This window comes from Schistocerca piceifrons, chromosome 1 (assembly GCF_021461385.2).
Source record: "Schistocerca piceifrons isolate TAMUIC-IGC-003096 chromosome 1, iqSchPice1.1, whole genome shotgun sequence".
NCBI lineage: Eukaryota > Metazoa > Arthropoda > Insecta > Orthoptera > Acrididae > Schistocerca > Schistocerca piceifrons.
In genome coordinates this window covers 898,253,511-898,541,868 of record NC_060138.1, presented here as the reverse complement: position 1 = coordinate 898,541,868, position 288,358 = coordinate 898,253,511, and the positions used below count along the sequence as shown (strand labels likewise).

Sequence of the window (288,358 nt, the reverse complement as noted above, 5' to 3'; positions counted from 1 at the left end):
AAACGTCGTTTTCCAAAGCTGTTTCACAGAGGAAGACTGCATTGTAGTTTCTTCTCTAGATTGTCATACAGATGACAGAATGGTAGATATGAAAATAGATGACAGAGGGATAAAAAAACAATTAAAATTGCTCAAAAGAGGAAAGGCCTCTGGACCTGATGGGATACCAGTTCGATTTCACACAGAGTACGCAAAGGAACTTGCCCCCCTTCTTGCAGCAGTGTACCATAGGTCTCTAGAAGAGCATAGGGTTCCAAAAGATTGGAAAAGGGCACAGGTCATCCCCTTTTTCAAGAAGGGACTTTGAACAGATGTGCAGAACTACAGACCAATATCTCTAATGTTGATCAGTTGTAGAATTTTGGAACATGTATTATGTTCATGTATAATGACTTTTCTGGAGGCTAGAAATCTATTCTGTAGGAATCAGCATGGGTTTCAAAAAATACGGTCATGTGAAACCCAGCTTGTGCTATTCGTACATGAGATTCAGAGGGCCATAGACACAGGTTCCAAGGTAGATGCGTGTTTCTTGACTTCCGCAAGGCATTTGATACAGTTCCACACAGTTGTTTAATGAACAAAATAAGAGCATATTGACTATCAGACCAATTGTGTGATTGGATTGAAGAGTTCCTATATAACAGAACGCAGCATGTCATTCTCAATGGAGAGAAGTCTTCCGAAGTAAGAGTGGTTTCAGGTGTGCCGCAGGGGAGTGTTTTAGGATCGTTGCTATTTACAATATATATAAATGACCTTGTGGATAACTTCAGAAGTTCACTGAGGCTTTTTGCAGATGATGCTGTTGTATATCGAGAGGTTGTAACAATGGAAAATTGTACTGAAATGCAGGAGGATCTGCAACGGATTGACACATGGTGCAGGGAATGGTAATTGAATCTCAATGTAGACAAGTGTAATGTGCTGCAAATACATAGAAAGAAAGATCCTTTATCATATAGCTGCAATATAGCAGGTCAGCAACTGGAAGCAGTTAATTCCATAAATTATCTGGGAGTAGGCATTAGGAGTGATTTAAAATGGAATGGCCATATAAAATTAATTGTCGGTAAAGCAGATGTCAGACTGAGATTCGTTGGAATAATCCTAAGGAAATGCAGTCTGAAAACAAAGGAAGTAGGTTACAGTACACTTGTTCACCCACTGCTTGAATATTGCTCACCGGTGTGGGATCCGTACCAATAGGGTTGATAGAAGAGATAGAGAAGATCTAACGGAGAGCAGCCCACTTCGTTACAGGATCATTTAGTAATCATGAAAGCATTATGGAGATGCTAGATGAACTCCAGTGGAAGACTCTGCAAGAGAGATGCTCAGTAGCTTGGGACGGGCTTTTGTTGAAGTTTTGAGAAAATACCTTCACCGAGGAGTCAAGCAGTATATTGCTCCCTCCTAAATATGTCTTGCGAAGAGACCATGAGGATAAAATCATAGAGATTAGAGCCCACACAGAGGCATACCGACAATCTATCTTTCCACGAACAATACGGAACTGGAATAGAAGGGAAAACTGATAGAGGTACTCAAGGTACCCTCCACCACACACTGTCAGTTGGCTTGTGGAGTATGGATGTAGATGTAGATGTAGGATGTTACATTTTTACAATTTATGATGTGCAGAATGTTACATTAGTGAACATTTAAAGCAAGTTGCCAATCTTCACATCACTTTTAAATCTGACTGGCTATTTGCCCAGTATTTTTTTAGGGTAGCACTTCATTATAGATTACTAAACAGTACACAAAAAAGTCTGGGGTTGCTGTTAATATTACTTGCTAGATCATTAAAATACAGCATGAAATGAAAGGTCGCTTCCCTGCAACATGCCTGAAGTTACTTGTGCATCTATTAGTGACTCTTCCAAGTTAACATGCTACATCATACCTTTGAAGAAGTCCTCAATCCAGTTACAAATTTTGTTTGAATCCCATATGTCCATACTTTCATTAATAAGTGGTGATGTGGTGTGGAGTCAAATGCTTTTCAACAATTCCCTGACTTAATGAAAGAAGCTGTTTTGCGTTCTCTCCTTGAACTTGGGAAGGACCACACACTAAAGTAGTTATCATTGTGTTGCCCTCACTAATTGTAGGGAAAAGACCTACAGCTTTGTCCAAATCACAGAATTATTCATCACTTTCAGTATGCTTTCAGGGCGTATCATTCCACTATTGACAAACTGATCCACCTTGAAGTGACTATATTCATCACTCCCAGTATAGTTTCAGGAGGTATCAGTTCACTATTGATAAGATGAGTCAGCTTGTGGTGACTGTATGTAGGACTGTACTACACAGGTGACATATATAAGAGACTTTATTTGACATTGTGAGGATGTACAATACTTCATCTCCTAATATCCTCAAACAACACCATACATGGGTTTCCAGAGATATCTGCCTTTTGTCTTTCTCCGCTCATTTTTTCTTTTTTTCTGTTCTTCCTGTCACCACATTATTTTTCACATAGTGTCAATGATCTCTTGTCAGAGCATTTTATTCAAGAGAAAGGCACATGTCAAGCTAGTCTTCAGGTGTGACCCTATTTTTAATGGCTGTTAATGATATTACATCTGTGCCTACACCTACACCTGCACCTACATCTACATACATACTCCACAAACTACCATACAGTGCATGGTGGGGGTACACTGTTCCATTTGCAGATATAGAATGCACCCTAATTTCTTGTATCTTATTTTCATGATCCTTACATGAAATGTATGTTGGTGGCTGTAGGATTGTTCTACAGACAACTTAAAATGCCAATTCTTTAAAGTTTCTTAATAGTGTTCCTCAAAAAGAACATCAGAAAGGTATATCAGTCTCTATCCAGGGATTCCCATTTGAGCTCCCAAAGCATCTTCATAACATTTGTGTGTTATCAAACCTGCCAGTAACAAATCTAGCAACCTGCATCTGAACAGCTTCAGTGTTTCCCTCTAATCAAAGCTGTTGCAGATACCAAACACTCTAGCAGTACTCAAGAATAGATCACACTAGCATCCTATATGTGGTATCCTTTCCTAAAATCATCCTAATAAAACAAACTCAACCATTCACCTTCCCTACCACAATCCTCACATGCTTCATTCCATTTCATGTCACTTTGCAACTTTATGCCAAGATATTTAAACAATGTGACTGCGTTATGTAGAGCATTACTAATACTCTATCCAAACATTATGAGTTTGTTTTTCCCTCTCATCTGCATCAACTTACATTTTCCTATATTTAGAGCCAGCTGCCAGTCCTCATACCAATTAGAAATTTTGCCAAAGTCATCTCATATCATCCTACAGTCACTCATATTCACCACCTTCTCATACACCACAGCTTCTCTGGAAAATAACTGCAAATTGTTGCCCATCTTGTCTACCAGATAATTTATGTACACAGAAAATAATAGGGGTCCTATAACACTTCTCTCTGGCACTTCTGATGATATCCTTATCTCTAATGAACACTAACCGTTGAGGACAACATACTGGATTCTATTACTTACGAAGCCTTACAATCACTCAAATATCTGGGAACCTATTCTGTATGCTTGTTCCTTTGTTAACAGCATGTGCTGGGGTACAATGTCAATTGCTTTTTGGATGTCTAGAAATATGGAATTTGCCCATTGTCCTTTACACATAGTTCAGAGAAAAAATGGCAAGCTTAGTTTCACATGAGTGACACTTTCTGAAACCATGCTGATTCATGGAATAAGCTTTTTGATCTCTAGGAAATTTACTATATTCCAACTCAGAATATGTTCTAGAACTCTGCAGCAAACTGATCTTAAGGTTACTGGTCTGTAATATGGGTCTGTTCTTTTACCCTTCTCATATGCAGGAGTCACCTGTGCTTTTATCGTCACTTGGTGCTTTGCCCTGGGTGTGGGATTTGTGATAAATGCAAGCTACGTAAAGGGCCAGTGCCATAGAGCAATCTTTGTAAAACCAGATTGGGATTCCATCTGGCCCTGGTAAGCTATTTGGTTTCAACTCTTTCAGTTGTTTCTCTATACCAGGGACGCTTATTGCTATGTTCTCCGAGCAGGACACAGTGTGATGGCCAAACGACAGTATATTTGTAAGATTCTCATGTGTGAACCATTTCTTAATGTGGAATTTTAAACTGTGACTTTCAGTTTGCTCTTTTCAGACTGGTCAAACAGTGCTTGGACAGAATTCTTAGACTCTCTGAGCGATTTTACATAGGACCAGAATTTTCTTGGGTTCTTGGCCAAATCTATTGTTAAGGTATAAAGGGGTAATTTTTGTATGCTTCATGCATACATCTCTTTACAGAGGCTTGAATCTCTACTAACTTCTGCCTGTCATCATTTCTGCATTCGCTTTTGAACTAAGAGTGCAACAGTCTTTGCTTCCTCAGCATTTTCTAAATTTCATTGCTAAAGTGTGGTAGGTATTTTCCATCCTTCATCTGCTTACTAGAGACATATTTGTCCAGAGTGTAATCTGTTTAAACTGTGCCCATAATTCCTCTATGTCCATTAAACTGGAATTAAATGATTCCAGTTTATTGTCTAAGTGAGATGCTAACAAATGCTTATCTGCTCCTTCTAGCAGAAACAGTCTCCTAGCTATCTTGACTGATTTATTAACTTTAGTAACCACAGTTGCTGTAAAGATATTATGATCACTAATCCCCATCTCTATACTGACATCATCAATAAGGTCTGGCCTATTTGTAGCTAGAAAGTCTAAGATATTTCCACTACATGTGATCTGCCAAACTAGCTGTTCAAGACAGTTTTCAGAAATCGTGCTCAAAAGTACTTTGCAACACCGTTTGTGTGCATCTCCTCCAATGGATCCATATGTCCCAATCTATACTTGGTAGGTTAAAGTCACATCCAACAAGTATCGCATGATGTGGGTATTTATGTAGTACTGGCAGCAGACTTTCTTCCAATGAATCTAGAACTGGAGTTGGGTGGCCAGTAAAATCATCCAGCAGTTAACTCATTTCACCTAGAATTGTTATAAATGACCAGGTAACTTCACTGTCACTCAATTTCAACTTCAATAGAGACAATATTTTTGTCAATAGGAATGAACACTCCCCTTCCTACAGCACCTAATCTGTCCTATTAAATGTCACATAACTCACTAAATATCTAAGAGCTTTATGCTTAGGGTTATAGCCAGCTCATGGTCCCAAGATTAAATTGAGCATGAAAACTGACCTACCAAGAGGTGAGTCTTACAATTCCCCACCTGATAATGTAGATCTAGAAATCTGCAGTCAAGACCATCATACAGTTGATGAAGCCTTTAGTGGAGTCCCTCCACTCAGCTCCATATCTCAGTTGAGGCCTCTGGCAGACATACCGAGTACGCGCTGACTTTCTATCCAGTCCTGAATGTTGTCTTCCTAGGGGGCTACTGAAATGTAGCAAGCCCCTCTCACTGCGTGCCCCCTCAGACCCTGGTGAAGGACCAGTCACTTGTTCACTCATAGGGCAAATAGGTGAGGCCAGATGCCCAGCCTCCACAACGCTCCTCTGCCTCGAGCAATGCAAAGACATTAAATCCCACCACTGATCTTGCTATGGGGATGGATCCATTGTGTTGGGTACATGAGGAGGTGCCTCAGTGGCAGAGCCAGCAGGCGAAATAAGTGACACCTGAGGTGTCCAATGTGATGTGCCTGACTCTCTGCTACTGCTACACTGCAGGGCATCAATCTGAAGATGGATGACCATACCCAAAACCACATTCAACCGTTCATGAACTGCTACCAGCTCCTCCTGCATCTGTACTCAGCACACACACACACACATTACATGTATCCTAGTAAGACCTAACCGAAGAAATAAACTATAAAAGCAGACAGATACCTAGATGTGCATCTTGTTAGCCTCCTGTGTCACCAATGGATGCTGATACCTTAATGAACCATGTGCTGACTGTTCAGAAGAAATGACAAGTGAGCTACAGAAGAAATGACAACTGAGCTACAAATTCCATGAATTTACACTTACAAAATGTGAAATCAAACCTCTTAAATACAAAAACATGCATGAAATTTAAGCAATATATACTACTACAAAAATGCAGGAAAACCTAAATACAGAACTTTCTGCCCCAGATATGTGTCACAGGTGACAGCTGGAGCTGGACTGAGCAGCTAATTATGGTGAACCGAACAGTCGCTTGCCTTAAAAACAAACAAATGAGCAACTACTGGGCTACTGACTGCCTGAATACACATATACAAAATGCTAGATTTAACTTCTTAAATACTAAAACACACACAAAATTTAAAACACAGCAAACACAGTAAAAGCTAAATATGTAATTTGGTGCACTGGGGATGTGTCACAGGTGACAACTGGAGCCAGACTGCTCCAGAGTAATCTTTATTCTCCGATCATTAAATTTTCAAATTTTTTGTGTATGTATGTATGTAGTTCAGAACACCAGATTTCAGTGGAATGGCTTTCACATTCCAAGCACATGGCAGAAGAGAGTTAACTTGGGGCCTGGTCTCCATTTTAGGTAACAGTGAGTATGACAGAAATTTCAAAGTTTGGTGTATGGTTCAGTGGTCTAGCCTGCAATCTAGACAATTGGGCTGGAAGTTTCAGTATATTGTAGAGTGGCTAGCTCTATAATTATTAATTAATGAGCAGCCAGTCACAAGAATTTGCTGTAATATTTCAGTACTTTTACTTTCATACTTTTCTTATTCACTCAGGAAGCAGCAACTTTCTTTTTATTTACTTGGATCAAATGATAACGTCAGGGTATGGGTTCCATGTTATACCCTGTGGGATTGGCTCTCTGCCTGGACTTAGCCACCCTATCACTCTGGTTTACAGGAGTGAACATACCAGTTAGGAATCTCTCAAATGAACAAATAAAAAGTATGACCCTGTCTTTCTTGATGTGGGTTAATGGTTGTGTATAACACAACTGAAGGTAATAGGGAACAAAATAAAAGACACAGACTGAAATTGCGTCTTCTTGAAAACTAGTTCCACTTGCTAGAAGAATTTCTGTATATGTACTAACTGTGTGTGTGTGTGTGTGTGTGTGTGTGTGTGGGTGTGTGTGTGAGGGGGATGGGGGGGGGGGGGGGGAGAGAGAGAGAGAGAGAGTGAACATAACTGAATATAAATCACTGTAGGGGGGAAAAAAAAAAAAAAAAAAAAAAAAAAAAAAAAAAAAAAAAAAAAAAAAAAAAAAAACTTAAGGCAGTCATTTGTGTGGTCAGCACGTTGCCATATTTGTTGCTGTGGAAATGTACCTTATTGTAAAACTGACTCGTTTCACATCACAGAAAGAGGTCATGAGTGTGTTCCATGGAACATGCAAATATCTAAACTTATTCATTCATTATGTTCCCTAGATCCCATAGATAAGAAGAACCTCCAGTAACATGGAATCAGTCTACATCTACATCTACATCTACATTGATACCCCGCAAACCACCCAACGGTGTGTGGCGGAGGGCACTTTACGTGCCACTGTCATTACCTCCCTTTCCTGTTCCAGTCGCGTATGGTTCGCGGGAAGAACGACTGTCTGAAAGCCTCCGTGCGCGCTCTAATAAGTAGGGGGAAGCAATATATTCGATACCTCATCCAGAAACGCACCCTCTCGAAACCTGGCGAGCAAGCTACACCGTGATACAGAGCGCCTCTCTTGCAGAGTCTGCCACTTGAGTTTATTAAACATCTCCGTAACGCTATCACGGTTACCAAATAACCCTGTGACGAAACGCGCCGCTCTTCTTTGGATCTTCTCTATCTCCTCCGTCAGACCGATCTGGTACGGATCCCACACTGATGAGCAATACTCAAGTATAGGTCGAACGAGTGTTTTGTAAGCCACCTCCTTTGTTGATGGACTACATTTTCTAAGCACTCTCCCAATGAATCTCAACCTGGTACCTGCCTTACCAACAATTAATTTTATATGATCATTCCACTTCAAATCGTTCCGCACGCATACTCCCAGATATTTTACAGAAGTAACTGCTACCAGTGTTTGTTCCGCTATCATATAATCATACAATAAAGGATCCTTCTTTCTATGTATTCGCAATACATTACATTTGTCTATGTTAAGGGTCAGTTGCCACTCCCTGCACCAAGTGCCTATCCACTGCAGATCTTCCTGCATTTCGCTACAATTTTCTAATGCTGCAACTTCTCTGTATACTACAGCATCATCCGCGAAAAGCCGCATGGAACTTCCGACACTATCTACTAAGTCATTTATATATATTGTGAAAAGCAATGGTCCCATAACACTCCCCTGTGGCACGCCAGAGGTTACTTTAATGTCTGTAGACGTCTCTCCATTGATAACAACATGCTGTGTTCTGTTTGCTAAAAACTCTTCAATCCAGCCACACAGCTGGTCTGATATTCCGTAGGCTCTTACTTTGTTTATCAGGCGACAGTGCGGAACTGTATCGAACGCCTTCTGGAAGTCAAGAAAAATAGCATCTACCTGGGAGCCTGTATCTAATATTTTCTGGGTCTCATGAACAAATAAGGCGAGTTGGGTCTCACACGATCGCTGTTTCCGGAATCCATGTTGATTCCTACATAGTAGATTCTGGGCTTCCAGAAATGTCATGATACGCGAGCAAAAAACATGTTCTAAAATTCTACAAGAGATCGACGTAAGAGATATAGGTCTATAGTTTTGCGCATCTGCTCGACGACCCTTCTTGAAGACTGGGACTATCTGTGCTCTTTTCCAATCATTTGGAACTCTCCGTTCCTCTAGAGACTTGCGGTACACAGCTGTTAGAAGGGGGGCAAGTTCTTTCGCGTACTCTGTGTAGAATCGAATTGGTATCCCGTCAGGTCCAGTGGACTTTGCTCTATTGAGTGATTCCAGCTGCTTTTCTATTCCTTGGACACTTATTCCGATGTCAAGGTATACATTAACAAAACATCAGCAAATCATAAAAAGGGCTACACAGATTAACTTTTTATGATTTGCTGATGTTTTGTTCAAGTATATCTTGATTCATTCCATATTCCTGAAGGTTCTTCTTCTCTGTAGTATCTAGGGAACATGATGAATGAATGAATAAGTTTAGATATTTGCATGTTCCATGGCACATACCTGTGACTTCTTTCTATGGCGTGAAATGAGTCCATTTTACAATAGGGTACATTTCCACAGCAACAAATATGGCAACATGCTGACCACACAAATGATTGCCTTAAGTTTATTCTTTTTTGCCTACAGTGATTTATATTTAGCTATGTTCACTCTGTCTGCCTCACACACACGCACGCACACACACACACACACACACACACACACACACACACACACACACATATATGTTAGTACACATACAGAAATTCTTCTATGAAGTGGAAGTAGTTTTCAAGAAGACACAATTTCAGTTGTGTCTTTTATTTTATTACCTATTACCTTCAATTATGTTATACATGACCATTAACCTACATCAAGAAAGACAGGGTCATACTCCTTACTCCCTTTGAGAAATTCCTACCTGGTATGTTCACTCCCATGAGCCAGAGTGATAGGGTGGCTAAGTCCAGACAGGGAGCCAATCTCACAGGGTATAAAAGGAACTTGTACCCCAAAGTTGTGGATGAAGGCCTCATTGAAATCTGTAGCAAAGAAGGTGGACTGTACTATGCAGGATATGACAGAAGAAGGAGTCCTATATTTGGAGATTAATCTGATTCCTGGGGTTCCCCTGTAAAGTGTCAACAGCAACCTTAGACAGCAGATGAGCAGGCAGAGATTTGCAGCATTTGACCCACAATAAATGCTTGAAACTGGCTAAGCACCCTTTCTGCCGGTATGGAAAGGAGTGAGAAGCTACTGCATTACTGCCTCCTCAAAGGTGCATAGTATCAAAGATTCCAGGCTTAAAATTTCCCCTTACTGAGATGTTCAGGATGGGAATACATCGCTTCATTTATTATCATCCTTTTCATCATTTACATGATATAGGAATTGTCATAATACTGTCCAGAATATGCACAGCAGAATATTACAAATTTCTATCAAACACACAAAAATTAACATTGTGTTGAAAATTAAAACATTGAATTAAAACACATAAAATTAACATTATATAATATGTTGAAAAATAAAACATTGAATTGATGTGTTGTTCTTTTACATGCTCCTTTAACGTGTACCGTATGTGATGGATTTATATATATTTAATACATTTTGGAAAACACATATTACACAAAATTTCAGAGTTAAAAAGAGTATAAATGAGACATAGAACTGACAATGAGAACATGATATTAACAATACAACTATCAGTTAGTGATTTAAGGATTCAAATTATTCCTCTGTGCTATAAAAACATTTATTTATCATAAACTTTTTAAATTCTGACTTAAATTTTCCTTTGTCTTCTGTTCCCCTGATGCAGAGTGGCAGAGCATTATAAAGCTTTATTCCATAGTGGCTCACATGTTTTTGAGTTTTTGTTTTTCTTGTTCTTTCTACATGCAGATTCTTACAGATACGTGTATTGTAGTTGTAGTAACACTGTTCACGTTTACGTCGCACTTTACTTAGCGTAGACCGGGACTGTGTCCTAGGCATGCCCGATGTTAACTGACTGGGCATGGCCCGTGCTGCCGGAGTTCTTGTTGTTGTTGTTGTTGTTGTCATGCCGGCAGAGGTCGCGTCCGAATTCTCGCGTGCCCTCTGGTGGATGGGACTCTACTTGCGGCAACTACCGTCCGTGACGTGCCGTGCCAATGTGCGCCTCCCACGATCTTTCTGGTGGCTACTACACTCCTCCTCCTTCGGGGGGTGAAGCCACTGTGATCCACTGCGTCGGAAGGTGGAGCGTCGGGCAGGAGCGATGACCTCCACATCCATTGGATGGCCGGAGTCGAGGGGATCTACCAACCCTCGAGCCAGAACCTTCGAATACGGCTGGAAGTGACCCACACGAAGAGGTCCCCGTCGTCCCACAACCAGAGCCTGGGACAGAACGGGCGACAAGCTGTCGAACTCCGGATCCTGTTCCACCCCGGGAGGGGCAAGACCCAGTGGCGGGGACGAAGGGGAAGGGGCCTGCTAGGGGGGCCGGCTCTCGCAGGGGCATCTCGAACGATGGCGATGCCGGTGCTGGAGCTACTGGAGGCTGCCAAGGCTGAGAACCATCACAGTGCGGCAGAGGCACAGCGGGGAGAGGAGGCAACGTCCCCTGTGAAGCCAACACAGGTGCCGGCAATGGGGAAGCCGGTGTCCTAGAGGGTGGAGGGTGGGTGCCCGAACGTGGATGTAGCTGATTTTAGTGACGACGTACCACCCGGTCCCCCACCTGCAAGGTGTAGAGCCGGCGGCCATTTTGGCGCAGGACCACCGCTGGTATCCAATGTGGATTGCGACCAAACCCACGGGCCCAGACCGACATACCCAGTGGAAAGCCAGGTACTCCGTTTGGTGAAGACTGGCAAGGACCAGGCCGGAGGAGGTGCAGCAGAGTCCTAGGTTGACGCCCATGGAGGAGCTCTGCGGGACTGCGTTCTCCCATTGGTGTGGTCCGGTATGCCGTCAAGAAAAACGTCAATGCTTCCTCCGCAGGAAATTCGTGCACATACTTTTTCATCTGCATCTTAAATGTGCGCACCATGCGCTCGGCTTCCCCATTCGATTGTGGATGGAAGGGGGGAGAGCAAACGTGCCAAATACTGAAGCGCCTACAAAAATCCTGGAAGGTCTGCGAAATAAACTGCGGTCCATTGTCCGAGACCAGGGTGATTGGCAGACCTTCCACAGAAAAGATTTTTGCTAGTGCCTGGATTGCAACTTCTGAAGTGGTTGAGGAGCAGTGAACCACATATGGGAATCGGGAATAAGCATCAATGACAATGAGCCAAAAACCGTTGAGAAACGGGCCCGCAAAATCGATGTGAACACGTTCCCATGCTTGGGTTGCCGGCGGCCAAGAAGAGAACACTGCCCTGGGAGATGCTTGTTGGCTCGCACACTGGGAACAGGCGGCCACCAAGTGCTCAATTTCTCTGTCAATACCGGGCCAGTACACATGTCTGCGAGCCAAGGTTTTAGTACGGGAAACACTCCAATGCCCCGCATGTAATAACGTGAGGACCTCCTGTCGTAAACTTGCAGGAACAACCACGCGAGGAGCTGTATCATCGGTAGCCAGAAGGAGAACGCCTTCCAAGACCGAGAGGCGGTCCCGTAGAAGAAAATAATTACAAAGAGGGTCCGAGGCCCGGCCCGGAGGGCGGGATGACCACCCCTGCTGAATGAGGCGAACTACTTGCCGGAGAACCGGGTCAGCTGCCGTTTCCCTGGCGACTCGAGAACTAGTGATCGGGAACCCATCAACCGCTTGGCGGGACGCCTCATCCAAATGAAAACACATAATCTCCTCTCGATCGAACGTAGGATCCGGGCCCACCAGAAGACGGGAAAGAGTGTTGGCGTTGGCATGCTGTCTGGTAGGGTGAAAATGAATGTCATAATGGTACTTAGAGAGGAACATGGCCCAGCGCTGTAGTCTGTGGGCCGCCCTATCCGGAATCTGAGAGGCGGGGCCAAATAACAATATTAACGGCTTATGGTCAGTGATTACCTGAAACTTCGTGCCATACAAGAAAGGGTGAAACTTGGTAACAGCGTAGACAATGGCTAAAGCCTCTTTTTCCACCTGGGAGTAATGGGCCTGCGCGGGACTAAGCGTTTTAGACGCAAACGCCAGTGGTTGCTTGGAACCATCTGCGTTGCGATGGGCCAGGACCGCCCCCACCCCATACTGCGAAGCATCCGTAGCCAAGACCAACGGCTTATGGGGATCAAAAGTAGCCAAACAAGGGGCTGACGTGAGGAGGCCCTTCACTAAGGTGAACGCTCGCTCGCATGCAGGCGACCAATCAAAACGAACACCCTTGTGCAGAAGGCAGTACAGGGGGTGGGCTATAGTGGAAGCCCTGGGAATGAACCGGTGGTAATAGGCTATCTTGCCTAAAAAAGCTTGTAACTCTTTCAGCGAAGCGGGCCGAGGAACGTTGACGATACCTTGGACCAAACTGCCTAGTGGCTGGATACCGTGCCGAGAGATGGTGTAGCCCACATACTCAATGGATGGTTGAAAGAAGGTTGACTTATGCAGGTTGCAACGCAAGCCCACAGACCTGAATTTGAGAAAAAGGGTGCGAAGGTTGTGCAATGATGTCATCCAGGTAATTAATACAATGAGGAATTGTCGACGTGACATGCTCAAGATAACGCTGGAATATCGCCGGGGCACTGGATATTCCAAAGGCCAACCGCTGGTATTGGTAAAGGCCAAATGGGGTGTTGACGACCGCCAACCGTTTGGAGTCCTCATCAAGTGGTATCTGATGATAAGCCTCCGACAGATCGATTTTCGAAAAATATTGGCCTCCCGCCACGGAGGAGAACAATTCATCAGCACGAGGCAAAGGATAGGTGTCCACCACCAATTGGGAATTAATGGTGGCCTTGAAATCGCCACAAAGACGTAATTTTCCCGAGGGCTTCCTTACAATAACGAGGGGCGAAGCCCACTCACTGGAAGAAATGGGAAGAATGACCCCTAGGGCTGTCAGCCGGTCTAGCTCTTCCTTTACCTGAGGGCGGAGAGCCAAGGGGATCTGACTCGCGCGTAGAAAACGCGGGCGAGCCGACGCCTTCAACGTTAAGTGAGCTTCAAAATCTGAAACATGCCCCAGGCCCTCCTCAAAAATATCTGGAAAGTCGGAGATCAAAGATTCCAATGATTGATAGGGAACGTCTTCGGAGACCAACTGTATGGTGTCAGCGATAGAAAAACCGAAAGCATGAAAGGCATCCAGGCCAAAAAGGTTAACTGAGCTCGCATCACTGACAACAATAAAAGTAATAGGCCGAGTGACTGACTTGTAAGTCACGTCGGTAGTGAATTGACCCAGTAGGGGAATGAACTGTTTACCATAACCGCGTGGACGCCGGTAAACTGGGGCCAATGGGGGCGATCCAAGGTCGGAATAAGTTTGTGCATTCAACAACGAAACTGCCGCGCCCGTATCGACTTGCAGTTGTAACCGGCGCGACCAAACGACACCTCGATAAAGAATTTGCGTGCCGATGCGTCAGGAGCCTGGCCCGATGAAACTTCCTGAATGACAACGTCCATGTCTGCTGTACCTGCTTCCTTCGATTCTTTTGAGGCTGAGCGGCAAACTTTAGCAATGTGACCTTTTCTATTACATTTGCAACAAACGGGCCAACGCTGGGGGCACTCTGACCGGTCATGATGTATATAGCACGACGCACAGGACGGCAACAGGGGCCGGCGGCCGGAATTCTGTTTACGCGCCGTGCGGGAGCGGCCGTAACGGCCGGATTGTACCGCTCGCACGTCGTCCACCCCTGACACAGTGGACGCGGCCGCGCCGCCCTGAACCTCCGCGACGTCGCACCACGCTTCCAGCTGTTGACCTGCTGCGTGAGAGACTTCATACGATTGAGCAATGGACAGGACGTCCTCGAGGGAAGGGTTTTCTAACTGCAGGGCCCATTGCTGGACCTCCCTATCAGGGGCCGAACGAACAATGACGTCGCGTACCATAACGTGGGCGTACGACTCTCGCGACTGCTCCGTGACAAAATGACACTTGCGACTAAGACCGTGCAGGGTAGCGGCCCACGCCTGGTAAGACTGATGGGGCTGTTTCTTGCATTGATAGAACTGGACCGTAGCCGCCACAACATGTGTGCGGCGGCGATAATATGAAGACAGCAATGAACACAATGCGTCAAAAGACAAGGACGAGGGTTCCTGCAACGGCGCTAGCTGCCGCAAAACTTGATACAGCGAGGGAGATATCCAAGACAAGAAGAGAGCACGACATACCTCCGCATCGGCAACATGAAACGCCTGGAAATGCTGCCGAAGGGGATGTTCATATGCGTCCCAATCCTCCGCCGTCTCGTCATATGGGGGAAAGGGAGGAGGGAACGGCGCCGGAGCAGATGGCGTGGAGAGCAACGCCGGAAGCACTTGTTTCATGGTGGCCATGAGTTCCGTCTGCTGCGCAATCAAAACTCGCACCAAATCCTCCATGCCGTGGAGAAGCTGCGAAACAGGAACAACGACGCAACACGCGAAAGAACGATCCGATCCTCGTCGCCAATTGTGTAGTAACACTGTTCACGTTTACGCCGCACTTAGCGTAGACCGGGACTGTGTCCTAGGCATGCCCGATGTTAACTGACTGGGCACGGCCCGTGCTGCCAGAGTTGTTGTTGTCATGCCGGCAGAGGTCGCGTCCGAATTCTCATGTGCCCTCTGGTGGACGGGACTCTACTTGCGGCAACTACCGTCCGTGACGCGCCGTGCCAATGTGCGCCTCCTGCGATCTTTCTGGTGGCTACTACAGTAGTCATGAACATCTGAATTTACATGTAAACTACTCAAGTGTGTTCTTGTATGCGGTATGCTTTTTAATATGCACAAAGATGGTACCGTAATTATGTTTAGCTGCATGAACAAGGGCTTGCAGTGTGTTTGTGGGGAGCTGTGTGTAATAATTCTAATGGCCCTTTTCTGTAATTTAAAAACCTCTCTCAAGCAACATTTAGTTGCACCCCAGAATGTTATTCAATAGGATATAATAGAATCGAAATAAGCCATATACACTAATCTTGTACATTCTGCTCTGCAAACTCTAGAAATTATTTTCAGTGTAAAACATGCTGAATTGGGTTTTTTGGATATGTATGTGACATGGTCTTTCCAGCTCAAGTTTGATCAATGTACATTCCCAAAAATTTTGTAGACCAGACTTTCTCTATTTCATGGGCACTCAATGATAAATGGTGATCATCCTTCTCATTTACTTTACCATACTATATGTAATTTGTTTTATTTAAATTGAGTGTTAACTTATTAGCATAAAACCACTGTTGCACACTCTTCAGAACCTTTTCAGCTGTCATGAATAAGGATTTGCTGTCATTGCTTATAATTATGCTTGTATCATCTGCAAATAACATAATTTTTGATGATCTGTTGGGCCTTTCAATGTCATTTATACAGATTAGGAATAATAGGGGGGCCAAGAACACTACCCTGAGGGACACCTATTTCCACTTTCTTAGCATCAGAAACCCACTTTATTTTTTGCTTATTCTGAGATGAGGTGAGTTCCACAACCTGAGTTCTATCTTGGAGGTAGGATTCAGACCACTTCTTCCCAATTCCTCTGGTGCCTATTGCCTCCAGTTTGTCAAGGAGAATTTGATGATCTACTGTATTGAAGGCCTTGGAAAGATTTAGGTTGATCCCTTCCACACATTTGTTTTTGTCTAAATTTCTAATAATTTCTTCCGTATAGGCCTGTATAGCTGTTTCTGTGCTGTAACCTGTACGAAAACCATGTTGATTAGAATTTAGAAGATTGAAGGTGTCAAGGTAGCTTATGAGTCTAATTTTCATCAGTTTTTCAAAACTTTTTGATAAAGATGGAAGGAGGGATATAGGTCTATAGTTTTCTACTTTATGTATATCCCCATTTTTGAATAATGGTTTAACCTTAGAAATTTTCAGCCTCTGAATGATAAATTGCCAATATGTACCAGTGGTTCCAAGATTTGTGTGGTGATTTTTTATATTATTGTCACTGGCTCTTCGTCCACCTACTGCAAATGAACAGAGTGACCAGAAGAAGAAAGGGGAAAGCATAGGGTTTGGAATGTAAAATGTTTTGTCACTTCCACAGCAAAGCAGATTACAAACTTCAGCACCTGAGATGGACAAAAAGATACTAGATCTATTTGATATTGGTGGAGGAAGGTGGAGAGGGAGCAGAGAGGTAGGAGACTTTAGATTTGACTGCTCAGGTCATGAGAAAGCTGATAGTTATGGAATTAAAATACTCATTAGGTAACAGATTGAAAGGAAAAGTTATAAAAGTAAGATACGTAAATTAAACACTGGTAATGATAAGAGTCAAAGGAACAAAAAGAGGCTTGGTACTCATCCAAGTATACCTACCGACTAGGCAACATCCCAACAAAAAAGCAGAGGACTGTTTCCAGGAGATAGAAAAAAAGTGGGAGAGAAAATAAGAGGTGCATGTACAATAGTTAAGGGAGGTGCAAGTACAGTGATGGGCAAATCTTTTGGAAGTTATGGTCTTAGAAGAAGGAACAAGAGAGGACAGATGTTAGCAAAATTCTGTAAAATGAACAATATTCTGGTATCCTGGCCCAGTGAGTTTGAAGGCCCACCCAGTGGTTTGGAAGTCAATAATGGCTGTTAGGCAGTATGACTGCACCTTCAGGCACTGCTGTTGCTGCCATGACATGCCCACTGTGCTGGCCGATCAGTGCTTCCTTTTAAAGCTAGTACTGCAGTGGCTTCACAATCAGTTGTGATTTCTCTGCACTACAGTTTTGAACTCACTACACCTTATTTTCTTGGTTCTGAATTCACTACATCTTAGTTTTCAATCTTGGTTTGCTCGTTGGATTTTTTATTCTGTCATACCGTCTTCTGTTGTCCATCTTTCACTTGTGTTGTCCACCTGTTAGTGTCTGGAGGCTCACTGTTGATCTTGGGCCAGTCTTCACTGGTTCTTGGGTCATAATTGGTTTTGCCTGATTCTGGTGACTATAACTGGTAATCAGATAAAAAGGTTAGTGGCATTCCTTGGACGCCAGGCTCATACTACTTGTGGAACAGCAACTGTTTCTCCATCAGCAGAAATTGCTAGAGCAGCTCCAACAGCAAAGTCAGCAGCAGCGACAGCAGTTCCAACAACATTTTCAACTTTTATCAGATTACTAACAGGTTAAGGGTCCCCACCCATCCAGGCTGTGGTCACTTCCAAGGCAGAGTGCTGTCCACTCTCATTCCCACCATTTAATACTGCAAAAGTGGACTGGGACACATTTTTGCAGTGGCTGAAGCAGCATTTCACCACCTGTCAGGTTGTGGGTAATGATCTCTGGTGGTTGCTCTTCCTTATTTGGGCTTCCTCAGAGACGTTTTTTTTTGTGCTAAACAAGTTGGCTCCACTCTTAAATCCAGTTGCACAAACATTCAAGGAGATGTGTTCATTATTGTCCAATTATTATACACAAAGATTCCATGTGGTTGCATTGTGCCTCAAATGCCATCAGCACCACAAGCAACCTGGTCAGTTGTATTACTTATGGGTAACAGATTTGCAAGGGTGGGTTTGATGTTGCTATTTAAATTTGTATGAACCTGTCTTGCAAAACTTCAGGTGTAGATTATTTGATTTGGACGATCACACTACAGCTCTCAAACTGGACCACCCTTCCTTAGATTATATTTTGAAAATTATGGACTCTTTTGAGATTGCACAGGCAGCAAACAAACACCTCGTGGCTAAGCCCCAGGTAGCAGAGATCTAGCTATTGCCGCGAGGGCAAAATTCTCATAAGTCTTTTTCCTGCATTTGGCATCATGGTTCATCAGTTTTGGATATCTCCATGGCTTCTGAACAACCTGCCATGCCCCATCGATTTAACCATCAGGATCTCCTGTCATGTCCTAATTGCTTCACAGTGGACCTGCATGTGGACAGTCTGGATAGCTAGAAGGACAGTGCTCATTTATGTTTTATATTGTGATTGTGCAAATTACAGTCAAGCTGCAACTTATTTTTATTACTGGCTACAAAAACCATTAATGGATACATATACTGTAAAGTGAGTGTAAGAATTCCAAAATCTTTCAAGGGATTTCTGCAGGATCTGTTTTACACAATATTATCATTGCTCACTTCTGCTGGATAAGTACTTTATTTACTCTTAGTTTATTGCCACAGAAGGTAATTGCATAAGAGTGTACAAAAGTATTGTAAATATGCTAATTAGGTCAACACACTTTTTTTTAGTACAGCAAAATGAGAAATGCTTCTATTAGCAAAACATGGTGCACTGTCTTTCTTGATTAGTTTATCTATGTGTGGACAAATGGAGCACAGTGAGATGGGATTGTGGAACTTAATCAGTCCAAGCAGACACCTATTGCTGCAATTTTTTTTTTTCTTTCCGTATCTGAACTTGACTTGTGACTGAGAACAGGCCATGTTGGATATATAAGACAAGAGGTATTAATATCACCAGTTGCAATGAGAATTGTGGTCAAAAGTTTCAGAAGATGTAGGTAAGGAGGATAAATGAAGATGCTAATGCATTTATATGCTAATGCATTTATGTCAGCGAAAAAATAATATTATGTGATGATATTTACTAAACATCTGACACATTTCTGACTGAGACTAGTGCAAGTAAATGTGACAGAAAGTGTATGATTATGACTATCAGATATTTTATAGTTACTATATTTAATTACAAAACTGGAGACAATGCTGTCAATTTTATTAATTGGAAAGTGGATACAGCTACTGCCTATACCCTCCTTTTCAACTGTGATGTGTAACAAGCATTTACCTTTGTGTATTCTGTCAACACTATTAGACTTTTTGTTATCAATCATTCTTTGCAGCAGTCTCCATTTCCACACATTCTAATGGCCATCAGGCTGTAGAAAGATACTGACTGAAAGCATACTGCTTTGAAAAACATCTGGGGAAGGATCATTGAAAAACTGGAGGAAAGATGAAGTATGATGAATGTAGCCCAGCAGAGTGGCATAGCTCACATCATTGTTTCATATTCTGGAGAGCATTTCAAACCACAGGCACTATTGTCCAAAGGAGGGGAGCTGGTTGACTATGGTGAAGTTCAGCAACAACTGACTGCTACATCACACAACAGAAAAGAAGGGACCTCACATCAAACACCAGGTGCAACTGCAACCACATTTAACAGGACTGAAGGCACACAATCTCATGCTCCACAGAGGCATGGTGACTGTGTGGGGGTTGTCTCTTTATGTGATGACCAGTATGTTGTGTTCTGTTGAAACTTGCACAACAGCAGCACTATTTGTGAGGGCACCAAGAGCGTTGGGACTGGACCAATGGGAGTGGGGTCACATGCTCTTTTTGAATAAGAGTAGATTCATTATTAGTAGTGATTCTGGATGTACCTTCACAAAGTAGGATGTGGGAGCATGTAATGCACCCAGGGACATTCTCAAACATGATCGGTTTAGTGATCCAAGTGATATAGTGTGGGGAGGCATAATGTTGCATGGGCATACCAACCTCCAAATCTTTTAACACAGTACGTGCACCAGTCAGCATTTTTGTAACACTGCACTCTTTACCTGTTTGTGTCTTTTAAGGGGTTCATTTGACCCTGACTTCATTTTTATGCATGACAAAGCATGACCAAATCAAACAGTGCAGTCGGAGGAGCTCTAGGAATGAGAAAATGTTTGGCAAATGGACTACCCTGCTCATTCCCCTGACTTATATCCATCGAACATGTGTGGGGTAGATTGGGGAGACAGTTTGAATATATCTCTGCACACTGCAATTTTGCTAATCTTGTTTTTGTGGTCGCTATGGGAGTGATATGTTTCAGATAGATTATATAATGTTAAGACAGAGATTTAGGGACCAGGTTTTAAATTGCAAGACATTTCCACAGGCAGATGTGGACTCTGACCACAATCTATTGGTTATGAACTGTAGATTAAAACTGAAGAAACTGCAAAGATGTGGAAATTTAATGAGATGGGACCTGGATAAACTGACTAATCCAGAGGTTATACAGAGTTTCAGGGAGAGCATAATGGAACAATTGACAGGAATGGGGGAAAGAAATACAGTAGAAGAAGAATGGGTAGCTCTGAGGGATGAAGTAGTGAAGGCAGCAGAGGATCAAGTAGGTAAAAAGACAAGGGCTAGTAGAACTCCTTGGGTAACAGAAGAAATATTGAATTTAATTAATGAAAGAAGAAAATATAAAAATGCAGTAAATGAAGCAGGCAAAAAGGAATACAAACGTCTCAAAAATGAGATTGACAGAAAGTGCAAAATGGCTAAGCAGGGATGGCTAAAGGACAAATGTAAGGATGTAGAGGCTTATCTCACTAGAGGTTAGATAGATACTGCCTACAGGAAAAGTAAAGAGACCTTTGGAGAAAAGAGAACAACTTGTATGAATATCAAGAGCTCAGATGGAAACCCAGTTCTAAGCAAAGAAAGGAAAGCAGAAAGGTGGAAGGAGTATATAGAGGGTCTATACAAGGGTGATGTACTTGAGGACAATATTATGGAAATGGAAGAGGATGTAGATGAAGATGAAATGGAAGATATAATACTGCGTGAAGAGTTTGACAGAGCACTAAAAGACCTGAGGCGAAATAAGGCCCTGGGACTAGACAACATTCCATTAGAACTACTGATGGCCTTGGGAGAGCCAGTCCTGACGAAACTCTACCACCTGGTGAGCAAGATGTATGAGACATGCGAAATACCCTCAGGCTCCAAGAAGAATATAATAATTCCAATCCCAAAGAAAGCAGGTGTTAACAGATGTGAAAATTACCGAACAATCATTTTAATAAGCCACAGCTGCAAAATACTAACACGAATTCTTTACAGACGAATGGAAAAACTAGTAGAAGCCGACCACAGGGAAGATCAGTTTGGATTTCGTAGAAATATTGGAACATGTGAGGCAATATTGACCTAACACTTATCTTGGAAGATAGATTAAGGAAAGACAAACCAACGTGTCTATCATTTGTAGACTTAGAGAAAGCTTTTGACAATGTTGACTGGAATACTCTCTTCCAAGTTATAAAGGTGGCAGGGGTAAAATACTGGGAGTGAAAGGCTATTTACAATTTGTACAGAAACCAAATGGCAGTTACAAGAGTCGAGGGGTATGAAAGGGAAGCAGTGGTTGGGAAGGGAGTCAGACAGGGTTGTAGCCTGTCCCTGATGTTATTCAATCTGTACATTGAGAAAGCAGTAAAGGAAACAAAAGAAAAATATGGAGTAGGAATTAAAATCCATGAAGAAGTAATAAAAACTTTGAGGTTCACTGATGACATTGTAATTCTATCAGAGAGAGCAAAGGACTTGGAACAGCAGTTGAACGGAATGGATAGTGTTTTGAAAGGAGGATATAAGATGAACATCAACAAAAGCAAAACAAGGATAATGGAATGTAGTCGAATTAAGTTGGGTGATGCTGAGGGAATTAGATTAGGAAATGAGACACTTAAAGTAGTAAAGGAGTTTCGCTATTTGGGGAGCAAAATAACTGATGATGGTCGAAGTAGAGAGGATATAAAATGTAGACTGGCAATGGCAAGGAAAGTGTTTCTGAAGAAGAGAAATTTGTTAACATCGAATATAGATTTAAGTGTCAGGAAGTCATTTCTGAAAGTATTTGTATGGAGTGTGAAACATGGACGATAAATAGTTTGGACAAGAAGAGAATAGAAGCTTTTGAAATGTGGTGCTACAGAAGAATGTTGAAGATTAGATGGGTAGATCACATAAATAATGAGGAGGTATTGAATGGGATTGGGGAGAAGAGAAGTTTGTGGCACAAGACTAGAAGAAGGGATCAGTTGGTAGGACATGTTCTGGGGCATCAAGGGATCACCAATTTAGTATTGGAGGGCAGTGTGGAAGGTAAAAATTGTAGAGGGAGACCAAGAGATGAATACACTAAACAGATTCAGAAGGATGTAGGTTGCAGTAGGTACTGGGAGATGAAGAAGCTTGCACAGGATAGAGTAGCTTGGAGAGCTGCATCAAACCAGTCTCAGGACTGAAGACCACAACAACAACATGGGAGTGATATGTTGGGGTCTGTAGTATACTCTTGGAGCCTCACTTAATGCTAATTCTTGACATGCTGGAAGTGGAATTTCATGGGATGTTTGGCATCACTCTTCAAGCATCTACCTCTTCAGGTCTTTCAGCGTTTTTGTAATGCTCATGGGACTAAAAAGAGATATTTGATGTATAGAAAGAAGGGCAGCACGAATGGTCACAAGCTTGTTGACCCACAGGAGGGAATAATAGAGATGCTGAAAGAACTGAACTGGCAAATGCCTGAAGAGAAACACCAACTGTCCCATGAAAGCCTATTTAGTAAGTCTCAAGAGGCAACTTTAAGTGACAAATCTAGGAATATACTACAATCTCCTACATAATGCTCTCTTAGGGATATCATGGACAAGATTACACCATTTACAGCATGTGCAGAGGCATTTAAATGATCATTCTTCCCATGCTCTGTGCATGAATGGATAAAAATCCCAATAACTGATACAGTGGAAAGTACCTTCTCCAATGGATTTCATAGTGATTTATAGAGTACAGATTTAGATGTAGGTGTAGATGCTCTCCCAACCCAATATGCTTCCCTTCTTTCCTACATGCCTGATTTTCTAAGATAGGTCATACAAGTGTGTTTCATATGCAATCTCTCTTGTAGACTGTTTGCATTTTCTCAGTGCTCTACCTCTAAGCCAAAGTCAGCCACATGCTTTACCCAAAACTGAATTTATGTGATCAAGTAGTTTCATATCCCCACAATTTTTTACACCCAAATATTTGAATGAGTTGACTGAGTCCAGTTGTGGTTCGTTGTTATTATAGTCAGAGAACTGCTCTCATTAATACACGGCCACAATGCCCACATAGTACTAGGGATAGAAAGTTGGCTGAAACCAGATGTAAACAGTAATGAAATTCTAAACTCAGATTGGACTGTATACCGCAGAGAAAGACTGGACAGTGAAAGGGCAGGCGTGTTTATAGCGATAAAAAGTGCAATAGTATCGATGGAAATTGACGGAGATCCGAAAGGTGAAATAATTTGGGTGAAAGTCACAGTTAAAGCAGGCTCAAATTTCTTTAAGTGTGTTATCTGAAAACTACCTTGAGCAGTTAAACAGAGAACTGATTTGTGGCAATAACATATTAGGCCTTCTGGTGACAAACACACCCACTCTACTTGAAACAGTTGACACAGAACAGGGAATCAGTGATCATAAAGCGGTTACAGCATCGGTGATTTCAGCCATAAATAGAAATATTAAAAAAAGTAGGAAGATTTTTCTGTTTAGCAAAAGTGACAAAAATCAGATTTCAGAATACTTGACGGCTCAACACAAAAGTTTTATCTCAAGTACAGATAGTGTCGAGAATCAGTGGACAAAGTTCAGAACCATCATACAATATGCATTAGATGAGTACGTGCCAAGCAAGATCATAAGAGATGGAAAAGAGCCACCGTGGTACAACAACCAAGTTAGAAAATTGCTACGGAAGCAAAAGGAACTTCACAGCAAACATAAACAGAGCCAAAGCCCTGCAGACAAACAAAAATTAGACAAAGCAAAAAGTAGTGTGAGGAGGGCTATGCGAGAGGCCTTCAATGAATTCGAAAGTAAAGTTCTATGTACTAACTTGGCAGAAAATCTTAACAAATTTTGGTATTATGTCAAAGTGGTAGGTAGATCAAAACAAAATGTCCAGACACTCTGTGACCAAAATGGTACTGAAACAGAGGATAACATGTAACAACAACAACTGTACATACAATAATTTTTCTTCTGATTTTCGATAAATTAGGGTAAGCAATATTTTGATTTCATTTTCTTTTCTTTTCATGTCATTATGTTAAAGAAACTGTAAGCAACTTTAGATGTGAATATTAATATTTATGTCAAATTTTAAGAAATGCTATAACAGAATTGAAGTGTAACACATGTTGAATCTATTGTAACATGTTTAAAATTGTAATTGTGCGCCTGGTCCATACGTAGGCAATATATTAGGATATGTGGAATGTAAAAACTTTGGTGAATACCCTACCTGTAGGGGAGAGGTAAAAGGTGGATGGCAGGCGAGCGCGGGTAAATGCACACGGGCGCGGCACGGCATAATGGGCTCAGCAATACAGTCGGAGTTGGGCATCGGTCTGAGGAACACGTTCCGGATCGAGGAGGCTATCCTGGAAAAAGTGGTTTCATTGAGCCTCGGATGTGCCGTTTCCGACGACAATACAGCATGGCTATATTTTATAGGCACTGAATTGAAAAGGATTGCGACGCTAAGAAGAAGCAAAGTGCCGATACAGCAAGAGCCATAGCTGTGATTGTATGTGTGCTGTGCGCCTCGCCATCTCGCCGCCCGCCAACCGCCGCATCGACACGAACAGGTTGAATCTCTAGAATTGTATTCATGTGGACCAGTGTTAATTTTGTTCCTGACTGTTCAATAACAACTTAACTTTTACCAGAATTGTCCTATCAATTAATTATCCTTATCATTAACCTAGACAGGGTCCTTTCCACATGTTGTGCAATCCGAGTGCCCCGAAATGAAGATTTAAAGTTTATGTTAATAAGAATTTCCTGCAGACCTTTTTATGCTAGAATGAATTTTAAGGAGCTTTATTGTTAATGAAAATATAAACAAAGAACAAAGGTCTGACAAAGTTGGAAGTTAATTTTGGAACTGGTTTAGTAATGAAGCTTAATTAATTTGAGACAAAAATAATGGTAGTTAAATGAGGAAGTAATAAGACAAAAAGAGTAGTAACTCATATTTTGTAAATCTTGAGTGATTAATGTTTCCAATAGTTAACAGTTTCAACATAGTGATCATAACAGTTTCAGGGTCCCCCCCCCCCCCCCCCCCCTTCCACTCTTTTCTTTTCTATTCATTTAAATTCTGGAGTGTACTGAACTGATTTGTCCTGCAAAGTTAAAGTCAATATAAAACCTAAATTTATCAGTGTTTTACCCTTATTAAAATTGACATTGTATGTGTGTTTCAAAAGTACTATTTCTAGGGTAACCTATGACCGATTTCAGTCAGATCAATAGACAAAACGCAGTCTGTAGTAATCATTATAGTGTAATGTTGTGTATTTATAGCTTGTCCAAATTAGTACAGAAAGGGAAAGTATTAGTTCAGTAGAATTTTCTGGTTCTAAAATTTACCAAATAATGCAGTATTACTACGTGTTGTTATGCTTGTACGTACACCCACTTGTACAAGGAAAAAACTCACTTAATGCCTAATTAGGCTGGCGACCATATTATTAACAATTGGTAGCATCTGCTGTGTATGTTTCTTGCCCGTCCTAACGTGTAGTTGCACTTTATACTTGCTTGACGTATCATTGTTGTTACTGAGTGGGTGTAAGTCTGATTTTGCCTCCATTCAGGTACACGCGGTCAACTTATGTACTAAAATCCTTTCTTATAAGGTGAAGCCCATCAACTTATCATAGTACAGGCTTTAAAGGGTTAACATACGCCAGAGTGAGGACGTTACAAACAGACTAAAGGCCAAAATACTAAATGTCGTTTTCCAAAGCTGTTTCACAGAGGAAGACTGCATTGTAGTTTCTTCTCTAGATTGTCATACAGATGACAAAATGGTAGATATGAAAATAGATGACAGAGGGATAAAAAAACAATTAAAATTGCTCAAAAGAGGAAAGGCCTCTGGACCTGATGGGATACCAGTTCGATTTTACACAGAGTACGCAAAGGAACTTGCCCCCCTTCTTGCAGCAGTGTACCATAGGTCTCTAGAAGAGCATAGGGTTCCAAAAGATTGGAAAAGGGCACAGGTCATCCCCTTTTTCAAGAAGGGACTTTGAACAGATGTGCAGAACTACAGACCAATATCTCTAATGTTGATCAGTTGTAGAATTTTGGAACATGTATTATGTTCATGTATAATGACTTTTCTGGAGGCTAGAAATCTATTCTGTAGGAATCAGCATGGGTTTCAAAAAATACGGTCATGTGAAACCCAGCTTGTGCTATTCGTACATGAGATTCAGAGGGCCATAGACACAGGTTCCAAGGTAGATGCGTGTTTCTTGACTTCCGCAAGGCATTTGATACAGTTCCACACAGTTGTTTAATGAACAAAATAAGAGCATATTGACTATCAGACCAATTGTGTGATTGGATTGAAGAGTTCCTATATAACAGAACGCAGCATGTCATTCTCAATGGAGAGAAGTCTTCCGAAGTAAGAGTGGTTTCAGGTGTGCCGCAGGGGAGTGTTTTAGGATCGTTGCTATTTACAATATATATAAATGACCTTGTGGATAACTTCAGAAGTTCACTGAGGCTTTTTGCAGATGATGCTGTTGTATATCGAGAGGTTGTAACAATGGAAAATTGTACTGAAATGCAGGAGGATCTGCAACGGATTGACACATGGTGCAGGGAATGGTAATTGAATCTCAATGTAGACAAGTGTAATGTGCTGCAAATACATAGAAAGAAAGATCCTTTATCATATAGCTGCAATATAGCAGGTCAGCAACTGGAAGCAGTTAATTCCATAAATTATCTGGGAGTAGGCATTAGGAGTGATTTAAAATGGAATGGCCATATAAAATTAATTGTCGGTAAAGCAGATGTCAGACTGAGATTCGTTGGAATAATCCTAAGGAAATGCAGTCTGAAAACAAAGGAAGTAGGTTACAGTACACTTGTTCACCCACTGCTTGAATATTGCTCACCGGTGTGGGATCCGTACCAATAGGGTTGATAGAAGAGATAGAGAAGATCTAACGGAGAGCAGCCCACTTCGTTACAGGATCATTTAGTAATCATGAAAGCATTATGGAGATGCTAGATGAACTCCAGTGGAAGACTCTGCAAGAGAGATGCTCAGTAGCTTGGGACGGGCTTTTGTTGAAGTTTTGAGAAAATACCTTCACCGAGGAGTCAAGCAGTATATTGCTCCCTCCTAAATATGTCTTGCGAAGAGACCATGAGGATAAAATCATAGAGATTAGAGCCCACACAGAGGCATACCGACAATCTATCTTTCCACGAACAATACGGAACTGGAATAGAAGGGAAAACTGATAGAGGTACTCAAGGTACCCTCCACCACACACTGTCAGTTGGCTTGTGGAGTATGGATGTAGATGTAGATGTAGGATGTTACATTTTTACAATTTATGATGTGCAGAATGTTACATTAGTGAACATTTAAAGCAAGTTGCCAATCTTCACATCACTTTTAAATCTGACTGGCTATTTGCCCAGTATTTTTTTAGGGTAGCACTTCATTATAGATTACTAAACAGTACACAAAAAAGTCTGGGGTTGCTGTTAATATTACTTGCTAGATCATTAAAATACAGCATGAAATGAAAGGTCGCTTCCCTGCAACATGCCTGAAGTTACTTGTGCATCTATTAGTGACTCTTCCAAGTTAACATGCTACATCATACCTTTGAAGAAGTCCTCAATCCAGTTACAAATTTTGTTTGATATCCCATATGTCCATACTTTCATTAATAAGTGGTGACGTGGTGTGGAGTCAAATGCTTTTCAACAATTCCCTGACCTAATGAAAGAAGCTGTTTTGCGTTCTCTCCTTGAACTTGGGAAGGACCACACACTAAAGTAGTTATCATTGTGTTGCCCTCACTAATTGTAGGGAAAAGACCTACAGCTTTGTCCAAATCACAGAATTATTCATCACTTTCAGTATGCTTTCAGGGCGTATCATTCCACTATTGACAAACTGATCCACCTTGAAGTGACTATATTCATCACTCCCAGTATAGTTTCAGGAGGTATCAGTTCACTATTGATAAGATGAGTCAGCTTGTGGTGACTGTATGTAGGACTGTACTACACAGGTGACATATATAAGAGACTTTATTTGACATTGTGAGGATGTACAATACTTCATCTCCTAATATCCTCAAACAACACCATACATGGGTTTCCAGAGATATCTGCCTTTTGTCTTTCTCCGCTCATTTTTTCTTTTTTTCTGTCCTTCCTGTCACCACATTATTTTTCACATAGTGTCAATGATGTCTTGTCAGAGCATTTTATTCAAGAGAAAGGCACATGTCAAGCTAGTCTTCAGGTGTGACCCTATTTTTAATGGCTGTTAATGATATTACATCTGTACCTACACCTACACCTGCACCTACATCTACATACATACTCCACAAACTACCATACAGTGCGTGGTGGGGGTACACTGTTCCATTTGCAGATGTAGAATGCACCCTAATTTCTTGTATCTTATTTTCATGATCCTTATGTGAAATGTATGTTGGTGGCTGTAGGATTGTTCTACAGACAACTTAAAATGCCAATTCTTTAAAGTTTCTTAATAGTGTTCCTCAAAAAGAACATCAGAAAGGTATATCAGTCTCTATCCAGGGATTCCCATTTGAGCTCCCAAAGCATCTTCATAACACTTGTGTGTTATTCAAACCTGCCAGTAACAAATCTAGCAACCTGCATCTGAACAGCTTCAGTGTTTTCCTCTAATCAAAGCTGTTGCAGATACCAAACACTCTAGCAGCACTCAAGAATAGATCACACTAGCATCCTATATGTGTTATCCTTTCCTAAAATCATCCTAATAAACCAAACTCAACCATTCACCTTCCCTACCACAATCCTCACATGCTTCATTCCATTTCATGTCACTTTGCAACTTTATGCCAAGATATTTAAACAATGTGACTGCGTTATGTAGAGCATTACTAATACTCTATCCAAACATTATGAGTTTGTTTTTCCCTCTCATCTGCATCAACTTACATTTTCCTATATTTAGAGCCAGCTGCCATTCCTCATACCAATTAGAAATTTTGCCAAAGTCATCTCATATCATCCTACAGTCACTCATATTCACCACCTTCTCATACACAACAGCTTCTCTGGAAAATAACTGCAAATTGTTGCCCATCTTGTCTACCAGATAATTTATGTACATAGAAAATAATAGGGGTCCTATAACACTTCTCTCTGGCACTTCTGATGATATCCTTATCTCTAATGAACACTAACCGTTGAGGACAACATACTGGGTTCTATTACTTACGAAGCCTTACAATCACTCAAATATCTGGGAACCTATTCTGTATGCTTGTTCCTTTGTTAACAGCATGTGCTGGGGTACAATGTCAATTGCTTTTTGGATGTCTAGAAATATGGAATTTGCCCATTGTCCTTTACACATAGTTCACAGAGAAAATGGCAAGCTTAGTTTCACATGAGTGACACTTTCTGAAACCATGCTGATTCATGGGATAAGCTTTTTGATCTCTAGGAAATTTACTATATTCCAACTCAGAATATGTTCTAGAACTCTGCAGCAAACCGATCTTAAGGTTACTGGTCTGTAATATGGGTCTGTTCTTTTACCCTTCTCGTATGCAGGAGTCACCTGTGCTTTTATCGTCACTTGGTGCTTTGCCCTGGGTGTGGGATTTGTGATAAATGCAAGCTACGTAAAGGGCCAGTGCCATAGAGCAATCTTTGTAAAACCAGATTGGGATTCCATCTGGCCCTGGTAAGCTATTTGGTTTCAACTCTTTCAGTTGTTTCTCTATACCAGGGACGCTTATTGCTATGTTCTCCGAGCAGGACACAGTGTGATGGCCAAACGACAGTATATTTGTAAGATTCTCATGTGTGAACCATTTCTTAATGTGGAATTTTAAACTGTGACTTTCAGTTTGCTCTTTTCAGACTGGTCAAACAGTGCTTGGACAGAATTCTTAGACTCTCTGAGCGATTTTACATAGGACCAGAATTTTCTTGGGTTCTTGGCCAAATCTATTGTTAAGGTATAAAGGGGTAATTTTTGTATGCTTCATGCATACATCTCTTTACAGAGGCTTGAATCTCTACTAACTTCTGCCTGTCATCATTTCTGCATTCGCTTTTGAACTAAGAGTGCAACAGTCTTTGCTTCCTCAGCATTTTCTAAATTTCATTGCTAAAGTGTGGTAGGTATTTTCCATCCTTCATCTGCTTACTAGAGACATATTTGTCCAGAGTGTAATCTGTTTAAACTGTGCCCATAATTCCTCTATGTCCATTAAACTGGAATTAAATGATTCCAGTTTATTGTCTAAGTGAGATGCTAACAAATGCTTATCTGCTCCTTCTAGCAGAAACAGTCTCCTAGCTATCTTGACTGATTTATTAACTTTAGTAACCACAGTTGCTGTAAAGATATTATGATCACTAATCCCCATCTCTATACTGACATCATCAATAAGGTCTGGCCTATTTGTAGCTAGAAAGTCTAAGATATTTCCACTACATGTGATCTGCCAAACTAGCTGTTCAAGACAGTTTTCAGAAATCGTGCTCAAAAGTACTTTGCAACACCGTTTGTGTGCATCTCCTCCAATGGATCCATATGTCCCAATCTATACTTGGTAGGTTAAAGTCACATCCAACAAGTATTGCATGATGTGGGTATTTATGTAGTACTGGCAGCAGACTTTCTTCCAATGAATCTAGAACTGTCACAGTGGAGTTGGGTGGCCAGTAAAATCATCCAGCAGTTAACTCATTTCACCTAGAATTGTTATAAATGACCAGGTAACTTCACTGTCACTCAATTTCAACTTCAATAGAGACAATATTTTTGTCAATGGGAATGAACACTCCCCTTCCTACAGCACCTAATCTGTCCTATTAAATGTCACATAACTCACTAAATATCTAAGAGCTTTATGCTTAGGGTTATAGCCAGCTCATGGTCCCAAGATTAAATTGAGCATGAAAACTGACCTACCAAGAGGTGAGTCTTACAATTCCCCACCTGATAATGTAGATCTAGAAATCTGCAGTCAAGACCATCATACAGTTGATGAAGCCTTTAGTGGAGTCCCTCCACTCAGCTCCATATCTCAGTTGAGGCCTCTGGCAGACATACCGAGTACACGCTGACTTTCTATCCAGTCCTGAATGTTGTCTTCCTAGGGGGCTACTGAAATGTAGCAAGCCCCTCTCACTGCGTGCCCCCTCAGACCCTGGTGAAGGACCAGTCACTTGTTCACTCATAGGGCAAATAGGTGAGGCCAGATGCCCAGCCTCCACAACGCTCCTCTGCCTCGAGCAATGCAAAGACATTAAATCCCACCACTGATCTTGCTATGGGGATGGATCCATTGTGTTGGGTACATGAGGAGGTGCCTCAGTGGCAGAGCCAGCAGGCGAAATAAGTGACACCTGAGGTGTCCAATGTGATGTGCCTGACTCTCTGCTACTGCTACACTGCAGGGCATCAATCTGAAGATGGATGACCATACCCAAAACCACATTCAACTGTTCATGAACTGCTACCAGCTCCTCCTGCATCTGTACTCAGCACACATGCACACACATTACACGTATCCTAGCAAGACCTACCTGAAGAAATAAACTATAAAAGCAGACAGATACCAAGATGTGCATCTTGTTAGCCTCCTGTGTCACCAATGGATGCTGATACCTTAATGAACCATGTGCTGACTGTTCAGAAGAAATGACAAGTGAGCTACAGAAGAAATGACAACTGAGCTACAAATTCCATGAATTTACACTTACAAAATGTGAAATCAAACCTCTTAAATACAAAAACATGCATGAAATTTAAGCAATATATACTACTACAAAAATGCAGGAAAACCTAAATACAGAACTTTCTGCCCCAGATATGTGTCACAGGTGACAGCTGGAGCTGGACTGAGCAGCTAATTATGGTGAACCGAACAGTCACTTGCCTTAAAAACAAACAAATGAGCAACTACTGGGCTACTGACTGCCTGAATACACATTTATAAAATGCTAGATTTAACATCTACATCTACGTCTACATCTACATCTACGTCCATACTCCGCAAGCCACCTGACGGTGTGTGGCGGAGGGTACCTTCAGTACCTCTATCGGTTCTCCCTTCTATTCCAGTCTCGTATTGTTCGTGGAAAGAAGGACTGTCGGTATGCCTCTGTGTGGGCTCTAATCTCTCTGGTTTTATCCTCATGGTCTCTTCGCGAGATATACGTAGGAGGGAGCAATATACTGCTTGACTCTTCGGTGAAGATATGTTCTCGAAACTTCAATAAAAGCCCGTACCGAGCTACTGAGCGTCTCTCCTGCAGAGTCTTCCACTGGAGTTTATCTATCATCTCCGTAACGCTTTCGCGATTACTAAATGATCCTGTAACGAAGCGCGCTGCTCTCCGTTGGATCTTCTCTATCTCTTCTATCAACCCTATCTGGTACGGATCCCACACTGCTGAGCAGTATTCAAGCAGTGGGCGAACAAGCGTACTGTAACCTACTTCCTTTGTTTTCGGATTGCATTTCCTTAGGATTCTTCCAATGAATCTCAGTCTGGCATCTGCTTTACCGACGATCAACATTATATGATCATTCCATTTTAAATCACTCCTAATGCGTACTCCCAGATAATTTATGGTATTAACTGCTTCCAGTTGCTGACCTGCTATTTTGTAGCTAAATGATAAAGGATCTATCTTTCTGTATATTCGCAGCACATTACACTTGTCTACATTGAGATTCAATTGCCATTCCCTGCACCATGCGTCAATTCGCTGCAGATCCTCCTGCATTTCAATACAATTTTCCATTGTTACAACCTCTCGGTACACCACAGCATCATCTGCAAAAAGCCTCAGTGAACTTCCGATGTCATCCACCAGGTCATTTATGTATATTGTGAATAGCAACGGTCCTATGACACTCCCCTGCGGCACACCTGAAATCACTCTTACTTCGGAAGACTTCTCTCCATTGAGAATAACATGCTGCGTCCTGTTATCTAGGAACTCCTCAATCCAATCACACAATTGGTCTGATAGTCCATATGCTCTTACTTTGTTCATTAAACGACTGTGGGGAACTGTATCGAACGCCTTGCGGAAGTCAAGAAACACGGCATCTACCTGTGAACCCGTGTCTATGGCCCTCTGAGTCTCGTGGACGAATAGCGTGAGCTGGGTTTCACATGACCGTCTTTTTCGAAACCCATGCTGATTCCTACAGAGTAGATTTCTAGTCTCCAGAAAAGTCATTATACTCGAAGACAATACGTGTTCCAAAATTCTGCAACTGATCGACGTTAGAGATATAGGTCTATAGTTCTGCACATCTGTTCGACGTCCCTTCTTGAAAACGGGGATGACCTGTGCCCTTTTCCAATCCTTTGGAACGCTACGCTCTTCTAGAGACCTACGGTACACCGCTGCAAGAAGGGGGGCAAGTTCCTTCGCGTACTCTGTGTAAAATTGAACTGATATCCCATCAGGTCCAGAGGCCTTTCCTCTTTTGAGCGATTTTAATTGTTTCTCTATCCCTCTGTCGTCTATTTCGATATCTACCATTTTGTCATCTGTGCGACAATCTAGAGAAGGAACTACAGTGCAATCTTCCTCTGTGAAACAACTTTGGAAAAAGACATTTAGTATTTCGGCCTTTAGTCTGTCATCCTCTGTTTCAGTACCATTTTGGTCACAGAGTGTCTGGACATTTTGTTTTGATCCACCTACCGCTTTGACATAAGACCAAAATTTCTTAGGATTTTCTGCCAAGTCAGTACATAGAACTTTACTTTCGAATTCATTGAACGCCTCTCGCATAGCCCTCCTCACACTACATTTCGCCTCGTGTAATTTTTGTTTGTCTGCAAGGCTTTGGCTATGTTTATGTTTGCTGTGAAGTTCCCTTTGCTTCCGCAGCAGTTTTCTAACTCGGTTGTTGTACCACGGTGGCTCTTTCCCATCTCTTACGATCTTGCTTGGCACATACTCATCTAACGCATAATGTACGACGGTTTTGAACTTCGTCCACTGATCCTCAACACTATCTGTACTTGAGACAAAACTTTTGTGTTGAGCCAACAGGTACTCTGAAATCTGCTTTTTGTCACTTTTTCTAAACAGAAAAATCTTCCTACCCTTTTTAATATTCCTATTTACGGCTGAAATCATCGATGCCGTAACCGCTTTATGATCGCTGATTCCCTGTTCTGCGTTAACTTTTTCAAATAGTTCGGGTCTGTTTGTCACCAGAAGGTCTAATATGTTATCCCCACGAGTCGGTTCTCTGTTTAACTGCTCAAGGTAGTTTTCAGATAAAGCACTTAAAAAAATTTCACAGGATTCTTTGTCCCTGCCACCCGTTATGAACGTTTGAGTCTCCCAGTCTATATCTGGCAAATTAAAATCTCCACCCAGAACTATAACATGGTGGGGAAATCTACTCGAAATATTTTCCAAATTATCCTTCAGGTGCTCAGCCACAACAGCTGTTGAGCCAGGGGGCCTATAGAGACATCCAATTACCATGTCTGAGCCTTCTTTAACCGTGACCTTCACCCAAATCATTTCACATTTCGGATCTCCGTCAATTTCCTTCGATACTATTGCACTTCTTATCGCTATAAACACGCCTCCCCCTTCACTGTTCAGCCTGTCTCTACGGTATACATTCCAATCTGAGTTTAGGATTTCATTACTGTTTACGTCTGGTTTCAGCCAACTTTCTGTCCCTAGTACTATATGGGCATTGTGACCGTTTATTAATGAGAGCAGTTCTGGGACCTTTCTATAGACGCTCCTGCAGTTTACTATTAGCACATTAATATTGTTATTCCCTGTTGCATTTTGCCTACTCCTACCTTGCCGCGTCTCAGGAGGCGTCTTGTCGGGCCTAGGGAGGGGATTCTCTAACCTAAAAAACCCTCATGTGCACTCCACACGTACTCCGCTACCCTTGTAGCCGCTTCCGGCGTGTAGTGCACGCCTGACCTATTCAGGGGGACGCTACATTTCTCCACCCGATAGCGGAGGTCGAGAAATTTGCACCCCAGATCTCCGCAGAATCGTCTGAGTCTCTGGTTTAAGCCTTCCACTCAGCTCCAAACCAGAGGACCGCGATCGGTTCTGGGAACGATACTACAAATTGTTAGCTCTGATTCCACCCCGCGAGCGAGGCTTTCCGAATTCACCAATTCCGCCAACCGCCTGTACGAACTGAGGATGACCTCTGAACCCAGACGGCAGGAGTCATTGGTGCCGACATGAGCAACAATTTGCAGTCGGGTGCACCCAGTGCTCTCTATCGCCGCCGGTAGGGCCTCCTCCACATCTCGGATGAGCCCCCCCGGCAAGCAGACAGAGTGAACACTGGCCTTCTTCCCCGACCCTCCCGCTATTTCCCTAAGGGGCTCCATCACCCGCCTAATGTTGGAGCTCCCAATAACTAATAAACCCCTCCCCCCCTGTGCTTGCTCGGACCTTGCTGAAGGAGCAGCCACAAGTCCACTCACAGGCAGAGCGGGCGATGCCACACGGCCAGCCTCCACATTGACCCTCCGCCTCGTGCGCCGCGAACGCCGCTGAACCCGCCACTCCCCTTGGGGAGAGGGTGGCCCAACCGCGCCCGGTACCGGCGAAGATGTCTCGACAGCAGGGACAGTGTGTGAAGCATGTAACACCTGGGGTGTACCCTGCGACGCACCAGACTCCCCACTGCCGCTACACTCCGAGGCAGCAGCCTGAAGACGGCTGACCGCGGCCATCAACACGCTCAGCTGTTCGTGAACAGTGGCCAGCTCCTCCTGCGTCCGTACACAGCAGTCACACATCCTATCCATCCTAAGAATCAATTTACTGAAGAGAGTTGTTCAACCTTTAACTAGACTGCTAATTCACTAAAGGCGGCTGTTTATTCACTAAACTGGGGTTGCTAGCCACTTCTGGCACTATGGTTGACTAGAGGGACTCTCTCTGACTGTATTCAAAACAAACACTTCTTAAATACTAAAACACACACAAAATTTAAAACACAGCAAACACAGTAAAAGCTAAATATGTAATTTGGTGCACTGGGGATGTGTCACAGGTGACAACTGGAGCCAGACTGCTCCAGAGTAATCTTTATTCTCCGATCATTAAATTTTCAAATTTTTTGTGTATGTATGTATGTAGTTCAGAACACCAGATTTCAGTGGAATGGCTTTCATATTCCAAGCACATGGCAGAAGAGAGTTAACTTGGGGCCTGGTCTCCATTTTAGGTAACAGTGAGTATGACAGAAATTTCAAAGTTTGGTGTATGGTTCAGTGGTCTAGCCTGCAATCTAGACAATTGGGCTGGAAGTTTCAGTATATTGTAGAGTGGCTAGCTCAATAATTATTAATTAATGAGCAGCCAGTCACAAGAATTTGCTGTAATATTTCAGTACTTTTACTTTCATACTTTTCTTATTCACTGAGGAAGCAGCAACTTTCTTTTTATTTACTTGGATCAAATGATAACGTCAGGGTATGGGTTTCATGTTATACCCTGTGGGATTGGCTCTCTGCCTGGACATAGCCACCCTATCACTCTGGTTTACAGGAGTGAACATACCAGTTAGGAATCTCTCAAATGAACAAATAAAAAGTATGACCCTGTCTTTCTTGATGTGGGTTAATGGTTGTGTATAACACAACTGAAGGTAATAGGGAACAAAATAAAAGACACAGACTGAAATTGCGTCTTCTTGAAAACTAGTTCCACTTGGTAGAAGAATTTCTGTATATGTACTAACTGTGTGTGTGTGTGTGTGTGTGTGTGTGTGTGTGTGTGTGTGTGTAAGGGGGAGGGGGGGGGGGGGAGAGAGAGAGAGAGAGAGAGAGAGAGAGAGAGAGAGAGAGAGAGAGAGAGAGAGTGAACATAACTGAATATAAATCACTGTAGGGGAAAAAAAAAAAAAAAAAAAAACATAAGGCAGTCATTTGTGTGGTCAGCACGTTGCCATATTTGTTGCTGTGGAAATGTACCTTATTGTAAAACTGACTCGTTTCACATCACAGAAAGAGGTCATGAGTGTGTTCCATGGAACATGCAAATATCTAAACTTATTCATTCATTGTGTTCCCTAGATCCCATAGATAAGAAGAACCTCCAGTAACATGGAATCAGTCTACATCTACATCTACATCTACATTGATACCCCGCAAGCCACCCAACGGTGTGTGGCGGAGGGCACTTTACGTGCCACTGTCATTACCTCCCTTTCCAGTTCCAGTCGCGTATGGTTCGCGGGAAGAACGACTGTCTGAAAGCCTCCGTGCGCGCTCTAATCTCTCTAATTTTACATTCGTGATCTCCTCGGGAGGTATAAGTAGGGGGAAGCAATATATTCGATACCTCATCCAGAAACGCACCCTCTCGAAACCTGGCGAGCAAGCTACACCGCGATGCAGAGCGCCTCTCTTGCAGAGTCTGCCACTTGAGTTTATTAAACATCTCCATAACGCTATCACGGTTACCAAATAACCCTGTGACGAAACGCGCCGCTCTTCTTTGGATCTTCTCTATCTCCTCCGTCAGACCGATCTGGTATGGATCCCACACTGATGAGCAATACTCAAGTATAGGTCGAACGAGTGTTTTGTAAGCCACCTCCTTTGTTGATGGACTACATTTTCTAAGCACTCTCCCAATGAATCTCAACCTGGTACCCGCCTTACCAACAATTAATTTTATATGATCATTCCACTTCAAATCGTTCCGCACACATACTCCCAGATATTTTACAGAAGTAACTGCTACCAGTGTTTGTTCCGCTATCATATAATCATACAATAAAGGATCCTTCTTTCTATGTATTCGCAATACATTACATTTGTCTATGTTAAGGGTCAGTTGCCACTCCCTGCACCAAGTGCCTATCCACTGCAGATCTTCCTGCATTTCGCTACAATTTTCTAATGCTGCAACTTCTCTGTATACTACAGCATCATCCGCGAAAAGCCGCATGGAACTTCCGACACTATCTACTAAGTCATTTATATATATTGTGAAAAGCAATGGTCCCATAACACTCCCCTGTGGCACGCCAGAGGTTACTTTAACGTCTGTAGACGTCTCTCCATTGATAACAACATGCTGTGTTCTGTTTGCTAAAAACTCTTCAATCCAGCCACACAGCTGGTCTGATATTCCGTAGGCTCTTACTTTGTTTATCAGGCGACAGTGCGGAACTGTATCGAACGCCTTCCGGAAGTCAAGAAAAATAGCATCTACCTGGGAGCCTGTATCTAATATTTTCTGGGTCTCACACGATCGCTGTTTCCGGAATCCATGTTGATTCCTACATAGTAGATTCTGGGTTTCCAGAAATGACATGATACGCGAGCAAAAAACATGTTCTAAAATTCTACAAGAGATCGACGTAAGAGATATAGGTCTATAGTTTTGCGCATCTGCTCGACGACCCTTCTTGAAGACTGGGACTATCTGTGCTCTTTTCCAATCATTTGGAACTCTCCGTTCCTCTAGAGACTTGCGGTACATGGCTGTTAGAAGGGGGGCAAGTTCTTTCGCGTACTCTGTGTAGAATCGAATTGGTATCCCGTCAGGTCCAGTGGACTTTGCTCTATTGAGTGATTCCAGCTGCTTTTCTATTCCTTGGACACTTATTTCGATGTCAAGGTATACATTAACAAAACATCAGCAAATCATAAAAAGGGCTACACAGATTAACTTTTTATGATTTGCTGATGTTTTGTTCAAGTATATCTTGATTCATTCCATATTCCTGAAGGTTCTTCTTCTCTGTGGTATCTAGGGAACATGATGAATGAATGAATAAGTTTAGATATTTGCATGTTCCATGGCACATACCTGTGACTTCTTTCTATGGCGTGAAATGAGTCCATTTTACAATAGGGTACATTTCCACAGCAACAAATATGGCAACATGCTGACCATACAAATGATTGCCTTAAGTTTATTCTTTTTTGCCTACAGTGATTTATATTTAGTTATGTTCACTCTGTCTGCCTCACACACACGCATGCACACACACACACACACACACACACACACACACACACACACACACACACACACACATATATGTTAGTACACATACAGAAATTCTTCTATGAAGTGGAAGTAGTTTTCAAGAAGACACAATTTCAGTTGTGTCTTTTATTTTATTACCTATTACCTTCAATTATGTTATACATGACCATTAACCTACATCAAGAAAGACAGGGTCATACTCCTTACTCCCTTTGAGAAATTCCTACCTGGTATGTTCACTCCCATGAGCCAGAGTGATAGGGTGGCTAAGTCCAGACAGGGAGCCAATCTCACAGGGTATAAAAGGAACTTGTACCCCAAAGTTGTGGATGAAGGCCTCATTGAAATCTGTAGCAAAGAAGGTGGACTGTACTATGCAGGATATGACAGAAGAAGGAGTCCTATATTTGGAGATTAATCTGATTCCTGGGGTTCCCCTGTAAAGTGTCAACAGCAACCTTAGACAGCAGATGAGCAGGCAGAGATTTGCAGCATTTGACCCACAATAAATGCTTGAAACTGGCTAGGCACCCTTTCTGCCGGTATGGAAAGGAGTGAGAAGCTACTGCATTACTGCCTCCTCAAAGGTGCATGGTATCAAAGATTCCAGGCTTAAAATTTCCCCTTACTGAGATGTTCAGGATGGGAATACATCGCTTCATTTATTATCATCCTTTTCATCATTTACATGATATAGGAATTGTCATAATACTGTCCAGAATATGCACAGCAGAACATTACAAATTTCTATCAAACACACAAAAATTAACATTATGTTGAAAATTAAAACATTGAATTAAAACACATAAAATTAACATTATATAATATGTTGAAAAATAAAACATTGAATTGATGTGTTGTTCTTTTACATGCTCCTTTAACATGTACCGTATGTGATGGATTTATATATATTTAATACATTTTGGAAAACACATATTACACAAAATTTCAGAGTTAAAAAGAGTATAAATGAGACAGAGAACTGACAGTGAGAACATGATATCAACAATACAACTATCAGTTAGTGATTTACGGATTCAAATTATTCCTCTGTGCTATAAAAACATTTATTTATCATAAACCTTTTAAATTCTGACTTAAATTTTCCTTTGTCTTCTGCTCCCCTGATGCAGAGTGGCAGAGCATTATAAAGCTTTATTCCATAGTGGCTCACATGTTTTTGAGTTTTTGTTTTTCTTGTTCTTTCTACAAGCAGATTCTTACAGATACGTGTATTGTAGTTGTAGTAACACTGTTTATGTTTACGTCGCACTTCACTTAGCGTAGACCGGGACTGTGTCCTAGGCATGCCCGATGTTAACTGACTGGGCATGGCCCGTGCTGCCGGAGTTCTTGTTGTTGTTGTTCTTGTTGTCATGCCGGCAGAGGTCGCGTCCGAATTCTCGCGTGCCCTCTGGTGGATGGGACTCTACTTGCGGCAACTACCGTCCGTGACGTGCCGTGCCAATGTGCGCCTCCCGCGATCTTTCTGGTGGCTACTACACTCCTCCTCCTTCGGGGGGTGAAGCTACTGTGATCCACTGCGTCGGAAGGTGGAGCGTCGGGCAGGAGCGATGACCTCCACATCCATTGGATGGCCGGAGTCGAGGGGATCTGCCAACCCTCGAGCCGGAACCTTCGAATACGGCTGGAAGTGACCCACACGAAGAGGTCCCCGTCGTTCCACAACCGGAGCCTGGGACAGAACGGACGACAAGCTGTCGAACTCCGGATCCTGTTCCACCCCGGGAGGGGCAAGACCCAGTGGCGGGGACAAAGGGGAAGGGGCCTGCTAGGGGGGCCGGCTCTCGCAGGGGCATCTCGAACGATGGCGATGCCGGTGCTGGAGCTACTGGAGGCTGCCAAGGCTGAGAACCATCACAGTGCGGCAGAGGCACAGCGGGGAGAGGAGGCAACGTCCCCTGTGAAGCCAACACAGGTGCCGGCAATGGGGAAGCCGGTGTCCTAGAGGGCGGAGGGTGGGTGCCCGAACGTGGGTGTAGCTGATTTTGGTGACGACGTACCACCCGGTCCCCCGCCTGCAAGGTGTAGAGCCGGCGGCCATTTTGGCGCAGGACCACCGCTGATATCCAACGTGGATTGCGACCAAACCCACGGGCCCAGACCGACATACCCAGTGGAAAGCCAGGTACTCCGTTTGGTGAAGACTGGTGAGGACCAGGCCGGAGGAGGTGCAGCAGAGTCCTAGGTTGACGCCCATGGAGGAGCTCTGCGGGACTGCGTTCTCCCATTGGTGTGGTCCGGTATGCCGTCAAGAAAAACGTCAATGCTTCCTCCGCAGGAAATTCGTGCACATACTTTTTCATCTGCATCTTAAATGTGCGCACCATGCGCTCGGCTTCCCCATTCGATTGTGGATGGAAGGGGGGAGAGCAAACGTGCCAAATACCGAAGCGCCTACAAAAATCCTGGAAGGTCTGCGAAATAAACTGCGGTCCATTGTCCGAGACCAGCGTGATTGGCAGACCTTCCACAGAAAAGATTTTTGCTAGTGCCTGGATTGCAACTTCTGAAGTGGTTGAGGAGCAGCGAACCACATATGGGAATCGGGAATAAGCATCAATGACAATGAGCCAAAAACCGTTGAGAAACGGGCCCGCAAAATCGATGTGAACACGTTCCCATGCTTGGGTTGCCGGCGGCCAAGAAGAGAACACTGCCCTGGGAGATGCTTGTTGGCTCGCACACTGGGAACAGGCGGCCACCAAGTGCTCAATTTCTCTGTCAATACCGGGCCAGTACACATGTCTGCGAGCCAAGGTTTTAGTACGGGAAACACTCCAATGCCCCGCATGTAATAACGTGAGGACCTCCTGTCGTAAACTTGCAGGAACAACCACGCGAGGAGCTGTATCATCGGTAGCCAGAAGGAGAACGCCTTCCAAGACCGAGAGGCGGTCCCGTAGAAGAAAATAATTACAAAGAGGGTCCGAGGCCCGGCCAGGAGGGCGGGATGACCACCCCTGCTGAATGAGGCGAACTACTTGCCGGAGAACTGGGTCAGCTGCCGTTTCCCTGGCGACTTGAGAACTAGTGATCGGGAACCCATCAACCGCTTGGCGGGACGCCTCATCCAAATGAAAACACATAATCTCCTCTCGATCGAACGTAGGATCCGGGCCCACCAGAAGACGGGAAAGAGCGTTGGCATTGGCATGCTGTCTGGTAGGGTGAAAATGAATGTCATAATGGTACTTAGAGAGGAACATGGCCCAGCGCTGTAGTCTGTGGGCCGCCCTATCCGGAATCTGAGAGGCGGGGCCAAATGACAATATTAACGGCTTATGGTCAGTGATTACCTGAAACTTTGTGCCATACAAGAAAGGGTGAAACTTGGTAACAGCGTAGACAATGGCCAAAGCCTCTTTTTCCACCTGGGAGTAATGGGCCTGCGCGGGACTAAGCGTTTTAGACGCAAACGCCAGTGGTTGCTCGGAACCATCTGCGTTGCGATGGGCCAGGACCACCCCCGCCCCATACTGCGAAGCATCCGTAGCCAGGACCAACGGCTTATGGGGATCAAAAGTAGCCAAACAAGGGGCTGACGTGAGGAGGCCCTTCAACAAGGTGAACGCTCACTCGCATGCAGGCGACCAATCAAAAGGAACACCCTTGTGCAGAAGGCAGTACAGGGGGTGGGCTATAGTGGAAGCCCTGGGAATGAACCGGTGGTAATAGGCTATCTTGCCTAAAAAAGCTTGTAACTCTTTCAGCGAAGCGGGCCGAGGAACGTTGATGATACCTTGGACCAAACTGCCTAGTGGCTGGATACCGTGCCGAGAGATGTTGTAGCCCACATACTCAATGGATGGTTGAAAGAAGGTTGACTTATGCAGGTTGCAACGCAAGCCCACAGACCTGAATTTGAGAAAAAGGGTGCGAAGGTTGTGCAATGATGTCATCCAGGTAATTAATACAATGAGGAATTGTCGACGTGACATGCTCAAGATAACGCTGGAATATCGCCGGGGCACTGGATATTCCAAAGGCCAACTGCTGGTATTGGTAAAGGCCAAACGGGGTGTTGACGACCGCCAACCGTTTGGAGTCCTCATCAAGTGGTATCTGATGATAAGCCTCCGACAGATCGATTTTCGAAAAATATTGGCCTCCCGCCACGGAGGAGAACAATTCATCAGCACGAGGCAAAGGATAGGTGTCCACCACCAATTGGGAATTAATGGTGGCCTTGAAATCGCCACAAAGACGTAATTTTCCCGAGGGCTTCCTTACAATAACGAGGGGCGAAGCCCACTCACTGGAAGAAATGGGAAGAACGACCCCTAGGGCTGTCAGCCGGTCTAGCTCTTCCTTTACCTGAGGGCGGAGAGCCAAGGGGATCTGCCTCGCGCGTAGAAAACGCGGGCGAGCCGACGCCTTCAACGTTAAGTGAGCTTCAAAATCTGAAACATGCCCCAGGCCCTCCTCAAAAATATCTGGAAAGTCGGAAATCAAAAATTCCAATGATTGATAGGGAACGTCTTCGGAGACCAACTGTATGGTGTCAGCGATAGAAAAACCGAAAGCTTGAAAGGCATCCAGGCCAAAAAGGTTAACTGAGCTCGCATCATCACTGACAACAATAAAAGTAATAGGCCGAGTGACTGATTTGTAAGTCACGTCGGTAGTGAATTGACCCAGTAGGGGAATGAACTGTTTACCATAACCGCGTAGACGCCAGTAAACTGGGGCCAATGGGGGCGATCCAAGGTCGGAATAAGTTTGTGCATTCAACAACGAAACTGCCGCGCCCGTATCGACTTGCAGTTGTAACCGGCGCGACCAAACGACACCTCGATAAAGAATTTGCGTGCCGATGCGTCGGGAGCCTGGCCCGATGAAACTTCCTGAATGACAACATCCATGTCCGCTGTACCTGCTTCCTTCGATTCTTTTGAGGCTGAGCGGCAAACTTTAGCAATGTGACCTTTTCTATTACATTTGCGACAAACGGGCCAACGCTGGGGGCACTCTGACCGGTCATGATGTATATACACTCCTGGAAATTGAAATAAGAACACCGTGAATTCATTGTCCCAGGAAGGGGAAACTTTATTGACACATTCCTGGGGTCAGATACATCACATGATCACACTGACAGAACCACAGGCACATAGACACAGGCAACAGAGCATGCACAATGTCGGCCCTAGTACAGTGTATATCCACCTTTCGCAGCAATGCAGGCTGCTATTCTCCCATGGAGACGATCGTAGAGATGCTGGATGTAGTCCTGTGGAACGGCTTGCCATGCCATTTCCACCTGGCGCCTCAGTTGGACCAGCGTTCGTGCTGGACGTGCAGACCACGTGAGACGACGCTTCATCCAGTCCCAAACATGCTCAATGGGGGACAGATCCGGAGATCTTGCTGGCCAGGGTAGTTGACTTACACCTTCTAGAGCACGTTGGGTGGCACGGGATACATGCGGACGTGCATTGTCCTGTTGGAACAGCAAGTTCCCTTGCCGGTCTAGGAATGGTAGAACGATGGGTTCGATGACGGTTTGGATGTACCGTGCACTATTCAGTGTCCCCTCGACGATCACCAGTGGTGTACGGCCAGTGTAGGAGATCGCTCCCCACACCATGATGCCGGGTGTTGGCCCTGTGTGCCTCAGTCGTATGCAGTCCTGACTGTGGCGCTCACCTGCACGGCGCCAAACACGCATACGACCATCATTGGCACCAAGGCAGAAGCGACTCTCATCGCTGAAGACGACACGTCTCCATTCGTCCCTCCATTCACGCCTGTCGCTACACCACTGGAGGTGGGCTGCACGATGTTGGGGCGTGAGCGGAAGACGGCCTAACGGTGTGCGGGACCGTAGCCCAGCTTCATGGAGACGGTTGCGAATGGTCCTCGCCGATACCCCAGGAGCAACAGTGTCCCTAATTTGCTGGGAAGTGGCGGTGCGGTCCCCTACGGCACTGCGTAGGATCCTATGGTCTTGGCATGCATCCGTGCGTCGCTGCGGTCCGGTCCCAGGTCAACGGGCACGTGCACCTTCCGCCGACCACTGGCGACAACATCGATGTACTGTGGAGACCTCACGCCCCACGTGTTGAGCAATTCGGCGGTACGTCCACCCGGCCTCCCGCATGCCCACTATACGCCCTCGCTCAAAGTCCGTCAACTGCACATACGGTTCACGTCCACGCTGTCGCGGCATGCTACCAGTGTTAAAGACTGCGATGGAGCTCCGTATGCCACGGCAAACTGGCTGACACTGACGGCGGCGGTGCACAAATGCTGCGCAGCTAGCGCCATTCGACAGCCAACACCGCGGTTCCTGGTGTGTCCGCTGTGCCGTGCGTGTGATCATTGCTTGTACAGCCCTCTCGCAGTGTCCGGAGCAAGTATGGTGGGTCTGACACACCGGTGTCAATGTGTTCTTTTTTCCATTTCCAGGAGTGTAGCACGACGCACAGGACGGCAACAGGGGCCGGCGGCCGGAATTCTGTTTACGTGCCATGCGGGAGCGGCCGTAACGGCCGGATTGTACCGCTCGCACGTCGTCCACCCCTGACACAGTGGACGCGGCCGCGCCGCCCTGAACCTCCGCGACGTCGCACCACGCTTCCAGCTGATGACCTGCTGCGTGAGAGACTTCATACGATTGAGCAATGGACAGGACGTCCTTGAGGGAAGGGTTTTCTAACTGCAGGGCCCGTTGCCGGACCTCCCTATCAGGGGCCGAACGAACAATGACGTCGCGTACCATAACGTGGGCGTACGACTCTCGCGACTGCTCCGTGACAAAATGACACTTGCGACTAAGACCGTGCAGGGTAGCGGCCCACGCCTGGTAAGACTGATGGGGCTGTTTCTTGCATTGATAGAACTGGACAGTAGCCGCCACAACATGTGTGCGGCGGCGATAATATGAAGACAGCAATGAACACAATGCGTCGAAAGACAAGGACGAAGGTTCCTGCAACGGCGCTAGCTGCCGCAAAACTTGATACAGCGAGGGAGATATCCAAGACAAGAAGAGAGCACGACATACCTCCGCATCGGCAACATGAAACGCCTGGAAATGCTGCCGAAGGGGATGTTCATATGCGTCCCAATCCTCCGCCGTCTCGTCATACGGGGGAAAGGGAGGAGGGAACGGCGCCGGAGCAGATGGCGTGGAGAGCAACGCCGGAAGCACTTGTTTCATGGTGGCCATGAGTTCCGTCTGCTGCGCAATCAAAACTCGCACCAAATCCTCCATGCCGTGGAGAAGCTGCGAAACCGGAACAACGATGCAACACGCGAAAGAACGATCCGATCCTCGTCGCCAATTGTGTAGTAACACTGTTCACGTTTACGCCGCACTTAGCGTAGACCGGGACTGTGTCCTAGGCATGCCCGATGTTAACTGATTGGGCACGGCCCGTGCTGCCGGAGTTGTTGTTGTTGTTGTTGACATGCAGGCAGAGGTCGCGTCCGAATTCTCGTGTGCCCTCTGGTGGACGGGACTCTACTTGCGGCAACTACCGTCCGTGACGCGCCGTGCCAATGTGCGCCTCCCGCGATCTTTCTGGTGGCTACTACAGTAGTCATGAACATCTGAATTTACACGTAAACTACTCAAGTGTGTTCTTGTATGCGGTATGCTTTTTAATATGCACAAAGATGGTACCATAATTATTTTTAGCTGCATGAACAAGGGCTTGCAGTGTGTTTGTGGGGAGCTGTGTGTAATAATTCTAATGGCCCTTTTCTGTAATTTAAAAACCTCTCTCAAGCAACATTTAGTTGCACCCCAGAATGTTATTCAATAGGATATAATAGAATCGAAATAAGCCATATACACTAATCTTGTACATTCTGCTCTGCAAACTCTAGAAATTATTTTCAGTGTAAAACATGCTGAATTGGGTTTTTTGGATATGTATGTGACATGGTCTTTCCAGCTCAAGTTTGATCAATGTACATTCCCAAAAATTTTGTAGACCAGACTTTCTCTATTTCATGGGCACTCAATGATAAATGGTGATCATCCTTCTCATTTACTTTACCATACTATATGTAATTTGTTTTATTTAAATTGAGTGTTAACTTATTAGCATAAAACCACTGTTGCACACTCTTCAGAACCTTTTCAGCTGTCATGAATAAGGATTTGCTGTCATCGCTTATAATTATGCTTGTATCATCTGCAAATAACATAATTTTTGATGATCTGTTGGGCCTTTCAATGTCATTTATACAGATTAGGAATAATAGGGGGGCCAAGAACACTACCTTGAGGGACACCTATTTCCACTTTCTTAGCATCAGAAACCCACTTTATTTTTTGCTTATTCTGAGATGAGTTGAGTTCCACAACCTGAGTTCTATCTTGGAGGTAGGATTCAGACCACTTCTTCCCAATTCCTCTGGTGCCTATTGCCTCCAGTTTGTCAAGGAGAATTTGATGATCTACTGTATTGAAGGCCTTGGAAAGATCTAGGTTGATCCCTACCACACATTTGTTTTTGTCTAAATTTCTAATAATTTCTTCCGTATAGGCCTGTATAGCTGTTTCTGTGCTGTAACCTGTACGAAAACCATGTTGATTAGAATTTAGAAGATTGAAGGTGTCAAGGTAGCTTATGAGTCTAATTTTCATCAGTTTTTCAAAACTTTTTGATAAAGATGGAAGGAGGGATATAGGTCTATAGTTTTCTACCTTATGTATATCCCCATTTTTGAATAATGGTTTAACCTTAGAAATTTTCAGCCTCTGAATGATAAATTGCCAATATGTACCAGTGGTTCCAAGATTTGTGTGGTGATTTTTTATATTATTGTCACTGGCTCTTCGTCCACCTACTGCAAATGAACAGAGTGACCAGAAGAAGAAAGGGGAAAGCATAGGGTTTGGAATGTAAAATGTTTTGTCACTTCTACAGCAAAGCAGATTACAAACTTCAGCACCTGAGATGGACAAAAAGATACTGGATGTATTTGATATGGGTGGAGGAAGGTGGAGAGGGAGCAGAGAGGTAGGAGACTTTAGATTTGACTGCTCAGGTCATGAGAAAGCTGATAGTTATGGAATTAAAATACTCATTAGGTAACAGATTGAAAGGAAAAGTTATAAAAGTAAGATACGTAAATTAAACACTGGTAATGATAAGAGTCAAAGGAACAAAAAGAGGCTTGGTACTCATCCAAGTATACCTACCGACTAGGCAACATCCCAACAAAAAAGCAGAGGACTGTTTCCAGGAGATAGAAAAAAAGTGGGAGAGAAAATAAGAGGTGCATGTACAATAGTTAAGGGAGGTGCAAGTACAGTGATGGGCAAATCTTTTGGAAGTTATGGTCTTAGAAGAAGGAACAAGAGAGGACAGATGTTAGCAAAATTCTGTAAAATGAACAATATTCTGGTATCCTGGCCCAGTGAGTTTGAAGGCCCACCCAGTGGTTTGGAAGTCAATAATGGCTGTTAGGCAGTATGACTGCACCTTCAGGCACTGCTGTTGCTGCCATGACATGCCCACTGTGCTGGCCGATCAGTGCTTCCTTTTAAAGCTAGTACTGCAGTGGCTTCACAATCAGTTGTGATTTCTCTGCACTACAGTTTTGAACTCACTACACCTTATTTTCTTGGTTCTGAATTCACTACATCTTAGTTTTCGATCTTAGTTTGCTCGTTGGATTTTTTATTCTGTCATACCGTCTTCTGTTGTCCATCTTTCACTTGTGTTGTCCACCTGTTAGTGTCTGGAGGCTCACTGTTGATCTTGGGCCAGTCTTCACTGGTTCTTGGGTCATAATTGGTTTTGCCTGATTCTGGTGACTATAACTGGTAATCAGATAAAAAGGTTAGTGGCATTCCTTGGACGCCAGGCTCATACTACTTGTGGAACAGCAACTGTTTCTCCATCAGCAGAAATTGCTAGAGCAGCTCCAACAGCAAAGTCAGCAGCAGCGACAGCAGTTCCAACAACATTTTCAACTTTTATCAGATTACTAACAGGTTAAGGGTCCCCACCCATCCAGGCTGTGGTCACTTCCAAGGCAGAGTGCTGTCCACTCTCATTCCCACCATTTAATACTGCAAAAGTGGACTGGGACACATTTTTGCAGTGGCTGAAGCAGCATTTCACCACCTGTCAGGTTGTGGGTAATGATCTCTGGTGGTTGCTCTTCCTTATTTGGGCTTCCTCAGAGACGTTTTTTTTTGTGCTAAACAAGTTGGCTCCACTCTTAAATCCAGTTGCACAAACATTCAAGGAGATGTGTTCATTATTGTCCAATTATTATACACAAAGATTCCATGTGGTTGCATTGTGCCTCAAATGCCATCAGCACCACAAGCAACCTGGTCAGTTGTATTACTTATGGGTAACAGATTTGCAAGGGTGGGTTTGATGTTGCTATTTAAATTTGTATGAACCTGTCTTGCAAAACTTCAGGTGTAGATTATTTGATTTGGACGATCACACTACAGCTCTCAAACTGGACCACCCTTCCTTAGATTATATTTTGAAAATTATGGACTCTTTTGAGATTGCACAGGCAGCAAACAAACACCTCGTGGCTAAGCCCCACTCCACTGTATGTTGGTTGCTATGGTGACAATTCATGGTCAACTTCACAAATAAACAGGTCATGCAGCTGGTAACTCTGTTTGTTATTGAAAGTCACTCAACAGGCAACGTTTTTGGTCTCAACATCTTCTCGCTGTTTGGATTCTCCATCACTGATAAGGTTCAGGCTACCTCAGACAGTGTTCTGTTCTAGAAGCTTGATGATCTCTGTACCATCTCATGCCTCTATTTGAACCTGGCATGGGGTGCACCATGGAATTCCAGACCCATATCTCCTTATGTTCAGATGGTGTGCCATATTTCTGCTGACTGCAGCCCTGTCTCTTTATGAGTAGCCAGTACACAAGAACTTGATTGCCTCCATGAAGCTGTAGTGACTAAATCTGTCAAAACCATTGCATGGGCCACACCACTGGTAGTGGCTACAGTTCATAGTAATTGACAGAAAGTCATCGAGTAAAATAGAAGTGATTTCTGGCGTTCCCCAAGGTAGTGTTATAGGCCCTTTGCTGTTCCTTATGTATATAAATGATTTGGGAGACAATCTGAACAGCCGTCTTCGGTGTTTGCAGATGTTGCTGTCATTTATCGACTAATAAAGTCATCAGAAGATCAAAACAAATTGCAAAATGATTTAGAAACGATATCTGAATGTTGCGAAAATTGGCAGTTGACCCTAAATAATGAAAAGTGTGAGGTCATCCACAGGAGTGCTAAATGGAATCCATTAAACTTTGGTTACACGATAAATCAGTAGAATATAAAGGAATTACAATTATGAACAACTTAAATTGGAAAGAACACATAGAAAATGTTGTGGGGAAGGCTAATCACAGACTGCATTTTATTGCCAGGACACTTAAAAAATGTAACAGATCTACTAAGGAGACTGCCTACACTACGCTTGTCCATCCTCTTTTAGAATACTGCTGTGTGGTGTGGGATCCTTACCAGATAGAGCTGACGAAGTACATCAAGAAAGTTCAAAGAAGGGCAGCACATTTTGTATTATCGCGAAATATGGGAGAGAGTGTCACTGAAATGATACAGGATTTGGGATGGAAATTGTTAAAAGAAAGGCATTTTTCGTTGCAACAGAATATTCTCATGAAACTCCAATCACCAACTTTCTCCTCCAAATGTGAAAATATTTTGTTGACACTGACCTACATGATCACCATGATAAAATAAGGGAAATCAGAGCTCGTGCTGCCACTGGGTGGGTTAAAATATATGTTTCGAACATTTGTCGTACTGTTCACATTAAATGTCCTCCTACCTCAGTATCGCTTCTGCTTGACATCGCTTCACTTTGCAATCTTAGGTACTTACTAGACGGCAAAGAAGCAGTGTTGAAGAAAATGTCACCTAATACCTACCTAGCAGAGTCCGCGTTAACTCTAGTGGTTGAAACAGTTCCTGAGAGTTCCTATTTGTCAAGATTTCGGGTGGAAATTTGGTGTATTTTTACTCAAATAAGCGTCCTAAAATTTCAAGACCAGCAATGTTTATTGCTTAATAACACACATTTATGGCTATCAAGTCCACATTTAGTGAGGTACTGTTCTATCATTCTCAGTTCCCAGTCAAACAACAAATTTCACACACAAAGCAGCCAGAAATCTGCATAAGTCTGGCTCATTCACGTTTACGATCTCACAGTCTCTGATTCACCACTATTTGTGAGTTCTACATTCGGTCTCATTCAATGGTCTTACATAAACAACGTGCTCACCAAACTCTCCATAAATGAATACAGAAAATGCCACAAGGAATTTTCAATAAGCCCGAAAGTTCACACGCTAGTAACTTTCCAACAAAACAATCCAGAAACTTCAAACTTTCATCAAAATGTTCGTAACTGTGACAGCTTTAGTCACAACTTGTACTAAATATGACAACTGAATATTTCTTCATTTTACACATAATGAGCACCGTGTCATTTACCATAACCTGTCACATCCGACAGCTGGCGATCGACTCTGTCGATGCTACCCCACTCTCTGCATATCTAAGTTTCTGTGCATGGGAACAGCTTAATCCTGATTGGCTGATCAATCTGACTGACCAATCAGAATGAGTCTTTGATATCATTCTCGTGCTAAAACTTGCCTAAGCCAATCACTCTTCAGAAAGTAATTGGTGTCATTCTAAAATGCAAATATTAATATAATGTTTAATAAAAAGACTGAAAAGAAAAATAATCTTGAAATTAATTAGAAACTGATTACGCTTCAAACTGATATTCTGGCTGCCTTCTTACAAAAGCAACCACACCTCGACATCCATCATCAGCAGTATGGGTACAATACAGATTTCCCACGATCCGATTGCGTAATGTTTTACAGAAAGTAAAATCAGATTTTTATATATGTCCCACATACACAATCTCAATCATTCCCATTTATTCCCACAACAACATAATAAACAAATATTAATTTTTCATGAATTTCATGCTACGAAATGAGAAATAATTAAAGTTTTTGAAAACAAAAATCCGAATTAAATGATTCTACATACTTAGAACTTTGGATATGATCTCAATTGATAACAAAAGACAAACAGTTATTGTTTCTAGCTCAATTTTACACCCTAAGTGTCAGTTTTATGGTTTTTAGGTAATTTTCTCAATCTCTGAAACTACAATAGTTAGAAAGCTGTAGTTTTTATGAGATCTTCTACTGAATAACAAAAAGTATAAACAATTGGTTAATATTTACTATGATTTACTTAGATTTGTAGGGGGTATGAATATATGGTTACATTAGGTGACATAGTAGCCTGTTCGCACAGCCACATAGCGTCAGCTGCGCGGTGATTCATAGCTGAGGCATCTTCCTGCAGCTTCCTCACAGTCACCAGCTCCACATCTACACATCTTACTGCTATAAATGTTATCCCGTAATAACTTGTGACGTCACAGTATGGAAAGATATAGGTGTTCATTCTTTCCGCGCACTATACGAAATTGGAATAATAGAGAATTGTGAAGGTGGTTCGATGAACCCTCTGCCAAGCATTTAAATGTGATTTACAGAGTATCCACGTAGATGTAGATGTAGTTGTCTAGAAACACAATAACTCTCTCCAGCTATGTGGCCATTTTAAATTGATAATCAGTGCCTAGGCACAAGTGGTAAACTACCCCATCCTGTGTCTGGAGAACCTCCTCACAAAGATTGTTGGCTGTAAATATTTTTCTAACAAAGACCTTGCTGACGCATATTTGCAGATCTCCATGAATGAGGAATAGCAATGCATTAAGGTCATCAAGACCTCTTTTGCAGGTGCTTGCTCTTTGGGAGCTTTTCCATCTGGGCAGTTTCCCAGAGGTACCTCTGCTTGTACTAACTATCTTATTGACTTAATTGTCACAAGCACTATGTTTCAGGATCACTTGCCCAACTTTTGTACCCTCTTTACAGTGTTGCATTGTGAGGGACTCAAGTGCTGCTTACACAAACTTCAGTTTTTTCAGGATCAAGTGGAATATCTTGCCTACTTGCTTAACAAAGATTGGATCAACATCATCACTGACTGCCATGTTTCTGCCATTGACTCTTCCCCTGCCCCCAGCACTTACTGGTGCCACAGGCTTTTTGGGAAAGTTGAATTATTATTCTAAGTTTCTTCCACAAGCGGCCTACATTAAGCATCCACTCAACCAGTTGTGAAAGAAGGGTGTTCACTACAGGTGGACAGCTGCCTTTGAGAATGCTTTCACAGAGCTGAAGCATCTTTTATGCTTGTTTCCTTTGCTGCATCACATCCACTTTTTTTGGCTGCTGATGTTTCTCCCTATGCCACTGGCACAATACTAGTGCATAGCAATGATGATGGTACTTCCCAATCAATTGCCTGTACATCAAAGATGCTGTCATCTACTCGAAAAACTATTTGCAGAGTGAAAAAAAATTGGCAGTCATCTTTGCCATTAATGAGGTCCATGTTTATCTATTTGGGAGGAAGTTTACTCTCATTATGGACAACAAGCCACTAGTAACTCTCTTTGGGCCCTGCTCTCAGCTTTCAGGCATTGTGTTAGGCCCTTTCCCTCAGCTCATACATTTAGACATTAAATAGAAGCCCATAGCACAATAAGCAAATGCGGTTGCCCTTTCTCATCTGCCCTCAGCCACATTTGATCAATAGAAAATATCCCGTGTCCATGATGGCACACTTTGGACAATCATCCCAGTACAGCTGCTCACATAGCTGCAGGCATACACCATGATCCCATTGTAATGGTACTTTGACTACCGCACCTCCACCAATACAAAGATATGATTTATGATCGCGCATGCAGATTGACGATGTTTATAAATAATTTTGATCTTTTTTTTTTACTTTTGCATAGGTGTTTGTTTTTAACAACTAATTGATTACTCTCTTGCCTTCATACGAAAGACGTGTACTTTTCAACGCTGTGTTAACTATGCTTTTAAGTGAAAAATTAAAACTATATTATGAAACGGAGTTATTTCCGTAGTGATTCAAAATGGTTATCGCCAAATTTATAAATTAATCCTGACAGTGACAACTTAAAGAAATTTTCATCAGACGGAGAACAAGAGGACCAGCAAACAATGAGAAAAAAGGACATCCTACAAGAAAATTAAGAAGTATTCCAGATGCAGCCACGAAGACTATATTATAATTAATACTACGTTTCTAACAGAATTATAAGGCAAATTTTCTTTACAGTTGCTTTTCGTAGTGTTGCCGACCCGGTCTGCCATCCACGGTCAAATTACAGCACTATCTCAATCAGTAATACGAAGTCCGCCTTATCCGTAACTTATTCCATCAAAATTCAAAACCCAATCAGATTTTCTATTTTGTATTTTCACAGCACAACCCCGAGGAAAGGAAACACTACACCATCTTCTGGCATGCCAAGCACTATGTGCTCCCTGGGTGGCCCACTTCTTTTTCCAAAGTCTGCTGATCAAGAGGATCAAGAGCTCTTGGCGTGGGCTTGTCTCTCCTACTGTTTGTCTCCAATGTTCTCCTGCTTGATACAGATGTGGACATTCATCATTTCATCACCTACCTAACTTGCACCACCATGTTCCGCAGCTACTCCATTGTGGGCATTGAGATATGTAATAGATGAAAGCACTTGCAAGATGACATGCCTACTGGTTAGCACTGAACAAAGACAAGGCCATGGTGCACAGCTGTTCATGCTTGTACTCTGCATTTGGCTGCTCTGCCCCAGTCTTTCTTCCCTGCCCCCGTCACCCCTGGAACCACTTTCATGTTGGACATTGCTGGCCACTTCCTGGAATCTGTATGACTCATTGTCATGGAAACTTATTCCAACTACCCATATGTGATGAGCATGGGATCTAACTCCACAGACCCCGCTCTCACTGCTCTCATCCAGATACGAGCCATCGTAGGGCTTCCCTCCACCATCAGGTTGGACATTGGACCCTAATTCATGGTGGCAGTTTTTGAACAGATCTGTACCTCCGATGGTATCAAGTACCTGTTTAGTCCATTGTTTCACCCCTCCTTCACTAGTGAAGCAGAGCATATAGCATGTATGTTTAAGCAACAAATATTTAAAATGATGCGTACTTCCACTACCATGACTGTGCTCATGCTGTTTCTGAGCGCCCACAAGACCACCCCTGTCAATGATAGTAGCCCAGCAGATATCCTCCATGGGTGGCAGCCATGTACTCTCCTTCACCTCCTGGCCTCATAGCCCACATAGCCCTGCACCCTGTACGCTAGGTGCTTTCTTCCGGGCTCAGAGGTGTGAGCATGCGCGTATGGGTAGAATCCTTGTGGATACAGGCCGTGGTGGTTGCCGCCCATGGGTGGTGCATTATAATGGTGGTCACACCAAGGGATTTGGAGTGGCAGTGTACTGCCCCTGTTGCCTCAATCGGTCCTGGAACACCCACCTTTGCCACTCTATCTCCCGCACAGGTACAACTTATGCTCTTGAGCCCCAACAGTGATATCATAGGGCAAGGATACAGAATTGGAGGTCTCAGTGCAACCCCACCTTCTTGGCCATCATAACCATGCCATCACTGCCCAGGCTACCATGCCCTAGCATGTTTCCAGGCACCCCTGGTTTTTCCTCCCTGCCAATGGGCTTCTATGCAAGGCCTCAGCCTGTGTCACCTTCTTGCCTTACCCACCATCACCTGGGGTGCTTGCAGCTCTACACATCCTTTTTGGAGGGGAGGGATCTGGTAACCCAGCCCTGCGAGTTTGAATGCCTGTTGAACAATATGAAAATCAATGATGGCTGCTTGGCAGCATGGCTGCATCTGCAGCAGCTTCTGTCATTGTCACAAGTACTGCTGCAAACACAAGCTCACTGTGTCACCCTATCAGCACTCATGGCTTCCCTTTAAAACTGGCAGCACAGTAGCTCCACAGTCAGTTGTGATTTCCCTGCGTTACAGTATTGGTCTCACTACACAGCTCACTGTGTCACCCTATCAGCACTCATGGCTTCCCTTTAAAACTGGCAGCACAGTAGCTCCACAGTCAGTTGTGATTTCCCTGCGTTACAGTATTGGTCTCACTACACATCCTTGTCTTGGTTCCAAATTCGCTACACCTTAGTTTTCAATCTTGGTTTCTGCTGGTCTTGTTATTCTGTTGTGTCGCCTCCATTGTCTGTCTTCTTCTCATGTTGTCCACCTGTCACTCTCTGGCTTCTCACTGTCGATGCTCTTGACTAGTCGACCAGTCTCCACTGGTTTCTGTGTCGTTCTCACTTTTGTCTGCTTCCACCATAAGTATCATGGTAGGAAATATATTTGAGCACCATACGAGAAAGAAGTACACCTAGAAATAAAACTGAATGATAAATGCTGCGAAATTATTTATTAAACCAGCACAGATATAAAAACAACTTGAGGAATGCAGAAAGTTGCCCAGGGGCAGATACCTGCTTAAATCACAATCTTAAGCTGTCTGTTAGTCTAAGGGAGGTTTGTGAAGTTACAAAGAGAGAAAAGCAATTTAGTAACATTGAAAAAGATGGAAATCTAAAGAAGCAAAAGACTATTTTGTATGAAAACTAAGGGACAGTGGGCCAGGTAAAAATCAATGAAAGATGCATACTCTCTCCACCTGTAAATAAATAAAATTAAATTTAAAAAAGTGAAGCAGCCAGAACGTCAATGTAACTTTATACAGGTACATCCCAATGGTAGATATGTAAATGATTAGTATTGCAAGTCTCTGTGCAGGTAAAATGACAACGATAATAAGTCAGTGTTGTTTGCATTTAATGTTGCTACTGGGTCTGGTAGGATATATAAGGAGTGTGAATGCTATCAGAAGCTGAGTGATCACTGTGAAGAATAGAGAGATCAGCAGATTCATGTGAGACGGCCTTATCAGCACCTGACAGAGTTTTAAAGGGGCCTCATAGTATGTCCCTACTTGGCCAGCTGGTCAGAGCATGCAATATCAAGATTTGTGAGGCATTCGAGTGTTAGGGTGTTCAACATATTAGAGAGAAACTGGGAAGTATTTTCAGACAAATCTGGGAGCCAGAAATAGATAAAATGGTTGAATGGAGTGTAATTGAAAGAGATAACAGTGAATATGATAGTCTTCTCATTATTTTAAATAAGAAAGATGGAGGTGTGCAAGTGGTGATAGATGCACAAACTTTAAACAAGATTGTCAAATGGAAGTAGACTGACCTGAAAATTTAGATGAGATTTTGCAAAAATTTCCTAATATGCAGTACTTGACCAGCCTTGAATTGGTGGTTTATATCTGTGTGCGTGCTGTGCATGCACACACATAGTCATTTACTCAGACAAGGATAAAATTTTATGTTTTACCATTTTGATCACAATTGTCTTTCACTATTTATTATAGCTGCTAAAGATATAAATACTGAGTGTCCAAAACTATTGCCTTCATCTTCATTGCAAGGAAGTATATCATATTCCCGTATAGGGAACTCAGACATATAGTCACAGTTCGTTTCCAGATCACATCAAAATGAATCAAACAATAACCCAGAAACATATCAAAATAATACTGAAAAGAATCTGCATCTGTTAAATTTTTTATTCTACTCTTAATATTTAGGTTACTTTTTGAGACTGTCTCTTCTGCATTTAAAAACTTCAGTACAAGTTGCTATGAAGAATGGAATACCCCTGAGAAACCTCCAAGAAAGATATATAAAGTAGCCACTTACAAGCTATCCCTGTGTCATACAACATTACGAAATAAAAAGTATCACATTTCTATCAAAAAGTCTCAGTTATGAATTGTGGGTCTGAAGAAAAGAAGGAAAAGAACAATTTCATAATTCGCGAAAATATTCATTTACGGCTGGTATCGTTTGAATTTGGAACTGTATATTCAACACAGATAATACTGAACATAAAAAGATGAAAACCAAAGGATTCAGTGGGAGTAAACATGTGCAAATTATTGACGTTTCAACGATTATTGTGATAAATGTATTATGTCAGTGATATGAAACGTATACAACACATTTGACTTCCTCATTTGCGATCTTGAATCTACCGCCCACAAAAGGCCGTCACGTGACCTGATTAAACCACCAACAAGCAGGTCAGAGTTGTCAGAAATAAACGAAAGTGAAATCGTGTTGTTATATGTCAGGTGAATCTTGTCATTATCATCTATTGACGTATCCGCAGTGAATGCGCGCTGTTATATTGACCGTTTTCAACGTAATTATTTACCACGAGTTTGGACTTTAATTAATATTTCTGTTCTTACAGGTGGTATGGAAGTGTCGACTGATCGCTAAATACCAATATTTACAAGTTCAGAGGTGCATAGTATGCGTTCATTTTGGGTACAGTTTATAGTTCTTGGTGTTTATTTACTTTTGGTTTTCATTATATCTCGCTTAATTGATTTTGCATCATGGTTTCAACATGGAATTTCGTCGACACAAGTTGTTGATCCACTGTTGTTGAGCGTCAGACAGCTGAAACAGTTATTAGACAACAGAGGCGTTAGTTACACAGGGTATGTGGAGAAAAAGGAGTTGGTGGAGCTGGTAGATGCTTCAGGTAAGTATTATGACTTTTTCTGATTGCCCCACTCATATTACATCCATCAATATTTAGGAGCTTCTTGTACTGTCTTTACACGAACATATAGTGAAATATTATTGTACCGAAGAATGTGGGCGTTGTACATCGTTTCTGGGTAAGAAAAAGTAAAAGTGATTCTCATTGATAATCAGCCTTTTTACTTTATGTTTATTGTATACTGAAATCTTCCTGGTGACAAGTCACGAACTGCATCGTAATTACACGAGGGACTATGAATTTGTTGCTTTATTCTTGGATTTATTCCTATTGCAGAAGAGAAACCGAATAACTACATTAATATATACAATATTCAATATCTTACACGACGCACAGTTTAACAAAGACCAAGTAATGAAAATAGAAAGTAGCCTAGTGTTTTTTTATAGTGAAAGTATAGCTTGTTAGTTGGGCGTTATTTTGAAGTGGCACGTATCAGGATGTTGGGAAAAAAATGGTAAGGGAGAGGAGGAAGTAAAAGGAAAATCTTGAAAATGTGCAAGTGACCCGAGAGGATGATGAGGAGAGTGTAGAAAATGTGAAGAGGATGTTTTGATAAAGATGGAAACGATTTTACTGGGAGAAGACTGTTTACTGTTGTTTAAATAACGAGTAAATACGGATCCCAGTTCTAAATGCCCTAGGCAGAGAGCAGTTTGCTATGTGCATCTTGTATCAATCTTGCAGTTTTAAAATTTTGACACTTGATTCAAGACTCCCCAAGGATAACTTCCAATGGTAAGATTTTCATATACCAGTAGGGGACTTCCTACCACTGTAAGACAATTCTACCCCTTTTCCTGATGCGTAACTGAAAATAGTTACACAATGGTTGGCTCACCAGTTCTGTATTTTGGAGCTGTGCAATTAAAAGAAATATTTCTCCATTCTATTTTTGTTTTCCTGTGGGATGTCCAAGTAATATTTGGATAATGATGGGTCAGTGTCTGTGCTATACTCTTGCAGTCACTTCCTTCCACCATTGTCATGAGTAAATTCTCGATTTTTTTAATGTTCTCATTTCCAAGGGGAAGCTACAAATTTCTTGATCGGTTCTTTGATAGGGATCATTATATTTAACACTTACTCAGTTACCTTTTAATCATTGAATTGTCATTTTCTGTAAATCCTGTAATTATGCGTAATTGTCAGGCGTGTGGATAAAATCAGCTTATGTATTTACAACGACAGACAGGTCCTAAAACTAATTGTGGTGTACTATTAGTGATTACACAGGCTAAAATTAAGATAGTAACATCATTTAGAAAAGCACTAGTTTGGGAGAGGGAGTAGCAATTACTGCTTCCTGTTATACTAAATGATTGTTGCTTATCTACTACTCATTGCTTAATATTTACGTGACTTAACTGATACTCATGTATAATGAGATCAGATTAAATAAGATTCAGTTTTTTTCCATAGACCAAAGAATGAGATGATTCTTGTGGGTGTGGAACAAGTTAGAAAGTATAAAATAAGCATACAACATTTGAATATAATCCGTACTGCACTGATCATTAGTCTGGAGATTGTCACAATATGTCAATATATAACAGTAAACTGAAGCTGCTAATATTTACAGAGTTAATACACTGTCAAAATGAAATATAGTTATGCACTTCTAATAAGTTTGTCATACAAAACATACTTAATGTTGACTGTTGTGACCAAGTGCTGTCAAAACTGAAATTTGACACTTTAACTTAAACTGGTCTAGCAGTCCCTGTTAAGATATTCATCTGTAGAGTGGAAGGAGTTGCCTACCAAAAAGTCTTTTAAACTCTGTTTAAACTGTGCTTTATCTGAAACCAAGTTTTTAATGGTTGCTGGCAATTTATTGAAAATGTCCGTTCCTGAATATTGGACCCGTTTTTGGACCAAGATATGTGATTTTAGGTCTTCATGTAGATTGTTCTTATTCATTAAGGAATAAATATTCTGAGAAGCAGTGGTTAGGATATCAAGTTCCCTGAACAGGTTTCTATGTAATGTTCTTGAATTAACACAACAAATGAGTGTTATTATACACTTTTGCACGCTTAAAACTTTTGCTCGGTTTGACGGTCTACCCCGGAATATTATTCCATGTGACATAATAGAATGAAAGTAAGCAACATATGCAAGTTTTTTTATACTTGTTTTGCAAATCAAACTGCCTTTTCCTGCTGCTAGCAAAACAAGTATTTATATGCTTGCTGCGGAGGATGGCCACACAAACAGACTTGTTAAGATTTTTTATATTTGTATTGCCTACTTCTGACATCACTCTCACTGCAAATACAGACTTGATGGTTATTTACGTGTTGTAGATCTCTCTCTGCCATTCACTTCACTGTGGTTTCCAGAATGTGGGCATAATGTAGATGTAGGTAGTAAGAATAAAGATCTATGTAGTATGAGGAGCAGTAGCACAGCCATAGACAATATTTTTATTCATTCTTCATTACTAGATGAGCATTCTGTTAATAAAAGGGTGGATGGCCTTTCAGACCTTGATGCACAAATTTTAACAGTTACAGACTTTTGTACTCTAACAAATGCAACATACAATTGCAAACTATGTAGGAAACTTAATCCAACAGCAATAGAGAGTTTTTTGAACCTTGTCAAGGAACAAGAGTGGCAGGATGTTTATATTGCCGATAACATAGATCATAAATATAGGCCTAATGCTTTGCTTAACACATTTCTCATGTTCTTTGAGAGTTGCTTTCCATTACAGCATTCTAGATGGGGTACTAACAGTAATAGGCAGCCCGGGTGGCTGACTTGTGAGTTAAGGATATCATGTAGAACAATGTGGGAATTATATCAAAATGTTGGAAGTAGTTACAATCAAGCTACAGTGACCCATTACAAACAGTACTGTAAGATGCTTAAAAACACTAATGGAATAGCTAATTCACAGGATAAAATTGAAACCATATGGTCAATTGTGAAGGAAGTTTCTGGTCAGCAGCACAAGGTCAGTGATATAAAGTCAGTTTGTAGTAAAAATATTTCTGTTACCGATAAGTCAGATATATGCACTGTATTTAACAATCATTTTTTGAGCATTGCTGGCGAATTAAATAAAAAATTAGTTTGTACAGGTGATCATATAACTTTCTTGGTAATTGTCTTTGCAAGATTAATGTCTGAAGTACTCCTCTGTGACACAGACAGGAGGGGGTGGGGGGGGGGGGAGCTTTGACTCTTTCTACCTCCCAGACACTCCTCTCCAAGGGATTCATGGAAAACGATAAATAATGTAAACCACTGAATACTAAGGACTCTCGTGGATATGATGGAGTGCTTAGCAGAATATTAAAGTACTGTGCTGCACATCTTAGCCCTGTATTTATCCATACTTGTATTTTTTTTTCTGTAGGGATGGCCAGTTTCCTGAATGACTAAAGTACTAAGTAGTACAGCCGCTTTATAAAAAGGAAGAAAGGGATAATGTAGATAATTTTAAACTTATTTCTATGCCATCATAGTTTGCTAAAGTTATTGAAAAGACTGTATATGTAAGGATAATTGATGATTTTATACCACACGATTTGCTGTCTTATGTACAGTTCGGCTTTAGAAGTCATTCAACAACTGAAAATGCTATATTCTCTTTTCTGTTTGAGGTACTGGGATGGGTTAAACAAACGTTTTTGAATGCTGGGCATATTTTTTGATTTGTGTTGATCACAAAATATTGCTCCAGAAGTTGGTCCATTATGTAATACGGGGAGTAGCTCACACAGTTGGTTCACCTCTTACTTTAGCAACAGGCAGCAAAAGGTCATTATTCACAATTTGATAACAGTTGTGATGTGGGGTCTGAGTGGGGTCCTGTAGAGTGAGAGGGAGGGGGGGGGGGGGGGTTGCCCCAGGGATCAGTGTTGGGGCCACTCCTGTTCCTCATTTGTATAAATGATATGTCCTCTAGTATTATGGGTAACTCTAAAATATTCCTGTTTGCTGATGACACTAGCTTGGTTCTAAAGGATGTTGTGTTTAACATTGGCTCGGTTTCAAATAGTGCGGTTCATGGCTTGTAGAAAATAAACTAATGCTAAATCATAGTAAGACTCAGTTTTTACAGTTTCTAACACACAATTCAACAAAACCTGACGTTTTAATTCAGTAGAATGTGCATATGATTAGTGAAACTGAACAGTTCAAATTTCTAGGTGTTCAGATAGATAGTAAACTGTTGAGGAAAGCCCACACTCAGGATCTTGTTAAAGACTTAATGCTCCCATTTATACTACTCCAATGGTATCTGAAGTGACTGATTGATTGACACGAAAATCAGTGTACTTTGCTTATTTTCTTTCATTTATGTCATATGTTGTTATATTTTGGGGCAACTCTTCCCATTATAAAAGGATATTTTTGGCTCAGAAACAGGTGGTTCGGGCAATAAGTGGTGCAAGTTCACGAGCCCCTTGTCGACCCCTGTTCATGAGTCTGGGTATTTTGACATTGGTCTCTCAATATATATATTACTGACTGTCATTTCGTAGTAACATTATTAGCTTATTCCCAAGAATAAGCAGCTTTCACTCAGTTAATACTCGGCAGAAATCAAAACCTGCATTTGGATCGGACTTACTTAACTCTTGTGCAGAAAGGTGTGCAGTATACTGCTACATCCATTTTCAATAAGCTGCCATTCGAATTAAAAAGTCTTAGCAGTAATCCACGCACTTTCAAATTGAAACTGAGGAGTTTCCTCATGGGTCACTCCTTCTATTCTGTGGAGGAGTTCCTTGAAAAATTAAGCTGATTCTTTTTGTATTGTTGATTGCGTTTACTTAAACTTATGGTTTGACTTTTTTCGGGTTCATAAACATAGCTTTTATTACTTTTATGTTGTAATTTCATGTACTGACACGTTCCATGACCTTAGAGATTTGCTCCTCAGTTTGGTCGTATGGAACTTTACTTGTAAATAAATAAAAATAATGAGAATAAAGATCTATTTGCATAGAAATTTGTCATTATAATTGGGCAATTATGGAGGCAATGGGAATGAAAATTAACAACAAATAAATAAATAAAATATTCTTTTGTATGTACAAAGTTTTCCAGTTTACTAAATAGGCTTTCATGGGACAGTTGGTGTTTCTCTTCAGGCATTTGCCAGTTCAGTTCTTTCAGCATCTCTATTATTCCCTCCTGTGGGTCAACAAGCTTGTGACCATTCGTGCTGCCCTTCTTTCTATACATCAAATATCTCTTTTTAGTCCCATGAGCATTACAAAAACGCTGAAAGACCTGAAGAGGTAGATGCTTGAAGAGTGATGCCAAACATCCCATGAAATTCCACTTCCAGCATGTCAAGAATTAGCATTAAGTGAGGCTCCAAGAGTATACTACAGACCCCAACATATCACTCCCATGTTGTTGTTGTGGTCTTCAGTCCTGAGACTGGTTTGATGCAGCTCTCCAAGCTACTCTATCCTGTGCAAGCTTCTTCATCTCCCAGTACCTACTGCAACCTACATCCTTCTGAATCTGTTTAGTGTATTCATCTCTTGGTCTCCCTCTACAATTTTTACCTTCCACACTGCCCTCCAATACTAAATTGGTGATCCCTTGATGCCTCAGAACATGTCCTACCAACCGATCCCTTCTTCTAGTCAAGTTGTGCCACAAACTTCTCTTCTCCCCAATCCTATGCAACACCTCCTCATTAGTTATGTGATCTACCCATCTAATCTTCAACATTCTTCTGTAGCACCACATTTCGAAAGCTTCTACTCTCTTCTTGTCCAAACTATTTATCGTCCGTGTTTCACTTCCATACATGGTTACGCTCCATACAAATACTTTCAGAAACGACTTCCTGACGCTTAAATCTATACTCGATGTTAACAAATGTCTCTTCTTCAGAAACACTTTCCTTGCCATTGCCAGTCTACATTTTATATCCTCTCTACTTTGACCATCATCAGTTATTTTGCTCCCCAAATAGCGAAACTCCTTTACTTCTTTAAGTGTCTCATTTCCTAATCTAATTCCCTCAGCATCAAATGACTTATTTCGACTACATTCCATTATCCTCGTTTTGCTTTTGTTGATGTTCATCTTATATCCTCCTTTCAAGACACTGTCCATTCCGTTCAGCTGCTCTTCCAAGTCCTTTGCTGTCTCTGACAGAATTACAATGTCATCGGTGAACCTCAAAGTTTTTATTTCTTCTCCGTGGATTTTAATTCCTACTCCGAACTTTTCTTTTGTTTCCCTTACTGCTTGCTCAATATACAGATTGAATAACATTGGGGACAGGCTATAACCCTGTCTGACTCCCTTCCCAACCACTGCTTCCCTTTCATACCCCTCGACTCTTGTAACTGCCATTTGGTTTTCTGTACAAATTGTAAATAGCCTTTCACTCCCTGTATTTTACCCCTGCTATCTTTAGAATTTGGAAGAGAGTATTCCAGTCAACATTGTCAAAAGCTTTCTCTAAGTTTACAAATGCTAGACACGTTGGTTTGTCTTTCCTTAATCTATCTTCTAAGATAAGTGTTAGGTCAATATTGCCTCACATGTTCCAATATTTCTACGAAATCCAAACTGATCTTCCCTGTGGTCGGCTTCTACCGGTTTTTCCATTTGTCTGTAAAGAATTCGCGTTAGTATTTTGCAGCCGTGGCTTATTAACCTGGTAGTTCGGTAATTTTCACATCTGTCAGCACCTGCTTTCTTTAAGATTTGAATTATTATATTCTTCTTGAAGTCTGAGGGTATTTTGCTTGTCTTATATATCTTGCTCACCAGATGGTATAGTATTGTCAGGGTGGCTCTCCCAAGGCTATCAGTAGTTCTAATGGAATGTTGTCTACTCCCGGGGCCTTGTTTCAGCTACAGTCTTTCAGTGCTGTGTCAAACTCTTCACGCAGTATCAAATCTCCCACTTTATTTTCATCTACATCCTCTTCCATTTCCATAATATTGTCCTCAAGTACATCACCCTTGTAGAGACCCTCTATATACTCCTTCCACCTTTCTGCTTTCCCTTCTTTGCTTAGAGCTGGGTTTCCATCTGAGCTCTTGATATTCATACAAGTCGTTCTCTTTTCTCCAAAGGTCTCTTTAATTTTCCTGTAGGCAGTATCTATCTTACCCCCTAGTGATATGCGCTTCTACATCCCTAAATTTTTCCTCTAGCCATCCCTGCTTAGCCATTTTGCACTTCCTGTTGATCTCATTTTTGAGACTTTTGTATTCCTTTTTGCCTACTTCATGTACTGCATTTTTATATTTCCTCCTTTCTTCAATTAAATTCAACATACCTTTTGTTACCTAATGGTTTCTATTAGCCCTTGTCTTTTTACCTTCTTGATCCTCTGCTGCCTTCACTATTTCATCCCTCAAATCTACCCATTCTTCTTCTACTGTGTTTCTTCCCCCCATTCCTCTCAATTGTTCCCTAATGCTCTCCCTGAAACACTCTACATCCTCTGGTTCTGTCAGTTTATCCAGATTCCATCTCCTTAAATTCCCACCTTTTTGCAGTTTCTTCAGTTTTAATCTACAGTTCATAACCAGTAGATTGTGCTCAGTCTACATCTGCCCCTGGAAATGTCTTACAATTTAAAACCTGGTTCCTAAATATCTGTCTTGCCATTATATAATCTATCTGATATCTTCTAGTATCTCCAGGGTTCTTCCATGTATACAACCTTCTTTCATGATTCTTGAACCAAGTGTTAGGTATGATTAAGTTATGCTCTGTGCAAAATTCTAGCAGATGGCTTCCTCTTTCATTTCTTACCCCCATTCCATATTCACCTACTACGTTTCCTTCTCTTCCTTTTCCTACTGCCGAATTCCAGTCATCCGTGACTATTAAATGTTCATCTCCCTTCACTATCTGAATAATTTCTTTTATCTCGTCATACATTTCATCAATCTCTTCGTCATCTGTGGAGCTAGTTGGCATATAAACTTGTACTACTGTGGTAGGCGTGGGCCTCGTGTCTATCTTGACCACAATAATGCGTTCACTATGCTGTTTGTAGTAGCTTACCAGCACTCCTATTTTTCTATTCATTATTATACCTACTCCTGCATTACCCCTATTTGATTTTGTATTTATAACCCTGTATTCACCTGGTCAGAAGTCCTGTTTCTCCTACCACCGAACTTCACTAATTCCCACTTTATCTAACTTTAATCTATCCATTTCCCTTTTTAAATTTTCTAACCTACCTGCTCGATTAAGGGATCTGACATTCCACGTTCCGATCGGTAGAACGCCAGTTTTCTTTTTCCTGATAACGATGTCCTGAGTAGTCTCCGCTCGGAGATCCGAATGGGGGACTATTTTACTTGCGGAATATTTTACCCAAGAGGATGCCATCATCATTTAACTGTACAGAAAAAGGTGCATGCCTTTGGGAAAGATTATGTCTATAGTTTCCCCTTGCTTTCAGCCGTTCGTAGTACCAGCACAGCAAGGCTGTTTTGGTTAATGTTACAAGGCCAGATCAGTCAATCATTCAGACTGTTGCCCCTGCAACTACTAAAAAGGCTGCTGCCCCTCTTCAGGAACCACATGTTTGTCTGGCCTCCCAACAGATACCCCTCCATTGTGGTTGCATGTACGGTACGGCATTAATTACAAGGCATACAACTTCACTTCTGCCATTTGGCAATAGGTGGCGACAATGGTAAATAGCGGTTGAAAGAAACATATCGCAAACATCAGGCAGTTAGCTTGGACCTCGGTCAACATAACCTCATTCAAACATTAGTCGATTTGTGTCTGCACCATAAACTTGTTCTAGATTGAAAATCTCAGTTTACGAGCATAATTCTCGTCATTTGCGGGAGGTGTTACTGTTTTGTTTCAATATGAAGAAAACAGCGGCTGAGTCTCATCAAATGCTCTCAAGTACGTATGGTAAGGATACTATTAGTGAAAGAACGTGTTGTGAGTGGTTTCTGTGCTTTGAGAATTGTGATTTTAGTGTTGTAGACTGGCATAGTGGTGGAAGAGAGAATGTTTTCGAAGATGCAGAATTGGGGGCAAAAAATGGGTTCGTTACGATAACCCTAAATGCAAAAAATCATGAGGATATCCCAGCCATGCTTCCACGTCGATGGCCAAACCGAATATTCACGGCTCCAAGATCATGCTCTGCATTTGGTGGGACCAGCTCAGCGTCGTATACTATGAGGTGTTAATACCAAGCGAAACATTCACACGTGCTCGTTATCGAACACAATTAATGTATTTGAGCAGAGCATTAAAAGGCAAATGGCCACAATACAGCAAGATGTATGATAAAGTGATTTTGCAGCACAACAATGTTTGATCCCATGTTGCAAAAGAGGTCAAAACGTACTTGGAAAAGTTAAAATGGGAAGTCATACCTGACCTGCCATATTCTCCAGACATTGCTCCCTCTGACTATCACCTGTTTATATCAATGGCACTTGGCCTAGCTGACCAACACTTCCAATCTCATGAAGAAGTCACAAATTGGATCGATTCGTGGATCGCTTCAAAAGATGAACAATTTTTTTGTCGCGGGATTCGTACACTGCCCGAAAGATGGGAGAAAGTAGTGGCCAGTGATGGGAACTACTTTGAATGATCATGTGTAACCAATTTGTTTCATTGAAGCCTGAAATGTTGGGGGGGGGGGGGGGGGGGGGGAAGAGAGAAAAATGGCAGAAGTAAAGTTGTACACCTTGTAATATGGGGTGTGTCTACCCTTCACCCTTGTGCTGGCTTGAACTCTGCTGGGGCACTTTCAGTTAGGCATCTAGGGAGGAATGGCAGCCCATTCTTTCTTAAGAGCTGAAACCAAAGAAGATAGTGACTTTGTAACACTGGGGTCTGGAGTGACATTCTAACGTATCCCAAAGGTGTTCTACGAAATTAAGGGTGGGACTCTGGACTGGCCAGTACATTTGTATTGTCCACAAACCATTTCCTCAGAGATGCTTCTTTGTGACAGTGCGCAGTGTCATGTTGATACAGTCAGTCATTGCCTCATAACTGTTCCTCTACTGTACTCAGTATGCAATGCTGTAAAATATGTTCATATCCTCCTGCATTTAGCATTTTCTTAAGTGCAAATGGGGACCACACTCTAACCATGAAAAACACCCCAATACTCTAACACCTCATCCGTACTTCACATTTGGCAGTACCACATAACAGCCGGTAACATTCTCGGGGCATTTGCCAACTCCAGACCCTTCCATTAAAATTTTTGCGTGTGTGAATGTGTGTGTGATGTGACTGACAGAGCACTTGCAAAAGACAAGAGTGAGTCAATCACCTTGTTAAGAGGCTAAGAGCATTGCCCTAAAATTCATCACGCCAAATCACATGTTTCCAGTCATCCACTGGCCAGTGGCATCACTCTTTACACGACTTCATGTTAACACACAGTCATTGTACTAACTGGATTGCTGGTTGCATTTTGGAACTTACGAATGATTCCTTCTGCTGATTTCATGTGGTTTTGTCCTCCGCAATACTCAGTAGTCCGTGTCCATCAGTACATGAGGTCTAACTGGTCTTGGTTTAGTTGTGGATGTTTCTTCATGTTTGTACTTCAGTCACATCACCTACAGTTGATATAACCAGCTTTAGGACAGTTTGAAATACTCCTGATGGGCTTGTTACTCAGGAGAAATCCAGTGACTACTCCAGGTTCAACGTCACTGAGCTCCCCTGACCAACCCTTTCTTCTGTTAATGTGTTTCAATTGACAGCACAATACTATCTGCCTCCTTTTATAATCGTGGGTCTGCCTCTTGCAATATCTAGTGGTCAGATCTGCATTGCTTATATTTGTTTGGATTGTTTTGATCTGATAGTGTATGTTTAAATTGCTTTCTTAAGTTGATATATTTTAGTAATCTTTTTTCATCTCCTTGGACAATTTGAGGCCTATGCAGTTTTAATACTTGACTGAAAATACCGTTACATGTTTCTTTGCTCATTTTTCACTGGTAAATGTACCAATTAATTTAACAAAATCAATCTAACAAAATTTAATGGAGCCAAACTGGCTCTTGCTCCATGATTACATACAGAATTATTGGTGGACACTTACTGAGGTTTTCCTGATACATTAGTTTGGTAGATGAACTCTTGAGATATAATAACGATATACAGTTTTTATATAAATATAGTTAAGAAAGTTCTAACAGAATGTAAAATAAAATAAGGAAAAGTAAATTATAGATAAAGGAGATTACTTATGAGACAGCGGAACTGTTGAATCGTCTAAAAGAACAAACAAATGCTTAGCTTTTGGAATAAATCCTTTGTCAAGCTAAAGTATAACAAGAGTGTGCCCGTGCACACACACACACACACACACACACACACACACACAGCTGTTTCTGTATGTTATGCTGGCAGGACATTCTTCTTTGAAGTATATATATGTCCTTTGTGCTTTTGATCCCCATAAAAGAACTTAAAAAAGAACTCAATAGCTAAGAACTGATTGTACGTAGGAATAATATGTCACCAGAAGACATAGGCTTCCACACATTGAAGATGTAAACAGTTAACCTGGTTTCTGGTACCCAGTCCCACTTGCAAGTTTTCTGTTTAACAGCTTCCAGAGGTAACAAAAATTTGATTTTCAACGTGTCTTATAATTATTGACTGAATTTAAATTTTTTAAAATGATGTATCAATCTACTCACCAAGAGGTACAATCTTATGGTCAAGGTTTAACACAAAGACAACTACTACAGTTAGAAACAGTGTGTAAGTCTTGAGGCAGTTTAACTCACTGCACACAAATATACAGACTACTTTAATTCAGTGATTGAGAATGAGAGTGTTTAGTGACCTACAACAAAAACATTTACACATAATTTCAAACATTTATGACACTTTTTCTCCCAAACACCTCCCACAGCAAGGGAAAACCTCCATGGATGCAGTAAACAGTTTCATTAAGAAATAAGTACAACAAGGTGGGAGCAGCAAAGTGGTAGGAGTTCCCTGTGACCTCATACTGCTCACATTTCTTATTTACAAACATGAAAACCATGGCATTGGGGGCTGTTTACACCCTACTCACCAAATGGAAAGCAAAGAGTTAGCATCTCTTTAAATGGGGAAAATTATTTTTATGACAGGAAAACAAAAATTCTCAGGATGTTCCACACGGCTTCATATTAGTCCCAGACCTTTCTCTTCTATGTTAATGACTTACTATTAAATATTAGCTCTCTGTCATTTCTGTTTGCAGGTAATACTTCTGTCTTAATTGAAAATCAGGATTCGGAAAGAGTTTCCAAATCTGATTGGTACCATCAGTACCTTAGAAATGTGGTTTCAGCTAAGTGGGTTGAATATAAACATACTAAGACTTGCATGATGCAATTCGAAATAAATATAAAAGAAGTTGATTCTGTCAAATTCTTAGGATTAAATCTGGATAAAAATTTGAGCTGGCAGACGCACATTGAGTACCTAGCAAACAAATTGAGCAGTTTTGTGTTTGGAATGCAAATAATACCAACTGCAACTGACATGGAGAGATGAAAGTAGCATGTAGTGTTGTTATTTATTTTAGTGTTATTGTTTATCAGTGTAAAAATCATTATAATTTTATTATAAATTTATGGCATGTTGCCTGTAAGCAAACCAAATGGGCTGCAAATGTACATCATGAGATGAATAAACCACAATTTCACAAAATGATGGAAGGAAAAACACCCCACTTACTACACTTTCACTATTCATGTAATAAAATTGCCGCAACAGTCAAGATGTTTTAGTTTATCTCTTCTTTACTGCTAACTCTGTTGTAACATATTTGGCAGTCAGTACTCACATATAACACATAATGTTCCTGCAAAACTGAATAATTGTGTGACATGTAGTTCAGGAGATACAATGTATTAAACATTGAGATTTGTGGAAAACTCACTTTCGTTTAAAATGGATTACCAACAACCCAGATGCACTCATCCTGAGTGGTTAATGAGAGCACTTTGCAACTTCCAACAAACTTGAAATATAATTCCATAGCTTTTCTAAATTGTTTCTTACTTACATGATTAATGTCATATATTTAACACATTAATTCAGTTGCAAATCATTCAGGTGTTTGAAGATGTTTTATATATGGGTGTTTGATTCTTTGAAAGAATTTGGGTTTACTGGCAGAACCCAAAGATGATGACATGTGGTTGACATTCTTTTTGCCAGTACCTTTGCATGTTCCTCTCATGTTGATGATAATCAATATTCATCCCCAAAAGATTTGTGTTTGGTACACATATTTATGGCTATCAGTAATGGAAATTCCTGAATGGAAAATACGTACAATGAGGGAAAGGCAACCACTCACCTGTAGCTGACTAATGCATGGCACACACCGAGCGAGGTGGCACAGTGGCTAGCACACTGGACTCGCAATCGGGAGGACGACGGTTCAATCCTGTGTCTGGCAGTCCTGATTTAGGTTTTCCCCGATTTCCCTAAAACACTTCAGGCAAATGCCAGGATGGTTCCTTCGAAAGGGCATAGCCAACTTCCTTCTTTGTCCTTTCCTAATCCAATGAGACCAATGACTTGCTGTCTGGTCTCCTCCTCCAAAACAACCCAACCCATGGCACACAGAAACACCTGTGCTTAATGGGATAGTTGTTTTACCTCTTTGTGCTGAAATGTACAGTGTTTGTTTTCTTTATATTCTATTTTAATTCATATTTGTTGCCCAGATGTACACATCCTTGAATGTTTCATTTTCCTTCTATGTGAGGAGTTGTTTTGTTTTGTCAGTGGCCACGGTGTTGCTGACATCAGCAAAGAGAACTTTTTCTCTGTGTGTTATACTGCTAGGAAAGTCATGGATATATGTTAAGAACAGAATTTGACCTAATATTGTACCCCGAGGAACATCAGTGTTCATATGTTTCTTGTTGAACACTTGTTTTATTGTTAGTTTATCATCAGCAGAAGGGTGGACTATCTCCATCTTTTGCACCCTGTTTTCCAGATAAAACTGAGACCTCTAGTTTTGTAATCCTCTTACTATCTTATTTATTTAGTGGTATTTTATCATAAACAATGTAAAAAGTGTTGGACAATTCCATGTATATTCCTGTAACCAGTCATACTTGCGAAGAGCTTAAAGTACCACTTTTGTGAGCTCTATATTTGCTGATATTGTACTTTCACTACAGTGCTGCACTTTGTTTGGGTTTTATTTATTTAAGGGGTAGTTGATTAGTTTTATCTTTCACGATTGATTCAATAGTTTTTGAGATCTCAAACAGTAGACAAACTGCCCTGTAGTTTTTTATGTGTTGTATCTACATACACACAGTGCCACCATACGGTGCATGGCAGGGGGTACATTGTACCACTTCTGGTGGTCATTTATTTTCCTGTTCCAGTCACTAACAGAGCAACGGAAAGTTTGTGGTACTGACATGCAATGCATTTTGAGGGCAGTAGGCCCATTGTGCAGTCAGCTTCAAATGCTAGTTCTCTAAAATTTCTACCCCTATATCTACATCTCAACAGCATTTGTCAAAAAAGAATGTCGCCTTCCCTCTAGAGATTCCCATTTGTGTTCTCAAAACATCTGCGTAGCACTTGCTTGTTGATCAAACCTACCGGTAACAAATCTAGCAGCCTGCTGCTAAATTGCTTTGATGTCTTCTTTTAACGAACCCGAGTGGGGATCCCAAAGACTCAAGTAGTATTCAAGACCGGATTACACTGCTGCTCTAAATGCAGTCTCCTGTACAAATGAACCACATTTTTCTAAAATTCTCGAAATAAACCAGAGTTAACTATCTGCTACTGCCCCCCCTCCCCCCTCCTCCCACTCCCTGCACTACAATCCTGACATATTTGTTCCATTTCACATCACTTTGTAACATTACATTAAATACGAAGGCAGTTCAATAAGTAATGCAACACATTTTTTTCTGAAACAGGGGTTGTTTTATTCAGCATTGAAATACACCAGGTTATTCCCCAATCTTTTAGCTACACAACACTATTTTTCAACGTAATCTCCATTCAATGCTACGGCCTTACGCGACCTTGAAATGAGGGCCTGTATGCCTGCACGGTACCATTCCACTGGTCGATGTTGGAGCCAACGTCGTACTGCATCAATAACTTCATCATCATCCGCGTAGTGCCTCCCACGGATTGCGTCCTTCATTGGGCCAAACATATGGAAATCCGACGGTGCGAGATCGGGGCTGTAGGGTGCATGAGGAAGAACAGTCCACTGAAGTTTTGTGAGCTCCTCTCGGGTGCGAAGACTTGTGTGAGGTCTTGCGTTGTCATGAAGAAGGAGAAGTTCGTTCAGATTTTTGTGCCTACGAACACGCTGAAGTCGTTTCTTCAATTTCTGAAGAGTAGCACAATACACTTCAGAGTTGATCGTTTGACCATGGGGAAGGACATCGAACAGAATAACCCCTTCAGCGTCCCAGAAGACTGTAACCATGACTTTACCGGCTGAGGGTATGGCTTTAAACTTTTTCTTGGTAGGGGAGTGGGTGTGGCGCCACTCCCTTGATTGCCGTTTTGTTTCAGGTTCCAAGTGATGAACCCATGTTTCATCGCCTGTAACAATCTTTGACAAGAAATTGTCACCCTCAGCCACATGACGAGCAAGCAATTCCGCACAGATGGTTCTCCTTTGCTCTTTATGGTGTTCGGTTAGACAACGAGGGACCCAGCGGGAACAAACCTTTGAATATCCCAACTGGTGAACAATTGTGACAGCACTACCAACAGAGATGTCAAGTTGAGCACTGAGTTGTTTGATGGTGATCCGTCGATCATCTCGAACGAGTGTGTTCGCACGCTCCGCCATTGCAGGAGTCACAGCTGTGCACGGCCGGCCCGCACGCGGGAGATCAGTCAGTCTTGCTTGACCTTGCGGCGATGACGACACACGCTTTGCCCAACGACTCACCGTGCTTTTGTCCACTGCCAGATCACCGTAGACATTCTGCAAGCGCCTATGAATATCTGAGATGCCCTGGTTTTCCGCCAAAAGAAACTCGATCACTGCCCGTTGTTTGCAACGCTCATCCGTTACAGACGCCATTTTAACAGCTCCATACAGCGCTGCCACTTGTCGGAAGTCAATGAAACTATACGAGACGAAGCGGGAATGTTTGAAAATATTCCACAAGAAATTTCCGGTTTTTTCAACCAAAATTGGCCGAGAAAAAAAATGTGTTGCATTACTTATTGAACTGCCCTAGTATTTAATAGACCTGACTGTGCCAAGTGGCACGCTATTAGTGCTGTATTCGAACAGTAAGGGATTGTTCTCCCTACTCATCTGGAATATGATGCTGTGCAAGGAGCTGACAAAGCACTGAAAGACCTGCCAAAACAAGACCCGGCAGTAAAAGAAATTCTGTCAGAACTACTGAAAGCCTTGGGAGAGAGACAGCCATGCCAAAACTCTTCCATCTAGTGTGCAGGGTATGTGAGATAGGAGAAATACCTTAGACTTGAAGGAGAATGTAATAATCTCAATTCCAAAGGAAGCAGGTGCCGACAAGTGTGAAGTTATCAGTTTAATAAGCCACAGTTGCAAAATACAAACACAAATTCCTTTCAGAAGAATGGAAAAACTTTTAGAAGCTGACGTTGGAGAAGATCAGTTTGGATTCTGGAGAAATGCAGGAATACGCAGTACAATACTGACCCTGTGACTTCTCTTAGAAGATAGGTTAGGGATAGGCAAATTTACTTTTATAGCTTTTGTAGATTTAGAGAAAGCTTTTGACAGTGTTGACTGGAATACAATTCTGTCACAGACAGCAATGGACTTGAAAGAACAGGTAAACAGAATGGACAGTGTGTTGAATAAGATGAATATCAACAAAAGCAAAACAAGGGTAATGGAAAGTAGTTGGTTTAAACTGAGTGATGCTGAGGGGTTGGATTAGGGAAGGAGACACTTTAATCAGTGTATGGGTTTCGCTGTTTGTGCAGCAAAATAATTATGATGGCTGAAATACAGAGGATGTAAAATGTAGGTTGGCAATGGTGGGGGAAGTGTTTCTGAAGAAGAGAAATTTATTAACATTGAATATAGATTTAAGTGACAGGAAGATTTAAGTGACAGGAAGTCTTTTCTGAAAGTATTTGTATGGAGTGTAGCTATGTATGGAAGTGAAACGTGGATGTAAACAGTTCAGATACAAAGAGATGGAAGTTCTTGAAATGTGGTGCTACAGAATAAAGCTGAAGATTAGATGGTTAGATCAAGTAACTAATGAGGAATTACTGAGAAGAATTGGGAAGAAAAGAACTTTGTGGCATGACCTGACTAGAAGAACGTATTGGTTGATCACATTCTGAGATGTCAAGAAGTCACGAATTTAGTACTGGAGTGTTTGGGGTAAAAATTGTAGAGGGAGACCATGAGATGAGTTCAGTAAGCAGATTCAGAAGGATGTAGGTTGCAGCAGTTTTTCGGAGATGAAGAGGCTTGCACAGGGTAGAGTACCACAGGTAGCTGTAGCAAACCAGTCTTTGGACTAAAAACTACACAACAATTGGATCAACTTGCATTTTTGTACATGTAGAGCTAGCTGCCATTCATCAAAACAATTAGAAATTTTGACTGTCATCTTGTACCCTCTTACAGTCACACTATGGTGGCACCTTCCTGTATACGTAGCATCATGAGCAAATAGCAACACATTACTTTTCGCCTTCTGTCAGATCATTTACATGTAGTGAGAATAATAGCACATCCTTAGGGCACTCCTGACGATGCCAGTGTCACTGATGGGCACTGGCCATTTAGGATAGTTTACCAGGTTCTAGTACCAAAGAAGACTTCAAGTCCCTCATATTTATGAGAACCAATTCTGTACACTTACTTGTACCTTCGTTAACATCTGCAGTGGGGCACCATTTCAAATGCTCTCAGAGACCTAGGATTATGGAATATGCCCGGTGTCCCTCATCTATAGTTCACAGACTATCATTTGAGAAAAGGCTGAACTGAGTTTCGCACAAGTGATGATTTCTAAAACTGTTACTTTTTTTTAGTGAGGTCATAATAAATTTGTGCTTTAGAGACTCCAGAAAAAAGTACTTGAACTAAAGGTCTAATTTAATATTTTTGTTGATGGGTTTGTACTCGGGCTATTCACACATTTAGAACAGAGACTGGATCATGATAGCAAGTAGGGTTTCAAGGCCAACATCTTCATTAATTAAAACTTCAGAGTTAACCCTAGGACACCTAAGGGAGGGGGGGGTCGTTGAACCAACAATTTTTTTATGTCCCCTGCTTTTGCCCAAGTAACTTTCATACTACATATTCCCTTTGAGTTATTGTTTGTTGGCTATTTTATGAAACATTAGTGTCAATATATTTTATAGAAAATTCCTGCTTTGAAAGAAAAAATAAACAAACTTACTATGGGTCCAACAACCCCCCCCTAGGCTTCCATGATATAGAAAATTTCCCTAAGTAGTATTTCATATTTCTCATCTCTACAACAGTGCAAGTTAGTTTGTTGGCTGGTATTCTTAATATTCACAACAATCGCTTTACTTTGAGAGGAAGCGATTGTTGATGTCAGTCAGCTGTTATTTATCTTCTAAACTTGCAGTGAGTTAGTGTAGTTCCCTACTGTTCACACCCAGACTTAGAAATGACTAAAAGAATATGTGACTTGTCTTTAGAAAGTGTTCTGAATGAAATTTTAGATGAAGTTTCTGACTCGGGGAGTGAAAGTGAATATGGGGATGGTGTTATGGAGTATGATTCATATCGGGAAAGTGATGTGGATGTTAGAGAAGATGAAGATAGCGCAGCTTCAGGCAGTGACCATCAGGATGTTATTGTGGCCAAGTCTGGAAGAAGGTACATAACCACAAAGCCTAGAATTCCTCGGAGGTCTGTTGCTAATATAGTAAGAGAGCAGGCAGGAGTAACTCCAGCTGGTGTTTGCCATTCACCTGGAGAAGCCTTGAAGTTACTTCTTACGCCTGACGTCATGGATGTTATAGTAAAACATTCAAATGAAGAGGCAGTTAGGTGAAATGTTACTTTGACTATTGAGAAAGAATTGTATGCCTTTATAGGATTCCTGATACTTATGGGGGCAAATAAGGACAATTCTGTCAGTGTACATGATCTTTTGTCAGACCTAATGGGACTGCCAGTTTACAAGGGTATTAGGGCAAGCGAACGTTTCAAGGAACTTGTTTGATGACAAAAGTACCCGCCAGCTAAGAAGGGAAGCAGACAAGTTCACAGCATTCCGTGATGTTTTCAACAAAGTGAATGATAGGTTTCCACTACTGTATAAACCAGGGGTCCACCTCACCGTTGATGAGATACCCAGCTTGTCTAGAGGGCGCTGGAACTAGTGAAATTGCAGGTAGACGAAAGAAGTGCCAATGCAAGAGGGTTATCTAACCAAATTGTTCAATCAATGGAGACTATTCTACAAAAGAAAATCAAAGAAGTGACAACAGAAGCACGTCAGCCTCCTCTAGGGAAAAGTCGGTGCCATATTTGTGTAAGAGAAGCTAAAACAAAGAAGCAGAAGTACAACAATCTAAGTAAATCAAAACAATATTGTGGACAGTGTCATAAACATGTGTGTAACACACATTCAGAAAAAAATTGTGAAATGTGTCTCTTGCCTTGCAGTTGAGGATTCAGAGTAGTCTATTGTATATGAACACATCTGTATTTTGTATTGTAATATGTCAATTTTTTATTCACTCAATCCAATATTTATAACAATTAACAACATTTATAAACCGATGCCTTAGTTAAAATACATAAACCATTTTGAAAGTTGTAATTTTTTGTCAGTAAACTTATTTAATACCTGTGGGTTCGCCAAACCCCCCCCCCCCCCCCCCTCAGGCATCCAAGTTAGAAAAAAAGGCTTGGGCGTCCTAGGGTTAAGAGGCCGTGGTCGAACAGTAGTAATTCTTCCTCCTGATGTTGTGTTGCCAGCTGTCGGCAACATCTTCCGAGGTGAGCCAATGACTGGTTGCTAGGCCATGTAGGTCCCAATTATATAGAGCACCACCACTAGTCACATGGTATCGACAGTTAAACCATCGATGACTAATGTCTTTACTATTGATCAAAGGTAATCATTTGTCAAATCATTGGTACAAAGTCGACCATCGTATCTAACTTTAAGCCATCTTCTTTTCTGTTAATAAAATTATTGTGGTGTTTATAAATCTCTATGGCTTGTCCCTACATACATGCATAATAATGCGATGTCTTAGTTAGCGCGCTTGTCTTACTGAATTTTATTTCATGATCACCGTCTTCAAAAAGATGTTCCACTACTGCCAATTTGTCTGTGTGTCCCAAATGACAGTTCCTTTTGTGTTCAGTTAGTGGGTATTAACACTTCTTTTTGTTGTTCCAATATAATTCTTCCCACAACTGCATGGAATTTTGTACATCTTAGGGGTTGCAAAAGGGTGTTGTGCGTCTTTGGCCAATGTTAAACATTCACTGATCTTCTCGGTGAGTCTAAAGATTTTCATCTCAATACTTGGCCAGAATTTTCCCAATATGGTCCATAACATTGTGAATAAATGGGAGAAGAACATTCCCAGCTAGCCGGCCGGTGTAGCTGAGCGGTTATAGGCGCTTCAGTCTGGAACAGTGGGACCGCTACGGTCACAGGTTCGAATCCTGCCTCGGGCAAGGATGTGTGTGATGTCCTTAGGTTAGTTAGGTTTAAATGGTTCTGAGTTGTAGGGAACTGATGACCTCAGATGTTAAGTCCCATAGTGCTCGGAGCAATTTGAAGCATTGCCAGCTGACTGTTGTTGTTGTTGTTGTATGTTTTCGAACACTTTTCTTCTGGGACGGAGTGCTCAATCTATCTCATTATCAGCATATCCAGTTTTCTTAAAAGCTGTTCGCAAATGATTTAGTTCCTCTTGCAAATAAACTGTCTCACAGTTTTGTGAGCCCTGTCCACTAGTGTTTTAATGATACCTCTCTTTTGCCTGGGATGGTAGAATCCTTATGGAGGTAATGATCAGTATATGTACCTTTCCTATTACCGTATGACCTAAAGTCCCATCTGCCTGTTTAATTACTGAAACATCCAAAAAATTAAGCTTTCTATTACTCTCCGTAGTGACTTTAGTCAGGGGTAGTTTCACTGTCGACAGCACATGGTGAGTGGTGGTGCCCTATATAAATGGAACCTCCACAGTCTAGCAGCCAGTTGTTGTCTCACCTCGGAAGATGTTGCCTGCAGTTGGCAATGAAACATCAGGGGAATGAATTGCTGCTGTTCAACCACAGCCTCTTAGCCCTGAAGTTTTAATTAGTGAGAGAGTGGATCCTCATCTATCCTATTGAATTCTTATTTTTTAATTTCTGTATTGTCTTCATTACTTCAAGCTCTGTTGTGGGAAACACGATCATTGTGCTTGCTGTGTAATTCACTGTGGCAGCTACATGTATCGTAGGAAGATTTGCTTGCAACTTCTGTACAAAACCAGAAATATAGTCGAATACAAGATTTGCTAATTATGGTGGATTTTCTATTACTCTACTTTCATCTTTGATTTGTATGTTATATTACTTGTGTCTGCCTTTCCCATTGTCATGTTTTCTGTCATTCCCTAAGACTTTGTTTTTAGTTCCTGCATTATCCCTCTTTAGGAGATGAGGTCCTGGCGGAAGTAGAGCAGTGGAGGTGGATTGTGAGTTGTGCTCAGCTAGCTCAGTTGGTAGAGCAGTTGCCTGCAAAAGGCAAAGATCCCGTTTCTGAGTTCTGATCCGGCACACTGTTTTAATTTGCCAGGAAATTTCATTAGCCCTATATATAATTTTGTTGTTGAATAATATATGTATCTTCCTTTATGTCCTGTTGTACTATGGTAGCAATTAGGAACTGTGAATTAGTGCAGTGATTTTGTAAAGAACTGAGATATTGAAGTGTCTGGCAGGACCTTGTAATGTCCCCAGTCATTCATCCATTTTCCTTAGTTGCTGCTGTTGATGTGGCTGCTTTTGGAAATGTCTCCTCTTAATATGTTTATAAAACTTGGCACTTAAATTGTTTTCCATATACTCTTCATCCCAGGTTTGATTTTCCAGTGCTCTAGAAAATGTATGTATTTTATGTTCAAAGAAGTTCCATTTGTAGTTCAGTTTGTGGGTCTTATCAATCTTGTTTTTAGCTTTCAAACAATAGAAAGTCCAGGTTTGAGTATGAATAATTTTATGAAAAGGGTCCATTGTTACTCACTGTAATGATGAAGTGGTGAGTTGCAGTCAGGCACAACGAAGATATTGTCACACATTGTATTGTTGCACACTGAGCTTTCGCTTAAAGCCTTCCTTAAAAGAGAGAGAGAGAGAGAGAGAGAGAGAGAGAGAGAGAGAGAGAGAGAGAGAGACCACGCATTCACACACACCTCATGCATACAACAGCTATCTACGGCCAGAATTCTGGAGCAGCAGGTTTGTTTCCTTGTGCAAATATGTGTGTGTGTGTGTGTGTGTGTGTGTGTGTGTGTGTGTGTGTGTTTTCTTTTCTTTTCTTTTCTGAAGAAGGGTTGGGGTGAAAGCTCTACGTGTAACAATCTTTTTGTTGTGCCTGTCTGCTACTCTACATGCCATCTTTATGGTAAGTTGACTTTAGCTTAGTTGTATGATAGTAATGATCGAAGAGGCCAATATCTTTTATATATAGAATTTTCCCTGTCAAGATTTGTGAGTACATGGTTTAAGAGTGATACTGAGCTTCTCGACACCCTGATAGGAATGTCTACCATTTGTGCCATGCCAAAAGTGTTCAAAATGTTTCTGTAGTAACTATTAATATCACCCTGAACAGCTGCATTTATGTTTGCATTTCCACACATTATTATTGTAGTTTTGGGGGCTGAGAATCTTCCTAGGACTTCAGTAATTTGTTGAGAAAAGTATCCACTTTACTACTGGGTGAGCAATATATGCACAGAAAGATTAACTTTTTATGAATGTCGAGTTTCATCAATTAAGTTTTTACCTTCAGTCATTGTGATCATCTCTAGTTTTAAAATGTGTGCCCCCTCTTATATAGATATTGTCCCACCCTTTAAAATAGTTCTACATCAGCAACTTGCTTTTTCATATGACAATAGCACTATGTGCTGAATTTCAGTGTTTCTGCACCAGTGCTGTGTAATGAATACCACTGTGCTGCTCAGTGACTATTATTCAGTTTAAGCTGATGTACTTTATATATAATAGACTGCATATTTTGGTGAAGAATGGATACTTACAGCAAATGTCTGTGGTGTTTGTCCTTACGTGCACTATGGTGTGATACATTCTATCTTCCTTGTATGTGTTGAGTAAATTTCTAAACTCGGTGTGAGACTTTTAAGAAAGGGAGATGCAGTATTTCTTGGTTTCCAAAAAGCATTTGACTCAGTACCACACCTACACTTATTGTCAAAAGTACAATCATATGGTGTATCAAGTGAAATTTGTGACTGGATTGAGGACTTTTGGTATGGAGGATGCAGCATTTTGTAGTGTGTAGGGACCCTTGCTGTTCATGACCTTGTAAACAGTAGTAGTTGTAGTATTAGTAGTAGTAGTAGTAGTAGTAGTAGTAGTAGTAGTAGTAATAGTAATAACCTCAGATTTCTTGCTGTTGATGCAGCAAAGATTGGCAACTTGCTTTAAATGTTCAGTTGTGCACTTCGCAAAGTGGGGGGGGGGGGGGGGGGGGGGGGAAACCCCATGGCATCCTAACCATGATATCAATGAGTCACTGTTGGAATTGGCCAACATGTACAAATACCTGGGTGTAACAAACTGTAGGTGTGTGAAATGGAATGTTCACATGAGTAAAGGAGGCAGTAGATTTGGGTTTATTGGTAGAATACTGTAGAAGTGCAATCAGTCTACAAAGGAGATTGCTTGCAAATCACTTCTGCGACTGGTTCTGGAATATTGCTCAAGTGTATGGGACCCGTACCATATAGGACTAACAGGGGATATGAAACTTATACAGAGCACAAAACGAATGGTCACAGGTTTGTTTGATCCATGGGAGAGTGTCACAGAGATACTGAGGAACTGAACGCCAGACCCTTTAAACAGACTTAACCTATCCTGAGAAAGTCTATTCACAAAGTTCCGAGAACCAGCTTTAAATGATTACTCTAGGAATATACTACAATGCTCTACATGTCACTCACATAGGGATCATGACAATAAGATTATTCTAATTACAGCATGCACCGAGGCATTCAGTCAGTCATTCTTTCTACGCTCCATACGTGAATAGAATGGGAAGAAACCCTAGTAACTGGTACAATGTGGCATATCCTCTGCCAAGCACTTCATGGTGGTTTGCAGAGTATAGGTGTCGATGTTCATGTAGATTAAATCACTGAATAGATTCAAGTGCTGCTGTCACTAATTACTTTACTTTTTTATTTGCCTTCAATTAATTAACATGTCTAGTGAGCAACATCATCTTTTAACACACATTTCAGACATCATAGTTCTGAGTGTCCACTATTCCAGAAAGAAAAAGAATAAAACAAAAAGGTCCCTGTACCTGTACTGCTATTTACCCCCCCCCCCCCCCCCCCCTCCCCCCCACCTCCCCCCAATCCAACAAAAGTAATTGTCCGCCTTTAGACGTATCTCTGACTGCTTTCTTTTTCCCACTATTTAAAAAATTGTGTTAGCGATTGGGGGACTTTAAAGCAGTCACTGAACAAGAAGCCATGTAGTGATTAGTGCACTTTTAGAAATGGTTGTAACAGGTACTTATGTTTCATGCCAAGATTGCAATAAAAACCTCCATAGGCTTTTTAAGAGAATGGGAATTATTTTAGCCTTATTACTTAAAAAGAATCTGTGCACTCCAAATGTATGTTTTAACTCTATTTCTAATAAATTATGTGACAGAATTTCTGACCTATACTTACCATCAGGAAGCAAAATGTGCAATATCACCAGTAGACACACAAAAGTAAGAGACTGTAATATCAACGGTACTATACATTTATCTCATAATTTATTAGTTTTCTTAACTGAATTTTCCTTTACTGCGTGTAATGTTGTGGACAAGCATCACAATTTTATAACAGTGTATGCTTATTACTCTGGACTGGATGTGGTGATGTAATGCCCACATTGTGAAAACCTGTAAGTTTGTTATGGTGAGACATTTAACACAGCCTATTCACAACTATCTGCATTCCATCTGTCTGTTGAATGTATTTTCCTTAGCTGTCTGTAAGCATTAAAATCCGTAAGAAATTTGTTTAAAATCCGTAAGAAATTTGTGGAGCCTGACTGTGTGAAGTTAAGTGTAGAATATATGGAAACTGTTGATCACAGTTTGAATAGATTGCAACTCTTGGCACTTACAATGTAGAGGTTAGTTTTAGATTTACTGGAGTGCCAGAAATATTGTGCCCCATAGCTCATTTTCAAATCATTAGAGCTTTCTATTTCGAAAGTGCACTATATCTTTGGTACTGACATGGCTAAGCAGAGGCATATTTGAGGATTCTATTGTGTTATCTTCTGAATCCCTGCAGTTTGTTTTTCATGTTGAATGTACCGTATTGCATTTGACACTTTGCGTATGTGATCTTGAATGAAATTTTATTTTTTAAAGGGCATAATATTTGCTGTTGACCATGGAAATTATTTATTTCACTATTAAGATTTTGCCCTTTGAGCCATTTTCAAGTGGTACTAGTACTCAGAAAGATTTTACTTCAGTACGTGTCAGAATTCAAAATCCTCCAACATGTATGCATGTCATCATCAAAAATAGACCTGTGCGCTATAGAAATACAGTAACATCAGACAAGTGCAAAGCTCTGTACATTGTGAAATGACGACGACATATATACATGTTGGAGGATTTTTAAGTCTGACATGGGCTGAAGCAAAATCTTATTATAAGTGTTCATGCACTGTTGTACATTGTGTCATTCCAGTACACACAATTGTCCCAGATAAACATCCTTGGAGGTAAGTGGAATGACTGGCTGAAAGTGAAGAATAGTAATCTGCAGGTAACGAAACTTGAAAAAACTGTCGTCATACATTTTCTTGTTGCCATTATGTCAGAATTAAGTTATCATCTGTCTTCAGGTTAGAAGTTGCTTTTTGTTTCATCCAGCTGTAAGTAATTGTTAGCATGCAGTACTTAGGGCAAACTGGTTGCAATACGCTATGCCTAAACACAGGGGATTTTAGATGCTCTTGTTTTTTGTGTTGAAGGATAAATTTGTTTCAATCCATCTCATTGCTGTTGATTGTCTGAAAACTATTTGTATGTAATTTCTAAGTGGAACACTTTTATGTTCCATTTAAAATAAAATAAGGCTAGAGATTTACCTTTCCAGTTAAATTAGTCACAGCTGTTACATGCCTGCTGCCCATTGAAAAGTTGCTGTTGTAATAAAAAATTCTCTCTAACAGGAGCAACTAACCATTAATTTATTTGTGAACAAAGACATAGTAATCATAGTGCATTCCTGCTTGTGATTATCAATATTAATCTATCTTAAGTTTTGACACACACACACACACACACACACACACACACACACACACACATTTATGAAAATAGTTGATTAAATTTTTATATTTCACTTTTTCTTGTAGCGGAAGTGACACATGGAGAGGTGGAACATTTGAGTGGACCGGATTCTCGAATTGTGCTAGAACAGCCTGCACGCTTTTCTGGTGGAGCACATTTTTATGAGCAGGTAGAAGATACTAAGGATAGTGTGTGGCTTGTTCAAGTTGTGCCAGCTGATGGTGAACCTCTCCTAGATGACCTCAGCTGGCATGTTGTCAGGTCACATCTGGCACCCTTTGCTATTCGCACTGGAGTCTTTGACTGTCGTCTTGACCGGAGGTAAGTAATACTTAATTAAGGAGGACCCATACTTGGAAGAAATAGACTATAACCTATCAAACTGATCCAACTAGCTCGGCGTCTAATCCTCCACCTGACATACAGTTACAGTACAAGTGCAAACAAAGAGGGGAAGGGAATAGCTGTTAACAAATCTCAGTAATAAAATAGCCCTGTTACTATGGGGGGACGTAAATGGTTCTGGGAGACACATGGAGAAACCAATTTTTTTATCCTTTGTACCTATATATCCAAGAGACTGGCACATCATGAATATGTCGCAGTTGTTCATAGTCTGCTACTGTGTAATGTAAGTGGCATGTCACTAACATCTCTGATGCCGAGTTTAAGTTGCACTATCCATTACATCCTTTTTTTCTAGATATGATAGTTCACCAGCATAACAACAGAGTTTCTGTCAAGGTATGGGAGGAAACCGAGTGACAGATTGAATCTTCAAATTGTTAAATTTGGTGTGAGTGGATAGTACAATTAATTGATAGTTCAGTGATGACCAAATGCATTTATCAGTATTTGAATGCTGGTCCAATCACCAATTTATGGCATTCTCAGAGAAGATGAAAAAATCATCTTCATTAATTTCAGAAAGTAACATTCATTCTTGCGGCTCAGAAAGAGAAACAGTGATATGGTATTAGTTAATTCCAGGGACACCCCAGATAAGTTAATCTATCTTGGCAGAATCACTAATGCCCACAAAATACTGTGAACTGAAAGTTGTGCACACACTTGAAATCCACGCAAATTAGCGGTGTGTCATCCATGAGAGTGCACCACAGAAGAGCAATACTGTGAACTTCTGATAGAGCCCACCATGGGCGACTACCTATTTAAATCCTGTGATGCTATGCTCGCACTCAGTTATCATGTTATTACTGCTTGCATACTTTTGCCCTATCTTATTGTGTTCAGTGTATGTTATGGTGATTGGTATACATTCCACAGTATAATAAAGTTGTATTAACATTCTTGGTTGTGTCGTGTGTCAAAGTTACAACACAAGTGACGAAGAGTGTGGGATTGTTCTGCATGCATTCAGTCTCTGGTTGGTCCTCTGTTGCATCTACAATGTCTGATGGTGCTACTGACGAGTTTTTATTCAGGTTGGTTGATCAGCAAGGGGTAACTGCGACATTGTAGCATCTCTGTCACAGCAGGTGGTGTTAGCCACAGTGCAACATAATCAAACCCAGGCATTGCAAATGCTTGCCTCTTTTTCGGCCAGTTTGGGTCCATCTCAATCTACATCGCCCGTCGCACCTCCTGTTTTGCACATTGCTACCCAAGTCATTTATCGCTTGTTGTTTCTGGCTTATGATGAATCTGACGAAGAATGGGAAGCCTACAGAAAAGGTTGTGGTAGCATTTTCATGCATTTGGATTGACTGATGTTAGCTTAAGCCATGATTTTTTTTATCTATCAACTACTACTTTGCTAACTGGCCACCCTGCAGGGTCAGTCTTCACTTCCTTGTAATAGCATGTGTGACCTGCTATCAAAATACTACTGTAAATGGTTGCACATCATTGCCACTTGAGTCGAGTTCTATTGGTGTCACAAGAAACTGGAACATTCCTATGGAACTCGGATAGCTGAGCTTCACGGTTCAAGCCATCGTTGTCACATTGTCCCTGATGTGCATAAGAAGTCGTATGCTGACCAGATGGTTCGTGATGCTATCGTTCTGTTGGTCCCCGATCGTGAGTTCATGAGTGGGCCCTTCAGTGTGAAAACATTGCACAGTTTTTTGAAGTTTTGATGGCTGCAGGTTCTGAAATTAATCATGATGTGAGATTACAAAAGTTAAATTAGCTCCCCACCACCACCATTTGTTGGACAGTCCACAGCAGTCTGTGTGCGAGCAAAACATCACGGCAGCCAGTCCAACTTGCTGCAGCAGCAAGCCCCAGCAATGAACAACGTGAGCACTCCACGCTTCCCTCTTGTCCATTGTGTTTTGTCACTCGTGATGGCCCAGATTGTCCTAAGTGGTGGGCAGTTTGCCGCCAGTGCAGTGCGACAAAACAGGCCACATTGCTACAGTTTGTAACACAAAATTTCAACAGCATATTGCAGTCACTGAAAGGGATGTCAGTTGTGTGTTGGCAATCTCCGTTGCACACAATAAGCTTTTTATTGATGTCAAGGTTTATCAGAAGGTTCTACACATGCAATCAACATTGGTGCTGCCATGTCATTACTCAACTTGCAAAAGTACAGGGACTTGTGATCTCTCCCTTTTGGGCCAGTGTCACATGCATTAGTCACTTAAATAAACAAAGCAGTCTGATATTAGGTAGTTTCTCAGGCCCAGTCATATATAAATCAGTGGTTCATCCACTGACTTCTCTGGTGGTAAACAATGCACACACTGAAAATTTGTCTGATTTGGACATCTTTAACCTTTTTGGATTTACTATTTCCGATGAAGTCAGTCTCATCTCTGATCAAGTGTGTTATACACAGCTTGACTCTTTATGCTCTGAATTTTCCTCCCTGTTTTCTGTGGCCTTGGGTTGTGCCAATAATTTCAAAGCCCTCATCACCATGAAACCTTCGGCCAGACCCAGTTTCTTTTGGGATCACCTGGTGCCAATGGTGTTCCGTGACCAAATCAAGGCAGAGCTTGACCACCTCATGGTCTTCAGGATCATCCAACTTATTGTATCCAGTGAATGGCTTACCCCCTTAGTCATTGTCAAGAAGCTGTCGGGATGGTTACGCCTTTGCGGTGATTTCAGAGTTTCTGTCAATGTTCAATGTATCATTTTCACATATCCCTTGCTGCGCCCTGATGAACTTTTTGCTAAGCTCACGGGTGTTCAGTATTTTTCAAAAATTGACCTCTCCAATGCATAATTGTGGTTTCACATTGATGCTGACTGTCAGCGGCTTTTGGTCTTTAACAACTTTTTGGCTTGTATCAATACTTGCGGTTACTGTTTGGTGCGGGCAGTGTCCTGGTGATTTTTCAACAGTTTCTCAAACAACTCATGAGGTCTGTGCCTGGCTGTGCCAGTTATCTTGATGATATTGTGGTCTGTGGCTGCTCCACTGCTGAACATCTCAACAACTTATGTACGCCCTTTTCAGTGTTACAGGCCACCAGCTTAAAATGCAATTTGGAAGAATGCCACTTCTTTCAGCCTTCTTTTGTTTATCATGGGTTTGAGATATCTAGTGCTGATGTCAAACCCTTTCATCAGAATGTGCTCGCTCAAAGCCAGGCCCTCAGCGGCCTTTGAGGTGACCCCTTCTTGCTTCTCCTTTTTCTTTTTCTTCTCACGATGGCACTTCTTCACTGGAATATTCGTGGCATTCGCTCCAACCGATAGGACTTGAAGTTGCTGCTCCGCTTGCACTGTCTGCTCGTTGTAGCTCTCCAGGTAACGAAGCTACGCCAATGCGATCAAATTGACTTGGCACACTATGCCTCTGTGCGTTTTGACCTACCCCCTGTGGCAGGTATTCCGGCTCATGGAGGGGTTATGTTGCTGGTCCGGGATGATATTTACTACGATCCCATCACATTGCACACCGGCCTGCAGGCAGTTGCCGTCCGAATTACTCTCCCCACTTTTACATTTTCCATTTGTATCGTTTACACTCCATCGTCGTCTGCCGTTACCAGGGCAGACATGATACAAATTCTTGCTCAGCTACCTGCACCATTTTTGTTAACTGGAGACCTCAATGCCCACCATCCCCTTTGGGGCTTTCCAGCATCCTGCCCGAGGGGCTCCCTGTTAGCAGACCTTTTCAACCAGCTCAATCTTGTCTGCCTCAATACTGGTGCCCCTACTTTTCTTTTGGGACACATCTCACACCTATTCCCATTTAGACCTCTCTATATGTACTACCCAACTTGCACGCCGGTTTGAGTGGTACGCACTTTCTGATACGTATTCGAGCGACCGCTTCCCGTGTGTTATCCATCTCCTGCATCATACCCCCTCTCCATGCTCATCTAGTTGGAACATCTCCAAAGCAGACTGGGGGCTCTTCTCTTCGAGGGCGACCTTTCAGGATCAAAACTTCGCAAGCTGCGATAGTCAGGTCGCACACCTCACGGAAGTCATTCTCACTGCTGCTGAATATTCCATCCCTCACACTACTTCTTCTCCACGTCGCGTACCGGTCCCCTGGTGGACCGCAACATGTAGAGAAGCTTTACATGCTCGTCGACTTGCTTTACGCACCTTTAAACGCCACCCTACGGTGGCGAATTGTATCAATTATAAACGATTACGTGCGCAGTGTCGTAGTGTTATTAAAGACAGCAAGAAAGCCAGCTGGGCTGCTTTCACAAGCACCTTCAACAGTTTTACTCCTTCTTCTGTTGTCTGGGGTAGCCTGCGCTGGCTCTCTGGTACTAAGGTCCACTCACCAGTTTCTGGCTTGACGGTTGCGAATGACGTCCTTGTGGCCCCTGAGGATGTCTCCAATGCCTTCGGCCGCTTTTTCGCAGAGGTTTCGAGCTCCGCTCATTACCACCCTGCCTTCCTCCCCCGAAAACAGGCAGAGGAGGCAAGGCCACCTAACTTCCGCTTCTCGAATTGTGAAAGTTATAATGCCCCATTCACCATGTGGGAACTCGAAAATGCACTTGCCTGGTCACGGTCCTCCGCTCCAGGGCCTGATTCTATTGATATTCAGATGCTGAAGAACCTTTCTCCTGCAGGTAAAGGTTTTCTTCTTCGTACTTACAATTGCATCTGGATTGAGGGTCATGTTCCCACATGCTAGCGCGAGTCTATTGTTGTCCCGATTCCTAAGACGGGGAAGCACAAGCACTTGCCTTCCAGTTTTCGACCCATCTCGCTTACCAACTGTGTCTGTAAGGTGATGGAGCGAATGGTTAACTCTCGTTTGGTTTGGCTGCACGAATCTCGACGCCTACTTACCAATGTACAATGTGGATTTCGTAGGTGCCGCTCTGCTGTTGACCATCTGGTTACCTTGTCGACCTTCATTATGAACAACTTCTTGTGGAAGCGCCCGACCGCGGCTGTGTTCTTTGATTTGGAGAAGGCTTACGACACCTGTTGGAGGGCGGGCATTCTCCGCACCATGCATACATGGGGCCTTCGCAGTTGCCTCCCTTTTTTTATTCGTGCCTTTTTAATGGATCGACAGTTCAGGGTACGTGTGGGTTCTGTTCTGTCCGACGCCTTTCGCCAGGAGAATGGGGTGCCACAGGGCTCAGTTTTGAGCATCGCTCTCTTCGCCATAGCGATCAATCCAATAATGGATTGCCTCCCAGCTGATGTATCAGGCTCCCTTTTCGTGGACAATTTTACCATCTATTGCAGCGCGCAGCGTCCATGTTTCCTGGAGCGCTGTCTTCAGCGTTGTCTTGACCGTCTTTACTCCTGGAGTGTCGCCAATGGCTTCCGTTTCTCTGCCGAGAAGACGGTCTGTATTAACTTCTACAAAGAGTTTCTCCCACTGTCCTTATGACTCGGTCCCGTTGCTCTCCCATTCATGGAGACAACAAAATTTTTAGGTCTTACATTTGACAGGAAACTTAGCTGGTCTCCACATGTGTCATATTTGGCTGCCCGTTGTACCCGTTCTCTAAATGTCCTCCGTGTTCTCAGTGGTATGTCGTGGGGAGCGGATCGAACCATCCTACTTCGCCTATATCGGTCGATCGTCCGCTCAAAGCTGGATTATGGGAGCTTCGTATACTCCTCTGCACAGCCCTCCATTTTACGCCGCCTCAACTCTATACAACATCGGGGTTTACGTCTTGCGATCGGAGCGTTCTATACTAGTCCCGTCGAGAGTCTTCATGCTGAAGCCGGTGAATTGCCCTAACATACTGCCGCGATATACTGCTTTGTCGGTATGCCTGTCGGCTATTGTCAATATGCGACCACCCATCTTATTGTTCCTTTTTTGATGACTCTCTCGACCGTCAATACGGGTTGTATGTCTGTGCCCTGCTCCCCCTGGAGTTCGCTTTCGTCGCCTCCTTCAGCACCTTGATTTTTCACTGCCTACAACCTTTAGAGTGGGCGAGAGCCAAATGCCACCTTGGCTCCAGGCTCAGGTTCGCATTTACCTTGTCCTCAGCTCGCTCCCAAAGGAGGTTACCCCCTCTTCGGTATACTGCTCCCATTTTGTCGAACTTCGTTCAAAGTTCATTAATATGATCTTCATTTATACAGATGGCTCTGTTCTGGTGTTCTTTTATTGTCGGGGCACACAGTTTCAAATACCGGCTACATGGCCATTGTTCGGTCTTCACAGCTGAGCTATTTGCCCTCTACCAGGCTGTTCTTTACTTCTGCCACCACCGACATTCTGCTTATGTCGTCTGCTCCGATTCCCCGAGCGCCATCCAGAGCCTCAGTTATCCATATCCGGTTCACCCTTTCGTGCACCGGATCCAACGCTCTCTTCAGCAGCTGCCGGACGATGGTTCTCCGGTTACCTTTATGTGGGTTCCTGGCTATGTCGGTATCCCTGGGAACGAAGCTGCAGATGCTGCGGCCAAGGCTGCGGTCCTCCAGCCTCGGACAGCTTCTTGTTGTGTCCCTTCATCAGATTGTAGCAGGGTCATTTGTCAGCGCATTTTATCACTGTGGCATGCCGATTGGGCTGCACTTACGGACAACAAGCTTCGAGCCTTGAAACTTCTTCCCATGGCTTGGACGACCTCTTCACGCCCTTCTCGGCGGGAGGAGGTTGTTTTGGCCAGGTTACGAATTGGACACTGCCGGTTCAGCCATCGGCATCTGCTGACGGCTGCGCCACCGCCGTTCTGCCCATGTGGGCAATCGCTGACGGTATACCACATTTTAACCTCCTGTCCGAATTTTAATACGCTGCACATTGATCTTGGCCTGCCATGTACTCTGGATGCCATTTTAGTGGATGACACAGGAGCAGCTGCTCGCGTTCTTCGTTTTATCCACTTGACAAACCTGTCTAAGGACATTTGATTATGCTGGTTTTTTTTTTTTAATCCTATGCCTGTCAATATGTCTTTTATAGTGTTGTCCCTTTTAGTTGCTGTTTTAGCCTTGTGCCACACGGTGCATTCCTAACTTAGTCTGGGCGCTAATAACTGCTGTAGTTGTGCGCCCCCCCCCCCCCCCCCAAAAAAACCTCCCTCAGCCACCAACTGTGGGGGAACCACCACCACCAGGCCCTGGACCTGATGTGGACGTGGAGCTCATGCTATTGTCACCTGTCCTACTTTGTGGGTGGGCACAAGGTGGACTGCAATGCTGCCTGTGCCCCAAGTACTTCCAACCATATGCGCCAGTATCAGTACATCACTTGTCAGAGCCTCACTAAGGAAGACTGCAAAAACATCTCAAGAGTCCGACGTGTTCCCCAAGGGAAACCGAATGAAGTAATGTGCACACATTTGAAAGCAGCATGTATTAGCAGGGCATCCGCAAGAGTACACCATGAAAGAGCAATACTGTGAACTACCGATGAGCCCGCTACGGGCGAGTGCCTATTTAAACCTTGCTGCACTACGCTTGTGTTCAGTTATCATGTCATTACTTCTTGTGTACTGTTGCCTTGTCATCTTACTGTGATCAATGTATGCTATGGCAGTGGCGTACATGCCACAACCTAATAAACTACCAACTTTCTAGGTTGTATTGTGTGTCCAAGTTAAAACACTTAGCTGAAACAAGAAGTGAATAGTACCAAAATACTTAAATTCTATATGGAATATATGTGTGTATTCCATTGGTGGCAGTGTTTTCAGTGGGATAAAGAACTAGAGTGTTCGCTATTTACAGTTCCAAATCTTAAATAATTGAGTTAAGGTAAAAATCAAATGTGGATCAAAGAAGTCTAGAAACTTATCTCATATACTGTAATAACAGGATACATTGGGGAAGCCTCAAAGAATGTAGTGCATAAATTTACCAATAACATTAAGATAATAGAGAAAATAGTTGACTTTACCAGCTGCAGCAGGGCCAGGGTTTCATGTGATATTGTAATAAATGTTTCATATGAAAGTTACATTGAGTGGTTAGCTAGCAAGCTAACTCATAAGGATTATGTTACATGTCTTGTGGAGAAAAACAGACCCCAGATTTAAAACTTAGTTATTACAGAGTAAGGAGTAAGAGCCTTATAGTGTTTACCATATCATTGACTATAGGCTTTGGTTGTATGTTAAGAAAGGCAGGAAAATATTTCTGGTTAGAAAATAGGACAAGACACAGCTTGCTGATTACATGAACAGCCAACATCAGACTTTAGTATAAGGGGCCAAAAATTTTAGAATCAACAACAAAAATTCAAGAATGTTTGCATGTAAGTCGTCTTCTCTTCAAGATTGTGAGGGATATGTAACACCAGCTTTGATTCAACAGGCAAATTACTAAATTACTATGAAGGCAAGATAGCACCATCACAGACCTGAACAAAACCAAAGTCTTGAGGAATGGTGTGTGAGGAGTGTTTCAACCTGAATAGGACTCCAAATGGATTCTTTCTCCCTCTGATATCTCCAGCCTCCCCAAAATAAATAATTTTTACTGGCTGTGCTGTCTCTCCAGATTTACAGTGGATTACTTCCAAGACTGTACACACTTGTTCATACTTTTTAGCTAACAATCAGAGCTTGGTGTTGGGTGGGAGCATAGGGTGTACCTCTCTTTGCAATCCTGTTAAACAGAAGCAACTTGTGAATACCAAATTAGTACAGAACTTTCAGTAATTTAAAGGTTGGCAATATAACACATATTAATGGTTTGGGAACAGTGAATTGTAATGTATTTAGTCATGCTAGGAAGGATAATTAGGCAATTAGTCATTACTGCGGGTGTAGTGTAGTTCAAGAACCTAACTTCCAAAAAAGGAAATCGTTAGTTACATAAATGCTGACACTGGATTCTTGTGAGTTGTACAGATGTCAGAATTAGTAATGATGACATGAAGCTCAAACATGTGCCTTTGCATTCAAATAATCTTCAGTGAAAACTGAAATACATCTGCCAGTTAGTTTCACTTAATTATAAATGTATCAAAAGCAGTTGCATCCCCGAAACACAAATAGATGACAATAAAGTGAACAGAATTCCTGGTAAATCCTGTAATTAACTTCCAAATGAATAATCAATACTGTTAATTATTTGGAGTGTTATCACATGATAAACAAACAAGTATAGTAACCAAATTAAACTGAGTCCCTAGAAAATAGCTCAGGCATAAATGGTCACTTTCAAATCATTGGCCTTATGATGCCACCAAACAACGCTGCATCCACATAGAAACAATAAGATACAGAGGCATTGTTTTTATTAGTGTGGACACTCCATGTACCACCAACAGAAATAAGTTTTAAAAAACACAGATAATAAGGAGATTAGAAAATTTATAAGAGCACTAAAAAGCAGTAGTTCTGCTGTTTATGATGGTGTTTTTATCAGAATATTAAAATATTGTGGTGACTTGATAGATGACCCTTGAGCTATCTTTGTAATCATTGTTGACTTCAGACATGTTTCCCCGACAGATTTAAACGTGGTGTTGCAACACCCAAGTATAAAAATGGAACCAACCAAGGTAACACAGTAGTTAGCACACTAGTCTCGCATTGAGGAGAATGATGGTTTGAATTCCCATCCAGCCTTTCAGATTATATTTTCCATGATACCCCTAAATTACTCAAGGCAAATGTTGGAATTGTTCCTGTGTAAAGGGCATGGCTAATTTCCTCCCATACCTCGAGCTTGTGCTCCGTCTCATGAAATGACCTTGTTGATAGGATATTAAACACTAAATCTCCCTTCTTTCTATAAAAAAGGAGATAAACTAACCACCTCTAATTACAGACATATTTCTCTCCTTCCAATCTTTTCAAAAGTGTTTGAGAAAGCAGCTTGTCATAAAATATTAATTTATTCTTCTGAGGAGAACTTGCATACTGCCTCATAGTTTGAGTTTTGTAAAAGATTCTCCACAGAGAACTCACAAATGAAGACCAGGCAGAGCTAAACAAGAAAAAAATTATCCTGTTGGTATATTCTGTGACTTAGCCAAAGCCTTTTTGTGAGGACACAAATATCTACTTGGAAAGGAAAAATAAAGATTAGGGTTTAATGTCCCATTAATGAGGTCATTAGAGACAGAGCAGAAGTTCATATTGGAGGAAGGACACCGAGGAAGATCGGCCCTGTCCGTTCAAAGGAAGCACCCTGGCATTAGATGTAGGCACATTAAGGAAACCATAAAAAACCTAAATCTGGATGCTTAAAAAAGGATTTGAACCACAGCTCTCCTGAACACTAATCCAGTGTCCTAAGCACTGTACCACTTCACTTAGTTCTATATGCAGGCTTATAATATTGTGGCATTAATGAGATTACTCTTGCATGTACTGGTCTTAATTTAATAATGAAAAGCAGAGAATCACATTATCAGGCTCTAACACACAAGTGATGTTAACGTGAGAATGGGGAAGTGTGACAGGAAGGGGTCTCACAAAGATAAGAACTAGGTGTGCTGTTGTTCGAATCCTACATAACTGACTTCCAGTGGCGAAAGCATACCAATTCAGTGTCTAAAATGAACATTAGCAGATGCAGCTCAGACGATAGCCGAACAAGCCCATGGGGTAGTCATAAAGTTTTAATTATTACCTCAAAAAAGTAAAGTCACACAACAAATTGTGCAAGAACTTGATTTTGGCAGTAGCAGAAATGTTTCTGCTGTGTCAGATCAATCCAGGTCGGTAAGGAAGTCTTCTGTATTGGGCTGACGCAGCTGCAATATTTCCATTGCTGCCAGAAATGAAATTACCACATGAAACACCACTTTACCATTTAGCTGCATCATTTTGTTTGGGCTCCTGTAGTGTCATTAAAAAAAAAATAAATAAAAAAAAATAAATGACTTTATTTCTTTCAACGTGATAATTAAAACTTCATGACTGCCCCTTCTAAAGTGCTGCTAGGTCAAGAGTTTGTCTTAATCTAACACACACTCATATTATGCAATTTCAATTATGGAATAATGACCTGGTGGCACCAGAAAGAAGGCATTAATGGTAATACATTAAATGAAACACATTGTATAAGAATACTTGTTGTCCAGTTAAATTGAATTCAGCATGTACAGGATGGGCAAAGTAAAACTGCCACAGAAAACATTTACAATAAAATTAATCCAGGATTGGCCCTTGTTAACGAACATCTCGGAGGATGACATAAATGGTGATTTTTGATGTTGATGCAGTGCTGTGCTCAATTTATTGAAGTGTGCTGCAGTTCTGCCTGAAGGGTAACATCAATAGGGTTTTCGGTGTTCTGCTGCAGCTACTCCAGTGTGTGCAGACTATTTGAGTACACTTGACCATTCAATTTGCCCAATACATTACATGGACTCTGTGTATTGTCCTCTCCTCACCGAGCACCTCATGCACTCATGACAATTTGTCTTGCTAAAAGTATGTATACAGTCATTCATAATCTGTGAGTTGATCCATATATGGATTAAACAGTTTCTGGATGTACTGGTTAGCGTTAACAGTTTGGTTAAAGAATCATATGATGCGGACACCAGACATTGTGCGCTAAGTACCAATCTTGGAATTGTGCAACAGCTCTTCAGAAGTACTGATGGAGATTTTCTGATGAACAGAAGTACATGTTCTGTGACTTCATACTCGTTACAGGCTGAACCAGTCTTCATACGAGGAAATTAAAACTGAAGATCCGAAAGTTCTGATTTCACATCACTCAGACACCTCAATAACAACTTTATATGCAAAATTTGGTCTGGGGACTTTAATTTGTGCAGAACAGTAAATTTGTAAGGATAAAGATTCAGGTACTTTATGATAATATTTTGACATGATGATCTCTGTTTTCACTTGTACACATAAACAGCATTGAACTTTTGTTGGACTTCATTCTGGGCTTTCCTTCAGTCAAGCAATGTTTTCTAGTGTTCAAATGCTTTCCAGGTAGTTACAGCTTTTATTCACTGCAGAGCCCGTTTCGACTATTTTACCACTAAGTTTTGTATTTAAGACCTTTCTGGAGGTTTTCAAGGAATATTTCACATCTTAAACTCTCGCATAAACACTTCCACACAGGCTGTAGCTAAGCCATGTCCCCTCAAGCCCGCTTCTCTCACTGACTCACTTGAACATGACGACGCAGCAAAGTACACATACAGAACACATGGGAAATGCACATGTGCAGACATGTGATACAACCGATTAGTGTACCGAAATCATGATTTGCAGCATTTGCTGTAATAGGCAGTGCTCCTGTACTTAAAAAAGGATCAGTTCCTTGTCGGACTTAAAAATATTTTTTGGGCCAGTTTCATTTTTCCCATCCTGCAGATAAACTAATCAAAAAGCTCAGTTCAGTGTGTTTTGACCTTATGAGCACCATTCATTTTGTTGAGCTAAAAGCAGATGCGTTGCTTATCTTGCATGTTGTCCCTCCCTAGAAAGTAGATAATCTTACATTTTGCATCTTGCAATAAGCTTTTTTAAGGCTCGTGGCTTTCTTATACTAACTTCTCCAAACATTTATTCCTTAGTATTTTATGTTTCTGACAAAAAAAAGTATTTTTTTAACTGAACTGTTATCTACTCAGTCACAGTACAAGATACAAAGATAATTTTCACATGGACTTTGATCTTTGACTAGAGTCCAGAGTGGCATTACATAGCCTGGTGAGATGCTGTTCAGCAAACTCCCACTGGATTATGAATAGTAATGCACTGTAAATAGGACTCAGTATTTACAGGTGTAGGTAAATATTTTCTTTGAAAAATACCACTGTAATCAATGTGAAGTTACTGTTACCTATTCGTTATAACAGAGGACACAGCAGCAATATTCTGAAAAGTATAGTTGCTACTCACCATATAGCAGAGATGCTGACTCGCATAAGGCACAACAAAAAGGCTGTGAGAAAGTGAACTTTCAGCCAGCAGGGCTCTTGTCAAAAAAACACACACACACACACACACACACACACACACACACACACACACTCATGCAGCTCAGACACACATGACCACAGTCTCTGGCAGCTGAAGCCAGCCAGAGATTGTGGCCATGTGTGTGTGAGTTGCGTTTGCATGAATGTGTTTGTGTGTATGTTGTCTATTTTCAATGAAGGCCATGTTGGCCGAAAGCTCCCTTTCTGACAGTATTTTTGTTGTACCTACCAGTGACTCAGCATCTCTGCTATATGGTGAGTAGCAACTGTCCTTTTCATAATTTTATTATGTTCCATCATGGATTTTCCATTGTTTCGATTTTGTGTTGGAGGACACAGCAGCTTATTTAAAGGTAGCAGATTTCTTTCTAATCTACTTGATTAAATTTAACTAGTATAGAGATATGGTGATAGTTTACCTTTTTTTTTACAAAATGACTGAATGAATGAAAGACTAGACAAATGAATGCTCTGTCACACAGAAAGTTCTCACAAATATTTCGGAAGAGTGCAGGACATTAAATGATAATTGTATTTATCTTCATAAATTACAAGAACACATTATTATTTAAAAAATAAAAGCTATTTCATTTTAGAATGTATCTCATTTAATCACCTTGGATTCTGAAATCAAAGTGTGTTTGGGAGAAAAAAAAGTATTTTTTTTTTTTTTTCTGTAGACTATGTGGCAGTAAAGGATGGGATCAGCCTCTTCTACTCCTGGCTCTACCAAAGGGGTCAAGGCCTAAAGATAGAGTAATTCTTCGTACTTTCACTTCAACAAGACCACAGGTAAGATATAATACTGCTTTTTATTCTATTCGCAAACTATAACGACAACACATGTTCATGGAATATGTCATTATACTAAGTGAATTAATTTGTCCAAGAATTTATTTCATGAATATTTTTTTTTCTCCATCTTAACAGAGATGTAAACAAAAAACCAAACAGTGGAGTAATTTATTTGAAATTGATATTTAACTGAAAGGAAAACCTTTTTATAAAACCTTACTTCAATTACTTAAGCTACACATACTTTTTTTTTAAGTGTGAAATTATGCATATATTAAATGAATCTTTGAAAAGAATAGCATGTTATTATCCTGTGCAAGCCTCCTCATCTCTGAATAACTACTGCAACCTACATCTTTGTGCATCTGTTTACTATATTCATCTCTTTGTCCTCCTCTCTGGTTTTTACCCGTCCCCCCCCCCCCCCCCCACTTCCCTCTTGTACAAAATTGGTGGTCCCTTGATGCCTCAGAATAAGTGTAATCCCTCCTTATAGTTAGTTTGTGTCCCAAATTTCTTTTCTTCCCAGTTCTATTCAGTACTTCCTCATTAGTTATGTGCTGCCCAAGTAGTAAAACACATCTACTACTTCAAATGTCTCATCTCCTACCCTAATTCCCTCAGCATTACCTGATTTAATTAGACTACATTCCACCCTGTCCATTCCCTACATTCCACACTGTCCATTCCATTCAGCAGCTCTTCCAAGTTTTATGCTCTCTCTGACAGAACAACAATGTCATTGGCAAACACCAGAGTTTTTATTTCTTATGCCTGGACTTTAGTTCCTACTCCAAATCTTTCCTTCCCTTTACTGATTCCTCAGTGTACATATTAAATAACATCAGAGATAAGCTACAACCCTGCCTCACTCCCTTCTCATCCACAGCTTTGCTTTCATGCACATCGACCCTCATGACTGCTGTGTGGTTTCTGTACAAATTGTAAAAAACTTTGCACTCCCTTGTATTTTACCCCTGCTGCCTTCAGAATTTTGAAGAGAGTATTCCAGTCAACATTGTTGAAATCTTTCTCTAAGTCTACATATGCTATAAATGTAGGTTTGCCTTTCCTTAACCTATCTTCTAGCATAATTCATAGGGTCAGTATTGCCTCGCATGTTCCTCCTTTTCTCTTGAATCCAAACTGATCTTCCCTGAGGTCGACTTGTACCAATTTTTCCACTCTTCTGTAAAGAATTCATTTTAGTATTTTACAACTTTGACTTATTAAACTGATAGTTCAGTAATATTCACACTGGTCAGCACCTCCTTTCTTTGCAATTCGAATTATTATATTCTTCTTGAAGTGTGAGGGTATTTTGCCTGTCTCATACATCTCGCTCACCATATGGAAGAGTTTTGCCATGGGTGTTTCTCCCAATGCTATTAGTAGTTCTGATGGAATGTTATCTACTCCTGGAGCCTTGTTTCTGTTTAGGTTTACCAGTGCTCTGTTACATTCTTCTCACAGTATCATATCTCCCATCTCATCTTTTATTCTGTCCTCTCCATCTCTATAATATTGTCCTCAAGTTAATCTCCCTTGTATAGACTCGATATATACTCTTCCACCTTTCAGATTTCCCATCTTTACTTACGACAGGTTTTCCATCTGAGCTCTTGATATCCATGCAGTTGCTTCTCTTTTCTCCAAAGGGCTCTTTAATTTTGCTGTAGGTGGTAGCTACTTTTTCTCTAGTGATATATGCTTTTAAATCCTTACATTCTTGGTTAGCCATATTGTACTACTGTCAATCTCCTGTTTTAGACATTTCGCCTGCTTCACTTGTTGCATTTTTATATTTTTTCCTTTCATCAATTAAATTCAGTATCTCTTGCATTATCCAAGGATTTCTAGTAGGGCATGTCTTTTTACCTATTTGACCCTGTGCTGCCTTCACTATTTCATCCCTTAAAGCTACCCATTCATCTTCTGCTGTATTCCTTTCCCCTGTTCTAGTCAACTGTTGCCTAATACTTCCTCTGAAACTCTCAGCAACCTTTGGTTCTTTCAACTTACCCAGGTCCTGTCTCCTTAATTTCCTATATTTTGCAATTTCTTCAGTTTTAATCTACAGTTCATAACCAATAAATTGTGGTCAGAGTCCACATCTGCCCCTGAAGTGTCTTACAGTTTAAAACCTGGTACTGAAATCTCTGTCTTACCATTATATAATCAATCTGAAACCTTTCGGTGTCTCCAGGTCTCTTTCAGATAAACAGCCGTCTTTCATGTTTCTTAAACCAAGTGTTAGAAATGCTTATATTATACTGTGTGACAAATTCTACCAAGTGGGTTGTCCTTTTATTTGTTTCCCACCAGTCCATATTCACTTACTATTTCTCCTTGTTTTCCTTTTCCTATTACTGAGTTCCACTCCCTCTTCACTTAAATTTTCATCTCTCTTAAGTATGTGAATAATTTCTTTTATCTCATCATACATTTCTTCAATCTCTTCCATCACCTGTGGAGATAGGTGGCATATAAATTTGGACTACTGTTGTTAGTGTTGGCTTTGTGTCTATCTTGGCTACAATAATACATTCACTATGCTGTTTATAGTAGCTTACATGCATTTCTATTTCCTTATTCATCACTGTACCTACACCTGCATTACTCCTGTTCCTCCTGCCACTGAGCTTCACTAATTCCCACTATACCTAATTTTACTCTATCCATTCCCCTTTTTAAATTTCTAACCTACCTGTCCGATTAAGGTGTTATTCCATGCTCCGATCTGTAGATGGCCAGTTTAGTTTTGCCTGATGACAACATCCTCATGAGTAGTCCCCACTCAGAGATTTGAAGGGGGACTGTTTTACCTCCAGAATATTTTACCCAAGGGGATGCCATCATCATTCAACCATACAGTAGAGCTGCATGCCCTCAGGAAAAATTATGATAGTTTCTTCTTGTTTTCAGCCTTTCACAGTATTAGCACAGCAAGGTCGTTTTGGTTGATGTTACAAGGCCAGGTCAGTCATCCAGACTGTTGCCCCTTCAACTACCTGAAAAAGCTCTTCAGGGACCACACATTTGTCTGGCCTCTGAACAGATATCCTTCTGTTGTGGTTGCATCTATGGTATGGCTATCTCTATCGCTGAGGTACGCAAGCCTTCCCACCAACAACAAGGTCCATGGTTGAGAGAAGCATTTAAAGTATTCCAGCAAGCGTTAATTAAACTAGTCATCCTATCAAGGGAACACAGTCACTGTTAAAGTTTTTAATGTTTGGTATTGCGGAACACTGACCGATAAGTTCAAAACCTGAAATTTCTTCCACAGAATAACCTACAGCTGTAACAGTGACACCCATCAAGATGTGTTTCACAAAGACAGTTATTGATTTCCGTACATTATGCTGTGGCAATGTACATCAGCACATAAGAGAATCCTGACACACAGTTTTAACGCAGGACTTTAACACACATTTTGCCAAACTGCCGACTCAAATTAATTTATTGCGTTTAATACAAATACTGGGACCAGTTCCTTGTGCAGGAAATTTGCAGTCATATTAAAGGGAGAGAAGCACTGTCACATAGGTAATACATTCAAGTCCAGATACAAAAGCACAGATTGTCAACAAAATTACAATACATAATAAGTAAATAGAAATCCCAAGCCAGTAAGACTAAGAAGGATGATCTACAATAGTTTTTAAAAATAATGAAATGCACACAAGAGAGTGGTGTTCCGCTATGCTTCTATCTTATGCCAGCCAATCTGACATGATGTAACACCAAGCGACTCAGTATTGTAAAGTCTTGTCAGGTGGTGCACTGTTGTCAAGGCTCTAGCTGCAATTTGTAGACAAGCAGCATCCATAGAGACTCTGTCAATATGCCATCTTCTGAGCCTGGCTGGAATGCATTACGTCCCATACTGTGATTAGGAAACAGTAAGCTTGAAGATAATCAATTGTTTAATATGTGTATACTGTCTTGACCACAACACTGTTGTAAGCACATTTCTGTTAGAATTCTGCTACCAAAACAATGCCACCATAAAAAAGCCCACATATTTTCCACTGAGTGAGTCTTTATGCATGCAAAAATCAGTGAAAATGCTTGGCTGCTGTCTGGCAAATATCCACATCTGCTGAGATTTTCAGTACCAATTGCACTTTTCCGTATTTTCTTAGTTGTTAATAACATCATAATAATGTTAGGATTTTTATTTTCTTCACACAATGTTCTTTTATCCAATTTAGTGCCATCTGCAAACAGTTTCTGACCTACAAAATTAATTTTTAAAATTTTGCAGTAGTGATTGACCACTAAGGGTACCTGTTATTCAGGTTATGGTTTTGCAGCAGTTTCTTTGCAAGCAGTACGCCATTCTTAATGTTGGGTACATTCTTGAAACAACAGCCTACTCTGGTTTTACCAGAAATAAAATTTGTCTTTATGTTCCACAAATGTTTTTAAATGTTTAACAGATAAACACAATCCAGTAACTTTGTGAAGGATTAGAACCGTATCCCCTCCCCATCCTGTAACCCTTACAGCATTAGTACCTAGGAGTTAGTGATGTGCCAATGGAAGAAAGTTATTTATTGACATTGACTCAGCATATTACTGAAAAACTGAATGACATTAATTTTTTTGTGTGTATGGTTTGGATGTTTGTATAAATGCCAAGAGATCATTTGCTTTTTAAATGTGAAATGTGTATGCATATTATATGTTTTAAGAAAAATTTTTGTCCACAGGCAATAGTGGAATGGGTAAGAGAACAGCTGTCCATCAGAGTAAAAAGAGTGAAAAGTGTTGAGGAAGTTCAGTCAGAGTGGTTCGGTGAGGATGAAGCAGCTGTTAATGCACAAAACAGTGAAGTCCGTGTGCTGTTATTGACTCATCTTTTACATCCACCACTCTTCCTGGCAGCACTCAGTGTGAAATTCACAGGACGAATCAAGTTTGGCGTGTTTACCGTGAAAAAAGAGGATGCAGAAATGGTGCGCAAGAAACTTGGTCTGTCAGATCAGAAGCTTCCAGCATATGTTGTTGTGACACCAGAGAGGAAGGTTGTTTATGGTCGCAGAAAATTTGAACACTTCAATTATGCTGCTATGAACCTCTTCCTTCGTTCTGTACAGCCAGAAACTAATGATGTCTTCCTGTGTAGCTTAGTGCTGGTCAACATGCTTGTCAGTATTCGGATGTTTCAGGTATAGTTTCAGTTCTTTACTGTATATTTACTTATCTTGTGAGCTTCATAAAAGATAAAATTCAGAAAACATGAAAGACATTTTTGTCTCTGCTTTGGCTATTCAAAAGTAGAAGCTCGCACTTAAACTACCATCATTTGGTTATTCAGTATCTGATTTAAATGGTGCCCATTCAACATTATTCTGGAATATTTGCACTTTGATCAGGTTTTTCTTTTACGAGTGCTAATTTATTTATGTATTTGTTTCCATTGGACAGATATTTTTCAGTGATTACTTATGGCTTTAACCACAAATTGTGCGCTAGTTGACAGCAAGTGAGGAGGACTTATGAATGTGCTGCTGATCGTGGAGAGTTGTTCATTCATAACAAAATATTTTATTTCAGTACCTTCTCTCTCTCTCTCTCTCATTTTTAGGTAGTACTGTTAACTATTAAATTTGTTAATATCCCCCCCCCCCCCCCCCCCCCACTCCCAGGGGACATGCAGTTCTTGAGTGAGTATGTGCATGGTGAGCATGGGATTCAAAGTCACTGCAGTACTTCTTCCTTTCCTGTGCTGCAGTTTTATGTTCTGAGTATATCTTTTCTCAGATTTATTCTCTAGCACAGATTTCCTACTAAAAATCTAGCTTGCTTGCAGTATATAGAAGCCCCTCCCACTATGTTCCTTTATTTTACACCAAACAATGGTAAATCTAGGATGGACCAATGACAATATTGCAAAAAGAATAGACTGCTACCACAATACAGTGGAGATGTTGGGTCACAGACAGGCGCAACAAAAATACTACTAAACAAGTAAGCTTTTGGGAAATGGCCTTCTTCTGAATTATACAGCATACACACACAAACATTCACACAAATGCAACTCCTACACCCTTGACCACTGTTTCTGGCTGCCAAGGCCACATTGCGGAGGCTAGACTGGCTGGTCTCTCAGCCAGAGACGGTGGTCGTGTGTGTGTGTGTGTGTGTGTGTGTGTGTGTGTGTGTGTTTTGTTTGCATGAATGCGTGTATGTATGCTGTCTTATTCACAAGAAGACCATTTGGCCAAAAGCTTTCTTGTTCAGCAGTCTTTTTGTTGTGCCTGTCTGTGGCTCAATATCTCCACTACATAATGAGTAGCACTCTGTCCTTTTCATAATATTGGGTTTATTTTACATCACATATTTTAACTTGCATTAAATCCTCAGTATTTTAAAGTATTTTAACTTGCATTAAATCCTTAGTCTTGGGTGTGACCTACACCTTTTCAAAGCTTTTTACAGAAGCGTGGACTGTGTGGGAAAGGTCGACCAATGCCCAGAACAGTATCTAGTCCACTTGGAGGGTTGTCTGGTACCCATATGGTCATAGCCCCTAGCTATGCAGAGAATGCATTATTGATGCTCGAGCTGTCACCTCCCACATACGCCAGGGATTAGGCGCCTGTCCATTTAGGGGCTTCGAGACTCTGGGCCCTGCCATCAAGCCAGATGGCCTTTGCTCTGGCTGAGTGGTGCCCATGGCGGAACCGTCGTTTGGATTATGTAGTATCATGGTGGGTACCTTACACTATGAAAAGACCAAGGTACCACCCAGTGCTCACAAAACTCTGGCAGTCTCTTCACACAGACCACAATTCAGTGCACATCATTAAGATCCTAGGCACTTTTCTTTCATGGCCATACCATGAGAAAAAAGCAAAACTAAATGGCTTGCAGACACTTATTCTCCTCAATTCCTAGTTTGTAGTCACAGACAGAAGGTCCATTCTCTCTGCAAACTCAGTGTTCTTTTTGGAGAATATTGAAAACATATACAGTGAACTGTCTTTCCTTAGTAAATTACAAATTGGTTCCATTGTTATTTAGAAGCCAAATCATACCTAGTCTTGGGCATCATTCTCTTGGAGTTCCATGATACACATCTTACCATAACACCCCATAAGAATGTAAACATGCAAGGTTTCATTTTCCACCAGGACTCAATGCAGCAGATGGATGAAAAACTACATGAACAGTTGGAGAAGTGTAGGATCCATTGTGGCCCGCCGGACCACAAATTTGATGCTAGAGCATTCATGCTTACTTTTCAGTGGGGTTCAGTTCCAGAGGAGTTCAAAACCATGATTTACTGCTGTGATGTGAAACCATATTTCCCATCCCCAATATGACACTTAGAATGCCAGTACTTGGGGCTTATGTCTTCCTGGTGTACGTATGACCCAATTTGTGGAGAATGTGGCCAGCCAGTTCATGAAAATTCACAACATGCGCCACCATCTGTCTGTGTCACCTGCAGGAAGGACCACCCTTCCCATTCCTGAAGTCTGCTATCCTAATCGAGGAATGCAAAATACATGAACTGTAGGTCTTTGATCGCCTCTAATATTTTGAAGTTCGGAAAAAATATGATACTTTATATCCTGTCTTCATAGTATTGATTTTTGCCACTATGTGGCCACGTCGTCAGTGGTACCTGATGTATTTACTCCCCCGGTGTCGCCCTTTGGTAGTGGTGCAAATAAATTGGACTATTGGGGCAGTAGGCCCTCCCCCTTCATAACCATGGTTCATGCAGCACCATCTTCGGAACCTCTCCCTGCACTTGGTCAGAGGAGCAGCATCCTCTTATGGCATCTACTGGTAACAGGACTCCCTTTTGGGAACTCCCTCCCCAGAAACCTACAGATGAGCCACCCAACACCAACCAGTAGCTGAGGAGCCTTAAAGAGTGGAGCCCAGGACTCCCCGTCCCTCTTCCATTCCTACACCTTGTAATCTTACCCTCCCACACATCACTATTAAATTTTTCAGTGTCCTCATTAGTTTCAAAAGCTTCGAGAGGCATAAAATATACACACATCAAAAAAAGTTTTGCATTAGCCCAGTTCCTAGAACTCCTCAATATAGTGTTGACTGTGGATATTGTATCACAGACACAATCCCTTTGACTGTTCAGAGATGTTACTGAACCTGCCCAAAGATGTAAACAACCATGCATGAGCAGCGCCTATTAGATGGAGGGGATCCTAAGCCAATCAGTTCCAATCATTCCTCCAGGAAGGAGGTACATGGCTCGTGTTTGTCTGTAGTTCAACTGTGCCTAGACAGTCAATATCGCAGTTTGATCGCATCCGCATTGTTACTTTGTGCCAGTAAGGGCTCTCAACAAGGGAAATGTCCAGGCATCTCGGAGTGAACCAAAGTGATGTTGTTCGGACATGGAGGAGATACAGAGAGACAGGAAATGTCGATGATATGCCTTGCTCAGGCCGCCCAAGGGCTGCTACTGCAGTGAATGACCGCTACCTACAGATTATGGCTTGGAGGAACCGTGACAACAATGCCACCATGTTGACTAATGCTTTTTGTGCAGCCACAGGACTTCATGTTAAGACTCAAATCGTGCACAATAGGCTGCGTGATGTGCAACTTCACTCCTGATGTCCGGGGCAAGGTCCATCTTTGCAACCACAACACCATGCAGCTCGGTGCAGATGGGCCCAAAAACATGCCGAATGGATCGCTCAGTATTGGCATTACGTTCTCTTCACCGATGAGTGTCGCATGTGCCTTCAACCAGACAATCATTGGAGACCTGTTTGGAGGCAACCTGCTCGGGCTGAACGCCTTAGACACACTGTCCAGCAAGTGCAGCGGTTTCCTGCTGTTTTGGGGGGACTTTATGTGAGGCCCACATACGCCACTGGTGGTCAATGGCTGTATGATACATGAATGCCATCCTTCGACTGATTGTGCAGCCATATCGGCAGCATATTGGCGAGGCATTCGTCTGTACAGAAATAAATTTAATAATTAGCATTAGATTGTGCAATTAATAATATGAATTTTAAGTATGCCAGATATTTCGTAACTTCAAATATTCCTAAAAGAAGAGTAATTTTAACCATTAGTACATATCGATTGTAGCATATTAATTTCTTTTTATACATTTTAGCCTGAAATATAATACATTGTATACAAAATCAAAATTCTTTTAGTGAAACAACTGAGATTATGTTCACCTATATGAGATTCGAGATTAATGCCGCTATGGGTTACTTCTATTTAAAAAAAAAAAAAAAAAAAAAAAAAAGTAATGCCAGAGGAGGGTGTCTCGTTACAACGTACACCTACAGCGGATAAGCCCTCACAGGATTCTCAACCACCAAAAACGGAGGAGGAGGAGGAGAAGAAGAAGAAGAAAAAGAAAGCTTGGGAGAAGGCTACTCTTCTGACCCTGGAAGAATGAGATCCCTCAAGCCACCTGACTGTTGTTCCACCCCAACTGGTGAGGTGCAGTAAACCTGAGATATGACCTTTCCTCCTTGCCCCTTCACATCTAACAAGGACACACTTAACTTGATAATTCAATGGAACTGTAATTGATGTTATTGCTACCTACCAGAACTACAACTAATTTCCTCTTGTTCCACAATCTGTGTTGCTGTCCAGGAAATACTTTTTTGGATATTGAATTTGTGGTTCTTTCCTCTAATCTTGTGACTTTGCTACAGTTTACCGCAGGCAAGGGACTTAGTTGTCTGGAGATGAACACCTTTATCCAATGATGCCCCCTACCCCCTCTTTATCCCTACTCACGGATTTCAGTGCCCACCACCCCCTGTGGTGAAGTACCATGTTGTCTCATCTGGATCTTCTGATTGATCACGTTCTTTCTGATTTTGATCTCTCTCCCTCAGTGATGATTCTCCTACACATTCAGCACCCACCCATGTCACCTTTCCAGCTATCAACTGTAGGTTCCTTTCTCCCAGTCATGGAGCTTTGCTACAATAGCTGCTACACAGCGATCTTTGTGACAGTGACCGCTTACCAATGATTCTGCCACTTCCATGTCAACACCCGACAGACCAGTTACCATATTGCGCTCTTTAAAGAACCAGCTGGCAGTTGTATACTTCTGCTGTCATCTCTATCCACTCTTTTCAAACTGCATCAATGAGGTTGTGAGAAATGTCTCCTACGCGATCACTGATGCCATCGGAACTGCTGTTCCCATTTCTGCAGCCCTCTCTCTGCTGCCTCCCTGTGCCATGGTTGACCAAGGACATTGCAACAGCTATCCAGGATTGTCGAAGGGCCCTGAAACTTCTCAGATGACATCTTTCACAGACCATCCCTATTCACTTTAAAGCAGCTCTGTAGTAAGGATTGCTATCTAATTAAATTCAGTAAGAAGGAATGCTGGGAGTGCTGAACCTCTTCCTTTAGAACATATATCTCTTCATCACAGATGTAGGCCCTGTCTTTATGCTGCCAAAGACCAGCAACTGTTCCAGGCCGCCTCCTTCATGATGGTATGTCTACCAATTTCATTTCTTGTTTAACACCCTGCAACACACTTGTCAAAAGTGTTGGCATCCTCTTCTTAGCCAGCTATTTTGAACCTATTAAAGACTAGTTGAAGACATCCCCTTTTCCCCTCCCCCTTGTCAATCCAAATTATAAAATGAACATTTCATTGACTGCCAACTTGTTCAGTCTCTTGATTCATCACATAAAACAGCCACAGGCCCTGATTCAATGCATAATCAAATGATCCAACATCTGAATGTTACTCAAAGAATCCACCTACACAGGGTCTTCGACCTTCTTTGGGTAGTAGGTGTTTCCCAACCCTTAAACCTGGCAGAAACCACACGTCCATAGACAGTTGCGGACTGATTAGCCTCACCAATGTGTCTGCAAACTGCTTAAAAGGATGGTAGCCCAACAATTGTGCTGGGTTCTCAAATCACTGGACGTTTTATCCACTATCATTGTGGTTTCCTAGAGGGACAAGCCACAATCAACAATCTGGTTAGGTTGGAAGCAGCAATCTGATAGGCTTTTTTCTGAATTCCAACATCTCATTGCAGTCTTTTTTTTTTATCTATGTAAGGCATATGACATCGCTTGGTGTCATCACATTTTACTTACTCTCCTTGACTGGGGCATTTGAGGCTCTTGACTGGTATTTATTCGCTAGTTTTTATCCCACCGATTGTTTCAGGTTAGTGTTGGTGTATCATTCAGCTTCCTATGGTTCAAGAGAACAGCACCCTACAGTGTTCTGTGCTGAGTGTTAAAACTATTCCTGATCAACAACATTGAGCTAGAATTACCTCCATTGGCCCATTTTTCAGTCCCTTGCTGTATATCAGTCACTTCTGCATTTGGTATAGCTCCAAATCTGTGGCCTTGGCTGAGCGTCAGCTCCTAGATGCCATCTGAAGGGCCTCTGCTGGGAGTCTTTCCCATGGCTTTCAGTTCCCTCCCATGGCTTTCAGTTCCCTCCCACAAAAACAAGAGACATGCATTTCTATCATCATACAATGGTTCTTGCAGACCTAGAGCTATATTTGGGTATGCAGCAATTGGACATTGTTGCACAATCTCAGTTTTTGGGACTCCTCGTTTGATGAAAAGCTGACATGGCTACTCCATATTTGTCAGTTAAAGACTAACTCCAAAGTGAAAGCTTAAGGCTCTCTGCTTCCTTGTTCCCACCTTTTGGAATGTGGATCACAAACTCTAGTCTGTGCTTACTGTAGCCTGGTATCTCCCACTGGTCAGGAATAACAGTTGTAGAGCCTCACAAAAAGCATAAGGTAATCTGGACAGCAGCTGTGCATGAAGTACTTGAATAATGATAATTGAAACTAACAGCTGTATTGTAATCCAACATTGTTCATTCAAAACATGCTACTGCTCGAGACACCAAAATGTGTCATTTTCAGACCCCAAACATAATCTGCCATCAATATAAGAACCACAGTGATGAAGATCAAGAGTTGTCATCCTGTCATTGGTGGGCTTATTACTGGAAGTTACGGAATCTAGTTGATTTTGGCCACAATCCACTTGACTTTGTTGGTTGCACATGCTGTCGTAACTTGCTTAGTAAGTTTTACTGTTTCCATTTCAAGTCTCCATTGGTCGTCGTCATTGTGGTTCATACGTTGGTGGCAGATTACGATTGGGGCTTGAAGATCACAGTTTTCACCGTCAAAACTGGTAGCATGTTTTGAATAAATGATGTAGGATTACAATACAGCTGTTGGTTTCAATTATCATTATTCAAGCACTTCACAGAAAGTATCTCACATGCTGGTGCAATGCACTTTCAGATGTTTTCTCTGAGCTATAACATTTTAAACTATTTTCAGGCTGGGGGCAGGGTTGTTGGGGTTGGGGTGTCTCCTACCACATGCTGGGTCTGGGGGGACCCTCACCTCCACCTTCTCTGCTAGCTCCTGTGGTCACCCCAGTTTTACTCTGTTTTAATTACTTTTAGATGTGGTTAGCTCTTATTTTCTGGCGCATTGTATTTTACGGATGAGGGATAACACTCTGGCAAGATGTTAAGGATTCCTTATCCTCGGTCCAAGCCAATGATGAAAGAACAATGAAAGAGGTTTATATGTTTCCTCCAAGATAGTGGGTACTGTTCTCATCTCTAACACTTCACTTTAGATGTAACAGATTGGGGGTGGGATGACTTTTGGAGGGACAGCATCTGTTGCATGCAGAGCTCAGGGGCCAACACTCGCCTGGGCCCACCCACCTCTTTACTGATTATTTCTCTCACCTTTTTTTATTGTCAGTCCAGCTAATGTTCATTATGATTTTAGCTTTCTCACTTTTACTGTTATGAATCTCTCAGCCAGGAGGTCTTCTTTCCTCTGTAACTGTCTTAGCACTTTATCAGATTGGGGGGGGAAGGAGAGGTGTCAGATACAGATGAAATTTCTCCCACCTTATATGAGACATGGAGCAGCCCTCATATGTGCTGTGACATGCACACCATCCCAACCCATATACTGTTACTTCTCTCTAAATTATTTCTCAGCTTCAGCATCAATATTGCTTTCAGTTCCTCAATTTTACCACTCCTCTCTGCTTTCATAATTTGTAGGTCCCGCTGTAACTGGCTAGCTAAGTCAGTTCAGCGGTTGGAGAAAGTCAGTGGCATACCACCTCCAACAGAATCATGCCTAGTAAAGCACTGTGGTGTTTAAAACAACCTTCAGATTGATGACTACTTTAGTTTCTTAAGTCAAATAATGGAAAATCCAGCCGAAGTCCCCAGGCTGCCAGAGACAGTGGTCATGGGAGTGTGAGTTGCATTTGTGTGTGTGTGTGTGTGTGTGTGTGTGTGTGTGTGTGTGTGTGTGTGCGCGTGCGTGTGCATGTGCGCGCGTGCGCGTGTTTGTGTTGTCTAAAGCCACTCCACAGTATGGTGAGTAGCACTCTATCCTTTTCATAATATTGTCATTACTTTTTAAGTGTATATAGAAGCACATGCGAGTGAGTAGCACACACTTCTTCATACATTTATTTACAATCTCATTCTCATATTACTTCCCACCTCAGATAGTAAGTACATCAGTTTCTGGTTGGGAAGTTCGGAAGCAAGGGACTTGTACCCAGCCATATTATGTAAGGCATTGCCTAATGGGATTGCCTCTACAGGAATTGCATCGTCATCACTATTGCTGTTTTGGTTCTGGGTCTGCAACATCATCTTCCCAATGATCACCACTATTGAAGCATTCATTTTCTTTGTTCACTGTAGAAATTTTCAGTTCTATGTTGGCAGCATCGCACCTCGGCTGCATCGGACAGGTGACTGAGGCTATTTGTTGATTCATCGCCACCTGCTTGTCCTCCAGCGTCCACATTTTGTAGAGACTCAAAACCAGAATTAATGAAGCATTTTGTAATTGTTTCATTTTTCACTTCATTCCAAGCACTTTTAATCCGGCTGACAGCATCACCTACAATCACAGACTTAGCTGGGTCATACACGGATATGATGTTCATTTTCTTAACTAGGGAACACAGAAGATTCTTTTGGTAATTTAATTTAAAAGACTGGATCACTCCTTGGTCAAGAAGCTGAACACAGGACGTTGTGTTGGCAGGAAGAAATGTTACTACCACATACTTGATACATTTTGGTGCAATAACATGGTGCATTATATACGAAAAGTAGGATTTTACTTTTCTGAATTCTCATTTTTGAATTTAAGTTACTCAGCCAAAAATGAAAGTCACACATCGTCCGTGCATTTTATTTGCACGCCAAAAGATAACAAGCAAGGAAATGTCATTGTTTTTGAAGTGCTGTGGACAATTTGCAGTATGTATGACTAGTGATTCCCCTTCTCACTGCAGAGGTTAGCAAAAAGACTGATTGTTAATTTTTGTTTTGCCATTTTTCCACCTTTGCACTGATCACTCTTCACAGTTAGTGTTTGTCTGGAATAACTTCAAAAAATGGACCAATTTCACCCATGTTGTAAATGTCATTGTCATAATAGCTACTTGGAAGTCTCGACTTCCAGTTGGATACATCTTTTTGATTAACTTCTGCACTTTCTCCAGGGACTGCTCAGAAAACAATACTATGTCGAACATGAAATTGGTCATGCCAGTCATTGCTTGCATTGAAATTCCAAGATCAGAAGCAAATTTAAGAGCTTTTTCTTGTAGCATCAGTCCACTAATAGACAATCCTTTGGCACTTGCTCCATTAAACCACTCTAAAATAGCATTATTCACATCTTAAAATGGTTGCCACAGTCTTTTATTTTAATTTTAGTTCACGTTTTCTTCTCATTTCTTAACACACCTGTAACAAATTGAAGTTGTAATCTGTATTTGACTTTTTCACTCTTTTCCTTTTTCACTCTCTCTAATAACAGAAATTATGTGTTCTAGCAAGAGAACAACAAAATTTCTTTTATTTGAAATAGTTATGACTATTCACTACAGAAGAAAAATCGGAAATGTTTGCTATTAGAAGTAAAATTACAATGAAATTTTAGAGATTGTTGTTTCCAATTGTCAGTGAGAAACCTCACACTAATCAGTATTGAAAATCCCCATTCTGTGATTGTTTGTGGTCCTCTTAAAGGGAAAACAATGTTAAAGAGTGGTGGTTGGTCGGGAAAGGGTTGGTCGTTTTAAAGGGGTTAAAGATGCAGTGATATTGTGAGATTTTATTTCTGTCTCTTAAAAATATTGTTGTTTAGAGAGAGGGTCTGCCTTAAAGGAGTGGTTTTTCTCAAGATGTTTTACTTCACTGTGTGTGTGTGTGTGTTTGTGTGTGTGTGTGTGTGTGTGTGAAAATCTTCCCCTTTCTATATTGCTAGCCGACACTCTTGCATCGAGGGCATACCATTTTCCTCTTCTTATGTTGGTTTTCAGATAGTTCCCATGTTCCCATGCTTCAGCATTCCTTGAAGTACTCTGCCCACTGATGTAACACGCCTTCATGTGATGCTATTAGTTTATCGTCTTCTCCTCTGCATTGGATGGTATACAAGATGGTTTAAAAATTATTGGTGTCAAAGGATGGAGATACAAGATGCTGCCCCCCTGCAGGTTCGGGGGTAGAATAGGCTGGAGGTATTCCTGCCTGTCATAAGAGATGACTAAAAAGAGTCTCATACTTTTTGGCCCTATGAGTTCAGGTCCCATTCTGTGGGGGAGGACACCTTACGTGGTGCACGAGTTATCCATAGTGCCCTTAGATTCAATCTCCTGAATCTCTTGTCATGGCTTTGCATCTCCAGCTGCGATACCCTATTTGGGCGAGGACACTGCTTTAAGTGCTGGAAATTCGAGGTATGTCGTCTTCTTCCATTGTCTCCTGTCCTCTTTCGCCCCCATGACAATACTGGATTTCTCTGCACCCAGTATCGAGCATGGTAGACAGTCTGTTGTGTTGGGGCTGTCATGTACCCATGTGGTGGTAGTCCCCTGACAGCACAGGGATCGCACTGCTGATGCCTGAGCTGTAAACTCACCACGTATGCCAAGGAGTAGATGCCTGTATTCTTGGGTCATCAGGACTCCCAGCAATGGCCATCATAACAATTGGCCTTTGTTGTCGCTGGGTGGTGCCTTTGGGGAGTGTCCCTGACCAGAGTGGGTGGCATCAGGGCGGATGACCCGCAGTGAAGTGGACTAAGTCCTCTCTTGCTGGTGACCGTACAACATCAGCAGTCTCTAAGAAGGACAAGATCGAATACGATGCCAACAGGTATGACCCTAAATCGTTTCCCTCCCTTGCTACACCATGGGAGGAACCTAGGGCTACAGAACAGAGAGAGCCATATTCGCCTCAGTTTTTAGTCTGTAGCAGAACTGACAGGGACTCCTTTCTACCTATGAAGTCTCAGTTTTTCGTTGAACACCTTGAGGATAAGTTTGGAGAAGTGACACCACTGTCCAAGATGCGAAACGGCGCAGTCTTGATTCGCACAGCATTCCCAGCCCAATCCAGAGAGTTAATCGCCTGTGACGAGCTGGGTGATATTCCTGTTTCCGTCACTCCCATAAAAGCCTCAACATGGTCCAGGGGATCATTTTCCATCGCGATCTCCTATTGCAGTCTGACGAGAGCTCCACGCCGGTTTAGAACGGAAGGGTGTTCATTTCATCTGGTGCGTTTACAGGGGAACCAAAGACAACAGGGTGCCTTCATCTTGGCCTTTGAGGGTGATTCATTGCCTGAAAAGGTCAAGGTGATGGTTTACCGCTGTGACATTAAACCATATGTCCCTCCCCCTATGCGATGCTTTAAGTGCTGGAAATTTGGGCACATGTCTTCCTGCTGCACTTCCAGCTCCCTTTGTCGAGACTGTGAACGTCAACTACACCCAGATATACTCCATGTGCACCTCCTCCCACTTGAATCAGTTGTGGAGAGCACCACTCCCCTTGCTCACCACATTGCCCAGTACTCCAAAACGAGTGGAAAATCATGGAGTACAAGACCCTGGACCGGTTGACTTACACACAGGCTAAATGTAAATTTGAAAGATTACACCCCATTCAGTTGACGTCGTCATATGCTGCAGCTATGTCACCATCGCTGTCCTAAGTGTCAGTGGTTCCTCACTCTGTGCCACAAACAGTGGGCCCTCTGGGCCACCGGAATACATCTGCCCCCTTGGTGGTAGGGGGCAAATCATCCTCCATTGTTCCCAAAGCACCTACTTCGGGAGCAAGGCCTCTCCAAATGCAGGTGACATTGGTCCCCTCCCTGCTGCCGGAGAAGCAACAGCCTCCTCTGGCTTCTCTCATGCAGAAGGGGTCCCTTGGGGCCCCCTCTCCCAAGGTCTTTCAGTCTCCAGTAATGCCACGGCCATGGCCAAAAGATGCTGGACAAAGAGCTTCACAGTCTTCCTTTGTGACTGAAGCTGTTTCGGAGAAATATTTTCAGCAAGCCCCTAAAGAGAAGTGAGAGAGCAAGCAAACTAAGAAGTAATCTGCTAAGAAACAGGACCCTCTGGTAGCCCCAACTCCACCACTCCCTATCAGTTCAGCATCTGAGGATGCGGTGGAGATCTAGGCATCCCCTGCAGACTTGGATCTCACTGATGCCTCATCCACCATAAAAATGGCTACAAATACTCAATCAGTGGCAGCAGGTGACCCTGAGGCATAACCTGCCTCCTTGCACACTTCATGCCTTCCCAGCCTCATGATAACGTCATCTTCCACTGGAATTGTGGTGGTTTTTTCCACCACCTGGCTGAGCTGTGGTAACTCTTAAGCTTTACACCTGCTTTCTGCATTGCCCTTCAGGAAACCTGGTTCCCTGAAATGCGGACACCTGCCCTCCATGGCTATAGAGGACATTACAAGAACCGTAGTGACTATATTAGAGTGTCAGGTGGAGTTTGTGTCTATGTCGGGAACTCTGTATGCAGTGAACCTGTGCCCGTTCAAACCCCTCTTGGAGCTGTGGCTGTCAGGATAAGGATGACACAGGAAATAACTGTCTGCAATGTATATCTTCCTCCAGATGGTGCGTGTACTTGAACACATTGGCTGCACTGGTTGATCAACTCCCTAAACCTTTCCTACTTTTGGGATATTTTAACACTCATAACCCCTTGGGGGGTGGCACTGTGATTACTGACCGAGGCAGATGTATCGAACATTTACTGTCACAAATTGACATGTGCCTCTTAAATACAAGTGCCCCCACACATTTCAGTGTGTCACACAGCACATATTCAGCCATTGATCCCTTGGTTTGCAGTCCTGTCTTTCTTCCATCTATCCACTGGAGAGCACATGATGACCTGTGTGGTAGTGACCACTTCCCCATCTTCCTGTCATTGCCCCGGTGTCAGGCACATGGACTCCTGCCCAGATGGGCTTTAAACAAGGCAGACTGGAACGCTTTCACCTCTGCTGTCACTGTTACTTTCCCCCACGTGGTAACATCGATATGGTGGTTGAGCAAGTAACTACAACGATTGTTTCTGCGGCGGAAAACGCGATCCCTTGTTCTTTAAGGTGCTCTCAGAGAAAGGCAGTCTCTTGGTTTTCACCTTAAGTCACTGAGGAAATTAGGGAGTGTTGGCAAGCTCTACATCGGTAAAGCAGCACCCTTCCCTGGAACACCTCATAGCCTTTAAATGGCTCTATGCCCGCGATCGCCAGCTTATCATAAGACGCAAACAGGAATGTTGGGAGAGATACGTCTCGGCCAATGGGTGCCATATATCACCTTCCCTAGTCTGGGCAAAGATCGAACAAGTTTTCAGGTACCAAACCCCAACAGGTGTTCCTGGTGTTAACATAAATGGTCTGTTATCTTCCAACGCGAATGTGATTGCCGAGCACTTTTCTGGGCACTCTGCTCGTGTCTCTGCATCAGAGAATTACCCTCCAGCCTTTTGCACTCCCAAACGGTGGATAGAATGGAAAGTCCTCTCATTCACTACACACCACAGTGAACCCTATAACACCCCATTTACATAGTGCGAGCTCCTCAGTGCCCTTGTACATTGCCCCAACAGACCTCCTGGGCCAGATCGGATACACAGTCAGATGATTAAATATCTCTCGTCTGACTACAAGTGACATCTCCTCATGATCTTCAACCGTATCTGGTGCAATGGCATCTTTCCATCGTACTGGCTGCAGAGCACCATCATACCAGTGCTCAAAGCTGGCAAAAACCCACTTGATGTGGATAGCCCTTTTCCCACCCTCGGCGGTTCATCTCCCACATCGGCGGCCCAGGTCAGGGCTTCAATTGCAGTACATGTCCAATCCCTTCTATATGAATTGGAGTCCTTGCCATTACCACCTATACTCGAGTTCCATTTGCGTACACCGCGGCTTTGCCTGGACTTTCCACATGGCCCAAAGGACTCAATTCACCCCGCTGTCACTTCCTCTCGATTGTTGAATGTACCGAGGCCATGAATGGTTTACACCCATGGCTCGATGGCTGATGGTCATGTCGGCTTCGTGTATGTCCATGGAGGACATATTGAACAGCTTTCCTTGCCCTATGGCTTCAGTGTTTTCACTGTAGAGCTGGTTGCTATATCGCGTGCTCTTGAACAGGTCTGTTCATGTCCTGGGGAGTCATTTCTTCTGTGTACTGACTCCTTGAGCAGCCTACAAGCTATCTACCAGTGCTACCCTCGTCATCCTTTGGCAGTGACCATCCAGGAGTCCATGTATGCCCTGCAATGGTCCGGTCATTCAGTGGTGTTCGTGTGGTCCCCAGGACACGTCGGAATCCCAGGCATCAAACTTTATGACATGCTGGCGAAACAGGTGGGTTTTATCATTTGATCTAAGTTTTAGCACATGTCCTTTGTGCCTATGTGTCCTCCACCCTAGTGCTTTTAGGGTGGAGGTTTTAATGTGTTGCAGAGTGGCTGGCTTTGCCTTTTTATTGTCATGGTTAGCCAGCTATGGTAATCTGTTTTGTCGTTTTAACCTCTTCTACCTGTTTCTTTTTCTTGCATGTCTGTGGTTTTCTTCTTCCCTTTTGTCCATTTAAGTGTTTTGTTGCCCTTCCATTATTGTTGTGGTTTTTCCTTTCTCTCCATTTTGTGTCGTCAGTTTTGCTTGTTTTATTCTCATCCTTGTGGCATTGTTTTATTCGGAACAAGGGACCGATAACCTAGCAGTCTGGTCCCTTCCCCCTCTTTTAAACAAACAAACAAACAAACCAACCAACCAACCACAAGATGCCGGACAGGGACAAATGGAATGATGTCCTAGTGCATGCCTAGGCATATCTAGGGCAGTAGGGCCAGGAAGAAGAAGAAGAAGAAGAAGAAGAAGTTCATTCCCTTTAGTTTCTTCTCATACAGCTGCCTGCTGTGACTCAGACTTTGAATTGGTATGAGAGCTGACCTGTAGTCAGACTTATTGTCCAAATGGCATGCTGAAAAGCAGTGCCTACAATATTTTTGTGTGAAAGTTCTTAAAACTTTTTAAATAAAAATTCTTTATTAAAAATCTACATCTTTATTATTCATGTCTACGTATTTTCAGCACTCTGCCATTAGAGGGCTCCGAACTGTAGTGTGTAACATGGCGGTGTGAAGTGTAACTATCTTGGGGCATGAGAAAAAGCATGCTGTAATCGAGTTTTGAATTCAGAGTTTTTCCACACATGGAGCACCCTCTACTTCGGTATGCCAATGTCAGATGTCATGTGAGAACTGTGACATATGCAACAATCTGATGCTTTGGGTTCACTTTCACCGATTATCTTCCATACAGCCCTGACTTGGCCCCATCCGATTTTCATCTGTTACCAAGATTTAAAGAACACCTCCAAGGACTTCACTTTTATAGTGATGAAACAGTGCAAGCTGAGGTGAGAGTGTGGCCCTGTCAACAAAGTAAAACATTCTACAGTGATGGTATCAACAAACTGCACTCTCATTGTTTGTTACCAGGTTGACTGTGTTGAGAAGTAAATATGTAACATGAAGAATAAAGATTTAATGTGTTAATGTGTTTGTATTATTTAAAAAGCTTTGCCTTTTCACATAAATGTATTTAAGACATCACTTTGCAGCAGGACTCTCATAATATGAATACTTGGCTGACTAATATGCTACAGATTTTCTTCTTTTAAAAATTCTTCAGACTCCCTTGGGAGTCCCAGTTTTTATGATTGTTCACATTGACAGTAATGAGACAAAAATAAAGTAAACCTTCCCCCCCACCCCCCCCCACCCCCCCCCCCCCCCTCTCTCTCTCTCTCTCTCTCTCTCTCTCTCTCTCTCTCTCTCTCTCTCTCTCTCTCTCTCTCTCTCTCTCTCCCCCCCCCCTCCCCCCTCCTCCTGTCCACCATTTCTCGCTCCCCCACACTGCTTTCCCCTCCCCTCCACCCATCACTTACTTCACCCCCCTCCCCGCCAGTATCCTCCCCACCAGTCTCCTCCCTGTCGTTTCCCACGCCCCCCTCCCCACTGTCCCCCACGCCCCCTCCCCACTGTCCCCCACGCCCCCCTCCCCACTGTCCCCCACGCCCCCTCCCCACTGTCCCCCACGCCCCCTCCCCACTGTCCCCCACGCCCCGTCCCCACTGTCCCCCACGCCCCGTCCCCACTGTCCCCCACGCCCCCCTCCCCACTGTCCCCCACGCCCCCTCCCCACTGTCCCCCACGCCCCCTCTACACCTCTTCCCATCCCCCCCCCCCCTCCCCCACGGTTCCACTCATTTTTGGCCAGTGGGGATTATTGTTAATACCCACTGTGTGGTTTGATGGGAATGCAAGGTATTGTGTTGAAAGCTGCTTTTAGTTGTCTGTGAGAAATATACCAGGCTGGTGGTCTGCTTTATAGATATGTACTGAATCTAAACTTTGATACTGGACCCATTCAGAGCCTTGCATTGTCCACTGTGTTTGATTGGGGAACTTGTCACAACTAGTGTAGAACTGTCAAACATGATGACTGTGTGGGTGCCAAGTTAAGCTAACATATCATACCTGAACTTGCATACAGCCTTGTGATACGCAAATTATTCTAGAATACACAGCAAATGACTTGTGTCAACTGAAGCAGAACTTCTAAAGGATGAATGGAGTTGTCAGTACTGCCCATTTGCTTCTACCAATGATTCCATCAACACAATTCCAAACAATGTCCGCTACAAAATCCTGAAATTGCATTGATCTTGCAACCTATATGCACAGATAGCTCTGTGGGATCGGGATGTTATTTGTGCACCTGAAACGTATTCATTTCTTTGGAACAATCCACCAAAACTGTTCTGCGTTACAGCTATTACTTATTAATAGGTCTGCCTGAGTAGTATATTGCTTGCAGTTGGAATGTGTTCATTTCTTCAGCAGCAGTTATCAGGGATGGACTGCAGAATACAGAGTTGTTCCTTTGCACAAGCAGTATCACTGTTCCAATGTAGAAGTCATGACAGGTTTACTGTTCCAAGTGCATTAAGTGTTCTTGACTGTAATGCTGATCTCCCATATTATGCAAAGTGATATGCTATAGGAGGGTGAAGTATAGATGTTTTCCATTCCATTTTGTGTGTAGTTGTGCTTGGTTTTCAACACAAAGAAAAGACAGAGATCTAGTTGTTCACGGGGATATTTTTCTGCCAGAGGCGAAAGTGATTAAGATAGATTCCACATGTCAATGACATGAGAGCCTATCAATAGAATTTTTTGAAGAGTATGCTGTGTAATAAATGGTTGTCATATGTACCTAAGTACACAACTTATTGAAAAGATTCTGTATTTAAATCTGAGCACTTTTCTGTTAATTGATGAAAGAATACACTTTTCCAACTTTCAGAAAGTCTTAAATAAATCAGACTTCAAAATGATTTCCCTAACTGCATTAAATACTTAAAATATGTTGTGACAAAGTCATTATTTCGCATTCCTATGTAGAACCTATTAAAAAATGAACAGGTTTCGGGCACCTTTAACTGGTTTGGAACTGTGAAATTGAATCTATCAGTCACAGTTAATAGTTTAGCCAATCCTTACCTAAAACTGACATACCTCGGGCTGTATTAGCTGACATGTTTCCAACATATGGGTGATAATGGCAAAGCATCCCAGCTGGCAGTTAACTGTATTTAACTCTAGCCATTCCTTTGTAATTTGTGTTATCACATGAAAAGTTCTGCCTTAATAAACGCATCACTGTAATAATAATGGAAATTTCTGGATGGAGTAATATGTAAAATAAGGGAAAGGTAACAACTCACTTATAGCTGATCAGCGTGAGGAGGACAGAAACACGACAAAAAATAGCATTTACACTAACTTTTGAGCAACTGCTCTTTTTCAAGCCCTAACAATAGATTTCACACACACAAAACCACACAGACACCCAAACACAACAACAACCCAACAAAAGTGTATGTTGGTGTGTATGTATCATTGTATGTGTGAATGTGTGTGCTGTTGCTAGAAAAATAGCTAGTGAATGCTGTTTTCTGTTGTGTATTTCTGTGCCCCAGATATGTGTGAATGGCCATCTTTCCTTTATTTTACATAAACTCATCATTAAATATGTGTATTCTGATGCCTATTTACAGCAAGGTATCATTCTGGTATAATAAACACTGCAGAGTCCAAAGTGTTTGTTTCGTTCAGATCTGTGGTGGCTTCCTGATATCAGTTACTAGCCTAAGAGATAACTGAAACAAGTTAATTCACAAATAACAGATTTACCAGATTCTATAATTATTATATTCATTTCAGTTGCAATTTCACTGAGTAGGCAAGAGAAAATCTTCCTGCCAAGCTATCATTGGAAAACTGTGTGAGTCAGCCTGTTATTTTCTCAATTATTGGGAGGAAAAAACTCTTAGAATTCACTATTGACCATTGTTTCATTGTATTATGTGTAATTGCTTGGTCATCTATAAATTAAGTGAATTCATAGATATTATAAACAGTTGTGTTTAAATATGTTTTTAGGTCACAGTGAAGTTGTGGTGGAAGCATTTGGCACAATGTGTATGGACGCTTGTGAGCTACAATCTTTGGCTGTTTGCAATTTGGCTGCTAATTCTTGCAGTTTATCGCTTTTGTGTCATTGGTTTTATTTTGGACATGATACTCATTGTGGTAAGTCACTGCTGTAGTGTTATTATTTAATTCTTAAAAGCTACAAAAAAACATAAGGAATATGTTATATAAAAATTTAGATGCTTACAGCAAATTGTAGATTCATCTGTCACATGCAGCTAGAACAATTGCCTGTTTAAGAATGAAGCCACATAACAGTGACTGTTCTTTGATTATTAATGTAAGTTGTGAGGCAGTTGATGTTTTTGAAGCTGCTGATAATATTTTCTTGTGCATCGGTGACTTTAACACCTGAAATTTAGCTCATAGATATTGTATCTCACAAGACATTAATGCAAATTAGTTGTTATGCACCTGAAAATGTGAATTTTGTGTAGCAGTAGCTTAAGTTGAAAGCCACTTACCTACAGACATTGGCCTATATATTGGTTAATGTTACATATGCCAAAGTTTGGTAAGTTTAATGTTATTACAAGCCTACATATAGGGACAACCTACTTCATGTACTAAGTGCCCAAATTGCATCCATGCTGTAATCTGAAAACAAAGTGAAGTCTACTATATGACTGTGACATATAACGGTAGGCTCCATGCGCATATGCAAGTTGGTATCAATTTATTGCACATGCGGCTTTATATGGACTCATCTGCCAAGGAATCTACTTATCACAGCTTTTTATTCTGACCTCTCTTAATGCTGGGTTATGGTGCTTGGTGCTCATGCTGTGCTAACATTACCCATCGCTTCATATTCTATATCACTGCCTGGTGGGCATTTGAATGGTTCTATTTTTGCATTTTTTGGGGATATTCGTGTCCCCCGTAACCAGTTGGGAGGGCCAATGTCGTTTTGAGTAACGCTTAGCTTGGTGCTGCAGATATGATAGTAACGATGACCTTCCTGCCAATGATTCAGGCAGCAGGATGGTAACAATGAAACAGTGATACCTGCCTCATTCAGGGGTGGCAACATGGTTTCAGTCTCAGTAGTTTGTGTGGGAATTGTTCTTGTACCTGTCTCTTAAAATGTATCAGGGTGATATGGCCTGGATGAAGACAATAGTCCACCTCCATGGGTTTCCCTAAATGTTTGCCCATTGTAACTGGCTGTATTCACACTTGGTGGCATGGGCAAAAGTCACAGTTGTGCATTTGCAATGGCATAGCTGGAGGCATGGTTGGTGTACTTGGCCTATATCAGCTGGCAGGTCTCAGAATTGGCCTATGAATGTAACTGTTTTGGACCATTTACCATCATATTGTCTGTCTGGTATCATGGAACTGAGCTGATTTCAATGGTGGATCAGCAGAGTCTGCCTAAGTGTGACTTCAAATAATTGGCCCTCCCCTACCCTCCTGCTTTGTTTTTGAAGAAGATACTTGAGGTCCACCCAGGATTAATACAAAGTACGTGAGCCCAGATGGATGTGCCTGCATAGTACCATGGACTAGTGTGCTGTCCCTGGGCATACTGGTCCAGATGCAGTTGGTTGAACAATGTACGTAGCCTGCTGCAATTGTTGTCATTCGTGGACATATATGAGGGTTGAATGAAAAGTAATACCTCCACCTTCGTTAATTGGGTTTGAATGGGAATATTTTGATAAATCAAATGCAAAAATAATCCTTAGAATGTGATCTTTAATTACCAATATTCACTTTTCCACATAATCACCAGCCAATTGGATACATTTCTGCGAACGATGATCAAGTTTTCTGGAGCCGTCACGGAAGAAGTCGACATTCTGTTTCTGCAACCACAATCTCACAGTTCTCTCAACGTCTTTATCAGAAGCATAATGATGTCTGCGCAGATCGTCTTTCGTTATCAGGAACAGATGGAAGTCGGACGGTGCTCAATCTAGACTGTATAGAGAATGCCGTATGGTGGTGAGATACAGTCTCTGAAGTTTTGCTGTGGTGGCACATGAAGTGTGTGGTTTGGCATTGTCATGCAATAATGTGACCCACATGTTCTTGTGAAATGTTGATTGTGCTTCCAATTTCTCTCTGAGTGATACGATGACTGTCCTGAATCAATCTGTCAACATTTTGCTTGTGAAACTTGGTGGTTGCTGTAACAGGACATCCAACTCTTTGTTTGTCACACAGGTCAGATATTCCCACCTCAACATCTTTAAAGTTATTCACCCAATGATGCATAGTACTCACATCAATACAATCACCATAAACTTTCACTCTCTGATGAATCTCCTTTGGGGTGACACCTTCTTCTGTCAAGAATTCAACGACCGCACATTGCTTAAATTGCATTGACCGACTGTCTGTGTAGGGTTCCATTCTTTACACTGTAACAACACAACCGTTCAATGCTAAGGCTTCCTGCCAACTGGAGCTGTAGAGAAGAGGCTACAGAACGAGCCAGTACCTGTCACATACCAATGCTGCCAACTGTTGAAGAGTTAAGAAGGTGGAGGCATTACTTTTCAGCCAACCCTCTTACATTGTGAGGGATTTGATGAGTGTCTCCTGGGTGCACTTCGTTAATACACCTTCGTCTATCTAACTTTTGAATGTACATACTAATCACTCGACCTGTGAATTTTACTTCAGGTGGAAGGTACTCAACATTAGGTACCCTCGATACTGTTACACTGGCAGAATCTCAAAAACTCAGACGTGATAAATGCATGGCAACCGCTGGAGACAGTTGTCTGAGGATCTCCTTCCAATTGCAAACATGTAGGACAGAGAATAGACTATATTACATGGATAGTGCAGTATTTTTAGATTTCCTAAAAGCATTCCACTCAGTAAGACATGTATGCTTATTGAAAGTAAGTTCATATGATGTATGAAGCCAAATTTGTCACAGGATTGAGGATTATTATTATTATTATTATTATTATTTTGTGGTGGGGGGGGGGGGGGGAGGACACAGAAAGTTATATTGGATGGTGAGTCATTGACAGATGTAGAAGTGCTTCAGAAGTACACCAGGGAATTTTGTTGGGACCGTTGCTGTTCGTATTGTATACTAGTGATCTTGCAGACAATAGTAACCTCAGAATTTTTGCAGATAATGCAGTTGTTTATAATGAAATACTGTTTGAAAGAAGCTGCCTAAATATATCCATTGCAGACTGATTACATATCCCCAGTATTCACCCAATAAACCACAGTTTACCACCTGCTTTACTCACAGACTGAGCCTATGTGATCATTTCATTTCATATCATATCTTGTTAAGATCAGAAAGTAGTGCAACGTTTGGCACTGTGCTTTAAGTCTTCAGAAATGTAAAATTGTGCACTTCACAAAACAAAAAAACTAGTATCATATGACTATAATATCAGTGAGTTACAGTTGGAATTGGTCAACTCATACAGGTAGCTGGGTGTGTAACAGTTTGTAGGGATATGATATGAAATGAAATGATCACATAGGCTCAGTCTGTGGGTAAAGCAGGTAGTAAACTGTGGTTTATTGGGTAAATACTGGGGATATGTAATCAGTCTGCAATGGAGATTGCTTACAAATCACTTATAAAACCCATTCTAGAATATTGCTCAAGTGTGTGGGATCCATACCAAGTAGGACCAACAGAGGGTTTTGAATGTATACGGAGAATGGCAGAATGAATGTTCATAGGCTTGTTTGATCCATGGGAGAGTGTCACAGGGATGCTGAAGAAAGTGAACTAGCAGACTCTTTAAGATAGACTAAACTGTCCCAAGAAAGCCTACACATAAAGTTTCAAGAACCAGCTTTAAACAGAGACTCTCGGAATATTCTACAACCCACAGAGGCATTTAAACAACCATTCTTCCTGCACTCCATACATGAATGGAACAGGAAAAAACCCTAATAACTGGTACTGTGGGACGTATCCTCTGCCATGCACCTCACAGTAGTTTGCAGAGTATAGATGTAGATAGATGAAAACAAAGCAAAGTCTGTTGTACCATTATGACATCTAACAGTCATACTTGACCTGCTAAGTTGTGGTTGACTTACAGGACTCAAATGGGAAATTGAGAGTGTGTCCACTAAAAACAAAGCACATTAGATCTTTGAATGACCTGACAAAATTGTTGTGTCCTAATTCCCATGGGCTCTTGTTTGGGTCACAGGGAGGACTGATTTTGAGTTAGGCATAAGAAAGCCAAACCATTCATTCTGGTTCCTGTTCAGTCCTTGGCTGTGATATGATGCCAAGCCTTTCCATCGTTCTTCTCATCCCCATTGCTACTGATGCAGGAGTTGAGCGATGTAGACCAGAGTAGTCTGATTCAGCAGTCTGCTTCTTATGTGTCCTGTAATAGGACTCAGTCATTGGCATTAAGAATATGTAATAAGAAGAGTAAGTTGTATGTGCCATTTCCATACTTTTGGGTAGGTGCTTTAGCCAACTCCAATGGACTGATGATAATTACATGTGGAGGACAGGTTGTTAGTCACTGTATTCAGAAAATTGTGTAATGTGGGGTGAGCCTCATGTTGCCTTTGGTTGCTAAACAAACTGCCTCCTGGGTGTTGAAATTGTGTTGTTATGTGGACCTATAAATTCTAGTTCCAAGGCGTAAGACTCTCCTCTTCACCTTTTTCGCCATTTTTCGTCTGAGGGTTCAAATAGGGCTCAGTAGTAAATATAATTTCTTTATGTAATATATTACTGCCAAGCTTTTCAATTTGTGACTGATTTTTTATTTCTTTAATAATATTTTTGAGGCAACAACTACTGACTGTTCTTTCAGCGGTTTTATTGGACAGATTTACATCAGTCATATAAATCAGCATGTTTTTCACCAGAGTGAAGTGACTTCCCCACTGCCAGGCAATGAACAGATTTCAGACTTTTGTTTAATGTACACAAATACAGCACTTACTTTGCATACTAATTTAGGAGATACGAAACTCAGACTACCTTGAGTATAAATTTCCTATAATTTTCTTTTCCAAGATAAGATCATAGTTTTTTCAGATCTTTTGAATTCATTTGTATGTTCATGTAGGGCTTAAAACCATTTTTACTCCAAATATGCTCAAACCATTTAACCTTAGCTGAATAAAACTAAATTTATCCAGCCCGCATCACAGGTCATTGGCTCAGAGGCTGACTAACACACAATGAAAATTTTTCTTGTCTTGCTCCTGAGTGACTGCTGTTATGGTTATGTTATATAGGTAAAATCAAACATGGAAACTCCAGGTAGTTCCATTGTTATCTAGATAATTTGCCCATTGTGGAATACTGTGGAGGAGTTGTTAAAAAGTATGCTAATTTCACAAGTACCCTGTCTTGGTGTGGTATAAGGTATTGGTCACTGTCTGGCTGGGCATTGATAGTTTACTAAAAATTACTACATCTTCTAATATTTAAGGCTAAATGATTACTCTGCAATTCACAATTAAGTGCTTGACTGAGGGTTCATCGAACCACCTTCAAGATATTTCTCTATTGTTCCACTCCCGGAACAGTGTGTGGAAAAAACTGACACTTAAATCTCTCTGTACGAGCTCTGATTCCTCTTATTTTATTGTGATGATAATTTCTTTATGTATATACACTGAAGTGGCAAGTGAAAATTTGTACCAAGGCCAGGAATCTATCCCAGGTCTCCTGTCTACTAGGCAGGTGCATTAGCCACTAAGCCCCTTGGCACAACGATTCACACAACTACACTATATACACAAAATCATATCTATATGAGACCTGTAAAATCTCTGAAATTGTGTCATTACACGATAATTTCTCCCTATGAAGGTGGGTGCAAACAAAATATTTTTGGATTCGGACAAAAAAGTTGGTGATTGAAATTTCATGAGGAGATCTTGCTGCAACGAAGACACTTTGTTTTAATGATTGTCACACAAATTTGTGTATCATGTCCACAGGACTCTCTCCCCTATTTAGCTATAATGCAAAATGAACTGCCCTTCTTTCAACTTTTTCAATTTCCTCTGTCAGTCCTATCTGATGCAGCAATACTTCAGAAGAGGGTGGTCAAGTGTAATGTAGGCTTCTCTTTATTAGACCAGTTGCATTTTCAAAGTGTTTTGTCAATATATCACAGTGTTTGGTTCACTTTCCATACAACATTATGTATGTGATCATTCCAATTTAAGTTGGTTGTGATTGTAACCCCTAGGTATTTAGTTGTCTTGACACACTTCAGATTTTTGTGATTTATCGTGTAACCAAAATTTAGTGCATTCCTTTTAATACTCATGTGGATGATTTCACACTTTTCATTATTTAAAGTCAATTGCCACTTTTTGCACCATTCTTGTACAAATGGTTTTGTTCATATGATGACTTTACAAAATGGTAAATAATAGCATCATCTGGAAACAATATAAGAAGGCTGCACAGATTGTCCAGGAATAACAGAGGGCCTATAACATTGCTCTGGGGAACACCAAATATTACTTCTATAACAATGAAAACTATCAGTTTTTGACAATATAGTGTAATAGGATAGATAAAAAAATCTACTCGCCAAGTGGCGGCAGAACAAGCACATAAAAAAGATTACAATTATGCAAGTTTTTTGAGTCAGGAGCTCCTTCTTCTGGCAGAAAGATTGAAGGGGAAGAAAGAGGGATGAACGAAAAGGACTAGAGAGGTCTAGGAAAAGGGGTAGGTCACCCAAAACTGCAGGTCAGGGCAGACTTACTGGACACAATGAGAAGGAAAGACTTATTATTGGGGACTGCACCAGACGAGATTTGAAAACCTGAAAGCTTAAAGGTGGATGACAGGGTAATATGCAAGACAGAAATTGTTGCTAAAGCATCATGCATGAGTTAATAAAGAATGAAAAGCTAAATATATTTTACATAAGGGAGGTGGGTGGGGGACAGCAAAAAACAGACATGTCAGAAAGTGAAATGTGTAGAAAACTAAAACAGAGTGAAGAAAGGAATATTTACTGTGAATAAATGCCGAGACAGAAGAAATTAACATAAATTAAGGGTAGGCGGGTGGCAAGAACCAAGGACATAATGTAGCGCTAGTTCACACCTGCAGAGTTCTGAGAAACTGGTGTCTGGAGGAAGAATCCAGATGGCCCATGTGATGAAACAGGCACCAAGGTCATGACTGTCACATTGTAAGGGATGCTCTGCAACAGGATATTGCTTGTTGCCAGTATACACCCTCTGCCTACACCCATTCATCTTGACCAGCACTGTTTACATAACAGCTTGTATATGAAGTATCGTTTCACAGGTGGTTATCTCCCTTTTATGATATATGTTTTACCACTTACAGGGCAAGAATAGATGGTGGTAGAATTGTGCATAGGGCAAATCTTGCAGTGGGGATGGTCTTGGGTGTAGGAGCCATAGGGTAAGGAGATCAATGCAGAAGGAGAATGGGGTCTGACAAGGATATTGTGGAGATTGGGAGAGCGACAAAAAGCTGTTCTAGGTGTGGTGGGCAAAATCTGACAGTACAGATCTCATTATAGAACATGGTTTTAGGAAGTCATGGCCTTGTCGAAGTAGCTGATTAGTACATTCCAGACCAGGATAATACCCATGATAAGTGGTGTGCTCTGAAGTTGTTTCTTGAAAGGATCAGCAGTACCAGAATTGGATGTGATGGCCTGGGAAATCTGCTTTTGAACTGGGCTGGTGGGATAATTATGTCCAGTGAAGGCTGAGGTGAGAGCAGCAGTGTATTGCTGTAAATAGTTTGCATCTGAACATATATCTATGCCTCGAATGCCAAGGCTGTGTGGGAGGGAACGTTTGACATATTAAATCTATTTGGTTCGAAAACATGCTTGTGCACTATTGAAGCTAAGGTCGCACATTCTGTTTCTTGAAACCTACCTGTCCCTTGGAGTTACTCCAAAAGGCCTAACATTGTAAGTCCCTGTTTCTGGATGTAATCCTACTATACACCAGACTCTCTTACAGTTTCAAATAAAGCAATCTCTTGCTAACAAAATGTGCTCAATCTGCTGCTTGCAGTCTCATAGCGGAAATTCCAGATTGGGGCCATCTATGTCTGGGGTAGTGTGGTAGTGACCCACTCTATTATGTCAGCAACCAGCTGAGTTCTAAACTGACTGAAACAAGATTTTTTTCCTAACACTTTGTTTAGTAGGACACATAAATTGAAAATCCCAATGTCCTTCAGAAAAAAGAAAAAATTCTTGTATCCTTTGGTGTATGTTCACATTAGAGGGAAAGATGACAACTGCTGATCCTGTCTGTCAACTGCATTCATTGAATTGTTGTTTTGTATAATACTTGGGGCTTCTGGACTGGGATTTGGTTTTCATATCAGTTTTTTCTGTTGCTGTGATATTGACATCTGTATAGATAGTGGATAGAATATTTACTTCTTTTTTACCCTTCCACTTCAGAGCCATGAGCTTGTGTGAAAATAACCCAAGAGTATCTTGTAGATCTGTCACTGCAGCATTTGTGCCTCTTTCAGTGAGCCTTGCAAACAATGAAGGGACAGTGTACAAGTTGTCAACATATACTGTATGACCATGACAGTTGCATGAGATCCATAACACCGTCACTAATTGGGATTTCTTTATTATTTGCCCCACATATTTCTCATGTATAGTTATCAAATCCTGAACAGTAGCCACTATCTGGGTTTCACAAATTTCGAAGAACTTTATTCCAAAACATGCTTCTTTTTGGGGATCGAATTGTATGCAGTGAAGTCTGTCTCTGAATATCATTAGGCACTCATCAATTGCAATATCTTATTCACAATAACAAAAACTTTGGAAGTTTTGTTTCAGATGGTCAGTAACAGATTGTAACTTGTTCACGTGCTTTGCAAGGTCAGCATTTTCATTATTTATAAAATGAATGAGCATAGAAATATATAAGAATCTTGTGTAGGGTATGACGTCAAAAAAGAGAGGAGTATGAATTGATTTTGTTGTTGTTGTTGTTGTCGTCATCGTTTTCAGTCCGAAGACTGTTTGATGCAGCTCTTCATGCTACTCTGTCCTGTGCGAGCCTCTTCATCTCTGAATAACTACTCCAGCTTTCATCCTTCTGAATCTGCTTACTATAGCCATCTTGTGGTGTCCCTTTCGATTTTTACACCCACAGTTCCTTCCAATACTAAATTTCTGATCCCTTAATGTCTCAGAATGTATTCTGTTGAGTGACCCCCTTTTTCTAGTCAGTTTGTGCCACACATTTTTTTCCTCATCAGTTCTGTGCAGTAACTCTTCATTAGTTATGTGATCTATCAATCTAGTCATCAGCCTTGTTCTGTAGCACCACATTTCAAAAGCTTCTTGTCTAAACTGTTTACCATCTACGTTTTACTTCCATACTTGGTTATATACCAGACAAATACCTCCAATAAAAAGATTCATGACACTTAAATCTATACTCCATGTTAACAAATTTCTCTTCAGAAACACTTTACTTGCCATCTCCAGTCCTCACGTCATATTCTCTCTACTTTGACCATCATCAGTTATTTTGCTCCCCAAATAGCACAACTCATTTAGTAGTTCAAGTGTCTCATTTCCTAATCTAATTCCCTCAGCATCACTTGAATTAATTTGATTACATTCCATTACCCTTGTTTTGCTTTTGTTGATGTTCATCTTATTTCCACCTTTCAAGACACTGTTCATTCTGTTTAATTGCTCTTCCAAGTCCTTTCCTGTCTCCGGCAGAATTACAGTCTCTTCAGCAAGTTTCAAAGTTTATATTTCTGCTCCCTGAGCTTTAATTCCTACTCCACATTTTTCTTTGGTTTTTGTACTGCTTGCTCAATGTACCATTTCAGTAACATCTGGGATAGGCTACAACCCTGCCTCACTTCGTTCTTGACCGTTTCTTCCCTTTCATGCCCCTGGACTCACATAAATGCCATCTGGTTTCTGTACAAGTAGTAAGTAGGCTTCTGCTTCCTGTATTTTACCCCTGCTACCTTCCAAATTTTGGAGAGATTATTCCAGTCAACGTTGTCAAAAACTTTCTCTAAGTCTGCAAATGCTATAAATGTAGGTTTGCCTTTCCTTAATCTGTCCTCTAAGGTAAGTCATAGGTTCAGTATCACTTTGCTTGTCCCTACATTTTTCTGGAAATCCAAACTAATCTTATCTGAGTTCAACTTCTCTATCAGTTTTTCTATTCTTCTGTAAAGAATTCATGTTAGTGTTTTGCAACTGTGATTATTAAACTGATAGTTTGGCAATTTTCACACTGATCAGCACCTGCTTTCTTTGGAATTAGAACTATATTCTTGAAGTGTGAGGGTATTTTGCCTGTCTCATACATCTTGCACTCCAGACGGAATAATTTTATCATGGCTGGCTCTCCAAGGCTATCAGTAGTTCTGACAGAATGCTGTCTACTCCCAGGGCCTTGCTTAGACTTATGTGTTTCAGTGCTCTGTCAAATTTTTGTCACAGTATCGTATTTCCCCCTCTCCTCCTTGTTTACATCCTCTTCCCTTTCTGTAATATCGTTTCCAAGTTCACCTCCCGTGTAAAGACCCTGTACATACTCCTTTCACCTTTCAAATTTCTCTTCTTTGGTTGGGACTGGTTATCCATCTGAGCTCTTGATGTCGTACAGCTGCTTCTCTTCTCTCCGAAAGCCACTTTAATTTTGCTGTAGGTGGTATCCATCTGTCCTCTGGTAAAATATGGATCTAAATCCTGACATTTCTCCTCTTAGCCATTCCTACTTAGCCGTTTTGCACTCCCTGTCAATCTCATTTTTAGACATTTGTATTCCCTTTCACCTGTTCCATTTGCTGCATTTTTAAATTTTCTCCTTTTATTAGTTAAATTCAATATCTCCAGTGTAATCCAAGGTTTTTTACTAGGGCTTTTTACCTATTTTTCCTCTTCTGTCTTCACGACTTCATCTCTTAAACCTACCCATTCATCTTCTAATGTGTTCCTTTCCTCTGTTCAAGTCACCTGTTGCCTAATGCTCCCTCTGAAACTTTCAACAAAGTCTGGTTATTTCATCGTATACTGGCCCCATATCCTTAATTTCCTACTATTTTGCAATTCTTTTAGCTTTAATCTACGGTTCATGAACAGTAAATTGTGGTCAGAGTCCGCATCTGCCTCTGGAAATGTCTTACATTTTAAAATCTGGATCCAAAATCTGTGTCTTACTATTATGTAATCAGTCTGAAACCTTCCAGTGTCTCCAGGTCTCTTTCATGTGTACAATCTTCTTTCACAATTCTAAAACGAAGTATTTGTAGAGATTAAATTATGCTCTGTGCAAAATTCTACCAGGCAACCTCCTCTTTCATTCTTTTCCTCCAGTCCATATTCTCATGCCCTTCCCCCCCCCCCCCCCTCCCTCCCCCTCTCTCCACCCCCCATCCCTGCAGGTCTGGAGGTTAGAATAGGCCAACTCACATGTTTGTGATGGTCCCCTGCAGGGTTTGACCTCCATTTTTCAAAATTTCCTGAAGAGCAAGCCAATTGGGAAAAGGCACCTTACATGGTGCGTCATGTCCATCATGCACTGTGGCTCTCAGAATATGGACGATGCGGGAAATAACTGTCTGCACTGTATATCCTCCTCCAGATGGTGCAGTACCCCTGAATGTATTAGCTGCATTGGTTGATTAACTCCCTAAACCTTTCCTACTTTTGGGAGATTTTAACGGCCACAACCCCTTGTGGGGTGGCACTGTGCTTACTGGCCGAGGCAGAGATGTCGCAACTTTATTGTCTCAGTTCAACCTCTGCCTCTTAAATACTGGGGCCGCCACACATTTCATTGTGGCTTATGGTAGTTACTTGACCACTGATTTATCCATTTGCAGTCCAGGACTTCTCCCATCTATCCACTGGAGAGCACACGACAACCTGTGTGGTAGTGACCACCTCCCCATCTTCCTGTCACTGCCCATGCGTCAAGCCCACGGACGCCTGCCCGGATGGGCTTTAAACAAGGCGGACTGGGAAACATTCACCTCTGCTGTCACTGTTGAATCTCCCCCACACAGGAACATTGATGGGATGGTTGAGCAGGTGACTACAACAATTGTTTCCGTGGCAGAAAACATGATCCCTCGCTCTTTAGGGTACCCCTAGTGAAGACAGTCCCTTGGTGGTCGGCGGAAGTCACTGAAGCAATTAAGGAATGTTGGCAAATTCTACAACAGCATAAGCGGCACCCTTCCCTGGAGCACCTCATAGCCTTTAAATGGCTCTGTGCTCGCACTGACTATCTTATCAAACAACGGAAGCAGGAGTGTTGGGAGAGATATGTTTCGACCATTGGGTGCCATACGTCACCTTCCCGAGTCTGGGAAGATCAGACGTGTTTACGGGTACCAGACCCCAACAGGTGTTCCTGGTATTAACATAAATGGCGTGTTATCTACCGACGCAAATGTGATTGCCGAGCACTTTGCTGAGCACTATACTCGAGCCTCTACGTTGGAGAATTACCCCCCAGCCTTTCGCACTCCCAAATGGTGGCTGGAAGGGAAAGTTCTCTCGTTTACTACATGCCACAGTGAACCCTATAACGCCCCATTTACAGAGTAGGAGCTCCTCTGTGCCCTTGCACATTGCCCCGATACAGCTCCTGGGCCAGATCAGATACACAGTCAGATGATTAAACATCTCTCATCTGACTACAAGCGACATCTCCTCGTAATCTTCAACCGGATCTGGTGCGTGGCGCCTTTGCATCACAATGGCGGTAGAGCACCATCATACCAGTGCTCAAACCCGGTAGAAACCCACTTGATGTGGATAGCTATCAGCCCATCAGCCTCACCAATGTTGTTTGTAAGCTGCTGGAACGTATGGTGTGTTGGTAGCAGGGTTGGGTCGGGACCTGGAGTCACATCGCCTATTGGCTCTATGTCAGGTCGGCTTCCGCCAGGGTTGCTCTATCACTGATACTCTTGTTTTCCTAGAGTCTGCCATCTGAACAGCCTTTTCCAGACGCCAACACCTGGTTGCCATCTTTTTTATTTACAAAAAGTGTATGACACGACCTGTCAACATCATATCCTTGCCACATTATACGAGTGCGGTCTCCAAAGCCCACTCCTAATTTTTATCCAGAATTCCCTGTCGCTTCGTACATTCTGTGTCGAAGTTGGTGCCTCCCATAGATCCCTCCATATCCAGGAGAATGGGGTCCCGCAGGGCTCTGTATTGAGTCTATCTCTATTTTTAGTGGCTATTAATGGTCTAGCAGCAGCTGTAGGGCTGTCCGTCTCACATTCTCTGTATGCAGACAACTTATGCATTTCATACTGCTCCGCCAGTAATGGTGTTGCTGACAGCGCCTACAGGGAGTCATCCACAAGGCGCGGTCATGGGCTCTAGTCCATGGTTTCCAGTTTTTGCTATAAAGTCGTGTGTTATGCACTTCTGTCGATGTCTTTCCATAATGACGATTCACTCACTGTAGTGGAGACATATCAGTTCTTAGGACCGGTTTTTGATGCCCCTTTGACTTGGCTTCTTCACCTTCAGCAGCTTAAGTGGAAATTCTGGCAGCACCTAAATACACTCCGCTGCCTGAGCAACACTAACTGGGGTGCAGATTGCTCTACACTGTTCAATCCCACCTTGACTATGGGAGTCATGATTCTCCAGTGCCCTCAGTGTTGCATTTACTTTACCCAGTTCACCACTGTGGCATTGACCTAACAACAGGAGCTTTTAGGTTGAGTCCAGTACCAGCATCCTTGTGGAAACTGAAGTGCCTCCATTGCAGGTTAGGCGTGCACAACTGCTGGCCGTAGCACATGTTCGTAGTTCTCCTGCGCATCGGAATGACAGTCTCCTTTTCCCACCCACGGTGGTTCATCTCCTGTATCGGCAGCCTAGGTCAGGGCTTTCAGTTGCAGTTCGTGTCTAATCCCTTCTTTATGAACTGGAGTCCTTGCCTTTACCACCTATACTTGTGGTCCATTCAAGAACAAGGCCGTAGCTTCGCCTGGACCTTTCACATGGCCCTAAGGACTCGGTTATGCCCCTGGAACAGTCCGGTCATTCAGTGGTGTTTGTCTGGACCCCAGGTCATGTCAGAATCCCAGACAACGAACTTGCCGACAGGCTGGTCAAACAGGCTAAGCGGTAACCACTTATGGAGATCAGCTTCTCTGCAACTGACCTGCGTTCAGTACTACGCCTCAAGGTTTTGCGACTTTGGCGGACAAAATGCCATAACCTCAGCATGCACAACAAACTGCATGCCATTAAGGAGACTATGATTGTGTGGCAGTCCTCCATGCGGGCCTCTCGCAGGTACTCTGTGGTTCTCTGCCGGCTCCGCATTGGCTACGTTTGGGTGACACACAGCTACCTCATGCTCCGTGATGACCTGCCTCATTGTCAGTGCGGTGCCTGGCTGATAGTGGCCCATATCTTGGTGAGCTGACCTTCTTTGCCTGCCCTACAACGGACTCTTCAGTTAACGGACTCATTGCCATTTAATGCTTTTAGGGTGCACGTTGTAATGTGTCGCAGAGTGACTGGTTTTTCCTTTTTATTCTTGTGGTCGGCCAGCCACAGTCATCTGCTGTCTAGTTTTTACCCTTTCTACCTGTTTATTGCTTCTCTGTATGGTTTTCTTCTCCTATTTTTGTCTGTAGCAGTGCTGGTTGTCCTTCTGTCGTTCTTCTGGTTCTTCATTTCTCTTTTTATTGTGCTGTACGTCTCCTTTCTTTTCATCTTTCCCTTGTATAATTATTTTATTGGGAACAAGGGACCAATGACCTCGCAGTTTGGTCCCTTCCTCCCCTCTTATAAACCAACCAACCAACAATCAACCAACCTCCTCCCCCAACGAACCATGGACCTTGCTGTTGGTGGACTGGCTTGCGTGCCTTTGCAGTACTGATTAGTGTACCGTAGCTGCAACCCCAACAGAGTGGTATCTGTTGAGAGACCAGACAGATTTGTGGTTCCTGAAGAGGGGCAGCAGCCTTTTCAGTGGTTGCAGGGGCAACAATTTCGATGATTGACTGATCTGGGTTTGTAACATCAACCAAAAGGGCCTCATTGTGCTGTTACTGTGAACGGCTGAAAACAAGGAGAAACTAAAGCCATAATTTTTCCCAAGTGCATGCATCTCTACTGTATGATTAAATGATGGCATCATCTTGAATAAAATACTCCAGAGGTAAAATAGTCTGCCTCTGGCCAGGGACTACTCAGGAGGATGTTGTCATCAGGAGAAACAAAACTGGTTTTCTGCAGATTGGAACACAGAATGTTAGATCCCATAATTGCATAGGTAGGTTAGAAAACTGAAAAGGAAAATCGGATAGGTTAAAGTTTGATATAACGGGAGTTCAGTGGCAGGAGGAACAGGATTTCTGGTCAGGTGAATACAGGATTATAAATACAAAATCAAATAAGGATAATGCAGGAGTAGATTTAATAATGAATACAAAAATAGGAATGTGGGTAAGTTACTATGAACAGCATAGTGAATGCGTTGTTGTAGTCAAGATACAAACAAAGTCAACATCAGCAACAGTAGCACAAGTTTATATGCCATCTCCACAATGATGAAGAGATCGAAGGATTGTACGTGGAGTTAAAAGAAATTATTCAGGTAGTTAATGCAAATGAAAATGTAACTGTGATGGAGGCCTGGAATTCAGTAGTATGAAAAGGAAGAGAAGGAAAAATAGTAGGTGAGTATGGACTGCCATAAGAATACTTAAAGCAAAATATGCTTGAATTTCTTTAGAATTAGCAGGAAACAAGGCATTGTTTGATTTCAAAGTATGACACTTTTCATAAAAATCTTTTGCATATCTGTCTTTTTCCACTGCTACATTCTCTCAGAACAACAAATGGACCCTGTTTCTGTAAATATCTAAGGGGGTTAGTAGTCGAGGAAGTTGTCTTTGAACCCTAGAATTGATGCCACTAGAACCAGAAAACGAAATTTTGGAAGGTTTATCATGATTTATTCCCCATTTTAATTTTTCTACCTTCTGTTTTTTACCAGCACTCATACCTGTTGGTGCAACATCACTGTCACTATCTCTTTGATCACTTTCAGGTTTATCACCGTCACCTTTATTCAAGAGACTTTTGATTTCCATGTCAGAGAGAAACTTTTTATGGTATGTAATTGCTTGTGACTACACAGCTGGTGAGAAACCTTGAGAATTGTTGTTTATAACTCACAAAATATTAAGGGAAATAGTGTGTGTGGTACACTGCGACATAGATATATTTCTCAGCTTTCCAATTGATTATAACGTGTCGTGTCATCTTTTGACAGAAAAGAAGAAACCATAGCTGCTTGGCCTGTCTCACAGCCGGCATTGTAATAATGAATTTGAAACCTGTGGCCATCTGTATAAGCCAGTGGGTTTAGCTACTTTTCTACATCAAGTTACTCATGTTGGGAATTGTTCTTGATTCAAATTCTGGAATACGTACTTTTCTTCATTGCTGAAGGAATTTCAGAAAACCATGTGTTCAGTAACTTGGCTTTATCATCAGTATCGTTACCATTGCTATCACACAGTGAAGATATTAAGTGCATTTTACCACTAGTGTACTTAGCATAAGACCAGCATTTCCTTAGGTTTTCTGCCAGATTTATAGACAGGATTTAGTTTTGGAAACTATTAAAAGCATCTCACATACAAGATTGTGCTGATTTTTGAGATTTTATAAAACTTTGCAAGTCTTGGGGATTTAGTATTCTTTTAAATTTGCCCTTGCTTTTTTCGTAGTGTCTGCAACAGTGTTCTGACCTGTTTTATATACCATGGGGATCTGTACCATCAGTTATTAATTTATTTTTGTGTATCTCTCTCGATTACCATCGATACTGTTTCTTTGAATTTATAGCTCTGTGAGGTTTCTTCATTACTCTGATGGATGTAAACAGAGACTCAGTAGTATTGGTGTGATTCTAACATAATTTTTTTGTCCATATATGTGGTATCTTTATTTCTGGACAAAATTCTTTTATGAATTAGTTTAATATGTTGTCATGGAGAATACTCAGAAAACTGTTTTGTTGATAATGAACTTTCTCAAAAATACATGGAAACAATTGTAGGTGCGAGAACTCAACTTGACAGAAGTTGCGGCAGCTGTACGTTCTGATCTGTGGTTAATGTGCCAACGCCCATACGTGGTGATGGGTTCACTCTTGGTATATTTGGTGGCAATAGCAGGCTTCATACAAGACCCTTTGCCAGAGGAAGATGAAGATCATAACAGATCAGGAGTCCCAGGAGGTAGATCATGGTGGTATTCATTACCAATTGGCTCTCGTTGGATTGACTGCTTCTTTCGACCTGCCCAAGCTCTTGGAATGTGAGTAGTTCTTTAACAATACTTTGCTTGTGTGATCAGTGTACAGTAATTCCATTTTGCTTCAAGAAAAGTAGAATACTTGCATTCAGTCAAAGAAAATACTATTTTTTGTAATTCTAGTGTAAACTGAAATTGCAGCTGATACATTTGAGTATGTACATAGTTAGTCACCATGAAAGTGCAATGCTATCATGTAATTTGTGTGCCATTAGTATCACTTCTTTAAATTTATGCTGTGTGTTGTTGGACAGAAATGTCATACCTTCAAGACCTTTCTTTCACTTCTGCATTCATTTGGTTCGTAGTGGATCATCGAGACATAATTACATTCACCCAATTTCATTTCTATATTACTAAAGACATATTTTAGTGATGTTTCCCATCTTTCATCTATATATTGCTTGGATTCTTTACGTATCTCTGTGAGCCATTTCTGACTGTTCTCTCTCTCTCTCTCTCTCTCTCTCTCTCACTCTCTCTCTCTCTCTCTCTCTGTGTGTGTGTGTGTGTGTGTGTGTGTGTGTGTGTGTGTGTGTGTGTGTGTGTGCGTGTGTGCGGGGGGGGGGGGGGGGGGGGGGGGGGGATACCATCATGAATATATGTCCATAGAACTTTAGTTGCCATTTCCTTATTGACTCAATCAGCCTTTCATTATCCCTGTACAACTCTTTTCTTCCTCACAGTCGATACTGTTCATCCAGTATCTTAGGACCCAATATTTTCCAAAGGATCTTGCATTCAAATTTCTTGGCATCTCTCAGGCCAGCCTTTCCTATCTTTCTGAGGCATTCACTTGTATATAGACTTTCAGTTTCGATCAGTGTGTTATAGTGCCTGAGTTCAGCTTTTCTTGTGATTGCCTTTTCTTATATAGGACAATTGTCCTATGAAAGCAGTGCTCATCCTCTGTCTTCTGCTGTTGTTGGCCTTTTATCTTTATTACTTCATCAAGGTATCTGAAACTGTCCACTTTTCTATTTTACGGTACTCTGTTGTTAGGTGATGAGTTATTGTTCAGATGTTGGTAATGTACTTTGTTTTCTAAAGAAGTTTGGAGACCAGCTTTTTTTGCATTTTTGTTCAGTATGTTTATCTGCTTCACAGCTGCCTCTGCATTTCTTGACAAGATTCACCAGGTAATTGGCAGATGCAAGACAGCTGACTCTTAACATCTTTCTTTCAACCTCCAAAATATCTTGTGTTCATTATAGCTGCATTAATAAATTGTTTTTGGGAAAATTTTTATTCAATTAAATTTTGTGTCCTGATTTCTCCTTTCTTATATTGAACAAATATGTTACTTGACAGCTTTTCATTTTATCTTTAAATAAAATCGTCCATGATGCAAGTGAAAATTCTAAGGTTTCTTGAAAGTGAACATTTATTTCCAGTCATTGCCCATTTTACTAGTCTCCATATTTAATTGATTCACTATTATGTAATCTTGGGGGAGGACACTACTCTTTGAATGACAGGTCGAAGTTATGTGAATTCATAATGTCTTTCTTGTAGCTCCATGTCAACAAAACCACCTCTAACCAATGATTTTGTTGCAATATCTCATCTTACAAACTGTGCATCATTTTTCATGAACAATGCCAAAATAATTTCTACTTCTGTAAGTGCCATCAACCAACTTCCTCAGTGTCTGGTGAAGGTAAAAATGTAACTGTTATCTCGTCATTGAAATTCTGTGCAGTTGCGAAGTGACTTCAGCACTGTACATCAGGAGAAGAGCTTGCATTGTTAAAATTTCGGCCATCAAATATTGCCAAATCTACAAACAAAATCAGTCTCCAAATTACTGTGCTCTGCATTTTATAATAATTATTTTTTTTTTACTTGCAGTTTACAGACAGAGTAAATTTATTTTAATTATTTAACATACAGAGATTTTTGAAACTGTAGAAAATAAAAGCTTGATGTTAGAAATCTCTCTAGCACTGTCAAAAAGTGTTGTCTTGGTTGAGCAGTTAGTATTATTTAGTTCCACAACCCACCTCAACTTTCGTTTCAATTGCAGCATTTGGTTTCTCTCTACCACTAATGTTAAAATGAAAATTTGTGAGCAGTAAGTACAGTAATAATTTGATTGTAAAATTTGTGGATAGTGAAATTGCAAACATCATGTTATTCATACTGTGAATAATGTTTTACAATGAGGAGAAATTATCCAGAATGAGATTTTCACTCTGCAGCGGACGTGTGCGCTGATATGAAACTTCCTGGCAGATTAAAACTGTGTGCCAGACTGAGACTCGAACTCGGGACGTCTGTCTTTTGCGGGCAAGTGCTCTATCAACTAAGCTACCCAAGCACGACTCACGCCCCGTCCTCACAGCTTTACTTCTGCCAGTACCTCATCTCCTACCTTCCAAACTTTACTGCGAAGGTTCGCAGGAGAGCTTCTGTAAAGTTTGTAAGGTAGGAGGTGAGGTACTGGCAGAAATAAAGCTGTGAGGATGGGGCGCGAGTCGTGCTGGGGTAGCTCAGTTGATAGAGCACTTGCCCGCGAAAGGCAAAGTTCTCGAGTTCGAGTCTTAGTCCGGCACACAGTTTTAATCTGCCAGGAAGTTTCAGGAGAAATTATATTAAAATTCCATTTAGGTGTTGCTCATTTTCTTTTAAAGATTTTCCCCAAATCACTCATGGTGAAGGCAGGCTGTAGAGATTCTAATGAAATTGATCTAATAAACAGAAAAGAGAATGTTATAAATCAGTTCGAATTTTGCTTCATGGTATTGTTGTGCAAACTGTTTTAGTGGAATAGAAATCTGTTAAATGATGCCACTTTTCTGTTTGTGATTTGACTTGTAGGTTAAAGTGTTTAATTTCAGTGTCAACCACTTCCATATCACACACCATATGCAATCTGTCATATAAATAATTTATCACCATATAGTCTTTTGCGTCAGAATGTTCGCAGGTGTATGTCCTATCAGTCTTGATAGGTCTACATAACTTAATTACATTTTAAACAGTGGAAAAAGTAGGATCAAATAACAGTAATATGGAAAGGATAGATTGCTAGTCACCACATAGATGAGGCATAGAGTCACAGACAGGTGCAATGGGTGAGCGCATTGGTGGGGTAGAAGGACTTGAGTGGGAATAAGGAAGGGGATAGGTTGTTGGTGGAGGACACGGGTTAGCAAAGGTTGAAGGGGCAGGGGGGGGGTTATGGGAATTATTAAGGATATGGTGTTGGGAGAGATTCCATCTGCTCACTTCAGAAAAGCTATTGGTAGGAAGAATCCAGATGGTGCAGACTGTGAAGCAGTCATTAAAGTGAAGCACATTGTGTTGGTTGCATTTTCAGCACCTGGGTGGTCCAGCTGACACTTGGCCACAGTTTGACATTGGTCATTCATGTGAATATACAACTTGTTAATTGTCATCCAAATGTGGGAAGCGTTACAATTGTTCCAGATTTGTAAATCACACGGCTGCTTTCTTAGGTGGCCCTGTCTTTTACAGCAAAGGAGATGTCTGTGACAAGACGAGTAAATAGTAGCAGGAGGACAGGTCTCTCATCTTGGTCTATTGTAGGAATATGAGCTATGAGGCGAGGGGTTGGTAGCAGGGTTGGAGTAGGGATGAACAAGGATATTGTGTAGATTCGATGGGTGGCAGAATACCACTATGGGAGAGATGGGGAAGAATTTTCTCATTTCAGTGCATCACGAGAGATAGTCAGAATCCTGGCAGAGAAAGTTATTCAGTTGATCCAGTCCTGGGTGCTACTGAGTCACAAGAGGAGTGCTCCTTTGTGGCCCGACAGTGGGTATGTTTGAGGTGGTAGGCGATTAGAGAGAGAAGGCATGAGAGACCTGATTCTGAATTAGGTTAGGAGGATAATTTTAGTCGCTGAAGGCCTCAGTGAGAGCCTTGGAAGCTTTGGAGAGGGGCTGTTTGTCTCTGCAGTTGTGATGACCACAGGTGGCTAAGCTATATGAAAGGGACTTCTTGGTATGAAATGGGTGGTAGTTGTTGAAGTGGATGTTTTGTTTGTAGTTGGTAGCATTGATGCGGACAGAGGTACTTAAGTAGCCATCTGTGAGGTGGACGTAAACACTGAGAAAGACGTGAGTGGGGAAGAAAGTGTTGAAAGAATGTTTATAGGTCTTCTCATCCTTGATCTAGATCACAGTGATGTCATCAGTAAGTCGGAAGCAGGTGAGAGGTTTGGGATTCTGGGCACATAGGAAGGATTCCTCTAAATGGCCCATGAATAGGTTGGCACTGGGTGGTGCCATTCGGCTTCCCACTTGTGTACTGCAGATTTGTTTGTAGGTGATGCTTTAAAAGGAGAAGTATTGTGGGTTGGTTTCATTTCCTCCACCAACCCTCCACAGTTCCTGTTCCTATACCACCCAGCACCCTCTTCGTTACTGTCTATATCGCCTCTCCCTACACTAATATCCTCATTGCTCACGGCCTTGCCGCTTATTGAATGCTATCTTTCCCAACACCTGACTGACTCCAAACCTATACTGTCCTTCCTGGTCACCATGGCAATCTGAATCCTCACTGAAAATTGCTTTTTCTTGGAAGTCATCACCTACAAACCTATATGTGGTACAGCAGTGGGCACATGCAAAGCACCAATCCATGGCAACCTATACATGGACCATCTAAGGAATCTTTCCCAAACCCCTCACCTGGTTCAGGTTCACTGATGACAACTTTGTGATGTGGACTGAGGTTGAGAACATCCTATCCACATTCGTCCAGAACCAGTGGTCATCGCCACTGTAGTGTGATGAACAGTCCCTCTCCAAAGATGCCAAGGATTTCACTGAGGTCTTCGCAAACCAAAATTACCCTCCCATCCCTGTCAATAGAGAGATCTCCCATGCCTTGTCTATCCAGTCACCTACCACCTCCCACATACCCAGTCTGGCCTAAAAGGAGCACTCCTCTTATGACTCAGCACCACCCTGGATTGGATCAACTGAATCACTTTCTCTACCAGGTTTCGACTACCTCTCCTGTTGCCCTGAAATGAGGAATTTTTCCTCATCTCTGCAATCCCCCCCCCCCCTCCCACATGCCCCCTTCATAACCCCCTCCCACCCATCCCAGCAGCCTGCTAATAACGTCAAATGCAGTCGCAGTTGGGCGCCATCACCTGGAAGCAGTGGCCATGTATGTGAGATTTGTGCATGTGCAAGTTTGGTGTATTTTCTTCAGAAGAAGAAGGACTTTGTCTGATAGATTAAATATTTTAACAGCCTGTTTCTTGTGCAAGTCTGTGACTCAACACCTCCTCAATGTGATGAGTAGCAGTATGTCCCTTCCACACTTTTGTTAATTATGTCATTAAGTGACATGGCAAGTGTTATCAAATAATGATAAGAATTCTAACATTCATGTTAGGGAGTTTCATTTAATCAAAGTAATCTGTAGTAAAATAAATATCATAGCCAGAAACAAAGGAAATGATACATTTACTTCAACACTAGATGATACGTCACAAGTTACTTGAAAAGCCAGACTTAGAATGACACTAAATTCCTTGCTCATGGTGTCCAATATTATTATAGCAAAAACCATGTTCAAAGTTTAAAATAAACATAACTTAGTGCAACTATGGGCTGTTTTTCATTCGAGAAAGGGAATGAGCGTGATTGACAATATAGATTAAAATACTTGTTCCAAAGTGGCCTTGTGCTAAATCTATATAGATGTGGTCGTGATGTATGTGTATGTAGTAGTGATGTAAGTTTGGGAATCAATGCATTGTAAACATGACTGATCATATGCTCCAGTTAAATGATGTACTCTTATTTATTCCACAATGTGTAGGGATGTGCTGTAATGGAAGTGGTGACTGCATGATGAGTTAAACACTGGTTGTCGGGAAGAAGGAGGCAGTACATTTTGTAATGTTTGAGTGAATCCCAGAATGTATTCTTAAGGAACTATCAACCTCTTCTAATTATTCTCTGAAGAGCATTCAGTTCTTCTTTGAGAAGTTCTTTCAAGTGTGAGTTGCACTGTATTAAAATCTGAAGATGTCATTGTTGTTTGGCAGGTATATCAGGTTGTTTGTTTCATTCAACTACACTATCCTTTTTTAACAAATATCCAGGCATGTAATGGGTTCAGCACATGTTTTGGAGTGCAGCTGTAGGTCACTGTGCTTAGTAGCTCCATTGTACGGTGGTGATAAGTTGCATACTGTGTCACTGTTCATCTACCAGTACTTCTCACAAGTGCTAATTTTACATGCAGTACTGGAAAATCATGGACAAAATACAAGCATAGTAATTAGTAAATGTAGCTGTTATGTGATTTTACTGCCTCATAAATTTTCCCTACGGACATAGCCATTGGATTTGATTTTTCATAACGAGAAAGTGTTCATGTTATAACCCTAGAGTTGTGCCAGTTTTTTGAAAATAACATAATTATGGATCTAAGTTCTCTGTAGGTAAAAAGATTTGAGAATACGTTAGCCTGAGTTTATTAAGTTTGCTGACTACACAAATCTTCATAGCAAGCTTAGATGTTAATGATTTTATATGACTGAGATGCAATTGAGAACACTAACAGAAATTCTAGCTAACATGTTTTCTTTAACTAATGTTTAGTCAACTTTCCAGCTGTATTGTAGGCAGGCATCAAAATTGTTCAATAAGTGGAATAAACAAAACATGAACTTCACTTATTGGTGTTCATGTTTGTTAATAAAGCATCACAAGATCTGTGGCAATATTGAAATATTGTAAGTAGAACATTTTCAAAGACTAAGAGGGTTCTGTTTGCTTGCACACCACTTACCTATAATGGAGACATTGATTGGTGAATAAAGAACTTGAACATAGTAACTCAGCATATGAACTTGTATCCTCTTGAAATGTGTGGCCACCCCCCCCCCCCTCCTCCCCCCTCCACATATACAGATATAAGGGCAACGTGAAACATTTTTGCTCTGGCCATGAAAGTTAGTATTCTTTGGATCAAAGATTCCCTGATTTCAATGTTGTTCCCTTGTTGATTAATTTACTTTGGATAAATGATTCTCCAGTGAACTCATTGCATCCCTGTAATCCAGTCCTGAAATGTTTGCAAATGCACATATATGGATGCTGTCACCTCTCCATTGGGGTGAAAAAAATTTTTGTCTCACATTTCTAAAGACTTAGGTGGAATGAGAGGCTGCCAAATCTGGTAAACAGGGTGTACATCCCAACAATTTGTATATCAAATCCTCCAGTTCTACCAGAGGTGGGTTATTTCCTCTAAACAGTCCCAGCTTCCTGTCATGTATGACTTACACAGTATTTGCTAGTTATTGTTTTAGCATTTGAATGGTAATCACATCAAGTATCCAAATTCATCTTAGAAAACACTTGCCGTAACTTATCTGACTGATGAAATTAAATTTGTCTTCTTTCAGTCAGTGTCACCGATTTCCACCCTCGGTTTTCATTGCCATTTCATTTCTAATTTCTAGCATGTGGTGGTGGATTTATGTCTGATGCACAATAACAAAGTAGCACATAAAATCAGACAAAATTTTTTAAAAGAGTCCAAAGATTACTGCAAAATTCATTTATTTAATGGACACATAAATACATAAAGCAAGTAAATAAAGTATTGTATAATGCCCAAGAGAAGTTGGACGAGTGCTTAAATACTACAGTACACAGAACAGAAGCAGTGCTTGACCAAGTAATCTTTTGCATGTGACTTGAATTTATCCTTGTCAGTTATTATTTTTATGTAGCTCGGTAATGTGTTATACAGTTTGATGCTGGGATGAAGAATAACTTTTTGGAATAGTGCTGCATTTGTCACTGAAATTGTATGTCATTTGTTTGTGTTAAGTTTTTTGTAGTTATTATTTTTTCTGATTTTTTTTTTTCTTGTCCAATCTCAACATTAAAGTATTATATTTTCTGTAGCCTGAAAAGTTTCTGCCTTGCTCAACAGTGTTCTCCAGCTACTACTCAATGTTGAGTGAGCATATGCAAAATATATATTCATGAGTTTATTATATGAAATACAGCTCCTTATTGTTCTTATTATTAAATACATTTTTCTCATGTTGCCTCTCAGGTTTTCTTGGTGTGATTGATTAATAGAGTGCTTCCAGGTTCCCAGTGTAGTAGTAGTAGCAGTTTCCATTGTATGCAGAATATATGGTGAATGATCCAGTCATCTTCAGGTGCTGCGAGTGGTGCTGTTATGTGGACTAACAGTCTGGAGTCCAATCAGACTGTAAACTGTTGTTGGCAGAGTTCTGCTCCCATTGCACATATGCTCGTGATCCTCTCTTGTTTTGTGAAAAGAGAATATTGCAGTTTCAGTTGAATAATTCCTTGTAAATCCATCCTGACATACTATATTATTGTTTTTGTTGTTGTTGTGGTCTTCAGTCCTGAGACTGGTTTGATGCAGCTCTCCATGCTTCTCTATCCTGTGCAAGCTTCTTCATCTCCCAGTACCTACTGCAACCTACATCCTTCTGAATCTGCTTAGTGTATTAATCTCTTGGTCTCCCTCTACGATTTTTACCCTCCACGGTGCCCTCCAATGCTAAATTTGTGATCTCTCGATGCCTCAAAACATGTCCTACCAACCGATCCCTTCTTCTAGTCAAGTTGTGCCACAAACTCCTCTTCTCCCCAATCCTACTCAATTCCTCCTCATTAGTTACATGATCTACCCACCTTATCTTCAGCATTCTTCTGTAGCACCACATTTCGAAAGCTTCTATTCTCTTCTTGTCCAAACTAGTTATCGTCCATGTTTCACTTCCATACATGGCTACACTCCATACAAATACTTTCAGAAACAACTTCCTGACACTTAAATCAATACTCGATGTTAACAAGTTTCTCTTCTTGAGAAACACTTTCCTTGCCATTGCCAGTGTACATTTTATATCCTCTCTGCTTCGACCATCATCGGTTATTTTACTCCCTAAATAGCAAAACTCCTTTACTACTTTAAGTGTCTCATTTCCTAATCTAATTCCCTCAGCATCACCCGACTTAATTTGACTACATTCCATTATCCTCATTTTGCTTTTGTTGATGTTCATCTTATATCCTCCTTTCAAGACACAGTCCATTCCGTTCAACTGCTCTTCCAAGTCCTTTGCTGTCTCTGACAGAATTACAATGTCATCGGCGAACCTCAAAGTTTTTACTTCTTCTCCATGAATTTTAATACCTATTCCGAATTTTTCTTTTGTTTCCTTTACTGCTTGCTCAATACACAGATTGAATAACATAGGGGAGAGGCTACAACCCTGTCTCACTCCCTACCCAACCGCCGCTTTCCTTTCATGCCCCTCGACTCTTATAACTGCCATCTGGTTTCTGTACAAATTGTAAATAGCCTTTCGCTCCCTGTATTTTAGCCCTGCCACCTTCAGAATTTGAAAGAGAGTATTCCAGTCAACATTGTCAAAAGCTTTCTCTAAGTCTACAAATGCTAGAAACGTAGGTTTGCCTTTCCTTAATCTTTCTTCTAAGATAAGTCGTAAGGTCAGTATTGCCTCACGTGTTGCAACATTTCTACGGAATCCAAACTGATCTTCCCCGAGGTCGGCTTCTACCAGTTTTTTCATTCGTCTGTAAAGAATTCGCATTAGTATTTTGCAGCTGTGACTTATTAAACTGATAGTTCGGTAACTTTCACATCTGTCAACACCTGCTTTCTTTGGGATTGGAATTATTATATTCTTCTTGAAGTCTGAGGGTATTTCGCCTGTCTCATACATCGTGCTCACCAGATGGTAGAGTTTTGTCATGACTGGCTCTCCCAAGGCCATCAGTAGTTCTAATGGAATGTTGTCTACTCCCGGGGCCTTGTTTCGACTCAGGTCTTTCAGTGCTCTGTCAAACTCTTCACGCAGTATCTTATCTCCCATTTCGTCTTCATCTAAATCCTCTTCCATTTCCATAATATTGTCCTCAAGTACATCGCCCTTGTATAAACCCTCTATATACTCCTTCCACCTTTCTGCCTTCCCTTCTTTGCTTAGAACTGGGTCGCCATCTGAGCTCTTGATATTCATACAAGTGGTTCTCTTCTCTCCAAAGGTCTCTTTAATTTTCCTGTAGGCAGTATCTATCTTACCCCTAGTGAGACAAGCCTCTACATCCTTACATTTGTCCTCTAGCCATCCCTGCTTAGCCATTTTGCACTTCCTGTCGATCTCATTTTTGAGACGTTTGTGTTCCTTTTTGCCTGCTTCATTTACTGCATTTTTATATTTTCTCCTTTCATCAATTAAATTCAATATTTCTTCTGTTACCCAAGGATTTCTATTATCCCTCGTCTTTTTACCTACTTGATCGTCTGCTGCCTTCACTACTTCATCCCTCAGAGCTACCCATTCTTCTTCTACTGTATTTCTTTCCCCCATTCCTATCAATTGTTCCCTTATGCTCTCCCTGAAACTCTCTACAACCTCTGGTTCTTTCAGTTTATCCAGGTCCCATCTCCTTAAATTCCCACCTTTTTGCAGTTTCTTCAGTTTCAATCTGCAGTTCATAACCAATAGATTGTGGTCAGAATCCACATCTGCCCCAGGAAATGTCTTACAATTTAAAACCTGGTTCCTGAATCTCTGTCTTACCATTATATAATCTATCTGATACCTTTTAGTATCTCCAGGATCCTTCCAGGTATACAACCTTCTTTTATGATTCTTGAACCAAGTGTTAGCTATGATTAAGTTATGCTCTGTGCAAAATTCTACAAGGCGGCTTCCTCTGTCATTCCTTCCCCACAATCCATATTCACCCACTATGTTTCCTTCTCTCCCTTTTCCTACTGACGAATTCCAGTCACCCGTGACTATTAAATTTTCGTCTCCCTTCACTACCTGAATAATTTCTTTTATCTCGTCATACATTTCATCTATTTCTTCATCATCTGCAGAGCTAGTTGGCATATAAACTTGTACTACTGTAGTAGGCATGGGCTTTGTGTCTATCTTGGCCGCAACAATGCGTTCACTATGCTGTTTGTAGTAGCTAACCCGCACTCCTATTTTTTTATTAATTATTAAACCTACTCCTGCATTACCCCTATTTGATTTTGTATTTATAACCCTGTAATCACCTGACCAAAAGTCTTGTTCCTCCTGCCACCAAACTTCACTGATTCCCACTATATCTAACTTTAACCTATCCATTTCCCTTTTTAAATTTTCTAACCTACCTGCCCGATTAAGGGATCTGACATTCCACGCTCCGATCCGTAGAATGCCAGTTTTCTTTCTCCTGATAATGACGTTCTCTTGAGTAGTCCCCGCCCGGAGATCCGAATGGGGGACTATTTTACCTCCGGAATATTTTACCCAAGAGGACGCCATCATCATTTAATCATACAGTAAAGCTGCATGTCCTCGGGAAAAATTACGGCTGTAGTTTCCCCTTGCTTTGAGCCGTTCGCAGTACCAGCACAGCAAGGCCATTATATTAGTAGGTTGTATTTATTTAAGAAATCTTACTGTCTTCTAAGTAAAAAAATTTCAAGTATTTTTTAAAAGACTGACAGTAAAGAAAATACTCTGTATCCATAATCAATCTTTCACTCTAAAAAGGTGTGTGTGTGCTATTTTGAAACTTCCTTTCAGAGTAAAGCTGTGTGGCAGACTGACAAGGCAAGGTTCCGGATTTGAGTCCTAGTCCTACACATTGTTTTAATCTCTCAAGAAGTTTCAAACCGATCTGTAGTTTGTCACCACAACATGGCTTCTTTTCTTATGTAGTGGTCTCACTTTTTAGGTAGTCTGGGAAGATGACAGTAGGTAACAACAAACTTAAATGGTGTTTACATCAGTGGTTCAGATGTTATGTCTGCAAAAATTTTTGCAATCAAATTCAGTATATTGTCTATTTCCACGCAGTGTTTAGTTTTTAGTAGCTTAATTTCTTACTGTATGTGGACTTGGGTTCAATCCTGGTACTGTCAAGGGGATTTTCTTGGCGGGAGGGCAGGTACGTGTTGCACTTATCCTCGTGATGCAAATTAAGGCGCTAGTTGATTGAGAAGTAGTGGCTCGAAGGTTGGGAAAGTTGGAAAATGGCTGAATTACTTAGTCCCTATGTTGGTAAATGCCCTCACCATATCCGTAATTCCGTGGATTTTGTGAAACGTCTCGACAACTTCAGACTGAAAGTTACTGATATCCTAGTGAGCTTCGACATAGTTTCACTATTCACCAGAGTTAGTCAAGCTTATTGAGCAGAAATTTGACGAGAAGACCACTGAACTCTTTAGGTGTGGACTGTTCGAGCTACTAACATGATGTTTACATTTGGATTACATAGTGCAGATGAAAACTGCATGAGGAAACATAAAACAAAAACAATATAATGGTTACAGTTTCACTTTTGGCCACTGACTGTCTCATACTGAATACGTACTTTAACTTGATACTGACAGCATGGTGATTAATTAATGAGTGTTGTCCTCCAGCTGATTTATAACATATTGTCATATAGATGCTTATGTTTTGGTAGATAAGCACAGATTAAGGCCTTGTGCCTATTTACAGAAGTAAATAATATGGAAAATTACAATTTGTTGAAATATAGAGCTATTACATTTAGATACTAAGATAAAAATTACAAAGAACAAAGACACAATAGCCCTTGATATGAATTTGTTTAACCAATAGCTGTAAATTAGAAAATGGCAGAATTAATGATAATGTTTTGTTGGAGAGCAACTCATTGTGGAAGGGGATTCCCAAAATTTGCTAGACATTCTTGAGAAAGTGTTATTTTCTAATCAGAATAATTAACAAACAAACAAGTTATTTTAGTGGAAATTTGCATTTTTGTACACAGAAAAAAATCAGGACGATGAAACTGTGTTACTGACTTTTATAAATAATTGCATTTTAAAGTTGGAAATTATGGAACATCATACATTTGAATACAAATAACTTTTGAAGTATAAAGTTTTTGTTGAATAGAGAAAAATGGGGGCTTTCTTATGAACTGTTCTAATTTGAGAAACAAATAATTTCCAGCTCATCGAAAATTTCACCTTCCCATGTTTTGTGTGTGCAGTAAATCACTAATATTTCTCAAAATAAAATATTTCCCATTAAACTAATTATTCTATAGTTATCAGTAATGAAGAAATTACACAGTGAATAATAAAGTTTTATGAATGCCTATTTGCATAAGGAATTGGATGTTTAGAGTACCCACTAGGACAAAATAATATTGATGTCGAATGGTATAAGAATGAATAGGATAGTTCCCCTTTGTTGTGTTACACTTTGTGTACTTAATTGTGTACCACTGTTTTTGTAAAATTAATGTCGTCTATTACTTTCATACACTATAGTTTTTCTCTGTATTTATGTTTGCTTTTTTCAGCTGGTGCATCTGATTGCCTCTCTTTCTGATGATTTTGCAGACATGTTTATACATCCTGCTAACTGTTATAGATCCCAGTCATGTAAATGCATACCATCTTTTCCTAGGCAGTTTTAAATTATAAATTTGTTTGTGTCTATGAACACTGCTATCACAATATTATTTAAGACACAATTTATCTTGCAGATGTATTTATAACTCACTAATTTCCTTTTTATAATGCTACAAATTAGTACTTAAATGAGGCAGGTTTTTAGCGAATGTGTCCCAGTGTGTATAAAGACACCTCTGTATCTATGTTTGATTTCAGAGTCAGACTGTCGTACATTATCTGGTTTTGACTTTCCAATATTTCTTGAGCTGTTGTGTTCTATTTCCAGGTCACATACAAATTTTCCAGTTTGGAACAATGACATTTGTCAACAGTGAATGACTTATTAATATAAATGCCATTTGGTTATCTTGCATAGTTGCAACACTGCCTTTCCTTTCACTATGTGTCACCAACTTTCATTTATATTTTCAGAATTTTCTCTTATTGGGCTTTGTGCAAAAGCTTCTGAAACCCTGTATATGTTTTTGTGTTCATTGTTCTTACTAAGTCTGGGAACCTTTGGAGTGGCATAATAAGAAAGCAATTTCTCTCAACTTGGATGGTGGTGGATTTACAGGGTGGAAGAACATTTAGGATGCTGGTACAGTTTGATAAGCTTCATGCCTAGCCATATTAAAGGCAAAATTCAACTATGGTATGGTATTGTCCCATTTCAGTGGCACCTCAGAATGGTAAATAATAAGAGCAGTGGCCGGCTGTGGTGGCCGAGCAGTTCTAGGCACTTCAGTACGGAACCATGTGGCTGCTACGGTCACAGGTTTGAATCCTGCCTCGGGCATGGATGTTTGTGATGTCCTTAGGTTTGTTAGGTTTAAGTAGTTCTAAGTCTAGGGGACTGATGACTTCAGATGTTAAGTCCCATAGTGCTTAGAGCCATTTGAACCAATAAGAGCAGTCTTAGAGTTCCTGTTAACTGTTTCCACAAAAGATGGTTGAGGGATAATAGGGGATGGTAGTTTCTTGATGGATGCCATTCTAAAAACAAAATCTGTGGAACTTGCGAGACACGAAGGCTGAGCTGTCATTGCTGATGAGAGTGACAGAAGGGCCAAAGATAAAATAATTTTACTAAGATGTTTTGTGCTAGTCCGTGCGGTTAACCCCCCCACTTGGCATCAACCATTCAAAATGCAAGGAGGGTCCACTGCTACGAAAATATAGTGGTATCCTGCCTGAGTCTGGGAAAGGAGACCAACATTGTCAATGAAAATACATTCCATAGTATGTTCGGCATGGTTGGAATTCAGCAATCCACTCTTACTTCTCCAACTTTGTTTTGACAACTTACATTCTCAGCACTGTCCAACCATCCTGTTTATATAAATAAAGAGCAAGTGCCACATTGCATGTTGTTTGATCTTCTGTATGGTTTTATAAGTGCCTAAGTTGCCACCTAACAAACACTGATGGTAATAATTAAAGATGGCTGAAATGAGATCCCGAGGCAAACAAATTTTCCAGTCACCATTGCCCTTCAATTGCAAATACACAATTCCCGTATAAGCTGGTACCTGGACACTTCTTCCCCAGATTGAAAACGCTGTTTGATATGTAACAGCCCCTAGGTCAGAATCCTGTTGTTGTGCGAGATCACCAAACAACTCGGGCACCTCCATCCTGGTTGAACATTCAACGAACCAAAGTTTCCTCATCACCAGACACAAACATATGGCTCAGCATGTCAGCCAGCCTTCCCACAAAAAATGTGCAATAAACCATGGGTAGCGAACTGCTGCCTGCTAACTGTATAATATATGGTAATCACGGGTCACAACTGTGTAAAATATGAATAGCCAGATATCTGAGGTACACGTCATAAATCAATAAAGGCACCGAGGTATCAGAATCAGGAAGACCACACACTGATTCGTGATTAAGACTTGTGCAAGCTTAGGGGAAGGTATGCAAACTAGCCGCACTTAGGTGATCACAGATGTGAGGAACAGAGATAGCTCCTCGGCATCTGTTTGTCCTCTGGTGTCAGCCGTTTTGCACAGATTTACATTTTCAGTAATACAAGCACGCAAAATGCCCAGGCTGCCTGCTATGGAAACACTGTCTCTTACTGTGAGTGACCTTATTAGTAACAGTAGTCTTATCAAGTGGAGGAAATCCACCTTCCCTAACATGCTCATGTCTAGCATCAGCTTGAGCAACCCCAATGACATCAGAAACCAGATGCTCTAAATCTTGATAAGTGATAGGCCTTTCCAAAAACAAAATGTGGGAGCGATCCTTGGAAAGTTGCACATCAAATGCAAGGGCGGCAGTACACACGCCCCACATGTAATCCGTTAGGGGTTCCCCAACCTGCTGTACACAAAACAAATATTCGTTAATTAACTCATTCGTGACTCAAGCAGACAGTCTTTGCTGAAGGATCATGGAGCATAGCTCACACAGATCACCCTTACAGGCCACGACATTACTCACCATATCAGTTAACAGACCCTTATGGAAAGGGTAACTGATTTGGTGTACCAAATCTGGTTAACGGTATCTTGGCAAGGTTATCTGTGCCCTTGATAATTCTAAGAAATGAATTGGGAAGTTTGGCAAAACATGCATATTTCGTTGGACAGACTGTAAGTCTCTCCTAAACACTCTTCTGCTGGGCCACTCCCCGCACTTTCGCGGGACCCTCGGTCCTGTTCTAAGCCATTTAGCTTTCTGTGCACAGACATTACTGTGACCAATAATTTATGCACTTTAGCCTTAGAGAGGACATCAGAAAATAAGGACCACAAGTCTTCCACTCAGCTGAACAAATGTGCAATCTGCGCTTCCAGACGTAAAGTTTGTGCGTGAGGGGGAGTAGTATCAGAAGGGAATTCAACATTTTTATGTACGTCTACCAAGGAAGTTGAGCAACTCGCTAGCATGGTATTCACCTAGCCTATATTCTCTTCCATGACGTGCATGGGAAGCATGACTGCTGCACAGACACTTGCATAACTCACTGACGTCACCGTCCTCAGTTTGGCCCCATAATCACAACTCGTACTTGAACTGCTCTTTCCTGAGAGTCTCCACTCTGGTCACAGTACGAGCTTCCATGTTGCATAGTGTGCCTGAAACAACGATCAACAGTGAGCAGTTTCCAAGTAATAACATATAATTTACAATAAACAAGAAAATAACATTAAGAAAGAAAGAAAAAATACGATGTTCAATGAGAGGAGGATAAGGCCAGAACATAACCACACTATAGCTACCAAAATTGACATGGGCAACAAGAGCTTATATCTTAGGACATCAACCAACAGGATCTAGAGGAAGGGCTGAGGGAAAACTATTGGACATTATTTGTTGCCAAATAATCCCAACAATACACTTAAAAAGGGCATTAAATGTGAAACACTGGGAGCAGAACAATTCAGATACTGTTTGAAGGTTATTCTTTTCCCTAAAAATTACCAATTCATCAAAACATTAATTTTTTAATAATTTACTTCGGAACTCATACCGAGGCCACACGTGAGGTCAGGGCTGAAACCTGCTGATAATACAGCAGACCACAGACATATATATCAGGAACCCCCCCCCCCCCCAAGCAACAAGAAGCTGGGAGAGGATAGGTAATGCACTGCAACATATACAGCAAAGTTCTCTTGAGCAGTGAACAGATTGTATAAAGCCAAAGCCTGTGCCCCGGCTCAATAAGAAATCCAATAACTAATATTAAGTTACCCCAAAAATTTTAAAAACATTTACTCTAAACATAAGCCAATTTCCCCATGAGAGAGAGTTGAGGACGTACTGCAAACCCTTTCAAAATCACATTAAGAGAAAATGAGGGAGTGCAGAACAACAAAAATTGATAAACCAAGTGAAAGGCCAGCATCCAGCTGCTTCAAACACAACCAGCAGCAGGGAATGGAGACAAGCCAATGGAGAATGTACAAATAGCGCTCACCATAACCACAGGGAAGCTGATCCGGGCTCTGTTCATGACCAAGGAACCCGAAGAAGGCACTGACTCAGTGCCCAGCAAAATCATGCTGTGAAAGTATCCCAGTCACGTAGTGCAGAAGCGGAGACGACCGCACAATCACACCATATTCTCTGGGAGGAACCTGGGTACTGCCAAACAAGGACAGCTAGAGCAGGACCAGCTGGCCCAGCATGAAATGTCAACAGCTGCATTGCACTGCATGGAGAGTGCCAACTGCCATCACGCACGCCAGAAAAATGATGCATTAATGATGCTGACCAATTGCTCTCCAGGAAGCCCCTATGTTTCACTGGACACACCATCCACCGTAACTGCCCAGTTCCAACTATCCCCTTCCTTTTCGTACAACCCACTTCCTCCACTCCACCAGAGAGAAAAACAAAAACCCTCTAACTGTCAGACATTGCTCAACTTGCCAGGCACGAGCTATTGAACTAGGCGCACAACTCGTTAGGTCCAATGATACGTGATTGCATCATGTCTTATATACTTGCATTTGTTCAACTTCTAGCTAATTCATTAGTTTGCCTGTGATGGTGAGCTCATAACTCCTTACAAAAATGCATACTTTTACATTCTGAAAACAGTCCGTGTATGATGGAATGTAGCTATTTAATATTTTTAATGCAATAGGTTGCTTTGTAATTCTGGTAAAATTTTTTGCCAGCTTTCATTACGTCACTGCTATCTGAAAGGTGCTGTTCAGACTTTTTTTAAACACTGCACAGAATCTTTAATGAAACTGTATAATATACAGGCCATATTTTCAGGACAGGCCCACATTCTTATAGTAATGTGTGAGCTGTTCAGAATACTTCAATTTTGAATTGACGAAATTTGAAAGACAGTCTTAAGTTATTAGCCACAATAAAAACTATATATTTTCACAAATACATAAAATCAGATCAGACAGGATGTAACCTGTACAAAATGTAAACAGTTTCATGAATTATCGTATAAACCAGTATGTATTATATGACAAATATACTGTATTTTAACTAAAGTGAAATAATTTTGTGATTGAAAGGAAACATTTTTGAAAGTGTTTAAAGCCTTTTCAGTTGTTTCTGTGAGTGGACGATACTTACTTGAGGAAAGTTGTCTCCATTTATTGCATGTTATTATCACTTCTTCCATAATGCAAAGAAATAGAATTATTATGAAGTTGGTTGCTTATTTGTGATGTATGTATTGAGAAACAAATACAACTCATTTCCAGACAAGCTCCAACAGATTTTGACATGGAGGAAGGTATCGAGATGTTAATTGAACGACTGGCTGTTCCAAATTTGTGGTTGCAACCTTCTGTTATTCCTACAGATTATGTGAAGGAGCTACCATTATGGCGGTTCAGAATTCCTAGTACATCAAGGTAATGAAATAATTTCTTACAAACATAGTCTGTCCTGTACAAAAATAAATTATTTAGAATACCTGTGAGAGAAAAACGACCACATAATGAGGAAAAGAAACTTGTGCAGATTTCTCCTGCTAGAAATACTCAAGAATGCTTGATTCTGCATTTTTAATCATTGTTCATTGAGAAAGCATTTCTTCTGAAAAGTATTTATATTAGAAAGACAAGTACTGAGTGTTTAATTTTACTGAAGTTTTAAAATGGGTACCATTATAATAATAAATTTTGAATATAATTTCATAACTAGTTAGTAGATTTTGAAGAGATACAAGTTTGGTTACTGTTGAGAACCATGCTCCCACTGCACTGCACTGCAAGACAACCAAACTACACAGTTTTATCTTTTCATTCAATTTAATAATTGTTTTGTACATTTCAAAAATTGTACTTATTTGGGGATATTGTTAAATGAATGGATGTTAAATTTTTGTATTCATATAAAAACTGACCAACATTGGAGTGCACAACTGTAGAAGAGAAATGGAATTATCTTTGGAGTCGTCTTCTGAATCAGTCACCTTGAACTGATCAGAAGGTGAATGTGAGGGAGAGACAGGATGTGGATGATTTCTTTGGAACAGAAAACTGTTCAATCACCTTTCATAATAAAACTGAAATTTATTTAATTTCATAGTTACCTGATATTAGACAGAATTTCCACACGCGTTATTGAATTGTCACTGTCTCATCGCTGAACTGTGAACTGTTTTACATTGGAAATTAAGTGTTTTTTATTGTGTTTGCAGTCAGTGTCACCTTAAATTATAATATTGGTCCAGTCAGGCCATATTCAATCACACTCTGTGTGTTAATTACAATGGAAAATTAATTTCATTTCCAGATTAATAATTTGTCAGGAAGTCCTGGTATCCCCGCAAAAAACTGATTTTTACCTAGTAATAAAAGTGAAATGTTAAGGAACTTTTTAACATTTGAAGATTTTTTTTTAATGGAGCTGTTACATAAGTATAAACAAAATAGTGTATTGAGTTCTTACAGTGTCTGTTGCTTGGTCATGCCATCTGTGGAATGCCCACTGGCCTTGGAGAGCTTTGCCATCAGATTTGTTTTTAGAGCTACCAGATCAATATGCCATTGCTTTGTTGCAAGTGCAGTGTTCATTACAAATCACTAAAAAGTTTCCAATTACAGATTGCTTCAGTATATGTTGAAGACACATGCTACGTCTATTTCATACGATTGCAGTAGCTGATGTATTTGAGAACTCCATTTGCCATTTGAAAAATTTAAAGCCTGTCCATGTAGAGAACTGTTTTAATGCAAATGTTCTTAAGTGAATATGTTTCACATCAAATTACTAAATGAATTGGCTTCTCAGATCAGCTATGAGCACATTATCACCATATCTTTTCCAGACCAAAATTTTATTATTGCTCTTGTACTAACATTCACACTGCGACTTAAGAAAACTGTCTGCCCATTAGGGATGAGTCAGTAATGTGGGTCATCTGATTCAAATGTCTTATTTGAAATGTGTGTAAATTATACAGTCATGGCAAAGTTAGTCAGAGTTATTCTTGCTATCAAAAAAGAAAGCTTCTGTTATGTGCTTCTTATCCATTGCCTTACATAACAGCTCAACCGTATGCAGCGATTGATGGATTGTGCTGTGTTCTATGTGGAAGCCAAACTGCTCAAGTTTGTTGTTAAGGTACTTAAGTGGTAAGTCAAGATCTTTCTACAAGAGTGTCAAAAATGAAATAGCAAGCTAGCTTTGGGGAAGGAGGGAGATTCTTATTAGGTCTATCTACGATTACTAACTGGTCAGTTTTTGGGGCTGTTTGAAAGATGTGATAAGGCACTGATTGGAAGTTGTCATAGTTGATTGCAAGAATGAGAAGGGGCTTTTGGTGTGGGACAAGGTACTTATTCTATAAATGTGTGGTGTAACCATACAAGACGTACTGTAAAATAAGAAATAATTTTATTGATGTACTGCTTGCTAGTGGTGTCCAGAGGGCGCAGTATATCAATGATCTGTCCTGTCGCCATTATTATATGTGGACCTGAGGAAGGCAACAGGATCAACAGCAAAATATTATGCCCTCTGGATGCAAAAAGTCTGCAGCACACCCATGGATTATTTTGTCTTCAAATACACTGGGAGAAACTGGAAGACCGTTAATTCTGGTGTTACCTTAATTTCCCTTGGTTGAGCCACTTGTTGAGCATTTCTAATCGCATGCCTTTCAGTCATCATTGTCAGTTCTGCAAGTTCAAAAATGTGAACCCCAGGAACATGTGAGTAATTCTGCTTTATATTTATCTAAGTAAACTAATCTGTTTTCACATTGGTATGGGATTTGCCTTGAGTTATGTGTGATCTTCCACACACAATTTATATGTAACTATCCTTCTAGAATTGTTTTAGTATGTTCGTATATTGACATTTTTATATTCAACTGTTTAATTTTGATAATATGTACACATTTGCTATTTATGGTGATGTTTACAAAGTAAATCAGTGGAAGTGTCATCCTTCTCTGCAGCTCTGAAAATACAAAGTGCTGCAAATCCAATAACCAGTTGCAGTTAAAGGTTCTTGACACTCACTGTGTTGACTCTCCAGAAACAGTAGCACGTATGATGGATGGTGAAGAACCAGGACCTCATTTTAGGGAGCCAAACTTGCCTCATCAGAATAATGAATGCAAATGTGTACCTGCTGCAAGGTAAATATAACTACCTCACTGTCATTGATATAATGCTGATTTACTTCACACTACAGTTTTTATTTTCTTTGTAACATATGCTTTTTAAATGTATTACCAGGGAAGAAAGCTCAGAAAGTGAGGAAAGTACAAGTGCTTCTTCTCCTGAGGAGAATACCATTTTAGGCACAATGGGTTGCTGGTGGGAATCAGTTCCGCCAGGAATGTTGTTGGCTTTGGACTGCGCTGTCTGTCTGGAACCATATGCTGATGGTGCAATACTTTGTGGATTGCCATGTGGACATAGCTACCACCAGCCCTGTATATTTACTTGGCTGTCAAGGGATAACCATCATTGCCCTGTCTGCCGTTGGCCAGCTTATCGCAACAAGGTGCATCATCCTCATGCAGACTGAATAACGTTGCAAATGGAACTTTCATTAAGGTACAGGGTTATATACGTGTTTACTCTCATTAATTTAGTTTCAATCTCTCTCTCTCTCTCTTGCTTCTATTTCCATTCAAGTGACTGAGTTATTTCTCATATAGCTTATATTCTACTGGTGGTCTAAGAGAAAGACACTGGACTTGTAGTTGGGAGTATGATGGTTGAAATTCCTATCCAAGCATTCAGATTTAGATTTTTCTTAGTTTCCTCTAAATCAATTGTCACAAGTGCCAGGATGTTTCCTTTGAGAATAAAGTGGCAGACTTTCTACCCCGTCCTTCCCTATTCCAAGCTTCTGCTCCAACTGTAATGAGCACATCATCAACAACATGTTAAAATGTAATTTTCCTTATTATCCTGTTTGGTTTCCTCAGATATGCTTAATGACCTTTTAGCCATATGTTCTGGATTGCAATTTATTATGAGGTAACCACATCTTAACAATAAATATATATGTGTCAATGTTTTCCACGCCCATTTACACAGAACTGTTGCTATCTCAAGCTCTCACTATTTTGAACTACTTGGAAGAAACTGATGTAGCACTATTACACTATTTTATTCACCATAAGACTCAATTCTGTATTGGAATTATGTCACGAAAAATATCTGCATCTACACCTGTACTTCGCAAGCCACTATGAAGTGTTTGGCAAAGGGTAAGTTCCATTGTACCAGTTACTAAGGTTTCTTCCCATTCCACCCATATATGGAGCAGGGGAAGAATAATTGCTTACAGTCCTCCATGTGTGCTGAAATTAATCTAATTACGTCTTCACAATCCCTACAGGAGTGATACGCTGGGGGATTGTTGTGTATTGTTAGAGTCACCATTTAAAGCCAGTTCTTGAAACTAAGTACGGAGGCTTTCTCAGGTTAGTTTTCATTTTGTATTCCCAGTTGAATGTTCCACAATTTTCGGGAGCATATTTCTTCATATAAACTTCAAGCTCACTTTTGTTTGCAATTAGTTTTGCAGTTGACTTTGATAGTTTGTATCTCAAAATGTCACATTTTTATTTACATACAAAATAAAATCATGTGAAGTATTTAATAGTCTAAAGTCAGTGTACAAATCCAGCATATGCTTCTGTTTTGCTCATATTGGGTACCATATAACTAGAATCCCTTGTAACATACTTGGATACAATCCAGGCAAAACCTCGGAAAGAGAGAGAAAATACACTAAGGTAAGTGTTTTGTTAATTTCCTTTCTAGCATCTGATGGTCCAATGAATGTAACTGGCAGTTGCTCATATGCTATTTGGCCGATATGATATAGCAGTCTGACATGGTTCTTGCATTGCTACCTGACTACTGTGGGGTTTGTTGGTAAATATAACATTTGGAAAGCCAAATTACAACTTGACAGACAAAAATAAATTATTTGTGCCACTCTTTCATAGCCTCACAACAGAATTCAAGGCATGTTCAGAAAGTAAGTGTGCTAGGGTTTTATATTTTTTTAGAAAAAGTGTATTTGCAAAAAAAGAATTACATGATATTGTTGATACACTTGTTGACAATTTTTCCATATAATCGCCATCCCGTTCAGTGCATGTGAGCTCCGGCACAAGCCTCGTTATGCCCTCCTTGAAGAACTCTCTTGCTAGTTCCTTCCCCCACTTTAGAACTTCTTTCTGCACCTGCTCATCAGGTGAAAATTTAATTGCACTTTATGTGCCTTCAGGGGAGGTGGAAAGATGACAATCTGAAGTCGAGGGATAATGAGGCTGGTTCAAAACAACCAAATGACTCCAAAATCACCTTGATGGCTAAGGCTATGTGAGGATGGGTGTTGTTGTGCAACAAGCACACTCTTCTTGTCCGCATTCCCCTCTTTTTATTTTGAATGCTACTCTTGGGTTTTTTAAGTTCTTACAATATCACTGTGCATTGATGGTATCCCAAAGGCAGAAATTCAACAAAAATTATTCGTTTTTGATCCCAAAACACATAGGCCATGATTTTTTGCCCAAAATTGTGATTTTGCATTTTTTGGAAGATGGGGAATTGGTACGATGCCACTGTGACAACTGTCCTTTTGTCTGTCATGTCATGAGCCACTCACGTTCCATCCAGAAGCATAGTAGAGCTCAGAAAATCCTTACCTACCAATTCAAGTCGCTCAAGAAACTTGCTGGTGCTGTTGACTGATTTTTCTTGTGCTGTTCTGTCAGCTGTTTTGCGATCCAACTTGTGCACAGTTTCTGGTATCCCATCATTTCTGTGAGTGTCTCATATAAGAGAGTTCTGGAGGCTCATGAAAACACCACAGAAATTTTACCCACTGTCAATTGACTGTCTTCACAAACAGTTTCCTTGATTTTTTTTGCACCAAGTCATCTGTCAGAATGGAAGGTCTTCCACTCCTCTCTCTGTCATGGACGTTAGTTCGATCTCCACTAAACTCCCTACACCACTTAAATACACTTGTTCTGTTCACAACACCTTCACCGTAAACTGTTTTGATTTGTTAAAAAAATGTTGGTGGGTATTTTTCCTTCAATGAGTAGGAAGCCGATCACAGCATTTCAGGCAACTGTACACTACAGCATGAGTTTATGTACTACCATGTTCCTGCAATGTTTGCTATGGTCAGGAGATTGCTCTCTACCATTCAGTGTTGCCAACCCTCAAGAAACTAAAATCACTGCTGGTTATGGATACACTACTTATTTTTTGAATTTACTTCATATATAATAAAGTACCAAAACAATTACAAAATGTTGCTTGATTGCGGAAGTTTGAATCTAGATCAGTTTTAGAACTCTACCTGTTACCTCCTTTTTATGAAAGTATAAGGGGAAAAATGCAATATGAACATACAAATACAGGATCACTGCACTGAATGACGACCATTTCTGTGCCCCTTGTGCAGCTGCCAAATGAGCTTCAGCGAGTACTTCCACTATACATATATTCTAGGACACATTTTCTGTGCATTACCTTCCAAGGGTCGTGAGTCAGTGTATTAAAGTGTTATAAACTACAATGTGACTCCTTTAATCTTAAATTGTAAAGTCAACTGCACTGAAACACCTAGTTTTCATAATTCATTAAGTTTTTTAGTTCACAATTAATAGGTACCTAAGTCTAATGCAGCTCTTGTAAGCAGTGCAATTGTGAGTACGGAAATTGCTCTCCTGGAAGCCAAGTGAGTTCCCTGCCTGGTCTCTCCAGGCAACAAAGAAAGGAACAACACTGTTGTGGCATCTCACCATAATAATATTGTGTCATTCCATCAAAACAATGTGACATCCCAACAGTGCAGTGTGAAAGTGAATTTTCTGAAGGAACACTTGCAGCCAAGGATGCACAACAGATCTGAAGCCATTGAATAGGGAATACAGCAGAAGTTAATCCAAAAGTCAGTGACACACTGAACATAAATTCAAGCCTTCCTAGGAAACTCGACAGAAATCTGAAAATTTGCTGCCACAATGTCCAGTCCTTACCCAATAAAACTGAAGAATTAAAAATTCTGCTAACTAATGAGGCCAGTGAGCTCTCAGTAGTGTGCCTTGCAGAACACTGGGTTTGCAATGCTGTAGTGAAGTTATTCGCTGTGAGTTTTCTAGTTCCGTGAAACTACTAGAGAACGAGTGATAAATGTGGTAGGGTAGCTATCTTCATAAAAAAAAGGGTATTGAATCTGATTCACTATTAACCCTAAAGGAAATAGCAGCAGACAAAGTCTTTGAAAGTGCTGCAATAAAACTTAAAAATTACAAATCTAAATCTCATTACACCTATAGTTTACTTTCCCCCGTCCCCTTTCAGTAATATTAATGATTTAATTTTTTTATTTATTTATCATATTTAATTTTTCAGGAAAACCCGCAGCTGTGTCAGTTATGATTTAAAAAATAACTGCACTAGTTACTCACTTTTTTATGCTTAGCACAACCAGTATAAAAAATTTGTTATCATTTTCAAGTGTATTTGTTTCCATTAATATGTTGGTGATTTCTGCATGTGTGATTTTGTGCCTCTTCTGCATCTTTTTGAGGTTTGACTGCAACTGGAAAATCAGACAAAGTGAATCTTTGAGTGTTTTTAAATGCTAATGTTAGGAATGATAGTTTTTCTACTTACAGGTATTGTGCCTCCTCCGTTACACAGTATATCACCCACATGCAAATCATCACGTGCACTTTTTTTCCCAAAATGAAAAGATATACATGTTTATGAAAACAACTACTGTTATTATATCCAAGAGAAATATCTTGGAAAAAAAAAACTGATTCAGTATCTAGTTTGTAATTAAGAATTTTTTCTCCTTGCTTTTTGTGGTGAACAAAAATTTCAAGCTCCTCCATTAAATACATTGTATGAGATTTGTGGAAGTTGTAGAGCATCTTAAGATCTCCTTCTGTGTTTTTGAATGGGTATCCAGTGGTTTTTATGTGTGTTGCTACAGTTGATTTCGTTTGGTTGTGTGTGTAACAATTGATGTGTTCAGTGTATCTTAATTTGACAGCTCCCTCCAGTTTTCTATGTAGTAACTTGAGCAATTTTTACATGTTATTTTGTATATTTCTGAGTTTAATTTATCTTTTTTTATTGTTTAAGGTGTGAACTAATTTCTGTGTACTTTGTTGTTTGTGGAGAGAGCTATTTTTACTTTGTGACCTAAGTAGATTTACTATTTTTTTTAGAACTGTTACCTATGTGCAGCATACTAGCCTTACATTTGATTGTTCTATCAGTTCCTTATAAAGAGCCAGGAATTTTCCTTTTGTGTTATTTGTCTCAGCATTCTGTCTATCACTGAGCTGGGGAAGTCACTGGTTACTTTAATTTGCTTAATGATGGTCAATTATTTCTCAGTGTCCTCTTTATATACTGGAGTTTTATTTGCTCTGTGTATCATCGATTTGTATGCAACTTTCTTGTGTACGTCTGGGTGATGTGATGTGACAGGGACTTTGTTTCTGGAGGTTGTCTTTTTTCTGTATACCTTGAAATTGTGCCTGTTGTTTTTGTTTTCTGTGCACAAATCTAGAAAATTAATGCTATTGCTTTTTGTATTCAGCTGTGAAATTTTTCCCCTTGTGTACATTATTTAACAAATTTATGATGTTATTGGTGTCACCTTTGAGTAAAATTAAGGTATCATCTACATACCTTTTGTAGTATACTATTTTTTTAAGCAGGGTTGTTGATAATTGTTACCATTGAATGTGTACTTCTTGTAGTTGAGGATTATTTCTAGTAATTCTAGACATTCAGTGATTTCAGCTTGTGAACAGTTTTTGTGCTTTAATAATATTACAAAATGCATAACCGGTAGCAGAATAAATATCATTATCACAGACAGCACAGTGTTATGCATTTTGTGAAATTTGTACGTGCTGTTGATCAGTGTCTAAACAAGATATTCAGTGCTTCAATAACTTTTTCTCAACTACAATTACTTTGCATTTGGTAGTAACATTTATCAACACACGGATGTGCTAGTCATGTGCTCATCCATATCTGGCACCATAACAGACATTTTCATAAACCACCTAGAATTGAAAATATTCAGCAGCCAGGAACGCTGCTTAAAAAAAAAAAGAAAAAAAAAAAATAGTATACTACATAGGATACATCAAACAGTGGAAAATCCCGGATGAATGTAACAATAAAATGAAAAGGAAACTTGTGACTCACCATATAGCAAAGATGCCAAGTCGCAGATAGGCACAACAAAAAAACTGTCACGAACAAAGCTTTCAGCCAGTAAGGCCTTTGTCAAAATACAGGCGCGTGCGCACATGCACATGCACACGCGCAGCGCGCGCGCCCCCCCCCCCCCCCCCCCCCCCCCCACACACACACACACACACACACACACACACACACACACACACACACACACACGACTCCAGTCTCGGGCAACTGAGGCCACACTGCGGACCAGCAGTGGAGGAGACTGGGTGGGGGTAAGGAGGAGGCTGGGGTGGGGAGAGGAGGGGGAGCGATACTAGGGTAGGCGTGGGTGACAGTGAAGTGCTGGTGGGGAGCATGGAGGGACAAGGTGGAGAGAGCGTAGGGCAGCTATGTGCAGTTGAGAGGTTAGGTGGAGGGCAGGGGACAGGCTTGGGGGGGGTGGGGGGGGGGGGGGAGATAGCCAAAAAGGAGAGAAGTAAAAAGGCTGGGTGAGATGGTGGAAAGAGGGCTGCCTAGTGCTAGAATGGGAACAGGGAAAAGAGGGGGGGGGGGGGGTTGAGGACAATCACTAATAAAGATCAAGGCCAGGAGGGTTATAGCAACATAGGATATAAAACAGGGAAAGTTCCCCCCTGTGCAATTCAAAAAAGCTGGTGTTGGTGGGAAGGATTCATATGACACAAGCTGTGAAACAGTCATTGAAATCAAGGATGTTGTGTTGGGCCGCTTGCTCAGCAACAAGGTGGTTCACTTGTTTTCTGGCCACAGTTCCTCGGTGGCCATTCATGTGGACAGACAGGGTGTTGGTTGTCATGCCCACCTAGACTGCAGCACAATGGTTGGAGCTTAGCGTGTAGATCACATGACTGGTTTCACAGGTAGCCCTGCCTTTGATGGGATAGGTGATGTTTGTGACCGGATTGGAATAGGTGATGGTGGGAGGATTTATGGGACAGGACTTGCATCTTGGTCTGTTACAGGTGTATGAGCCATGAAGTAAGGGGTTTGGAGTAGGGATTGTATAGGGATGGACAAGTATATTGTGTAGGTTCGGTGGATAGCTGAATACCACTGTGTGGGTGGGAGGATAGTGGGCAGGAAATTTCTCATTTCAGAGCACGACGAGAGGTAGTCGAAACCCTGGCATAGAATGTAATTCAGTTGCTCCAGTCCTGGGTGATACTGAGTTATGAGGGGAATGCTGCTTTGTGTCTGGATGGTGAGACTTTGGGAGGTGGTGGGAATGTGGAAAGAGAATCCATGGGAGATTTGTTTTTGTACGAGATTGGAAGGATAATTACGGTCTGTGAAGGCTTCAGTGAGACCCTCGATATATTTAAAGAGGGATCGCTCATCACTGCAGATGTGATGACCACAGGTGGCTAGACCGTATGGAAGAGACTTCTTGGTATGGAGCAGGTGGCAGCTGTTAAAGTGGACATATTGCTGGTAGTTAATAGGTTTGATATGAACAGAGATCCTGATGTAGCCATCTTCGAGGTGGAGGTCAACAGCTAGGAAGATAGCTTGTTGAGTTGAGTAGGACTAGGGAGAGAAGCTGTTGAGGTTCTGGAGGAATGTGGACAGGGTGTCCTCACCCTTGATCCAGATCGTAAAGATGTCACCAGTCAATCTGAACTACATGAGGCATTTAGGATTCTGGGTGTTTATAAAGGATTCCTCTAGATGGCCCATGAATAAGTTGGCATAGGATGGAGCCATGCAGGTCCCCATAGCCATACGCCATGTTTGTTTGCAGGTAATGCTTTCAAAGGAGAAGTAATTGTGGGTGAGAATATAGTTGCCATGGTGACTAGAAAGGAGGTTATTGGTTTGGAATCCGTCAGGCATTGGGAAATGTAATATTCAATAACGGTAAGGTCATGGGGCATTCTGGATGTTATTGTAAAGGGACGTGGCATCAATAGTGACGAGCAGGGCACTGTGTGTTAAAGGGACAGGAATTGTGGAGAGTCACTGGAGGAAATGGTTAGTCTCTTTTATATAGGAAGGCAAGTTCTGGGTAATAGGTTGAAGGTGTTGGTCTACGAGAGCAGACATTCTCTCAGTGGGAAAAGTAACCAGTCACAATGGAGCATCCTGGGTGGTTGGGGTTTTTGGACTTTAGCATGTAGAAGGTAGGAGTGTGGGGAGTGGTAGGGGTGAGCAGAGAGATGGACTCTGGGGAGAGGTTCTGGGATGGGCTTAAGGATTTGAGGAGTGACTGGAGATCCTGCTGGATTTCTGGAATGGAGTCACTGTGGTAAGGTTTGTAGGCGAATGCATCAGACAGTTGGCGGAGTCCTTCTGTCAGGTAATCCTTGCAGTTCAAAACAACAGTGGTGGAGCCTTTATCCAGAGGTAGGATTATAAGGATTTAGATGGTGAACTGCAGTTCTTTCTGTGGGTTTAAGGTTAGTTTGCATGTTGAGGGATTTGAGAGGGAACCAAATTCATATTCTGGAGGAGAAAAAAACCTTGTTTCACAAAGTGCCTAGCATCCAGCGCACTTTGGGTCTATCGATTACTCGTACGATTTTGATGTGCATCCCTGTTGGTTTTTGAACCCACTCTGTTAAGTTGATTTCTGAATGAATCATAAGCCGTGCAGTCTTGGGCGACTTGTCACGGTTCGCGTGGTTGCCCCCGTCGGAGGTTCGAATCCTCCCTCGGGCATGGGTGTATGTGTTGTCCTTAGCGTAAGTTAGTTTAAGTTAGATTAAGTAGTGTGTAAGCCTAGGGGGCCGATGACATCAGCAGGGGGAAAAAAAAACAAAAAAAAAAAACATAAGTTTATTTTTGAATTTGTGCATAGTGTACGTGATGCAGGCAAAAGGGGGACCGGGCTATACAAGCTGAGTGGAGTAAAGCCAAGCCAATCGCTGTCTGATTATGTGGTTGATTGGGGTTTGCGAATGATCAGTGTTGTTATAATTACTAGGGAAATCCATAGTTTCAGACTACCAGAGTGGAAATAAAAGACTAACAGGTAAGAAAGATTACGTATTATCTTCTCGGTGTGTCCAGAAAAATGAAATTTTGTCAAATTTTTGGCCAGATCGCTACACTAATAAGGGCCAGTTGTACAGTCCCTGTCTAGCAGCCGCGTAAGTTCTATTCTGGAAGTAGCGCGGAAAATGGTTTGTACGAACATAACAATGCCTACCCGGACAATAATCAGGGATAGCTAAACCGGTGATTCTGGCAGGGTTAGTGAATTTAACCGGCGAATAAGTTTTGACAAAGGCAGGACTAGTTCCAGAATTAGTCATGACAAGATTGTTTATTAGAACGAGGAAAGAGAAGAAACGGGGACATCACACAAATTAGGGAAGAATATGACGATTACAAATTTATATAAAAATCTCGAACTACTAATTTTCGATCTCATGCTCAAGAAACTTGAGCGTATGAATGAAATTTGAAACTATTTTCTAACATAAAGCTTTTTGCTTGTAGTAGGCCTAAGAGGCATTTTATGTTGGTCTTCATGTATTATATTCTGTTGTATTTTAAAAATTACCATTTGGGGCAAAACAGTCTCATTTATTTGGTGTGTGTTACAATGCCGTGTTAGAAAGGCCTATTTTGTTTTATCTAGCAGACAGTGACAAAATACACGTGATCAGATAGAGAAACCACACCAGTCTTGGGTGTTGTTGTTGTTGTGGTCTTCAGTCCTGAGACTGGTTTGATGCAGCTCTCCATGCTACTCTATCCTGTGCAAGCTTCTTCATCTCCCAGTACCTACTGCAACCTACATCCTTCTGAATCTGCTTAGTGTATTGATCTCTTGGTCTCCCTCTACGATTTTTACCCTCCACGCTGCCCTCCAGTACTAAATTTGTGATCCCTTGATGCCTCAAAACATGTCCTACCAACCGATCCCTTCTTCTAGTCAAGTTGTGCCACAAACTTCTCTTCTCCCCAATCCTATTCAATACCTCCTCATTAGTTACGTGATCTACACACCTTATCGTCAGCATTCTTCTGTAGCACCACATTTCGAAAGCTTCTATTCTCTTCTTGTCCAAACTGGTTATCGTCCATGTTTCACTTCCATACATGGCTACACTCCATACAAATACTTTCAGAAACGACTTCCTGACACTTAAATCTATACTCGATGTTAACAAATTTCTCTTCTTCAGAAACGATTTCCTTGCCATTGCCAGTCTACATTTTATATCCTCTCTACTTCGACCATCATCAGTTATTTTACTCCCTAAATAGCAAGACTCCTTTACTACTTTAAGTGTCTCATTTCCTAATCTAATTCCCTCAGCATCACCCGATTTAATTTGACTACATTCCATTATCCTCGTTTTGCTTTTGTTGATGTTCATCTTATATCCTCCTTTCAAGACACAGTCCATTCCGTTCAACTGCTCTTCCAAGTCCTTTGCTGTCTCTGACAGAATTACAATGTCATCGGCGAACCTCAAAGTTTTTATTTCTTCTCCATGGATTTTAATACCTACTCCGAATTTTTCTTTTGTTTCCTTTACTGCTTGCTCAATATACAGATTGAATAACATCGGTGAGAGGCTACAACCCTGTCTCACTCCTTTCCCAACCACTGCTTCCCTTTCATGCCCCTCAACTCTTATAACTGCCATCTGGTTTCTGTACAAATTGTAAATAGCCTTTCGCTCCCTGTATTTTACCCCTGACACCTTCAGAATGTGAAAGAGAGTATTCCAGTTAACGTTGTCAAAAGCTTTCTCTAAGTCTACAAATGCTAGAAACGTAGGTTTGCCTTTCCTTAATCTTTCTTCTAAGATAAGTCGTAAGGTTAGTATTGCCTCACGTGTTGCAACATTTCTACGGAATCCAAACTGATCCTCCCCGAGGTCCGCTTCTACCAGTTTTTCCATTCGTCTGTAAAGAATTCGTGTTAGTATTTTGCAGCTGTGACTTATTAAACTGATAGTTCGGTAATTTTCACATCTGTCAACACCTGCTTTCTTTGGGATTGGAGTTATTATATTCTTCTTGAAGTCTGAGGGTATTTCGCCTGTCTCATACATCTTGCTCACCAGATGGTAGAGTTTTGTCATGACTGGCTCTCCCAAGGCCATCAGTAGTTCTAATGGAATGTTGTCTACTCCCGGGGCCTTGTTTCGACTCAGGTCTTTCAGTGCTCTGTCAAACTCTTCACGCAGTATCTTATCTCCCATTTCGTCTTCATCTAAATCCTCTTCCATTTCCATAATATTGTCTTCAAGTACATCGCCCTTGTATAAACCCTCTATATACTCCTTCCACCTTTCTGCCTTCCCTTCTTTGCTTAGAACTGGGTTGCCATCTGAGCTCTTGATATTCATACAAGTGGTTCTCTTCTCTCCAAAGGTCTCTTTAATTTTCCTGTAAGCAGTATCTATCTTACCCCTAGTGAGACAAGCCTCTACATCCTTACATTTGTCCTCTAGCCATCCCTGCTTAGCCATTTTGCACTTCCTGTCGATATCATTTTTGAGACGTTTGTATTCCTTTTTGCCTGCTTTATTTCAGTCTTCCAGTCTTGGGTACTATTCATATTAACAGCTTACACAGTATTAGACAGCGATATTTCGATTTTTCATGTAGCAAAACATTTGATGAACTTGGATGAGGTAATAGATCCTTTCCCAGAAAGGAAAGCACGCCATGTAAAGCTGTAGCAAGATTAGAGATAAAATGATACAAGGAGCTAAGGATTGAAGAAATTGCTTGTCTCTTGTCTTTACTCTTTTTGTGTATCCTATATTTAATTTTATGTCACCCAAAACAGGGAGTTATTAACTAACAGGCAATAAAGGAGTGCCAATTTTCTGAAGAGTTCTTGTTCTCCGGATTGCAAATAATACCATCCAATTTTTTTTAAGAGGGGCAGGAGAGGCACCACAGGACATTTTAATTTCCACTGTCCTGAATATAGTTTGATGGCATCCAGTACAAAATATACACGTTTCAATTCCACGGAGCGAAATACAGTGACGTACAATAGAAAAATCCTGTGCGAAGCGGGGTGGCACTGCACTCTGGCACACTTAAGACCAAATAACATGTCTTACATTTCCTCGATCATATATGTTTTAAGTATCAGATCTTCAGAAAGATGTGCGCTACAGAATGAAAATAATTTGAAAATTCGATTTTTTTCAAGTTTTTGACGCCGTATCTCAAACCCCCGAGGGAGGGGAGGGGTGCGCCACTATCTTAGTATTGCCACGGCTCGGAAACATCGTAGATCCGAGGCTGATGCGCGAGCAGTCAGAGTTATAGTGGGGAAGTGTGTAGTCTCCACGTGACCTCTTCATTTACTGCTCTCACATCAACTGAAAACAAAATAGATTTCTGTGGCCGGGAGCTATCAAGTGAATTAAAATACATTCACATAATTACAGACGGCTAATATACTTTATTAGGTTTCAGATTGTATTTTATTTCCACTTTTCTGACAGCCATACATTAATCGCCTTGTAGAACAATGAAGTTATTTTTGTTGGATTGCTAAAATAAATTTGGTTTTTATCAATCTTTGACACTGAGTCAGTCAATGTGTTTGAAACGAAGTGTTTAGTTCCACGGTATTGGCTAATTTTAACAGCTCTTTGCATTCAAGTGCAAGTTTCATCTTCTAGCATGTATGGCATTATGCCATAATAAAGAATCAAACATGAGTTAATACAATACTTGGTACACCAAGAAATTTAAATCCCGCAACCCAACTGAAAAGATTAACATCAGGTCGAGGGCCTACTTCATTGGGAATCTGGACATACGGATGTGCTCTTTTAAGTATGAACTTAAAATGTGCCATTTTAGTATGCTTCACAAAATTCCGATGCTCTTGGAGTATCCTCTGATGTCTTCTTTCTTTTATGAGATAATGTAAGATCTTTAGATGTTTTACACGTATGAACATATGGGCTTCCTGCATCATAGCAGCTGTCAAAGCGCGGTGGCACCTGTTATCTGGCGCTTTCTGACGACTACTGAAACGAGCCTATTTATCACAGGTTGCAGGAAAATATTGCGAATGGTGTGAAAATCGTTACTTTCAAAGTAAATTTCCTTTTATGCAAGTTGAACTATGTGCGAGAATGTACGATGGATTTCTTAAATCACAGAGTGTTTGATGACGAGCCATTTAGAATTATTTTGAGCCCAGAAGATCAGACATTCATGTCGTTATTATGAGTAAATTGATGTAGTGCTATGGGAAGCTCTCTCTCCTCTGCGGTAGCTAATTTATTTGTGGAAAACTTTGAGGACAAGTCACTGGACTCGCCTAAAAATTTTACTGGCACATTTGTGTGATATTTTTTGCGCGTGTTACATTTTAAGATATCTCAACATTATATGTGAAAGCTTTGCTTTTCTTGTAGCAACACTATGTATATTAACTTAGAACATTAACTTTTCCTGTTTGTGTATCCGCGCTACATAATTGATGTTGCTATTAGCTGACTACATCACATGTCCTATGGGCCGTCCGCCGCCGTCATCGGCTGGCGGGATCACGTGACCTGAGCTATGACTGGCTTACAAAAACGCATCGCTATCTTGATTAAAATGGTTCAGAAAGTAACGTACAGTGTTTGGTGGAATTAGAATTTACACTTTCGTAATACTAAAATATGCAGCGTACATGTTGCTGCACATCAAAAATCTTTCCAAAAGGAGTTTTCTTCCCTGAGTTTCGTTTTCTAAAGTGCTGGGAAATTCTACACCCATGTATAAAAACATAATCATTCAAAGGATTGATAAGTTTTACAGTTCCGAGGGAAAATATACAGTCACCTAATAACACGCAAAAAGTGTGTTTTCATCTGGGAGAAAGTGTGTTTTTAACCGGGAAATCTGAGAAAAATCCGGGAATTTTTTTTCCTTGTCCACGTATACACCCTGATAATGTACACAAGAGGGAAAATTTCACAGCTGGATACCACAAAAACAATAGTATTAATTTTCTACTTGTGCATAGAAAACAAAAACTGCAGGCCCAATTTCCAGGTATACAGAAAAAAAGACCACTTCCAGCAACAGGACGCATGCCACATCACGTCACCCAGATGTACACAAGAAAGTTGCATACAAAACGATGATACACATAACAAATAAAATCCCTGTAAATAAAGATGACAGAGAGAAATTAAGCAGATTGCAGTAACCAGTGACTTCCCTTGCTCAGTGATAGACAGAATGCTGAGACAAATAACAAGAAAGAAAGAAATTCCTTGATCTTTAGAAGGAACCAATAGTACAATCAAATGTACCGCTAGGATGTTGTATGTAGCTAATATTCCTCAAAAAAAAAAAAATAAATAAATAAATAAATATGTAAATAAAAAAAAAGCAAATCCACTTACGTCACATAAAGTGAAAGTAGCTTTTTCAACAAACAACAATCTGCAACAGAAATTAGTCGACACCGTAAACAACAAACAAACAAAAATTACATTCTCAGATTCATGAATGTACAAAATAACATGTAAATCTTGCTCAAGCTACTATATAGGACAAACTGACATGAATTTTCAAATTAGATACATGGAACATATCAACCGTTACACACACAACCAATTTACGAAATCAGGAATAGCAACACACTTAAAGACCACGGGACACCCATTTGAAAACATAGAAGATCTTACGATACTCTATTACTTCCACAAATCTCATACAGTGTATTTAATGGATAAGCTTGAAATTTTTGTACCCCACAAAAAGGAAGGAGAAAAAATTCTTAATGACAAACTAGATAGTGAGTAAGTTATTTTTTCAGATGTTTCTCCTGCATATGGTAACTGTAGTCATTTTGATAAATATGTACATCTTTTCATTTTGGGAAAAAAAATGCAACTGATAATTCAGTAATCAATAGTGGTAAAAATACATTTTGTAATTGACAACCTAATATATATAATGTAATCCAAAAACAGTGTAACACCTCTAACTATAATGTCATAATACCCTTGTAGCATGTTTTATAAACAAGGAGCATGATGATTTGTGTGTGTGTGTGTGTGTGTGTGTGTGTGTGTGTGTGTGTGTGTGTGTGTGTGATATTCCGTATAATGGAGGAGGTCCCATACCTGTAAGTAGAAAAACAAAAATACCATTTCTAACATTAGCATTTAAACAACTCAAATATTCATTTTGTCCTATCTTTCAATTGCAATCTAAACTCAAAAAGATCAAGAGAGGCACAAAATGACACGTGCAAATGTCACCAAACATATTCGTGTAAACAAATGTGCTTGAAAATGAAAATAAATTCTTTGAACGTGTTGTACTAAGCCTCAAAAAATAAGTAACAGGTGCAGTTTTCATTATTTAAATAATGACATCTTAATGATTTACTGCAGAAATTGGACTTGTTTTAAAGCAAAATTAGCCAGTGGAAACATAATGTAATTATGTGAGGAGAATTTAATATTGACTTCCTTACCAAAAATAAAAAAGGGAGACACTGCTCATTCAAAATCTTACAATCTGTGTGATGTGGTAAATAAGCACATCACAATAACACCTACATCCAAGATAGCCTCAGGTGAGATTTTTGTAAACAGAAATAAACTTAGCACAACACTGCAAAAATACAGTGCAGGATTCAGTGATCACCAAGCTCTCATATGAAATGTCTTTTTAAACAAAGATACCTCAGATGCCGTCCCACCTAAAACTTTCCAAAGTTATTACAGTCAGGATAATTTAGATGAAGGAAACAGCCTCCTAAGTAAGGGAAAGTGGACAGCCATATATGCAGTAAATGATGTCAACAATAAATTTAAAATATTTTGTTACAATAGCCCAGCATTTCAAAGAAGTATTTTCACAGAAAACAATGAGGGGCACAACAGTTGGATTACACGACCTATAAAAACATCCTGCAAAAATAGCACAACAATTGGATTACACGACCTATAAAAACATCCTGCAAAAATACACTGCAGTGAAAAAAGTCATGGGATAGCGATAGGCACAAATGCAGATGGTACTAGTATCCCGTACACAAGGTATAAAAGGGCAGTGCGTTGATGAAGCTGTCATTTATGTATCATGTATCTCATGACTTTAGTCACTTCACTGTAAGTTATGTAAACATATTAATGACTTGCCCAACTACTCAGGTGCTGTAAAAGCTACACGTATATCCTAAGAAGTGTGCTAAAACAGTCTAAAATGGTGCACAATGATGAGTACATTGACAAATCTAACAACAAAGTCAAAGTGATTCAAAAATGACATAAAAGGCTGAAACCTGGCTTGTAATTAAATAAACAAATGGCAGTGTGTTCATTTAAAAATTATTGTATGACTGTTGCTCAGCAGCATCAAAAACTGTTTTCAGCAACTGTCGTCAAAAATTGTGCACGCACTTTTGCTAAACAGCAAACTCTCTCTCTTTGCCTGTACATTCAGGCAGGTACCTTCCCAGAGTCACTGAAAAATCTCAAAAGTAATTCCTGTTTTCAAAAAAGGTGATAATAAAGACTTGAACAACTGTAGGTCTATCACTATTTCATACTGCTTCTCTAAAGAAAAAAAAAATTATGTACAAATTACTGATGGGCTTAATTTAAAAAAAGGGGGGGGGGGGGTGGGGGTTATACTGCATATATCACTACATGTGTGCAGAAACATCAGCTCTACAGAAACAACTTCATGTGACTGCATTTATATGGTACTAGATCTGTTAGATATAAAACAACTAACTGCAGGCATATTTTTTGATCTGTCAAAGGTTTTTGACACAGTGGATCACAAAGTACAGATTGTTCGGAAATTCCCATTACAAACTTCTAGGACTTGTAGAGGGGAGTGAGAACATAATATTTTTAATAGGGACACATGTCCGGAAAGGTACTGTTTCTGTGCTACAGCCATTTTGAAAACATGTATGCTAGGTATATATGCAGAGGGTAGTTGTGGGTGGGTGGTTATGTGGTGGAATCGTCTGGCATGATTTGACATATTTCTGACCTCGTTCAAGCCTTATCCAGTGTCTGTGATTGTTAGAGTAACATGGTTCAGTACACATTTGCTGAAGAACCGACACAATCCTTCTGAATCGTGAAGCTCATGGTAATGGAAGAGCTGCTCGTCACCTTTGTCAAGGTTGTTCTCCACAACATCCAACTCCATCACATAGCCTTTTCACCACAATTATGCAATGGCTTCGAGAAAGGGTACCTTTACCGCCAGCAGGTTTGACCATGGTGCTCCAAGGAGTTACTGGATCACATTGAAGAGAACCCATCAATGAGTACATGAGCAAGTTCTTTAGCTATTAATATGTGGAACAATGAAACAAGTGATGTACTGAGTCACGCCTAATCAGTTACTTGTAAAAGTGGTTGTGTTACCAACATATTTTCAAATGGTTGTAGTGTGGAAACATGTTTGCATGGTCTGATGAATCCCAATACATTCTTCATCATGCCGATGGGATGGTGCGAAGCTGTCGTCGTCTAGTGAACCTATTCACTCCCTTCTACAAGTCCTAGAACTTTGTAATGGGAATTTCCAAACACCCTGTGTAACAGATAAAAACTGAAATGTAGCCTACCAGAGGACTTGCATACAAATGGATTACGTTGTTCTTAAGTAATGGCACACAGAAGGTTGGTATGAAGTACACCGACAAACAACTCGGAGAACTCAGAATGTTATGTCCATCTCCCTAATTAAGATTTACTATCTTCCACTGAAACCAAAAATGAGCCAATTAGACTCACTTCACTAGTTGAGAAACATGCTCTCTCTCATGTCGAGGGGAGGCAAACACAAAAGGGAAGGTCTATTAACCATCAGCAGTTCAAATGTAAGGAAAGTAATGGTGCCCCCTAGGAAAATGCAACAAGGGAGAGTAAGGAACACCATGTACACTCAGTGTGTAAACCTAGGGACCTCATTCAACATGACAAAACAGGCCAGCAGCGTATGAGGGAAAAGGGCGCAACCAACTGAAGATTTCGATGCATGTTGGAACAAGCAATGCTTGTCTTCTAGGTTTCAAAGTCGTACTTGTATCATTCCAACGACTGGCAGAGAAGAATACCAGGCTTGCTCATGGAGTTTCAACGAAGCTCACAATCTGTAGCATGTCCACAAAACAGATTGTGGCACCTTGGTTCTGAGTCAAGTGGAAGTCTTGGACCAGAGACTGCAAAGGTCCTGTGACAAGCTAGACTGTGATTTCTGGGACTTGTGCAGGTAACTGTCTGTTGTTGAGTGCATACAAGGCTCTTTTTGGATTGAGCAACTCCATCTATTCCAGATAAGGATAGCTATGGGAGACCCATAATATGAATGTAAGATACAAAGAAATACCCCCCACACAGGTGAGAGTATTAAAATCGAAGTGGTTAAGTGCCGAAGCATTCATAACAAAGTGCCAGAGTTTGAAGTGCAACTAAAAAGCAGCGAAGTTCACATAATAATAGGTATAGGAAGATGTTTAAAATCAGAAGTTGACAGCAGTAAGGTATTTTGGAGAAAATGTAAGCATATAATGAAGGAATGGGCTTCTGGGAAATGGGAGGTGGTCTATCAGTTATAGTAGACAGGAAACTCGAATCCGTCGAGGTAGGAATTGGAGCGGCATGCGAGATTGTTCAGGCAAAACTTAGTATCAGTGATAGGCATAAAATTAAAATTGTAGTTGAATCCTTCTACTAACTGCCAGGCTCGCCTCCTGATGATGTAAGTGAAATCTTCAGAGAAACCCTCAGTTTGCTTGTACATAAGTTTCCCAGTTGTACTGTAGGTATTGGAGGTGACTTTAATTGTCCAACAATCAGCTGGGATAATTAAAGTTTTGTTAGTGATGAGCATGAAAAAACAAGCTGTGAAACTTTGCTAAATGCCTTCTCTGAAAACTACATAGAACAGATAGTTTGGAACTCCACCCATGATGGAAATTATTAAATGTAATGGTAACAAATAGACCAGACCTCTTTGAGGATCTTCACTTTAAATCTGGCATCAGTGACCATGAGGCACTAGTAGCAACAATAATTACCAAAGTACAAAGTCAAACTAAAAAAAGTAGAAAACATTATGTTAATCTAGTTACAGAAGCAGCAATGTCATGTTTCAGTGAGGAACTTGAAACTCTTAGCACAAAACAGGAACATGTAGAGAACTATGGCTCAAGTTTAAAAGTATATTTGACCAAGCATTGGTTAGATGTGTGCCCAGCAAGAGATTCCATGGGGGGAGGGACTCTCCATGGTACACAGTCACTGTAAAGAAACTTCTAAAGAAGTAGAGATTTTTCCATAAAAGGTGTAAAACAAAGCATAGTGCTGTAGCTATAGAGATACTGAATGAAACATGTTTGGCTGTCTAGAGAGCAGCACGTGAGGCCTTCAACGATTACTGTAGCAGAATATTATCGAAAAACCTTGAAGGTCCTTAACCTGATGTAGGCAATCTCCAGTCTGTAGATAAAATAGAACTGCAAAAATCTTATTGATTATTGAAAACTTTCTATTCAGTAATGTACATGGCTTAACAGTTCAGAAATTAGTTTCATTAATTTGTATAGTTATTCACATTTAGTTGTTTCCATTGAGACAGTGACCAGTTTGTTAGATATAAAAAGTAATTAGTGCCTGTATCAGGCTAACCCACAGAATAATTAGCAATCTCTGTGGTGAAGTTTGTCACTCCAAGTACAATAATTCAGTGTGGTACAGTCTGTAGTTTCCAGATCAGCATACAAACACAGTTTCTATAATATTTCTTACACAATTTGACACAAGATATGAATGCTTTTATGTTTTCGACACAGCCTCGAAAGAAGAAAGTCTACATTCTGACTGCAGACTGCCAATTTTGGGACCAAATAAAAAGGTGTTTTGTAAACTACATGATGCTTTGAAAATTGGCAGTGATTAGATTTTACTATTTCAAATGGACTACAAAAGCTAGTTGTGTTTTGACTTAAAGGTAATGTTACTGGTTAGAAATTTAGAAAAGAACGTGGACACTGTTATTGTTCCACAATATGGATACCCTTGTTTACATGTATAAATGCCATATTGAAAAACATAGTAAATTACATGAAATTATCAATTAGTAAGTTAATTACTAAATGCTGTCTGTCATATCATCCAGAAAAATTAAAGTAATGAAAGTATATAGCCAGAGTTCGGAATCCAACAGTGGTTATGACAAACAGTGCAATGAAGAATGATACTAGCTTGTAACTACAAATCTAATTATTTTGGAAGGTAGTTTCAGGCAAAATTAAGTATGTTACTTGACAATTGGAATACTTAATTTTAGAATGGTACGGTGGCATGTGTCATTACATGGAAATATGCCGATTAGCTCACAAAGTTTTACACATTTTGTACTATAATGCTAATTTCAGTTAACTATAACTTTCAATTAGCATGCTGTGCAACCAGACTAACCAAAAGGAATATATGAACAATAAATTTAAAAGGGGGAAAGTTTCATATTTTTTGGAACATCTTTACATACACCACATTCTACTCATATAACAGTATTGAAAATATAGCAGAAAAAAGAGAAAAAAAAAACAATAATTACCCAGGGATGAAAACTTATCAGATGGGGTAAAAACACATTCCTATGTCACAATCTCTCACAATGTAAAAAGAAATTCTGGTCATATGTAAGGGCTATTAATGGTAACAAAGTTAGTGTCTACTACATTCATGTACAAGACAAACTGAAACTGAGGGTAGCAAAGCAAAAGCAGAAATGCTTAAATCCTATTTCAAATGTCCCTTCTCGAAAGAACAGTCAGAAGCATTGTCCCTATTCTTGTGCCACTGAAAAGATGAGTGAAGTAGATATTAGTGTCAATGGTATTGAGAAATAACTGAAACTGTTAAAAGTGAACAAAGCTCCAGGATCTGATGGAACACCTATCAGATTCTATACTGAACTTACAGCTGAGTTATTTCTTCTTCTAACTACAATCTCTCATACATCATTCAAACAAAAACCATGCCCAGTAACTGGAAGAAAGCAGATATCACATCGGTTTACAAGGTGTGTACCACAAGCCATGCACAAAATGACCATCCAGTATCCTTGTCATTCGTTTGTTGTAGAATCTTAGCACATATTCCAAGTTCAAACATAATGAGATACCTTGAACAAAATGATTCCCTCTGTGCCAACCAGCATGGACCATGCAAACAATGATCATGTGAATCCAAAAGTCTCACATAATATACTGAAAGCCATGGATCGAGGCCTGTTTGGGGCCATGCAGTATTCCTCAATTTCCAAAAGCATTTGACTTATTGCCACATCTTTACTTACTATGAAAAGTTCAGTTGCATGAAGTATGAAGTGAAAATTGTGACAGTATTGAGGATTTCTTGTTGGGTAAGGCAAAGCATGTTGTTTCGGCTGGAGAATCATTACCAGATGTCGGAGTAACATGGGAACTGCCCAAGGGAAGTATGCTGTGACTCCCTTGCTGTTCATGTTGTATATTAATGACCTTGTGGGCAATATTAATAGTAGCCTCAGCCTTTTTTTTTTTGCAGATGATGCAGTCATCTACACTGTACTGTCTGAAAGACGCTGTACAAATATTCAGTGAGATATTGATAAGATTACAATGTGATGCAAAGATTGGCAACTTGCTCCCAGTGCTCACAAATGTAAAATTGTGCACTTGCCAAAACTAAATATGTGGTATCCTATGACTATAATATCACTGAGTCACAGTTGGAATCGGTTAATTGATAGAAATACCTGGGTGTAATACTGTGTAGGGATATGAAACTCAGTGATCACATAGTCATGGGTAACGCAGGTGGCGCACTTTGGTATATTGATAGAATACTAAGGAAATGGAGGAAGTTTCAAGAGCCACCTTGAAATTATGACTAGAAACATACCCCAACCTACAAGGAGGGTTGGAACTTAAATAGTGGCAACTATTTATTCACAACCAGTACAAAAGAGTTACATGTTTGCACCTGTTACTGTCCTTCAAAGTAGTGACCAGTGTTGTGTAGAACCCATTGCCAGCAATGTGAAAGGCATAGTATACCTTTTTTGAGAGCCTGTTCTGTTGGTGCAAATGGAGCAGTCTACTGCCTGTCGAATCTCCGGAACACTTCTGAAGCGAATGCCATGAAGTGGTTCCTCCATCTTCGGAATCAAATCAAAGTCACAAGGACTTTATTCCAGGGAGTATGGTGGGTGGTACATTACTTCCCAGTCCCATCGACTGAACAGAGCAGCCACAGCTTGCGCTGTATGCACCCGTACATTGTCATGCAAAATGATGGGTGGGTTGCACAGAAAGTGTCGCCACTTCTTTTGTAAAAACTGGTCATAGGTGATGCTCGAAAAATGAACAGTAATACTGTGCACTGACAGTCTGCTGTGGAGGATCATAATGCATTAGGATAACACCATCACAGTCGTACACAAGAATCACCATACTGGTGCCCTGACGCACTTTCAGATTTCGAGGCGACCCATGATGATGCCATTCATTGGATTGGCGTTTCAGTTTTGGCTTGTACAATGTGGCCCATGTCTCATACAGTGTTACAATATGGCATAAGAAAGCACTCCAAGTGCGTCTTAGCAGCATCGTAACGCATCCATTTCTGTCAAGTCATGCGGAACCCATTGTGATGCAATTTTTCACATGCCCAGGCATTCCTTCAGGATGCGAAGCACAGTCGTATGCACTAATCTGGTTTTGTGGACAAGCTCATGAATCGTATGGCGTCGATCACTGTCCACTAACGCGGCAACAGCATGCACATCTTCTTCAGAGATGCTAGGATGACCTGTCCGATGCATGTCTGCCACAGTTTGCCGACCTGTGTTGAAGGCTTTTACCCAACGGTGCCGATTCACCGCTTGCCTCATGAAGACCTTGATGACACTGTCGTGCTGTATGACCTCTGGCACATTCAATCTTGATCCAACTCTGTTGTTCCTGTTTCGAAAACATAGTGACACTGTTATGTTAGACTGCTCGCTCACAAGTGACCATGTTTTCCTCGATTGTGTGCACGCCGGTGACGTGGGACAGGCAAGTCCATTTGCTGTTAACTGTTAGATGAGTAAGTTTTCAGCCAAAAGGCCTTCTCCTGAAATAGACAATTCACACTCACTGCCCACTGTTTCTGGCTGCCGAGACCTGTGTGTGTGTGTGTGTGTGTGTGTGTGTGTGTGTGTGAGAGAGAGAGAGAGAGAGAGAGAGAGAGAGAGAGAGAGAGAGAGAGAGAGGAGAGAGAGAGAGAGAGAAGGGGGGGGGGGGGGGGGGGAGAGGGAGTTGTCTACTTCAGAAGAAGGCCTTTTGGCCAAAAGCTTACGTATTTAGCAGTCTTTTTGTCATGCCTGTCTGCGACTCAACTCCACTGTATGGTGAGTAGCAGTTTACCCTTTTCGTAATATTGTCAAATGTACAATTTATTTTCTTCCTATATTGTTTAACTCACAATTTTCCCCTGTAGAAACAATATATACTAGTCAAATATTATTTTATAAGGTCAGATGCACAGAATGTTTGAAAGTACGGTCTTTTTTTTTTTTTTTCCAGGAACACATGGATATGCAGATATTTCTTTCCCCGCTGAAGTGTCCCATCACATTGATCAATCTCGCCACTTTTGATCAAAAATATTGATGTATCATGTACATTTGAAATTAGATTAAGAAATACTTTCTTCAGAAATCATTGTTTAATTTTATATTTGCCATATGTCATGTAATCATAAATCTGTTTTTGTTACCTTTATAATTATAATTTATATATACACAAATCTTTAAAAGCTTTTATATTTATAATTTAAATATACAGAAATATTTAAAAAGGAAAATAATAAGTTGTTTGAATTGAGCTTTAATTCTGCTGGAGTCTGGTAAAATATAAATTCATAAGAGCTATAGAACTCGCATTGTTTATACTGAGAGGAAAAAAAGAGACAGAGCAATAGAAGCTTTTTGTTATGATTTCTCTATTCATGATAATATTAAACTACATTCCAATGATGTGGATTGTGAGAAGTATGACTGTTCAGTGAGCAAAATAGTATTGGGAGAGTTATGTCAATTTATAATATGTATGTGTTCCTTATGTATCATAGATTTCACTGTGCCACGTATACTTATGAGCTGCATATACATTCCCTAAAATTTGGTGGCACAAAACCGTGATATTTTGTTGTTCTGTCATTTTCTTGTATTATATTTCCTTTAAGCATAGAAAAAAGTTCCTTAAAAATTGTTTTCCTTAGTTGGTGTACATATTGTCATTAAATGTTGTTGTTCCTCGTGTACCATTATATGTATATGCACACACACACACACACACAGATATAAATAAGTATCTTAGTACATTCTGCGTATATACAACTTTAAAGAAAATTGAAATCATACTGTTCGAATGTCCCAATTGATGTCTATGATTAAAAAATAATGAATTGTGTGCCATATGTGCTAACTACATTATGAACTTTTTTCCCTAAGTGAAGCAATAAGTTCATTTGGGTTAACAGATGAAGAGAGAAGTGCTCATTCCAAATAATCATTATTTCTTGTTTTAATATATAGAAACAAGATACTTTGAATCACAGTTATTAAAATACACACTCACACACATAAAGAAAGAAAGAAACAATAAATCTATTCTGGTAGAGACTTCCAGTTTTACTCTGGAAATCTGGATGGTTGCTGAAAATTTTCTCTGCTTTGACTGTTGCCCAAATTCCCAGGGAGATTAAGGAAGATTTATGGCTGGCAGGTATCACTAGAGAACCATTATTTATGTTTCAGATTGTACTGATGTGTATAAAAGACTGTCCGTCACGAGTGTTAACATGGCAAGTCTGATTGATCTGACTGTAGAATATGGAAGCATTGAAAACATATATTTTATTCACTATCTATCTAAATAAAACAGTGCTCTTGACAAAGAAATCTTTCATTTAAAACACACTCCACTTCCAACCAGGTAATTAAAACTGCAACTATGATCTCACAGTCTTTCAGAGAAACACGTAATGGACAAAACTTGTATGTTCTGTTTTCAGTGGATAGCTGACTGTTCCAGAAGAGAAGAAAAACAGATTTACTTACCTCATATTTATTATATGCTGTACTTTCGTAGGCACGGGAGTCCAAATAGTCATGCAGCAATGAACTTAAGTTACTAGTGAGAAGGGTCTGTCATATTTCTCAAGTTCGGTACATTAATGGACTTTGAGATGAATAATGTAGAACACATTTCAGACCAATCATGCCATAATCATTACACCCTGTTTCTTCTTGGTGTTATTACATGGCTAAGTATTTCAGGCATTCTTTTTTCCCATGACTTGAATGCTTTTCAGAATAACTTTATTGAATGATTCAAAGTTTAGTAACATCCTCACAATGTGCGAACCCAGTTTTTTGTGGTGACATTGTTGAATAAATGCTTCAGGAAGTTCTTGGCCGTGTCAGGTTTGTCAATCTCAAGTTTCCACTGATTTCCTCTGTCATCATTATCAGCAGGTATCTCAGTAGGCTGTTAGATACTTTGATTTGAACAGGAAGATAAAAACAACACCACTCCTTGCCCACTATTGCCTGTACCAAAAAGCAAAAGTTCTCTCTGTTATTTAGTTCTTCAGTGAGTTCATTCACAACTAGGTTCCACAGTAGTGGGGGGAGAACCCCTCCTTGTGGACATCCTCAGGTGGTGTTCATCACCATTTTTTCATTCATCATAGTGGGCTCTTCCTTTCTTCTGTTCAACATAGTCTTTATCCATATATGGTGCTCTCAATGCCATGCTCTTCTGCATCTGTGACCACATAGATTCGAAAGTTGTATTGCTAAAAGCCACTTCTTTATGCAGAAGATGCAGAGAGCAATTTTGTAAAAGTGTAGCACACTCTCCAACTTCCCAAGAAGTTGATGAAGTGTTGTTTGCATGAGTTGCCCGGTTGATATGGTTGTCGGTTTATGTGTGGAGAAACCTTAGCCTCCTTTCGTTAATGCGCGCATTAATGAGTTTTTCTAATGTCTTTAAAAGAAAGGAGGAGAGACTGATTGGTCTCATATCCTTGGCCTTGGTAATACGTTCACTCTGGCTTCGGAATGAAAACAATCCTCGCTGTTTTCCAAGCAGCATAGATGTAGGTTAGTAATGATTCCGATGCTAGGATAACCCTAAACAGGCTACATAGGAGTCTAATTAAACTCTCTCCTACTTTTTCCAGTAGGGCTGAAATATTCCATCTGGGCCTGATGACTTGCAAGGTTAAAATGTTCCAACCATCCACTGGAAATCTTTTATATCAATACATTTTCTGATAGATTCTCAGTTCTTCCTTTATCTGTAAACCAAGTGCCTCTCAGGGACTGAATCATAATCTGTCTGCCAGAGTGTACTGAGGGAAGTGATTCTTGAGGAGCACATCAAGCATCTTGTTCACTGTCTTTGTCTCCTCACCATCGCCCTTCCGTAGAGTACCTCCTGGATTATTTGATTATCTGGTGATCTTGTGAAGTAGCTGTATCTTCCTCCTGCTCAAAGAATACCTTCCAGGATGGTAGATTTGCTTGCTTAAGCACAAGATTATATTCGGTGTGGGGTTCATGATATTTTGTCCATTGTCCTTTCCTTCTTGCAAGGTTTAACAGTCTTCTTACCTGTGTACTTTACAGTTCCAGGTTATTGTTCCAGCAAGGTACATTCCTGTCTATGCACTTTTGGTGCTTGAGCAGTTTTCTAAGTAAAAGATCACAGTGACAGAAAGCAAGGGAAAACCACAGCCATAATGTTTCCCAAGGGCATGGAGCTTTACTGTATGGTTAAATGATGATGGCATCCACTTGGGTAAAATATTCTGGAGGTCAAATAGTCCCCCATTCAGATCTCCAGGCGGGGATTACTCATGAGTATGTCGTTATCAGGAGAAACAAAACTGGCGTTCTACTGATTGGAGTGTGAAATGTGAGATCCCTTAATCGTGCAGGTAGGTTAGAAAATTTAAAAAGGGAAATGGATAGGTAAAAGTTATATATAGTGGGAATTAGTGAATTTCGGTGGCAGGAGGAACAGGACTTACGCTCTGGTGAATAGAAGGTTATAAATTCAAAATCAAACAAGGCTAATACAGGAGCAGATTTAATAATGAATAAAAAAGTAGGAATGTGGAAAAGCTACTATGATCAGCGTAGTGAACGCATTTTGTAGCCAAGATAAGCGTTAAGCCCGCACCTACTACAGTACTAAAAGTTTATATGCCAACTAGCTCCACAGATGATGAAGAGATTGAAGAAATGTATGATGAGATAAAAGAAATTATTCAAATAGTTAAGGGAGATGAAAATTTAATAGTCATGGAGGATTGGAATCCAATAGTAGGAAAAGGAAGAGTAGTAGATGAATATCGACTGAGGGTAAGGAATGAAAGAGGAAACAGCCTGGTAGAATTTTGCGCAGAGCATAACTCTGACAGCTAACACCTGGTTTAAGAATCGTGAAAGAAGGCTGTATACATGGAAGAGATCTGGAGACACCAGAAGGTTTCAGGTTGATTATATAATGGTAAGACCTAGATTTAGGAACCATGTTTCAGCGGTTGTAGAGTGTTTCGTATGGACTGTTAGAGAACAAGTGACAAGGGAAAGGAATACAGTAGAAGAAGAATGGGTATCTCTGAGAGATGAAATAGTGAAGGCCAGACAAGGGCTAGTAGAAATCCTTGGGTAACACAAGAGATATCAAATTTAATTGATCAAAGGATAAAATGTAAAAATACAGTTAATGAAGCAGGCGAAAGGAATAAACATGTCTCAAAAATGAGATGGACAGGAAGTGCAAAATGGCTAAGCAGGAATGTCTAGAGGACAAGTGTGAGAATGTAGAAGCATATACGAGGTATGTCCTCAAAGTAAGTTCCATTTGGTTATATAAAACAAACTTGTACGGATAAAGATAAAAATATTTATTGTACAAAAATCTAAAACTGTTAAACAACTATTGTACATAGCTTCTGAAATTTTGTAGGCACTTGTCATTGTGTGGCACAAGTTTATTTTATGCTTTCTTCATTGAAGGTTGCTGCCTGTGTAATCAACCATGTGGTAACATGTTCTTCCAGCTTGTCATCATTGTTGAAGTGTTGACGACAAAGGACAGATTTTAGTGCAAGAAGAGAATAAAGTCGCGAGGAGCGAGGTCAGAATAAAGTCGCGAGGAGCGAGGTCCAGGCTCTACAGACGATGATCAAACCCGTCCCAGTGAAATTCCCGTAGGAGATGCTTGATCACATTCGCCGTGTGAGGTTGGGCATTGTTGTTGTTGTTGTTGTGGTGGTCTTCAGTCCTGAGACTGGTTTGATGCAGCTCTCCATGCTACTCTATCCTGTGCAAGCTTCTTCATTTCCCAGTACCTACTGCAACCTACATCCTTCTGAATCTGCTTAGTGTATTAATCTCTTGGTCTCCCTCTACGATTTTTACCCTCCACACTGCCCTCCAATACTAAATTGGTGATCCCTTGATGCCTCAGAACATGTCTTACCAACCGATCCCTTCTTCTAGTCAAGTTGTGCCACAAACTTCTCTTCTCCCCAATCCTATTCAATACCTCCTCATTAGTTATGTGATCTACCCATCTAATCTTCAGCATTCTTCTGTAGCACCACATTTCGAAAGCTTCTATTCTCTTCTTGTCTAATCTATTTATTGTCCATGTCTCACTTCCATACATGGCTACACTCCATAAAAATACTTTCAGAAACGACTTCCTGACACTTAAATCTATACTCGATGTTAACAAATTTCTCTTCTTGAGAAAGGCTTCCCTTGCCATTGCCAGTCTCTCTACTCCGACCATCATCAGTTATTTTGCTCTCCAAATAGCAAAACTCCTTTACTACTTTAAGTGTCTCATCTCCTAATCTAATTCCGTCAGCATCACCCGACTTAATTCGACTACATTCCATTATCCTCGTTTTGCTTTTGTTGATGTTCATCTTATATCCTCCCTTCAAGACGCTATCCATTCCGTTCAACTGCTCTTCCAAGTCCTTTGCTGTCTCTGACAGAATTACGATGTCATTGGCGAACCTCAACGTTTTTATTTCTTCTCCATGGCTTTTAATTCCTACTCCAATTTTTTCTTTTGTTTCCTTCACTGCTTGCTCAATATACAGATTGAATAACATCGGGGAGAGGCTACAACCCTGTCTCACACCCTTCCCAACCACTGCTTCCCTTTCATGTCCCTCGACTCTTATAACTGCCATCTGGTTTCTGTACAAATTGTAAATAGCCTTTCGCTCCCTGTATTTTACCCCTGCCACCTTCAGAATTTGAAAGAGAGTATTCCAGTCAACATTGTCAAAAGCTTTCTCTAAGTCTACAAATGCTAGAAATGTAGGTTTGTCTTTTCTTAATCTAGCTTTTAAGATAAGTCATAGGGCATTATCATGGAAAAAACACCTTTTGACAGTAATCCTCGGCACTGCTTCTGTATTGCATGGCACAATTTCTTAATGGTCTCGCAGTAACCATGTGCATTGATTGTTTGTCCTCGTGGTAAGAAATCAACCAGCAAAATGTCTTTTCTGACCCAAAAAACAGTGCTCATGACTTTTCATTGGAGATGAAGTGTGCCTCCATTCCACTGATTGCTCTTTTTTTTCAGGGATGCCATACAATACCCAATTTTTATCCCCTGTGATTATCCAAGAAAGAAAACCATCGCCTTCATTGTAGCGTGTCAAAAACTGAAGTGCACTGCCCATTTGTTGTTTCTTTGCGTTGTGCAGTAACAATTTTGGGTACCCAAAGTGAACAAAGTTTTAGAAATTTCAGTTTTTCAGTAACAATTTCATGAATTAGTGATCATGAGATTTGTGGGACTTCCATAGAAATGGCACTAAATGTAAACCTACGGTTGTGCTTAATCTTCTCTTCAATTGCGTGAACCAGTTCATCAGTAACCACAGATGGGCATCCACTTCAATCTTCATTGTGCACTTGGTTACATCCTTCAGTGAACTGTCTGACCCATCTTCTAACCATTGAATCACTCATAGCATTTTGTCTGTAAACCTCGCAGATTTGCCATGAATTGGTGTAACTGTCTTTGCATTTAGAAAAAGAATCACAGACCTGATTTCACACGTGGCAGCATTTTCAATTACATCCGACATTATAAAGAAGCACTACAAAGCACACATTGGCAGCAGCGATCATAAAATGGTATACATGTCTTCCCTTCTGCACATGCTCGGAACTGCGATCGTAACGCTGCTGCAGATAGAAATACAAAAGGAACTTACTTTGTGGACAACCCTCGTATCATTAGGGTTAAGAGAGATGTCACTTACAGGAAAATTAGAGAGACTTTTGGAGAAAAGAGAACCACCTGTATGAATATCAAGAGCTCAGAGGGAAAACCAGTCCTAAGCAAAGATGGGAAAGCAGAAAGGTGGAAAGAGTATAGAGGGTCTATAGATGGGTGATGTACTTCATGGTAATGTTCTGGAAATAGAAGAGGACATAGATGGAGATGAGATGTGAGATATGATACTGTGCGAAGAATTTGATAGAGCACTGAAAAACCAAACTCAAAACAAGGCCCTGGGAGTAGACAACATCCCATTAGAGCTATTGATAGCCTTGGAAGAACCAGCCAGAACAAAACTCTTCCATTTGGCGAGTAAGATGTATGAGACAGGCGAAATACCCTCAGACTTGAAGAAGAATATAATAATTCAAATCCCAAAGAGAGCAGGTGTTGAGAGCTGTGAAAATTTCCAAACTATCAGTTTAATAAGTCACAATTGCAAAGTGCTAACACGAATTCTATACAGACAAATGGAAAAATTGGTAAAAGCTTACCTCAGGGTAGATCACTCTGTATTCCGTAGAAATGTAGGAACATGCAAGGCAATACTGACCCTACGACTTATCTTGGAATATAGGTTAAGAAAATGCAAATCTACATTTATAGCATTTGTAGACTTAGAGAAAGCTTTTGACATTGTTGACTGGAATATTCTCTTTCAGATTCTGAAGGTGGCAAGGATAAAATATGAGGACCAAAATGCTGTTTACAATTTGTACAGAAAGCAGAAGACAGCTTCAAGAGTCGAAGGCCATGAAAGGGAAGCAGTGGTTGGGAAGGAAGTGCGACAGGGTTGTAGCCTATCCCTGATGTTACTCAATCTGTATATTGAGCAAGTAATAAAGAGAAGAAAAGAAAAAATTGGAGTGACATTAAAATCCAGGGAGAAGAAACAAAAAGTTTGAGGTTTGCTGATGACATTGTAATTCTGTCAGAGACAGAAAAGGACATGGAAGAGCAGTTGAACGGAATGGATAGTATCTTGAAAGGAGGACATAAGATGAACATCAACAAAAGCAAAACATGGATGGTGGAATGCAGTCGAATTAAATCAGGTGATACTTAGGGAATTAGATTAGGAAATGAGACACTTAAAGTAGTAAAGGAGTTTTGCTATTTAGGGAGTAAAATAACTGATGATGGTCGAACTAGAGAGGATATAAAATATAGAGTGGCAATGGCAAGGAAAGCGTTTCTGAAGAAGAGAAATTTGTTAACATTGAATATAGATTTAAGTGGCAGGAGGTCCTTTCTGAAAGTATTATATGGAGTGTAGCCATGTATGGAAGTAAAACATGAATAATAAACAGTTTAGACAAGAAGAGAATAGAAAAAAGATGGAGCAAGGGTCCATTGTGGCAGGAATGGTGTGAAGGAAATGTAAGTGACGCAGAAATGGGCAAAATAGATGATGGTTTTGACAGGTGCTCGATAAGCGAAAAGGCACGTAAAGATGCATAAAAAAATTTGTAAAGACATGCAGAAACATGCATAGATATGAAAAAAATACACAAAAATACGTTAAAAACTTGCAGAAATGTGAGGTGAGTGAAAAAGAACTCTAAAGTGTGTGTGTGTGTGTGTGTGTGTGTGTGTGTGTGTGTGTGTGTGTGTGTGGGATCAGTAGGAATAAATGTAATTATAACTGTTGGAGGAAAGAGTTTGGAGCATCAGACAGCAATCCATGCTTTCATGAAGTCTGTGTTGTGTGTGGACGATTGTTGATACAGTGTGGCTCAGAAGTAGATGTGGTTTGGAAGAGAGCAAATAGGTACAGGAAAGAAGAGAAAGAACAGACATTGTGAAGAGTAGTGCTACAGAGAAGAGTAACAAAGGAAAACATCACAGGGTTGTAGGATGAAAGAAAGCCATTCTGCAGAAAAAAAAAACAATGGAAACTCCAGGCAGGAATATCAACAATGTAGGAAGACAGATTGCTAATTGCTGTAAAGAAGACAAGTCAAGTTGTAGACAGGCACAATTAAAAGACATGCACATAAAGCCTTTGGCCACAGATTACTCAGTTTAAACACACACACAAATGAGAACACCTTACTATAACGTAACTATAAAATGTAACTACTCTTGGGTTCAGCATTTATATATTGGAGTTTTTGTGGACTCATCCTTTATGCAGATCTGTCGCAGCTGAAGTCCTAAGTTCTCAGTAAATGTCAAGAATTTTAACTTCGGAAAAGTTAAAATTAAAAATCGTCTTGTGTTATGTTTTTTAAATACATTTATTATACTTTCAAAACAGAATTAAAGTATTATTATATAGGCAAACAATACTTACAATACAAAAGGAGCAGCTAGATGCTCACTGCTCAAAAACTAAAACCAGACTGACTCACTTTGCCGACATGGCAGCTACTATTTATATTTTCTTAACAATCCCGAACAATCCTCGGTATTGTTTAAAATTATTATTTCATTAATTAACAATTAAAACTCTCATCCTAAACAAATTACACATTTCAATGATGACCTTGATTTTTATATATTAAACACATGAATAAATTCTAGTTTACATACTAATTGTATAGTGTATAAACGCTTAGGTGTTAAATGTTAACAATACACTTGTTATATTTACTAATTATAGAAGATTCATATCATATAAAATGTTTCTTACCAATAACAGACTTCTACACATTAGTATAATTAAGATTCCTTAATTATTTTCTTCGTAACTGTTTCAGAAGTACATATTTCCATACACCTCATGTCTCAGAAACTACTTTTTATGGTTAAAATTTATGCGTTTTTTTCATTAGTTTTGATTGGACTGTTATGTTTCAACAACCCCAAAAAGGATTTGTGCAACAGAAAGTTGAACAAAACCTTTTCTGACAAATGTACGTAACAGTCCTCATTTTACAATAAACTGGAGAAACAAGCAGTTTACTTATGGTGTGAGATAAATCCTATGTTTGATTGAAAATGTAAATTAATTATGAAGCATTATGCAATCATTATTACTCAACAGTACAAGGGAAGAACAAGTTATTACTTAACTGTATGAGCTAACATACAACTTACAGTTTCAAACTAGTACAAAATTCTTATGTGTAAATGCACTAATCCCTGTACTTTACATAAATGTAAATAGTCTTGATGTTTGCAGTATGCAGACTGATCCATAGTGAATCTTGAGATATGTAGTACACAGACTGCTTTATAGATAATCTTGAAGTCTGCAGTATGCAGACTGCTTTGTAGAGAATCTTGAAGATTACAGTAAGTAGACTGCTGTTTGGGATGAAATGTCTGACCAATGACCAATCTTACTATTTCTCATTTGTCAAGACACTTCCAACGCCACTTTCCCACCCTTACAATCATTCAAACAGGATACGTAAGAGTGCAGTTACATATAACTCTGAGTGACAATGTAAGTGACTAATACATGATATTGGCTGTGTTTTATAAGTAATTGAAACAGCACCAACAACTATGTGGTTGGGCCTTATATACAGGTACGTGTTCACCACTTGGTTGTGAGTACAAAATAAATGAATCATAAATGATTGGTACATCATGATGAAACATGGTTAGGTATTATACATTGGTAAGCGTTCACCACTTGGGTGTGAATACACGATAGATAAATCATAAATAATTGGTATATCATGACAATTATATGGTTGAACATTATACATTGGTAATTGGTTCATAAGTGTCAGATACACCATGACAATAATGTTTGAGCATTGTACATTGGCAAATTGGCACAGAAGTGACACATACATAATGACAGTTATATGGTTGAGCATAATACATTGGTAATTGGTTCATAAGTGACAGATACATCATGACAATAATATGAATAGGTTTTATACATTGGTAAGTACAAATATTAATAATTGTTCACAACTTTGAGTGCTGGTATGTAGCAAAATAAATACATAAGTAAAATGTTTATCAATTCAGTGACAACATACAACAAAATTAGACATAAATAAATAATATAGTATCACTGAGAATAGTTGCATCTACTAATGCAGAAATGCTAGCTTGTTCCCCGGATCCTCCTATAAAATAGGTTTCAGTCGCTTAATAAAGCTGACACGGTAACTAAGAAGGGTCTCAGCAATAGAGACATATGCATGTGGACAGGGGGAAGGATAACTTGGTACTCTAATGAGACGTAAGAAATGAAATAGAAGGCTCAGAGTGTTGGAGTTGAAGAAGAAAAGACAGACCCCAAAGTCAGGAAACCCCCCTACCCAGGACCCCCACTGTTGCAGTACTTCACTGTGACGCCGGAGGGAGAAGAATGTTCGGCATTCCCTGCAGAACGGACTTGCCACAGCTTCACCTTTCAAGTCCCCAAAAATTAACCCCAACACTCCCTATTGATTGATCAACAAAGGGCGAACAAATAGCATTCTGCTGGACAGAGTAAATGACAAATACAATGCTGTATTGGTTAACCAAGTAATAAATGCTAGATCCTACCAGCTGACTTATAAGCAGTCCCTCTAGTATCTGGATTTGATAAAACATAATCAATTACATAAACATATAATATTGAAACCTGTGACATATCTGAGACATATCCACATAATTTGCTGTCAAATGTACTGTTTGGTTTTAGAAATGGCTTAACAACTGAAAATGCTATAGTCTCTTTTCTCTGTGAGGTTTTGGACGGATTAAATAAAAGGTTGCGAACGTTAGGTGTTTTCTTTGATTTAACGAAGGCTTTTGACTGTGTTGACCACAAAATATTACTGCAGAAGTTGGAACATTATGGAGTAAGGGGAGTAGCTTACAATTGGTTCGCCTCCTACTTTAAGAACAGAAAGCAGAAGGTAATCCTCCGCAATATTGAGAGTGGTAATGACGTTCAGTCCCAATGGGGCACTGTTAAATGGGGCGTTCCCAAAGGGTCGGTGCTGGGCCACTGCTGTTTCTTATTTATGTAAATGATATGCCTTCTAGTATTACAGGTGATTCAAAAATATTTCTTTTTGCTGATGACACCACCTTGGTAGTGAAGGATCTTGTGTGTAATATTGAAACATTATCAAATAATGTAGTTCATGATATAACTTCGTGGCTTGTGGAAAATAATTTGATGCTAAATCACAGTAAGACTCAGTTTTTACAGTTTCTAACCCACAATTCAACAAGAACTGACATTTTAATCAGACAGAATGGGCATGTTATAAGCGAGACGGAACAGTTCAAGTTCCTAGGCGTACGGATAGATAATAAGCTGTTGTAGAAAGCCCATGTTCAGGATCTTGTTCAGAAACTAAATGCCGCTTTATTTACCATTAGAACAGTATCTGAAATAAGTGACATTTCAACACGAAAAGTAGTATACTTTGCATATTTTCATACGCTTATGTCATATGGTATTATTTTTTGGGGTAATTCTTCTGATTCAAAAAGGGTATTTTTGGCTCAAAAACGGGCTGTTCGAGCTATGTATGGTGTAAGTTCGAAAACCTCTTGTCGACCCCTATTCAATAGTCTGGGAATTTTGACATTGCCCTCACAGTATGTATTTTCTTTAATGTCGTTTGTTGTTAGCAATATTAGCTTATTCCCAAGAGTTAGCAGCTTTCACTCAGTTAATACTAGGCAGAAATCAAATCTGCATGTGGAATGCACTTCCTTGACTCTTGTGCAGAAAGGAGTGCAGTATTCTGCTGCATCCATTTTCAATAAGCTACCACAAGAACTAAAAAATCTTAGCAGTAGCCCAAACACTTTTAAGTCTAAACTGAAGAGTTTCCTCATGGCTCACTCCTCCTATTCTGTCGAGGAGCTCCTGGAAGAGCTAAAAAATTAAGCAAATTCCAGTGTTACATTCTTGATTTTCTTTATTTAAACTAACGACTTGTCGCCTGAATATGTTTCTTATATTTCATTTTATCTGTTTCTACAATCGTGTTATAATTTCATGTAATGACTCGTTCCATGACCATGGAGACTTCTCCTACATGTGGTCCCACGGAACAATAAATAAATAAATAAAAATAAAAATAAAAAATTACTAAAGCGAGGTACAGAATTGCTGTATTCCTCTGATATCTGTTGCTGCTCAAACATAAATTATTATATAAATATAACAATATAGAAATAAAGTAGCCAAATGCATCAAATACAGCATATTTCATATAAAAAAAAAAAAAGTCAACTGCCTCACTGGGCGGATAATCCAAGTGTTACAATATTCACATTATGTGAAGTACTTTCATATACATCAATATATTTACTAATATATCTAAAAACAAAGATGATGTGACTTACCAAACGAAAGCGCTGGCAGGTCGATAGACACACAAACAAACACAAATCCTGCCCTGAAATGAGATCCATCCTTCATGAAATCCTCCCCACTCCACCAAACCACCTTCCCTACCCTCTGGCTCCTATCCTTGTAACCACCCCCGGTGTAAAACCTGTCCCATGCACCCTCCCACCACCACCTACTCCAGTCCTGTAACCCGGAAGGTGTACACGATCAAAGGCAGAGCCACGTGTGAAAGCACCCACGTGATTTACCAACTGACCTGCCTACACTGTGATGCATTCTATGTGGGAATGACCAGCAACAAACTGTCCATTCGCATGAATGGACACAGGCAGACAGTGTTTGTTGGTAATGAGGATCACCCTGTGGCTAAACATGCCTTGGTGCATGGCCAGCACATCTTGGCACAGTGTTACACCGTCCGGGTTATCTGGATACTTCGCACCAACACCAACCTATCCGAACTCCGGAGATGGGAACTTGCTCTTCAATATATCCTCTCTTCCCGTTACCCACCAGGCCTCAATCTTCGCTGATTTCAAGTTGCCGCCACTCATACCTCACCTGTCATTCAACAACATCTTTGTCTCTGCAAACTGGTCTTTAAATATGTCTGCTTGTGTCTGTATATGTGTGGATGGATATATGTGTGTGTGTGAGTGTATACCCGTCCTTTTTTCCCCCTAAGGTAAGTCTTTCCACTCCCAGGATTGGAATGACTCCTTACCCTCTCCCTTAAAACCCACATCCTTTCGTCTTTCCCTCTCCTTCCCTCTTTCCTGATGAGGCAACAGTTCATTGCGAAAGCTTGAATTTTGTGTCATGTTTGTGTGTCTATCGACCTGCCAGTGCTTTCATTTGGTAAGTCACATCATCTTTGTTTTTAGATATATTTTTCCCACGTGGAATGTTTCGCTCTATTATATTAATATATTTACTAAACATCACAGAGCCAAGAGTGACACTGACAAAAGAAATTTTTTGTTATGTTTTCAAAATTATACAAGAGGCAGGTCTGAGATGTAAAATTAAAGTTACTGGAATCTCAGCCAAGTGATATAGAAGTTCCTTTTCCAGATGTCAGGGCATACATAAGTCTTACATTAAGTTCAAGGACATATTTCATGTGTTTATAATGTTACAAAATTTTATATAAGGCAAAGACAAAAGATATATATGTATATGTTTTTCAAGTGGAAGTACTTATAAATGAACAGAGTGATAGGCTCAATTATAGTTATTATATTGCTGTTAATAATTGCAAGGGTAGGCTGAATGCCACAAGAAAGCAGTTTACCACAAATACACTCCTGGAAATTGAAATAAGAACACCGTGAATTCATTGTCCCAGGAAGGGGAAACTTTATTGACACATTCCTGGGGTCAGATACATCACATGATCACACTGACAGAACCACAGGCACATAGACACAGGCAACAGAGCATGCACAATGTCGGCACTAGTACAGTGTATATCCACCTTTCGCAGCAATGCAGGCTGCTATTCTCCCATGGAGACGATCGTAGAGATGCTGGATGTAGTCCTGTGGAACGGCTTGCCATGCCATTTCCACCTGGCGCCTCAGTTGGACCAGCGTTCGTGCTGGACGTGCAGACCGCGTGAGACGACGCTTCATCCAGTCCCAAACATGTTCAATGGGGGACAGATCCGGAGATCTTGCTGGCCAGGGTAGTTGACTTACACCTTCTAGAGCACGTTGGGTGGCACAGGATTCATGCGGACGTGCATTGTCCTGTTGGAACAGCAAGTTCCCTTGCCGGTCTAGGAATGGTAGAACGATGGGTTCGATGACGGTTTGGATGTACCGTGCACTATTCAGTGTCCCCTCGACGATCACCAGTGGTGTACGGCCAGTGTAGGAGATCGCTCCCCACACCATGATGCCGGGTGTTGGCCCTGTGTGCCTCGGTCGTATGCAGTTCTGATTGTGGCGCTCACCTGCACGGCGCCAAACACGCATACGACCATCATTGGCACCAAGGCAGAAGCGACTCTCATCGCTGAAGACGACACGTTGTGATATTCGCTATTTTTGACTTCATTAAAACAGCAAATACGAGTAGTTAATACTTTCAGCCAGAAGGCAAATACTTGTTTGTAAATAATGATTAATGTATAATGAGGCGTCGCATAGCGACGGTGGAATTTTCTAGTGATGTAATTTGTCGTCTTTGGGCGGCAATAAAAACAGAAAAATACGGATAGATATACGATCCTTCACTATTTTGTTCGCTGGAGAACAAATGAAGCCTTGAGCGCTAAGAAGACTGTTTACTGTTTTTCTCGAGTAAGACGGACGCAGATTTGTGGCGGTCTGATCTAATTATTTTTACTAAATAAATAAAAACGTGTTCCGTCTAAGTTTTGAGTGAAGTGTAGGAAGAAGAACTGTTGTAACTTACCGTGACGAAGCACGAGCGACTCAAGAGGATAATGGCTATATAAAAGAGCGCTCAATGGACATGATACGGACATAAAAAATCTACCGTCATTGTAGTATTAAGCTTAAGGTACGATATATGTTTTAGTTATAATAAATATTTGTTCTGGGAATACTGAATCATTTAGCAGTGCTCATTCCTATTATCTCCTCAGTATTATTTTCATTTTAATTATGCATTTTGCTAATATTACAGACACCAAGATCAGCAGTCTAATGTGCGTGTTACATTGATAAAAAGAAAACTGTTTTATCGTCTTCTTGCATCAGCTTTAATATCGAATTTCCCTTTTGTGTGATGTTACAGTTGTTTTTGCGCCCTTAAGAACTTTCTGGTCCCTTAGGAAATTGTTTTGTCATAACAATAACTTCACAACCGGGTATGATCGTATCTACGATCATGAAGTAATTAGAAAGACGATAACGCAATTTCTTAATCAATAGCACGCTAGTTGTGACTGCCTCAAGCCACGCGAAACCGCAAGTAAAAACTATTCACATCTCATAATGCAATATTTTATGACAATGGTCAATCCATGATTCTTACGCCAATTGTGATTGATAAAACAGTTAGTTAAATCTCAATTTCCAACTTTCCATTGAATAGCAACATCACTTCTATTTTGTAACATCACACTTGGCGCCCGAACAGGGACGTGACCAAAAATTAGTTCAAATTCTTGGAAAATTTTCTATGTGCTTGTGTTAATAAATGTTCTGTCGTTTCATGTACACATCATCTCTCTGTGAGAAAAACGGAATATATGCTGGTTGATAACGCAGTTTAATTATCGAGAGAAAAGAAAAGAAAAGAGACGTGAATTTGCTGAGACAACATAGCGGTAATCAAGCCATCAAAAAGTAAGTCAGAATTTTGCATACGCAGTGTAGTGCTTCAGTAGCAACGTTGCTTTTCCAAGTCGATCCACATCCTTTCTATCTCCTTCCCGCTATAGAAAATCTGCTTTATTTTATCTTTCAAAGTAAAATTCTTCGTAGTCTGATAATAGAAATTATTTCTCCCCATTGTTAGTATAGCTGTATTACATTTTCAACATGGTGGATAGTGTGTGCAATTTGCAGTGAAGAGCATCTTCATTCATTTGTCTGAAACGTTTAGGTTCCATCTTGTCTTCTCGCAAGATAGAATTTCATTTGTTGCTCACGCGAGAGCGGTGCTCTTAGCGGACTCACCACGTCAGTGACAAACGACGAAAGTCTTGCGTAGCACGTGGTTTACTGACGAAAATGGCAGATAGTAAACAGAGACAGGTGACAACAGGAGACGGGAGTGAAGACGTTAATAGTATTCCATACCCTTTACGATCGCGAACGGTAGGTTCCCGTGTGGAAACTGAACTAACCATGTCTGTAACAGGGGAAAGTGACCCTAAAGTCCAAATTCTTCCCGCTGCAGCTACAAATGACCTCGGTGCGTTAATGGAAATGCTGAAACAACAGTTTGACGCAGTAAATGAGACTATAAAAACACAAAATGAGACTGTTAACGCCCGATTAGATGCTGTAAGCGAATCAGTAAAAACACAAAATGAGACTATAAAAATACAAAATGAGACTGTTAACGCCCGATTAGATGCTGTAAGCGAATCATTAAAAACACAGCTAGGCACAATCAAAACAGATCTGCATAAAGAAATTACGGCTGAATTAAATACCCATTTGGGTGAGGTGCAAACTAAGATCAGTGATCAAATTCAGAAAATGCAGAAACAGGTGAAAAGTGAAATAGCTGAAGTATCTGGAACATTAAACACAAAAATTCAGGCAGCTACCAAAGAAATAAACTCAGTTAGAAATGCAGTATCTGACATTGAAGGTGTAGTAGAGGATCTGTCGAGGCAGATAGACTCAATCAATATCGAAGAACAGGTTAAGAGCACCGTGAAAGCACACGCGGAGGCATTGTCGGAACACTACGGTGAATGGATAAAGGGTAAAGATATTTTTATCGAAAAGAAGGTCAGGGAGGAGCTTAGGGAGACTGTCAAGGATGTAACTTATGAAATCTTAGCTGCTCCTGGTAAGTCGGGAGACACAGTAGTTTCTGAATTGGGACAGATTCGGAGGACACTTACACGGGATCTTCCCGAGTGGAAGCAGCAAGTAGTGGACGAAGTCAGAATGCTGAGAAACTGTGTAGAAAATCCGCACACGCATACGCAAACTATAGGGAACAACTCTTTAGACGGTGACGAATGTCAGTCAACTCCTTATCGTTCACCGCCTGATTACATGCAAAACAACAGTCCTGTTGAGTCCCGAGTAGGGAAACTAAATGATCCGCCCACAATTGTGAGTTTAATGCAAGAGGAAAGTGTGATTAAGCATCGCACTTTTCCTGTTTTTCATCCGCAGAAGCGAGAAATACACCCCATCGTGTTCCTAAAGAATTTTTCCGGCATATTTCCCAGGAGCTGGACAGACAGACAGCGTATTCAGTTCGTCACTGGCTTTATTTCTGGTGATGCAGCATTATGGGGAACGGAAATGGTAGACACGTGTAGGAATTATGAAGAGTTTGAGAAAATGTTCTTGGCAAAATTTTGGAGTAATGGGGTACAGCAAAGATTAAGGAAGGAGGTGTATGGTGCGGAAATTTTCAATGAGAAGCATGGAAGTCTCCGGCGATACTTTGAGAAGTATCTAGCAAAAATTAAATTCTGGGATTCTCCGATTTCTTCCAAGGACGTAATTATGATTCTCAAAAGCAAACTCCCTGTGTCTATTAGAGAGAAATTAGTAAATGTGTCCGAAGAAGACACGGATGTATTCCTTTCTGTGCTGGATTCCTTAGATTTAATTAGCGAGGATGTGCGCTCCAAGGTTGGCAGCGGCAAATTCTTCCCTGGCAGCCAGCAGAATGCATCGCACGCGGACAACAATGCGCCGAAGGAGAGAGCGAGCTACTGCGACCGCTGTTACCAACCTGCCAGCGGTTATCAAAACGCAAACGGCAATAACATTAAACGGAAGCAGAAAACCAATTACAGTAATCAGCAGAGATACCACCCAATTTACAACCACCAGGAACAACATCAGTACGGAAACCCACCCTTTAATTCTGCGCCTGAGCAGTATGGAAATTCTCCACAAACTAGTGGTAATTTTTCAAATGGGCCAGTGTACAATCAAAGTTATAGGTCGAAATATAGCAAGTGGCATGGGCAAGGCGGAGGCCACCCAGCACAACATAAGAACAACTATTCACAGGATAGAGGACCGCGGAACAATTTTCAAATGGCACCAAATGCGAACTTTCCTTCACAAGGAAATGATTCTGCCGGCAACCAAAAGATCGGGCGACAGCAGCCGTCTCAAGTATTTTATTCACAAGTGAATGCACCCAGTGGATTTTACCCCTCTACACCGGCATTTGTACCACATAACCAGCACCAATATGAAACGGAACAAACACTTAAGGCCATGAATGACAAACAGGTTAAACATCCTGCGGAAAATTAGAGGCAGCACCTTTCAGCCTCCTAGAGGTCGCTGCCGGTTCCAGTGGGGGTACTAACGAATACTCTGATTCTGAGTATGTTAATGCGATACGGTACGACCATGAGACCGACTTACGAGATGACCTTGCACCTGACCTAGAAGCTCAAGACATTAATGACATTTATGATGAACAGGTCCAGGCTTCGATTAAGATTTCTATTGCCAACATTCCTGTCACAGCCATTGTTGATACAGGAGCAAACATCAATGTGATGTCATCATGTCTCTTCAGACAGGTGTCTTCTGTTTCAAAAGTTTTATCATTGCCGATTCAGGGCTGCTCCATATCGGGAGCGATTGGTCCATTGAAACAGAGAGTTAGTTTACAGACACAGCCTCAACTGCAGATAGAATCTGTTTCGGTTTCCTGCCTCTTGCGTACTGGAAATTTCCTTGTGTGAACTGTTAATGATAAGTATTGTGTTGAACAGCGCACTGACTACATGGTAACGGCTATTACATGTAAACTTTAAGTATTAAATGCTATGTATGGAAAAATTGTTTATAGTGATGGACATGAACTGATATTTCTTCAACAAGCTGAAGCAGGAAATTGAGGTTGCACCAAGAATTTCAATTTAATTTTAAGTTAGTAATAAGAAAAAAGTGCTTGCGAGGTGATTGCCCGGAGCTAAATAAAATATGTAAAGGTGAGAAATGGAGAAGGATGCGTAAATAAGCACTTCTCTCAAGGTACAAGAATATAGATTTATTTTTAGTAATGTAAGTACTTGAAGTTCTGTTGTAAAAGCCCAAATTACCTGCTTAAAAAAAAAAAAAGGTACATGTTCAAACACTCCAGACAGTGGACAGGAGTAGAAGAAATAGCTTAAAGTTCAGGTAAAGCGTGCTGTTAAATGGAAAAACAAGTGGTAACCCACATGTGTTCACGCAAGGAGACAATAAGCTGTAGTAAACTAAGTTAGGTGAAATACAGTACAAATAGAGGCAAACCATGAAGCATCAATAATGTAGCGTAAGTACTCCACGAGGCCACTAATTGCTATGAAAGTAAACTATTTCCCTGTGATCTGAGCCCAATGTAAAGAGTATATGAGGAATGTTAGCTGACGAATTGATTTCAGTAGAATCGAGGTACTAAATAACCACACAGCAAGCCACCTGCATCATAAATAAGTCCAAGTAAAGATCTTCAGAAGATCTGTAGTGTAATCTAGCGACCATTCAATACCCTAATTGAAGGCTAATCTAAAGAACAAGCAATGCAGTGATATTTAAACTTAATATTGACTATAACCTGAGTAAGACGTAGAAGTAGCAAAGTATGCTGTAATGAAAGAGGTTGAAATTTATATATGTGCCTATGTTTATTATGATAATTTTATTTACGTGCAGATTTTATTGCAAAAATGTCTCCTAAGACACTCCTCTTATGAAATCCATTTTCCTTCTGCCCGTTCCTTTTGATCCTGGTTCATTAACCCAGACCAAGGGTCGACTTGTAAAAGGCACGTGTGCTTCGGGGCAAAGCAGTGCTTATGAGAAATGAGACACGTAGCGTGATGAACTTCGCTAGCTTTGGTAATGTTTGTTATGGACCGGTTGCGTAAACCCAGTGAACTGTCGGTAATTCCATTCATGCGAAAAATAGTAGACACGCGTTACCCTATTTTTTTTAACAGAGAACGATTGCTGAGTACATGAAGCGAAGAGGGAGACCTATTGCTATCCAGTCTGCCCTCAAATTTATAAAAAAAAAAAAAGAAAAAAAAAGATTCAGCGTTAAATGTGTACTCGTTAAGTAGTAGATATGCTGCGTGGCAGTAGAAAATGATCTTGGGTGCACTAAAGAATAAATGCAACGAGTGTTGCGAAACCTGTAGTTTTCATAATGAGGAGATGAGCACTTAAAAGAAAGTTTGAAAGAATATTTTTAGGTTCACTAGTGAAAGCAAATCTTGAGATATAAAGAGTCCATTCATAAAGCAGTTGTTCACTGGACTTAACAAAAGGAGTGACCATTAATTGTAAATATTAGCTCGTAAGTGATATTTTGTAAATAGTAGAATATAAGTCTTTCTATACCAGTGGAGGAAACGTGCAAAATTGATTGTTTTGTAAATGAACTCCATCGGCGAAGGAACTAAGCACGAATGCTGTGTGAAGATGCACACTAAAGTGCGACGTGCATAATAAAAATAACTGTTCACTGTATACTAGTGGTAGTGTTGTACTGCAAGTGTAAAAAAGAAGTCAAGGCTACGACAACAGGTGCAACGCAAAGTTCAGTGTTGTTCTAAGTGCAGCGACAGCTAAAACATTCGTCGTCACTTACCTGTGAGCCTCATGGGAGGCAGTTGACAGAGAAGTATGGAGGCAGCTTCAGTGTCTGGCTCCCCCGATGGAAAACGCGTGCGAGGTGTTTGTATCGATGCACTCGTGTGATACGAAGTTCACAAAAAAAAAAAAAAAAAAAAAAAGGAGCACTCGACGACCAGCAGCTCTGTTACAGCCTGAGCGCGAACGGATACCAAGTATTGGAGCTCACGCAACACTGTGCAGCCGCTGTGAGTGGCTGACGTGTGGGTGACGAAACAATCCAAACTTTAAACTGCTAACCGCCATGACTTCCATCGTACATACTGGAGGAAAGACATTTGTACACTTGTGTGACTACATTTTCATATGTAAATTAAACAATTTTCTTGAGTTGAAGTTAAGATGAGTGAGAAGTAGATTGTTAGATTACTCAGGCCTTAAAGCCATTAATACCGGCACTCCTGAACACTGCTAAAATGAATTATAATCCTGTCTCTTGATGGACAAAGAAAATGAATGTGCACTATAGGAAGACCCTAAACTCCAGACCAGTCCCGATCCTTAACAAATGTATCCAGTAGCTTGTAAGTCATACTAATAATTTTCCACTTCTTCTGTTTCATATTGTAAATAAAAAACCCGGGAAGCCACTTGACTTCCTGGCACCACAGTGGAAAGGACAGATGTACTGCATAATGAACGCCGTAGACAGCTAACACAGAAAGTGAAAGCATCACGAAGTGTAGTGCTACGTTATTAAACTGTAATTGAACCACAAGGAGTCAACAGATGCTCGAACATTGTCCACTCTAGTTTAGTGAAAATAAGCACTCACTGTACTCATGTATTAGTTGTTAAGCTCAAGAGAAAGTAATTTCTGAATTCTATCCCCTGAAGAGCGAAATGAACGTTCACTTATTGTTATAAGCAAATATGGACCAAACTTAAAAATGCACATAAATGTTAATCTTGGTATTATGGAATGAAGTGACTGATGAACAAAGAATGAAAAACTTTATTTTGAAAAAGGATAAATATCTGATATATGTTTATAAATGTGATTTCAATTTATGTACTTTGTACGCCAGTAACGTTATGTAAATGTCACACCAAAAATCACGAATATCTCATGAGGACATGAGGATCGAGGTAATCCTTCGGCATTCCCTCTCTCCTCATGGGAGGCAATGTGATATTCGCTATTTTTGACTTCATTAAAACAGCAAATACGAGTAGTTAATACTTTCAGCCAGAAGGCAAATACTTGTTTGTAAATAATGATTAATGTATAATGAGGCGTCGCATAGCGACGGTGGAATTTTCTAGTGATGTAATTTGTCGTCTTTGGGCGGCAATAAAAACAGAAAAATACGGATAGATATACGATCCTTCACTATTTTGTTCGCTGGAGAACAAATGAAGCCTTGAGCGCTAAGAAGACTGTTTACTGTTTTTCTCGAGTAAGACGGACGCAGATTTGTGGCGGTCTGATCTAATTATTTTTACTAAATAAATAAAAACGTGTTCCGTCTAAGTTTTGAGTGAAGTGTAGGAAGAAGAACTGTTGTAACTTACCGTGACGAAGCACGAGCGACTCAAGAGGATAATGGCTATATAAAAGAGCGCTCAATGGACATGATACGGACATAAAAAATCTACCGTCATTGTAGTATTAAGCTTAAGGTACGATATATGTTTTAGTTATAATAAATATTTGTTCTGGGAATACTGAATCATTTAGCAGTGCTCATTCCTATTATCTCCTCAGTATTATTTTCATTTTAATTATGCATTTTGCTAATATTACAGACACCAAGATCAGCAGTCTAATGTGCGTGTTACATTGATAAAAAGAAAACTGTTTTATCGTCTTCTTGCATCAGCTTTAATATCGAATTTCCCTTTTGTGTGATGTTACAGTTGTTTTTGCGCCCTTAAGAACTTTCTGGTCCCTTAGGAAATTGTTTTGTCATAACAATAACTTCACAACCGGGTATGATCGTATCTACGATCATGAAGTAATTAGAAAGACGATAACGCAATTTCTTAATCAATAGCACGCTAGTTGTGACTGCCTCAAGCCACGCGAAACCGCAAGTAAAAACTATTCACATCTCATAATGCAATATTTTATGACAATGGTCAATCCATGATTCTTACGCCAATTGTGATTGATAAAACAGTTAGTTAAATCTCAATTTCCAACTTTCCATTGAATAGCAACATCACTTCTATTTTGTAACATCACAACGTCTCCATTCGTCCCTCCATTCACGCCTGTCGCGACACCACTGGAGGCGGGCTGCACGATGTTGGGGCGTGAGCGGAAGACGGCCTAACGGTGTGCGGGACCGTAGCCCAGCTTCATGGAGACGGTTGCGAATGGTCCTCGCCGATACCCCAGGAGCAACAGTGTCCCTAATTTGCTGGGAAGTGGCGGTGCGGTCCCCTACGGCACTGCGTAGGATCCTACGGTCTTGGCGTGCATCCGTGCGTCGCTGCGGTCCGGTCCCAGGTCAACGGGCACGTGCACCTTCCGCCGACCACTGGCTACAACATCGATGTACTGTGGAGACCTCACGCCCCACGTGTTGAGCAATTCGGCGGTACATCCACCCGGCCTCCCGCATGCCCACTATACGCCCTCGCTCAAAGTCCGTCAACTGCACATACGGTTCACGTCTGCACTGTCGCGGCATGCTACCAGTGTTAAAGACTGCGATGGAGCTCCGTATGCCACGGCAAACTGGCTGTCACTGACGGCGGCGGTGCACAAATGCTGCGCAGCTAGCGCCATTCGACGGCCAACACCGCGGTTCCTGGTGTGTCCGCTGTGCCGTGCGTGTGATCATTGCTTGTACAGCCCTCTCGCAGTGTCCGGAGCAAGTATGGTGGGTCTGACACACCGGTGTCAATGTGTTCTTTTTTCCATTTCCAGGAGTGTACAATGAATAATTACAAAGAAACAGGCTGCATGTGACAGCACATCATAGTATATGTCAGTACATCAGTAGTTCCAATTTTGTGCCTGTAAGTTGTAGATTAATTATAGTAAGTGCATTTCTTCTGAAAAGAAAAGAGCACTGATAAAAAGGATTGCTGAGAACAGTATAGCATTGTATTAAGTATAGGTAGAGACTATTACAAGCAGCAGTGCATACGAATTAAACTCTCAAAGTTTGAAATTACTTTGACAATAGGATATTATAAAGGAATATATTGCATGTAACAGTATATCATTGTATTGAGTCTAGACAGACCAGATTAAACAGACGATTATGGTATGCATGGTATCATGTATAGGTAGTTGTCAAGCAATTTACAAGAAACAGTAATTGTTAGCCTTTCAGGCATCTATTTTCATTGGAAAATTATGTCAGTTTTCAACTGTTGAAATGCATGTAGATATAATGACTGTACCACTTGTAGGACCAAACGTCCTCATTTCTTTACATGTTAAACTCCAACTTTAGAACAATTGAACCGACACGAACATTTCAGGTCAGGAAACCATGAGGACGGATAAAGAGATATGCCCACAATAACTGTCAAAGGCACCTTGTTCTCGTAGCTTGAAACTCGTCATCACAAATTTTTCAGCATCTTCTCGTAGAGACTAAGAGCCACAATGGCCACGTGCCACTGTAGAATCAGATTTACATTGGCAAGTTAAATATCAGCAAGTTACTTCCATAATACATACTGCTCAACAACTAGTTGACAAATTTCTCGTTGGTCATCACCACATTAGACATGATGTAGCAACATCAGATCAGACTGTAATTAAAATTGGGCTCAGATAATGTAAATTCCAACATAAATTAAGGCAAAGGGTAAAGTACAAGTGGTTAAATATGAATAGGTTAATACTAGGAGTAAAATGGTTAGTTCAGCCACTCTGAAGGTATGATAAATACATATTCCCTCATCAGTTACATATTAATGAATCAACTAGTCATCAGTTGAAAGTAGATGTCTGCAAGAACTATAACTATATCATGAATACGAATCTTCAATCTTTAGTTTTTCCTTTGGTAGTCATTACACATGAATCATTACTGGTCATCAGATTATTTTCAATGAGATACTGGAAAAATTTAACCAGTTTTCATTAAGAATCAGAGTTTAAGATAACATTTGTATATATTGAAAAGCATTGACTTGCTGTAACATAAAGCAGTTTTGAACAGTTCAGATTTGTGTAGGCATTGTAACAAAGAACATCTCATATCTATACTGAGGAGAAAGCATGACTTGTACAGATACCAGACATGTTGTAAACATCATCCATATCTTATAGTATTAAGATGGCAAAAGAATAATTAAATATGACTACCATTGACAATCGGGTGAGTACACTTGACTTGAGTGGTGAAATCACACGGAATAATGGTTGCTGCTTCTGAGATGGTCCATGCTGGCTTTAAACGGTTCACGGACATGGTGTGTGGTTGTCCGTTGATGGAGATTTGGAACGTGTTTTGGGCGCATGACAGTACCTTGTAAGGTCCTGTGTAGGGAGGTTGTAAAACGGCTCGCACAGTGTCATCCCAGAGCATTACATGCTCACTTTGAGCCAAGTCTTTGTGTACGAAAACGCGTGGAACCATGTGTGCACACGGAGGGGGTACACGGATGCATGAAATACACATGCGAACACGCTCGACCAAGTTAGGGAGCTCGTCCGATGGAAGGGGATGTGAATCCTTGATGAACTCGCAAGGAAGAAAAAGGGGCTTGCCGTAGAGCACTTCTGCTAATGATGCTTGCAGGTCCTCTTTGAAGGCTGATTGCACACCCAAAAGCACCCAGGGAAGGGCCTCCGACCACTGTTCCGCATGCCACATGAGGGCTGCTTTTAGTGTTCTGTGCCAGTGTTTCTACTAAACTGTTAGCTTGTGGATGATAAGCGGTTGTACGGAATTTATTGACACCTCATAGTTGGCAAAGTCTGGCGAAAAGGATGGACTCAAACTGCTGGGTCTGGTCCGTAGTAATCGCGGATGGACAGGCGACGCGGGCGAGCCAAGTTTGGACAAAGGCACAAGACACCGAGGCAGCAGAAATGTCAATAAGCGGTACAGCTTCCACCCATCTGCTGGTACAGTTGATCATAGACAAAATGTATCTGTAGCCCTCAGAAGGGGGGAGGGAACCGACGATGTCAAGGTGGACGTGGCGGAAGCAACCCTTAGGAACATCGAACTGTCTGAGGGGCAGCTGGGCGTGACGTCTGACTTTACTGCACTGACAGGGTATGCACGCCAGGACCCAGTCACAGCAGTCACACTTGACATTAGGCCATACAAAACGTTCAGTTACAAGGCGTGTCGTAGCCCAAATGCCAGGGTGCACTAGGTCAAGGAGGGTATCAAAAACTGCTCAACGGAGCGAGGCAGGTACGATCGGGCGTGGTGTACCGGTGGAAGTGTCGCATATGACTGGGGTGTCAGATCCCGGTAGGTAGCGGTTCTCCAAGGTAAGAGATGTGTTGGTGTCCTGTAATAAGTCTTGTATGTTGGGATCTTGTTGTTGAAGGGGTGTCAGATTAGCCATGTCAAACGGTGAAGTAATGGCGTTTATGCATGACATATAGTCTGCAACGACATTGTCTGCACCTTTTATATAGCAGACGTCCGTCGTGTACTGACATATGAGATCCATATGTCGGAACCTAAGCGGTGGGAGGTCGGTAGCAGGATTACAAATGGCATCTGCGAGTGGACGGTGATCGGTGAAAATAGTGACATCGCGACTTTCGATATCGTCACAAGAGTGTCTGACAGCTTCGTAAATGGCCAGTAACACTCTATCAAATGCGGACCACTTGGGTTGAGAAGCAGACAGTATTTTAGAGAAGAATCGGAGTGGTTGAGAGGTATCACTGACGTGTTGCTGAAGCTCGGCGCCGATACTGGCGACGCGTGCATCCATAGTAATAGAGATGCGCAGGTCGGCAAATGGGTGCGCGAGTGTAACTGCGTTGGTCAGGGCAGAGTTGAGATTGTCGAACGCGCGTGTCATATCCTCGGATCAAACTACTTTGCGTGCGCCAGAAGTGTTCTTGCCTGCCAACGCGTCTGTGAGCGGTGCCTGGAGTGAAGCTGTGAGCGTGATGTGTTGGCGGAAATAGTTCACCATTCCTACGAAACGACAGAGGTCACGGCACGTTTCCGGAAGTGGCAGTTCGTTAATAATGACGACACGTTCCGATGTAGACTGTATGCCATTGGGGGTGACCTCACGACCCAGAATCGTCACACGAGAGCGGCAGAGCTGGTTTTTATCTTCGTTAATCGCAACGCCATTGTCCGAGAGAATTTGTAGCACACGTGACAAAAGTTCTTCATGTTCTGTTTCGGACGCTGAGAAAACAAGGACGTCATTGAGATATGCATAGCAAAAAGGCAGTGGGAGAAGGAGTGAGTCAATGAAGAGTTGCCACATCTGCGCAGTGTTTTTGAGGCCGTACGGCATGGTACAGTATTCATAGATGCCGAAGGGGGTGATAATAGCCGTTTTTGGAATGTAATCAGTGTGCATAGGGATCTGATGATATGGTTTTTTACAGTCAATAACGCTGAAAACACGTGCACCGTGTAGTAGTTGTGCAAAGTCCTGAATATGCGGAATCGGATAATTGTCAGTGATGGTGCGTGCATTTAATTTGCAGTAATCTCCACATAAGCAGTACGAACTGTCTTTCTTGGAAGCCAAGTGAATTGGAGAAGACCAGCTGCTGGATGCCGGACGGACAATACCGGCGTCTAATAGGTCCTGTATGATAACTTTTGCCTGGCGAAGTTTGTGAGCCGACAGGCGCCTGGCTTTGTGACAAACTGGCGGGCCTTCAGTAGTATTCAGTCTGTGGCACGTGCCGTTCGAAATCACCACAACGTGGGGGCAATGGATGTCGAATCACTCACGGCCCTGACAGTTGAAGAGTCACTGACCTGTGGTGGCAGCTGTGGGAGCCGCGCAGTCAGCGTTGTAACAGGAGCTGCATGGGCGTGATCAGTGGAGGCCTTCATGTGAAGTGCTGTTGCAAGAGGAGATCTGCGGTCCGTGGCTGTGACCTGTGATGAGGTGGGGTCTTGTGTCGGCTCGACATGAGCAGGTCGCTCGACATGAGAGCGAGGGAATAACTTGAGCTGGAGTTCATCAGTAGAATCCGCAACAGGTGTGGAAACGTGCATGAGGTTGGCAGTGTGAGTGACCGCAGATGACAGGAGAGCGTTTGTAGCTGAGAGGTTGGCGATCACGCTGCGTGCGCACGCCAGCTCACGTGATGCGTCCGCAATCAGTTGTCGTTGTCTGTTGTTGTCGTTACGAATAGCATCTATTTCACGACGTTGGCGGTTGACTTCGGCGATGGAGGCGACGAGTTGAGCTGACAAGTTGGAGCAATCGGCAGAGGCGTCAATGAGTGAATCATAACTAAGAGGCAGAGTTGTAACACGTGGCGTGAAGGAGCCAGGGATGCGTGTGCCAGAAGCGTGGTGCACCAGTGCTGCAGACTGTAGGTCTGGAGAAAGTCCAGAATGTCAGAGGAAATCAATACCGAGCAGCAGTTCGTCGATATCTGCGACGTGAAACGTCCACGGGAACAGCATGTCGGGTGCGAGCTGAAGCTGAATGTGAGTGTTCCGTGAACGCTGATGTTGGAATTATTCTCTGCACAGAGTATGGAAACGGTAGGTAGTAAGCTCGACGGAGCAAGTATTCGTGGCAGAACGTTGGAGTCCGCGCCTGTATCCACAAGAAAGTGGAGGTTGGAGCATTCGTCGAGAATGTACAGACGGCCGGGTGCACAGCTGGCGTCATGTGTAGAATATTTTGTGCGTTGGAGGCGCTCTGAAGAGGCGGCGTGAGACAAGGTGCCTAAAGCGGATCGGACCTGTAGTTTTCTGCTGCGCATGGCGGTCGACATCTGCGGGCGGTGTCGCCGTGTGTTGCATGGAACCGGCACAGCTGATGACTGGAAGCCGGGCAAGGAGTTCCCACCTCCGTCGCGGGGCTGTGCAGGGTGCCAGCGGTGGGAGTGCTAGCAGTGGTGGGGCAGGCAGCGCTAGTAGTTTTCCCGTGTGGCTCCCAGGAGGGGACACGATAGGCTCACGCGATGCGTTGGAGTTCGCGCAGCCACTCCTAGGCGGCGCTGGTGGGGCACTGACACTTCCAGGTGTGCCACCAGTTGGCGCCGTGCGAACATGGCTTGCAGGAACGAGGTGTCTGCGTGAATATAGCCGATGCATGCTGTCAGCGACCCATAGGCACTGTCCAAAGGTGCCGTCGAGAGGGCGAGCAGTTGCATTTGCATGTCATATGGTAACTTAACTGAGCAAATGGCCCACAGGGTGGTGTCTGACAGGGTTTGCTGGTCGACCATTGAGCGTATTTGGCACCACAGCTGGGACTGCAATCTGTCTTGAATTTGCTCGACATGGATGATTTGCCACAGCGCCTCATCCGTAGTGCATGCTAAATAGTCCACAATAATTTTCTTCGCCAAAATATAGTGTGGTGGAGGTGGTGGTGAATTAATTATATCACTCACCGGCTCGAGATTGTCGTGTAGATGAGTAATCAAACTGGAGTAACGTGGGTCATCCAAGATAACACCATTAAGTTCAAACACGTGCTTGACTAGAGCAAACCAAGTGACAGGATTGTCATGATTGAATGGTGGCAGTTTTGGGGGCTTCGATGGCTCTGCGACTGGAGACAAGGCGGGGGCCTGGAAACTGGTATCCAGCTTGGAGCGACATGCGACGTCTGGCGTGGCAGTTGGAGGTGCGAAGCAATGCGGCACGGTTGGCACAGAAGACGCGTGGTGTGTTGCCGGTGCGGACGAAACAGCCGGTGCTGTCGAAAACACGGAACGGTCCGAAATACGATCAGCGTATGTCGTGGTAGGCATGGCAGGGGCGGCCAATGCCACCAGAACAAACGAGCAGGTGATCTGGTCGTATTGCGTAGCCTGTGTGCCGTACGATGTAGGTAACACAGAATACACAGCACCTGATGTGTCGTTGATGTCTTATTTTCACGCGAACACTGTCGGGTGGCATTGTCACAACACAAATGTCTGTCGTAAACTGCGACTGTGGAGCGTAATAATCCGTAAGAGGCGCAAATGTAGGATTTGGTGTAAACGGTAGTTGTCCTGGAGCAGTTCGTGAGAATTCACTCGCACTCACACAGGACAGCGGAATCGTAGGCACACTCGCGTTGTTTATCGGCCACGTTGTTTATACACTGAGTTGTATCAGAAGCACATGAAATAACAAAAGTTCAGGGTCACCAGTGTGGTTTTTGGGTTGTATAGGGGTTTGTAGAACCGAAACATACCACTTAACCGATTGAATACTTTTATTGTTGCTAGAAATAAATACATGAAGTGACACATTGAAAATCCACAATCTGGTGAACACTCCAATAAACAATTTTTCAAGGAAGTTAGTTTGAAGATAATTAGGCTGATTGCTTGTGGTTGATAACCGCTGCAGAGTGAAAATCTCATTCTGGAAACATCCCCCAGGCTGTGGCCAAGCCATGTCTCCGCAATATCCTTTCTTTCAGGAGGGCAAGTTCTGCAAGGTTCGCAGGAGAGCTTCTGTAAAGTTTGGAAGGTAGGAGAAGAGGTCCTGGCAGAAGTAAAGCTATGAGTACCGGGCGTGAGTCGTGCTTCGGTAGCTCAGATGGTAGAGCACTTGCCCGCGAAAGGCAAAGGTCCCGAGTTCGAGTCTCGGTTGGGCACACAGTTTTAATCTGCCAGGAAGTTTCATCAGCGCACACTCCACTGCAGAGTGAAAATCTCATTATGAATGTTGCTGTTGATTTTAATCTGGCCCATACCGTTGAGAAAAAATTTCATTACTGAGCAAATGTACTGTGAAGCAGTTGTAAGAAGTTAACCTTTCAAGTAGATGCCTACAAGATGTGCGACTATGAACCCCACACATTATTCTAACTACTTTCTTTTGAGCAGTGAATACCTTTTGCCTAAGTGTTGAGTTTCCCAGACTATTATTCCATATGACATCAGAGAGTGGAAGTATGCAAAGTATGTTAGCTTACTAATTTCTACATCCTCAAAATTGGCAATAATTCTGATTGCAAAAGTTGCTGAACCTAGTCGCTTTAGGAGATCCAAAATATGACTTTTCCAGTTAAGATTCTCATCTATATGTAGACCCAAAAACTTAGTATGCTGTACCCTGGCTACTGACTTCTTTTGATGTGTTATGTTTATTGAAGGAATTATACTTTTTGCAGCAGAAAATTGGATGTACTGTGTTTTTTCAAAGTTCAGAGCAAGTCCATTCACAGAATATCAATTAATAACTTTTCCAAGGACCTTATTTGCATCATTTTCTATCGGACTTTCTTTTACTGGATTAATAATTATGCTTGTATCATCAGCAAACAGTGTCAGTTCAGCATCTTGTTTCACATGAGAAGGGAGGACATTCACATATATCAAGAACACAACCCATGATCGAACCTTATGGAACATGTGACATTACAGTCTTTATCACTGCGATTTTTAACATGTAAAATTTTTTTTTTTCTGTATTCGCGTCAGTATGTGCGAACTTTTAACATATACCAATGAATGTTGTAACCAGATATCTTTGCCGCGCTCCTGAAAAGCGCAGAATATCACGATAGCTATAAACTGTTATACGCTGCTATCGATCAGTAAAAAAAAAAACGATGCACCTATGTTTCAAAATAACAATTGCCAATTTTTACTTCTGCAGGGAGCTGCGCTGCTCTCTAGCTGTTCTGTGAATGTGTTGCGAGTTGGACGCAAAAGTATTGTGCTCCATACTGATATAATCATTTTATTGTAACTTTAAGAGTTTAAGTGAGTAAAAAATATATGTAGCCACAAACAAGCGAGAATGTATATCATGAAAATTCGCTCCACCGCCACAATGGGTGGCCATGTTAATGTAAGTTTCCGTTTCATAATATAATACTTGAAGCCTTGAAGTTTATTTAATTTCAAAGAAAATCTCTCAACCTTATTTTTATTAATTATACTTGTGATAATCTTTCCTGTTTAAAAGATTTATGCAGCTTATGATCCAGCGTGTGTTCTGTCGGAACAGGAGGCTGTCGTGACGACATCGTTATAGTATTTATTCCAAGTTCTTTCAGTTCCGTTTATATGTTTGTACAAATCCAATTAGTTGGTCCCTTAGGTTTCTTTCATGTAACTTCCGTCTGTTTTCTCCGCGCGATCTTCCTCCGAAAAAAAAATTTCTGTTCTTTTTTTTTTAGTAATTTTCGATATCGCGAATGAGAAAAGACAGCCGCCTCCTGCTCCGAACGGAACACCACGACTTTTCTAATGTCGGAGAGTACCGCACGAATTTTCCGCTAAAAGGTAATAGAATTTCTTAAAGCTGGATCAATTACACATGTTGCTGCTGTTCTCCGACAAATCTGGTGTGATTAATAGTAATTTATTCTGTCACGACAAAAAGAACCAGTTTTATTCTTACCAAAGCAACAAAGCTTTCAATTAAATTACTAAAAAAAAAATATCATACCAGATCTGGCACCCGAACAGGGACTTGACTAAAATATTGAAAGTGTCACGGTACTAATATATGATTGTCTTATTTCATGTATCACTCTTTGGAACCCAATGCTGCATAAAATTACGGATGAGCAATAAATATATGCAATATTGAAGGACGCGGTATTTACACAAATATCTTGGGATTTAATAAGACGCAGATTTGCAGTTTTGAAGACAACGCCGAGTGAGTACCAAATTTTCGTTTACCATAGTTCTGTCTAAAGAGTAGCTCATTTGACCTTCAAATTCGACCTCACTCTATCCTTTCTGTAGCTTAACGTAAAAAACCACTTTTTTTACGTAAATATTTGAACATTTTCTGTAACCTTTTGCTTTGTACTATTTGTTTTATACTGTAGTTAGTATTCTCGTGTAAGTTCAAGATGGATGCCATTTCAGTCTTTTCTGTGTAACAGCGTTGGCAATCAATTGTTTCAACGGCGTTGACTCCATCTTGTCTTTTTGCTACAGACGTGTGTCAGTTATTACCCACATAACATTAGACATTTGACGAACGCGCCGCGACTTTAACTTGCGCGGCAAGAATAATTGACAATCAGAATTTCAGTTGGCAGTACCCATTTTAAGTTGGCAATAGTTGAATTTCATTATGGCGGACGGACAATCGAGCGCGAACTCTGCAGACGAAAGCGACGGCACTATTAACAAACATTACCGACTCCGCTCACGCGGAACGACGGCCAGGACAGACGACAGACAAGAGGTAGCTAATGTGGACGACACTCAGCAGGAAACACCCACCTCCCCGATAACGGTATCAATTGACATTGTCAAAATGTTACAGGAATTGATACTAGACAGACAGGAGAGGGAACACCGCGAACGTGATCGCGAACAACGTGAGAAAGACAGAGACAAGTTTTTTATCAGAGTTGAAAACGGATATGACAACACAGATTGACTCAGTTAGGAATGACGTAAATACTACCATTGATGCAAAAGTAGGTACCCTCACTACGCAAGTAGGCTCTCTCACAGCACAGATAGATTCGGTTAAGGGTGATGTCACGGTGCAAGTAACCACTTTGACAACACAGATAAGCACTCTGAATAACAAAATTGATAACATTGGCCAGAATCTCACAACTCAAATCGAAGCGTGTCACAAAGAAACCGATTCGGTAAAACTTGCGTATAGAACAGTTGCACGACAGGTAGACGAGTTAGCAACAGCGGTAGCCACTGTAGAATCAAAAGTAAGTGCAATGGCGAATGACATTTCGGACCGAACTATTGAGGAATGAGTTAATAGTAGTGTTGCTTCGCACACTAAAGCACTTACCGAACATTACAAAGAATGGATTGATGTACAAGAGAAGCTTGTTGAGGAGAAGGTTACATGTGACTTGAAAGATGTTGTTAAATCCGCAACCTTAGACATATTATCTGCACCCGGCAGTTCAGGAGACACTGTTTGTACTGAACTAGGCCAAATTAGACGAGTGTTTACCCGGGATTTGCTGGAATGGCGGAAGCAAGTAACAGATGAGATATCCGACCTGAAACAGCAAATTCAAACACTACAGTATGATAACCAACCAGAGTGACGGGAAACACTCACTACCTTCTGAGCTAGATGAACATCAATACCAGACAACACAACACACCACAGTACATTCCGCGACCGAAAAATGAATTTAACGATTCACACAACAACAACACTGAACAATTGACACTCACAACCCTCATGAAAGAGGAGAGTGTATTGAAACACAGAGTTTTTCAACCATTCCAACCGGAAAAGCGAAATTTTCATCCAGTCGTTTTCCTAAAGAACTTTTCAGGAGTCTTTCCAGCTGCCTGGAATGGCAAACAGAGAATACAATTCATTACCGGATACATACAAGGAGAAAGTGCTATATGGGGAACCGAGATGGTTGATAAGTGCAAAACATTTAGTGAGTTTGAAAAGAACTTTTTAAGCAAATTTTGGAGCGCAGGTGTTCAGCAACGCCTACGCAAAGAGGTCTACAACGCCGAACCTTTCCATTCGAATAGTGGTGGACTTCGCCGGTACTTTGAAAAGTACTTGAGAAAGATACAATATTGGGACACTCCCATAACAACAAAAGATGTTATTATGATTCTTAAGTCAAAACTACCCATTTCCATACCCGAAAAATTAGTGAACGTGTCAGAGGAAGACCAGGACGCATTTTTATCCGACCTTGATTCGCTCGATCTTATACACGAAGACGCGCGTGCGAATGCTAACCGTAAGAACAACAACGCAGGCACGTGTTCGAATGGAAATGGTTCACACGAAACACAATACGGAAACAAACAGTACAATAACCGCAATAGAGGCCGAAACAATGGTTACCGTAATGGTAAACACAAAAACAAGCATTACGGCAACCAACGGTACAATCCAATATACAACATGCAACAACAGTATTACGGGAATGCCCCATACCAATCAAACAATAACGGTAGTAACTTCTACCAGAATGGGAACAAATACAAGGGTAAACGTTGCAACAATCAAAATTGCGGAGGTCAGCTACCTCCACCACAACCCTATGGGCAGCCACAACACCAGCAACAACAGCAATACACGCCTCAGCAACAACCATTCATGGAACAACAACAGTACATGCCACCAAAACAGGACTTTAGATACAATAACAATAAACCAAGAAAACAATACAATCCACCGGTATATTTTACGCAGGCAAGTAATGTACCGATTTTTCAGCCTGGTAACCAAGTTCAGTATCAACAAGGGTTTGATACAAATCAACACACACAATGGGTAACAAACCAGCGAGAATGGTCAAGTGATGTGACAGAAGAATCAAATCAGTCGCATCACAGGAAAGCGGAAAACTAAAGGCAGCACCTTTTCGCCTCCTTGGGGATGCTGCGGGACATAATGGGGGCAAACTCGACCTTGAACGACTTAACGTAATACGTTATGATCGCGACACTGACTTGAGAGACGATTTGTTGCAGGAAAATATTGAGACAGACTTGAATGACGTATGGGAAGCCGAAGTACAAGCAATGACTAAAATTTACATAGCCAATACACCAATAGATGCTATTATTGATATTGGTGCAAACGTAAACGCTTTATCACTATGTATGTTTAAGAAAGTTTCTGCAGGGATGAAAATTTTAACGTTACCAGTACAAGGTTGTTCAGTAACAGGAGCGGTAGGATCTTTATCACAGCGAGTCAATTTGCAAGCTCAGGTACCGATAAGGATTAATTCTACTTCTTTCATGTGTGTATTTCTAGTAGTTAAGAATTTGTCAGTGTCATGCTTATTAGGAATGGAGTTCCTGAGGAAGAATAAGGCAGTGATTGATATAGAAAAGGGTATCTGTACAATCCGAGTAGGTGAACAGGAGGTAACGCTGCAATTGTTGCGCGGCAAGGTCAAAAGAGTCAACACTGAGCACAAAGTTAAGGTACGCAGACTGGTACAGCGAATGTTTTTGAACCAAGCACACATGACAAGACAGGGTAACAGTTGGACGGATTTTGATACTGATGACGGATTTCCGACTAGAGAAGAGATTTTGAATAAAGTAAGTGAATCAAGTGAACTTGATTACATACAAAGGCAAGATTTACTGCACTTACTTATGAGGTATCTTCATGTCTTTTCTTCAAAACCTGGAGTAATACGTGACTACGAATATGACATGAAGGTCGCTCCCCATTCTACTTTTTGCAAGACAACGTACTCTGTCCCGTATGCAAGGCGCGAAGCTGTGAAAAATGAAATACGTAAAATGCTTAAGTGGGAGATCATTGAACCGTCAGACTCACCTTACAGTAGTCCGTTATTGCCAGTTTTGAAGCAGGATGGTAGTGTATGTATAGTTTTGGATGCAAGAAACATAAATAAAATAATTATTCCAGTAAGAACTCGACCTGAGGCTATGGATGAACAATTACAAAGGTTTCATGGAGTAAAATTCCTCACATCGGTAGACTTGAGATCGAGCTACTGGCAGGTCAAGATGACATCACAGTCTCGAAAATATACAGCGTTTATATTTGCAGGTAGATCATACCAATTCAAAGTAGTTCCATTTGGTTTGAATGTGAGTTCAGGCGTATTCATAGCTGCACTTGATCATGTATTAGGACCTGAACTGTTGGATCGAGTAACAGTGTATGTTGATGACTTACTGATTGCTACGAAATCTTGGGAAGAACATTTAGACATAATAAGCAAAGTTTTCCAGAGGTTTGTTGACTATGGAGTCACAGCTAATCTACATAAGTCTAAATTTGGTAAAAGCGAGATTAAATTTTTAGGACATCTTGTATCATCACAGGGAATTACCCCAGATCCAGACAAACTAGCAGCTATTAAAAACTTTCCTGTGCCCTCTTCTAAACGCCAGTTGAAAGGCTTCCTCGGAATGACTTCCTTTTTCAGAAAGTTTATTTCGGACCAGTCGATGAACAGTCAAGCATTGCATGATCTTCTAAAGAAAAATACTCACTGGCATTGGACGCCAGAGTGTCAGGCAGATTTTGATCACATTAAACAAGCACTTCTTAACAGCAATATTTTGTTCCATCCCGACATGGATAAAGAATTCTGTATTTCATCAGATGCTTCATTTCAGGGGCTTGGTTCTTGTTTGTTTCAAATAGAAGTAATTGATGGAAAAGAAGAGATAAGAGTTATCAGCTTTGCAAGTAGGGTTCTCACAGAATGTGAGAGGTCATACTCGGTGACAGAGTTGGAGGCTCTGGCCATTGTATGGTCCTTTAAAAGGTTCAATTACTACATCCATGGTCGGAAAATTAAGGTCTTTTCTGATCACCAAGCTCTTAGTTTCTTGCTCTCGTGTAAACTTCTTCATCCTCGTCTTACACAATGGAGTCTCTTCTTGCAAGAGTATGATTTCGAAATAGTATACATCAAGGGTAAAAACAACATTATCGCGGATGCTTTGTCACGCATGCCGCAAGGACTTCCCGAGTCCAGTGAACTTATCGAACAGATGTCTAACTACCGAATTCTTCTAATGAAAGACCCCCTACATAGAAAGTATTTCCTTCAGCTCTGCAAGCAGACGCGTATACTCCAAGAAACAGATCCCACATGGCGTAAGGTCAAACAACTTCTTCTAACAAAACCCGATCACCACTTGTCCAAATTTTATAAACTACACAACGATGTTTTATTCCATCGAACTTCTCTCCTCTCTGGTAGATGGTGTGTGTGTATACCACACGCATACGTTGAACACCTCATCTGGTACACACATCTTTCCTGGGGTCATTATGGACCTGAAAAATGCAAACGAAATATTTCTGCGTATTGCTATGTACCAAACTTGCACCATCGAATCCACAAGTTGTTAAGTACATGTCTTATCTGCCAGAAGCCAAAACCCTTCAACCATTCAAACCTAATTCCTCTGAATCCAATTATTACTGAAAGACCAAATCAAGTTCTGGCCCTTGATCTCGCCGGCCCCCTGCCGCAAGGGAGGGGAGGGGTGAAATACCTAGTCGCATTGATGGATTTTTTCACAAAACATGTGAGACTTTATGCAGTGAAATCATCCAGTGCACTTCCGATCATCCGTCGAATCGAACAAGACTATTTTCCTCGATTTGGCAAGCCGGAGGCCATTCTATCAGATAATGCATCGAATTTCACTGGCAGACAATGGCGCAATTTTCTTGCCAGACATGGCATCAAACAAATACTTATATCTCGTTTCAGACCGCAATCTAATCCCACCGAATGTATCTTCAAAGAGTTCAATAGATTCATTCGAACCTACATACCTAATCGACAAACCCGTTGGATTGACTTTGTATCTTCATTCGAGCAGATTGTCAACAATCTTCCACACTTCTCAACTGGATTTACACCTGCGGAATTAATGACGAGTCATCGGGAAAGAAATGAATGGTTAGATCCCATACCTAAAATTGTAGAACCAGAATTAGATTTAGATGCAAAACTTAGGCAAGCATTGGTATCCTTAGCTGTACAGGCGAATCTACGCAAGAAGTCTTATGACAAGAAAGTATCTAAGGCTCTTACATATGATATTAATGAAAAGGTGCTTTTACGGACACATTTTAAGCCATCAAAGTTGTTGAAAAGAAATCGGAAATGGAGGCTATTGTACGACGGACCATTTGTATTAATTAGAAAACCACATACAGGATGTTATCTAATAGCGGATCCAGCATCTGGCAGAATTAAAGGATTGTATCACCACCAGGATCTCAAGAAGTATAACGAGGCAAAGTAACAAGAAAAGGAACATTAGCCTAAGGTTTAACCTGTGAAACACTTCGGTATTCAAACACACCAATACGAGTACTCACACTTTGGCGAAAAACTATGGAGGTAATTGAAGATTTGATTTATTATGGCGTACGAAAAAGAAAGCACATTCCATTTGAGAGGACAGATTCTCAGTTAGTTTTAAGTTAGTCATAGGTGTAAGCAGTCCAAGTTGGCTGTTGGCATTGAGAAATGCCGTTATTGGTGAAAGGAGATACGGAAGGAAGTAGCAGATTGCCACCTTCCAACTCCAATGAATATATATGTATGTGAAATATTAGGTTAAGCAATTTCTTTTTCAGCCCTCAAAATGGAATGTTAGTCTTTAAGTGTACAGAGTACAGCCTATTGCGTGTAAACTGTGCGTTATTGTAACACCGCCATGAACTATACCTTTTGTTAGCGCGATCTTCAGAATTAAACAGATTTGTGTAGCCAAGTGTTTGAACTGTCAAAAGCAGTAAATAACAGAGAGAGAGAGTATCACGTAGTATTTGATAGTTTTCAGGAGATTCAATCTCAGATTCAAAGTATCATCTACGAACAGTAAGCCTCATAAAGATTTAATAGCTAAGCAACAAAGCATTTCCTTTATTCTGTTTTACAACAGCTGTTAGGTCATGTAGTCGAGAGTGCCACTACATGGAAACATATACGTCGTACTGGCAAGTCTGAAGTATTCCTGATGGTAAACGTTTCTTCTTTAAACATGTAAGATGCACTAAAGTAATTAGCTATTTCACAGCCAAGCCCGACAATCGCCCAGAAGGAAGCGTGAGAAACTAGAAAGCTGTCACCAGGTATGACTCACATTATAATAATAAAACTAAGATCTGATATTAGATTAAAGAATAGCCACTTGAAGGCACACGTGACACATGTCATGCATCTAAGGTCACAAAAATATCCTAGTGTAGTTGTGCTAGAATTTGTATATGTATATAGTGTATTTATGTTCATATTTGATCCTCTCCTCTTCCACGTCCCCATCCTATCCCATTAAAAAAAAAAGTGAGGATTATAATTTGACATGCTCATCTGAGTGCTCTTTAGACGGTTGAAGTGGAAACGAAATTTGTGGGAGAGATCCGTTAGCGAAAGTTTTGTTCTAATCGCGTATCGCGAGTAGCAATGTTGAGAGATTATAATACATTCCGCGAGTAGTACTTGCAGCCAGTAACTTTATGAAGCATGATTCTTCCGGAGAGAAATGCATGAGTATGCTCGACCAGTAGAGACAGAATTTGTTCAATCTGTGCTCTACATAAACAGTGACACTAAATTTTGAAGAGAAATGAAATAACAAGCTGCTTAAAAGATTTGTTTTAAAAAAAATTTTTACCTTTGTAAAAGGGAGAGAAAATAACCGAAATAATCGTGCCTTGATGCACAAGTAGTGGTATTCAATATGCTAATCTGGCGTGGCGTGACTGAAAAGGTTAACAGAATTTTGTGACTGTAAGCAAACTTAAGAAATGTATGTATGTATGTATGTAATTTATGGAATTGTTTAATCTTGTAATGTATTTACCTGTGAGTAACTTGAACTGTGAACTTTGAAATCACAATGTGAGATGGGAGATGTGAATTTGCAGACACTCTAAGACGTTCTAAACAAAATGCGAGTGATAAAGTGTACAAAATACGTGTGCAGTGACATGAGTACACGCAAGTGCAGGTAGTGACAGCAATCACAGCAAAGCATTTTGCAAACTATATGTAAAACGTTGGCTTCACTTACCTGTGTGTAAGCAGCATGGCAGGTCCCCGGGGCTGTCGTGTGAAATCCTCGAAACAGACGGTGGTATTTTCTACCCAAGTTTTCGATACGCCGATCGACGTGTGTTTTCCGCGTGTTCTCATTTTAGCAGAGTGCAAGTGACACACGTTAAACTTCATACGAGCATACGCGAGCGCGTGTTGCACTGGACTAGTAACCGGCAACAGCGCGGAGCTGCTTGCAATTGGACTCAACAATTAACATTTGAAACACAACCGACGCGCGCGCTGTGGAGGCGTGTCATTGACCTTAGAATGTTTTCCGTCTCACAACTATGCAAGAGACATTGCTAAAGCTATCACAGTGAAACTTAATTATGAACTTTATTTATTCTGTAAAAAGAGAAGTCTTAGCTTCAAATTAATTTCCATTTAATCAGTCACGTCGGATATTTTGCGATAGATAGTTAAATAAAGACAAGGCATTACTGAGCACTCAAACGTTAACTGGAAGGGAAGGCTATCAATCCTGTCCAGAATCCTATAAAACCTTTACCTGTAAGTCTACATTATCGCACGAACCTAACACAGGTTTCTTTCTGTTTATTTGCATGTAAATGACATGACGCTTGATGCGAGACACTAGAGAGGCAACACGAGCGAACACAAGGACGCTACCCAGGGTCGTGACCTCTCAGACGCCGCCGCTCACCGAACGAAAATAGACGTTGCAGACTCTGGTTAAGTGAGCGCGTGACAAATAAAAGTGTACAGTGTTGTGTCAAGTGAAACGTCCTGATTAACAACGACATTCTAAAAGAATCTAATGAAACGGATAAAAAACATTACGAGACCAAACAGGTCACAGACAATTTTAGAGGACTGTTTAAGTAATTATTTCAATGTATCTGTGTATGTTTGTCTACTGACATGTTTTGTTTTCTATATAGAGTATTATTCATTTATCTTTGTGTGTGTTAGACTTAAGATTGTTTTTTGTCATATTTTGTTTCACAGTAACAGCAATTAAGATGACAGTGCAAGGACACCTTACAATGAACTGAGAGAAGTGCCAAAGTGCACAAAAGACACTGAAAGACTATTTGTTTTCATAACTGTACTGGAAGCATAAAATAACTATATGACAAACTCATTCCAATTTTATGTTAGAACGAAAGTAAACATGATAAAACACAGTAATGTCTTGAAACTACATGTGAGTCCTGATGATCCTTCCGGAATCATCATGCCTCACATGGGAGGCATTGTGACATTACAGTCTTTATCACTGCGATTTTTAACATGTAAAATTTTTTTTTTTCTGTATTCGCGTCAGTATGTGCGAACTTTTAACATATACCAATGAATGTTGTAACCAGATATCTTTGCCGCGCTCCTGAAAAGCGCAGAATATCACGATAGCTATAAACTGTTATACGCTGCTATCGATCAGTAAAAAAAAAAAAAAAAAAAAAAAAAAAAAAAACGATGCACCTATGTTTCAAAATAACAATTGCCAATTTTTACTTCTGCAGGGAGCCGCGCCGCTCTCTAGCTGTTCTGTGAATGTGTTGCGAGTCGGACGCAAAAGTATTGTGCTCCATACTGATATAATCATTTTATTGTAACTTTAAGAGTTTAAGTGAGTAAAAAATATATGTAGCAACAAACAGGCGAGAATGTATATCATGAAAATTCGCTCCACCGCCACATTGGGTGGCCATGTTAATGTAAGTTTCCGTTTCATAATATAATACTTGAAGCCTTGAAGATTATTTAATTTCAAAGAAAATCTCTCAACCTTATTTTTATTAATTATACTTGTGATAATCTTTCCTGTTTAAAAGATTTATGCAGCTTATGATCCAGCGTGTGTTCTGTCGGAACAGGAGGCTGTCGTGACGACATCGTTATAGTATTTATTCCAAGTTCTTTCAGTTCCGTTTATATGTTCGTACAAATCCAATTAGTTGGTCCCTTAGGTTTCTTTCATGTAACTTCCGTCTGTTTTCTCCGCGCGATCTCCCTCCGAAAAAAAATTTCTGTTCTTTTTTTTTAGTAATTTTCGATATCGCAAATGAGAAAAGACAGCCGCCTCCTGCTCCGAACGGAACACCATGACTTTTCTAACGTCGGAGAGTACCGCACAAATTTTCCGCTAAAAGGTAATAGAATTTCTTAAAGCTGGATCAATTACACATGTTGATGCTGTTCTCCGACAAATCTGGTGTGATTAATAGTAATTTATTCTGTCACGACAAAAAGAACCAATTTTATTCTTACCAAAGCAACAAAGCTTTCAATTAAATTACTAAAAAAAAAATCATACCAGAAACACCTAATGTAACTTCATCCCAGTTAGACGAAGTGGCAATGTCCTTTGAATCACTTGAAGCATATAAAGAGACTTTTTGCTCCCTGTTCTGTAGATATGACTTAAACCACTCGTATGCTGTTCCATTTATACCATAGAATTGTAATTTCTCTAACATAATGTCATGGTTCACACAATCAAATGCTTTGGATAAGTCACAGAATATTCCTACTGGTGACGTTTTACTATTTAAAGACTCTATTATGTGGATAGTGAAATTGTATATTGCTGTCTCAGTGGAACAGCATTTCTAAAATCCGAACTGTGATTTACTAAGAATCCCATTACTGTTGAGATGGCTAACCACTCTTGAGTACATTACTTTCTTAAAGATTTTTGAAAATGCTGTAAGCAAGGATACTTGCCGGTAGTTATTGACATATGTGGTTTCCCCCTTTTTGTAGAGAGGCCTGACAATGGCATATTTTAACCTGAATGGAAAAATACCCTGAGTCAGTGATGCATTACTTATGTGACTCAAAACATCAGCTGTAATTGCTCCACATTGTTTTAATAACTTGTTAGAGATGTCGTCTACTTCAACAGAACATACATTTTTCAAAGATTTAATAATTTTCCTTATTTCACAAGAGGTTGTTAGATGAAACTTAATCTAACTAAAATTTTTCAAAACTGACTCTTCAATGTACTGCCTGTCTTTTTCTTTTGAACTATTCTCACCAATTTTTTCTCCTACACTTAAGAAGTGATTGTTAAATACATTGGCTACCAGTGTACTGTTGGTTAAGATGGTCTCATTCTCTTTATCAGTAATACTACCTACCCCAGTGGTTACTTTTCCTGTCTCCCTTCTAACAACATTCCATATTGATTTGATTTTATTGTTGGAGTTGTTAATTTCTTCTCTAACATACATATTTCTTGATTTCCTTACAACTTTTCTCAGTATGTTACAATAATTTTTATAGTGTAAAACTACTTCTGGATCTTTACTAGTTCTCGCTGTCTCATACAGTTTTCTTTTTCTTTCTGAAGACACTTTAATACCTGTAGTAATCCAAGGTTTCTTTGAAAAGTTTGTGGTATTACATTTAGTAATTTTCTTTGGAAAACAATGTTCAAAAAGGGATAAAAATTTATCAAGAAATATGCTGCATTTATCATTAGCATTTGGCTCATTATATACATCTTCCTAGTTTGCATTTCCTAAACTTTCTCTGAAGTGATCTATAAATACCGGGCTGAGCACCCCCACACTTTTACTTAATGGTTTCTGAAGTGTACACCCTGTTAGGTTTTGTAAGTTAATCAGTTGTGCATCATGGTCAGATAATCCATTTATCACAGGGAAAGCATGTGTTTGTTCTCCATCCTCTTGCTGTACAAATACATTATCTGTTAGAGTACTACTGTCCTGAGCTATACGTGTAGGGAAATTGATCACTGATTCTAAGTTATATGTTGTTATCAACACTTCTAGTTCACTTTTCCTATCAGAATTGCTTAGAAAGTTAACAGTGAAATCACCACAGATTAATAACTTCTTCTTTTTGTCTCACAGACAGCATAATAGGAAGTCAAACTATTTTATGAATAGCTCCCAATCTCCTAGTGGAGACCTGTACACTATGGCTAATATCAACACAACATTATCTAGCTGAAGTTCACATGCACAAACCTCAAAGTTCTGATCAATACAAAATATGCTTACTTCAACAGTTCTGTATTTATACCCTTTATACCTTGAAAGGAGGATATAAGATGAACGTCAACAAAAGCAAAACAAGGATAATGGAATGTAGTCTAATTAAGTTGGGTGATGCTGAGGGAATTAGATTAGGAAATGAGGCACTTAAAGTAGTTAAGGAGTTTTGCTATTTGGGGAGCAAAATAACTGATGATGGTCGAAGTAGAGAGGATATAAAATGTAGGCTGGCAATGGCAAGGAAAGCGTTCCTGAAGAAGAGAAATTTGTTAACATCCAGTATTGATTTAAGTGTCAGGAAGTCATTTCTGAAAGTATTCGTATGGAGTGTAGCCATGTATGGAAGTGAAACATGGACGATAAATTGAATTGAATTGAATTGAATTTTATTTGATCCTGTAAGATTACATCATGTACAGTAAATGTACGTGTAATATAGGACATGTCAAAGTATTAAAATTCTTTATCAAATAGTTTGGACAAGAAGAGAATAGAAGCTTTCGAAATGTGGTGCTATAGAAGAATGCTGAAGATTAGATGGGTAGATCACATAACTAATGAGGAAGTATTGAATAGGATTGGGGAGAAGAGAAGTTTGTGGCACAACTTGACCAGAAGAAGGGATCGGTTGGTAGGACATGTTCTGAGGCATCAAGGGATCACCAATTTAGTATTGGAGGGCAGCATGGAGGGTAAAAATCGTAGAGGGAGACCAAGAGATGAATACACCAAGCAGATTCAGAAGGATGTAGGTTGCAGTAGGTACTGGGAGATGAAAAAGCTTGCACAGGATAGAGTAGCATGGAGAGCTGCATCAAACCAGTCTCAGGACTGAAGACCACAACAACAACAACAACCCTTGTTTTATGAAAATGGCAACTCCTCCTTTATCCATACTACATCTACAAGCATAAGATGCTAAATTATACCCTTTTATACTGACATTTTCCATCTCCACAGTTACATGGTGCTCACACAGACAAAGGATGTCAATCTCATTCTCATTTTTGAGATCGTCTAAACACATTATCAGCTCATCTGCTTTAATTTTTATTCCCCTGATATTTTGGTGAAGTAACTTGATGCCACCCTTAGCTTTATCCCTATTTGCTGTGCATGAAGTTTCTTTTCTTCTATTTTCCTTGGTTGTTGTCTGTCTGGAATTTGGCTTTAACCTAAAAAACCTGTCTGCCTGGTCCCAATAACCACAGGGATCAACCTTTGTGTGACTGTGGCCCCCCTTACAGTATCTGCTAATAGAGAAGCTAACTTATCTTTCCCCTTCCTATTAAGGTGCAGGCCATGTGTATTGTAACCCCACCTACCAATAGCATCAACTGGAACAACACTCAATTGAGACTTTGCTGGTGTCTGGAGCATCCCGTTCAGCTCAGTGTTAACACGCCTTACAGCAGTGTTTACCCAGGGCTGATCATGGTGCTGAAAGACCTCCACAAAGCCCACATTCGTGTGCCGGGTTCCTGATCCTATTTTATCCAGGTCACTCCTAATACTATATCTTGGACTCATAGTCAGGCTGTTTCCTGCTCCCCCAACTATAATTACCTGATCTTCCTTCTCAAAGTCCTTGCATAGCTGACCTAAGTTTTCTGTCACCTGGCTAAGGCTAGCACTTGGTTTCACAAAACTTGTGACCTGGTACTCTGTCCCTAATTTCTCCTGAAGCTGTTGGCCCACAGTGCTCCCATGACTGCTACCTATAAGCAGAATTCTTCTTTTACTATTCTGGTTTGATCCTGACCTGTCTTTTTTCTTTAAGCTAATATTCTGCTTCAACCTACATTCAACTACATCTGAATGAGGCCCTTCCTCCACTACTTCGGATAGCAAGCCAAACTGATTTGCTAACTGAATTTCAGAAGTTTTTCAATTGTTTCCCTTTTTTGCCCTTTGCTTGCTACCTTTTTCCAGCACCCACAGTCCTTTTCCTCCCTTAGCTTACATAATTCCAAAATCGTGATTTCTAATTCAGCCTTAAGGGCACAAATCTTTGCCTCCTGTTCCACGATTTTTCTGTCCTTTCTACATAACCTACACTGCCATGGAAGAGCCTCATTATCTACCCTCGTTTCCTCTCCGCTGCACTCACCCCAATGAAACCACAACCTACAGTCTATACAGAATACCCCCTCTTTCAAATTTCTGCGGCAACCACCACACTTGTAACACAAAAGCAGAAAATAATTTCAACAACACAATAGTTTCGTAATCTGTACTAATATGTAACTAAACACTAATATAAACAAACTTATAAACTTGCTTCAGAAACTTTTAATTAATCACACAAATTCTGGATGAGAGACATGAATTAATTTAACTTTGAAGCACTAAGTCTAGTCAAACACAAATATCTATGCTCCTACGAAGTTTAAACCTAAGTATGTAAACAAACTCGCAACTGCCAGCCTTTACAAAATACTTTCTTTCTACATGCAGATTCTTACAGATACATGTATTGTAGTCATGAAGATATGAATTTACACATAAACTACTCAAGTATGTTCTTGTACGGATTATGCTTTTTAATATGTACAAAGATGGTACTGTAAGTATGTTTAGCAGCATGAACAAGGGCTTGCAGTGTGTTTGTAGGTAGCTGTGTGTAATAATTCTAATGGCCCTTTTCTGTAATTTAAAAACAGAAACATTTAGTTGCATCCCAGAATGTTATTCCATAGGATATAATAGAATCGAAATAAGCCATATACACTAATCTTGTACACACTGCACTGCAAACTCTAGAAATTATTCTCAGTGCAAAACATGCTGAATTGAGTTTTTTGGATATGTATGTGACATGGTCTTTTTCAGCTCAACTGCTGATCAATGTACATGCCCAAAAATTTTGTAGACCAGACTTTCTCTATTTCATGGCCACTCAATGATAAATGGTGATCATCCTTCTCATTTTCTTTACCACACTGTATGTAATTTGTTTTATTTAAATTGAATGTTAACTTATTAGTGTAAAACCACTGTTGCACACTCTTCAGAACCTTTTCAGCTGTAGTGAATAAGGATTTGCTGTCATCACGTATAATTATGCTTGTATCATCTGCAAATAACATAATTTTTGGTCATCTGTTGGGCCTTTCAATGTCATTTATATACATTAGGGATAATAGGGGGCCAAGAACACTACCCTGAGGGACACCTACTGCCACGTTCTTAGCATCAGAAACCCACTTTGTTTTTCGCTTACTCTGAGATGAGGTGAGTTCCACGACCTGAGTTCTATCTTGGAGATAGGATTCAGACCACTTCTTCCCAATTCCTCTGGTGCCTATTGCCTCCAGTTTGTCAAGGAGAATTTGATGATCTACTGTATTGAAGGCCTTGGAAAGATCTAGGTTGATCCCTACCACACATTTGTTTTTGTCTAAATTTCTAATAATTTCTTCCGTATAGGCCTGTATAGCTGTTTCTGTGCTGTAACCTGTATGAAAACCATGTTGATTACAATTTAGAAGATTGAAGATGTCAAGGTAGCTTATGAGTCTAATTTTCATCAGTTTTTCAAAAATTTTTGATAAAGATGGAAGGAGGGATATAGGTCTATAGCTTTCTACCTTGCGTATATTCCCATTTTTGAATAATGGTTTAACCTCAGAAATTTTCAGCCTTCACTGAATGATAAATTGGCAATATTTACCAGTGGTTTCAAGATTTGTGTGGCGACTTTCTTTATTATTGCCACTGGCACTTCGTCCAGTCCTGCAGACATTTTGGGTTTCATACTGTTAATTACTTTCAGTATTTCATATTTATTAGTGGAACTTATTATCATACTATTGATTACTTTTGGAGCTGTTGTTTTCCCTTCTTTGGTAAAGCTCTTGCTTAATTTAAGAGGTACACTTAGAAAGTAGTTGTTAATGTAATTGGCAAGACTTCCTTCTTTATTTCAATGTTATCACTAGATTTAAGTCTAGAGCTTTTTCCTATTTCTCTTTTAACAATTTCCCATGTGATCCTTGATTAATTGTCTCACTTCCTTATTAGTCTATCATTACTTAACACTTTTGCTAGATTAATTACCCTTCTATTTACCTTTTTGTAGTTACTAACATGTTTTTTGAAATTAGGGTCAGTATTAGTTTTCATTTCATAGATTAGTTTTTCTTAGTCTTGGAAGAGTTTTTAATGCCAAATGTGATCCAAGAATTTGAGTGTCTATGGCTAGATGAGTTGATTTTAACTAATCTTTTTGGAAAGCACATTTCAAAATTTGTCATGAAAAGAGAGGAGAAAACATTGTATGCAGCATCTGTATCAGTTTGTGACAATACTTCTGCCCAAGATTGGTTAGTCAGTGTGATACCAGATTGGTTGCAGTTTTTGGGAGAGAAAATTTTCTTATACATATGATGTACTGTTTTTGTATGTATTGGAACTGTGAGCAGTTTAATAATAAGTGTGTTATGATAAGATATTCCTAGGTCAATATTCAAAACTTCCGTATCTGGGCTTTCTATATTTGAAAATATATTATCTATAAGACTTTCTGAAATTAATGATATAAATAAAATAGAAAGAAACATTCCACATGGGAAAAATATATTAAAAACAAAGATTCCATGACTTACCAAACGGGAAAGCGCTGGTAGATAGGCACAATAAAAAAACACACACACAAAATTTCAAGCTTTCGCAACCCACGGTTGCTTCATCAGGAAAGAGGGAAGGAGAGGGAAAGATGAAAGGATGTGGGTTTCTTCTTAACATCGGTCATTGGCTCTTGGAATGTAGGCGAGTGCCTGTGATCACATGTGACAATTGAGAAACGCGTGAGCCGGTTGGACGATGCCCTGACGTGTAATTCTTCTAAACTAAACTAAGTTTTTCATTTATTTTCTAATTTCTACTTCACTTCACATTGATTTTACTAATTTATTTACCTATCTAAGTACCACCCAACAAATGATACATGTACTACACAGTTTTTGCAAGTTTTTAACAGCCTTACTGGTGGTGTAGCATTACTTTGGTTACCCTTGTTGCCAGGTAAAGATTGAACACACTGGATGGGTTCCATAGCACAACCATCACCACTTATTAGAAAAGGAACACAAAATATATTACTGCCAAAATAACATTTCCTACTTAGATCTTCTTTTACTTAATTCCACCAATTTGGATACAAATTTTGACTAACCACAGACAACTTATTCTAGAATGCAAATTTATCTATGTTATCATCAATATGATACCAACAAATTTAAAAAAATTCACCTTTATGCTCTAGTCTCAGAGATAACCCACCTTTAGTGTTTGGATCATTACTCTGCATGATGTTCATGAAACACTGCTTTGACTGGTCTAGTATTCCATGACACTCACATAATCACAAACACCACTTGCCTGGCTGTATTCGCAACGTCATTATTCTTAACCTCCACAAAAACCTGATACTCATCATCATCATCATGTTCTTCAAAAACTACTTCATCAATAACACCATTAACAATGCAAGACTCATCACTATCAAAGTCACATACCTCACGTACATTGATTTGCAATAAGCTATCAGTCTCAGACTTACCAACTTCAGTTATTTCACAGCTCTCGTTCACATCTACATCAAAAATACCACCTAATTCATATCCAATACAGTCCTCACTTGTTTTAGATATATCCATAACACTGTTTTCTGACCAAGATAAGAAATCATTAGTACATACTATATCAAAATTCTCATTACACTCACATTCTGATTTGTGATTAGTATCTACATCATTGTAGTTAAACATAGTATACCAAAACCTATGATCACATCATAAATGAGAAATCTGATGCTTCTTCTGTTCAACTTCAGATACCTGTGATACATTATTTATACTATTATTATTGTCTAAATGTACATTTAAATTGGGGGTCCTGTTCTTGTTGTGTTTCTTTGTCCCAAAACCGTGGACCTTCATTGAGGTGGACCACCGTTCCCCGAATAGTTGCCTCTATGATTGTTTCTGCTATTATTTTGCCAATGGTTATCCCCATTATTCCTGTTCTGCTGAGGTTCAAATTTCTGTCTCTATTACCATTGTGACCCTGATTGAAATTACCATTATCTCTGTTTCTGTAGTTGTTACCATTTTGATCTCTGTGCGTCCGTTGCACTGAGGGTGTAACAGAGTTGTGCGTAATTTACGTATTTTTACTAAGTGGCATAGCTGTTTCATTAATTCAGACACAAAATTAGATCCCTGATCTGTTATAATAGCTTCAGGTACGCCAAATTTAAGTATCCAGTTGTTAACTAAAGCTTGGGCTACTGTATTTGCTTGCTGATCTGGGAGACTCACCATAGCTAGATAGTGTGAAAAGTGATCTATAGTCGTAAGAACATACTTATTACCAGCAGGTGTTTTATGAAATGATCCGTAGAGTTCTATTCCACAGATTTGAAATGGGCAAGAAGCCTCAGGGAGCCTCTGTAAGGGTATCTTTAAACGAGAAAGTTCAGCTCGTTGTGCACATGCAAAGCAATTATGAACGTACTGCGCAACATCCTGCTTTATGGTTTGCCACCAAAATCGCTCTGCTATGCATCTTTCGGTTGTCCGCTGTCCACCGTGTCCTGCAAGGATATGATCGTGGGCCTCTGCCATTATTTCTTGTCTAAGGTGTTGGTGAACAACAATTCGCGGTCCAAGTACTGTTTTACGGCATAATACACCATCTTCAAATCAAAATTGTTTTTGAGTTGCGTATTTTTTGCATTCTGGGGTGAGACGACTAGATGGATCCTTTAACCCAAGCAATCATTTTATGCTGTGTGGTCTGTAATAATCTTGAATTTCCTACCATACAAGTAGTATTTGATGCCATAAATAACACTTAACAATTCTTTCTCCATTGTGGAATAATTTCTTTCTGCCGTTGGTAGTTGTCTCGAAGCATAGGCTATGGGGTGTTCTGCGCCATTAATATTCTGACTCAAAACAACGCCTATTGAATGACCACTTGCATCACAGGACAAAATAAATTCTTTATTATAATCTGGGTAGGCTAATACTAGGCTGTGTGTTAACTTATGTTTAAGGGTTTGAAATGCTGATTCACAATCTTCAGACCAATGAAATTTTGCGCCCTTTTTCAATAATTGGGTTAAGGGTCGGGCAATTTCAGCAAAATTTTGAACATATTTTCGGTAATACGATGCGAGACCAATGAAACTTTGTACTTCCTTAATGTGTTGTGGTGTTGGGAAGTGCTTAACTGCCAAAATTAATCAAGGATCTGTTTTAATTCCTTTTTCACTAATGACGTGCCCTAGGTATGTAACCTCTGTCAATGCAAAACTACATTTTTCCATATTTAATGTTAATTTAGCTTTTCTAAGTCTCTGAGAAACTTTACGCAGACACACAGCATGTTCATTAATGTCTTTGGAGAATAAAATAATATTGTCTAGATATACACAACATTGCTGGGTTTTGAGTCCTCGCAATACTCCATTGAATAGTCTTTGAAAAGTTGCTGGTGCATTCTTCAAACCGTAAGGCATTCTTTTATATTGCCAGTGGTCTCCAGGGGTAGAAAATGCTGTTTTATGCCTATCTTCAGGTGCAACTTCCAATTGATGATATCCGCTACATAAATCGATTGTTGAAAAGTATTTACTGTTACCCAAACCGTCAATGATGTCTGTAATGTTTGGAAGAGGATAAACATCTGAGCTAGTTTGTTTGTTAAGGTGTCTGTAGTCACAACAAAATCTATATCATTTTGCACCGTCGGGAGACTTCTTTGGAATAATTACAATATTTGAGTTATAAGGCGAATCAGAATATTCTATAATTCCATCTTTTAGATGCGGTTCTAAAAATTCATCCAGTACTGGCTGTAAGTGATGTGGAACTCTATAAGGCTTCCTATAAACTGGGGGGCTATTTCCTGTTGGGTTCTTATGCTGCGTGATATCTGTTGCTGGCAGTGGACCTTCTGCATTAAATAAATCTTGGAACTCAACTAAAACTGCTTCTATCGTGTCTCTATCATTTCCTTTCAAATGCTCAATCTTCTGGCGTAATGCGGTTTTATAGGCGTCTGGTTTCTGACCATCAGTAATATCTGACCAAATGAAATCTTCTTCTTCAAAAGTACTGACTGTAGCTACTAATATTCCCTTATGCAACTCTTTGTCCTCCACTCTGAAATTGTCAATATGTACCGGTACTTTTCTTTCTCCCTCAAAATCTTGAACCCATACAACACTTCTACGTACAAAACAATGTGATACATCTAATTCCTCATTTTCGTCTAATGGCTCTATTAGACATATTGTATCTGTAGGTACCTCGGGGTCAACGGTCATCCAGAAAAGCTTTCCTGAGCCAAATGGTATCTTATCCCGCGAACCAACCTTCAAGGATGTTGCATGCAGTGTAGCTGATTTCGCCTTTCAGTTGGGGAAATCTTGCGGCAGCGGGCCCTTTGCAGCGGTGTCACCTAGCTGAAACACTATTCCGCTAAGTTCTACAGTTTGCTGTCTGAGGTCGATTTTAGCATGATGTTTATTCAGGAAATCCAGCCCTAGGATCGCATCGTACCTGTCAGTTACCTTTGTTACCATTTCTACATCTTCTTTAAATTGTACACCATGAATATAGAAAATCAATGGTGTACATCCTAATGACTTCACTGTACCTCCTCCTACCCCACTCAATCTATACCTTGGAGGGTCACGTTTCTTTTCTCCAATGCATTCATTACTCACTATTGATATGTTTGCACCTGTATCCACCAGTATCCTTGCCTCTTTATCCTGTATGGTAGCAGATAACTAGCATTCCACCTCCACATTTGCCTTAATGGCATGAAATTTTATTGGGAATGCCTGACGGCGGTTCCAGCATTCCCGTTTGAGTTTAACTGATTTCTATTTCCAAAAATTTTCTTAGACCTGCATTCCTTGAATGTGTGACCTATTCTTTGACAATTAGTGCATTGAGGTTTTCTGCAGTTTTTTGCTATATGTCCCTGTCGATCACACCTAAAACATCGAACTCCTGCTGAAAATATATTTCGCTTCTCCTTGTATCTGGTGGCAATGTCTATTTCTTCGAAAGCCATCGCCACAGATACAGCTTCCGCTAAATTTTTAGGAAACTCTGCCCTGACTCAACGGATGTTTCAGGAGGTAACCCACGTAAAAATGTATCCAGAGCTCTATCGTCTGCCTCTTGTAAAATAACTTTATTTGTTTCATCACTAGTTGTCAACTGATAGGTGTTAATATTAACTTTTCTAATCCTATCTACAAAGCTTTCTAATGACTCGTTTTGCCTCTGAGTGATAGTGTTTAATTTTTCCCTATAAAATCTACAGCTGTTCTGATTTTGAAAACGTTTAAGTAATCCTTTCTTCAACTCCTCAAATGTTGGAGCATTCCATAATTCTTCATGATATAATATGTGTGCTTTAGCCTCTCCTGTCAATATTAACTTTGTCATTTGTAAGAGCTGTTGATCTGACCATGAGCCTAACTTTGCAGCTGCTACTAAATCACCAAAAAAGGCTGTTATGTCCTCGCCAGGTTTACCTGAAAAAGGTGTTGCCAAGGCTGCTGCTGAGGAATCTAGGGTGGGAGGGATTGAACCAGTTTGCCTAAACTCACACAACTGTTTAAATAATGCGTTATCATCATTTTTAAGCTGTGCTATTTGATTAACTAAGCTCTGAATAGCTTCCTCAGTAGAAACCGCTTGTGGTGCTGACTCTGACTTTGTACGATTTCGTGCCGTCATTTTACAAACTATTAGTTACACAATCTTACTACACTGAATTAAAAAGATGTTTAAGTATTTTCGACAAACTCTTGAAATTATGGGAGAAAATACACTTCTAAACAAAGAAAGTATTACGACTGCTATGCAAACCTCTATCCTTTCACACATTAAACAATACTAACTGTGGACCTTTAGTGACTGTCATTCACACCTCAGATTGAGCCAAGGGCTTTTTCTCTGGCACCAAATGTAACTGGGTTTTCTCTTTTGATGCTAGTCAATTGTCAGGATGAGCATTACTGCAAAAGGCATTTCATTCTAAAGCATTATGTCAGGGTGAAAAACACTAACTAAATTACTTTTTCTCTCTTAAAAACATGTGGGCAGGGTGGGTTCTTCCTTGGCTCGGGTATGAGGTAGAATGAAACAGCATTTTACATAAGATAACTTTTATTGAAAGTTTTGTACAACGGTGTTCTTACTGGATTGTTCTGGCTGGGAGAGAGGCAGCTGTGTCATCTGCGAAGCCTTCATGCTGCGTGAGCGGCGGCGTCTGATTATGCCTGGTGGTATGTATCTCGTGTCACTGTTTCGCCCAGTTGACTGGAGACGCGCATCACACTGTGGCCCGTTTAATTACTGAGAACGAAGTCATGAATCGGATGGTGATACCTTGGATGTGGTATCCCAGTGTTTCTCTTTTCTAAGTGGCCGTGTGTGTCAGGGTTGTGCGTCGGCTAGCAGAGCGGCACGGCGGGGGAAGGCCAGTGTCCCAGACTTGAACAACGGACTCCAGCCTGCCAGTCTTCGGCTGTCAGATCTTCATCCCAGGTCACAGATGACTGCTGATGTGAGGCCTTCTCTTTCCCATCCTCACTAGTCACCCGGGTACGTAAAAATCAGTCTTCAAATACCTTCTAACTTCTGTCTTCTGGTGGCAAGGCTGCTGCTTGCTATTCCATTAAAGCGGCGGACTTGGTGCTTCTGTGTACGATGTAGTCTCTTACTGCAGGATGGTCTTCAGCACCGACTGAACTATACTGTAACTGAAAACTACTCCCGTCGGGCCCACTGCGTCTTGCGTATTTATTTACTTCAGTTCACTGGAGGTGAATGACTTCATGGCCATTGCCTCTTCTGTCATGTTGAAAAGCTTCTCGAAGAATCTTCTTAATGTCGGTCATTGGCTCTTGGAATGTAGACGAGTGCCTGTGATTACATGTGACAATTGAGAAACACGTGAGCCGGTCGGGCGATGCCCTGACGGCTGAATCGACAGCTTCCGCTTATGTGGGGAGGGGGATGGCTTCTCCTGACATGCTGATTTCATGGTCATTGGCTCTTCTGTCACTGCTGCTCTGCCCGCTGTTTGCCAGTGTATAATTCTTCTAAACTAAACTAAGTTTTTCATTTATTTTCTAATTTCTACTTCACTTCACGTTGATTTTACTGATTTATTTACCTATCTTAAGTACCACTCAACAAATGATACATGTACCACACGGTTTTTGCAAGGTTTTAACAGCTTTACTGGTGTTGTAGCATTACTTTGGTTACCCTTGTTGCCAGGTAAAGATTGAACACACTGAATGGGTTCCATAGCACAACCATCACCACTTATTAGAAAAGGAACACAAAATATATTACTGCCAAAATAACATTTCCTACTTAGATCTTCTTTTACTTAATTCCACCAATTTGGATACAAATTTTGACTAACCACAGACAACTTATTCTAGAATGCAAATTTATCTATGTTATCATCAATATGATACCAACAAATTTAAAAAAATTCACCTTTATGCTCTAGTCTCAGAGATAACCCACCTTTAGTGTTTGGATCATTACTCTGCATGATGTTCATGAAACACTGCTTTGACTGGTCTAGTATTCCATGACACTCACATCATCACAAACACCACTTGCCTGACTGTATTCGCAAACAACTCTGAAGCGTCATTATTCTTAACCTCCACAAAAACCTGATACTCATCATCATCATCATCATCATGTTCTTCAAAAACTACTTCATCAATAACACCATTAACAATGCAAGACTCATCACTATCAAAGTCACATACCTCACGTACATTGATTTGCAATAAGCTACCAGTCTCAGACTTACCAACCTCAGTCATTTCACAGCTCTCGTTCACATCTACATCAAAAATACCACCTAATTCATATCCAATACAGTCCTCACTTGTTTTAGATATATCCATAACACTGTTTTCTGACCAAGATAAGAAATCATTAGTACATACTACATCAAAATTCTCATTACTCTCACATTCTGATTTGTGATTAGTATCTACATCATTGTAGTTAAACATAGTATACCAAAACTTATGGGGTCCTGTTCTTGTTGTGTTTCTTTGTCCCAAAACCGTGGACCTTCATTGAGGTGGACAACTGTTCCCCGAATAGTTGCCTCTATGATTGTTTCTGCTATTATTTTGCCAATGGTTATCCCCATTATTCCTGTTCTGCTGGGGTTCAAATTTCTGTCTCTATTACCATTTTGACCCTGATTGAAATTACCATTATCTCTGCTTCTGTAGTTGTTACCATTGTGATCTCTATCATTTCAATTGTTATGGTACATGTTTCTTTCTACTGCCCTATCCAGCCTGTCTACATATCGTAAAAATTGTTCATTGTCCATGTACTAAATCCCCTTCTGGTTGAGTGCATCAATCAAAGTCTCTTGTAACAATTAAAAAATATGAATCAAATATTTAATTAATTGTGTGATATGGTGGGCACTTTAAAATGGTTGAGATTTGAATTTAAATTAAACCCCATCAGCAGGGTTTAACTGTTTATAAAAATGTCTTCTTCAGATGGATATTAGTGACAACTTATTGGTTGCTTATTATTTCTTCACTAAGATTTCATACTGTGGTTGCTGCTCCAGCCATGTACAAAATATTAAAATAATTTCAAAGACTTTTATAATAAGAATGTAATCCTAGAATCTTTACCTGATGTAAGTGCTATCCATGTGGGGCAAATTAATTTTGTATCTGTGGCATGAAGAAAGTATAATAAATAGTGTGATGGGTGCCAACTCAAACAATAGGAACTGGGTGTTGGTATGCAAACAAGTAAATGTGAAGATACTAACATGTACTTTGAAAAACTGATGTTAGTGCTTTATATCCATAGTGACAGTAAATGGACACTCAAGTGCGAGCAAAACACTATTCATCAATATGGACTACATAAAACTTATGCCAAAAAATTGTGATGAAATAATGTCTTACTTACCTTTTTGTGGAGCTTGCTGTATACAGACATGACTGTATTATACATAAAAGACAAAAACTCTGGATGATCTTGGCGAATAGCTCACAGCACAAAACTTTGCTTCAGTAAATGATGTTGGCAGCATGAAAGGAACATGGTCATGCAATAATAAGAACTCCCTTGCTAATTGTTGGTCAGGAATATAGCACATGCTGACAGACTTTGCAAAATGAAATGATATTGTTTCACGCACACAGTGGAGGTAGAAGGACACTTAGAAAGTGCTTGTATCCTGTGTCATGATGTGAAATGTGTATGAACTTACTGACTGATCATGACAAATAAATAACACTTATAAACTGTAAAATTATTCCATAATTCAATGAAATGTACATGTATCTGTTGTAGAGACACACAAGAAATTCAAAAGACCCCAATAACATATAGATCTGAATGAAACATTGAACATGAACCACAACTTTGTGATGTAGTTTATAATTTTTATGTACTGTGAAAAACTTTCTCTCTTTACTGTAAATATATTTACTCAGGAGAATATCTGGTACTGCCATATGATTTTTCATGTTCACCAACAGCAATGAGCTGCATGTAATACGTGATGCCAGTATCCAACCAACTCCAGAGGGACGTTCACCACCTGCAAGCCAGCCTATAACTACAAACAGATGTCTCCACAGTGTGCCACAGGTCCTAGATGGTACTCTGCATTCCAATATTACAATGCAGCAGTTGCCAGTGACAGAACAATATGAAACTATTGTAAGTTGTATAATGAGGTTTAAACTGATATACACCATATAACTTGTTCCGTGCATCAGAAATCTGAGTATGAACATTCACAACACAGTAAAATAAAAAAAATTATGTATACTCAAAAAATTTATTGCTTGATAATCACATATCAGAGACATAAAAACCATATAAAAATGTAGTAGAAACCAATTGTTCTACAAATTTAGTAACGAAATATCTTTTCAAATAAATGCATATCTACTCAAGTATATTGACAAAATACAGGATATGAATATGAAGGCTCTGTCTTGGTCTTTAAGCTCAGTTCTCCTGGTGATTGTGCCCAAATGGGGAAACTCAGATTCAACTGATTTACCTGAGTCAATCTAAAACATTGTTTTTGGCCTTACCCTTCTGTTGTTGGCCTGCTGGAGTGGCTGTGCGGTTCTAGGCACTACAGTCTGGAGCCCAGCGACCGCTATGCTCGTAGGTTCTAATCCTGCCTCGGGCATGGATGTGTGTGATGTCCTTAGGTTAGTTAGGTTTAATTAGTTCTAAGTTCTAGGCGACTGATGACCTCAGAAGTTAAGTCGCATAGCGCTCAGAGCCATTTGAACCTTCTATTGTTGTTGTTGTCTGAGACTGGTTTGATGCAGCTCTCCATGCTACTCTATCCTGTGCAAACTTCTTCATCTCCCAGTACTTACTGCAACCTTCCATTCATGGTTACACTCCACACAAATACTTTCAGAAACGACTTCCTGACACTTAAATCTATACTCGATGTTAACAAATTTCTACTCTTCAGAAACGCTTTCCTTGCCATTGCCAGTCTACATTTTATATCCTCTCTACTTCGACCATCATCAGTTATTTTGCTCCCTAAATAGCAAAACTCCTTTACTACTTTAAGTGTCTCATTTCCTAATCTAATTCCCTCAGCATCACCCGACTTAATTCAACTACATTCCATTATGCTTGTTTTGCTTTTGTTGATGTTCATCTTATATCCTCCTTTCAAGACACTATCCATTCCGTTCAACTGCTCTTCCAAGTCCTTTGCTGTCTCTGACAGAATTACAATGTCATCAGCGAATCTCAAAGTTTTTATTTCTTCTCCATGGATTTTATTACCTACTCTGAATTTATCTTTTGTTTCCTTTACTGCTTGCTCAATATACAGATTGAATAACATTGGGGAGAGGCTACAACCCTGTCTCACTCCCTTCCCAACCACTGCTTCCCTTTCATGTCCCTCGACTCTTATAACTGCCATCTGGTTTCTGTACAAATTGTAAATAGCTTTTCACTCCCTGTATTTTACCCCTGCCACCTTCAGAATTTGAAAGAGAGTTTTCCAGTCAACATTGTCAAAGCTTTCTCTAAGTCTACAAATGCTAGGAACGTAGGTTTGCCTTTCCTTAATCTAGCTTCTAAGATAAGTCGTAGGGTCAGTATTGCCTCACGTGTTCCGATATTTCTATAGAATCCAAACTGATCCTCCCCGAGGTCGGCTTCTACCAGTTTTTTCATTCGTCTGTATAGAATTCGTTTAGTATTTTGCAGCCGTGACTTATTAAACTGATAGTTTGGTAATTTTCACATCTGTCAACACCTGCTTTCTTTGGGATTGGAATTATTATATTCTTCTTGAAGTCTGAGGGTATTTTGCCATCTCATACATCTTACTCACCAGATGGCACAGAGTTTTGTCAGGACTGGCTCTCTCAATGCTGTCAGTAGTTATAATGGAAAGTTGTCCACTCCTGGGCCCTTGCTTCGACTTAGGTCTTTCAGTGCTCTGTCAAACTCTTCACGCAGTATCGTATCTCTCATTTCATCTTCATCTACAAAAAAATGGTTCAAATGGCGCTGAGCACTATGGGACTTAACTTCTGAGGTCATCAGTCCCCTAGAACTTAGAACTACTTAAACCTAACTAACCTAAGGACATCACACACATCTATGCCCTAGGCTGTATTCAAACCTACAATTGTAGCGATCGCACGGTCCCAAACTGTAGCGCCTAGAACCACTCGGCTACAGCGGCCGGTTCTTCATCTACATCCTATTACATTTCCATAATATTGTCCTCAAGTACATCGACCTTGTATAGACCCTCTATATACCCCTTCCACCTTTCTGCTTTCCCTTCTTTGCTTAGAACTGGTTTTAAATCAGTATATATTCATTTTTTATCATTTGTAAATGAATCTTTTAAGACTTGTACATAGGTTAGTGTCGAAGCCCACGCCTACCACAGTAGTACAAGTTTATATGCCTACTAGCTCTGCAGATGACGAAGAAATTGAAAAAATGTATGATGAAATAAAAGAAATTATTCAGATAGTGAAGGGAGATGAAAATTTAATAGTCATGGGTGACTGGAATTTGGTAGTAGGAAAAGGGAGAGAAGGAAACGTAGTGGGTGAACATGGATTGGGGCTAAGAAATGAAAGAGGAAGCCGCCTGATAGAATTTTGCACAGAGCACAACTTAATCATAGCTAACACTTGGTTCAAGAATCATAAAAGAAGGTTGTATACATGGAAGAAGCCTGGAGATACTGACAGGTTTCAGATAGATTATATAATGGTAAGACAGAGATTTAGGAACCAGGTTTTAAATTGTAAGACATTTCCAGGGGCAGATGTGGACTCTGACCACAATCTATTGGTTATGAACTGTAGATTAAAACTGAAGAAACTGCAAAAAGGTGGGAATTTAAGGAGATGGGACCTGAATAAACTGACTAAACCAGAGGTTGTACAGAGTTTCAGGGAGAGCATAAGGGAACAATTGGCAAGAATGGGGGAAAGAAATACAGCAGAAGAAGAATGGGTAGCTTTGAGGGATGAAGTGGTGAAGGCAGCAGAGGATCAAGTAGGTAAAAAGACAGGGCTAGTAGAAATCCTTGGGTAACAGAAGAAATATTGAATTTAATTGATGAAAAGAGAAAATATAAAAATGCAGTAAATGAAGCAGTCAAAAAGGAATACAAACTTCTCAAAAATGAGATCGACAGGAAGTGCAAAATGGCTAAGCAGGGATGGATAGAGGACAAATGTAAGGATGTAGAGGTTTATCTCACTAGGGGTAAGATAGATACTGCCTACAGGAAAATTAAAGAGAACTTTGGAGAAAAGAGAGCCACTTGTATGAATATCAAGAGCTCAGATGGAAACCCAGTTCTAAGCAAAGAAGGGAAAGCAGAAAGGTGGAAGGAGTATATAGAGGGTCTATACAAGGGCGATGTACTTGAGGACAATATTATGGAAATGGAAGAGGATGTAGATGAAGATGAAATGGGAGATATGATACTGCATGAAGAGTTTGACAGAGCACTGAAAGACCTGAGCCTAAACAAGGCCCCAGGAGCAGACAACATTCCATTAGAACTACTGACAGCCTTGGGAGAGCCAGTCCTGACAAAACTCTACCATCTGGTGAGCAAGATGTATGAGACAGGCGAAATACCCTTCAAGAAGAATATAATAATCCCAATCCCAAAGAAAGCAGGTGTTGACAGATGTGAAAATTACCGAACTATCAGTTTAATAAGTCACGGCTGCAAAATACTAACACGAATTCTATACAGACGAATGAAAAAACTGGTAGAAGCCGACCTCGGGGAAGATCAGTTTGGATTCTGTAGAAATATCGGAACACGTGAGACAATACTGACCTTATGACTTATCTTAGAAGCTAGATTAAGGAAAGGCAAACCTACATTCATAGCATTTGTAGACTTACAGAAAGCTTTGACAATGTTGACTGGAAAACTCTCTTTCAAATTCTGAAGGTGGCAGGGGTAAAATACAGGGAGTGAAAAGCTATTTACAATTTGTACAGAAACCAGATGGCAGTTATAAGAGTCGAGGGACATGAAAGGGTTGTAGCCTCTCCCCGATGTTATTCAATCTCTATATTGAGCAAGCAGTGAAGGAAACAAAAGAAAAATTCGGAGTAGGTATTAAAATCCATGGAGAAGTAATAAAAACTTTGAGGTTCACCAATGACATTGTAATTCTGTCAGAGACAGCAAAGGACTTGGAAGAGCAGTTGAATGGAATGGATAGTGTCTTGAAAGGAGGATATAAGATGATCATCAACAAAAGCAAAACAAGGATAATGGAATGTAGTCGAATTAAATCGGGTGATGCTGAGGGAATTAGATTAGGAAATGAGACACTTAAAGTAGTAAAGGAGTTTTGCTATTTAGGGAGCAAAATAACTGATGATGGTTGAAGTAGAGAGGATATAAAATGTAGACTGGCAGTGGCAAGGAAAGCATTTCTGAAGAAGAGATATTTGTTAACATCGAGTATAGATTTAAGTGTCAGGAAGTCATTTCTGAAAGTATTTGTATGGAGTGTAACATGTATGGATGTGAAACATGGATGATAAATAGTTTGTACAAGAACAGAATAGAAGCTTTCAAAATGTGGTGCTAGAGAAGAATGCTGAAGATTAGATGGGTGGATCACATAACTAATGAGGAAGTATTGAATAGGATTGGGGAGAAGAGAAGTTTGTGGCACAACTTGACTAGAAGAAGGGATCGGTTGGTAGGACATGTTCTGAGGCATTAAGGGATCACCAGTTAATATTGGAGGGAAGCATGGAGGGTAAAAATCGTAGAGGGAGACCAAGAGATGAATACATCAAGCAGATTCAGAAGGATGTAGGTTGCAGTAGGTACTGGGAGATGAAAAAGCTTGCACAGGATAGAGTGGCATAGAGAGCTGCATCAAACCAGTCTCAGGACCGAAGACCACAACAACAACAGTGTCAAAGACATTTACTAGCATGGACAATATAATAAGATGTATACATGTTTGCTTTAATGCTGTTTTTGGTTCTCAAGCTTCTGGATTGTGTCATTCAAAGCTAACTATGACTATGTTTACCCGAATTTATCCTGAATATTGCAGTATTGTATCTATTTGGATCTTGGGTTGTGGACAGACTCATGCTTAGCTCTGTTTTAGGTATTTGGGTATCTCTGGTCATTGCAGCTAGGTAAGTGTGTACTTAAGGAGTGTGTACAACCATTGATTGAAGCTAGATGCTTCTCAATTGCTCTTTGCATTTGATTGAACTTACTGAAATGATTATGACCTTTATTCATTTTGTTGTGTCAAAACATTTTTTTTTTGCTGGTTTGTACTCGATATGGTTTGGATTCATGGGTCGATCCCCACATTGTCAGCTTAGGCCCTAATATTTTTCCATTAGTTTGTTCTTTTAGGTGTCAACATATCCTTGAATACTGTTGGTTATTTGGCTGATTGATTCCTACTCATGACAGTACACTTTTGGTGGTCTATACCAGTCATTGCGAGTTTTTCTAGTCGGCTTCCTTGTATACTCAAGCTCTGAAATTTTTCTTCGTTTTTGAAGGTTTTAAAGGTTTGATTGTATAGATATTAACTTAAAATTTTGTATAGTAGATATTTTTCTTATGTTCTCTGTAATACATTATGTATCAGATACTTCTATATATCAATCTGCTATCGTAGGCATCATTTTGGACACCGTTTGTCCAACCTTATAGCCTGACACCAAATATTGTAAACACCCTGTTTCCAAATTTTGGGAGGAGGATATTGTAATGAAGCATCCTCCTCTAACATTACCTTTCGTTTATGGAGTTAACCGATATTATGTAAGTTACCGATTCTTGCGTACGTTAAAATTATCTCAGCTGTTGCATTAAAAGAATTCATACAATTTTGTATATGATGTATTATATTTCAGGCTAAAAATAAAAAAAAAAAAAAAATGAAATTAATGTGTTACAACCGATATGTACTAACAGCTAAAATTACTCTTCAATTAAGAATAATTGAAATTACAAAATTTCTGGCATGCTTAAAATTCACATTAGTAATTATGCAAACAAATGCTAATTATTAAATTTTTTTCTGGATTTACTAAATAATGATATAATTTGGTAAAGATTCTTCTCCTGTCAAGAAAGTTTGTAAGCTCTTTGGAAATTGTGAGTACTGCAGAATGTAAAGTAGTGGTGGGCATGCCTCTGATGGAAATGCACGTATTTTGCTAAACTTGTCAACAAGAATGTAATAATTGTTTTTTGAATGTGGAATTTGTTAGGTCAGTGTGATTAAGGAGAATATAATAAAGAGACATTCATAGCAACAGGCAACTCTTCAGTTATTTTGCCAGCAAGAACCTAAGAAATCAAAATTTTCAGCTGCAAGAATATACTCCTAGACAAGACTGAGCCATCGACAACAACAATGAGATAATCTTATTTTGTAATTTAATCAACTTGCAATTTTCAAAAAGTTGTGCAAAGAATGAGAACTTTAATGGTGATGTGTTGGGGTTTAAGATTACAAAGTGACAGTTGCACTATGAGCATGTGTGTGTTTTGAGCTTTGTGAAAACATTTATCCTTTCAGTTACGTCTGCCACTTGTGTAGAAATAAATTATCACTTACCACCACCATCAGCCATGACTTCTCACGATGAATGAAATAAAAATTCACTACACTCACATTTAATGTTTTCATTGGCTATGATATTCTTAGTAGGGTACTCAGAACACTACTGAATGCTCATTGGTTGTCGAATATTGCTTGGTGATGTGTGCAGAACAAGACTGAACTCTACCTCCATTGTTCGTGATTCCAACTACAGCATAAAGTCAGCATGCAGACTGGCTTCTGTACATACTATAAAACTGCATGCTGTATAATGGCTCCAAGTAGAAGCAAATGGAATTAACCATAGTTGTCACAGCCTGTCCCCTGTAACTTTAGCTGCTACAGAATTTCACTTTTATAAATTATCATTTTATACTTTTTGTGGGTTTTATATTTTCAGTGTTTTAAAATTTTTAAGATTTAATAACAACAATTCTGTTTTAGATACTCAACACAATTCCACTAATATAATTTTACAAACTTCACGTCTTATTAATAGTAAATCCATTATTCTGTACTTTAAATGATAATTTTCATATAATTTTACTCTTTATACTTTATAGAACCTTATGGTTGTATACTTTCAATGTTTCACACACAAAGTATTTTAAGACAATTTAGTTTTAGTTACTTGATTCCCACTTTTATAATTGGGGTCTTTTGCAATATTTTGGACAAGATACATGTATTTCAGTTTCCAATAAATTAGTGAAAGTGGAATATGAAATGAAAAGTAATTATATGTATTTTCCAAGTATAACAAAGTTAACCACCAGAAATCAATGTACCAAGACTGGTGTAATAGTAAACATGAAAATTGTAAAATTCCTGTTAGGCATGTGATGATTTTTTTCATCTTCTCAGAACAAGAGGAAAGTATTTTCCAAAGTTTGTATCATTTATAGTTGCAACTAGTGTGCATGAATCATATGTGGCAGCATTGCCCAAATTGTTCAAAATGGCTGTACACAATCTATCTGAACAGGTGGTTCCTAGTCACATGCCTAACAATATAAGCTAATATTTCTGTGCTGAAGCTGTCAAACAGTGAGACAGTGAGAAGGAGACCTTCTATGCCCTAGTATCATCATCATCATCATCATCATCATCATCATCATCATCATCATCATCATCATCATCATCATCATCATCATCATCATCATCTAGAGAATAATAGAATATAATAGGGAAAACTGTCTGCAGAGATGAGAAAGCACTGCCAATGTCACCCCATAAACAGGCAGTGGTAATACAGCAAGTCTGCTTCAAGTTGTCAGCGATGAGATAGTAGTTGGTGAAACATCATGCAAGGAAAGATCTAATAACACTGTGCATGATATCTGTCATGTCACAGGCTTTTTGTGTTCATTATATTAGCATTATTCAAGCATGAATCGGGCAAGTCTACATGGCATCTTAGTTACCAAATACACATGATGAGATAGTGGAGACATTTTATAAAAACTAACAACGCTATCTTTGTGTGGCCAGATGAATATGTTCTGACTGACAGTACAAGCGTAGTGCCTATTTGTGTGCTGTCTTTTTTGGGTGAGTTTGAAAAAATATAAACCATTTTTGATCCAGCAGGCACTATGAATCAAGACAAAGGAATGGGTAGTTGAGAATTTAGGTCTGACAGGAGGCATATTAGGGTAGTACATGCAGTTGCGATGACTGCTATGCCCAGATGGCTTAGTGGTCAGAGTATCTGCCTAGCAGGCAGGAGACCCAGGTTCATATCCCGATCCGGCACAAATTTTCAACTTTCCTTATTGATTTAATCAGTGCCCACTTGCAGCCAATGTTTCTAAATCCTTTTTAGACAACATAGTGCGTATCAGGTGAATCAACACCTGGCAGGGGGGATAAACTGTTTTTGCTGCTGAGACTCATGGGTATGATATTTAGTTGTTTCAAGTATACTGCTGCCTTATTCCATTTTCAGTGCTCATTTATAGTGTAACTGTGGACCCACTCTGACATCTTTTCTGTGAAGTGTAGGTGTCATCATGGGTTGCCTGATAAATTCATAGAATAAATAATCTTTTACTTTTTTTTATCATGCTGTTCTGGTATATTTCAATAATTTTTTTAAGCTCTATGGCATTTAAAGTTCCTATAGACAGAGTGTCACATGCCTAATAGCCACACACCTAGCAAACATTTGTATTTATAATACACAAAACTGATAGAAATATAAAAATAAAATCTCATTTCACAATGAAAGGTTATGTTTATGAGTATTATGCACTAAATTTGTAACAAAGCTTTAGATTTTCTTAAATTTACAAAATTTTGTACTTCCACATCATCTCTGTCACACACCTAACAGATGTTAGGTATCGTTAATGGTTATATCTTTACTGTATTAATTGCCATAATTATTTCTAGATTAGAAGATACTTTACAACTATTAAACAAAAGGAACAATGGCCAGTTTAACTATTAAATGTCACATGCCTAACAAAAAATACTGTTAAACTCTCCAATTTACTATTTTCTCTCTTTTACAGTTTTACCCATCATTGGCCAACACTTAATTTTTACATAATTGATTTTTTTGCAATTTTAGTACAAGACCCTCGTTTGTTAATGCCATAACATCCCTACCATATGCCTGCCTCCCCCTTTCCCCTCCTCCCACCAACCCCCCTTGCTTTCTTTCCCCGTTCTCAGTTCCCTTCGATCAATTTTATAATTTTACTATATTATGCCACACACATTTTAACAAGAATTTTTATATAATGGTATTTTTTTATAACTTCAGCAAGACCCCTCATTTTAAACTGAAGAAATCCCTATCCCTAGCATTCCATCTCCCTGCTGCCTTCCCCTCACCCAGTCACTCTCACTCCATTTTCCCCCATCCCCCCTTTTCTCATCCACCCCACCCATATTAGAACACTATGGAGGGAGGCCTGAGACATAAAATTGAGGGCCCTGTTAATGGCTAGCTGCTCTGCTGTGAAAACACTACATGATCCCTGCAGTAAATGATGTACCATGCCAGTAGGAGAGAAAGTATCCCACCTATTCTATTGTTTTAGAACCATCGGATATTAGCACCCCAGAGCTCTTTAAGGATGGAACATACAAGTTGTCAGAATATCGTAGGGGCATTAGAGACTTTAGGACGCTGGAACAGGTCAGCACTAATCCCTAGTCAAGGAACTATCCAAGAGCAACAGCAGAGGGGGGGGGGGGGGGGTTTCAGGAGGAAATACACAGAGCACATTCCAGGGAGAGCAGACGCAGATCCCAGAGAGGGAAGTGAGACACATTCCAACCAGCAATCCCACCCGAGGGTGTAGTTCAGGAGGGAGACATTCCTCATTTGCAAAGAAAACAGGGTACACAGGATGGGCAGGGAATCCAATGATGATGGCATGAGAATCCAGGAGGTGGCTCCATCTTATTTGTAGAGTCAAAAGCTCTACTTCTCCAAGGAGACTGTCTACAGGATTAGTGCAAATGGCACCGATTGCCAGACAAACCGTAATGAACAGGGCCCAGTAGTTTTAGAGCGGAAGCAGCTGCCGAGCTATAAACCTGACAACCATAAGTCTGGACAAAACCAGAGCACAATAAAGGTGGAGAAGAGTAGCATGGACTGTGCCCCAACATGTGTGGGCCAGAAGGTGGAGAACATTAAGGTTCCAAATGCAGGTAGTCTTCAGGTGGTGAATATGGGGCAGCCAAGTCAGCTTTTTATCAGAAATAAGCCCAAGAAATGGGACTGCTACAACATCTAGGTACTGGTTACCTAACTTAAGTTTGGGGTGTACTGTGGGTCAACAGCAAAAGTGCATAACCTGCATTTTGGAGGGAGCAGACTGGAAGGGGGATGGCACATGCAGAGGCCCATTGGATGGTGCCTTGGAGCTGTTACTCAGCAGATGCTACCAAGTGGAAGCACCACCAGATGCAAATATCATCCACAAACACCAGGTAAACAGAGACCCAACAGAGGTCAAAAGCCCATTGATGGCAATGAGGAAGAGTGTGACACTTAACACACAACCCCACGGGATACCATTCTCCTGGACCCGAGGGGTGCTGAGAAGTCCCAATGCAAACCCAGAAGAGCCAGTGGAATAAAAAACTCTTTGATAAAAATCTGAAGGAGGTCACAAAAGCCCCAGTCATGGAAGTTAGCTAAATGCGATAGTGCCAAGCCATGTCTTGTGTGTGTTACAGGTCAAAGAAGACTGTGATAAGGTGTCAGCATTGAGCAAAAGCCTTTTGGATTGCTGTTTCCAGTCTGAGTAAATGGTCTGTTGGAGATCGTCCTTCCCGAAAGCCACACTGATATGGGGACAAAAGGCCCCGAGATTAGAGTACCCAACATAATCTGAAGCTAACTCGCCCCTCTAGCAGTTTACAAAAGGAAGTTGGTCAGGCTAACCAGTTAGTAGCTGTCGAGAGACGTCGAGTTCTTCCCGAGCTTAAGTATAGGGATAATTATGGTGTCTCGACATTTCAAGGGGAAGGCACCCAAGAGCCAAATGCGGTTGAAGAACCTGAGTAGATGTTGCCTTTGGGCAACATCCAAGTGTTGGATCGTCTGTGGATGGAATCCGGGCCTGGAGCTGTGTAATGTGAAGAGGTAAGAGCCTGCAAGAATTTCCATTCAGTGAAGGATTCATTACGGAATTCGGCTTGCTGGGGTTGAAACAGAGAGGGGTGTGTTGAAATCTGCGTTTCTGCCAGAGAAAGGTAGCAAGATAGGGGAAAAAAAAAAAAAAAAAAAAAAAAAGGCCAATGTCGCAAAATGCGTCGCGAGACGTTCTGCAAGAACTGATAGATCAGATCCTGGACAGTTTCATCCACATACAATGACATGCGCAGTGGCATATGTGCATGTGTTTACAAAATGTGTTGTGAATACAGTTAATAGTAAAGAAGAAATTATGTCGTGCCTGATGCGGTACTGCATGAACAGCAGGAAAGCAGTAAGCAAACATACATTCTTACTTTCATCATTTTTGTAGGGGCTGCCAGTGAGGAAAAATGTCAAAGGTTTGAAGTTAGGTGTAAAGTTTGTCACAAGTCACTAAGTGCTCTCATTCTCCCCCCCTCCCTCCCCCCCCCCCCCCATTCATTTGGCAGGTAGGTGGCTCTTACTCCCACAGCCACTGTCACCTGACAGTAAGGTGTGTATTTAACAAGTTTGGCTGAAATCCGTGCAGTGGTTCAGGAGGAAGTGTTGCAAACACACACCACTTTTTATGATATGTCCTAAGCATGGATATGCATGATACAAAGTACAGTGCGCGTGTGTAGTGGGAGGAGTACATGGGAAGATGCTCACACAGTCGTTTCACAAGCTGTAACCACCACATGCGTTAATGCAAGTATTTGAAATGAAAATTTAGGTATTGGTAATTTATGGATATAAGTTACGTATTTGAGCCCCTTGCCTCTTCAGTATGGTGCAGACGTAAACTATGTGCTTCACTATCGGTTAATTTGTTACCACAACCAGGTTTTCTGCTTGGACACTCGTTGGCTTCAAGTCACAACCAATTTGTCACCTTCCAATTAACAGATATCGGGCTGCTCTACAGGCCTGTCCATCACCACCAAGATTTCAGGGAGGAGGGGGTCCTACACACAACTTAGCCAATTTATGTAATCAGTGCTACAGTGCCAAAAGAGATAACAGTAATAGAAATGATTTAAAAATAATTTAGTTTCGTGACCGAAATCTATCCTTTCTGCCTTTAGGCCATCAAAGTTTCATTTTACTATCCCCGGATTGAGAACCACTGCGCCAGATTGTTGCCCGAGAAGGGCGGGGAGAGGCTATCAGCAGCACGTTTATTTCGAAGATTTACGAAACAGATGGGAAATGTCACAAAAAATATCCTTTGTTGAGCTTTCTACTAGTCACTACCCACGATAAGCTCTGCTTTACTTTTAAATGATACTGAGTTGATAATTCAGTCTAGTGGGACAGGATGAGACATCGGTTCTTTTCAAAGGAAACTCCTGCTACCCCTCACTGGGTACGCCATAGCACACGCAAAGGATACAGTACCACCGGCTTCCCCAAATGAACATAAAAGAAGTTCGTGTGAATCAATATTTCTAACAGATTTTTCGCTTTTCAATCGACCAAGCTTAGTACCAGAGTGACTTTCTGAACGACCGGACGACTTCAGGCAACGGAAAAAAAAGAATCGGCTCGCAGCACAATAGGACGGGGACAGAGTTCATCACATCAAATTACGCATGAAAATCTATGGGCCATCCGAATACTGCCAAATTATGATAATCACGAGGCGATATCGGTTATTCGAAATACAAGTTGCAACGTTTCTTTACAGCAAATGTAAACTAAATTGTGGTTCACGAATATGACTACTTGAAGACATCACTCGACAACAACAAACGCCGACTTTTAAACGTCAACAAAGACTCAAAGCAACTAATGTTGACTATCAAAACTCCAGGCATTTCACGATTACTGGGCCTTTCGCAGACGAACGTAGCACCTCATACCGTATGTAACAGCGATAGCTCTAATCTCACTGCGCTATCAGTCGTGAAAACAAAAGCGTCAAATGTGTAAGCGAGCAGTGTCTCCATGTAAGTACACACTTCCTCGCTGATTCGGACTAAAGTTTTCCGGCAGAAATTTCACGTATGTGGCGCTGGTGTAGCAAGCGGTTGCGCCGTGGCGCTTTCGTTTATTCATATTACCGAAGTATTTTATTTAGGTGAATCCACTTCTATACATCTAAATGGTAAATAAATGATGCTGGTATTTACTTTAAGAATAGCATGCGCATAAAACAGCTACAGGTAACGTTGATAACAGCCGCGAGGGTCGCGCCCTCTGCCGTTGAATGCACAATGTCGTGCGCCTGAGTCCTATAAATTCCCGCCTCAGCGAAATCTGAAAGCAGTCCTGTGGTGGTCCTCTATTACTTATAACTACTGTGATTGTAAGTATGCAGATATGACTTTGATTATGGGGAGCTGAATTCTGCAACATTTCAGTGGTGAATATATGTTTTTATTATTAGCTTTAAGAGACAACATGCCTCAACCAACGGCTTTTAATCGTATAGAAGGAAAGCTACCCCAGGCTGAGAGCTCTGTTCCGGCAGCACCTGTTACTGTACCGGTCCAGCAGTCTGTAGCTGCGGAGGTACCAGAGCAGACATACAAGACGGTTGAGCTGCTGAAACGCTGGCCAGCAATAGTAACTGCTTTCCAGAAAAGCAGAGACGCTTATTGCTCTGTAAAGCAAAAGGCCAGCATCATCACCTGGTTACTTAACTTGACCGAAAAAGTTGTCGGCTCGGTTCTCAAACTTGCAGAAAGCAAAGTGAGTAACCTGGTGCCGCTTATTCAGAATGTAGACAAAGCAGTCAGCGAAGGTGTGGTACTAATAGAGAAGAAATTTCCTGCAGTGAAGGAGTCACCGGAAAAGGTAACAGCTAATAAATGTAAACTTGAATACAGTTCCGTGAACTGTATAACAAATCTTTATCCTTTACAGCTGTACAATGCTATCACGCAACAGATAATAAAAATTATCCGTCCCGCGCTGGATAAAACTGAAGCTGTAAGCGAAATAGGTAAGAAGAAACTTAACAGGGCTGGTAAAATAATAACGAAGAAATATTACAACTTGATCAGGATCGTGGACAGCTGGATGGACAAACTGGAGAAAAAACTGAATGTGGCAGCACCTGGTGAGTTGTTTAACGCGGAGTAGACATCAGATACGTAGCGTACATAACGTTTGTAATCTGTCAAACATTTAATATTTGGAATTGTGGTTTATCGTGCACACATTTATAACGAAGTTATTTCAACAATAACTTGTAACTTATATATATATATATATATACTAGTGACTTTATTTAACATAAGTTTTGTAGTTTGTCACGTAAAAAATATTTCCTCCTACGTAAGCGTGACAAACGGCAGCTGTCATGTCACTGTAGCAGTGCGGATGTTGAAAGCAGGTGGCGTTTGCGTTACCTGTCGTGTTCGCTTGTTCAGGTGTGGAGACGGCTGTACCCGAGACGTCTTCTTCGGCGTTGGTGGCACCAGATGAGACCACCATGCCCACAGCCGGCCCGACCCTGAATCCCCCGGCGGGTCGGGTGCGACAGACGCTGACACTCTGCAGCCGTGCCGCCACGGCGCTGGCGGTCTTCCAAGTGGGCGCAGCTTTCTCCCTGCTGTCTCGTGCGCCGTTCGTGGGCCGCTTCTTCAGAGAGGTGGAGGCGCCCGCATCTTCGTCATCTTCGTCCTCCAGCGACCCGTCATTCGCCAGGCTCCCTACGCCAACGCCTTCGGAGGAGCAGCCGCTGTCCAGGCCTCTATCCATGCAGTCGCTGCACCCGGAGCAATTTATTTCCCTGCCGCAAGAGTGACCCCCCACCAGACGTCTTTCCGTAACTCGAATCTTCAATTACTTAAGCTATTCTACATAACTGTTTCAAGAGTTAATTATCGGTGAAATAAAAGAAATATTCGTACTTGTGTGCATTATGCCATGTTCTCAAAGTTTCGTATAACAAGTGTTGAAAGCTAAGGGTTTTGATAGGGCAAAAAATAGTATTGCCTCTTCTGTAGAGGAGGCTTGCCTTTACCGGCAACATTTAGCTAGGTTAAGCTACAAAGTTAGGGGCCACTCGGAAATGTGACATGAATTTGGTTTTTGGAGCTCCTCTTTGTTACAGTCATACCCTCTCCTTGTCTAACGCAGCACGTTTTGCAGTTTTAAATCTAAAAAGTAAAATACTGCTTCCAAACTTATTTAATTCTTAATGAAATCAAAAATATTTGGAATCTTCCAAAAAAAAAGTGCGAAACATAACAAATCGAAGGGTGCCAAATTCATGTCATTAAACACGTTCCTCTTTGCCTGCTAAGTAGGATAGCAGGCACATCGTTCTCGATTTGCATTATATTGGTAGCACCCCCGTAATCTTCATCCAATTGAGTTATTCATCAGAGACGTTCCCTGGAACGTCTAGCTGCAATTAATTTATGAATCTTCGTAAAGGGCAACGCATCATGTTGGCTCTGGTGTGATTGCATGCATTTGTTTAATGGCATCGTACGATGAAAAATATAGACCCCAAAGACGATACGATCGTTTAAATAAGCATGATTCGAAACTGGGGCAATAGTCATCGTATGGAACTTGCTCCGAACGTGACGACGCTCGGAGATACAAAGATAACTGTAGTAACAGCAGAGTAAATTTAAGTCGTCTTATTCCACGGTACAGACCAGTCTTAAGTTTGTGTAATCAAAACAGATGATTGTCAAAAAAATCGTAAGAGACATTAGTCGCAGCCTAGATAGTCACACTGCGACACGCGGCAACCTTGCATTTTATAACTTCAAAAAAAACTATAATCTGCGTACCAAGTAGCATTTTTCGACGTCCTAGCCTGTGCGATATCCAATCTGGTTTGTGCTGACACGTTTTCGGCTAATACAGGAAAAACAATGGCCAAATAGCTCCAGATATTAGCCAGCACGATGCCTGCGTTCTCAGTCTAATTTTTCTAGCTCAGTGTCAGTAGCAATTAAGATGTGAACCGAAATTGTGATCTTTTAACACGACTGAAAGGCGCCTTTCTGTTAAAGGCACTTCCTGGAGCATTTGTACCAGTGTAAATAGCGTCAAAGTAAAAAAAAGATTCCTTAAAAATGTTGTACAGCTGATATAACTCGTTCCTATCGTGGATTTTCGTAGGTATCACCATCGCAAGCCGAAAAAAGATGGGTTTCTTAAAACCCTATCGAGGTCTAAGTTTTATAAAGCTGGTAACTCAGGAAGTGCATACGTCTGTCATGAGTCGCTGCGTTAGAGAGAGAACGTTTCCGATTACAAATCGCTACGAATGCAAGCCCACAGTGTATCACAGCTTTAGGTTTCCCTTCACCATATTTCTTTATTAAAATACCAGCATAAGCAGAGGCAATAACTGTATCAGCTACCACGAAATAGTTATCCGGTAATTTTACACTGTACTCAAGGTGCATTAAATTGGTGCTTAATCATTTGCTGCTGCAGTACCTAACGTCATATGTGCTTTGTCATCCAAACTTAAAAATACTTGATCAGAACCCAAAACTGAAACCAATGATTCAAGGTTTCTTATAGTAGCTGTACGGAATTTGCCATCTTTATGCTTTACATGAATCGTACCAATTGAACGTAGCTGGGTTATTCTTTTTTCCAATTTGCCACGGAACACTAAATATATTTTTAGCAGTAGAGGACGAACTGTTAAAACAATATAAAACTAAAACTTTTAAGCCCATGCGCTCTAGTTATTCTGATGGTTTTGACGACGAAGATATTTTCGAACAAAAAATTTATAAGTCTCGCTTTCTTTTTCGTCAGTCCCATTTGCAATCGCGTTGTATATTTTATGTTTTTCAGCGTAAGTTGCATTGTATATTTCATATATTTTGCGGTAAAGAATACCTAAATCACTTTCGTTACTCATTTTAAATTTGTTAAATTGAAAATCACAAAATAGCAGAATAAAAAAAAGTCCATCCCTCAGCGAATGTCAAATTTATAATGAGTGATATAAACAATTGAACATGACGAAATCAGAGCGGTGGCGGTTTTGCCGAAGACTTCAAAGACGGCCGACGCGCGGCACCTTAGGTACAGCGAGCGGCCGCCACTTGCCAAAAAGTGATACAACCAAATTTAAAGCTCAGAAAATAATAATAAATTGATAATTTTTCAAAATTTTCCGTTCAAGTTGGAAGTTTTAAGTTTGGAGCTGTAACACAAAACTTGATCCATGTAACCTCACGAAGATTGTGACTTCCCCACCCTCCATGTCGATGTACTCTTTGTTGAAACCTCTCTCCCCTTAATGTGTGACGTAATTTATGATCAAAATGCTCAAATGTGTGTGAAATCTTATGGGACTTCACTGCTAAGGTCATCAGTCCCTAAGCTTACAAACTACTTAACCTAAATTATCCTAAGGACACACACACACACACACACACACACACACACACACACACACACACACACACACACACACACACACACACACACACCCGCGCGGCGGTAATTTATGAATTGCCCGTTATGTGCAGTCAGTTGCGAGGTTGAGACGTAGAACAGATTCCGAAATATTTAAACGAGTTACTACGGCAGAGATTTGAGCCAGTGGTCAAACATAAACCATGGCAGGCATTAAACTGCTAAATCGCAAACCTTTCGAAGATAATTTAAATACTAATATGACCGAACCTAGCTGCTACAAAGGACTGCACACCTCTACCAAAAGCAAAGTTATTCACTTGTTTGTCTTTTATTTCTTAGTCGACCACTCAGGACTTCCAATACAACTGCTTGAAAAGTTCCAGTAAAAAAGAGATGCAGGAAACATTATCTCCTGATAGCGTGGTGGTTGTTGTGGTGGTCTTCAGTCCTGAGACTGGTTTGATGGAGCTCTCCATCCTACCCTATCCTGTGCAAGTTTCATCATCACCCAGTACGTACTGCAGCCTACACCCTTCTGAATCTGCTTAGTGTATTGATCTCTTGGTCTCCCTCTACGATTTTTACCCTCCAATACTAAATTGGTGATCCCTTGATGCCTCAGAACATGTTCTACCAACCGATCCCTTCTTCTAGTCAAGTTGTGCCACAAACTCTTCTCCCCAATCCTATTCAATACCTCCTCATTAGTTATGTGATATACCCATCTAATCTTCAGCATTCTTCCGTGGTACCATATTTCGAAAGCTTCTATTCTCTTCTTGTCCAAACTATTTATCATCCACGTTTCACTTCCATACAAATACTTTCAGAAACGTCTTCCTGACACTTAAATCTATACTCGATGTTAACAAATTTCTCTTCTTCACAAACACTTTTCTTGCCATTGCCAGTCTACATTTTATATCCTCTCTACTTCGACCATCATCAGTTATTTTGCTCCCCAAGTAGCAAAACTCCTTTACTACCTTAAGTGTCTCATTTCCTAATCTAATTCCCTCAGCATCAACCGACTTAATTCGACTACATTCCATTATCCTCGTTTTGCTTTTGTTGATGTTCATCTTATATCCTCCTTTCAAGACACTGTCCATTCCGTTCAACTGCTCTTCCAAGTCCTTTGCTGTCTCTGACAGAATTACAATGTCATCGGCGAACCTCAAAGTTTTTATTTCTTCTCCTTGGATTTTAATACCTACTCCGAATTTTTCTTTTGTTTCCTTTACTGCTTGCTCAATATACAGATTGAATAACATCGGGGAGAGGCTACAACCCTGTCTCACTCCCTTCCCAACCACTGCTTCCCTTTCATGTCCCTCTACTCTTATAACTGCCATCTGGTTTCTATACAAATTGTAAATAGCGTTTCGCTCCCTGTATTTTACCCCTGCCACCTTCAGAATTTGAAAGAGAGTATTCCAGTCAACAGCGTCAAAAACTTTCTCTAAGTCTACAAATGCTAGAAACATAGGTTTGCCTTTTCTTAATCTAACTTCTAAAATAAGTCGTAGTGTCAGTATTGCCTCACGTGTTCCCATATTTCTACGGAATCCAAACCGATCTTCCCCGAGGTCGGCTTCTACTAGTTTTTCCATTCATCTCTATAGAATTCGCTTTAGTATTTTGCAGCCATGACTTACTAAACTGATAGCTCGGTAATTTTCACATCTGTCAACGCCTGCTTTCTTTGGGATTGAAATTATCATGTTCTTTTTGAAGTCTGAGGGTATTTCGCCTGTCTCATACAATTTGCTCACCAGATGGTAGAGTTTTGTCAGGACTGGCTCTCCCAAGGCTGTCAGTAGTTCTAATGGAATGTTGTCTACTCATGGGGCCTTGTTTAGACTCAGGTCTTTCAGTCCTCTGTCAAACTCTTCACGCGGTATCATATCTCCCAGTTCATCTTCATGTACATCCTCTTCCATTTCTATAACATTGCCCTCAAGTACATCGTACTAGCCCTCTATATACTCCTTCCACCTTTCTGCTTTCCCTTCTTTGCTTAGAACTGGGTTTCCATCTGAGCTCTTGATATTCATACAAGTGGTTCTCTTTTCTCCAAAGGTCTCTCTAATTTTCCTGTAGGCAGTATCTATCTTACCCTTAGTGAGATAAGCCTCTACATCCTTACATTTGTCTTCTAGCCATGCCTGCTTAGCCATTTTGCACTTCCTGTCGATCTCATTTTAGAGACGTTTGTATTCCGTTTTGCCTGCTTCATTTGCTGCATTTTTATATTTTCTCCTTTCGTCAATTAAATTCAATATTTCTTCTATCACCCAAGGATTTCTACTAGCCCTCGTCTTTTTACCTACTCGATCCTCTGCTGCATTCACTAGTTCATCCCTCAAAGCTACCCACTCTTCTTCTACTGTATTTCTTTCCCCTATTCTTGTCCATTTTTCCCTTATGCTCTCCCTGAAACTCGGTACAACCTCTGGTTTAGTTAGTTTATCCAGGTCCCATCTCCTTAAAATCCCGCCTTTTTGAAGTTTCTTTAGTTTTAATCTACAGTTCACAACCAATAGATTGTGGTCGGAGTCCACATCTGCCCCTGGAAATGTCTTACAATTTAAACCCTGGTTCCTAAATCTCTGTCTTACCATTATATAATCTATCTGAAAGCTGTCAGTATCTCCACGCTTCTTCCATGTGTACAAACAAAATAGAAGTTTTGACGCTTCAGTGATGTACCGGGTGTTGCAACCCCGAACTGGAGCCGGCGGTGGTTGAATGGGTAGCGTTCAAGCTCCGTAATGGCTGGCTCAAGTCCGCCTAAAAAAAAAAAAAAAAAAAAAAAAAAAAAAAAAAAGAAATCAACACTATATTTCGCACTCATTACATTTAAAAAGTGGTATGATGAAAAGACCCGTGCATTTGCGTGAACTTTTATCGAATTTACAGTGTTATTTGGTTGTTTGCTAATTTTTATTATACGCAAATATATTTATAACTATCGACAAGCAAACGACTAGACCCACAAGATTTTCTTAAAATTGTATGCCAGTCGTGTTTTCCGAAATCCCTTATACCTGCATTCGGATGAAATACCGAGAACCCCTTTGCTCCTGGGCGCTTCGATTTGCAGACGCATGTTTCAAGGTCGAGGGACAGGCTTGGAAAGCCAGAGTCAAACATCGATAAATAAAGGTACAAATAACTTCATTGAACGATACAATGAATTACAATATGCCAGAATGCGAGGGTAATGTACAATTAAGTGTCGGATGTGCTTCCGACGTTACAAGTCTCAGAATGTTATTATTCTTCATACAGGCGGAAAACATAAATTAAAACGGCACCTATTACACCGAATGTATGTAGTTTTCCCGTGTGCTCAAAGTAGGTTCAGAGCTACTAAGGAAAAGCAAAGCCCATTGACATTTTGAAAAATTTCTTTCTTCCCACAGTTTGGATCCAAACCATTTGCAACGCAACATTTTCGTAAATATCGGTGTCGAAAATTAGCGATGTACAACTGAATGTACTTTAACAGCATCCGTCAGTGAAGCAATTTCTCGCTCGTTGCCAATAAAATCTGAACAAGTCTGAAGGCACTTGATAAAGTTTTTATCTTGCCTATATAAACAAATGTTGCATAATATTTGTTGTAATACGAAAAATTAGTAAACAGTGAAATAAAATTGGAAATTCAATAAAAGTTCATGCAAATACACGTCTCTTAATATGATATGTACAAAATAATAAGACTAGTGTTGAAAAAATTCAAATTTAAAAAAAAATCAACAGGACTCAGTCGACTGAACGCTTCCCACTTAACTACTGTCAGCTCCAGTTCAAGGCTGCAACACACTGGTGCATTGTTGATGCATAAAACTTCTCTTGCGATTTTGTCAAAATGGCCGAAGTAGTACGCCTTGTTACTTGGACGTAATCTTGTCCTAATTGACTTCTAAAAGTGTGCAAAGTCCGAAGCACATCTGTGATCTGAAGATCGTGGGTCCGCTTGTCGGTAAGTAGAGACAACACGGCGAACGGACAAGCAATAATTGGCACCATTACGAATAAATTTTCTTTTTTATTAGCAGAATCTGGCTCACAGCTCATTTTACGACGAGGTATTTTCCCTATTTGAGATTCAAATTGTTGCTAAACTCTTCTTCTGGACACACAATTTATGTTTTTAAGAAACTACATTGGAGATCTTAGAAAACCCTATCGTAAACCTAAGGGGAAGCCTCAGTTACGCAGCTAATGCTTTACTTTACGCTATGAGGCCCAATAGACCGCGCGCTGCTTTGAGAGATTGCCTCCACTTCAGCCTGTCTTTAGCTCTTCCTGCCATCCTTCCAGCAGTCCCACTCTCTGAAGGTCTTTCGACACGCAGTCACTCCAACGAGTTCTCGGTCTTCTTATGGGCCTTCTACCGATTGGCTTGGTGTACTCAACCTGGGAGAAAGGATCCTACACTCTATTAATAAATTGCACAAAAGGATGGCAGAAACTACCGAAAAATTAGATTTCCCTAACACTTCAATAGAAATCAAACGTAAGTATTAAACTGCACTTTTGATGTTGAACAAAATGCCTGAGAGCTATAGATCCTTACCGAATCTGCGCCACGATTTTTTTTTTCTAAAAAAAAAAACATGAACATATGTTGATAGTGGTTACATTAACGGAAAATACATCTGACATTTTAGTCATAAAATGCTATTATTACACACGTGCAAGTGCTGTAATATATATGAACTTTTTTTTGTCAGTTGATACCAGATTTTAAAGAAAGTATACGAAAAATTTTAAAATCAACGTAAGGACAATATTTTAAGCGTCAAATAAATTTGTTTCTAGCCATTCAAACACATACGTTACATAATATGGACGAGTATATGTGCACTAATTTTAAACGCCGCGTACCTCGTCAAGTTTTGATTTCGCATCCTGACTGAGCTGTGGCGCTAGTTTTGACTAGTTTAAAGGGTGACACCACTGTAAAACTTTCAAAAAATCTTTTTTTGTTGGCTTTACAGTTGCTTCGAACGTCCTGAAGTATGAGGCAAAATGTGTAATCACTGAAAAAAAAATTGTTGTATTGCATTCCGATCTGCTCCTCTAGTGCTTCGGGTGACCAGAAACGGCCTACCTGCTCCAAATCGACACCCCCCTTTAATGTCTGGGTATACGAGGGTTGTTTTTTAAGTAAGGGCCGTTCGCGCGTATAGTCCCGTAGTTCGCGCGGACGCCGCAACAAACCACCGTGCCACTTGCCGGCATCCTTCCCGTTCACACTGATGCAAGTTGCAGCTCTGTAGCTGACGTGTACGCATCGCTGTGCTACTTTATAATGTTTACGATTATTGAATCGCCCGCCGCGTGTGAGATACGGTCAGTGATACGTTTTTTGACCGCGAGAAGCCCATCAGCTGCAGAAATTCATCGTCAGTTAACAGAAGTTCATGGCTTGAATGCAATGAGTGAAGGTAAAGTGCGTCAATGGGTTAGAGAGTTTAAAAATGGCCGTCAAAACGTCCATGACGAAGAACGCTCAGGCCGCTCCTCCGTGATCACTGATGATTTGGTGGCTGCAGTCGAAACAAAGATTCGTAAGGACAGAAGATTCACAATTTCCACTCTTTCTCTGGAATTTCCACAAGTTTCAAGATCGGTTTTGTACAAAATTGTGTCTGAAAACCTAAATTTTAAGAAACTGTGTTTTCGGTGGGTACCCAGACTCCTCACACAGTACCACAAAGGGAAGAGATTGGCCACTTCATTAGACTTTTTGATTCATTACGAGGAAGAAGGGGATGACATGTTGAGTCAAATTGTCACTGGAGATGAAACATGGGTATCCCATATCACTCCTGAAAGCAAGCGACAATCGATGGAATGGCGACACACAACCTCACCCGTCAAGGTCAAAGCCAAACAGACGCTGTCAAAGCGCAAGATTATGGCAACTGTGTTCTGGGACCGGCGCGGTGTTTTGCTAGTGGACTTTATGCCACGAGGAACGACAATCATCTCAGATGCCTACTGTGCAACTCTAAAGAAGCTCCGCAGAGCAATTCAAAACAAAAGGCGCGGCATGCTGACAAAAGAGTTTTGCTCCTGCACGATAACGCTAGGCCTCACACCTCTGAAAAGACTCGGGATTTGATTGATTCTTTTGGCTGGGAAGTTTTGGACCATGCACCATACACCCCCGACCTTGCTCCTAGCGATTTTCACCTTTTCCGGTACCTGAAACACCATCTTGGCGGGCAGCGCTTCAATGACGACGATGAAGTGAAAGCGGCCATGAACTCTTGGCTGTCGTAGCAGGCGGCCGAATTCTTTGAAGAGGGAATTAAAAACTTAGTTGTACGGTATGACAAGTGCTTAAATAAACAAGGCAACTATGTAGAAAAATAGGTAAAAGTGTGTAGAATCAGAAAATAAAAGTTTTTTACAAAAGTATTTGTATCTTTTTTTAAAAATAAAAACGGCCCTTACTTACAAAACAGCCCTCGTAGTTCCAAGCGTTTCACAACAATGATACGTTAACTTGGCGCCAGCAAAGCGCCAGTACCTGTACGAAGAAGACAATTCTTTCGCTTTGAACTTTGATTTTTTTATAGTGTATTACTGAACTTTTGGTATACAGTTTTGTCTTTCAAGTAACAAAGAGTAGTAAAAAAGTGTACTAGTGCAGAAAAGATACGAAAATATCATATCCACAAAACAATCTTATCCAACGCAGAGTCAAAGCAGCATGTCATCAAAGAGTCCAAAGAATAGATGTGAGGCAGAGAGCGGTTCGGAGGGAGTCAGTGCCTCTGCTACCAAACTGAGAGACAGTGATCAGGATTTTAATGTGAACTGCGAAATGAGCTATAGGATTATAAATTTTCTTGACTTTTCTCTGTTATTTCTCCACTCCTGAAATATAAAACGTGCAATGCAGACATCACGTTGCAAGATCGAAGTCCTCGTTGCTTAGGCTTCACAATAATTATTGCTGGTCCAAACTCTACAGAAGTTGTTATACTAAGTAGTAAGTTTATGCGTAACGCATATGAAATCAACGGTCTAATCGTCCTAGTATTGCGCATGTTTGTAGTAGGGTTAAACGGAATTAAAACGTTTTGTGCGTTCGTGGAATTTCCACGACCGATATTTCAATCGTTCTGTGATGCACTAGTGGACATGATTTCGATCGTAACGGCAGCAGTACGGCAGCCCAGGCCTGGAAAAACGGATTAATGTTAAGAGTTTTCTAAAAGCAGAACTTTTTTTCATTTGTTCACGTCTGTGACATATTTCATAACTTCAAAGGCATTTTTCTCGGAACATTATTTTTCAAAAGTGCACTCCAACAATTTTCAGTCTTTAACCACGACTGTTAAATAACATTTTGTGGGGCGGCGGATAAAAGTTTGTAAAAATATATAAATCTACTGTTGTATCCTTGTTTGAATGTTGTAACATTCCCGGCCGATGCACCAATGTGGGGCGGCGGATGAGTTTGTAAAAAATCTAATTAATTGTTGGATATATGCTTGCGTGTTGAATCAGTTTCTAGCTTTTAGAATGTTGTTAATGCTGTCTTTTGCCGTTCTCAACACTGGCTCTCTATTTACTTCGTGGCCCCCAGAAAGTGATTTAATAAAACTTGGAGCCAGTAAATGGATATCCTAGTGCCCACTTTACCTGAGAATGTTCTTATAGCTGCAGCTTATAGCTCTGAGGAATTAGGAAATTGTCCGGGATTTCTAATCAAAAACGGTTTTCCAAAATAGTTGACTATATTCTGAAATTCACTGATAAAAACCACAAGTATCCCTACAACCTAACTAACAGAACAGTTCAGAGTCTAATGCGCTGATGCAACTATAAATGTCCGAATCAAATGTTAAAAAGAATGCTCGCCAAAATTTGATGAAAATATTTCATCAAACGCCACGCTAAATATTTGGTAGAATGTCTGTCCCGCGACGGCACGTGAAAATACGACAATACGCCACTGAAGCTAGTTAATGAAAATCATCCCAGAATTAACACTTCACATAAAATGTCTTCATGGTTCCGCGTATCTCTAGTAACTTAATACGGCACCCGAGGCTGTTTGTAGCAGATACACTGATGCGACGCGACTACCGACACAGATGGCGTGTCATTCAGCGTCTGGAGAGAACTGGGGCCTTGCTTCCTCGCGCAGTGTTCTTATATATAAAGCCGCGGTGCGGACGGCTGAGGGAACGCCTGATCAAATCCGCTATCCCGACTAGCCGCTGGGCTAGTAACGCACCACTTCAAGTTACATAATAATTTATAGCTTCTTTGGCTGATGGCCAAAGAAGCTCTTAATTTAAACGTGCATTCAGCACGCAGGTAAGTATTGATAATAAAATTTTGACGTGGCTAAGTTAAATACTTTGAGCGAGAGAATTAATTAAATTACACTGCACGCAGCAGATAATTTTATAGGTATTAAAAAGAAACTTTACACATTTTCATAATCATAGCGGACCTCCAACCTATTTAAATCTAAACATCCTAGCCTTATTTACTAGCCTACTTAATCTATCTTGCTTCCTTCAGTTTTGAGACGAAAACCACAAAATCATGAATTTCCACTAAAGTCTTAATTTGTGAAATCCAAAGTACTGTTTTTATTAAATCATTATGAAAGATGAATCTAAATATAAATTTTGAAGTCTCTAGCTCTTTTCTGTTGCGCCAATGATTTCTCCAGAAAAACGTCCAAATCTCGGAAATGGCTGAAGTTATCAAACTGATATTTAACACACATTAATTTAGTATTATTTCTGACATGCTAGAAAAGTTTTAGTTCATTTGCTTGATTTTTAAGGTATTGCGCAACATTTATGACGTCAGAGCTAGTTACAGCAGACTGGCTGGCACACGATGGAAACTAATGTGAATTTACTACAGCGTGAGTAGGCTGCTTCCCTACATCACCCTCTACTTAAATTTTTTGTTTATGAATGTTAATGAATGAAAAAAAAATTTAATTACAAAAAGGGAAGCAAGAGTACAGTTTAACTCCCTATGAAAAATCAAAATTGAAATATAAATCTGTAGAAACATTAAAGAAAACTGATTACCTACATTAATTATTTAAATTGTAGGCATGTTCACTGCCTTTTTAAACAATGTCATTACTCAAATTTTTAAAACAAAGTCATGAAATATTTTGGCATACATATTGCCTTAGACAAACAAACACATACAAATTGAAAAATTATGAAAATCTTAGATCCATTAAATACATTAAATACATTTTTACATACACAAATTCAAAGAAAATAACATGACACATAAACAGATGATTATCTCTTAGCAGTCTTTTCTAAGCCTGAAAGAAAAAGTTCACAAATAATTTTTACACACGTCATTGTAGCTGCTTTGGCTGGCGTCCTACACTTCCATTCACAAGGGTAGAGGAGGGGAAGTTGCTATGGTGTGCGTCCTTCACGTTCTCTCCAAATTACATGGGGGAAAGGGGAGGGGTCACTGTGAGTTGTGTCCAAGTCACTCCACGCTTTCACGCAGTTACCAGGCTGCCATTTCTGGTTTGTCCTGTAGAACAAACAAAAAGAGTGCCTCAGACTCTGTTCACTTAAAATCTAAGGGTGGGTCACAATGAAATGGGGATATATACATTTTATCCTTCAGTATGTTGCTGGAACAAAGTTAACAGAATTTTTTTTCAATTCTACTCTCGTGGTTACTTAACTGTCATAAATCGGTAAACAAATGGTTCAAAACGCCATTAGTCACTTTAGAGAAAATCTATGCTCAAGGCATACAATCATGAATCATATTTAATCTGAATTTATTATTTCTGGGCCAGAATACTGAACCAATGCTCGGTACATTCCTGACAAATCTGCATCTTATTTACTTAACTGACTCATCCTTGATTACTTTATTCTTAGAGATAGTATAAGTATGATTAGTGGTTGTTTTCTCAGCTTCCATGTACATGTGAGTAACTTTTGGTAATAGTACAGTTGTGAGTGTTCAAAACACACTACGTTTAGTTGACTATTAAATCCACTTATTGGTCCTCTGCTTTTGTCAGTACCACATCTGCAATTACGTACTTACTTACTTTGAAATGTATTCTTGCTGAGCTAAAATAGTGTTTCACGTTTGTCAGTATGTTATTTATTCATTTTGCTAGTGTATGTACTTATTTAACACTCACTCTATTAATATTTAAAGCATAGGAAAGCACATTTATTTCATATTCATAGTGTATTGCAGCTGATTAGTTTGCTCACGTGGCAATCCATTTCCTCTCAATCGGACGCTGAAACCACAGGTAGTCTCTCTCAGACCTACCACTAAACTGCATCAAATAATTATGGACGAGCGTAATGCTAAATTCCTTAAACCTATAGGACACCATGAGCTGCTCTGTCTCATCTAACATAAGGGTACCTATGGTCGCATTCACGCCTCCAACTCATAACCTCAATACATGTAGGTGTATCCTGTCACACACTACACTAAAATAATGGCCAGCTCCAACCTTATAAATACTTCAGGGACGTGTCCTTCACGTCTCAACCGCAAACACTGCTCAATTCTATTACACTGCCATTCCTTGCTACACAAGGTGAGTTTATTCTTACAACTTGTCTGCATATTTTTTTATAACACTAAGCAATCTCTTTTACTATTTCTTAGTTAGCTCTAATGCATTCACTAGGTTTCACTACCACTTCAGGTCCTGCTTGTACATGAATTCATACATCTTTTTAAATTACTGTTGGTGGACCATTTCCAATAAAACCACACTTTGTACTTACTATATTACCAGGGTGCTATACATAATTGTTACTCAAATACATTTGTATCTTAATTACTTCATACTTCTCTATTGTTTGTCACTATTAGGTTTGTCACATTAGGTATTTTTTTTTCACTAATCGGTAGATAGAATGGTTACATAACTCATGGCTTGATAGCCATGACAGAAAATTTTCATGTCTGGAAAGAAGAGGTCGAAATTTTTTTTTGAGGACAGGAAAGAGGAAGAATGAGTGAGACCTGAAAGGGAAAGAAGATCTCACACAGCTGGGACTGCACAGCTGCCACACTGTGTAGAGGTTACAGAACAACCTCCTCCCTACAGCATTCATTCATAACCTTTGATCATGCCAGGTCGATCTGAAAATACCTTATGATGCCTTTTTAAAACCTGTCTTAGTTCTTCCCTCTGATTAGCTGAAATTTTATCGGTTTCCTGCAATTTAGCATCTATTTTGTCCAAAATAATTGCTTCTTCTTCTTCTGTGTTCAGCTTACTTGTACTAAGATTAACATCCTTGTCCCAATACCTCCTATTTTTCAGAACTCGTATAGGCAGCTCCCAAGTTCCATCATCAGTCACTACATGCTTATCACTAAAAGGGACTGTAATTACTCCGGTTATTGGCAAGACCATTTTTAACTGGCTTCTTTCAAAGTCAACAACACTCTGATATTTTGACAAGAAATCTATGCCAATTAAAACCTCAATACTGAGATTGTTTACAATTAAACATGGATGATCAATTAAATTACCATTTATGTTAAAGGGCAGTAAAGCTTCTTGCTTTACCGTTTTTGACACCTTGCCAGTAGCACCAATTATTCTTAGTCCTGATACCCTCATTACTGTAAGCTTGTCCTTACCAGGTAATGCATCAAAGAAGGACTGAGATATTGCACTCACCTCACTTCCACTGTCTAAGAGACAACGTACATTGATACCCAACATATTCACTATTATTATAGGGTGGCTTATTCTAGGTTGTACAGGTGGTTTCTCAAATTCATCTAATAGTTCCTTTTGGATTTGTCTCCAACTAAAGTGATCAACATCTGTCTTTATTACATTTAGGTCACAGTGTGTAGGGGTTTCCTGAATTACATTCTCAGCTGCTTTTTCCAGTCGGTCTATTAATTTTAAATCGAAACACCGCACGACTTCATTACATTTAGTTTGCTGAACATAACCCAAATTACTGTAGTCTGAGCGATTCTGCGCCTCCAGACCGGGCATAACATTAGTTGCAGCTAAACCACTTTCACCATTATCGTCGGTTTCCTTCTCAAGTGACAACTGGTCACAGCTACTGGGTTCATCGACCCCAAACAGCCTACCCTCTACATTCCCACTTATCTCCTGTCCTAAATCTATTAGTACATTATCAACATCCTGCACAGGCACTTTAGATAAGAGCACATCATCCTCATCGTAAATATAAGCATGAATTTCTTCTGCTTCTTCACCTGACAATTCAATATTTTGTAGCTCATCCCTACTGTTACACTGCTGCGCCTTCTCTTTCTCTTCCCACTTAGAAAGCGTCTCTAACACGGTATCTATCAAATACTGTGAGTGATCTAATATTTCTGTTGTATCCTTAGGTGCTACCGACTCTTCATCCTCATGTTCAGTTTGAGTATTCTGATCTGTCTTACCAATTCCCTTAACTACTGGCATAGGAAAAGCAACCGCCTGGTGAGCGCCAGTGTTCTCATAGACGGGAACTAGTTTTCCTGCCTCGGCCTACTGCTGTTTCCTTTATTTTCATTATAGTTAACTGGCACAGCATTACTTTCCGTACTGTTGTTTACATACATATTTCTGTTTGGAACAGAATTATTATCCCTTGGATGCCCTTGTTGGTTCTGATAATTATTTCCCCAATTCCTACCTCTCTTAGGATGGCGAACACCTACTGTTCTGATGTTTACATTGCCATTTTGATAGTTCCTAAAATTACTACCATTATTATTAGCATTTCTATTATTACGTGCTTGCTCCTCATTGGCAGCAACACGTTCTACACGTTCCAAGTACTCAATGAAACGATCCAGATTGTCTCTAGGGGCTGATATAATTCTAGTTTGCCAGTACCATGGCAGTTTGGCTTCCAGACCTAGTATAATCATTTCAGGTTTCAGCTTTTCCGCCAAATGTGACAAACGTGAAATCCATGACCTAGCAAACTCTTTAATAGATTCCTTGCCTGCATTGAAGCGTTTTCCACTCCAAAATTCTCTCAACACTTCATTTTGCTTATTGCTAGACCAATACTCATTAATAAAAGCTGTTTTAAATTCCGCTAATGTTTTACATTTCAACATAACATCAGCTGACCAACGCATGGCGTCACCTGCTAAATGGCTTCTAACAAATGAGATTTTCTCTCGCTCAGACCAAGTTGGTGGAATCACATCTTCAAAATCGTTCCAGAAATCTAACGGGTGGATATTTTTATCTGGATCGAACCGCAAGAACTGCCGACACTCGATAAAAGCGGCGTTTGCAGCTACAACTTGTTGTACATTACCATTACCAGAAGTTACTGAAGCTACTTTACTCTCAATGTTAGCAATGTTAGTACTAATATTTTCTACTCTCATTTCCACATTATCTACTCTTTGCACAATATGAGTAGTATCAGTTTTGATTGCTTCTACTTCTGCTTGACATATGTTTACCTTTATATTAACATCTTTAAATCTATCTGAGCACAGTTCAGATTCCGCTTCGATCTTTTCTGTTAACTTGTGCTCCAGCTTCGCATCTTCCATTTGGAAGTCTTTGCGAACCTCAGCAACTTCGGATTTAACTGTTTTATACATTTCAGAAAACTGTTGAGCAACCTTTTTCTTAATATCCTCATGGTTATAATCAATTTTATAATTCAAACTGTCCAGATCCTCTTTCAACTTATTGCAACTAGCCTTGAAAGAATTTTCTAATTCAGCTTTATTGGATTCTAATTTATTGTCCATCGCCTCAAACCGCATATTAAAATTTGTTTGGCTGGCCACAATCCTGTTATTTACTTCAATTATATCAGATTTTAAATCAGCTGTCATTCTAGCATTACTCGCAGCTATTGCTTGTAATATAACATTTAGATCAACAGCCCCAGCATCTTTGGGTTGCTCACTAGCTGGCTTTTTATCACACTCAGGTGACGAAAAACTAGCTCCAATACCAGAATCATCAAAACTAAATGAAACTTCTGATTGATTAGTCATATCTAACTTCTCCTTCTTAAACTCTACCATCTCTGATGACTGTTTCATTTTTAATTCATCAGAGAAACTATCATCCAATAAATTTACCATTTCTACTTTCCGCTTTACTACAGGGGTCTCTATTATTGAATCATTGCCCCTTCGCACACTACTGTCAGGAGACAATACTTCATATTTCACTTTAACATTACTACTTTCATGCATATTTACACTTGAACCGTTGTCTGGATTTACAGTTCCCTCAACAGACATAGGTTCTGATTTAAGTTTAACCTCAGTTTCTTTTGGCGGTTTGCGTGGCCCGCAATTGCAGGCTCTGCGCCGGCTGCTCCAGCGGACGACTGCGGTGCGGCGAGACTGGCTTCTCGCGATGCCGGCAGCACCGCTAGACTCAGTGCCAGCTCCGTCAATCCAGATGTGTTGTTAATCCAACTGCGTCGTCCACATGCACACGTAACACATTCACTGATTTATACTCAGTTGCGTGTCGCATTTCACTCGCGAATCCGAATAGTTAAAAATCACTTTCACTTAGTTGATTTCCCGGCCGATGCACCATATGTGGGGCGGCGGATAAAAGTTTGTAAAAATATATAAATCTACTGTTGTATCCTTGTTTGAATGTTGTAACATTCCCGGCCGATGCACCATATGTGGGGCGGCGGATGTATAAGTTTGTAATAATTATTAATCTATTGCTGGATAAACGCTTGCATATTGAATCAGTTTCTAGCTTTTAGAATGTTGTTAATGCTGTCTTTTGCCGTTCTCAACACTGGCTCTCTATTTACTTCGTGGCACCCAGAAAGTGATTTAATAAAACTTGGAGCCAGTAAATAGATATCCTAGTGCCCACTTTACCTGAGAATGTTATTATAGCTGCAGCTTATAGTTCTGAGGAATTAGGAGATTGTCCAGGATTTCTAATCAAAAACGGTTTTCCAAAATAGTTGACTATATTCTGAAATTCACTGATAAAAACCACAAGTATCCCTACAACCTAACTAACAGAACAGTTCAAAGTCTAATGCGCTGATGCAACTATAAATGTCCGAATCAAATGTTAAAAAGAATGCTCGCCAAAATTTGATGAAAATATTTCATCAAACGCCACGCTAAATATTTGGTAGAATGACTGTCCCGCGACGGCACGTGAAAATACGACAATACGCAAACTGAAGCTAGATAATGAAAATCATTCCAGAATTAACACTTCACATGAAATGTTTTCATGGTTCCGCATATCTCTAGTAACTTAATACGGCACCCGAGGCTGTTTGTAGCAGATACACTGATGCGACGCGACTACCGACACAGATGGCGTGTCATTCAGCGTCTGGAGAGAACTGGGGCCTTGCTTCCTCGCGCAGTGTTCTTATATATAAAGCCGCGGTGCGGACGGCTGAGGGAACGCCTGATCAAATCCGCTATCCCGACTAGCCGCTGGGCTAGTAACGCACCACTTCAAGTTACATAATAATTTATAGCTTCTTTGGCTGATGGCCGAAGAAGCTCTTAATTTAAACGTGCATTCAGCACGCAGGTAAGTATTGATAATAAAATTTTGACGTGGCTAAGTTAAATACTTTGAGCGAGAGAATTAATTAAATTACACTGCACGCAGCAGATGAGCTCTGAACTGTCCCTTTTTAGATCCGCTATCGCTATAATTTTATAGGTATTAAAAAGAAACTTTACACATCTTCATAATCATAGCGGACCTCCAACCTATTTAAATCTAAACATCCTAGCCTTATTTACTAGCCTACTTAATCTATCTTGCTTCCTTCAGTTTTGAGACGAAAACCACAAAATCATGAATTTCCACTAAAGTCTTAATTTGTGAAATCCAAAGTACTGTTTTTATTAAATCATTATGAAAGATGAATCTAAATATAAATTTTGAAGTCTCTAGCTCTTTTCTGTTGCGCCAATGATTTCTCCAGAAAAACGTCCAAATCTCGGAAATGGCTGAAGTTATCGAACTGATATTTAACACACATTAATTTAGTATTATTTCTGACATGCTAGAAAAGTTTTAGTTCATTTGCTTGATTTTTAAGGTATTGCGCAACATTTATGACGTCAGAGCTAGTTACAGCAGACTGGCTGGCACACGATGGAAACTAATGTGAATTTACTACAGCATGAGTAGGCTGCTTCCCTTATGTTAGATGAGACAGAGCAGCTCATGGTGTCCTATAGGTTTAAGGAATTTAGCATTACGCTCGTCCATAATTACTTGATGCAGTTTAGTGGTAGGTCTGAGAGAGACTACCTGTGGTTTCAGCGTCCGATTGAGTGGAAATGGATTGCCACGTGAGCAAACTGATCAGCTGCAATACACTAAAGATATGAAATAAATATGCTATCCTATGCTTTAAATATTAATAGAGTGAGTGTTAAATAAGTACATACACTAGCAAAATAAATAAATAACATACTGACAGACGTGAAACACTATTTTAGCTCAGCATAAATACACTTCAAAGTAAGTAAGTACCTAAATGCAGATGTGGAACTGACAACAGCAGAGGACCAATAAGTGGATTTTGTAGTCAACTAAACGTAGTGTGTTTTGAACACTCACAACTGTACTATTACCAAAAGTTACTCACATGTACAAAGAAGCTGAGAAAACAACCACTAATCATACTCATACTATCTCTAAGAATAAGGTAATCGAAGATGAGTCAGCTAAGTGAATAAAATACAGATTTGTCAGGAATGTACCGAGCATTGGTTCAGTGTTCCGGCCCAGAAATAATAAATTCAGATTAAATATGATTCATGATTGTATGCCTTAGGAGCATAAATTTTCTCTAATACATGACTAAAGGCGTTTTGAGCCATTTGTTTAACGATTTTATGACAGTTAAGTAACCGCGAGAGAAAAATTAAAAAGGTTCTGTTAACTTTGTTCCAGCAAAATATTGGAAGAGAAAATGTATATATTCCCATTTCATTGTGACCCACCCTTAGGTATTAAGTGAACAGAGTCTGAGGCACTCTTTTTGTTTGTTCTACAGGACAAACCAGATAATGGCAGCCTGGTAGCTGCGTGAAAGCGTGGAGTGACTTGGACACAACTCACAGTGACCCCTCCCCTTTCCCCCATGTAATTTAGAGAGAACGTGAAGGACGCACACCATAGCAACTTCCCCTCCTCTACCCTTGTGAATGGAAGTGTAGGACGCCAGCCAAAGCGGCTACAACCACGTGTGTAAAAATTATTTGTGAACTTTTCTTTCAGGTTTAGAAAAGACTGCTAAGAGATAATCATCTGTTTATGTGTCATGTTATTTTCTTTGAATCTGTGTATGTAAAAATGTATTTAATGTAGTTAAGATTTTTATAATTTTTCAATTTGTATGTGTTTGTTTGTCTAAGGTAATATGTATGCCAAAATAATTAATTGACTTTGCATAAAAATTTGAGTAATGACATTGGTTAAAAGGCAGTGAATATGCCTACAATTTAAATAATTAATGTAGGTAATAAGTTTTCTTTAATGTTTCTACAGGTTTATATTTCAATTTTGATTTTTCATCGGAAGTTAAACTGTACTCTTGCTTCCCTTTTTGTAATTAAATTTTTTTTTCATTCATTAACATTCATAAACAAAAAATTTAAGTAGAGGGTGATGTAGGGAAGCAGCCTACTCACGCTATAGTAAATTCACATCAGTTTCCATTATGTGCAAGTCAGTCTGCTGTAACTAGCTCTGACGTCATAAATGTTGCGCAATACCTTAAAAATCAAGCACATGAACTAAAACTTTTCTAGCATGTCAGAAATAATACTAAATTAATGTGTGTTAAATATCAGTTTGATAACTTCAGCCATTTCCGAGATTTGGACGTTTTTCTGGAAAAATCATTGGCGCAACAGAAAAGAGCTAGAGACTTCAAAATTTATATTTAGATTCATCTTTCATAATGATTTAATAAAAACAGTACTTTGGATTTCACAAATTAAGACTTTAGTGGAAATTCATGATTTTGTGGTTTTCATCTCAAAACTGAAGGAGGCAAGATAGATTAAGTAGGCTAGTAAATAAGGCTAGGATGTTTAGATTTAAATAGGTTGGAGGTCCGCTATGATTATGAAGATGTGTAAAGTTTCTTTATAATACCTATAAAATTATAGCGATAGCGGATCTCAAAAGGGACAGTTCAGAGCTCATCTGCTGCGTGCAGGGTAATTAGATTAATTCTCTCGCCCAAAGTATTTAACTTAGCCACGTCAAAATTTTATTATCAATACTTACCTGCGTGCTGAATGCACATTTAAATTAAGAGCTTCTTCGGCCATCAGCCAAAGAAGCTATAAATTATTATGTAACTTGAAGTGGTGCGTTACTAGCCCAGCGGCTAGTCGGGATAGCGGATTTGATCAGGCGTTCCCTCAGCCGTCCGCACCGCGGCTTTATATATAAGAACACTACGCGAGGAAGCAAGGCCCTTTTCAACAATATCCGCTCCCTTCCCGCCAACAAGAACCTCTTCCTGCACACCCTTGCTACCCACCGTGTGGATGCCTTCCTCCTCAATGAAACCTTCCTCCAACCCCACCACTCCATCCACACCTCCCCCTATCTCCTCCACCGCTCCGATAATCCCCTCCCAGTTGCACGTGGCGGAGTTGCCATTGGCCACCACCGCCAGATCCCCGTTCGGCTCCAGCCTCTCCTTCCCGACCCCACCGAACACCTGATCCTTAGTCTCTTCTTCCCCGGCCTTACCATTACCTGTGCCACCATCTATGTCCGCCCCAACGCCCCTCTTCCTTTCGACTTCCTCTCCCACATCGACCGTACCTTCTCCTCCTATGTGATCGCCGCCGACCTCAACATCCATAGTCGCTCCGCTGCCCAGTTACGGCGGTGGCATCGGTTCCTCTCCTCCCTTCAAGGCGACCTCATCCCCATCCCCCAGCATACTCGTCCCGAATCCAACTCCACTCCCGATGTTATCCTCTCCTCCCCCAACCTCCTTGGTCGCATTACGGTGGATGTCCTGGAGCCTATTGGTAGCGACCATCTCCCTGTCCTCCTCACCGTTTCAGACGGCCGTCGCCCCCGCCCCGACCCTTGTCATGACCCTCCCCCTAAGTACATCCATGACTATTCCCGTGCCAACTGGAATGCCTACCGGGATACCCTCTCGACTCAGGTCGATAGCCACCCTCTCGCCTACCGCCGTCCTGATGATGTCACCCATGCCGCCTCCTTTCTCCAGCAGACCTTGTCTGAGGCCGTGGAGGCCCACGTCCCTACTGTTGCCATCCACCCCCACCCTCCTACCTTACCACCACAGGCCGTCCTCCTCCTCCGTGAATCCCGTCGTCTCTACCGTGCCTTCCTCCGCACGCGTGACCCGGACACCCTACGACGCCACCGGCAACTACAGCGACACATTCGAAATTTGCTCGCGGCCAAGAAACGCCGGGACTGGCGACAGACATGCACCCGTTTAACTGCTACCCTCCCTATAAACTCGTCCAAGTTCTGGACCGCCTTCCGTCGCCTTACCGGAACTAAACCCTCCCCCTACTATCCTCTTCTCCACGATGATCGCCCCTTTCCTGACGCCCTTAGTAAGGCCAATCACTTTGCCTCCTACCTGTCCGATGTGTTTTCCATCCCTGATGATCCCCAGTTCGATTACTCCCTCTTCCCAGATATCCGCGATCGAACTGATACCTCTGTCCCTCCCCTCGCTCCTGGTTTCCAGTACTTGGACAACATTCCACACACGGACCTTAATGCCCCCATCACCACACAGGATCTCATCAATACACTCCGCACCAAACGCAACACCGCTCCTGGTCACGATCGTGTCACCTACCGTCACCTTCGTGAAGCTCCTGTCTCTTTTCTCTCCACCCTGGCCAGGCTCTACAATGTAGTCCTGTCCACCGGTTACTACCCCGACCTGTGGAAAACCTCCCGTATCCTCATGTTCCTCAAACCTGGCAAACCGCCGTCCGCCGTCTCCTCCTACCGTCCCATCAGCCTTACCTCGGTCTTCAGCAAGGTCCTGGAATCTATCCTCACCCGCCGCATCCACCAGCATCTCCGCCAGCACCGCCTCCTCCCCGTTACCCAGTGTGGCTTTCGGCCGTCCTTCTCTTCCGACGATCTTCTCCTTCACCTCACTCATCTCCTTTCCGAACAGCTCAATTCCCGCCGCTCCGCAATCTTCCTCTCTCTTGACCTCGAACGCGCATATGACCGCGTATGGCATTCCGGTCTCCTCTTCAAGCTCCAAACCTTCGCCCTTCCCATTAACTACGTTCGTCTGATCGGTTCCTTTCTCTCCCGCCGTCCTTCCTATGTCACCATCCATAACACCGATTCCTACACCTTTTTCCCCTCCGCCGGTGTGCCCCAAGGCTCCGTCCTCTCCCCCCTTCTGTACCTGTTGTACACGGCGGACATGCCGCCGCCGTCACCCCCCATCCACCTTCTCCAGTTTGCCGATGACACCGCCTTCCTCGCCCTTGCCCCCACCCTGCGACGCTCCCAACACCTTCTCCAATCCCATCTTGACCGGTTCACCGCTTGGTGCAACCAGTGGTTGCTCAAGGTCAATCCTTCCAAAACCCAGGCGATCATTGTAGGCAAAACCACTCCCTCCTTCCGCCTCCTTGATTTCTATCTCACCGTTTATGGCCGTCCCATCGCTCTCACCCCCACCCTTAAGTACCTTGGCGTCACCCTCGACCGTCGCCTCTCCTGGACTCCCCATCTCCAGACAATCCAAGCCAAGGCACGTTCCCGACTCCGTCTCCTCAAGCTCCTTTCCGGCCGAACGTGGGGTCTGGACCCCTCCACCATCCTCCACACCTATAAGTCCCTCATCCGCCCTATCCTCTGTTACGCCCATCCCGCCTGGATCTCCGCCCCCCCTTCCTTTTATAAATCCCTCCAAATCCTTGAACGCCATGCTCTCCGCCTTGCCTATCGCATCCGTCTCCCTTCCCCCACGCGGATCCTGTATGACCTTATCCCCTTCCCCCACCTCCTCCTCTTCCTCGAAAGGATACGAATCCTATACACCTCCCGTAAACTCGATCCTCCTCACCCGCTCGTCTCCCCGATCCTCTCCCACCCCCGCCCGCTGCCGCGCCTGTACTCCCACGTCCCACCTGGTCTCCATCTCTCCACCCTCCTTACCCTCTCCCAAGGTGGTTTCCGCCAGCTCCCCCTCCCTGATGATGTCCTCCTCCCCTGCATCTACCCCTCCTATCAACTTTGATCCTCCCCCCCCTCCTGTGTCCTTTCCTTCAGGCACCCTCCCTCCCCCCCTTTTCCCTTCCCTTCTCTTTCCTTTCCCCCCTCCCTCCTACCCTCTCCTCCGGGCTTCACTCCCCCTACCTCCCTCCCCCTCTCTCCTTTGCCCATGGCATCTCTGCTCTCCCCTCTCCCATTTCCCCTTCCTCCTCCTCCACCTCCTCTCTTGGCAGGTCCCCGGACTCGTACACGCTGAGTGGACATTCGCGCGCCGGAGATCGTCGCCATCAGTGTCTCGTGAGTGCCGTCGTGTTTCGTGTTCAGTGTTCCCGTCATCCTCCATCGTTCACCTGTGCCATCGCCATCTTCAGTGTTAGTGCGTCGTGACAACAGTTTGTAGTGAATTTTCGTCAAGTGTGAACGGCTCCGTGTTTGTCTTTATGTGTCTACTGTTTTATTACCCACCGTTATGTCACATTTGTGTATTCTTTCTGTTCTATCTTTATCTCCTCTACGGCTGAAGAGCGGCGTACCATGCTGCTGACAGCCTGCCTGTTTGTACGGGTTTGAAAATAACAATAAAGAAAAAAAAAAAAAAAAAAAAGGAAGCAAGGCCCCAGTTCTCTCCAGACGCTGAATGACACGCCATCTGTGTCGGTAGTCGCGTCGCATCAGTGTATCTGCTACAAACAGCCTCGGGTGCCGTATTAAGTTACTAGAGATATGCGGAACCATGAAAACATTTCATGTGAAGTGTTAATTCTGGAATGATTTTCATTATCTAGCTTCAGTTTGCGTATTGTCGTATTTTCACGTGCCGTCGCGGGACAGTCATTCTACCAAATATTTAGCGTGGCGTTTGATGAAATATTTTCATCAAATTTTGGCGAGCATTCTTTTTAACATTTGATTCGGACATTTATAGTTGCATCAGCGCATTAGACTTTGAACTGTTCTGTTAGTTAGGTTGTAGGGATACTTGTGGTTTTTATCAGTGAATTTCAGAATATACTCAACTATTTTGGAAAACCGTTTTTGATTAGAAATCCCGGACAATCTCCTAATTCCTCAGAACTATAAGCTGCAGCTATAATAACATTCTCAGGTAAAGTGGGCACTAGGATATCTATTTACTGGCTCCAAGTTTTATTAAATCACTTTCTGGGTGCCACGAAGTAAATAGAGAGCCAGTGTTGAGAACGGCAAAAGACAGCATTAACAACATTCTAAAAGCTAGAAACTGATTCAATATGCAAGCGTTTATCCAGCAATAGATTAATAATTATTACAAACTTATACATCCGCCGCCCCACAATTTCAAGGTGAACCACTGCACGACCGATCTCGTCCTCGAGCAAACATCGCAGTCCATACAGTAACTTTTAGTGAATTAAAAAGCTTCTCATGCTTCTGTTTAGGATTCGTTGCTCTCCAGTAGCGGCAATTTTGTTTACTGACGTGACGGTTCAGGTGAAAATGAGCCTCGTTAGAAAACAATAGGTTGTTAAGTGAAGGACACCCAGTCATATCATCAACGAACTGCAGCCTATGTCTGGCATCCTGAGGCTTTAATTCTTGCAGTAATTGTATTTTGTAAGGGTGCAGTTTGAGGTCTTCTTGCATAATTCGGCGCAGTGATGACCCAAGCACATTTAAAGAATTTGCACGCTTATGAATGTAGTGGCTAGGATCGCCACGAACAAACCGATTTACTCTCTCCACGGATTCGCCCGTTCTTGGTGACCTTGGTCATCCGGATTTCGATTGGCCAATGTTGAACCGGTCTCCTCAAACGTTTTGATCCATTTACGGATAAAAGGAACACTTAGAGCATCGTTTACTTTATGCAAACCACGATCACTCCAAAATTTTGTCTGTACTACAGTCGCCGAATCACGGTTTTTGCAAAATTCTCGCACGCGGTCCGTTCCCGAGAAGTGCTCCATATCGACTGAATTCCAAGAGGCCAAGCAAGCAATGAACGCGTCGCACACTCTCACGATTTGTTGCACATGCGCAAGCAGTTCTTCAAACACAAACTTTCTTTTGAGACTACCTGTATATGCACTTGAGCTTCCTGATAGAAGCCAGTCACTTAATTCCTGTTGCCATAACTTGCCCACGACAGTATGAAAGCTGTAAACCATAACGTTTCAGCTTATCCCAAATAATGTTAGCGATTGACTGACCAGTTTCAAGTAAACGCTCTGTAACTCTATACTGGTTTTTTTCATCGAGAGCAATGTAACACAGTAGAAAAACATTTTCCTCTGTATGGGCTTTATCGAAAATCGAATCTACCGTAACAGAAAAGTATTTATTACGTTTTACCTCCGATAAAATAGTTTGGCGACCAGTCTCCTGCTGTTTCAATAAATTCGTTCTGAACACAGTGTGATAGATAATGAACCGTGCCTTTTCCTCATTGTTGTGACTCTTCAACTTTTCTTAAATGCTTTTTCGTAACTTGATGAAACTTCGCCCAAAACTCTAGGATGACCAAAAAATTTCCATTTTGACGATCTCCGACTAAGTCATTATCACCTCTCAAAGCTAAACCTCTTTCCGCGAGAAAAAGAATCGTTTCGATTACACAGTGTAATACCTACTTCTGTCTAATGCTGCTCTTCTCTTACTATATTTCAGTCTAAAGGATTTTCTATAGCTGAACTACTGTTTAGCACATTTTTAATTTTACACTCTACTAATTACGACATTTTGTGCTCAGTGCTGCTTTTATGTTCAGTCACTCATTGTATTAGCCTTTACCACCCTCTTGATAATTCCCAGCCATGGCCTACTGCTACACTGTGTGATCAAAAGTATCCGGACACCTGCCTGAAAATGACTTAAAAGTTCGTGGCCACTCCATCGCTAACGCTGGAATTCAGTATAGTATTAGCTCACCCTTAGCCTTGATGACAACTTCCATTCTCGCAGGCATACGTTCAGTCAGGTGCTGGGAGGTTTCTTGGGGAATGGCAGCCCATTCTTCACGGAGTGCTGCACTCAGGAGAAGTATCAATGAAGGACGGTGAGGCCTGGCACGAAGTCTTGGCGTTCCAAAACATCCCAAAGGTGTTCTATACCATTCAGGCGAGGACTGTGTGCATGCCATTCCATTACAGGGATGTTATTGTCATGTAACCATTCCGCCACAGGCCGTGCTTTACGAACAGGTGCTCGATTGTGTTGAAAGATGCAGTCGCCATCTTCGAATTGCTCTTCAACAGTGGGAAGCAAGAAGCTGCTTAAAACATCAATGTAGGCCTGTGCTGTGATAGTGCCACGCAAAACAACAAGGGGTGCAAGCCCCCACCAGGGAAAAATACGACCACAACATAACACCACCGCCTCCGAATTTTACTGTTGGCACTACACACGCTGGCAGATGACGTTCACCGGGCATTCGCCATACCCACACCCTGCCATCGCATCGCCATATTGTGTACCGTGATTTGTCACTCCACACAAGGTTTTTCCACTGTTAAATCGTCCAATGTTTACGCTCCTTAGACCAAGCGAGGCGTTGTTTGGCATTTACCGGCGTGATATGTGGCTTATCAGCAGCCACTCGACCATTATATCCAAGTATTCTCACCTCCCGCCTAACTGTCATAGTATTTGCAGCGGATCCTGATGCAGTCTGGAATTCCTGTGTGATGGTCTGGGTAGATGTCTGCCTATTACACATTACGACCTTCTTCAACTGCCGGCAGCCTCTGTCAGTCAACAGACAAGGTCGGTCTGTACGTTTTTGTGCTGTACGTGTCCCTTAACGTTTCCACTTCACTATCACATCCGAAACAGTGGACCTGGTAGACCTGGTATGTTTAGGAGTGAGGAAATCTCGCGTACAGACGTATGACACAAGTGACACTCTATGACCTGACGACGTTCGAAATCCGTGAGTTCCGCGGAGCTCCCCAGTCTGCTCCCTCACAATGTCTGATGACTGCTGAGGTCGCTGTTATGGAGTACCTGGCAGTAAGTGTCAGCACGATGCACCTACTATGAAAAAGTATGTTTTGGGGGTGTCCCGATACTTTTGTTTACATGGTGCATATCAGACTGGAGAGAGCCCCCTCATTGGAGAGTTCCGTACGTCGCGGAAACAATAGGTAAGCAAGGCAGTACAATGATTGCTTTTCTTTGTTCCAAACAAGCCAGCTCCTTTTTAAAATTTGCTCCGTTCTTAAAATACGCTCAAATATATTTGACGGGAAAGGTATTACTTTATCGGACCCACGGCGGCCTTGTAGGTGTTTGCTCTGGACCTCGCCTAACAGCTTCTCCTACCTCTAAACCGCTGTAGCGTTTTTCTTTCCTTTTATTATTATTTTTTATTTCTCCAGCTTCTCATTTCCTGACGAGCTAGCCGTTAAAACATGTACAGTTTCTGCAGACGATTTCGAGACGTGTCACTGCCAATTGTTCTCTCTCTTACACTTTTGTGTCCACTCTTCCCGATTGCAAGTGTCACTCTTACTGGCGCCTCTCTCGTCATCGGCATGGTCCCATCC

General features: G+C 40.8%; 3 protein-coding genes across 4 annotated transcripts; all 3 read left to right on the top strand.

The window, feature by feature from the left end:
* The first annotated feature begins 58,711 nt into the window (after nucleotides 1–58,711).
* Nucleotides 58,712–187,715, top strand: LOC124716953 (E3 ubiquitin-protein ligase RNF103-like). 2 transcript variants are annotated; one of them, XM_047243556.1, is made up of 11 exons: nucleotides 58,712–58,775; nucleotides 58,898–59,194; nucleotides 85,849–86,104; nucleotides 99,755–99,866; nucleotides 104,588–105,046; nucleotides 123,788–123,937; nucleotides 140,903–141,162; nucleotides 159,816–159,968; nucleotides 162,524–162,706; nucleotides 162,807–163,130; nucleotides 186,346–187,715. In XM_047243556.1, the coding sequence occupies exons 2-10, from the start codon at nucleotides 58,960–58,962 to the stop codon at nucleotides 163,099–163,101; spliced, it is 2,103 nt and encodes a 700-aa protein (XP_047099512.1). In that variant the 5' UTR covers nucleotides 58,712–58,775; nucleotides 58,898–58,959; the 3' UTR covers nucleotides 163,102–163,130; nucleotides 186,346–187,715. The 2 variants fall into 2 exon arrangements, with proteins under 2 accessions (XP_047099512.1, XP_047099503.1); XM_047243547.1 differs by lacking the exon at nucleotides 58,712–58,775 and having other exon boundaries at nucleotides 58,782–59,194.
* A 33,975-nt stretch (nucleotides 187,716–221,690) lies between these two features.
* Nucleotides 221,691–222,140, top strand: LOC124776454 (ATP-dependent RNA helicase DHH1-like). Its single transcript, XM_047251466.1, has one exon. The coding sequence runs from the start codon at nucleotides 221,691–221,693 to the stop codon at nucleotides 222,138–222,140; it is 450 nt and encodes a 149-aa protein (XP_047107422.1).
* A 37,025-nt stretch (nucleotides 222,141–259,165) lies between these two features.
* Nucleotides 259,166–259,986, top strand: LOC124716964. Its single transcript, XM_047243568.1, has 2 exons — nucleotides 259,166–259,265; nucleotides 259,579–259,986. Exons 1-2 carry the CDS (start codon nucleotides 259,226–259,228, stop codon nucleotides 259,953–259,955), a joined length of 417 nt encoding a protein of 138 aa, XP_047099524.1. The 5' UTR covers nucleotides 259,166–259,225; the 3' UTR covers nucleotides 259,956–259,986.
* Nucleotides 259,987–288,358: the final 28,372 nt, after the last annotated feature.

What these genes read in the sequence shown, in the direction of transcription:
- LOC124716953 (XM_047243556.1), top strand. Translation starts at nt 58,960, where the DNA reads ATGCGTTCATTTTGGGTACAGTTTATAGTTCTTGGTGTTTATTTACTT. An exon ending in TGGACATGATACTCATTGTG is followed by an intron (nt 123,938 to 140,902) that starts GTAAGTCACTGC and finishes AAACAATTGTAG; the next exon opens with GTGCGAGAACTCAACTTGAC. An exon ending in CCTGCCCAAGCTCTTGGAAT is followed by an intron (nt 141,163 to 159,815) that starts GTGAGTAGTTCT and finishes ACTCATTTCCAG; the next exon opens with ACAAGCTCCAACAGATTTTG.
- LOC124776454 (XM_047251466.1), top strand. Translation starts at nt 221,691, where the DNA reads ATGCAACAACAGTATTACGGGAATGCCCCATACCAATCAAACAATAAC.
- LOC124716964 (XM_047243568.1), top strand. Translation starts at nt 259,226, where the DNA reads ATGGACAAACTGGAGAAAAAACTGAATGTGGCAGCACCTG. An exon ending in ACTGAATGTGGCAGCACCTG is followed by an intron (nt 259,266 to 259,578) that starts GTGAGTTGTTTA and finishes TCGCTTGTTCAG; the next exon opens with GTGTGGAGACGGCTGTACCC.